This window comes from Pinus tabuliformis, chromosome 6 (assembly GCF_031772625.1).
Source record: "Pinus tabuliformis cultivar Carrire ecotype Pingquan chromosome 6, CPIR1, whole genome shotgun sequence".
NCBI lineage: Eukaryota > Viridiplantae > Streptophyta > Pinopsida > Pinales > Pinaceae > Pinus > Pinus tabuliformis.
The window spans coordinates 645,750,147-646,038,504 of record NC_142292.1 but is presented as its reverse complement, the minus strand read 5'-3'; the positions used below and the strand labels follow the sequence as shown (position 1 = coordinate 646,038,504).

Below are 288,358 nucleotides of genomic sequence, written 5' to 3'. Positions count from 1 at the left end.
TCTTAGCCGTTGATTAGAGACTTAATCTCGGTCGTTGAAGACTGAACAGAAAAAGTATAAATGGATGCTTGAGATTCATTTGGAAACACACACAAGGAGATTGAAGAAATCGATTTTCTGAAGTGAGAAGTTCTTAGGAGGAAAATCTATTAGGGAGATCTTGCAGCTAAGGGGCAGAGAGGATTCGGGAGAAGGATTTTCCGAAAAATACAGAACAGAGAGGCAGAGAGAGTTTGTAGAGAGGCAACGCAGTAGGCGGGAGAGCTGACGCATAAAAACTATCTGTCACGCAGAATCCAGAACTTCCTGAACAACCGAAATTGTCGGGAACTGCCAGAACAACCCGGCGAGCTGACGCAGAGGCAACATAGTAGCCAGGAGAGCTAACCCAGAAAAGCTGCTTGCCACGCAGAATCCAGAACTGCCAAAACAACGAGAACTGTCGGAACAGTCGGGAGAGTTGATGCAGAGGGTAGTGAAGTTGACGCACAACCTAAAAGGCTGGCGCAGAGCCTACACAGGGCCAGTGCAGAAATAGCCGGGGCTAGCCAGTCTTGTGCCGGATCAGAGTGAATTTTGCTGGGTGAAGTGAGGTAAAAATTACTCAAATTTTACGCCAATATTTTCTCTGTAAAGGATTGCTAGATGAGCATCCTACATTTGTATTCAAATATTTTTCCTGCATAATAATAAACCCTGATAACTGCTGCACCAGTTTTCCCACATTGGGTTTTTCTGGGGACTATTGTGGCAAAAAATAAGTGTGTTCTATGTATCTTGTTCTTTGCTCTATTTTTTGTTTGATGAGATCAACTATTTAATTAGTGTAGCATGCAGAAATAATTTTCTTTAGTATTCAGAAGAATAACTTGATGAATGTAATTTAAAAATCAAGTAGGTGAAGTAGATTCAGATTTGCTGCAGTAGGGGTTCTTTCGAGTCTAGAAATTTTCACACTGCACAAATGTTGTACGACTGGCCAAATTTGTTAGTTGTCAGGTATGGTGTTGAAGTATTTGCCTCACAAATATTTTGGTTAGATTATTTTGCTATTTGGATTGCGAGTTGGACATCCATAGATTGTACTCAAAATTTCACTGCTACATAATAATAAAAACCCTCAGTTGTTGCACTGTTTTTCCGCATTGGGTTTTAACGCAGACTTTTGTCCAAAAATAAGTGTGTCAATTTTTATGTGTGCTAGCATATTTCTCAGTTTCCAGCGCTATTATTTTCCGCAGTTTTATACATGAAGATTCCAGTGTGATGATTTATTCGATAGTTGTCATAGCAAATAAATTATTAATTAATTTACAATTATTAGAATTAATTCCAGTTGCTGCAATAGGATTTCACACTATACTTCAAAAATATCAAGTGATTGTCTTCATGTATGTCTGTGTATATATATATAGATATCAAAACTCTATTGAAGACAGTAGAGTTTCTATTAAAAAAAAAAGTTTCTACATTGTGTACAAACTTTGGTTGTAATGTAGTAGTAACGGAAGTCTGGACTCTGAGAGTAGCATGTGTTGTGTATGTATTAATGAATCATCAAATCGAGCTAGAGAGGATATAGAGGATGTATTTTGTTTGTCTACCATATTCAAGGAATAACTGTCAAATATATGTATGTAAACAGCTAAGTCGTATGACATGAGGACTTGGCAGCCGAAGGACATGAAAAGGAGTATTCGACACAGGACACCTCATCCCCAGAAACAGGATATGATACACATTTTATATCCATCTATTGATATTCAAAAAAATTAACTATATTTTAAAAAATAACAAATTACAAATGCAAATAAAGGTCCGTTTTTTTAATAGAACATTTAGAAAACACTTTGTCGTGATTTTATTTTTCACCTGCACAATGAGAGACGGTAAGAGCTCTTTCTGTGTAGCTGAAAGTGAGAAAATAGTAATGAAAAAAATGTTTTAGGGCATTTAGGGCATGTGTCTGACATGTCTCTAACACACAGGATATGGACACGACAGGCTTAGGGGCTGTGACCTGTTAGACAGAATTATGAACGGATGGAGTCATAGATACAAAGGCTCATGGATAGATGCACTCCCATCTCTATCACCTGACTTAAAAATCACCACCTACCTGTGTAGAACACAGATCCTCTTTGCCCTCAACTTGGTTTATTGATTTGTAGACTAATAGTGTATACGATATACTATTTACTTGAAGCACCTAAAATAGTGGTTGCACCAAGAACATACTATTATACATAAAAGCTAATATTTAAGTTCACTTGTTGCCATCTCTGGGATCAATTGTAAATCATCATATGATTCTTTGATTTGAATTGAGAACATGGAGTGATATTCAACTTACCTTGTTTAATTTTTCTTGCCTACAAGTTGAGTTTGTTTTGACAGTCTGTGTGTCCTTTGTCTGTTCTTGAAGGCTCTATCCTATTGAATAGGATTTGCTTTATGGAGAGAAATGAATTCTTGTTTTGCAGTAAGAACTATATTTATGTAGTGGTGATTGTATCTTAATCAAGCATTTGCATTTGGTTCGGCAGTTCCTATTCCGGTTATCCCATCATTCAAGAAAGTGAAGAGTCTTGTTAGTAACTATGCATTGGTCACAGCGGGGCTGAGAACGTCTTCACAACTAGTAAGTGTTTGAGCCAAAAGAGCTTAGCAATTTTAGCGAGAGCATTTGCGACATTTTCTGGGTTGCATTTAATAATTATTATTTGTTGTTCTGTCAGGTTGTAAGTGAAGATGGGAAGAAAGCGAGAAGAGTGACACCAATGTCAGATGCAGAAATGGAAGAATTACAAGTAATCATTCTTTATATTATTGTTTTCAATGATAATTATCAATATGGACCTGCTTTTTAATGTTTCTTTCACATTGTGTCTCCCTAATGACAAAAAGCAAATGGACATCCAACTTTCAGAGCAAGTCCGTTCATCAGACTAAAGTACGAAAAGCAGCAACTGAAAATATTGATAGCAATGGTGAAGAAGAGGAGGTATCCACATCCGAAGCAGTTAATGACAAACAATTCGAAGATTCTCCACACCAATCTGAACGTCATGAGTTTATGGTGTGTAATTTTTCTCTTCATCATGTTCTGCATTGTAGAAGTTAAGATTGGATGTCCAGAGTATTCTAGTTGAATTTCTTTGTCTTACAGGGTGATGAACAGCACTCTTCTGAAGGAGGAAGAAGAGGCAGAGGGCGAGGATGGGGAAGAGGTCGTGGCCGTGTTCAACTTAGTGTTGGGCGTAGTCATCCAGTTGGCCCACCACAATGCTCTAGTTCCTCTATCATTGAAGTCCAAGGGAAGCAACCGCCAGGACCTAGAATGCCAGATGGGACACGGGGCTTCACCATGGGTCGTGGAAAACCATTTGCTAGTGCAGCAGTTTAGGAATATGGTTTGATTAACTGGAACTCTTTTGGCCTTTGAACTTCATGTTTTGAGGATTGTAATCTAGAGTACATGTTGGACTCTAACAAAGGTCTTGTAATGAGTTTGTTTGCCTTACAGAGGTTGTCTTTTGATTTGTGTTATATAGGTTAAGGACACTGACAAGATGTTGATAGAAAATTTTTATGGGTCTATCAATCATATATAAAGAAGGTCCATTTATAAAAAGGAGATCGGTGTTATGATTATGGATATCTGTACAAATGTAATTGTCTTCACCTCCTTTACATGAAAAGGATGAATCAGGACAGATGCAGTACACAAGTCAGAAGTGTTTAGATTTGTTTCATTTTATATAATGTAAAATATTTCCCAGTAAAATATTGAGTGAGGTGTTTCATTTTGTGTTTTGCTGAATTCTGGAGCTTCATAGAACTAGGTAATATAAAAAAACATACTATAACTGTATGTGGCTATGATTTTTGTATGCCATTAAAACTGTTTACTTTTCATTACTATAACTGTATGGCTTTGATGATCTCCCAGAAATACTTAGTGTAAATTTTATCACATTGTAACCGTTTGTTAGAGGGGGCACTAATTCAAGAAGAAAGCAATAATAATTTTCCCACAATGATTAACTTGATTAATTTTTTATTTTTATTTTGTCAAAATATCTTCTTTTCTGCCATCCGATCATTGGTTACCCTGCCCCTGGCATGAGTTCCATTCACGGATTTCAAATTAATGAGACTGAGTGGAAGTCCCAGGAAAATTTGACTGATAGTTGCCCCACAAACATGGCACCTAAGCTGATGGAAGTCGTGGTCACTGTTGTGTTGCCCATTTGTATTTTATTAACACATAATGTACTAGTTCTCATTACATTTTTAGCTTTCATGCATAACTAATACTGTTTCCTTGTTTTTTGGCCATGATTTTTTCCCATTGGTCCCCATGATGTGGTCATGCACATCCTTTTCCGTCTCTTCTTCTGGTCATTTGAATTTAGAGTAAATTTGCACTGGCTCTTGCTGCCCTTCTGTATCTCTCAACATCTATGTACAATAATTTTTTTTACATTTTTGCATTTTTTATTCGACTTTTCCCCTTTGTGCATGATGTGGTTTCAACTTTGACATTCTTTCTGTTTTTACCTCTCCTCTGAAACAGCAGTGAATGTCTATGTGAATTCTGTATAATTGATATATAGCGCTGTTATTTTGCGTCACGTAAGATGTGGAACTTACATTTTCTTGTCAACAAATGAGCCCGATGCTTTTGTAAAAACACTGACTTGTCATTGTTCTTGAGCCACTACCACTCTTCAAGAAATCGAAGAAATGATTGTTGAACATTTTGCAAATGATGCCGAGGGGGCATTGTAATAGTAACATTTGTTGAGGGCACTTTTATCGTAGTAACATTTGTTGATTCACCCATTTTCCCAGAGTAGGCCCCTCTTATATTTTTTTTGTGGCTTAGTTGCTTTTTCCCAGCAATGTAATTTTTCTTCTTGGTTGCAAAGTATTTTTTTCTTCCTACTAAATTACTATTGCACTGAGTCAAAACATATAAAATGAGCACTGTAGTCTATCTGGGTAGCATTCATTTGTTACTGCCCATCTTTTACTTGTTTATTCCCCACTGGTATTACCTTGTAGAGGAATTGCACTAGATTTATTTGGTGCAATTTTGCATAAATTAGTTCATGCAAAAGAAGAATGTCTGGTTCTAGTTTGAAGATGACTGCCATATTGTAATTTCATGGTGATAGAAGATTGGGGGCTACAGAAAATAATATAGTTTTACTGAAGCTCTAGGAGACAATCATTAGATTATTTTGATTTTTTTTTTGTTGGAAAACTTTCTTGGGGCTCCTCGCAGCACTTTACATTTCAATTGGGTATTTAGCTTAAATGTTGTTGGCATACATGTGCTCCTAACTTAGAGGGAGTTGGGACTCCACTAGACTTGAACCCAAGACCTCTAAATGATCTTTGCTTTAAAACTAGTTGATTCAAACTGATTGACCAAACCCGCTTCGCTTATTTTGTACAAATCTTTTATGTATTTCATTCCACTTTGAAATAATTACTCTGTTTTTTTTTGTGTGCCTATCTTATTTGCTATCAAACTCTTGATTTGCCGTGTGTAAACCAATATGGATCTATCAAAGTAGGATAATTAGCCTTTTCAACAAATTGAAGAAGGTAGATGCACCTATATCCCTTCTTATTATGTCATGCATACTCTAGCTTCCAATGGTCCCATAATGATCTCTTGTATTGCCTTGTGGATCAGGTCAATCAGAGTTTTGAGAGTGCTTAAAGAACTCCCCTTATTTTGTACACATCCTTTGTGTATTTCATTCCACAATAAAATAATTACTCCGATTTTTTTTGTGTGCCTATCTTATTTGCTATCAAACTTTTGATTTTCCATGTGTAAACCATTGAATATGGATATATCAAAGTAGCATAATTAGCCTTTTCAACAGATTGAAGAAGGTAGATGCACTTATATCCCTTCTTTGTATGTCATGCATACTCTAGCTCTCATTGGTCCCATAATGGTCTCTTGTATTGCCTTGTGGATCAAGTCAATCAAAGTTTTGAGAGAGCTTAAAGAACTCCCCCTATATAAGTCATCCATGGGAGTGATCTAAATGCCATTCTGTTACCATCAATGTATTATATGATGCATGTGAAGCATAGGAAAGATAGGCCATCCATGGGAGTGATCTAAATGCCATTTTATTACCATCAATGTATCATAAGATGCATGCGAAGCATACGAAATCTTTGAAAGTATGTGGATTTTTTCAAGAGAGCTTTTAGAGTAGTCCAATTTTGATTAAAAAAACATCATACAAAACGATTAAAAATAACCATACAGAATGTGAATTGTAAAAGATGAAATTAAACCAAAAATTATGAGCCTTCGAATAGTTAATCATCACATTACTATGGCTAACTGAGAACCAAATAAGTTAAAACAAATTGTTTTTTAATATAATTCCTATATTTGTTAGTAGAAGAACATATGTTGTAGTGTGTGTTTGGTTTACTCGCCAACAACATATCATATCAAGGGAATCATATTACTTCATTTCATCACATATAAAACCATTAGTTACAAAAAATTACGAGCCTTTGAATAGTTAATCATCACATTACTATGGCTCACTAAGAACCAAACAAGTTAAAACAATTTGTTTTTTAATATAATTCCTATATTTGTTAATAGAAGAACATATGGTTGTAGTTTGTGTATGGTTTACTCGCCGACAACATATCATATGAAGGGAATCATATTACTTCATTTCATCACATATAAAACCATTAGTTACAAAACATTGAAGGGGGCATTATATTATGATTTGATAGAGGTTTTTCACAATTTGTTATCAACCCATGTGACTAAGGTTAGGAATGATCATCATATAATTTGACATCTGTTTTGATACTTTTGGGTGAAAAAAATGGAGTCATCGACTTGTGGCTACCTCTTGATGTTGTTCTTCACTTTGAGCATTTCCAAAGATGTAAAATTCACCTTAGTTAAAGTTCATATTTGGAAGTGATGCTTCCCACAACTTGACCTATCTTATTGACCACCATGGTATCAAGTGGATGCTATGTGAGCTTCCATTACGCATAAATGTGGAGCTAATCATGTGTAAATTTTTAAGAATATTCTAGAGCGTCCAAAACCTCAATATGGATTAGGGTGAGGCTTGCAAACACCTAAAGCTAACCCTGGAAAATTATTAAACTATGTAGGGGCTCAATTCTAATTGTATTGAGTATTTTTCCATAGGAGAGTGAAATATTGAGGAAGATCAAAGGAAGGAGACCCTTTAGAAGCCATATTGGCCACAATGTCCATGGCATCTTCATAGTGAGTGCCCATTCACATATCTTAATCAAGAAGAAAACAAAATGGCATATGCCTCACCTCTTCTAGTTGAGTCTTTCCCGTATTAGGTTTTCCCAAAGTACATATTTTGTTCAATGTGTGGATGGTATGTCATTGCTTGTTTTTTCATTTTAGGGTATTGGCATATTTTGATAAATTGTGTTAAAGCTATTAGTATTAAGTCTACAATCTTTAGTAGTAAAAGGTTGTAGAATATTATAAGGTTTATTTTAATGAATTATTCCAATGGAATATCTACAACAATTTATAGATCATATTTGTGTGAAGTTGCATGATCTAGTAATTGGTGTAATGTATGAAAACACTATGCACGGAAAAAGAATACAGTTACATTCCACAAGAAGAGTATGGCAGCTTGGAAGAGATATTTTTGAATCTAGAAGCACAAGTCACACTAACATATTTAGCAACATGACCAATCTCATGGTGACTTTAAAGAGGAAGCTTGAACCTTTTGATTCACTCAATCATTGTATTCGCAATAAATTTGAAGATAATGAAGATCTAGAAAGTAGGTCTAGAAAAACATCGAGAGAAAGTTCAAATGCCGTCACTTCTCAATTTCTATTTAAAGTGGAAGTGAAAGTGGATATGAAACACTATCAAGGTGAGATTGATGCTTTTAATTTGAATGATTGTTTGCAAAGTTAGAATTTAATTTCAATGTTTCCAACAATGTGGCAGTTTTAACTTAATCATTGTATTTGCAATAAATTTGAAGAAAATGCAGATCCAGTAAACAGGTCTTGAAAAGGATCCAAAGAAAGAGAGACTAAGTTCAAATTCCATCACTTCTTCTCAACTTTTATTTAAAGTGGAAGTGAAAGTGGATATGAAACACTATCAAGGTGAGATTGACGCTTTTAAGTTGAATCAATGTTTGCAAAGTTAAATTTTATTTCAATTTTGCTGAAGAGTTAAAGTTTCATTGGCTTGAACTTTGTTTTAGTGTCCATAATATAATAGAAAAGCCAAATACTTCATTTGTGTGAGGACCATAGCCAAACTTGGTGGGAAATTCACACATAAATACACTTGAACAAGATGAACCTCAACCAAGTGGGAGGTGTTTAAAACCCCTCGTTAAGTCTCAATTCCACCCTATCGAGTATGAAGACCAATGGATCCACCGACATTACTTCTGATAAAAGTAAGGGTAGATGTGCAAGAGTATGCCATTAAGTGAATAAAAATGACCATTATGTTGGATATTTTTCTCAAGAACCCATATTTGTTGTTCAAGCTTTTGGGTGATCTACATAGTCATTTATGAAGGCAAGTGATGTTCTTTAAACCTAGGATAATTCATGAGTCTTGTGTGCAAGAACAATATATGAAGACTATGTGTAAGAGTACAAGAAAACCTAGTGGTTCCAAGCAAAATGACCACCAAGATGATTTTGAGGAGGGCAAGAATTAGAAACATAAGAAAAAGAAGTCAACATCCATTCCACATAAGTGCAAGGATTCAAACAACCATTGTAACCATTATATTATTGGAAATCACACTAAAGTTAAGTGTTGGAAGTTATATCCAAAGTTGAATCCAAAGAACTACAAGAATTTTGCCAAGAAGAAGAATATGTTAGCCATGGATTTAAGCAACCAAGTAGTGAGTTACTTAGATATAGGATGAAATATTGTTGCATGATAATGTAGAAGGAGGTGAATCTAAGTAGCCTCCATCCCAAGGAAGAGGAGATGATGAAACTATTCCAGGTCAAAACCTAAGTCAAAAAGACAAAGGTGGATGCTCTACTTGATTCTAGTTCACAAGCCAACCTCATAGTAGAAGATCTAGTCAATAAACTTGGATTTGACGTTCATTACCATCCTTATCTTACCCTTTAGAATGGGTAAATAAAAATGGAGAGCTCAAGGTCATGATGCAATGTAAGATTAAATTTGTTATTTAAGTGCAATTATATTGATGAAGTGGAGGTAGATGGGGTACCACTTAATGTGTGTGGTGTAGTGTCTGGAATCACGCATATGTATTTGAGGGATGCAATCTTCATTAATACCACCTAAGATCTCTTAGCTAAGTGTAACCAATCTAAGAAACTGATTAGTTATAGTAGGAAATTTGCATTACTCTTTTTAAGAGATAATCAACTATGGGACTGATAGGTAAGAGTAAAGGCATTCTCAAAGAGAAGCACTAAACAACAACAAAAAAAGTTAGAGGAGCTTTTAGAAACATACATAAAAGTGCTCCATGACCATAAAGAGTTACCACCTAAGAGGGAAGTGGAGTAGTGAAATATGTGTAACTAGGTTCGGTCTTCATAAGTATGAAATGTATTTTTGATTCTTGTAAAATTTGAAATGAAAGAAAATTATGATTATTATTTTTGGAGCATGGCTTTCATGCTGAAGGTCTTTTATTCTATAGGTCAAGCACCCATTAAGTGCTTCTAGGGCTTTTCCTAGGTCAAGAAGTAAAAAGAGTCATTGTCATAAGTTGAAGACCCCATTGAGCACATTGTAACTTGTAAAGAAAATGATTTGTCTTTAAAAGTGTTGGAATACCCTCCAAGACCAAGTCAGCCTAAAGGAAGAGCCACGTCCACCCTTGAAGAAGCCTATACATAAAAGAGGATTCGTCCTCCTTGAAGCACACTCACTCACCACTCATTATAGCGAAGGAAGAGGAAGAAAAAGGAAGCAAAGAAGAAGAAGGATGAAGGAGATTTATGTTTGGGCTATCTTTCTCTCTCACGTGCTAAAGAGGACTAGGTTTTCTGTAGCAGACCTAGGGAATCCATCTTCAAGTTAGATCTTGGAGAAAAGTAGGCAAAGAGGTCAAGTGAAGGTCACCAAGGGTCACTCTCAAGCTCCAAAATTCAGGGAAAGGAAAGCGAAGGTCAGAGGAGGGCTCTAGAAGAAGATCGAAGTTCCCACGTGTGGCAGCAACAATTATTGGGAGGCCGAAATTTCAGATCTGCAGTAGGAGGCTGAAAATCTTGTAGCAGGAGGTCGAAAAGGTGCTACTGGAAGAGATTTGACTGTGTTTGACTAGATTGAAGTTGGCACATCATCCAAAGAGGTTGGTCTTGGTCTTGGAGGGTACTGGTTTCAGTATTTCATGGAATTCGTCGATTGAAGAATCTATAAGGAAGAGAATAAATTTAAGGGTTTTCCTCTCAAGAGGAGAGGTTTTGGCCCTGGTTTGCAGCTATATACGGTGTCATTGTTCTTCTTGTTTTGGGTAGTTGTTTTATGCTTCACACATATAATAATAAGGAACAAAACTAATAAGTAAAAAGGAATAACAAGCAATTATCAAGTAAAGAGAATTAGTCATTATCATTGCCCTATTGAACTCTCAACATGGAGCACATGATGTCGTTGTTCCATTACCATTGCCAATTAATATTGAGTTGTATAAGAATCCATCTTGAAATAAGATGAAGTGAGGAAATAATTGTAGCTTCTTTTGGGGTAGGGAGTGATTCCACCAAGTACCTAACCTAGTGGGTCACCTATCAATTATAGTACTCTAGAATGATGATTCTTGGAAAATGTGTATTGACTAAAAAGCTTTGAATAAGATCACCCTCAAGAATTGATATACCCTTTCTAGGATCAATGAATTGCTAAAATATGTGTAGCATGCTCAGTACTTCACTAAGTTTGTATTTCAAATGAAGATGCCACCAGGTACAAGTGAAAAAAGAAGACATCTAGAAGACCACCTTCAAGACATGGTAAGGACTACTTGCATGGTTGGGATGCCTTTTGGCCTATGTAATGCAGCAAGTACATTTATGTGCTTGATGAATAATGTATTTCATCTCTTTGTAGATTCATTGGAGCATATCTCACATCTCATGCAACGAGTATGGAATTAAAAAAAAAATCAGTTGCTAGTAAATATTAAGAAATCCAAAATTTTCCACTAGTCATTGTTGTAATTAGGGTATGTGATTTGTGGAGGGGAACTCAAGATATATTTTCTAAGATAGATGCCAACCTCAAGTGGACAACTACTACAAATGTTAGTAAGGTTAGGAGCTTTGTTGGGGTAGCACAATACCTACAAACGTTTGTAGCATCCTTTTCATCTATGGCTGCACCACTCCATGCCATAACAACCAGTGGTAAGAGTTTCAACAGGGTAAAGAATCAATGAAAAAATTTTGAGGAAATGAAATGAAAGATCAATCAAACACTATTTTTTCATTGCCTAAATTGTAAAATCCTTTTGAAGTGGATATGGATTCAAGTGGATATAATATGGAGGTGGTTTTGATGCAAAGGGGTACAACAATATGCTATCATTTTATACATATGACAAGGAAATCTATGTTATGGTTGAAGTTGTTAGGAAGTGGAAGTACTATTTGATGGGAAATGAGACCATCATCGACAATAATCACTGGCCACTATAATGTTTGTAGACCTAGAGTAAGCTTCAACGAACTAGGCATTACAAGTGGATGTGGTTTTTACAACAATTTCATCTAATCAAAAAGCATGAGAAAGGAATCACTTTTTCCTGGTAGTGGATAACGTCACAACTTTGGGAACTCTTATGCGCATGTTGAAAGGTTCCATGTGCATTAGACTATATGTCCATTTTTTGGGTAGTGAATAAGGAAAATCTAGAACTCTATGTGGACTCTTTGTTGGATCAAGAAACTGGTCAATAAGTCTTACCTACCATAGAACTTAACATGAGAGGCTTAGGTAGAGTTAGTTGAAGACATTTCTTTATAGAATAAATCTAGAACAACATGAGAAGGGAAATATGAACTCTAGTAGGTTGGGTTGAAAGGAAAACTTACAAGCAAGTTTGGATGGTCCTCCAAGGAGGAGATAGATGAGAAAAAACCTTACCATCTATGTAAAAGCTTTTAGGTACCAACAACTTCCATACACGGGGGAGTTATAATTTGGAATGGATAATTATATAATTTAATTTGTCATCTATTTTGACACTTTATAGATGGAAAAAGTTGAGTTGTTAACTTGTAAGGCCCACTTTAAGGGCAAGTCCCACTTAAGAGTTTTGGGGTCCAAAACCTTCCAAATCTCATTTGAGGCCATAAATAACAATTTATGGGGTCAAAATTTTGTGACTAGATCTTGTAATATCTCAACATTGTTGTACACTTTGAGATCTATATAAGAACACAAGAATAATCTAGTTGGAGTTCGTATACCAAAGTTAATAATCTCAATTGGAGTTCATATGTTGAAGTTATGCCTCCCACAATTCAACCTATATTGTTGACCACCATGGCACAAAGTGGATGACATGTTAGCTTACATTTCTCACGGATTTAGAGCTATTCATGTGTGGGCTTTCAAGAATATTCTAGAGGGTCCACACTATTGTGTTTTGGGGTGAAATTTGACATTGATTTGACATGTAATGTTGGTTAAATGTTGAATAGGAATTTCTCTAATTAAATAAACCTCATTAACATAATGTTAAATTCACATCGATACAATGGCAGAAATGCAATGAGAGGAAAACATAGTGTGACAACATCTTGTCCAATTATACATTGTTTTTTTTTTTATGTAACAATGTTCAATAGTAAATGTGTAATCGACTTCTTCAAACTTGGACCACAAAATAGTGAAAATGATTTTTCCAACTCTCTTCACTTAAGGAATGCTAATATGACAAGAATGCTATTGTAGAAACATCCATTTGATGTTAAATATGTTGCATAAGAGACATGGATGTAGCATTAGGGTTTTTTGTTTCTCTTGTTTGACATTGAAGACATTGCTTCATCAATGCAAGTGTTTTTTTTTTCATCGTGGTGTGGTACATTTTCCCTTCTATCATGTGCATGTCACATGCATGTGTACTTTAATAAATAATAATTTTAGTATTGTGTTTAACACTAGCCCAAAGGTGTATTTTACATTGAGTAATTACAAGTTGTACGTTACTCTAATCTAGTTGTATCTTGATACCTAGTTGCCTAACAATGTCTTTCAACATTAAGGTTTACTAGAGTTGAAATCCATACACTTGTTTGTCACTTTAAATACACCAAGATTACATTTAAGAAATTAGTACAACTATTCACTCTCTCTTATTCATTAAATATTAAGCTTTTATGCCATTATTATTTACAATGTTTCTAGACTTGTGATCATTTTCCTTCTCCCTAAGCATCAAATAGAATATTATTAAAGTGAATAAGCACTATTGTTAGCATATTTCATTAATCTGGTTTTGGTATGAAAAAGAACAACCAAATTCAAATTGAAATAATTCTCTACATTTTCTTATGTTTTCAAACTTAGAAATACTTATCGACAAAATGGAGAAGCATATAATGAAGGTGTACTCAATCTCTTAATATAGCTAGGCAATAGATCCATCCAAATAAGACTTGGACTTGATAAGGAAGATACGAGAAATTTTTTTCTAGCATTGATATAGACCAGCATAGATCCATCTTAACTCTAGATCTACTAACCTTTTTTTGAATGCAAAATTTGAGGAAAGGTTTGCACCTCGTGGCTCTTGATAGATCTAGAGTTAAGATGGATCTATGCTAGTTTTGAGTAAAACACTAATAAAATGGTTTGATTATAATATTTTTATTTTTATTTTCAATCATTTTATACATAGTTGACATTGAAATATTTTGTTTATGATTCACATTCTTCACATAAAAATGTTAACACATGCCCCTCATATTTGGAAGTAGAAAATATGTATCCGTAGGATATAATCTCTCCCTCTCTACATACACAATATTTTTTTATTAATATTTTTTAAAATGTTGCATGCCAACTCCATATTAAACATTAAAGGAATTGCAATCCTCCTCATACCTTGAATTAGAAAGAACTTATTAATGGAATAAGCTCTCTCTCTCGCTGCACACACACACACACACACGATGCTAAAATCTTTTACCTAACATGCATATTGAAATATTTGATTTATGACTCACATTGAAAAAAAAAATTGTTAATATTTTTTAAATATTATATATCAACTCCATACTAAGAATGAAATAAATTGCACGGTTAAAATATTTTACTCAACATGCATATTGAAATATTTGGTTTATGACTGGCAATAAAAAAAAGTTATTAATATTTTTTAAATATTATATATCAACTCCAATGATACTAAAAATGAAATAAATTACACATTTTCCTCACACGAAATCTTTATATATATAATTTAAATTAAAACATTTTGTGTTATATATATATATATATATATATATATATATATATATATATATATATATATATTTGAATATTCTATTTATAGTTAAATTATTTTTTGGTTATTAATATATTTTTGTTTTAAATATATGTTAATGAATGACACATCATATAATATCAATAATATTTAACAACCCCACATTAAGTAGTGGAGATATTATCGATGTCATAGTAAAAATAAATAAAATTATTTTTTCTTTACTTTCAATTACTTTATCTCTATATAAAGTTAATGTAAAACTAGGGTGGAAATGGAAGTATTTTATTTATGGAAGACACTATTTTTTATTATTATCACTATTTTTTAATTTGTTAATGTAAGTATTATTTTAAATGGACCTAAATCCTTGAACTACATATTTTAAAATAATGACTTATTAAGGAAATTGAAATTCAAAAGGAAGATTGCACACATTACAAACTATGGCTTGTGAATAAATGAAAATGTTCAAATAATAATTCAAAGCAACATTTCGTAAACTCATCATTACACAACAATGCATACTAAAATCAAGTCAAAACTAAGACAAGTTTAGGAACTAAACACAACTTTCATTTGTTATAAAATAAAAACAAAATGTCTATTTTTCCAATCACAAAAACTATTATTGAAGTTAAATGTTATAATTGTATTTTGAGTCATGCTTATTATATTTTAAAATAATGACTTATTAAAGAGGTTGGAGTTCAAAAGGAAGTGACTGTAAATGATTGCACACATTACAAATTATGGATTGTGAATAAATACAAGTGCTCAAATAAATCAAAGCAACATTCAAAAATTCACTATTACACAAAAGTGCATGCCAAAATTCAAGTCAAAGCTAAGACACGTTTAGGAAATACACACAACTTTCATTTGTTTACCAAATAAAAAAGCAATGTGTATTTTTCCAATCACAAAAACTATTAAGGAGACCAATAAATTCAATTTTATAATTGTATTTTGAGTCAGACACAATGACATGATTCTCCTTGTCCACCAAAATGCACTTACATAGAGTTATATTGTCATCATTCTAGAAGCTTGGTGTTATGACTAGTCCCAAAAATATAAAGAAAAAAACGTCAATTGACCTTCAAGACTATTGTTTGATCAAGACATCAAGACCTTCAAAAGTGGGGAAATTATCCTATTTGTTGAAGATATTGATAGGAGTATAAAATAGAATATCATGTTAGTAACAAGGTTAAGTATTTTATAAATGACACAGGAACTAAATAAGCATGTTTCTTACAAAAACATTCAAAGTTGTTGCATAAAAGAATATATTCAAGCAACAAGTAATAAAACGAACAAAATCTTATGAGATACAAAAAATATTTGAATTTTATAAAACTCCCCCTAGTGGGAGTTGGGTAGGTACAAATAATAAATTGTAGCTATTGCATCTAAATTTTCTAGAATTCCTACTTTTAATTCACTATAGTGGTGTAAATGTTTAATGAAATTCACTATAGTAGTGTAAACGTTTAATGAACTTCAAATTTTATGTGTTCCATTTTGTGGTCTAAAATTATATATTCATTGTACCTCCACCAACCAAATAAGATAAGGAAAATAATATTTTCCATTTCCTTCACACAATGTAAACTAATATAAGAACTTTTGAATCCTTGATAGACTTTTGTTTGATTTCCTTTGAAGCTGATATGTCATAATGCAAACTGATGCAACAAAAGTTTCTACAGGCTCCTTCAATTTTGTTATGATGATTTCAATTTAGGATAAACACATGATGATCAAGATTGTCTTCCATTGGTGTGGCTTTCCCTTGGGATGGAATCCTTTGAAATCTAGGCAAGGATTACATGATTTACATTTGCAAACCATTGCAAAGGGCATTTCAATCATAGGAACAAGGAATATGAGTAGGACATGTAAAAAATTGTAAGTGCTATTGTATGAACTCATTCAAGAACATTCAATGGCACGTGGAGTGTTGAATCCAATTTAGTAGTTCATACAAGAACATTCAATGGCACGTGGAGTGTCGAATCCAATTGAGCCAACATCACATAAAGGGTTGATGACAAGTCCCTTGTATTAATTAAATTCTCATGCAATTTCTACAAGGTAATGTAAGAATTTGCCACACCAAATAGTTCACTAACCATGACCTAGAAATAATATTGAAGACAAAATACATATTTTTACTTTTTAAGCTTCACAACCTATGGAAGCTACTACTAGAACCTAAAAAAGCTATCTTTATTAGGTCAATGGTAATGGTTGACTATCCATTGATAGAAGACCTATTGCTCTTAAGCGTCTCACATCATAGATGTCCTCCATGTGATTATTAACTTCCATGTATTTCTCACTTAATGGACCCTTCTCCATTGATATACTTTATCCATAATTCCCATTTCTCCTGCCTTAACAAGGTGTTTGTTGCACAAAGAGTAGTGAGATGTTTTACAACCCGCTATGAGATAGACACTCATACTAATAACACCCTCTTAGATATGACTATCTACATTTGTAAGAGATCCTTTGGTGGAGATATTTTATGCTTCTCCTTTTCCCCTTCTTTCATTTGATTCTATAATTATACCTCATGCTTTTACTACTTATGTGGAATAGCCTCATTTTATGGGAAATTGACTAGTGTGTAATAGAAGAGAAGGGAGTCTCTCTTGGTTTTCCCATCTTTGTTAAGGAATTTTGATTTTTATCCATGTATCCTTATAGATGACTACTCATTTTTGGAAATGTGTGATCTTCCCTTAATTAAATAATGTAAAGTAGTCCTTATTACATTAAATGTTTCCTAGTTAATTGTAGTTTGGATATAACTGTTATTTCTTATAATTTTTTTGAATTTACTCTTTGACAATTTCTTTAGTTCAAAATGGTAGAGTTGTGACCATCCTATATGTATAGGTCATACGACTCACTTATTATGTCCTTAGTCCATTTGGAATCTAACTACATGTGTCACTATCTACTTTCATTTTGACTAAACATAGTTATCAACTTAATTAGAATTTTGACCTCAAAACAAGAACTCTAGCTCTAAAAATCCATATTTTTGGCTTAAAAACAGTAAATCAACCTCAATTGAAAAAAGTGGTGCTACAAGTAGCACCCTTTATTTTTAGGATAAAATTACCACATTTTGAAGCCATGGCCTTAATAACCTCATAATGGTACCAATGAAAATATTGAAATATGCAACAAAATGAAAATTGGCACAGAGTAGCAATTATTATTAGCTTTTTTTTTCCATGGACCAAATCACAACTTTGAAACCACGACATAGACTACCCACACTATTGCAACAAAAACTGTAAAATAAACACTATAATTAAAAATTTATGCTTCTAGTAACACCCCTTATCAAATTGCAATAACACCCCTTATCAAATTGCAACTTCATTGAAACACATTGTCTTAACAACCATTACACTTGCAACAAAAATCTTAAAACAAACCATCATCCAAAAGAGGCACCCTTGATAGAAAATCTCTTTTTTATATGAATATACAATTTGAATAGTTTTGAAACCATGCTCTAAAAACCTACTGCAATTTAAAAAAAAAAAAAAAAAAAAACTAATATAATTTATATACACAATTAATTTTGTTTAAAGATACATTTAAATTATAATAAAAACAACAACAATCATCATCCCACACCATGCAAATAAATTTAAAAACTATAAATATACAATTATATAGGAAAGAATAGTACATTAATGTGTGGTTGAGAAGTATGTGGGGGTAATTCTCATAATCGTTCAACCCTCCACCACGCTCAAGTCCCCAATCAGAATTCCCCCCTTGAGCCCCTACATGCCCTTCTATTGTCATCAACGTAATGTAAGATGCATGTGAAGCATAGGAAATCTTTGAAAGAATGTGGATTTGTTTCAAGAGAGCATTGAGAATTCCTTCTAAATAGATCAATTTTAATTTAAAAAGTATTAATGTGATTTGCATTGATAATATATATTCATTTAATTGGAAAGTGAAAATGATATGGTCTTAGATTTTAGATTAAAATTAATCATACAAAATGTGAATCGTGAAAGATGAAATAGAAAGAAAAAAAATACATTGTTTTCAAATGGTTAATCACCATATTGTGAAGGCTCATGAAGAACCAATCAAGTTGAAACGAATTCTTTTTTAATATAATTAATATTTCTTGGTGGAAGAACGTGTCATTGTAGTGTTTGTATGGTTTACTAGCCCATATCATATGAGGCTTGCCCATATCATATGAGGGGAAGCCTATTACTTCATTTCATAACATATAAAACCATTAGTTATAAAACTTTGAAGGGGTACCATATTAGGATTTGATTTGATGGAGGTTTTTCACAATTTATTATCAATCTATATGACTAAGTTCAAAAAAATGTACTAAAGGGATTTTACCTTAAATAATTAGAAATGATTATCATATAATTTGGCGTTTATTTCGGTATTTTTTGGGTGGAGAAAATAGATTCATTGACTTGTAGCTGCCTCTTTGTAACCACCTCCCACCTCCTTGGCCATCCCAAGCTATAAGAGGGTTACTGTGTTATGAAACCAACTCACAAATAGATAGAAAAGATAGATCAACGCCTTAGAATTCAGCCTCTTCGAGGGGGCAACCTCCTTTACATTACAAAAATGAATGATTCTTGCATGATTCAAATGACAAAACCTCCTTTCTATATATAGGAGTATAAGGAGTCACAATATAACCCAGCCGACCTAACAATAATAATATAAAGGGACAATAATAACAATATGGGCACAATAATAACAATATGGGGACAGTAGGGGCACAACAATATTAATAAGGGATACAACTACAATAGTAATGGGGTAATCACTAGTATTATAGGGACCTAACATGCCCCTCTCCTTCAAAAAAGTGTTGTGCTCAACACTTGAGTAGTTTTGGATGCTTTTGTATAAAATTCTCATCCTCCCATGTGGAATCTTCAGTGGATAAGTTCTTCTACTTGATGAGATGCTCCGAAATTGATCGATTTCATAGCTGTCGAGTTCTTGTTTCTGTGACTGCTTCTGGTTCCAATATAATTTTTCCTTCCTCGTCAAGTTCTGGCAATATTGTTTGAACTGGGAGCTTGTCGCCTATAACCTTCTTTAAACATGAAACATGGAAAACTGGGTGCACTCAAGAAGCTGCAGGAAGCTCCAATTTGTATGCCATAGTACCAATCTTTTGCAACACCTTGTACGGACCATAATACTTTGGTGATAATTTATTATCCTTCTTAGCTTGCTTGAGGGACATTTGTTTATATGGTTGTAGCCATAGGAATACCCAATCACCTACATCAAAACCTCTTTCGCTGCGATGTTGATCTGCCTATTGTTTCATTCTATTCTACACCAACACGAGGTTATCCTTTAAGAATTGGAGGACTTGTTGTTGATGCTCGATGTGATGTTCCACTGCTTGAACCTTAGAATTTTATCTTAAATATGATGTGATGGATGGTAGCTGATATCCATAAAGTGCCATAAATGGGATCACTTTTGTTGCTGTATGGAAGGAAGTGTTATACCACCATTCAGCCAGAGGCAACCATTTGACCCATTGTGTCTGTTTATCAGATACAAAGAAACGAAGATATCCTTCCAAACATTTGTTTACTATCTCAGTTTTCCAATCAGATTGAGGATGATAAGATGAGCTATGAGCTAACTGAGTACCAAGACAAGAAAATAATTTTGTCCAAAAATTTCCAGTGAAAATGGGATCTCTGTCACTTACAATAATCTTTGGGTTTCCATGTAGCTTTTGAATTGTTTCCATAAATGCAGTAGAAACTGTACTGGATTTAAATGGATGTGCTAATGCACAAAAGTGTGCATACTTGGTAAGTCTGTCAACTACCACCATGATGACACTCTTTCCCTCAGACTTGGGTAAACTTGTGATAAAATCCATTGGAACCTCCTCCCAACGTTGGCTTGAAATGGATAAAGGTTGTAATAGACCCGGGGTCTTAATTGTTTCAACTTTATTTTGTTGGCAAACCAAACATTCTGCCACAAACTTTTGAATATCCGATTTAAGGCCATCCCAAAAAAATTCCTTCTTAACCCTGTGGTAGGTTTTTAGAAATCCTGAGTGCCCTCCTAAGGGAGAAGTGTGCAATTCCATAAGAATATTTTGTTTGAGTTGGGAATTCTTACAGGGGTATAAGCGATCTTTATACCATAATGAATCATTTTGCCAGCTAAATGTATCAGATGTACTGGAATCTTGTTGTAACTTTCGAATAAATGCCCACACTTCTTCATCATTCTTCCATTCCTCCCTTGCTTCATTTATCCAATCTGGTTGGATAATAGAAATGGCGCACAACAATGCTTCCACATCCTCATCCTTTCTTGAGAGTGCATCTGCCAGCACATTTTGCTTCCCTTTTTTGTAGATGATTTCAAAGTCATAACCCAACATCTTTGTGACCCACTTTTGTTGCTCTTCAGAGGATAATCTTTGTTCTAAAAAGTATTTAAGGCTATCATGATCCGTTTTTACCTTGAAGTGTCTTCCCATTAGGTAGGGTTGCCATTTCTTAAGTGCAGGTAGTATTGCCAACATTTCCTTCTCATAAATAGCTTTGTATAAAAACTTTCCCTTGATTGGACGACTTTCAAAAGAAATGGGTCTTTCATCTTGCATTAAAACAGCACCAATTCCATTTCCTGAAGCATGATATTCCACAATAAAGGTTTTTGTGAAGTCCGGTGTAGCTAAGACCGATGCTTGGCACATTGCCTCTTTAAGATGTTCGAAGGCCTATGTTGCTTTTAGAGTCCATGAAAATGCATCTTTCTTCAATAATGTTGTTAGAGGTGCTGCTATTCTCCCATAATTCTTAACAAACTTGCGATAATACCATATCAACCCGAGATATCCTCGTAGATGCTTTATGGATGTGGGGATTTTCCATTCCTTAATGGCTTTAATTTTGCTAGGGTATACCTTAACTCCATGAGATACAATATGACCTAGATATTCCACCTCTTGTACTCCAAAGAAACATTTGGATATTTTTGCATATAATTGTTTCTCCTCCAATAGTTGTAGCACCTTGTCAACATGTTCAACGTGATCCTTCCAAGACTTGCTATAGATTAGTATATCATCAAAAAATACTAACACAAATTTTCTAAGGAAGGGTTTGAAAATGGAATTCATCAAACCTTGAAATGTAGAAGGTGCATTGGTAAGGCCAAAAGGCATGACCAAAAATTCATAATGACCCTCATGGGTTCTAAATGTTGTTTTCGGAATGTCTTCAGTCTTCATTATGATTTGATGATATCCTGAATGAAGATCCAACTTGGTGAAGTAAATTGATCCATGCAATTCATCCAGTAATTCATCAATGACAGGAATGGGAAACTTATCTTTAATAGTGAGCTTGTTGAGTTCCCTATAATCCAGACACATGCGCCATGATCCATCCTTCTTGTGCACCAATACTACTGGAGCAGAGAAAGAACTTTGACTAGGTTGAATTATACCAGCCTCTAGCATTTCTGCAACCATACGTTCAATTTCACTCTTTTGGGAACATGGATATCTGTACGGCCTAATGTTTGGAGGAACACTTCCTAGAATCAGATGAATAGCATGATCATGATCATGAATAGGTGAGAGACCTTTGGGATTCTCAAATACCTTGGAATGATTGTCCAAGACTTTTTGGAGATCTGGAGAAATAGATGATTTCGATGTGGAAACATCTAGCGAACATAATTGTGCAATTACACCTCTTTGTTCCTTTTTTAGAAGCTTTGTCATACCGTTAGAGTTGATTATCTTTCCCGGTTTCCCTGCAATACCCCTTAATTCAACTTCCTTTCCTTCCGCAAAAAATTTAACGAAAAGTTCTTGAAAATTAAAAGCTATTGTACCCAAGGATTGTAGCCATTGGACTCCTAGTACAACATCAACACCTCCCATTGGAATGGAAAGCATTGGGCTAGTTAATACATATTCTCCCATGGATAGCTTGATATTATGGCACTTTCCAGAGCAATTTATTGTTCCTCCATTTGCAACCACCACTTGACACTCTGGTGCTGGATATAGGAAGCAATTCAATCCTTTTGCTACCTTACAATGAATAAAATTGTGGGTACTTCCTGAATCAATCAACACTATTACTTTTTTCTTCTTGATTTGTCCTTCTATCTTGATGGTTTGAGGAGTGATAATTCCAGCCAATGCATTACAAGATATGGTCGGATTCATTTCTTCTTTATCTAGGCTTTGTTCCTGGAGTATATCCTCTTCTTTTGACCTTTCTTGCTCCTTTTCTTCTTCCTCTTCACAATCTATGTAGAATAATTTCTTCTCAACACACTTATGACCTTTAGTGTATTTTCTATCACAACTCTAACAAAGCCCTTTTGCTCTTTTTTCTTCCAATTGTTGTGGTGTCAACCTTATAGGTTGTGGAAGACTAGGGGCGACAACACTTCAATCTTTATAGTTGTGAGTGGTATGCTTCCTGGTTGCCATAATTTTGCTTTCCATTTTTCTTGCTAACCTGAATGCCTTCTCTAATGAATCAAGTTCCCAAAGGCGAACATCATGTTGGATATTATCCTTTAAAGTCCCTATGAACACATCAATCCTATGCTCCTCTGGAATATTTTTTACCCTTATGTTTTTTGGAACTCCTCAATGTGCTCCATTATTGAACCTTTTTGTTTGAGACTTATCAATTGGCTAAAAAAAGTGTTGCTTTTTGTATCCTCATAATGTGCTGTCAATTCTTCCGTAAAAATTGCGCAAGTGATAATTTGTTTACGAGAGCAAAGCCATTGATACCATACAAACTGATTTGGTTCCAAATATAAAGTTGCAATATGTACCTTTTGTGTGTTTTGCACATTATTGAGATCGAAAAATTGCTCCATTTGTAATATCCATGTTGCGGGATCCTTGCCATCAAACTTCCTCATATCGATTTTTGGAATATGGTGAGTCTTGGATCCAACATTAGAGTCTATGAAATCATGATTAACATTTCTTTTGTTCGCATCATGAGTTTCCTTTACTACCCTTTCACCATTAGTAAGTATTTCTTGTAGAAAATTTGTCAAATCTGTCTTCAAATCTATCTTCAAATCGTCAATCTTAGCTTCCACGCCCTTTATCTTAGATTCCACGCCATTTATCTTAGCTTCTATTAGTTTTTGTGAGAGTGAAATTTTTTGCACTTGGTCTTGTAATTTTGATATATCATGTAGCATTTCTTCCTCTTCTTCATGAGTCATGCTAGAGCTTTCAAGTTGCTTACTAGGTGTTTGCATTTTCTTTCCTCGGGGCATCATTTACTGATAATAATGCTCTACTATGCCCTTTGAATTCCTTCAAAATAATTTTTCAAACTAAGCTTAAGAAAAAATTAAAAAAAATCTACACACCTTTTTCCACTTTGTAGGAGCTCGATATTGCCTCTGATGTATCTCTGTAATTTCGGATCATCCAGTTCTAAAATTGTGACCTGCAGTAGCCCTCTGTATCCTCTTTCCAATGCCACTAGTCTGATCCCAATTGGATTCTCCAAGGAAGAGTTATGCCAAATCTCCTACAGTGACCTGATTATAGACTAGTTCAGTAGAGCTAACTTGTACGACGTGCCACGTGTCCCTGTTTCGACCTTTGGCTCTGGAAAATATATACAAGAAACTACAGTCCATCCTCTTTCTGTACCTTCTTACGAAATTTCAATCCGATGCTCAGAGAGAAAGTTATGACGATTTTCCTCAGGTCACCTGTTTGGAATGTAATTCAGGAGTCTGCAAAAATACCAACTTCTTTAGATCATATCTCCTCAAATATAGCGCGAAAAGCTCTGAAATTCGGACCCGAGGTTCAGTGCAATTTCGTCTCAAACGGGTTTTTTTTCGCTTCTGAAACGTCGCAAAAAAGAAGTTATAGAGAAAATGCCACGATGACCTATTTGGAGCAGCGAAACCCTAGAATCCAAACCTCTGATACCAAATGTTATGAAACCAACTCACAAATAGATAGAAAAGATAGATCAACGCCTTAGAATTCAGCCTCTTTGAGGGGGCAACCTCCTTGACATTACACAAATGAATGATTCTTGGATGATTCAAATGACAAAACCTCCTTTCTATATATAGGAGTCTAAAGAGTCACAATATAACCTAGCCGACCTAACAATAATAATATAAAGGCAAAAAAATAACAATAGAGGGATTCTATGGGGCATAGTAATAACAATATGGGGGCAGTAGGGGCACAACAATATTAATAAGGGATACAACTACAATAGTAATGGGGTAATCACTAGTATTATAGGGACCTAACATACTGGATCATTCTAACCTGATCTCCAAGATCTATTATGAGGATGAGATTACCAAAAACCTTACTTTTCAAAGTTTGTGGAATTTAATGTTGACACCCCCATTGTTTTTAACTTGTTAGAGCATTTCGAAGATATAAATTTATCTCGATTCGAGCCCCGAATCAAAATTTACAGTCATTTGAAGTTTTTCCTATTAAAATAAGGCCACGTCATCAAGATGGCCATGTGGCATCCGCATGGCCTTCACAAAACTTTGACAAGTTAGCTTAGTGGGGCCTGTCAAGCCATATCCACATCAAGCCACTCACTTTTGTTGTCCTCAATGGTGTTTTAATGTTTAATAAGGAGAAAGGGCGATGGGTCGAGTTCCCACAATGGAACTATGGTTGGAATGACCCCATTCCACTGACGCGTTGTATTACACCAAGTCATAAAGCGATGGGCAATGGTGGCAAGCAATTGGCGGTGGAAACTTTTCACACCAGTACCATGCTCGGATCAGCCTCCCCTCCATCGATGCATTCAATACATTTTATGATATGTGGTTACTCCAACTGTGGGTGATGAGCAGTAGGCGGAGTTATAATACTCTATTTTTTTTCCCAAGTCCCACTCTCCACCATTTATATGTTGTGTCATGTTTGACCATTTGTATAGGCCTAGTTAAACTGTTTAATGCATCAGTCACATCCAATCATCGATGGTCAGTGTTTGTCCATGCAACATGGTTCTACCAATGCCCACCCAGTGTCGACCCCACTTGTGTGCGTAAGTGTTAGCTCTTCTACTTCCTGTTGGTCCTAGCAATATGGATGTATATAAAATAAAATAACAAAGGCTAGGTTAATAGAGTAGGAAGGAAACAATCTCTTTGCACCCAACTATATGAAGTCTTAAGGAAAAATATGGTCTAAGGACTAAAGTCGCGAGCCCTTTTTCTCTATGATTGTGTTATAACAAAGGGTGGACCTAGAATGCCAAATTTTGGGAGTTGTGGCCCCAAGGGCCTGAATCCCTAATTACTCAATTAAGCATGAAACTCAACACAAAGAACCAATTAAGCTATATGTACATTTATTTAAAAGCTTTAAAAGTCAATTTTAGTGAACATAAACACATGATTTCTCACATCCAGTATGAACATAACAATGAATAGCACATTCCAAACATGCAGTAAAATTCATGAGCATGCCATCTATCATTCTAGTCATGAGAATAATAATGAGCCTCACAACTCAAGCATTGATTTACATTTACAAACACAAGATCTTACACCATCAACAACATAACAAGAATCATCACAACCCATATGATAATATGCATAAGTAATTTTACATGTATCTATTGTTGATTTGGGGTAGCATCGGATGTGCTCTAGCCACGAAATTTGGTGGAGAGGCTAAGGCACATGAGATCTCCAATACTCAGAAAGGGTTTGAGCAGATTCTAAACAGTTTGGGAGATATTAAAATAATTAATATTTTTAATGGAGTCACTAAGTCTAAACTTAGGGAAATTAAAATATTAATGTGAATTAATATAAAACTATGTTAGAATGGTCCAAAATACATGGATAAAGCCAGATCTAATCTTAGCAGTTGATTAGGGACTTAATCTCGGCCATTGATTTGTCAACGAGAAAAGTATAAGAGGAGGCTTGAGGGTCACTTGGAGAACAGACCAAGAGATCAAGATTTCGACTTTCTGGGGCTGGGTTTGCTGAGAAAGTTAAGAGAGTGATCAGGAGTTGTCGCTGAGGGGTAGTGAATATAGAAGCAAAGAGGCAGAGATAGTGTCGGGAGGATCATCGCAGCAGCCAGGAAAGCTAAGGCAGAGGGCAGAAGTCAGAACTGCCGGGAACAACTGGAACTGCTGAGAACTGCCGGAACAGACGAGAAAGCTGACACAGAGGGAAAAATCTAGAACTATCGAGAACATCCGGAACTGTTGGAACTGCCAGAACAACCCAGAAATCTGATGCAGAGGGCAGAAGCCGTAACTGTGGGGAACTACCAGAACTGTCGAGAAAGTTGACGCAGAGGGCAGAAGCCAGAACTACCGGGAACAACTGGAACTGCTAGAAAAATCGGGAAAGCTGACGTAGAGGGAAGAAGCCGGAACTGCCAAGATTTTTCTTTGTTGGGTGAGCCAGATTTGGCACCCAGATTGTATTATGAAACTACTTAATAAATCAAACCCTCAAATAGTTGCACCGGTTTTCCCGCATTGGGTTTTTTTGGGGACATTAGTCCAAAAATAATGGTGTCATGTGTGTGCTTGTTTCTGTTTCCTTTAGTTGATGATATGTAATGTGTTGAGCATGTACTTGTGTTTATTTTTAGTATTTACATGGTAAATAACTTGTTAATTAATCATAACAAGTAGGAAGGAATAAATCAGAAAGTACATGGAGGGTTTCTAACTATTAGACTTATAAACTTCAACATGGTATTAGAGGGTGGTTGCAGATCACAGGAGAACTGAGGACATCAGTAGAGCAGAGCAGTAGTAGCAGAAAACAGCTGTCCCGAGTGACAGAAGTTGTTCCTAGTAGAATAGAAGCAAGGGAGGGGTGACGCAGTGCTTGCATCATCAAGTTCGAAACAAGAAGAGGTTGCGCAGATGCTAAGGGAGGAAAAGAAAGGCTCACGTAGAGCCAAGCAGAGGCCAGGGGGGTTGATGCAGTTGGATGAGGAAGCTAGTTTTCCTGTGTCGGGACTGCGCAGAGCCTAGGAGCTCTCACCTTCAGGTTGATGGGGTCTAGGAGGTTGTGGTAAGTTGCAGAGTGGAGCTGGAGGGGTACTGTAGCCAGAACAATACCTAACAGGGCAAGGCCAAGGAGGGAGTTGCTATCGAGGATTTGACTAGGAAATCTCCCGGAAAGAGATGAAGACTCTGATGAGATTCTGAAAAAGATGGAGACCCTTGACAATGGATATCTTTGGTATATGTGTCAACATGTATGCAGGATGTTGATACCCATAGGAAGATGTCATGATGAAGATCCATCTCGTAAGGTACTATTTGATTTGATGTTATATTTTGTTTTCTTGAAAAATATCTTCATGAGTTCATGCAGGGCCATTGGAACAAGAGTTGTAAGTGCAAGTACAACTAGCATTCATGTGGTCGATGGAAATTCTTGTAAGAAGCATGATGAGAAATAAGTATCCATATGAATAAGGTTCCATATATATACCAAGAAGGCCACTTTCCATGAAGAAAGGAATGACATTATGAACCAAGGAGGAAATTGATCGATGGCTAATGCCCTACAAGGAAGAAGGTCAACTAAATTTCATGACATCAAGAAAATAAATTGATCAAGAAGCTGAAGGACCCACGAAGAAGAATTTGTTGATGAAAAGGAGAGTCCTTAGTTAATAGGGAGCTCTGACAAGTCCCTAATTATGAGGGATCTTGGGCAAGTTGCTTTTCAAAAGGAGCTTGGGTACATTCCTTTACAGGCATGGGCATATCTTCCCTAGTTGAGAGGGATAGATAGACACAACATTCTTGTCTTCACTTGAGAAGAAAGCATGGAGGATTGGGTAATCATCTGGCATCTGATGCTATTTGAGGATGTGTAGGGAATCAAAGATAGGAGTAGGCGAGAAGACCTATATTCTTTGAGGTCTGGGAACCTAAGATAAGAATATTCCTAGAATGTCATACTCAGTGAACACCTAAGTGAGTATGTACCTTGAGAGACAATGATGAAGGTGTCATAGTCATTGGTATCACCAACATTGTGCTCTAATCTGATGAGAGATAGAGTTGTCAGTCAAGGCCTTTTTGTGGAAACAATGTTGGTTACTATGATGCTAAAATAGATGGGTTACCAATCTGACTCTTCTTATGAGATCTCTTACAATTGATTGAGTGTGATCAAGTATCATTATGAATACCTCCCTAGTTAAGAGGGAGTATTGTAGAATGTAACTAGGTTAGGTCTTCAAAATGATTTGTAATTATGAATTATGTAATGAAGAAGACAAAGATAATAAAATGAACTTTATAATACTTGCATCATGAGTTTCATGAGAAATGAGTTTTTATTATAGGTCAAAGACTTATTCTTGATGTCTTCAGGATTTTTTCATCTTGTCATAAATGTATAATTCAAATTCATGTGCATGAAGTTTTGTTACACTTGTAAGAGTCCTCCAGAAAAGACAAACATAGTCATCCTATGTCGACTTCAATATATATATGATGGAGACTTCATGTCGACTTCAAATAGAGACACAACCTTTGGATAATATCATATATATATATATATATATATATATATAGATATGAAAGTGACATGTTGGTTTGCTTATGAAACACGTCGGTTCACAAAGGATAGGTAAGTTTAAATATAGGCACCAACAACTATATAAAGCAAGCTCGGGTCATTTCCATAGAAAACAAGTTTTGGATCACTCTTACTTCAGATTACAATAGAACAATTTCAAATCTCTCTGACCTTTCGAAATACATCACAAAGAAATGGTTTCGAATGTGTGCAACAGAGAAACAGGTTCAGATGGAGACAAGAACTCGGATGGAGACAGGAGCTTGGATGAGACATGAGCTCGGATGAGATAAGATCACTATCTTCGAGATGCAGATGATCTCAGATCACAATTTCGGTTAAGAAGTGACCTTAGTTCGGTGAAGCAATGAACATGACAGAACTCAGATAGTACCTGAAGTCTTGAATGGTGACATGGTGACATCTAGTTCAGTGCAGCATGGTGACAAAAATTTTGGTGCAGCATGAAGTTCGGTACTACATGGTGTTTTATAATGCAGCATGGTGATGAAGTAAAGGATGAGTATGTCTCGGTCTAGGAGAGGCAGCATTGGTCTAAGGTTGTTCATGGTATTTGTACTCATATAGTGAAGAATCTATAAGAAGAGGTTTGAAGCCTAATCATTGTGTCATTGTTCCTATTGTTTTGATTTCTATTTGATGTATTGTAGACAAATAATAATAAGAGACAACGATAATATAAGAAGAGCTACACAAGTAGTAATCAAGTGAAGATAATTTGAATTAAATGTTTCCTACCTAATTCTCAACAGTGTAGAAGGATCACAAAAAGTCACTGACAAGTTAAATCAAAGAAAAATAGTATAATTTGAATCAAATCAATCTCTCTCCAAATTGATATCAAGGAGGTCTAAAGTATCCTAAAGGAAGAATATCCATATCTACATGGTGTCAATATGTAGTGTTGGTGATGAAAGGAGTCCCCTCATGTTCAAGTTTAGCTCTTGAGCTCTCCTCATTAAATCATCATTAAGGTTGGCTTACACTACTTCCTCAACCTCCGTAATGGGGGGTTCTCTTATTATTTCGTAAACATGTGTCCAAGATTTCAGTTAAGTCCCAGTTTTCTATTTGAAGGTTTCCCATTGGGAGTGAATCATATTGCTTATTCTTAAGGTCCATAATTTCTACATGCAATGTGTCATTAATTGGTTGGAAGGTTTCATGTGTTTTGGCATCCTAAACTAACAATTTGAGAATAATATTCTTAGCCCCAACTTCTAAAACTCTATTCATGAGACTATGAAATTCATCCTTTTATTAGTTGATTCTCATATTTAACTCTCAAATTTTAACTCTTAATTGTTGCTCAAACTAATGCTTTGTCTCCTTTAGTTGATTTTCCCAAACTTTTATACCCTGTCTTGTATCAATGTTTCCATTTCTATCATTTCAAGTTTTAGTTTCCCTCTTAGAAAAGCCACCATGATGGATAGGGAAAGTGAGGTTGATGTAACCTCTATTTGAGGAGGTGAGGGTGGTGTTGGGGGGTCCTATGGGTAAGGAAACAAGAGATAAGACTGTAGCAGGGGGTTAGGGTTATTAGATAGGGGGATTAATGGTGGGGGATGTAAGGAGTGGGGATGGAAGGGAGGAGGATGGTCAAGACATATAGGAAGAAAATGGGAGATGCATGAAGAATGGTGGGGCCATGGAAAAGGAAAGAGGGAAGAAGGAGGTAGCATGCGGAAAAGGGAGAAGGGGTTAGAAAGAGAAACGGAAGAGGAGTTCATGACCATAAAGATAGATATTTGCACAAATGAAGAAGGTTTATAAGAAAAGGAGAGGCTGCAAGTTAATCTATGGGAAAAGGAGGAGATACAAACTAGAATTTGGGTATAGGAGAGGGTGTGAAAAAGTTGGCAACAATAAAGGAAGAGTCAAGGCCTGAAAAAAAGCATTAGGAATCATGGGCACAAGTAATTAAAGCCCAAGTCACCTTATTGCCACTTATATGCCTTGTTTCATGATATATAAGCTAAGAATTGGAACATAATGGCTTGAGGATGGGAATATGAGGACCGTATATAATGGAAAACATTACATTTATATTCCATTTAGAGTAATATATGGTGCTTTCTTAAAATGTAGCTTCACTTGTATAGATCACTCTTTATTTGAAAGAATCCTAGTAAATCAATATATTTCTCATGTTGTTTACGATTCCCTTAGATATGTCATGTGTAAGAAGCCAAATTCTTCTTCTAACTTTCTTATATTCTTCTCCCAAAATATTGGATTCTTGAATAAATCCAAAGTAAGCTAAGAAATTGCAGGGTTTCTCATTAAAGCTCTTCTTTTTATACTTATGAGCCAACCCATAGATATTCCCTGAAAGGACCTTTATTTAATATAGAGGCAAGGGATTTGAACTAAGAAACTACATATACCAATTCAATAGATGTTAAATTTATTTTTCCATATATTCTTATTAGTTTCATGGATCTTTTCCACATTACTCTTTCTCCCTTCCCTTGTTTGGATCTAAACTAGGTCTTTCATGATCAATCCTTGATTGACCAATTCTTTCCTTAATAGAATAGGGTTGAAAGAGTCTACAAATCATTTTTCAAAGTTGATATAATTCCTTGTTTTTCAACTCCTCATTATAAAATCATTAGACTTAATTTCTTCCTTGAAGGATATGGACTTCAACACAATAAGTTGAGACTAGGCCCCTATTATTGATCACAATAGTGTTTCAAGGCACTGGAAGATGGGCAGATTATTTCTTATAAAACTACACTCAAAATTTCAAGAAAGAAAATTCCCCTTATTCTCTATCAACCCCTTTGATGGCTAAGCCTTGGCATCTACTACTAGCCTCCTAAACTAATCCAACAAATGATGGTTTTCTCATTTTAGTAGTTCACCAAGAAACATTTCAAGGAGCCCCTCATTGGAGAATAATTTGAAGGATTCAACTCATACCCTACTATATGAATATTCCCTTTCAAAGTTGAGTTTGGGGTGTTCAAAGTATAATTCTATGACATTATAAACATGCAACCAAAAAAGGAATAGAGAAATAAAATAACAAAATTATTGATTACAAGTCATAGAAAGAAAAATAAGCATCAATAAATACAACCAACACTTGAGTCTATTTCCATAGCCTCATTACTCTTTATTAGAGGTCTCTTAGCATTGCACTTCACAAAGTTTTCTCAAAATAAGCATCAATAAATATAACTAAACACTTAGTCTATTTCCCTCTTATTATTCTTTATTCGAGGTCTCTTAGCATTGCACTCCACAAAATTTTCCCAACATAGCCCCAAAATTGTAGTTATGCTTCATTTTTAAATCTAATACAAGTTAAATATTTAGCTCTTTGGATTTGACATCTATCCAAATGGTAGATTTCAACCAATAAAGTCATGGTTCAATGGTGAAGGTAATGGTGTTAAAACCAACTAAATATTCCAATTCTATTGAAGGAATGAACAAGTTGTTGGGCCAGGGTAAATTGTGGGTGTTTTTCATGGGACAGTGCCCTCTTATTATGGCAACATAGCGAAACAAAATATTTTGTGATTAATGATTTTCTCTTCAAATATTCTCCCTCGAATGAAAATAGCTCACTTGTGATTCAAGCATCATAGTTTCAATGCAATAAATAACTCACTTGTCATTCAAGCATCATAGTTTCAATGCAATAAATAACTCACTTGTCATTCAAGCATCTAGTTTCAATGCAATAAAATAGCATTGAACATGATTCTCCTATTTATTTTGTTTCCCAAACAACATATCTTGGAGAAAACCCTAAAGAACTTCCCCTCTTTCTAAGAATGATACTTAGGATAAGCCTTTGATTCTTCGGGGCACAAAGCCAAGGAAAATATAAGGCTCCAAATCATTACAACAATATACTCTTTTGCATATGTCACTTAAAAGAATAGAACCTAGGTGGGGAGGATAATACTTTATCCCACAACGATATAGGCTAGACCCAATTGACAAAGTTCTCCTATTTATGTACACAAACTTAAGGATTAAGTCTTCGTACGGTTTCCTAAGAATATAGTCAACTAACATGATGTGATTAATGAATCCAAAGGTGCATCATGAATACATTTGTGCATATTCTTGAAGAATTATGAACTACAAACCAAGCTTGCAATATCTACAAGCACATGTTCTAAATAATCTCTTCTAACTTTACCTACGGAAAATTCATATAAGAACAAATATAATCACTACTTTTCATCTTTTAATAAAGTTATATCCACTTGAGTGGATTTAAATAGTAATAACAAGTTTTAAATGAACCTCAGATTTTACATAATAATATTTATACATTGTCAATTAAGTCATAAAAAGAAAAAACAATTATCCTCCTCACCTATGATCAAATCATGCTTGTGACATGTTCACTTGAAAATGTAATGAACAATTTCATGTAAAAATATTAATTCCACATTTCAAAATTAAGTTATTTTCTCTTTTTTCTTTATATTTATAAAACATTTTTCAATTTTGATAAAATATTTATATTCAAACCCATTCTGGAAATCAATGAGTTTCAAAAAGTTCCATTAATATATTGTTAATTACTTGGTCATAAAATTAATGACATTTCTATGAAATATCTTATTTTAATCTTACAAAAAATATTAAATTTGCAATTTCTATATTATTGAATGATAAGATAATATATTTTTAATTACTTGGTCATAAAATTAATGACATTTCTATAAAATACCTATTTTTAATTTTAAAAAAATATTAAATTTACAATTTTTATATTATTGAGTGATAAGAAATCAAATGATAAATTATTAAAATTACAAAATTAAACATCGAGATTAATAAATGATAAAAGACAACCAGTAAGTACTGTAAATTGAAGTTTACTAATAAATTGAACATACATATGCTTCCATGAAAAATTATTTAAAGTAATTTTTCTAATATGATATATTATAAATGAATGATGGCCATCTTTATACTTCAAACTTGATATTTAAAAATTAAATATTCAATGTCATACCATAAAGTGAACTTACAATTATGAATGCCAATATTTGTACTTCGTGGTTATAACAAATAATACTTTTGTTAGTAAATCCCTTGAAACTTATATCAAATATAGAGAAATATCTCTATATCTTTAGCAATGTGAAGGATTCATGCTAAGAAGTATGTCATTGAATCTATTTTTTTTTAAATAGAATACTAAACGTAATTTCATATTGGTAATCATAAAATTTGATCAATAATAAGGAAGAATTTGTTTTCTGAACCAAAAATTTTGTTTTATTACAAAATTTTCAATATTTTGATGGATAACATTTATGTTTAATATAAATGTAATTTTACATCCATAATTAAAAGAATTTGGAAATTCAGTTAAATTGGAAGGAAAGTTTGTTTTCTAAATCAAATTTTTTGTGTTATCACAAAACATTCATGATTCTAGTAGAGAACATTCATGTTTCTGAATTCTGCAATTATGCCTTATAATAATATTATTATTTAAGTTATTCACATTATAAACTAATTAAATCATATGTCCAAAAGATATGTATATTTTAAAAGAGATAATAAACAAAAAAACAAAAAACATTGTAAATCATTTATAACATTCTTGCACAGAACATTTCACTAAAATTTATATAATGGAGAATTTAAGTTCTTCAACTCAATTCATCACCATAACGTTCAATCTTATCATTGTTGGAATTCCAATGTAAAATGAAATTCTTTAACATGATAATTACTTGTGAACATTGTTTTTTGTTTCTTCTTCTTTTATTAAATCTTCTTCATCAAGCAATTACCATTGGAATGCAAGAAATTAAATACAAGAGACGAGAGACACTAGAGATGGGTCAGAGGCCAGGGAAAAACGCCACCAATGGGGAAAACCCAACAATCCTTTCCTTATAGAGTCATAGAAAATTCAATTCAAACAATCATTATCTCAAGTGCCAAGTCAGCCCTCGACCATGTAACATCTACCTTCACAACATCCTTCATAGATTTGTCCATGGGTATGCCCAACGTCCTTCATAGGCATGTACATAGATCTATTCATAGGTTTGTTCAACAAGCTTTGTATTTATTTCCATAAATCTGTTCAAATGTATGTTCAACATCATTTGTAGGTTTGTCCATAAATATGTTCTAGATTTGTTCAACATCCTTTGTATGTTTGTCCATAAAAATGTTATCAAACCAAACTCACATTACAGGGACCTTTGTCTTATAGTAGCTCATATATAGTCACAGAAATTGCACCACAGAAGTTTACATATCTCATGGTAGATGACATCACAGAGGATCGCATATGCCACAGAAGAAATCACTACAGAATCCCACATATACCACAAAAGAGAGCAGTACAGGAACTCACATCTATCACAAAGAAATCTCTTCAGAAGTTTGCATATATCATAGAAGACATGTGCCATGCCCAACATGTCTAACCACAAAGAGAATACTTTTATTAACTCGTCCAAATCACAGTGAAAGGCCTGCAATATTTTTTCTACAGGTATCCGAAAATCACCATAGAAGTCCCAGAATATTCTTGCCAAATGGACGAGTACATTGGCCAATATATAGTATTTGTTCATGTGAAAATTCACGTATTTTCAATTTGGGTCGACCTATCATCTAGGGGGCTAACTTGGCTACTTGGACAGCTAAATATAATTCCAAAAAATCATTTTTTTGTTTGTTTCAAATGTCCAAATGGGACATATTACAAAATCCATTTCTTTTAACCAATAAATGTCTTCTTTAAGCATATTAGGAAGACCAAACCTAGTTACATTTTCCAACACTCCCTCTTAACTAGGGAGGTATTCATAATGACTCATCTTGATATTCTGACCTATATGAAAGGATCCAAATTGATAATACAGCCAAGGTGCCAACCCAATAGACATGCTTGTACAAGACTCTAGGTGTTATCTAGGCTACTGCCAAGACACTAATCCAAAAGACATGCTGATCTAGGGATCTTGGCACCATCTAGGTTATCAACCAGTTATTGGTGAGAACGGTCAATAAAAACCACCTGCACCACAAAGGGGTTTATGTGGTTCCTTGTTCTTGTGGCAAAGCCTTCATTGGTGAGACATTTGATCTATATTAACTAGGATTCAAGAGCATGCCACTGACATTAAGCATAATCATTCCAAAACCTCAGCCTTGGCCGAGCACTCTAGTAAAACCAATCATCACATTTGTATCGAAAACTCTTGTGTTGTGGCCAAGATCAATCATTATCACCATAGAAAATTTAGAGAAGCTATTGAAATAGGAAAACACCCTAACAACCTCAACCGCGATGAGGGTTGGAAAATAAGTGATAATTGGATTCCTACTCTAACTAGAGAGTCCACCTTCTCCTAGATGTTCCCTGCCCCATCATCACTTGGTCTTCCTTTGGTATACCTACCCTATAATTTATTATAATAATATAATTATTTGAATAATAATAAAATAAGTATTTGAATAACAATAATAATCAAGAATGTATTAAGTTACTCTTTATATCTTTAATTTATTTTAATTTTAATTTTAATTAAACATTAGCTAACTTAAGTAGCCTTTAAATCTTTACAAAACAATAAATAATAATTAGTAAATAATATAGATATAATAATAGGCTAGAAGCATTAAGACTGAGGAGCATCACTAACTAGATAACTCAATAACTATTAATAAAGATAAAATAACAATCTTTAAGCATAGTGACTTAGGTACATCACTAACTAAATATCTTAACAATTCTTAATTAGGAAATTTATATATTTCCCTTCATTTGAGAACATTAGATTAAAATTGCTCATTATCATTAAAAGATTAAGTTCTAACTATTATTTTGAAAATAATAAAATTTCAATTAATTAGGCATATAGGAATAAGTTAGTCCATGATCATTATTAATCATTGTGTTTTAATTAGTACTTAACATTTTAAAGCATACAATATTTAAACATTATTATCATCACTAAGAATTTGTCATTAAAATTTTGTAACATAAACCAATTAATTATGCAGAAAACTATCATTTAGTGGATAATTAGTAATATTATTAGGTCACAACATTTAATTATAATCATTTATTCAATAACTAGACAATATAATTATCAAATATTTAATACTCATTAATAGAAAAATTAATAAATAATAACTAAATCTATTTCATATCATTTTCTAAATTGTTTGTTCCATCCATTCCCATCCCAACCCTCTCCTCTATTTATTACCCTATTCATCTATGACTTATTCACTCATCTGATCCTGATGATGAACCACAGAGGTTGGTTTGAAATGTCGATTACAAAAAACATGAATGTGATGACTCCGGAAGATATCACCACACAAAATACATATCGCAGAAGCCTCAAATCTATAAATATCAAATATTGTTTGAGGGATCTGGAAACCATCTAGGCTACTACCAAGGTATCAACCCAACAAATACGATTTCATGGATCTAGATACCATTTAGGCTACTGCCAAGGTATCAACCCAACAAATATTGTTACAGGGATCTAGATACCTTCTATGCTACTACCAAGGTATCAACCCAACAAATATTGTTTCAGGGATCTAAATACCATCTAGGCTACTGCCAAGGTATCAACCCAACAAAATTAGTTTCAGGGATATATGTACCATCTAGGCTACTCCCCAAATGATTAAACTCCTGACACTACAAGGTCAAAACCCTAAAGGATCCTTACATCACAGGGTTTCCATTATCTTGGACAAACCCTAACATCACAGGCCTCACTTTAGGCCAAAAGGCTCACTCAACAAGTATATGAGCCTAACAAAGGCACCCACTCTTATAGAGTGGCTGGGCCAACACAGAAAGGCACTACTCATTTGAGTAATTGTGCATAAAGGATCATTCTTCCTTGATACAAGAATAATGATTGTCCTTTACCGGACCATTCTCTTAGGGTAGAATGATTGTCCCATAGTGGACCACTCTCCCTAAGGTAGAATGTCTTTCCATGATGTTATTGAACCATATTCCCTAATCTAGTCAAACATGACACATAGGGAAGATGTCTATGCTTTCACTAAGAAAACTTGCTTAAAATGTCCAAGCTTGTCCCTGAAGTGCAAGCACTTTATCTAGGACAAGGGCTTGTCAAAGACCTATCACAGCTTTAGTCATTAAATATAATTTAAAGATAATACTTAAAGACATACCTCAAAACTTGAGAGTTAAATTTCTCCCTTTGAATCAAAGCTTATTTTAAATTCATAGTTCTTTTTGGATCTAAATCTCCTGATGAATCCACAACCCTTTCAAGATTAAAAGCTCCCTATGAATCTCCCTCTGAATCTAGGACTTGTTAGAAACTTCTACCAACCTTAGACAGACTTTAGCATGTTCCTACAATCCTCTCTAGGAGGTCACGAAAGAAAAGTTACAATCAAGAAATAAAAATAAAACAATAGACTAGATTACTAGTGAAATCAATAATAGTAAAGGAAGATAGATAGAATACTTATATTTTATGAAGAGTAACAACTCCCTGTTGATCTTATACTTCTCATGGTTATCCAATAGATCAACATTCTTGTTTTAGACACCATTATCGAAAATACGGTTTCTTATTTTAGTAGAAGAAACTCATCCTAAGGTTTTGTCCTAGGCATTTTCTTATCAAGCCTTTCTAGGTTTGCAAACACTAGAAATCAAAAAGTCAAAGCCTTAAATGTACTTTTCACACAAGGGATAGATTATTCTAGGTTTTTATCTGAAAAACTCCTAGAAATTTTACCAACCTCTAAACTCAATATAGATCAATACTCCAGGTCAAGACTTCAGATTACTTCAGATCAAGACTCCAAATCATCCTTGGCTCTTTCAAAAATTCTTAGGAAACTTTGGATCATGAAAATATCTAGGCCAAACTTCACAAAAGAATTATGTATTCACTCCATCTTATGATCCACTTTGGACTCCATCTCAGGATCATTTTGCAAACATTGTAATAGTAAATAGAACTTCGGGATTCATTGAAGGAACTCAGATCTTCATTTCGGATCTCATTATTGTCTTTGGGTAATCATACTAGACTTAGATTACTATGCCTAGATTATACTTACAGAATGTGGATCATATTTTTGGAACAGAGAACTCGAAACATAATTTTTGACATCACTGAAATATGTTATAGATTGACACAGATTTTGGCCTCTTCTTTTAAGCTCAAAAGGTTGTACACTCCTTCTCCTAAAAAGGATTCACTACTATATAGCAACTTTCATAAGGCAGTTCATCCTCAATAACAATTCTTCACCTTACAAGAGTCTCTGATCATACAATAGAAGAGTCTCATGTCTGTTCTAGAGTTATACTTCAATGATACTTGGACTATACTTTAGTATTTTTACTTAAATATGATTATTTCATACCATAGGATTGTACCTTAAAGATGCTTGAATTATACCCCGAATTGTTTGCCAATGATGCTCATACCATGCCATAGAACTCTTGACCTTGTCTTAGATAGATTCTCTGACAACTCTCATTTTGACTTGGATCATATCTCAAGGCTTGGATCTTGATAACTTTGGTTCACAACGTAGATTCGGTGTTCATATCAAAGTGATTGTAAGGTCCCACCTTACCAACCATCAATAATATAAAGAAGTGTTGAACACTCAGACACAAAATACGATAATTTTTTTTTTAATGTTTTTGTTTCCAAATCCCAAGATAAGCCCAAAGCCAACGTATCACTCAAACCCCAAAGCCAAACTATCAAATGACAACCATCACTTGATCCTCAACCTCAAAAATCATATTTAAAGGAAAGAGTCTTTAGTGGGATGAGTAAATATCAAACTTTACAAGCCACAATTTCCAACAAGCTAATAGTTACTTCACGCATATTCATTCAAACATTCCATAAACATCTTCGTTATAAATCCTAATTTCACTTAGGAATTTTTTAACAGACAATTCATAAATGTAGATAGCTATAGCCATTGTAGAATTATGGCAAATAGTTTGCAAGCATATAATATACAACGGTTGAGGCATTTTGTCAACCACTTGGCGGCCATCATTTCTTAAGACAATTTTGACAACCATTAGCAACATGAATATAAGATTCTTGCTCAACCTATTTAACTCATAAAATTCATAAATTAAAACTTCAAATATTGGCATATTAAAACATAAACTAAATCATCTTAATCCTTCACCAAAAATTCGACAATAGGCACACACAGTTAGCAACAGTAATCTGCAAAATCACCCAGATTTACAATCTGGGTTTTGAAAAGTGTTTGATTGGAATCAAATGTGGGGTTACAAGGCCATAAGGCATAAGGCATTGATACCCCCTAATGTTGGGCGGAACCGCAACTATAATTCCCAGGGATGTGATTCTTTAAAACAACAAAATTTTAGATCCTAATTGTCTCATTTACGACTTTTGTCAAACACATGGAATGCAAACTTTCATCTACAGCTTTACATGAGGAAATACAACCAATATTTATGCTACTAATATATGTTCATTAAATTCATATATTTCTAAATCCACCATATAAGTTCTTGAAACATTTTACAACCCACAAGTTAATTCCTTTGACATTACTTGACAAGTTTATTGTTGCAATTGCTACTATTTGATAAACACATGGCAAGCCTGAATGCTACAAACATTAAGTCTTTCTGTCAAAGTTCTAATAGTACTATAACAAAAACCTGAATCACAAAACATTAAATTATTGATAAGAATATGAAACATAAGACATAACTGAAATTTACCTCAAACTTACCTCAAACCTTTGATCTTCCAAACCATATTTTAGCTGCCATTATTTTTTTTGCATTTTCTTTTAAGGGTTGATTCTATAATTCCTCTAGGTATATTTTGGGTACATGATTATTTTCTTACTTCTCTTGTAAGATGCAAGTTAGCACATATTCATGCATAAATAAATTGATAGCATTACTCATTCAGGATTTTGTCAAACACTTTGAAAAATAGTCTGAAACATTTTCTAAAACATGCATCTAATTACCTGAAACAAAATCATAACTCATGAAATTCTTATCCAAGTCCTTTGGAATTTCTTTATTGCAATTACCTTCAGCAATATTTGGTTTTCCTTTCTCAAATGCTACCATACCAAGGTTAGTACAATACACTACACCAATAATAATTCCATAACAGATTGAGATCTAAACATCCATACATGTAGACCACTCTTAGTATTCATTTTCAACTAGCCAATAAAATTCTAGATAACATAAGCTTAAACCAAAATTAGATGCTTACAACAATTTAAATTTCTACTTTTTGTTTTATGCTAAAGCTATACTACAATTTTAGGACAATGAAAATTATACTTGAATAAATATTCAACTCCATTCGCTAAGAATATGATCCATCTTTGATCCCTTAACCAGCTCATTTGAACCATCTAGTTTTCCACCCAACCATATCCAGGGAGAACTTCTCCCCCTGGAACCCCCGAGTTGTAAGAGCTCACAAGCAGTACCAAAATATAGCAGTAGAGAGATATACAAGGCAAGTTGAGGAAGATAAGTTTCACTTCTTCCCAATACCACTCATGGTCAGCTCCACCAGGTAGAGATACTTAGTAATTTAGTTTAGGAATTTCAAATTCCTTTCGAAAAAAATTGGCTACTCTCCAATTCTCTCCCTCTCCTAATATCTTTTTTTTTTTAAATCTCTCCAACTCTTGGTATCACAATGCACTCTCCCAAATGAGAATACATGAGACACATATATAGGAGGAACAAAAAATTCTTGTCATAAAGGAGTAATATGCATGCCTTGTATTCCATTTAGAGGAGTGTAACTCATGCCATTAAGGAGAGGTATGCATGCCTTAGTTAGAGATAGTGTAACATATGCATTAAAATGAGTGTAAGAGGAATACTTTATGACATGTTTTTAATTAGTGTAAGAGGAATATGTCATTCTTTGATGAGTGCATAAAAGAGAGTGTAATGTATTATTAGAAGAGAGAGACAGTTACATAGAGACATGAGAATCATCAAGGAGAGAGGTGTGAAGTGATTGAAAAGATGAAGGTGACTTGTAATTCCCTTTTAATAATAATATCATAATCTCATAAAAGATAATAATAATATTAATAATATTGAGGATTAAGTCAAGATTGAACTATTAATATTGATTAATGATAAGTTAAGTGATTTTCCCTCAACTATACTTGATTACCCATTAATTGAAGGTGATTTACTATTTTTGGAAAGTCATACTTGAGATGCTAAACACGACTTTCTATTTTTAGAAAGTCACTCCAGAATTGTCAGAAATGAGATTTTATAAAGGAAATTCATCCTTGAGCTACCCATGAGTGGTATTTTTATTTTGGAGCATAGGGATTCTGCATCCCTATTGCATACAGCTTCATGTGTTAGTAGATTGAGGACTTTGCGCCCTGATCTACTCCAAGGATCCAAGATTCCACACCTTGATCTTTTAAATATTTAGAACTCTGAGTCTCAATCCTTTTATTATAGATCCAAGACTTCACATCTTTATCTTTCATGGATTTAGGACTCCGCGCCCTATTCCTTTTATTAAAGTTCCAAGTTTCCATGTATTTAGGACTTCGTGCCCTAATTTTCATGGCTTATCCTCTACTCTACTTTGAAACTCCATGTTTCACCTTAAGGTATTGATTGTGAGATCATACCCATCTAATGGTTTGTTGGTAAGGCCTTGTTCCAAGACCTGCACACATCACAATCTCATAGATCAAAGGAATCAGATGAATTTCATAATTACCTTATTCACACTTTACCAAATATTGTGCATGACTTCCACAGTCATTTTGGTTCTGGAAAAATGACTTTCGCGGCCATTTATAATTTGAACATCCTTGTTTCCAAATAACCACGTCCCTTGTCACATCCTGCTCAATAGAAGATTAAGCATATATAATCATAAAAATCATGTATCATGACTTCTATAGTCATTTATAATTTGAGCATCCTTGTTTGCAAATAACCATGTCCCTTGTCACATCTTTCTCAATACAATAATAAACATATAGCATCATACAAATTATGTATCATGACTTCCACAGTGATTTATAATTTGAGCATCTTTGTTTGCAAATAACCATGTCCCCTGGCACATCTTGCCCAATACAGTTTTAAGCATATCTAATCATACAAATCATGTATCACGACTTCCACATTCATCTATAATTTGAAAATCCTTGTTTGCAAATAACCAAGTCCCCTTCCACATACTCCTTAGTACAATATTATGCATATATAATCATACAAATCATATATTATCCATAAATCATAATTAACCATATGTTCAACATAACCATGATCATCCATATATCTATGTGTCTCAATCTCGGATCACCATCCATGGCATACACCTATGTCCAAATTAGGATACCAAAAGAGAAAACATCAATAATATGATCTTGACCAAAATTAGTTCTTATACACACAACCATAGATATTATCATAAACACATAGCCATCAAGTGACCCAAACTAGGTCTATAGCGTATAAGCATGTACATAAGTCTGTCATGCATAAACTTATATCATTACATCAAAATCACCCTCTAAGTGTCACAAAACTAACCTTGCCAAGGTGGGACACTACATACTCCCCCTCTTGGATTAAACTTGGCCCAAAGTTTTCTTATAGTTGTCAGATATCTATTTATTTTATATATATCTTTCTAAAGTCCAATCAGGTTGTCTATGAAGACAAAACATGCCATTATTAATCAAGTACCATGTATAGTTATGCCATACATAGATTTTTACATACACCACAATATATACTATATCAAAACAATCATCTAAACAAGCATATTATATCTAGGTACTATTATCTATAAATGATATAACATATAAAACATCTATTCATATAAAGGACAATGGTCTCATATTACACATGATTTTCTTTTCCCTATGTAATGCATTAAGAATTCAATAATATTTCATGTCTCATTCTCTTGGGTTCTATAGAAAAATTGAGCTTGCTAACTCACAAACAACTCCCACATTAGTTGTATAAACAACAATGATGGTCCATTCCATCACACAATCAAATTTGCATACAAGAAGCATCAAATTATCCACATACAATTTCCATTGAAACTATGTAACAAAACATGTCATATATATAATGCACTCTTACATCCCACTTGATTTATGTCTTCTCAATCCAGGTTTTCCCTTTTTCATTTCATAAGACATCCCTATAATCCAAATCTTTAGGATATACTTACATTTTTACTAAATGTTTACTCTTTAGGAAAAAAGAATCACAATTTGAGGTTCAAGACATAACTTTATTTTTTTTTTTTTTAACTAACAAGCTCAAGTTCCATATAGTCCTCATTGACCCACTTTTGTATTATAGACCATTTCTTAGTTCCCATAATGTTCATTATTATTCACTTCTCTTACTTGAGAATCAATTATGAATGACTCTGTTAGAATATCTTCATTCCAAAAACAAATTAAACATATCTTTTTTTGCATGTTTGTAATCAAGAATAACTCTCATAATTATGCAAATATGATATCTATATTATTGAATCTATCTTGATAACTGCAAGTCGTCTTGTTTTCCAACTATTAAATCGCTCATGATTTCTATTCAATAATTAATCAATTCTTTTGGTTTAAGGTCTTATTCCTTACTATTAATACATACACAGAAACAAGCCATGGAAATAATACACTTCTCAAACTATGAAGATTTAGACTATCACAAGGGCATTTCTAACCTAAAGCTAAGTTTTTTCCTTTTTTCTTTTTCAAGGAGAATTACCACCTTCTCAAAAGACTACAACCTTTTGTAGGACTTCTCATACAACTATACATCCAAGCACAAAATTCCTAAATCCAACAATCTTTTCCATTCCACATACAATACAATCATCTTAGGTTTCTAAATCATGCAACAATTCCAATGCATCAAAATGTGATCTCACTTTCCTTCAATTTCTCCTTCAAAAAATGTCACAAGCACATATTCTTGTAAAACAAGAACTCAAATAAGCTTTTCTTTAATCACATACCTTTTTCCTTCAAGTTCAAATAAAACAAAGTTCATACCTTTTCCTTCAAGTTCAAATAAAACAAAGTTCATACCTTTTCCTTCAAGTTCAAATAAAACAAAGTTCTCACCACAAAACATGTTTATCTTCTAAACATGTTATTCTCTTAACAATTTACAAGTTAATCAAATTTCAAGAAAGCAGTTCACCAAGTTCATAAACAATATGAATTTTGACTCGATTTCCTAACTAACAATAGTTTAGAGAAGTTCATGAGTTCAATCCTCATAATTTCTCTAATTAAAATAGTTTAAAATAGAATTCAACCAATATGCAATTGATAAAATTATTAAGGAGACTATTATGGATTTCCTAGATCTAATTTGTCTTAAGCCAATAGAAAAGATATTTCATCAACTTATCACAATAATTTTGTTTTTCTACATTTCAAGAATTTGAAAATCAATTTAATTCTACTTAAATCCAATACATACAAAAGAATTACAATACTAGAGGATAGATACCTAGTTCACACTTGATTCCATATATCAAAATCAGTTATTCCAAACATCCTAAACCACTTAATGGTGTTCACTATACCAATCTTAGTATCTTCATTTGTAATAAAATGAAAATATTGGATTTAATTCTGAAGAAAATTCATGTTACGAACCTCTATCCATTTAACTTTAATTACACATAATCAATCCTCCTTAATCATGTCTATGAGATTTCATCAAAATAATTTGTTCATTCTAGCCAAAAGAATTACTTAGTTCATAGATATACGTTAGTATGGATTCCACACCCATACCTTACCTGATGGATATATGCTAGCATGGATTCCACACCCATACATTAGTTCATAGATATATGCTACTACGGATTCCACACCCATACATAACTTAAGGAAAACATAACATTCAAGTGTTCCTTAAAATGGCTTCCACAACCCTTCATGCACCAATCTTTTAAGCCTCTTATTTATTAGGAAGGTCATACCTCAACCTAGTATTTGAGTAATTTCAAGTTGTTTTATGCATAATGTCAACCCAAACTACACAAAATCATGTCAAAAATCATAGGAATTACATTCTTACTCATTAATAATGTAGTCCCAAATCATATTTTAACACATCAAATTAATGCACATGTGTTACTCTTGAATCTACATTCACAGTTAAAAGTGACATCCTTCAAGGTAGCTTATGTTAAGTTTCCATTAGTGTAGGTAAGAAAAGATTCAAAATTAACATGGTGAACTCAATCATCATGTTAATTGAATCTTGGCCTTACACTTGTTACACATTACCAAAGCATACACACCAAGGTCATCATACTATAGTTTAGATTAGGCCAATATTTTTCTTGGTAGATACAATTTCAGCTAGTAAAGATGGCTAATAGGCCCATATCACATTGATAATGATGCATTAAATATATATGAAACCATACATCCATTCGACGTATCTTATTCACCCATTGACAATCAAGCCATTCACATGCTTGGGTTTAACCCTAACTTTTCAAGCACATACTTTCCCAATATGTCTTTAATTCCTTTATCGTATTTCTAATCATTTCTCTTAACACAAATATAAAGGAATATAAGAATAAATTACTTTTCTTTCATGAGTTTATAAGTGACATAATAATAATAATATCCTTTATGCAACCAATATGCTTCCAAGTCAACATACACAATAATTCAACATGCATGCAAAATCAACATTCATGCATCAACCTACAAGCAAGCATGTTGGCCCATTAGGCCCTAGTGTTTTAACTTGGCTCTGATACCATATGTAAGGTCCCACCTTACCAACCATCAATAATATAGAGAATTGTTGAACACTAAGACACAAAATGCGATATTTTTTTTTAATGTTTTTGTTTCCAAATCCCAAGACAAGCCCAAAGCCAATGTCTCACTCAAACCCCAAATTCAAACTACCAAATGACAACCATCACTTGATCCTCAACCTCAAAAATCATATTTAAAGGAAAGCTTCTTTACTGGATGAGTAAATATCAAACTTTATAAGCCACAATTTCCAACAAGCTAATAGTTACTTTACGCATATTCACTGAGACATTCCAGAAACATCTTGGTTATAAATCCTAATTTCACTTAGGAATTTTTTTACAGACAATTCATAAACGTAAATAGCTACAGCCATTGTAGCATTATGGAAAACAGTTTTCAAGCATATCATATATAGTGGTTGAGGCATTTTGTCAACCACTTGGCAGCCATCATTTCTTAAGACAATTTTGACAACCATTAGCAACATGAATACAAGATTCTTACTCAACCTATTTAACTCATAAAATTCATAAATTAAAACTTCAAATATTGACATATTAAAAGATAAACTAATCATCTTAATCCTTCACCAAAAACTCGATAATAGGCACACAAAGTTAGCAACAGTAATCTGCAAAATCGCTCAAATTTACGATCTGGGTTTTGAAAAGTGTTTGTTTGGAATCAAATGTGGGGTTACAAGGTCATAAGGCACGGATACCCCCTGATGTTGGGAGGAATCGCAACCAAAATGCCCAAGGATGTGGTTCTTTAAAACAACAAAAATTTAGATCCTTAATGTCTCATTTACGACTTTTGTCAAACACATGGAATGCAAACTTTCATCTATAACTCTACATGAGGAAATACAACCCAGAGTTATGCTACTAATATATGTTCATTAAATTCATACATTTCTAAATCCACCATATGAGTTCTTGAAACATTTTACAACCCACAAGCTAATTCCTTTGACATTATTTGACAAGCTTATTGTAGCCATTGCTACAATTTGATAAACACATGGCAACCCTGAATGCTACAGCCATTAAGGCTTTCTGTCAAAATTCTAATAGTACTATAACAAAAACTTGAATCACAAAACATTGAATTATTGATAAGAATATGAAACATAAGCCATAACTGAAATTTACCTCAAACTTACCTCAAGCCTTTGATCTTCCAAACCATATTTTAGCTGCCATTATTTTTTTTGCATTTTCTTTTAAGGGTTGATTATGTAATTCCTCCAGGTATATTTTGGGTACATGTTTATTTTCTTACTTCTCTTGTAAGCTACAAGTTAGCACTTATTCATGCATAAATAAATTGATAGCATTACTCATTCATGGATTTTGTCAAACACTGTGCAAAATATTCTGAAACATTTTCTAAAACATGCATCTATTTACCTAAAACAAAAACATAACTCATGAAATCCTTACCCAAGTCCTTTGGAATTTCTTTATTGCAATTACCTTCAGCAATATTCGGCTTTCCTTTCTCAAATGCTACCATACCAAGGTTAGTACAATAAACTACACTAATAATAATTCCATAACGGCTTGAGATCTAAACATCCATACATATAGACCACTCTTAGTCTTCATTTTCAACTAGCCAATAAGATTCCATATAACATAAGCGTAAACCAAAATTAGATGCTTACAACAATTTAAATTTCTACTTTTTATTTTATGCTAAAACTATACTATAATTTTAGGAGAATGAAAATTATACCTGAATCAATATTCAACTCCATTCACTAAGAATGTGATCCATCTTTGATCCCTTAACCAACTCATTTGAACCATCCATTTTTCCACCCAACCATATCCGAGGAGAAATTCTCCCCTTGGAACCCCCGTGTTGTAAGAGCTCACGAGCATTACCAAAATATAGCAATAGAGAGATATACAAGGCAAGTTGTGGAAGATAAGTTTCACTTCTTCCCAATACCACTCATGGTCAGCTCCACCAGGTAGAGATACTTAGTAATTTAGTTTAGGAATTTCAAATTCCTTTCGAAAGCAATTGGCTACTCTCCAAGTCTCTCCCTCTCCTAGTATCTTTTTTTTTTAAATCTCTTCAACTCTTGTTATCACGATGCACTCCCTCAAGTGAGAATACATGAGACACATATATAGGAAGAACAACAAATTCTTGTCATAAAAGAGGAGTAATATGCATGCCTTGTATTCCATTTAGAGGAGTGTAACTCATGCCATTAAGGAGAGGTATGCATGCCTTAGTTAAGGAGAGTGTAACATATGCATTAAAGAGAGCATAAGAGGAATCTTTTATGACATGTCTTTAATGAGTGTAAAAGGAATATGTCCTTCTTTGATGAATGCATAAAAGAGAATGTAATGTATTATTAAAATAGAGAGAGAGAGTTACCTAGAGACATGAGAATCATCAAGGAGAGAGGTATGAAGTGATTGAAAAGATGAAGGTGACTTGTAATTCTCTTTTAATAATAATATCATAATCTCATAAAAGATAATAATAATATTAATAATATTGAGGATTAAGTCAAAATTAAACTATTAATATTGATTAATGATAAGTTAAGTGATTTTTTCTCAACTATACTTGATTTAAGGTGATTTACTATTTTTGGAAAATCATACTTGAGATGCTAGACATGACTTTTTATTTTTAGAAAGTCACTCTAGAGTAATCAGAAATGAGATTCTATAAAGAAATCCATCCATGAGCTGCCCATGAGTGGTATTTTTATTCCGAGACATAGGTATTCTGCATCCCTATTGCATACATCTTCGTGCCTTAGTAGATTGAGGACTATGCGCCCTGATCTACTCCAAGGATCCAAGATTCCACACCTTGATCTTTTAAAGATTTAGAACTTTGCGTCCCAATCCTTTTACTATAGATCCAATACTCCACGTCTTTATCTTTCATGGATTTAGGACTCCTCACCCTAATCCTTTTATTATAGTTCCAAGATTCCATGTCTTTATCTTCCATGGATTTAGGACTCTGCACCCTAATTTTCATGGTTTATCATCTACTCTACTTTGAAACTCCACACTTCACCTTAAGATATTGATTGTGAGCTAATACCTATCTTATGGTTCATTGGTAAGGCCTTGTTCCAAGACCTGCACACATCACAATCTCATAGATCAAATGAATTTCATAATTACTTTATTCACATTTTACCAAATATTGTGCATGACTTCCACAGTCATTTTGGTTCTGGAAAAATGACTTCCGGGGTCATTTATAATTTGAACATCCTTATCTGCAAATAACCACGTCCCCTGTCACATACTGCTCAATACAAGATTAAGCATATATAATCATAAAAATCATGTATCATGGCTTCCACAATCATTTATAATTTGAGCATCCTTGTTTGAAAATAACCATGTCCCTTGCCACATCTTGCTCAATGCAATGATAAGCATATATCATCATACAAATCATGTATCATGACTTCCACAATCATTTATAATTTGAGCATCCTTGTTTGCAAATAACCATGTCCCCTGGAACATCTTGCTCAATACAATTTTAAGCATATATAATCATACAAATCATGTATCATGACTTCCATAGTCATCTATAATTTGAGCATCATTGTTTGCAAATAACGAGGTCTCCTTCCACATACTTCTTAGTACAAGATCATGCATATATAATCATGCAAATCATATATCATCCATAAATCATAATTAACCATATGTTCCACATAACCATAATCATCCATAGATCTATGTGTCTCAATCTTGGATCACCATCCATGGCATACACCTATGTCCAAATTAAAATACCAAAAGAGAAAACATCGATAATATGATCTTGATCAAAAATTAGTTCTTATACACAACCATAAATATTATCATAAGCACATAGCAATCAAGTGACCCAAACTAAGTCTATAGCATATAAGCATGTACATAAGTTGAACATGCATAATGTTATATCGTTACATCAAAATGACCCTCTCTAAGTGACCCTCTCTAAGTGTCACAAAAGTAACCTTGCCAAGGTGAGGCACTACAGTGATATGCTTCAAACAATTTGGGTTACATCTCAGAATTAATTGGCATTGTGGATTAGGTCAAATGTCTTTTTATTGTTTCGGACCCTTGAGGCTTATTGGACTATTTGGCAGAGAGAAACAGAACTAATTTTTCCATTGTGATGGACTGACTTCCACATAAAATAAACTTGGATTGAACATGTCTTGATTACAGACTTATTGGGTAAGTGTTCCTCCTTTCACCATGCTAGGTTTTCATCTTGAGATGAAAAACCGAACCCTGGAGATGACTTCCTTTGCAAGGCTTGTTCTTTTACCATAGCTCTAATATGTTGGAATTCCATTGTAAAAGGGAATTCTTTAACATGATAATTACTTGTGATATTATTTTTTGTTTCTTGTTATTTTATTAGTCTTCTTCATCATACAATTGCCATTAGAATGCAAGAAAGTAAAAACAAGAGACAAGAGACACCAAAGATAGGCAAGAGGAAGGCAAAACCCACTAAGGGGGAAAACCCAACGATCTTTTCCTTATAGAGTCATAAAAAAAACCAAGTCAAAAAATCATTATCTCAAGTGCCAAGTCAGTGCTCGATTAGGTAACATCTTCCTTCACAACATCCTTCATAGATTTGTCCATAAATTTGTCCAACGTCCTTCATAGGTTTGTTCATAGGTTTGTTCGACATCCTTTGTAGGTATGTCCATATATATGTTTATAGGTTTGTTCAACATCCTTTGTAGGTTTGCCCATAAATATGACATCAAACCAGCCTCACATCATAGGTACCTCTATCTTACAGTAGCTCACATATAGTCACAGAAACTACACCACTGAAGTTTTCATATCTCATGGAAGATGACATCACAAAGGCTCATATATGCCACAGAAGAAAGCACTACAGAAGTTCACACATACCACAGAAGAGAGCAACACATGAACTCGCATCTATCACAAAGAAATCACTTCAAAAGTTTGCATATATCACAAAAGATATGTGTCATGCCTAACACGTCTAACCACACAAAGAAGCCTTTTATTAACTTGTCCAAATCACATGAAAGGTCTAAAATATTTTTTCTACAAGTATCTGAAAATCACCACAAAAGTCTTAGAATCTTCTTTACAAAAATCAATTTCTTTTAGCCAATAAATGTCGTCTTTAAGTATATTATGAAGACCGAAGCTAATTACATTTTCCAACAATCATAATTCAACTTACTTGAAGACAATAATAAGCATACTTCATTACATGCTATGATTTAGAAAATAAGTTCTCTACCTTAGTAAAGTTAAATGAATTTAATTTGTAATAATAGGTGACAATAACTTCATTCCACATGTCTATAAGTACTAACTTTACATTAAAAAAAATTGTTTAATTGTTATACTTTCTGAATCTATTTTAGTTATATACTTATTAATTTTGATGGTGAAAATATTGATTTTCACTATATAAAAGTCTTAAAAAATAAAACAAATATAATTCTATGTTCAAAAAATATATATATATATATATATATATATATAAAATTAAATAAATTTACTGTGTTAATGGTAGACATAAAATAATGTAAGATGTTGATCTTATATTCAAAAAATGATATTGAATACATCCACAGAAATGGGTTATTAGCAAGATCAAATTAAAAATACAAGGCTAATAAGGACTATTAATAAAATCAAATTACGGACTAACATTGAATCCTATATTTATAATTAAGTTTTTGTTATATTTTTTATGTTAAAAAAGGAAAACTAAAATTCATTTAAAAACAAACTAGTGCTTCGATATATATGTATGTTTACATATATTATTTTTTTCTTTAGGAAGAAAAGGATTGTTTTCATGAAAGTATCACCATGTGCGTCAATTCTAAAATTATAATTCGTAGTCATCAATAAGTATTAAAGGTGGTTTTGTATATATCTGAACTTTTAAGTAATGAAGAGCATTGTCTGGGAAGTAATGAAGAGCATTGTCTGGGATAAATAAATTTCAAATAGATGGAAACCAAGAATGTATTTATATAATAAATCATATTAAGATAGAATTTGCGAAGAATGATGTTTATTTTAGTTATTTTTCACTTTATTTTACTTAAAGTAGAATATGAGTGGGTCTAAAAGTTAAGAATATGTGTTTCCTGTATGGAGATAGGTCTCTTGTCTACAAATAAAAAAGTTTTATACATCAATTTGGTTTATGGCTTAACAGTAATCTTAAAATTAGATTATTATTTATTTTACAAGTAATGATAAACAGATCAAATTGGTGGAGAAAAATTAGTAAGCAAAATTTGTGTGATTTTTTTCACAGCAATGATCGTGATGAACATCAAATGGCATTGACCATATTTGACTTTTGTCCCACATCATGTTTGTTGGAGTTGGACAAGTTTTATCTCCTTGGTTTTTTTTAAAGTAACATTGATTTGCATTAATCCATAGCACTAGTTGCATTTTTTTTTAATGTAATGGTGATTTGTATTAATCAACAACACCAGTTTAGAAGCTCCCAACCTGACCTTGTGCTAGTTGAGCTGGACTGATAAGATGTTACCAAACCCAAGTAAATTGTCTAGGTCTAATTTGCAACCCCTCACGAACTCATAACCTTATTGGAGCCCTTACTGGAGTGAAGTACCGGGATACGTAATACGAGGAAGGAAGCTAGCACCTTAAGGATGTTATTTCTTAAGCCAAGGTGCCTACCTTTCCATTTTTTCTGCCTGTCATATAACTCTTTCTGAGAAAGGAAGAACATGATAGCTTTCACTTTACTCGTATCATCCAGCGTAAGTACAATCTGACCCTATGCTTTGGGATGGGGGAGGGTTTTTTTTGCATCAAGAGGTGCTTTATGGTCTAATATGGGGATGTTGTAACAATAGAATTAGATACTATTATATTAAATAATAATAAAAAACTATTTACATTAAAAAAATTTAAAAATACAAGTTGGCTTTAGAGTAAATTTAGATTTATGTTTTTGAGTTAGAACTAGAAATAAAAAAATATTGTTAATTTTACTACATGAAAATAATAATAATAACATAAACAGTTCACATCGAGGCTAATGGCATGTGATAAACATGATTTTTCAAGCTTTCTCAATAATTTGTTTGAAACAATAACTGAAAATTCTACTCCAAACTGTTCTCCAACCCATTTAACACATCAAATGTCAGCATTGCTTTGCCTTTGCATCAAAATTTTGGCTTTCATTGACCTCCAATTTCAAAGACATATCATTTGGAAACCATAGCATTTGACCTCTGATTTCAAAGACATATCATTTGGCAACCATAACATTTAAGCTATTGGCAGGTATGTTGATATCTCCAAAATTCAAATTTATCCAAAAGTTTTCAATTGACATGGTTAAATCTGAGATCAAGTAAAAGTCATTGTGATCGCATGTGTATCACATGGACTTTAAAAAAAGTGGCCCCTAGAAGAATATTTATAAATTTAACCTAAAACTTACTCCCAATTTTGACAGGTTTGATCTATCTATCCAAAACTCAAATCAGCTAGCTTGCTAAGAAATTATGCTAAATAAGATTTGCTTGTGAGCAAACATCCACGTGGCATGGAGATGCATTTCAGAATATCAGATCTGAATATATACATTATGCAAAACAAATTGCCATTCAAGAATCAGCCTACAATCTTGTAGCTTGGATTTACGAGATTATCCATGCCCGAAACAACCCGCACTGATTCAATCACATCTCCAACTTTCAGATCAGCTAGATAATCTTGGTTTTCTGTTACATATCCAAAGACTGAATACCTTCCATCCAAGATATTAGATCTGCTGGGAGTAACTTCACTTCCTTTGAGAAGCCAAAATACTTGGCTGGAAGCAGAGTTATCCTGCAGTTCCTGCTTGCAAACAAACTTTATCTATGTCAATACTGGATTTCCTTTTTTTAATCATCTTGCTCGCATACATGTATATAAAAGATAAGATAGAATTCCACACCTTTCAAATACTAAAGTACTAGCAGCAACATAAAATGTGTTTCAACCATTTACATGCAGAAACTAAAAATATGAGTGATATATTGTAAATTGAGATCATAAGTAGAAATATGTGTGAAAGAAACCCACATCTCGTGCCATAGCCATAGTTCCAAGTGCATTGAAAGGAAGCTTCATCCGAGCATTGTTTCGACCAAGCTCCTGCAAAGCAGAAAAGGACCAAGTGTAAGATCAAGCAATACATTTATCAAGCTGCTGATGTTAGACCTTGCAACATTGACAGGACAAAAAGTAAAGGATGGATCACTTGATACACTAAACACATTTTACTTCTGACTCAGTGAGCGGAGGAGACTGTTGAGAAATCAAAAGGGGAATGATTATATAGATTTCTCTTTACTTGATAACTGCTTGTGATGTCCTTTTACTTATTAGCTTTGTTACTTATTATTATATGTGTGAATCATCAAACAACTACCAAAACAAGAAGAACAAGAACACAGAATATAGGCTGCAAGCCAGGGCCAAAACCTCTCCACTTGAGAGGAAAACCCACAAATCCCTTCTCTTCCTTATAGATTCTTCAATTGACAAATTCCAAGACCTTAAGACTGACTTCAAAACCCTCCAAGACCAAGACCAACCTCTCTGGATGATGTGCTAACCTTGATCCTGTCAAACCCAGTCAAATCTCTTCCAGTAGCACTTCTTCGACCTCCAGCTGCAGAAATTTCGACCTCCACTACAGATCTGAAATTTCGGCCCCCCAAGCAGTTGTTGCTGCCACACGTGTGAGTTTTGATTTGCCTTCTTAGCCCTCCTTTGACCTTCGCTTGACTTTCCCTCACTTCAAGAGCATGAGGATTACCCTTGGTGACCTTCGCTTGACCTACTTGTCTCCTTTTCTCCAAGATCGAACTTGAAGATAGAAACCCTAGGTCTTGTTGCAGAAACCCTAGTTCTCCTTAGCATGTGTGAGAGAAAATTAGCCCAAACACAAATCTCCTTCGTCCTCCTCCTTCGTTGCCTTCTTCTTCCTCTTCCTTTGCTAGAATGAGTGGTGAGTGAATGTGCTTCAAGTAGGACGAGTTCTCTTCTATTTATAGGCTCTTCAAGGGTGGACGTGGCTCTTCCTTTAGGCCGACTTGCCAGCTGCCAAGCCAACTTGGTCTTGGAGGGTATCTGGACACTTTTTAAGACAAAAATAATTTTCTTTACAAGTTACAATGTGCCTGATGGGGTCTTCAACTTATGACAATGACTCTTTTGATTTCTTGGCCTAGGACAAACCCTAAAAGCACTCAATGGGTGCTTGACCTATGAAATAAAAGACCTTGAGCATGAACCTGTGCTCCAAAAATAATAATAATATTTTTTTTCTTTCATTTTACACTTTTCAAGAATCAAAAGTACATTTCATCTATATGAAGACCGAACCTAGTTACACATTTTTCAACACTCCCTCTTAACTAGGGAGGTATTCATATATGGTACATGGACATTCTCAATCTGAAGAGATCTCATAAGAAGAGTCGGATTGATAACCCATCTATCTAGCATCATATCAACCAGCATTGTCACATAGCAAGGCATTGACTAACAGCTCTATCTCTCCACAAGATCATAGCACAATGTTGGCGAGACCAATGATTTATCGACACCATCATCATTGTCTCTCAAGGTGCATACTCCACACAGGTGTTCACCGAGTATGACCTTCTTTGGACTATTCTTGTCTTGGATAGCTAGTCCTCAAAGAATACCAGTGCACGACTACTCTTATCTTGGATCCCGTACCTCATCCTCAAAGAATATTGAATGTCAGATGGTTACCCAATCCTCCATTCTTTCTTCCCAAGTGAAGACAAGAATGATGTGCCTATATCTCCCTCTCAACTAGAGAGGATATATCAACCAAGCCAAGCTTGTCTCTCAAGTACACAAGCTTCTTGTTAGGAAGAGATTTCGTTAATATGTCAGCGACTTGCTCATCAGTGGAGATATACTATAGCTACAACACACCATTTTGTACTAGCTCCCGAATATAGTGATACTTGTTGTTTATATGCTTTGTCTTTCCATGAAATATTGGGTCTTCAAACAATCGTATACAACTGGTGTTGTCACAATGTATCACTGAAGGGTCCATCGATCCTTTGAAGTTTGAATAGGTTGAATAGCAACTTTCTTAACCAAACCGCTTCTTTGCTTACTTCACATGTTGCAACATACTCAGCCCTAGCACTACTCAAAGCAACTAAAACATCCTCCCGCAGTGCTTCTTCCATCTTGCTCGTTGCCTCCCTAGTCTGAATCTATATATCCAATTAGGAGGACATCATTCCTCCTATCATATTTTAGGCAGTAGTGGATAGTTCCTCACAGATATATCAATATATGTTTTGCTGCTATCCAATGATCATGCTTTGGCTCCACTTGGAATTGACTGAGAATGTTTACTGCAAAACATATGTTTGGTCGAGTATTCACCAAGTACATCAGTGAGCCAATCAGTTGTCTATACTTGGAAGGATCCACAGGGATCGATTCAGAACTCCTTAGTCTCTTCAAGTTTGTGATCATTGGAGTGGTCATAGGTTTGCAATCCATCATGTCAAACCTCTTCAACATCTTGATCACGTACTTTCCTTGACCCAGATAAATTTCATTAGGTCCTTGCCAAACTTCTAGTCCCAAATAGTAATGCATCAGCCCTAGATCCTTCATGTCAAATTTTTTTGTTGGTTGCTTCTTACATTCATCAATTCGACCTTCTACACCTATCAAGAGAAGATCATCTACCTACAAAAGAATAATTACAGGTTCTCCATCTACAACCTTGATATAAAGGTTCGGATCAGCAAAACTTTCTGTGAAGCCTATTGTAAGTATGCTTTCATTCTAGCATACCATGCCCTTGGTGCTTACTTGAGACCATATAATGCTTTCTTCAATCTACAAACATATGCCTTCCTGTATTTAACTTCAAATCCCAAGGGTTGCTCTATATAGACTTCCTCATCTATTGTGCCATCCAAAAATGCAGCCTTGACATCCATTTGGTGGATGTTCCATCCCATCAATGCTGCCAGAGAGACAAATGAACGAATCGTTGTATATCTTGTTTTTGAAGCAAATGTCTCTTCGTAGCTAATGCCTTCTTGTTGAGATAAGCCCCTAGCCACAAATCTTGCCTTATACTTATCTATACTTCCATCTGCCGCATGTTTGATCTTATAGATCCACTTCTAAGTTACCACAGATTTGTCTTCGGGCCTAGGTACGATCTCCCAAACTCCATTCTTCATTATAGATTGATATTCTTCATTCATTGCATCCTTCCATTCTTGATGATTGTGATGCAGGAGCATTCAGCTCAACAATTTCATCATAGTCTAGTTGACTTAGGGGGTCTTCTGTTTTCAAGGAAGTTGGATTCCTATGTATGTAATAATTAATGTTTTGAGTGATTAGAATAGGAATTAATTAAGATATTGTGAGGATATTTGTAAATGATCTCGAATGTAAGAGAACATGGGTGATTAATGATGACGAGAGAGTTAGAAATCAATTGTAAGTCTTGGACTAGAAAGTGGTTTCATGATTCGAGGAGCTAGAGAGGATTCTTAGGGATAAGTAGGAGTCAAAAGTGGACTTAGAGGATATTTAGGATTTAGTTCAGCAGATTAAGGATCTGAACCAGAATTAGTTCAACAGAACCTTTTGTATAAATGTAAGCCTAAAAGGCATAAAGAGTCAGTAGTTAGAGGAGTAGATAGAGAGTAGTTAGAGGAGTCAGTCAGTCAGACTGTAAGCCTACGAGCAAGAGAGGAACAAAGGCCACTGATACAGAAGATCAGGCCAAGGAAAGAGTTCCTATGTAAATACATGTTTATTAATACAAACAACTCAATTTTGAGTTATGTGTGTGTATGGAGTAAGTTAATTGTAATCTGTATGTGAATTAGAGATTCTGTATCGTATATATATGCAGGTGGAGTTCGGCAGAATCAAAGGCGAAATACAGAGAAGAGTAATAGAACAACTTCCAACTGCAGTTGGGTAGAAGTTGTTGAGGCAGCTCCACAGTTGCGATTGTGGGTAGAGTTGTCTTAGAGATAACAATTCCAGCAAAAGAAGTGTTGGGTAGAATTGTTAGTCAACAAGAGGTTCGAGGAGAGAACCATAGAGCTTGTGTTACGGCTTTGTACACATCGACAGTACAGGAGGAAGCCTTTAGTGTTACAGTGAAGGTGGAGGAGCATAAAGGCGCGAGTGGAGTTAAATTAAGGGGAGAGTTGTGGCAGAACAGCGAAGGACCAGAACCCTGAAGGAAGTGAAAACATAGAAAGCCATTGAAGAAACAGCATAAAGCCAAAGTAAAGTGTAGCGGGGGTAGAGAGTGTACGAAAGCCTGATTGCTATTGAAGTCCCGCAATTAATCTTGGCCGTCGATTGTAAAAGTCAATGCTTACATCACAGTCAACTGCGGGGTTAAGCTGGTTGATAACCCGTGTGCTAGTTGAAGGGCCGCAGATCATAGGATTTAAGAGCCTCGTCATCCAACGGATATCGGGCCATAAAGAGATCGAGCTTTAACTGCAAGGGTGGACCCGAACTTCTATAAATCGAGGGCTTATAATTCTCATCGGCTCCGTAAAGGCGTTAAATGTCGTGCAAGTGATCCACCCGATATCGTTGTGGACTGTCGGATCAAGCAGATCTTGATCAACGGTTATAAAGCGTCAGGTTAGTTTGTTGATCGGAAAAAGTGCAGCCATCGGATCGAGGGTAAGATCGACGGTGGAGATTAAAGCGAAAAGATTTGTGGAGAGCGGACACAAAGAGGTTATAGGTGCGGCTTTAAATTTATTTAAAGTCCAGTTGTGTTGTCACACATCGCTTGCGAGGGGCGATGAAAACACATGATGGCGTGATGCGATATTGCGACAGCCGTTGATCTGATGGACGAAATCAACAGTGGAAAAGGATCATCGCATATCGCAAGTCGGGAGTTCCGAAAGTATATCCTATTGAGTTGAAAGGTTTTGCGATAAAGGATGAGCTGGCACGTATAGTGGGCCTTGGTTAACATGCGTAGTTATAGAATTAACCGAAGTTGCCATAAAGGATGAAAGGTTGGTTTCGCGAAAAGGATGAAGGGTTGAGTTATAAAGTCCCGATAGAAAGTCTAATGAAATGTCTCCGCATGAGTTTAAATGAAGGGGCCTTAAACCTTAGCTTATGAAGGTTTGACCAAGCAAGTCATAGAAACTCCTGGGACAGATAAGATTATGCATTTTATATGCATACTGTGGGTATCGCGGGTTTTTCCTGCGTCAAAGTGGTATCAGAGCTAGTTAAAGCTCTTTTTAATTAAAGCAGAATTGTACAGAATACAAGTGTGATTGCAAAAGAAAGAGGAGATCAAGTTATTTGAATCTGATAAGTAGAAGACGTGACATAAGATGAGAGTAAGTGATACTCTTAAGAAGAGATTGCAAAAGCATAAAGAAAACACAGTGATGTTTGTTTTCTTGAGGAAAGTGGAGGTTCACTCAAATGTGAAGAATGGATGGAGACTGTTTGTGAAGCCATGTAGGTATTGTTTTATTTAACTTTGGTTTGAGTTTTGCAAGTTTAACATAGAGTAAAGATTGATAGAAGCAGCTAGACAAGGAAAGCCATATGTGTTCTAAAGAACAAAGTGAATGAAAAGTGGCAGTGAACCTGAAGAATCCAATTGAAGGTTGGACAAAGAGGATAACAATGTTCTCAGAAGGAAGCTGAGAAGCAAGCTTTTGAAAGCTTGGGAATGATCTTTGGTTTGAATAACATTGATACATAGATGACAGCGAAGGAAGGTGAGAATATCGCAGCAACCTAGAGCAAGGAGTGCTCAATTGGTTCCAGAGGAAAGAACCAGAGAAACGCTAAAAGACTGAGCTCAGAGGAGTAAATTTTAGTGAGGCATATGTAGCAAGAAGGAGACTTGTTACTACAGAGGTATTGTTGTAGCTCACAAATGCAATTCCACAAAGAATGTGGGTAGAATTTCTAAGGGATGAAGAAAGATGGTAAGAATTTCTGAGTGAAAGAAGAGGTGATCAGAACCTAGTATTTCATTTGTGATTGAAGTACAAGAGCACAGTTGTGTTCTTAAAAGGTGCAGATGAGTTGAAACCTAGAAGGAGCAAAGAGAAGTGCTCAAAAGAGGTTCCAGATAATAGAGAACCAAGTGCTTGCCAAAAGACCAAGTACAGAGGAAAGCTTGGTGAGGTAAGTGGTAGCAGAGAGGACTTGCTGTTGCAGAGGCTTTAATGCAGCTCATAGTAAGTGAGTGAGGAACTCATGAAGATAGAGAAGAAGATGACTACTAATAGTCATAACAGAGATAATAGAGGTTCTGAAGAAGACCACAGCAAAAGAAAAGTGAAGAAAGAGAATGCCAAGGTAAATGGCAAGAGGATGAGTCAAGATGAAATTGACAAAGAGATTGTTGAGATGAAAAAACAACTCAATGTATTAAGGATGATACTAGAGGAAAACCAAAGACAAGGTTGGGTCTTGAAGAAAAAGCCAGTGAAGTCGCATAAGTTACAGAGAAGGCTACGGCAAAGGCAAGTGAAGAGCCTAGTGGGCGAACTCAGAGAAGCTGAGTTGAGAATGGAAGTTTCCATTTGTGAAACAGAACAGGGTAAAGTTCTGAGTGAAGGTGAAGACTGGAGATCTGTAGAAGATATTATGAATCATATGAAGGATTCAGAACAACAAGGAGATATGATGACTAAAGCATCAAGTGAGACCACAAGGTCTTATGATTTTAAAACTGATAGTTTGTGTATGATTGCAGGTATTGCAGGAGAAAAGCAACCTTTTGAAGATGTCTTCAGAATAGATGAAGATCTAAAAGTAAAAGGTGACAAAGAAAATTTCTCAAAAGAGGAAGAATTTGACTGGATACAGCAGGAAGAGTCTATGGATGAGTTACTCAATGAGAGAAGACAGTCATTTAAAGTTGTCATAGAGATGAAAGATCAGGATCTTATTCTAATGAAGAATGAAGGAATATTGTCTCAAAGAGGTAATCTAATGAAATCGATTAATGTTATTGATGAAGAACAAATGCAGGAGAATATTAATGCAGATGATGAGACAAGGATAACTCGAGAAGAAGGGTTACAGAGAAACCAACAACTACAAAGTGAAGGTAACCAGCAGAAGATTAAAGGCAAATTTAAAGAAGAGACTATGTTAGCTGAAAACATAGTAAAGGATCATCATTCCATCATGATGATAGGCACAATGGAGATAACTAGGGAAACTGTTGAGGTAGTCAATAAAGAAGGACTAAAATTTCATTAAAGGATCAGTGAATGGGAGACAGAATTGGAGCTACTGGAGAAATGGTTGAAAGCACCAGTAGGGAAGAAAGAACCTGATGAAGATTGCAAAGGATATGCAAGAGAAGGAGAAGGAAAATATGTTGGAACTAGTGAACAACATAGTGATGTATTTGAAGGGAATCAAGTACAAAGGAAATTGGAGGACAATTTACTTTTTGAAAGTAAATTTACAGATATTGAACAGAGGTTGTTTGGACAGCAACAAGAGGGTAAGGATGAAAGGGCGGTAGTAAGGATCCAACAACTTCAAAGAGAAGACAGTAAACAGCAGTTTGAAGATGAGTGGACAGAGTACAACAACAATTGGCAAAGTAATTATCAGTCAAAGGATAAATTGGACATAGATATTGAAAGAATAATAAGATTGATGATGAAGGTGCCTCAAAAGAAAACAGCAGTAAGAAGACCAAGGAGTAGCAGAAAGAGAAAGACAGTAGCACACTGTGAAAGCATAGCTAGTGGAGAAATGCAGCATAAAGTGTGGATATCTAGAGAACAACAACAAACAACATCAACAACCAAAGGCAAATTACAGAACAAAGTATGGGATCCAGGGAGACAAAGGACAAAAGCACATGATCAGGAGATCATGATTATTTTAACCTTGGGAGTCTGATGCAGGAGCATTCAGCTCAACAATTTCATCATAGTCTAGTTGACTTAGGGGGTCTTGTGTTTTCAAGGAAGTTGGATTCCTATGTATGTAATCATTAATGTTTTGAGTGATTAGAATAGGAATTAATTAGATATTGTGAGGATATTTGTAAATGCTCTCGAATGTAAGAGAACATGGGTGATTAATGATGACGAGAGAGTTAGAAATCAATTGTAAGTTTTGAACTAGAAAGTGGTTTCATGATCCGGGGATCTAGAGAGGATTCTTAGGGACAAGTAGGAGTCAAAAGTGGACTTAGAGGATATTTAGGATTTAGTTCAGCAGATTAAAGATCTGAACCAGAATTAGTTCAACAAAACCTTTCGTATAAATGTAAGTCTAAAAGGCATAAAGAGTCAGTGGTTAGAGGAGTAGATAGTGAGTAGTTAGAGGAGTCAGTCAATCAGACTGTAAGCCTACGGGCAGGAGAGGAACAAAGGCCACTAATACAGAAGATCAGGCCAAGGAAAGAGTTCCTGTGTAAATACATGTTTATTAATACAAACAACTCAATTCTGAGTTATGTGTGTGTATGGAGTAAGTTAATTGTAATTTGTGTGTGAATTAGAGATTCTGTATCATATATATATGCAGGTGGATTTCGGAAGAATCAGAGGCAAAATACAGAGAAGAGTAACAGAACAACTTCCAACTGCGGTTGGGTAGAAGTTGTTGAGGCAGCTCCACAGTTGCGATTGTGGGTAGAGTTGTCTTAGAGATAACAATTCTAGCAAAAGAAGTGTTGGGTAGAATTGTTAGATAGCAAGAGGTTTGAGGAGAGAACCATAGAGCTTGTGTTACGGCTTTGTACACATCGACAGTACAGGAGAAAGCTTTTAGTGTTATAGTGAAGGTAGAGGAGCATAAAGGCGCAAGTGGAGTTAAGTTAAGGGGAGAGTTGTGGCAGAACAACGAAGGACCAGAACCCTGAAGGAAGCGAAAACATAGAAAGCCATTGAAGAAGCAGCATAAAGCCAAAGTAAAGTATAGTGGGGGTAGAGAGCGTACGGAAGCCTGATCGCTATTGAAGTCCCGCAATTAATCTTGGTCGTCGATTGTAAAAGTCAATGCTTACATCATAGTCAACTGCGGGGTTAAGCTGGTTGATAACTACGTGTTAGTTGAAGGGCCGCAGATCGTAGGATTTAAGAGCCTCGTCATCCAACGAATATCGAGCCGTAAAGGGATCGAGCTTTAACTGCAAGGGCGGACCCGAACTTTTATAGATCGAGGGCTTTTAACTCTCATTGGCTCCGTAAAGGCGTTAAATGTCGTGCAAGTGATCCACTCGATATCACTGTGGACCGTCGGATCAAGCAGATTTTGATCAACAATCATAAAGTGTCAGGTTAGTTTGTTGATCGGGAAAAAGTGCAGCTGTCGAATCGAGGGTAAGATCGACGGTGGAGATTAAAGCGAAAAGATTTGTGGAGAGTGGACCCGAAGAGGTTATAGGCGCGGCTTTAAATTTATTTAAAGTCCGATTGTGTTGTCGCACGTCGCTTGCGGGAGGTGATGAAAGCACATGATGGTGTGATGCGATATTGCAACGGTCGTTGATCTGATGGACGAAATCAACGGTGGAAAAGGATCATCGCATATCACAAGTTGGGAGTTTCGAAAGCATATTCTATTGAGTTGAAAGGTTTCGGGATAAAGGGTGAGTTGACCTGTATAGTGGGCTTTGGTTAACATGCGTGATTATAGAATTAACCGAAGTTTCCATAAAGGATGAAGGGTTGATTTCACGAAAATGATGAAGGGTTGAGTTATAAAGTCCCGATAGAAAGTCTAATGAAATGTCTCCGCATGAGTTTAAATGAAGGGGCCTTAAACCTTAGCTTATGAAGGTTTGACCAAGCAGGTCATAGAAACTCCTGGGACAGATCAGATTTTGCATTTTATATGCATACTGTCGGTATCGCGGGTTCTTCCTGCATCAGATTGATAACCTCTTCAAAGGTGGATGGCCCTGCTTCTATTAGTTTTGTCATGTATGCAGCATACCCAAAATATCTCTTGGGTTTCTTGCTTTCTCTAAATGAGCCTTTCGCTACCCCATGTCCTTATGCATCAAGTAGTGTAGATTTCAACCAGTTAGGTCTCTTTCTTGATTCGGGGAGGACCACAAGTTGGATGGGTTCATTGGTACCTTCATCTTCATGATGAGATTCTTCTTCTTCCCTGTTAACTTCTTCTTCAAATACTGGAAGTTTTTCGTCATCAAATTCCATGGGAAGTTCCTTAGAATTCTTGAATGCAATACTCTCGTCAAATATGACATCTCGACTTACTTCTATATGGTGTCCTTCCTTTATGTAGATCCTATAAGCCTTAGAGAAGTTGTTGTAGCCAACAAATGTTCCTCTCATGTCTAATGGATCTAGCTTCTTTCTTTTGTCCTTGGTATATGAATATATATGGGACACCCAAAGATGCAGAGATGTTCTACAGTTGGTTTCTTCCTAGTGAATACTTCTTCGGGAGTCCTGTTGTCTAGTGGCCTATGGGGACTTCAATTTTGAATATATATTGTTGTCTTCATGGCTTCACCCCACAAAATTTTTGGTAGATCTTGATCATATAACATTGCCTTTACATTTTCTTCAATGGATCGGTTCTTTCGTTTTGCAACTCCATTTTGTTCGGGATTATATGGGACTATCAACTCCCTCTTAATCCCAAATTCCTTACAAAAGACTATAATTTCCTTGGATGATGTATTCTCTCCTTCATTATCGGATCTTAGTATCTATTCTTCTTTTTGTAAGGTTCTCTACTTCAGCTTTGAATTCTTGACATTTTGTAATGACTATGTCCTTGGTTTTCATTAAGTAAACCTAGGTCTTTCTTGAATGATCATCTATAAATGTGACATAATATAGATGACCTCCAAGAGATTTAGGAGTCATAGGGCCACATACATCAGAGTGAATGAGATCCAAGATTTCTTTTGACCGTGAAGCACTGCTTCCAAATGGTCTCTTGGTATTCTTACCCAATGCACATCCCTTACATACTCCTTCGTGATCTTCTTTTAATTCAGGGATTCCATCTACTATGGAGCTTAGAGTTGGAAGGATTTTGAAATGAAGATGACCAAATCTTCTATGCCATAGTTCACACAGGCTGATTTCAATGTGAACCAAAGCTTGTGCTAGAGGAGATATCAACCTGTAGAGTCTTCCTTCTCAGATACCAATTACTCTAGCATTCTCTATGCTTGAGTTTTTACTCCATACTACAACCTTTCCATCAATGAAAGCTACTCTATCACCCTTATCTTCTAGACTTGAAATGGAAAGTAAGTTCTTATGCAAACCTGGAACAAATAGGATGTTGTTGAGGTGAATGTTGCTTCCATTTTCCAGCTCTATGGAGGTTGATCCAATTCCTCTTATGAGATAGCTCTTATTATCTCCAAGTTCCACTGCGTAAGAATATTTTCCCTTTGATAATGTCTTCAATTGTTTATCATGACCAGTCATGTGCCTAGGTGCACCGCTATCAATTACCCAAATGCTCTCATCTTGGAATGTGCCAGTGAGTGCCAAGAATATACCTTCATCTTTTGCCTTGATTGCTTCCTCCTTTGTAGTGAATAGGAGATTCCATGCTTCCTTGATGCTTTTCTTGATATAGCTTGCTACCTTTGAACACTTTTTGATGAGCTTCTTCAATGTAGTGGAGATCTTCATAATGCCCTTAGTCAACCTTAGCTCTGATACCATGTTGAGAAATCAAAAGGGCAATGATTATATAGATTTCTCTTTACTTGATAACTGCTTGTGATGCCCTTTTACTTATTAGCTTTGTTATTTATTATTATATGTGTGAATCATCAAATAGCTACCAAAACAAGAACAAGAACACAAAATATAGGCTGCAAGTCATGGCCAAAACCTCTCCACTTGAGAGTAAAACCAGAAAATCTCTTCTCTTCCTTATAGGTTCTTCGATTGACGAATTCCAAGACCTTAAAAGACCAGTGTTGCATGAAATCCCCCGCCCCCTGTCCAGATCAAAGCCCAAATTCGCGGCCCATACAGATCCGTGGGTGATTTGGCCCCGGAACCACAGCTCGAAAATCCAGAACCGTGGATTGGGCCGAAAAAACGATTTTTGGTCTATGGGAACCGTCCGACCCAATCTTTGTTCCCGTACGCCCAAGACACGGCTCCGGAGCCGAATCACTCGGTGGATCCACCGCGGATCGGAGCCAACTCCGGGCAGATCCCGACCAATTCCGTGGGCTGCCAGGCAAATCCACAATACTCATTTTTTATTTTTATTTTTGTTTAATTGTGGTTGGGGTGGGTTTAACTTGGGTTAGGGAAAATAATGAAGGGAATAAAACTCTATTTCTCCTCTCATTTCCTCACTCTTGTATTTTTGGAGAGCTTGGAGAAGAGAGGAGAAAGAGAGCAGAAGAAAGCTTGGAGAAGAGAGGCTTGAGGAGAGCCTGGAGAAGAGAGGAGAAGAAAGCTTGGAGAAGAGAGACTTGAGGAGAGCTTGGAGGAGTGAAGAAGGAGGAGCTAGGAGCATTGAAGGAGGAGGAACTTGGAGGAGTAAAGAAGGGCTTCCATCTACAAGAGATGAAAAGGTGAGTGAAAACCCCAAACTCCCTCATTTTTTTGTCATTGTTTTTTGTATTTTTTCTCCTCCCTCTCCTACTCTTTCCCATTCTTTCTTCTTGCTCATTTAATTACAGGTTGTCCACCACCTATATTCATATTCCAAGATGGTTTTCTTCTGAGTTCTATGTATCATTCCATTTTTTATTTTCATGATAGCAAGGGAGGAGTAGGAATAGAAGGGAAGAAGAACAAGAGGATAGTGGTCCCCATATGAGTGAACCAGTGTATGATGAGGAGGAAGGATTTGAAGAGGAAGGGGATGAACCTGAAGAGAACATTGAAACACTAGAGGGGAAAGCTACATTGACACCCTTATGGAACTATGTGACCAAACTTGAAGGGGGAAAAGGTGGTGGAAGCTACACGTTTTTGTGCCCTCATGGTTGTCATGGAGGAAAACCATATAATGGTTCATATACCCGTGTGAAGAGGCATCTTTGGAGGGTGTTGTACAGTGATGAGAAAAAGGGTGTCATGGGGATACAAATTTGCCCAAATGTTTCAACTGAACAAAGAAGAAAATACATCCAAATAGAGGAGGTTGCACAACAACAAAAACAAGAAACAGAAAACTTAGTCTAAATCAAGTGCAACCTCTAGATTTGGTAGCTCATCTCCTCATGGTACTTTTGCAACCTCTGGAGGTAGAACAATAGGGGATTTCCTTAATGTTGTTGGGAGGGATGATGTGGATGGAAAGATAGTTTCATTTCTTCGTGCTTGCGGTGTACCATTCAATGTGCTTCGGTCTCCCTATTGGCATGATATGGTTAAGGCCATCAATGAAGCCCCAAAAGGATACAAGATCCCCAACTATGAGAAAGCTAGAATAGTGTTATTAGAAAGAGAAAAAGCAAGGGTTCAAAGAGCTTTGACACGTTTTACAAATGAGTGGGTGTATTGTGGGGTATCCATTGTATCAAATGGGTGGACAAATATTAGAAACCAACATTTGATAAATGTTCTTGGTGTTTCTGTTAGTGGTGCAGTATTTATTACATGTCATGACTCCTTCACCAGTGCAACTTCCCAAAACATTGCAAATCTCCTATTGCAATCAATCAAAGATGTTGGTCCTAACAATGTGGTTCAAGTGATCACTAATAATGCAGCAAATTGTAAGGCAACAGGAATAGTTATTGAATGTACTCAACCACACATCTTTTGGTTTGGATGCTTAGTGCACACATTGAACCTTTTGATGCATGATATTGTGAAGCATAAAGAATGTGGATGGATTAATGAGATTTACAAGAGAGGGAAGCAACTCATTAAATTTATCACAGGGCATACAAGCGTAAACTACTTTTATGGCACTTACTCCAAGTTGCAGTTGCTTAAACTTGCAAAAACAAGATTTGCAAGTTATTACCTCACTTTAGGTAGCTAGTGAACGTGAGACAAGTTTTAACTAATATGGTGGCCTCTGAATCATGGGAGGAAATTAACATTGATAGAGATGGTGCTAATGTATCCAAGGACATTATTCTTGACATGTTCTTTTGGTCATGGATTAAATATGTTTTGCAGTTCACCAAACCAATTTATTAAATGATCAAGTTTGTAGATTCAGATCGGCCAATAATTGGGGAGGTGTAAGAGCAAATGGATAGCATGTTGGGGCAGATTAAAGACATTGTTGAGCCTAGAGATATCACCTTGTACAATTATATTTGTGTAGAGGTGGAAAAACGATGGGATATGCTAAACGCTCCATTGCATGCCTTAGCATATGTTCTGACACCTAAATACTATCATCTGTTGAAATTTCTAACTCTGACACGTTAGAAATCCTTACTGCATTATCTGGTTTAATTTCTCCTACTTGTTTATTCCAATAACAAGTTATTTATAAATATAAATACTGAAATAAACACAAATGCAACCTTAACTCATATACAAATCAGCAACTGAAATATTTGAGACAAACACACAAGGGACACTGTTCTTTTTGGACAATCGTCCCCGGAAAAACCCAATGCGGGAAAACAAGTGCAGCGGATATGAGGGTTTTATTATTATGCAGTTTCTGAATACATCTAGGGTGCCAGAAATAGCTCACCCAACAGAGAATGCCCTCGACAGTAGTACCTCTCCTCGGAGACAGATATTCCGATTGATCAATGACCGGATGAACAATTCCACCGCAACAATTGCAGCTCCTTAGCTGGACAGCGAAAGCTGCTCCAAGCTTCTTTTTTGCTTTGCGTCACTCTGCAGGGACTACATCACCTTCCAGGCTCACTAGCACTCAGTCTGTCCCATGAAAATTCTTTTGGTGTTGCCTCTTGGCCCTACGTCAGCTCTACTAGCCTTTGCACAAGTACTAAAGCATCTGCGTCAGCCCCTTGGCTCTCTGTGTCAGCCCTCAGACCCTCTACATCACCCACGCTGGCCTCTTCAACCTCTGTGTATCCCAGTTGCCTATGTGTCAGCCTCTCTAGGCTCTGCACTATCTCTCTGGCACTATCTTTGCTCTCTGCTATGTATTCTCAGCCTCGTGCCGAACTGCCCCTTGCTGCAATAAATCACTAGCTCGATTCTCTTAGCAAAACCCGGCTCCAGAAAATCGAACTGACTAATCAATTTGGTGTGTCTCCAACTGAATCTCAAGCCTCCTCTTATACTTTTCCTATTGAGTCTTCAACGGCCAAGATTAAGTCCCTAATCAACAACTAAGATTAGATTCGGCTTGATCCTCGTCCCTTGGAACCTTCTAACCCAAAATTATATTAATACACATTAATATTTTAATTTTTCTAAGTTTATACTTAGAATCCAATTAAAAATATTAATCATTTTAATATCTCCTCATGCAGGTAGAATTTCTCCAAACGATTTCTAGGTTTTGGAGATCCCATGTGCTTTAGCCTCTCCACCAATTTTCATGGCTAGATCACATCCGATGCTACCACAAATCAACACTCCCTCTTAGCGAGGAATGTGCTCTAGTAATGCTCCATCACTGAAACATCACACTCATCCTCCGCACCGGTACCTGTGTTGATGCTAAGCCTGCTGCCCTACATTCACTGCACTACTACTTCCTGTACTATTTCCCATGACACTGCCATTGCCACTGCTACATCTGTACTATAGCGACCTCTCAACATGTTGCCTCTAGCACTGCCACTGCTAACTGCTACACTGCAACACAGTTACCAAGAAGTAGGTAACTGACTTCCCCCAAACTCTAACATCCTAGTCAGTCTGGAAGCCTCATGATGCTGAAGCTGACTCTACTGCTATTCTAAGCACCCTCTGTTGCTACTGCGTTGTTGCATACACCTTTGTGCCTCTCGCACTGCTGCAACCTTCACTGCGCTGCCTCAGATTTCTGCACCCAATCACTACCTTACTGCTCCACTACACTTTGCTCCAGCCGACCCCTGTCACACCTGCTACTGTCGTTAAGGGCTCCCGTAGCCGGATATCATCCAAGAGTTCAGGCACCTCAAGTATCCTGGCCCTCGTATGTAGTCCTCTTGACTACAGCTTGATGTCTCCCCACCTCTTTTCTAGAGGTGCATAAGCACTCATGGCACAATCATCATCGGTCTCGACCTCTTTCTGCGCCTTAGCTGGAGCTTCCTTGGAGTTGGAAGCCTCTCCCTAGGACACTGGGATGCATAATGTCCCAGCTCTGCACAATGGAAGCACTTCACCTTGGAGATGTCCTTCTTCTTCCTCTTCCCTTGTTGTCCTGCAGATGCTAGAGCCGCATCCTCCTCCTCTTTCTTGATTCGACTTCCCTTGCCACTACTCCCCCGCCTTGGTCAACCTCCTGATCTCTTCTTGGCGAAGAACTACCCACATCTCCTCCCATCATGGAAGAGTAGCTCTGCCCAAAATGCCTTGGACAAATGTCTCCCACTCCTCGGAGACTGTATTTAGGGTGGTCCTCACCATGAACTCAGGATTCGGTGTAGACCCTATGGAAGTAAGTTGGTCATGAATCTCCTCCAATTTGAGGAGGAACGGATCTATATGCTCTCCCTTCTATATCAGATACGGCCATAGTTGATTCTCCAATAGCATCTTATGCTACACGGAAGTGCCCTAATACAAGGTCATCAAAGTATCCCACATCTCCTTTGTTGTGTTCTTTTCAGCAATATGCGGTACGACATGATCTTTGACCCCGTCAAGGATCATGCACTTCACCCTCGCCATTGCATCCTCATACTTCTCATTTTCAGTTGGGTCGACTGGGATAGCCACGGTTCTCAAGGCAAAGTCCTTGATGCGATGTCGATCCAGGACTGCCAAGATCCTGGCCTTCCAAATGACAAAGTTGGAAGCCCCATCCCACCTGTCCTGATCCCTTAGTCTGTTCACTGCTATTTCAGCTCCTCTTCTGGACTCCCTCTAAATCCTGATTTCCCTACTGGAAATCCTCCCGCCAAATGTCGAACAGCTCCTCTCCAATCCTCCTTGCAACTGCAACTCAGATCTGGATTTCTTGGCTAGAAATCCATCAAAGTAATGACTCCCTCTACCTTGGTTTTGTGACCTATCCCCTTAGGTATCGTTTTGCACCGACAGAAACAGCACCCCACCAACTTCTCAATCACAATCTGCCCACAGCTCCCCAAGCTCTAGCAACTCAAGCAACTGAGCCTTTCAGGCTCTGCGCAATCTCAGCAACGACAGAATCTGCTCCTCCTGGCCATAGCGTCGATCCTTCCTAGCTAAGAAAGATGACTGGGCACTGCGTACGTCTGATCTGCTCCTCTCTGCCTCTGCACTGACCCTCCTCTTGGCTCGAAATGATGACACAGGTCCTTTACGTCACATCTTCTCTGATGCTTCTGCTCTGGAACAATGTTGTCTCTCGGGACAGCTGCTATTACTGCAAATTCTTCATATTACTGTTGGTGCCTTTAGTCCTCTTGTGATCTGCAACGCTCTGGTACCATGTTGAAATTTCTAAGTCTGACACGTTAGAAATCCCAACTGCATTATCTGGTTTAATTTCTCCTACTTGTTTATTCCATTAACAAGTTATTTATAAATATAAATATTGAAATAAACACAAATGCGGCCTTAACTCACATACAGATCAACAACTGAAATAACTGAGATAAACACACAAGGGACACCGTTATTTTTGGACAATTGTCCCCAGAAAAACCCAATGCGGGAAAATCGATGCAGCAGATATGAGTGTTTTATTATTATGTAGTTTCTGAATACATTTAGGGTGCCAGAAATGGCTCACCCAACAGAGAATGCCCTCGGCAGTAGTACCTCTCCTCGGAGATAGATATTTCAGTTGATCAATCACCGAATGAAAGATCCCACAGCAACAATTGCAGCTCCTTAGCTGGACAGCGAAAGCTGCTCCAAGCTTCTTTGTTGCTCTATGTCACTCTACAGGGACTACGTCACCATTCCAAGCTCACTAGCACTCAGTCTGCCCCACGAAAATTCTTATGGCACTGCCTCTTGGTCGTGCATCAGCTCTACTAGCCTCTGCGCAACTACTAAAGCCTCTATGCAACTACTGAAGCCTTTGCGTCAGCGCATTGGCTCTCTGCGTCAGCCCTTAGACCCTCTGCGTCACTCACGTTGGCCTCTTCAACCTCTGTGTATCTCCCAGTTGCCTCTGCGCAGCCTTTCCAGGCTCTGCGCTGTCTCTCTAGCACTATCTCTGCCTCTCTGCTATGTATTCTCGGCCTTGTGCCGAACTGCCCCTCGCTGCAACAGATCACTAGCTCGATTCTCTTAGCAAAACCCCGCTCCAGAAAATCGAACTGACTGATCAATTTGGTGTGTCTCCAACTGACCCTCAAGCCTCCTCTTATACTTTTCCAGTTGAGTCTTCAACGGTCGAGATTAATTCCCTAATCAACAACTAAGATTAGATTTGGATTTATCCTCGTCTCTTGGAACCTTTTAATCCAAAATTATATTAATAGACATTAATATTTTAATTTTCCTAAGTTTATACTTAGGACCCCATTAAAAATATTAATCATTTTAATATCTCCTCATCCGAGTAGAATTTCTCCAAACGATTTCTAGGTTTTGGAGATCTCATATTCTTTAGCCTCTTCGCCAATTTTCATGGCTAGAGCACATCCGATGCTACCACAAATCAACATCATCCATCATGGCTTTCAACACCAACACCTGGGGGGGAGCAGGAGAAAACCACACCTAGATCCAGAGGTTCCATCTAGTTATATGAGAGCATTGGATAGCTTAGTCCCCAATGAGGAGGAGGATGCCATGGTACGGAAACCGCTGAGCAACTATACCCTTAGCACTGGTCCATTTTGGAGCGTGCATGCAATTAGAGATCGAGAGACTTTTTCTTCTCTTGAGTGGTGGAACAGGCATTGAGGTGCTACTCCACTTCCACATACTTTGGCATTGCAAGTGCTATCACAAGTGGTAAACACTTCTTCTACAGAGATGTGTTGGAGCTCTTATTTTTTCATCCAAAGTGTTAAAAGGAACGAGTTAAATTTAGAGCGAGCAGAGAGCTTGTTTTATGTTCACAACAACTTGCGATTGTTGTCCCATTACTGTGATGATGCAAAGACTAATAAAGACCTTAAGGTTTGGGACAAAAATCCAGAGGATCCCAATTTGGAGGATGGAGTGTTGCGATTAGAGCAATTAGAGGATGCTCTTATCCAGGATGATGATGATCGAGTTGAGATGCCACCCCCATCTAGTCCCTTGGTTCCCAGGTTCCATGCTTCAACACCAACAACAAGGGCTTCATCTTCATCAGTTTCAGTGCCACAACTTCCACAACCACCATCTTCTTCATTGCCACCATGTGGAGGCCCACCGCCATGTATTGTTCGTGGTGGAAGGAGGAGAGATTAGTAGATATATTCACAATTTACTACTTTTGTCATAGATTAGACTTGTAGGCTTGTTGTGAATTTGAACTTTTTTGTCTTACTCTTCCTAGTTCAGTGTGTACTTGAGTCTTGGTGGTGGCCAAGTGGCCTATTTTGTAAACATTATTATTTGAATTTTGGACATGACTAATGTTGACAGTTGCTCACTTGCTAGATAAGTTACTTGAATGTTTGATGATTTTATCTTCTAAATGTTTTATGTTTTATAGTATGCTTAAAAATTTGATGTATGTTTGTAATTGCTAGAATCTAGAGGGTGATGCTCGAATAATTAGTCATTGATGTACAATGGAATCATGGATGCCATATCTATCTTGATTTATGTAAAAATATGCATGTTTTCATGTCTTCTACGACTAATTTGGTATTTGGGATGTTTTATTAATATAAATGCAAAAAAAATATAAATATATATATATATATAGTAGACGCTTCCGAGATGCTTCGCTTCCTAGATTTTTTGGAAATGATGCTTCCACGTCCCCGCTTCGTCCCTGCTTCGTGCAACGTTGCTTAAGACTGACTTCAGAACCCTCCAAGACCAGGACCAACCTCTTCGAATGATGTGCTAACCTTGATCCTATCAAACCCAATCAAATCTCTTCTAGTAGCACTTATTCGACCTCCAGCTGCAAAATTTCGGCCTCCACTGCATATCTGAAATTTCAGCCCCCCAGCAATTGTTGCTGCCACACGTGTGAGCTTTGATCTACCTTCTGAGCCCTCCTTTGACCTTCACTTGACTTTCTTTCACTTTAGGAGCATGAGGATTACCCTTGGTGAGCTTCGCTTGACCTACTTGTCTCTTTTTCTCCAAGATTGAACTTGAAGATAGAAACCCTAGGTCTTGTTGTAGAAACCCTAGTTCTCCTTAGCACGTGTGAGAGAAAATTAGCCCAAACACAAATCTCCTTCGTCCTCCTTCTCCTTCGCTGCCTTCTTCTTCCTCTTCCTTTGCTAGAATGAGTGATGAGTGAATGTGCTTCAAGTAGGACGAGTTCTCTTCTATTTATAGGCTCTTCAAGGGTGGATGTGGCTCTTCCCTTCGGCCAACTTGCCAGAGGGTATCTGGACACTTTTTAAGACAAAAATAATCTTCTTTACAAGCTACAATGTGCCCGATGGGGTCTTCAACTTATGACAATGACTCTTTTGACTTCTTAACCTAGGACAAACCCTAGAAGCACTCAATGGGTGCTTGACCTATAAAATAAAAAACCTTGAGCATGAAACCCATGCTCAAAAAATAATAATAATAATTTTTTTTTCTTTCATTTTACACTTTTCAAGAATCAAAAGTACATTTCATCTATATGAAGACCGAACCTAGTTACACATTTTTCAAAGAGACCCCATTGACACATTGTTAAATTCATCAACCACCAGAAGCATTACCTGCAGTGTTTCTCCATAGATAGGTGACCTGTCTCCAGCGACCATGACCTCAAGTGGGATTGTTCGTATTTTGCCTGTGCTTGGATCAACAAAACCCTCAGCTGGTCCTTCAGGATCACCAGTTTTCACTACAGATCCATCAGCTGCAAGGCCACATATCAAATTAATGTGAATAAGATAGTCATGATGAACAGTTTTTCCAAGAAAATCGAGTCTTGTATTACATGAAATAATACAGAGAATTTATAATGAGCTTACTATGGAGATTAGGTCCATGATTGCAAATCAGAAATCCATTTTGTTAAAGCATATCTAATGATTCCATGGAATTCCCGAGCAATACCTTCAAGACATTACTCGTAATTCTGCCTTAGTCTTCCTTTTATTAAATGCTTCATATATTACTTTAAAGAACAAGTGCATTTGGAACAGACATCATAGTACCAGAAAAATCCCACTCTAGAAAAGCCAAAAAGAATTTATTTTTTTTCAATCAGCTTTAGAGCTCTGAACAGTGAAAAGTTCACTCTAATCTCTGTGGCCAAATTCTGCAAATTTTTCAGTGATTTTTGTAATTTTAGAAAGAAATTTCTCTGTTTCAGCAGTTGCTTAGCACATTTGTGGCAGATCTGTGCATTTTTTTGCATTATTTTTATAACTCTCTCTAGTTTTGGTGGAAATTTGACTGAACAGTAATGGAATCAACAGTTTGGAGGAAAACGCAGGTTTTCTAAGCGTATTTTCAACAGATTCAACTGAAGCCTGGCTGTTTTTCAGCAGTGTTTGACAGCTAAAGGAAGATCTGGGTAGGTATTTTTGTTTCTTTTTCTACATGGTCTGCAGTTTGAAGCAGAGAAGTACAGATTTTGTACATTTTAGTCTCTATTTCAGTGCTTTTACCCACAAAATTATTTAACAAAATGGCTAGTTTGTCCAATATCATGCTGGAGGGTAACCAAAAGTTCTCTAGTAAAATTACAATCCATGGAAACAGTGTATGTTAGCCATTTTTTAGTACATGTCTCTGAATCAGTCTGTGTTCGCAAAGAAAATTCAATCAGCAACAACAGGCAAAGAGCAAAACAAATATGAGAAAAATGGAACACTAATAATGCTCATAAAACTGTCTTTGACTGATGAGATGCTTCTGGAAGTGCAGGGCGATGGCGTTGTTACCCCCTCACTTGTAGGGGTAACTAGAGGAGATTTTTTTCGATGACCCACATCACAGACTGTGGTCCCAGTGATGACATTTAGCATCCTCCACATGCAATAGCCCACAGATGCATTTTATATTATGCTCAACTCACTTACTGATGATTATGGTGCCCCAACAAAAATGAGGTGCATTTGTCCATTGCTTCATATTAAGTGTTTACGTTCAATGTATTTGGCATGAAAGTAGGGATCATGGGTTGAATCAGATAATGAATCATGATACTTGGAAGTTTTGCCTTTTGCCTTCTTTCACTGTGGTGGTCATCATCAATTTCCAAGCGTTGCCACTCTTGGGAGAGGGGTACTATTGGGGACCTTGATAGGTACATTTGGAACAGACGTCATAGTACCAGAAAAATCCCACTCTAGAAAAGCCAAAAATATTTTTCTTTTTTCAATCAGCTTCAGAGCTCTGAAAAATTCACTGTAATCTCTGTTTTAAGGCCAAATTCCACATTTTTTTCAGTGATTTTTGTAATTTTAGAAAGAAATTTCTCTGTTTCAGCAGTTGCTTAGCAGATTTATAGTAGATCTGTGCATTTTTTTGCATTATTTTTAGAACTTTCTCTAGTTTTGGTAGAAATTTGACTGAACAGTAGAAGAATCAACAGTTTGGGAGAACACCCCAGGTTTTCTAACCATATTTTCAACAAATTCAACCGAAGCGTGGCTGCTTTTCAGCAGTGTTTGACAGCTATAGCAAGATCTGGGCAGTTATTTTTGTTTCTTTTTCTATATGTTCTGCAGTTTGAAGCAGAGAAGTAACTATTTTGCACATTTTAGTCTCTATTTCAGTGCTTTTACCCACAAAATTATTAAATGGCTAGTTTGTTCAATATCATGCTAGAAGTTAACCAAAAGTTCTCTAGTAAAAATTACATCCCTGGAAACAGTGCATATTAGCCATTTTTGAGTACAGATCTCTGAATCAGTTTGTTGGCAAAGGAAACTCAACAGGCAACAAATAAGATGAGAAAAATAGAGCAGCAGTAATGCTCATTAAACTATCTTTGACTGATGAGATGCTTCTGGAAGTACAGGGTGATGGCACTGTTACCCTCTCACTTCTAATGGCAACTAGACGAGATCTTTTTCAATGACCCACATTACAAACAGTCGTCCCGATGATGACAATTAGCATTCTCCACAGACAACAGCCCACATGCCTTTTATATTATGCTCAACTCACTCATTGATGATTATGGTACCCCAACACACATGAGGTACATTTGTCCATTGCTTCATATCAAGTGTTTAAACTTTATGTTCAATGTATTTAGCATGAAAGTAGGGATCATGGGTTGAATCAGAGAATTAATGATCCTGCTTGGAAGTTATGCCATTTGCTTTGTTTCACCGTGGTGGTCATCATCAATTTCATAGTCAATGTTGTCACTCTTAGGGAGAGGGGTACTAGTGGGGACCTTGATAAGGGTAACGTGCCCATGCCTTTTCATACTCCATCTATTCCCCTTTCTGTTGTCCATTCTTTTGGGTTGGCTGTTACATCTACCCCAAAAAGGTCCATGCTTCATAATCCCATGAGAAGAAGGGGCTTGGATACCCAAGGTTGATGCAAATGTTTAAAAAAAAGAATGAGCATGATATGAATTTCAAAACGCTAAAAAAGTGAATGGATATTAATGATAAATAAAAGCCAATGTAAACTTGAGCTCTACACCCTTGCTATGGGACCATTGCACCAAGTTATATGCAAAGAAATGCATAACTAAAGAAAGACCGAGTTACATCATCCCAACCCCTATGCAATGAAATGCATATACAAGAAAACAGGGTTTGTAAAGCAAAATAAAGAATATAAGAAAGGGCAAGAAAAGGGGTAGTAAGACACAATGCCGTGGAAAGGATAACTCAATGCATAAGCACTCTCTCTACAAAAGTGCTTACAAAGATGAATATTATGTAACCTTGCATGTCAATAACACCATTCCCATGAAATAAACCCCAAATCATACCATTGTCATTTACACTTACCCCTTGATTGGTTTCTCAGGAAATATTTCTCTTCCAGAGTATTGGCACACCTAATAGGGTTTTATGATAATTCCTAAACTTGGGAAAATACATAAAGTCATAAGCCAATGTGAAATTTGAAGAAGATACCTAATGTGATCTACCTAATGGCTTTTACATTGGACATGGCTCACTTTTTTTGTTGCAATGACTCCAATACATAAATTAAAAGGTCACATTTGAATGTTTGTAGCCCCTCCTTGATGACAATGCTTGCATAGATATAATCCTTTGGAGGATGCCAATGATGTCTCTCTTCCACACTTGATGGAGGTCATTTCACCCTATTTGGAGAGCATTGGACCTTTTGATGACTTAGCACCCCTCTTGAGACATCCTATCACCCATACGAGATAAGACATTGCACCTTGGAGATGAGACGTTGCACCTTAATGATGGATGTGGCACCTCTTCATGATGATTGGACACTTGGATGATGACGTCACACCTTTTGGAGCTTGATGTGACCCTTCATGGTGAAACATTGCAACTTTTGGAGGCAACATTTCACTTCTAGAGCATCTACATCTTGGGGAGTGAGGCATCCACCTTTGGAGAGAATTTATGCCACACATGTGGCCTTGGAGCAAACATTTATGATGACAACTTGATGCTTTGAACATTATTCTTATAGAAAATCCTTGAAATTTTGCAACTGTTGTAGTGAACAAATCTGAAACTAATTGTTGCACCAAGACATAGAATTTCTCTACCAATTTGTAGTAGAATAGCAAAAAAACAAGATTTTTCTAAGGAACCCAACTGGGAAAACCTTATGCTTGTTGTAGATTTTATTGATAGAGTTCTGAGTAATTAGATCAAATACAAGACAATTGTTTCAATTGAAAACTCATTGTTCTCACTGCTACACTAGCTAGAAACACCTTGCCTGCAACCTTGACCTCTGCTCCTACTTGCTTACAACTTGTTTCTTCCTATTTCCTAGCGCTAGAATAGGTTCCTATGATTTAGGAAAAACCTCTTAAATCCTAGCACACACCTCGGAGCAAGAAGTCTCCCCATGCTTTGCATACTGGCTACTCTAAAAGTATTCTCTCACTGCAAGGCTCTCACACATACAACTTATGCAGACAAGAATGAATAATGATGTTTCTTTGTCCTCCTTATAAGCTATTCAACCCATGTAAATCTGGAAAGTTTATTTTTGGAACTTGATCTTGTGATTGACTAGTTAACTGAGTCTAACTGACTCATGTAACTCGTCCTAGCCACAAATAACCATTGAGACTTCTAACTCGCACTAGGAGACAAACAACTGAACCTCCAACTATTTGCATAAGTTAAACTGCTTCATGAACTTGTCCTAACTTTTAGGAACTCGTCCTAACTTAAAGGAACTTGTGCATGCTAAAGAAAGATTGTTTGTGGTCTTCTTGACAAAGGCACAAGTCAAAGAAGACCTTACTCGCTACTATTTTCAACACTCCCTCTTAGTGAGGAAGGTGCTTCTGGAAGAACCTCATCCACCTGGATCTGTCTCCAACACTACCACGTTCTCCACTGTTGGAACTACCCTCTTTGAACTAGAAGAATTCCCTACTTTCTTCCATAGAACCTGATTTGAAGACTCGTTCTTTCCAACCATGCTCTGCAAGTCCATCACTTCAGTTATAAGTGCCATGCAATGTTTTAAAACTCCGACTCAGCCAAGGGTCGACTCCAACTCCGACTCTGACTCGATATCGACTCGGCCGGTTTGATTTCAATGACTCTATCATTGTAAAAAATACATTAAATATTTATTTTTATTTTTAAAAACATAATTTTAAAGATTTTCATTCATGTTTCCAAACACAAAGCTTTAGAATATAGATAGAAGACAACATATGATCAAAGTAGGCTCATGAATATATCCATTATATCAAAATGGCACCCAATCCATTGTCCAATACATACATGATGATGATATAGAGATCAAAACAAAAACACATAACTAAGGAGGTTAGAAATGGGCTCTACAACAAAAGTAAATTGTGAAACATCACTAGTCACCACTAACCAATACTACTGGCTACTACTAGAGGAGCCAACATTATCTGGCTCAACCTCTGAATCAGAGTCAGACAGGGAAACCCATGGCTCCTCATCATCATCATCTCCAACTGCAATTGCAGAAGTGGTAGCACTAGCAGGCTATGCAGCAGCTACATGCTGAGATAGACGAGATGTGTGCTTCCGTCGTGGCTGAGCAGAGGAAGCGCCCGCAACTGGAGGACTTAGGGCTGGGCCTCAGGCTGGTACAAGTGGATCTACATTCAACTGAACATTTTGTTCTAGTGATGCCACCATCTGTAAATCCAAATCAAGATCCTCATCAGAATCAAACTCTGTTGGATGACTCTCCACTACCCAATCTGATGTTGGATCAATATCTTCCAACACAATGGGATCTGAATCAGGTCTTTCGTTCAATAATTGGTTGCGTCCGATCCGGAGGTTGTATTGGACATAGACTAAATCATTTAACCGTTTTTTATCCAAACGGTTTCTCTTCTTCGTGTGAATCCTCTCAAAAACAGACTAATTGCGCTCACACCCAATAGCACTGCAAGTTTGACTCAAAATATGAATTGCAAACTTCTACAATTGAGGACAATGGCTACCAAAAGCCTCCCACCATTGTGCTGCAAAAAACATAGTAGTGTAATGAGTTAGCTCAACAAATTATATACAAATTTCAAATTATAAACAATTTAACAAAATAAATATTAAGAATTTGAAAATTGAAATTTTTGTTTATCTAGCTCATCTGCTTCCCTTGCAATCTTTGCTAGGTTCTTCCCAAAGGTACCTGTGGCTTTGTTGAAGGTTATGATCTGTCGGTGTATCTCCAGCTGATCACACTCCAATGGGATCATGTGATCAATGCAGTCAATCAATCCATCTCTAACCTGCCCACTCAAAGCTCCCGCCGCCTGAGCTTTATAATGATACTGTGGGTTCAAAAAATAGCCAGCTGCATGTATAGGGCGATGGAGTTGATTGTTCCATCTTTCATCAATGTTGCCCAAATGGACCCATACTTAGCCACTTTATCCTTGTATGCCCTCTTTATTTGCTCCTTTGCTTGATCCATAGCCTCATAAATGAAGCCCATAGCCAATCTTTCCCCATCCACCAACCGCAACACCTCAACCAGTGGCTCAACAACCTTCACAATCTATGTTGCCTTTCTCCAAAATATTTATTCATTAACTTTCTTTTTCAATTCTTTTCCTTCCTGTTTGAGAGACCACTAGCTTTGATTCCATTCATCACTGGAAAATATCTTTTGCAAGTTTCTATGTTGTGAAAGCATAGATTGCAATGTCAAAAAATGAGTAGCAAATCTAGTGATGGCAGGCCTAATAATATCCTTGTCCCCTGTGTGTCTCCTCATAAAGCTCAAAATCCATGAATGATTGTAGATAATTTTGTTATGCTTTTGGCAAGATCTACAGTGTTTTTGACCCAATCTAATTTGCCAATATCCTCAAGCATGAGGTCTATGCAATGCGCAACACATAGGGTCCAAAAGATGGTTTTGTGTTTTTCCTCTAACAGTTTACCAGCAAGAACATAGTTAGAGGCATTATCTATGATGACTTGAACAACATTAGCCACCCCCACCTCCTCAACAACCTCATCCAATAGCTGAAACAACAATTGTCCATCTTTCACCCTATCAGATGCATCAACTAATTTTAGAAACATGGTTCCCTGCGGGCAAAAGATAAGAAAGTTTATGATGGTACAGTCCTTTGATCAGTCCATCCATCTGACATGATGGTACATCATGTTCTTGCCCATGAGTCTTTGAAATCTTTCAAATACTCATTAATTGAGGAAATTTCTTTCTGCAAATGATACCCCCTTATCTCATGCATAGTAGGCCTGTTCACCCTGCCGCCTACACTTACCTACAAGTCAGTGAGAAAATCCTTCAACCCCACAAGGTGTGGTTGGTGGTAGGGAACTCAAAGAAGGAGTTGTCACACTAATCCCGACTCTCTCCGTTTGAGCTATCTCCTAGGTTAGCTAAGGGGGGTGGTCCCTAATGACAAGTTAAGTTAAAAAGGATGTGAGTTTCTAGGAGAATTGTTAGAGTTAAATAGATTCTCTTTAAGATTTATAAGCAAAAAACCGATATGAGCAATAACCATCATAAGATAAGCATGAAATACATAAACAACCAGTGCCTTCCAAGTATTTGCTCTTTAAGAAATGAAATTGTATTTTGCTTAAAATGAAGTGAAATGCTTTCAAATGGAAAGCCAAAATAACCTTGAAAAGTGAAACAATAAATTGTTAGCACAAGATATTATAAATGCTTTCAAGATGAATAAGTCTACAAATCAAAGCATGGAAACTATCTTGCTCAAAAGGATACAAAAAGAACTCAAATGTTAGACCAAGATGACAACATGCAATTAAGTTTGCAACCCAAAATAATAGTACTTGAAAGTGAAATCAACCATTCATGACAATATGCAATTAAACCAAAAGATGAGTCAATTTCCAAGTACAAGAAAATTAAACTTGTTGCAAAATTAAAAGAGATTACAATGCTTGCATCCAAAGTGCCTCTTGAAATAAGATTTGCATGTGAGACTTTAAACCATCAAGATAGCAAGAAATTTAAGAACTTTGCAAACAAAGCAAATGTGATGGAATGAGTTCTTGGTTTATTTTATTAATTAGTGCTAAGGCAAAGTTACAATTGAACTCTAGTTCTCAGACCTCATCTTCACCCAAATATTTGGATCTCACAATGAGGAGTCAATAGAGGTAGAGGGTCCCTAGAAGTCTATTCAACCAACTTAAGTTGGAGGTAAATTTTAGTGAGGCTTGGGGCCTTCCTATACAAACATGTGTAGATGAGTGCAAATTGTGTTAATTCCCCAAATTAAACTAATGCAAATGCAAATGCTTCAAAAAGAAATAGTTTGCAAAACTTGAGAGCGTATGCATGTGGGAATTTAAATACAAGATTAGTAAAATTTGCATGTGGAGTGAAATGTGTTGATTTTAAGCATGCACAATATGAAATTAAAAGCTAGAAAGCTAAGAAAAACTAAAAACAAGATTAGGCCACCCACAAGAATCCCTCCTCTAAATAAGGAAGGGGGATGCCATGGGAAAAATCTCAAGCTCCCTCCAACATTTTTTTTTATCTTTTATTAGTGCTTAAAGCGAGTAAAAATGCCTCTAAGAGGGCAGCCCACAATACGAGAGAGATCTTTACAAAGATGGGACTCTAACAAAGCTAGACTCTCTCCCCAAAAATATAACAACAACAAACTTGAAGATGGAAAAAACTCTCCAAAAGAAATTCACAAAGCTCAAAAGGCCCACGGCCTAGATGAGTTTGCAACTCTCTCCCAAGTGCTTATGGCCTCCATAGAAATCAATCTTTGGATAGTGTGAGGGGGTCCAGCATACACACGATTGAGTAGTTTTCCAAAGCTTCTCCTCAAGCTCCTTGTTGCACAATGCTTAAGCCTATGGGCTGCAAAACACAAAAAAAATACCAATTGTTAGTGTGAAATTAGGAAAAAGAAACCAAAAATGGACTTAGAATTTAATTTACAAAATACTAGCTCAAGTAATGGGAGTGAACCCCCATACTTGCCTAGCTTTAGAAATGACTTTTGAATAGGAGAGATAACTTTGAAAGAACTATAACCAAAGAAGTATTTTGAATTTAAATGGATGATCAAGTAGCTATAGACTAAGAAACTCTCTTTTGCTCTTTGTTGGATGGAAAATTTGGAGCGAAAAAATGGCTGAATCTTGGATCGTTGTGACTCTAGGAATGAGTTGATCTAATTGAGTTTCTCCCACTTCCAGATGGATTCTTGCACACAATACAAAAGATCTTTCATACACACTTGAACATGTATTAGTTTGTGCAAGATTAAAGCAATATAATGAATAAGATAAATCAAGCATTCCTCATAAAATGAATTGACAAGCTTATCCCTAGAATACTACTCTAAATCAATGATACGTGCAAGATAGCTTACACACATCAATCCAAGCTATTGATTTGGGTAGCATCAAATGTGCTCTAGCCACGAAAATTAATGGAGAAGCTAAAGTACATGAGATCTCCATGACCAAAAAAGGTTTGGGCAGAATCTAACCGGTTTGGGAGATATTAAAATAATTAATATTTTTAATGGAGTTCCTAAGTTTAAACTTAAGAAAAATAAAATATTAATGGGTATTAATATAAAAAGTGGGTTAGAATAGTCCAAAAATCACGGATCAAGCCAAATCTAATCTTAGCCGTTGATTAGAGATTTAATCTCCGTCGTTGATGGACCAACGAGAAAATTATAAGAGGCTTAAGGGTTAGTTGGAAAACACACCAAGAGAGACCAAGAACTCGATTTTCTAGGGTAGGGCTTGCTGAGGAAATTGAGTGAGTAATATGAGTTGCAACTGAGGGGCGTGAATACATAGCAGAGAGGCAGAGTTAGTACAAGGAGGATTAGTGCAAAGCTGGGAGAGGGACACAAAGCCAGCTAGAGGCCACGCAGAGGCAGCCAGGAGTTGCACAGAGCCAAAGAGGGCCAACGTGTGAGACACAGAAGCTCTAGGGGCTGACGCAGAGCCTAGAGAGGTTGACGCTGGGCCAGAGAGGCTAACGCAGGACCTAGAGACAACGCGGGAGCATTTCGTGGGACAGACTGAGAGCTGGAGAGCCGGATAGGGTGACATAGTCCCTATCAGAGTGACACAGAGCAGCAAAAGCTGCATTGTTGCTGTGGGATCGTTTATCCGATGTTTTAGCCGAAATATCTATCTCCGACTAAGAGGTACTGCCGAGGGCATTCTCTGTTGGGTGAGCCATTTCTGGCACCCAGGTTGTATTCTGAAACTGCATAATAATAAAACCCTCTAAATAGTTGCACCGGTTTCCCTGCATTGGGTTTTTCCACGCACATTAGTCCAAAAATAACGGTGTCACTTGTGTGCTTGTTTACTTTCAGTTGATGATCTATATGTGTTGATATTGTACTTGTATTTATTTTCAGTATTTACATGGTAAATAACTTGTTAAGTAATTGAACAAGTAGGAAGAAATAAATCAGATAGTACAGGAAGAATTTCTAACGGGTTAAACTTAGAAATTCCAACATAAGCAAGATGGCAAGCATAAATTATATTAATTCAACATGCGAAAGAAATTAAACACAATAGCAGTAGTATGAAATGACATCACCTCATAACGCCAAGAGAACACCATCTAGATAGCCCCAAAGTCTTGATTGTATTAAGAAACTATGAAAATACAAAATGGCAGAGTTTCCTCAAGCGCAATAGCTTATTACATGATACAATATGAGAGCCCATGGTTCTATTATATAGAGAGTTGGGAGCAAAACCCAATGAAGAATGACAATGAAGAATGGAATTGGATCCAATCCCAATGTAGAAATGATTAAACAAGTGGCATGAGGTGACAATCCTAAAGAGAAATTCGAATTTGTTGAATGGAGCTCCAATGCGAAGTGTAAAAATCGAATTTTGGCAAGTGGGCATCATTTTCTTCTTCCCTTATGTGCCAAATTCAAGTTTTATGATCGAATGACAAGTGTATATGGGCAGTAACCCATGTGCAGGCAATTTCCCATAAAAATCTCCACCAAATATTCTCCCAAATCCTCCCAGATGTGCGTTAACTTCACAAATTTGAATTTCCAAGTAAGTAGTTTTCTCATTTAATGCCAGAAATTCGATTTTATTTGAGCACGTCTTTTCCTTGATTTTAGGATTCCACATCACCTTGGGCCTTCACTTTAACTCCCCCATAATTTTCCACCTCATTTTCACAACATTTAGCATGTGTGGATATTTATTTTTCTCCATTTATTTAATTTCTAGCGTAATTAATTGTCAGATTTCCCACTAAACTTAGGAAAAGTGGATTTTGAGGATTCAAAACACATTTTTAACCCCTCAAAGTGTCATAGTAGAAAGTTGAGGGTGAGAAGTGCAAATTTCATTGCTCATACCCCATACAACTTCTCTAGACATCACTTATTACATTACAAATACAATTTTATTAGCAATTTCCGCAGTGCGGAAAATCTAAAAATTTAAAAATGACTACCTAGACCTAACAAAATTCCACGAAATTTTTTGTGTGATCTAGTATGGTAATGTACATCGACTCTAGACACTAAGATGTATTAAGGGCTCAACCTTCAAACTGTCACCTCGGCTTTCGGGTAAAAAATGAGTGAAAAAACCTAGAAAATTATCCACCTATGAAAAATAAGGGATAATTAACCAGACAAAAAGAAGAACTCTAAGGTGTACTTGTTTGTTGATCGAGTACCAACATCCTAGGCCTGTTATAAACTCAAAACTCATCATTACTGGTATCACTTATTATAATTCCTTGTAGGCTGTGGAATCTAGGTACAAGAAAGATGATGAGAAAATAGAATTAGAGTTAAAAAACTCCGTTGACTGATGATATCTAATGGTACAAGTGTCCTTTGGATCATCCATGGGCATGGAGTCTTTATATAATCATCAGGTGCTACTCTAGTGGTCAACAGGGCCTTTGAATCCTTTTCCAACAGCAAATATGGCATCAAACATAGGCTCAGAATATGGTGAACGGGAAGCATTGAATGGGATATCAGCATCATACCACCATCTACATATGTAATCACAAGCAGTCTCCCTCAATTCTTTCTTCAATGGTCATCTAAAGTGGGTTGCAAAGTTCTACTAGCTTCAGGGCCATGTGCATCTGATGGAGAGGAGGGTGTGACAGTGAAATAACTTTTGATATTCATATCACCCTTCTTTTTCATTTTACCCTTACCCTTTTTTTAAATGGACTCCAAAGAGGGAGGAACATATCAGAAGGGGTTGGATGCATCAGGTCAAGGGATAGAAGAAGAACCCTCAAAATCAAAATGGGGGTTGGTAGCCATCATTTTTTGTATACTCCTCTTCCTCCCAATTTTAGCCTCTATTTCTTTTTGTCTAGCATTTTCTTCTTTAAACTTCTCAAAGCTATTTAACAACTCCTTCCTAATCTCCCCAATTTGTGGTGATTCACATGGAGTAATTTGGCCTTTAATTCCTACCAAGTGTTGTTTAAGCCTATTAATGCCCCTAGGACCATCCTTAATTTTTCTATGGCAAAATTTGCAATGCATTTGACTATCAACCATTTCAACATATGCCCAAGCGGCATCTTTCACTCTAGGTGTCATTTTTTATCTTGGAAATGAAAGGAAAAAATCTGAAAATGAAAACAAAAAAGTAGCATTGCTTCAATGTTCATTTTTTTCACAAAAAACACTCTTTTCAATTTCCAGATTTACACCAAAAAATAAAAAAGCAAAAACAGATTTTTAGAAGTAAAAAAAAATACCTCTAGGCACAAACTACCACCTCAAAGTTGCTCCAACAAACCAACTACTCAATGTTGCTCCAATGGCTGCCCAAGAAGTTCCTCACTCCTGCTCCAATGCTTGCCCAAGACTCCTCACTGCTACTCCAAAAACAAACTCCACAACTTTTCACAAACTCCTCACAAATTCTCACTCAAATAAAATGAGATGGCTATGAGGAAATGGGAGGGGTTGGGTAGGTTTTATAGGGTTTGGGAGAGGGAAATGGACCCCAAAGAACCCAAAGGCACATTAGAATAGGCTTTGGGGTCCCCAAAAACCCAAGCTGGAAAAAAAAAAAATGTGCTTTACAGTCGCTCCCATCGAGCTGGATAAGTTGGCTCGAACTTAGCCGAGCCAGTCAGGTTGTTACCGAGCCGGCCGAGTCGGTAACCGACTCGGCCGACTCGATAACAACCCGTCCAGCCGAACCAAGCTAACCGTCGAGTCGACCTGGTCATGCAACAACTCAGACTGACTCGGCCGTTTCGGAGTCGATTCGAGCGATTTTTAAAACAGCGAGTTAGAGCAAGTTGAAGTTTTGCCTCTCAAAACCAAAAGACAAAGGGAAAACTTGAAAAATTCTAAGTTTGAGTTTGTGCCCATCCGCCACGTGTCCAATCAGATATCGGAGGTCCCTGGAAGCGATGAGACAAATCGGAGGTCCTGGGACATCGCAAATCGCATATTGGAGGATCGGACAACATGGCATTCAGTGCTTTGTGTAGCTGAGGTCTGATATGGCAAATCGCACATCGACGATTGCACATCAATGACATTAAGTGCATATCGTCGATCCAATGAGTCTGGGCATGTCGCAAGTCGACAATCAGCGATCTTCAAGTGACCTCTATTAAAAAATTGTTGTAAAAAGCATCAATAGTATAAACCGTCGGGGGAATGCCTTGAAATATTTAAAAAAGGAAATCAGTCGCAAAACCAGAAGAGGGCTGACCTTTTCTCTCTCCTCTAGAGGGCTACGTGACAGAATACTATTGGTCCCTATAAAGCCACGTGGCGTCTGACGTCATCATGACATGGCAGTACGGAGGACATGTGGCATGCAGATCTAGAATTTTCAAGGATCATAAGGGGCCAAAACAGGGTGACACGTGTCACCACTCACAAGGTGACACATGGCAGTGGATGACGTCAGGTCACTAATCAGCGATCGCAATATCGAAGGTCCCGCAATAGCAGAGGTCGCAATATCGAAGGTCATGGAATATCGATGATTGCAAACAGTGTGATATGGGCATTTCACAGAGGAGTGTATCGGGCTTCTTCCGTTATGCATATCGTAGAAACTCCCGATATCATGGGCCCAAAGCAAGGTGGACAGGTGGCATAAGGCGGGTCGCATGAATATATGTGCCTTATGTATCAAAACTAATGGTTGGGCAAAGGAGTTAATAAAGGTTTTTTATGACGCTGAGAAAGATTGTTAAAGGTTTTTATGTGTTAGAGCTTTCGCATTGGCCCTCCCTTATCCTCTTTCCACATGGGCCAAACCACGTTGCATGTCGCATGTCGCAAATTTTGGGAGGGTGCAACCAAAGCAAGGATAGGAAATCCCCGATCTCCGAGCTTCGATATTGCAAAAGGGGGTCAGGCGCATATGTAGTATGGTCCTATGTATTATGCATTGGGACCGGTTACAATGCAATATATCAAAGAATTGACCCCCGTCCCAGCTAAAGGGCTTTTAGCTCTTGAAGGCTTAGGCCTTGAGTCCTCAGGTTTATACCATGCAGTTTTCACCTAAGCCCTCAGGGCTAAGGCAAAAGGGGCCAATCCGATATCGGCGTTCACAATTTTCTAAAGCCTATCCAGTTTAAAGTTCCTGAATGGCTTGAGCTCCGATACAACTATATAACTGTTTCAAAGGGCATGTTGAGTTCCAGAGGATTGATAAAGAAGGAAAGGGGATGGATGAGTTGGCAGTTGTGCTTAGGACATGTTATGGCCATCATGGGTGATCGCTCTCGGTTCCTGTAAGTGAAGAATTAAAGTTGTTAAGACTGAAAGCGACAGGGAACCGGCCGAGAGAGTATGAGGCATAATGTGGCAGAAATGTGGCTGGACCAGAGGCCAACAAAGGAAGTGGCATGGAGATATTTTTACAAGACCATCATTTCAGTTTCATATGTTAATTATGTTTTGTTGATTTTGATTGTTTTAGTTATTCTGTTTTAAAGAAAGGCATCTTTCTGTTGTAATAATTTGAGGCGACAGAGCCAGCATGTCGAGACAGCTAGTCAAGCAAACAGTTGGATGCTCAGGCCTGAGATATTTTTGTAACTGATTTTCAAGCTCTCCCTCTCCTTATAAAAGGAAGGAAGAAACACTTAACAAAGGTTCAGAATTTTTGGGAAAGACTTCTCTCTTACGGGACCTTTTCCTGTTTTCCTAAAGGCTTGTCTAAAGCTTGTTGTATGTTGGTTTTCTTCAAGAGATTAATACAAAGTTCTAGGTGATTCCAACTTATTAGATTTGCAATATGTTCCTCTCTTTGTTTCTTCATATATGTTTAAAATTCTTCACAGATTGCATGTCAAGTAGCAGCTAGTTGTATTTCCCTTCAGATGTAGATTCATTTAAATCAAAACATTGATGGATAATGCCTGTTTCATGGTGGAAATCGAGTCTTTAAAAAGTGCTCCATGCATCTTAGCATTTCACAGCACTCTCTCTCACTCGTTTCTCTCTGAGTCTTGATATATAGAATTCTTAGACCTTAAGATTTATATGATGGACTCCTCTTCTACTGTCTTCTCCCATTACCTATGTTTCAACAATTAAATCGCTGCACATTCCTAATATGATTTGGCCACCTGTGAGTTGAAGATTATTTCCTGAGTACTCCTGTGTACAAGCTACTTCATGTATTGTACCTTTATGAATGGTTATGAATCAAACCCATTTGCATTATTTGTGACAAACCGAAGTGCTGCAAGTCTTTAATATAAATCTGTCAAGCACTCTTTAAGATGTCCTAGGCACTGGTCTCCCCCTTCAACCTGAGGTTGTCTCTAGGAAGATTTCATATCTCCTGAAGCACTTGTGCTATAGGTGCTAGAAAAAGTGACAACATCTACTTGTCGTTGTTGTCGAGGAACGACTGTGAAATACTTTTCCCTAGGTACGACAAATCTCTGCATTCCCTCTATCAGGTGAGCAAGGGAAGTGTGGGTTGAAGATCCCTCACCTTGGCGACTCCACTGTCTGAATTCATTTATAAACACCTTGGCGACTCCACTGTCTGTATTTTTATTTGATCATTTTGGCTTATAATAGGCCCCATACCCGCTCAGATACCTCTCAGCAAAAAATGCCATTTGTATCTGACCCAGAAAGAATAATATTCAGAAGGATTTGGAAAGAAAAGACTCCAAATACTGATGCTATTGTCTCTTCATTTCCTGAAACCTCCTCATCTAGTTCACAGAAGGTCATAATTCATTGTTCTGAATTCCCTCCTAGAGTCCTGGTATATCCTCTCAAAAGTGGTCAGCTACTCAATGCCGCCTCCCTAGAGGTCAAAGAAGAAGTTGAGGAGATAAAAGATAAACTCCAAAGAAGTCCTACCCACAGTGTGAACAATTTCTCATTCCACTATCAATCAGTTGTCTTACCATTGGTAATACCTCAGGCTCCTCCAGTAATTCAAGCACCACCACCTCTGATCCAAATGGTTGTCCCAGGCTTCTTGTTAAACAAATATGCTCCCTTAAACCTACCTCAACCTTTAAATGCTATGCCACAAGACTATCTCAAGCTCCTGCCCAGGTATAATGAAGAAGTTGATATAACAGCACAGAGACACATAGAAATTTTTTGTGCCTTTGTAGAAAATCTGAATGTTGAACACCAAGATGTAGTGTTGAGGTTTTTCGTCCAATCTTTGGACGGGGAAGTCAGGAAATGGTTTAAATCCTTGCCAAATGCTACCATTAACACTTGGGAAGAAATGGAGAACTCCTTTATGCAGAAATGGGGACCATGGATACATTCTCACTAAGTTTAATGCTATCAAGAAGAAATCTGGTGAGGATATCTCAGATTTTATTAAAAGATTTAATAAATTGTACAACAATCTGCCTGCTGAAATCAAACTTCCACAGGTCGTTGCCCGAGCAGTCTTTGTTGGGGCCTTTGATTCAGAATTTGGCTTCACACTCGGGGAGAGGAATTCTCACTACTTAGACCAAATTCAAATTGATGCTCTCGAGGTAGAAGCAAATTTTACTTCAACCGGGAAGTCAAGAGGCAAATCTGATCCTAGAGAGAAGAAAAAGGGCAAAGAGGATGCAGCTTCTTCAAGTGGGAGAGGATCCCAAGAATAGGGGATAGAGGAGATGGATAAGTTGATAAAGAACTTATCAAGCAAACTGACAAAAATGGAGCTGGAGAATAAAAGCCTTCAAAGACAGAACTTCACAGCTACTAATCAGGGTTTTAATCCCAAATACAGAAGGCCTCCCTTGCAGATAATGCAAAGGGAGAGGAAAGAGCAACAAGACCACATTCATCCTCCATTGTATATAGAAGATGATCCGGAGGAACTGATACCAGATGCAAGTGATGTTCAAGGGAGCTTGTATTCCTCTTTCTCCAATGAAGGACAAGAACTCAGAACATATGAAGAAGAGGAGGAGGAGCTTGATGCAACACTAGATGATGACGAGATCGATGACTACTGCAAACAGTTCGTTGATTTCATGCAGGCTCAGCTACACAAGAAATACGATCTGCAATCATCTAGAAAGAGATCGAGAGGACAAGATCAGAATGAAGGTACTTCCTCCCAGGAGCCTCCTAAGCCTGTTAACAAGGGGAAGGGACCTATAGATCCAATTATTCCAAGAAAGAAAGAGTCCTCATATCCGAACTGCTATAAGCCTGAAGTCATCAAAGAAGGTAAATCACCTCCCCCTACTAGACTCATCCATGAAAAATAAAAGGAGCCTGTAGAAATTAGCATTGCAGAGAAAGGCCCTACCATCTTTAACCTTCAAAAAGAGCTTGAGAAAGTCAAGATCCCAGTCCCATTGTCTGAGCTCTTGAAACATCCCACCTACAAGGCCCAAGTCTCTCAGTTTATGTTTCCTTTTGCTTCAGTCCAACCACTTGACAGTTTAAACCTGCAAGAAGAAAGGCCAATGGTAGTCTTTCAACCTCATGTTGAAGAACAAGATCCCTTCACTCCACTTTTTTTTGTTACTCTGGTAGTACAAGACCTCCTGCTCCACAATTGCATTTTGGACTCGAGAGCTTCCCATAATTTGATGCCATTGTCAGTGATGGAGCAACTGGGTCTAGAGATAACCAAACCATATAAAGATCTTTATTCTTTTGACTCTAAGAGGATCAAGTGCTTGGGGATGATCAAGGACCTGGTGGTGAATTTGGCCCAGATCCCAGTGAAAAGTGTGGTGATGGACATTGTAGTTGTTGATATCCTTGCAAGGTTTGGTATGCTTTTGTCTAGGTCTTGGGGATCAAAGATCGAAGGTTCCATCAAGCTGGATCTTACTTATGCTACCATTCCTATCTTTGGTGGAGAGGAAAGGAGACTGTACAGAGAATCCAAATTCGTTAAAACAATCACAAGAGTTAATTGCCCAAATAATGCTCCTGTGTATGGGACAGAAAGGGATATCTCCTGCTTCATGCTAGAAGAAGATGACTTTATTCTAGAAGAAACACAGGTAAAGCCTGTAGTCAAATCAAACCAACAGCTCAAATATTGTAGCAAAGTATGGAAGCTATATTTTGATGGTGCCAATTCTAAAGAAGGAAATGGAGCAAGAGTATTATTGATATCTCCAGAGGGTAGCTTGATTCCCCTCTCTTTCAAATTGGAATTTGAAGCCACCAACAATGTGGCAGAGTATGAAGCATTGCTACTGGGCCTGCAAGCAGCGAAGAATCTAAACATTGATTGCCTGACTATATTTGGAGACTCGGAACTGGTGGTGAAGCAAATCAAGGATGAATGTCAAACTAAGCACCCCTGACTAAGAGCCTACAGAAATGATGTTTGGGACTTAATCGACAACTTCTTCTCAGCTTTTAATGTACAATTCTTGCCCAGGGAAGAAAATCGAATGGCCGATTCTTTAGCTATAGCTGCCAACAACTTCAAGCCACCACAAAATCCACTGCTCAAGTATGAAATTGAAGTTAGGTACAGACCCTCAATGCCTGACAATGTGAAACACTGGCAAGTGTTTGAGGATGATGAGCAAATCAAGCGCTTCATGGAAGTCATTGGGGAATTCTCAAACTCTATGATTGACCAAGAAGAAGAAGAAGTGACAGAAGAATAGTCAGTTGCATGGGAGGAAAATATCACAACACATAGAGTTCTGCAGCTGAAAGGAAATGCCATTCCACGGGATATAGTTCCTTTGGAGAGGATATTCAAATCCAACGACGTGGCTTCTAAACCTGCTAAACAGGAAGCTAATGAACAGCTGAGGATAGCAATATAGGCTCAAAGGACAAACCTCGGATGATCAAGTTGTCAAAATGGATCCCTCAGCAATACAAACAAAGGTACTTAAATCTCTTAAAATCCTGTAAAGATGTTTTTGCTTGGTCTTATGATGATTTAAAGACTTTTGATGTAAATGTTATTCAACATAAGATTCCTTTAAAGAATGGTGTTCAGCCTTGTAAGTAGAAACTCAAACAGATCAATCCCCTCCTACTCGCATCCATTGAGAAGGAAGTGAAGAAGTTACTTCAGGCTAAGATCATTGTACCACTGAGGTACTTAGAATGGGTTGCAAATCTGGTCCCTGTTAGGAAGAAGAATGGAGAAATAAGATTGTGCGTAGATTTCAAGAACCTCAACAGAGCTTCTTTGAAGGACAACTACCCATTGCCTAAAATGGATCATATTTTACAGAAGGTAGTTGGCTCTGCTCGAATGTCTATGATGGATGGTTTTTCAGGGTATAATCAGATAGCAGTGCATCCTAATGATCAGAAGAAGACTGCATTCACTACACCTTGGGGGACTTTCATGTACGCAAGGATGTCATTCGGCCTTATAAATGCAGGAGCAACTTTCCAGAGGGAAATGGACATAGCATTCGTGGGAGAGCAAGACAAATTTGTGGTGGTTTATCTGGATGATATCATTGTTTTCTCCAAAACAGATAGTGAGCATATTGAAAATCTGAAACTCACATTTGAGAAATGCAAGAAGTATGTGTTGTATCCTCTGTTACACGGGAACCGCTCCCAAGATGTGGGAAACCCGTTCCAATGGTTCCCACGCTCCCAAGAGCTTTGGAACTATATGGGAATGTTACCTTTTCAGTGGGAGCTTCAATGGGAGCTTGGGAAAGTTCCGGGAGCTTTGAAGAATGTTTTTTTTGGAGTTCCCACGTTCCCTAAGGTTGGGGAATATGGGGAATACAAAGCCTGTAGAAAAATATGCCGAACTGCCCACAAAACATGAGCCTATGTTGAAATGTTAATTTTAGGTATGTTCTATGCTAGAGCAATTTATTTAAATTTTCACAGTTAGCAATCACATCAGCATTAAGATAAACTACAAATAGAACACAAATATAAATCGCAGAAAACAAGCCAAGACAAGAGGACACAAGATGTGGCGCTAGCTAGGGACAAACCCCACAATGTGGGGAAACCCTTGATCAATTCTCCTTTTATGTTCTTCAAAGTTCAGCAGAGAAAGAGACAGAGAGAGAGATAGTACATTTACAATAGAAGTCAACACTTTGACTTATCTAGATCTAGCATAGATCATTTCATATAACGATGAGATCAGTTGAAGACATTCTGCTTCAATTGATTCTCCAAGGTGACTCCTTCACCTATCATCGTGGTGCATCTGGTTCTCTTGCTATACCACTGCATATTGCACCATGCTGCACTAATCATGATTATCATCATGCTGCCCATGTCCATGATCTTATCCATCATCATGTTGTCCTTCATGTCCATGTTCTCATTCAACTTCATGCTGCCCATGTCCATGATCTTATCCATCATCATGCTATCCTTCATGTCCATGTTCTCATTCAACTTCATGCTGCCCATGTCCATGATCTTATCCATCATCATGTTGCCCTTCATGTCCAGGTATGCCATTCTATCACTGTAGATTATGCTTAGAGTGTAGTAGACACAGTCATCACTTAAATACTCTCCAACATGATCACATCAATGTTGAGACTGAGATAGCAACTACAGGATTACTATGATCTCCATTAGACCCAGACAGTGAGGATAGTAAGGACACAAAAACACTTATGTATATGCCGAGATTAATAGCACAGACTTCATGCTAATATTCTAACCTTATCCGCAGTCCTTTCTCCTTCATCCATCCAAAATCTACAAAGTATGAGATCTGAGATTCATCTAGACAACACCTACAGGTATGCTGAGAATGGAACCTACTCCAGACCTTAGTTAATGCTGCGTCCTCATCGAATTAGTTCATGTACCTGAGATCTGGCCATGACGACACCTAATGCCCAACCGAGGTGTAGTCAAGCCCTAATGTGAATCTTCTTCTATTTGCGGATATGAGAAGTCCGTCTCTCCTTGACTGCATATACCTATAACCAATGCTCACCCAAAATTTCAGAGAGAAGTGCGAGGATTTGATCTGTGGCTTCTTGCTCCTTGACTGTGGTTCCTTTCTCCTTGACTGCGGCTTCACCTTTTGCGAGTTCAGTCCTCTTCTTGACTACGGCTACTATACTCGGAGGCCAAGTGTTACATGTCTCCTTTGACTGCGTTTTACTTCTGGACAACGTATTGTATAAGGCTTTTGTACAATGTGTTAGGGCCTGTTCATAAGGCTTCTTGACAACGTGATAGGGCCTGTTCATAAGGCTTCTTGACAGCGTGTAGATGTCTCTATTTGCTGCGTAGATCGACCTGCGGCTAGGGCATCACCATTAGGCCAGCGTATTACTCTTGGTGTCTCACTCCTTCTCCAAAAACCCAAGACGTGGAGAGGAGGAGATCACCTCAAGAATGTGTTGCAAATGACATCAAACCTCTTCTATTTATACCAAAAACGTATAGGTTGAATAGACATGACGTTTGGGCTTCTTGAGCCTACATAAGATGCTGGTCGGCTTGATAATAAATCCATAATCAAAATAAATTCATATCTCCATAAATACTTATCGGAATCGGATGATCTTTATATCAATCCTACACCTCTCGACGAGAGGGATCCAATAAAAATATCAGCTGCCATAAATACAATGACCCACATGGAGTTTGGCCCTAGTTGCCAATTTTAACATGAAACCTTCTTAGGAAGAAAGACCAAAGACATTTTTAACACCAATATCCTTAAATGACAGACTGGAGCAATCTCTTGATGGGTTAAGGAAGCTTGTGGCACCTCGACCTAAGTGCAATATCTGGGATGTCAAGCTGATGAGTATTTCTTTTGTTGTTTATGTATATATGTCGTAGAAGATTGTGTGTGCATATTGTATGTGGCAGTCAATGCTTAAACATTATAGTTGTTTTTTCTCATAAGAATAACTAGAAAAAACATGTTAGAGAACTGATAATGAGTGTGTGCATACTGTATGTGGCAGTCAATGCTTAAACATTAGAGTTGATTTTTCTCGTAAGAATAACTACAGAAACATGTCAGAGAACTGATAATGAACTTGACATTTTATAGATATAAAAGGGAGAGACTCAGGGAGCACGTTAGAGAACTGATAATGAACTTGACATTTTATATATATAAAAGGGAGACTCAAGGAGAAAGACACCCAGAGAATATATTTATATATAAGAGAGATTATATATTTATTTTTTATATATTTAAATTGATTTTAGTATTTGAGTATTTTGAATCAATATTAATTTTGATTATTATATAAATTATATAATTAAAAAATATTTTTAATTTTTTAATTTTTAATTTTTTTTATTATATAATATTACCGCTCCCGAATAACCGTTTCCTATAAATTTTGGGGAAACCTCTAGCTGTTTTAAAAACCTGTACCCAAGTTCCCAACATTCCCGCGTTCTAGAAACTCACGCAACATAGGTTGTCTCTAAATCCCAAGAAATCCCAATTCGCTTTGAGCGAAGGCCAGTTGTTGGGGCACAACGTAGCATAGGAAGGGGTAAAGATCGATCCTAAGCAAGTGGAGGCCATCAGTGATATTTCCCTGCCAAGAAATAAAAAGAACATCCAAGTCTTCTTGGGGATGATTAATTTCTTGAGGAGATTTGTACCTAACTATGCAGAAATAGTGAAAGGCATTATAGAGATGTTGAGGAAGGAAAATGAAGTAAAGTGGAGCCCAGATTCCCGAGAATCCTTCTCTAGAATCAAGAGAGCTTTTGCAGAGGCTCTGGTGTTAGTCAACTCGGACTATTCAAGGCCATTTTACATCTTTTCTTTTGCCTCCGCCCATATTGTAGTTGCTGTGTTATTACAGAAAAATAAGGAAGGCCATGAGTAGCCTATAGCTTTCTTCAGCCAGGTGTTGCGGGATGTTGAACTGAAATATAATATATTGGAAAAACAGGCATATGCTCTAGTCAAAGCTCTAAAGGCTTTCAGATTTTATGTTTTACACTCAAACATCATGGCTTATGTCCCAACGACAGTTGTTAAGGACATCTTAGTGCAAGGGGACAGTGATGATAAAAGGGGTTAAGTGAATCGCAAATATCCGAGAGTATGACATGGATGGAAAGCCCACTAAAATTGTTAAAGGACAAGGGTTGGCAAAAATCCTATCGGAGTCTAACTTCCAGGCCTTGGGGATCAACCTTTTAACAAAAAAATATGAAGAGGGGACACAGCCCATGATCAAGACTTCAGTCCAAAAGATTCATATCAAATATGAAACCTCTGCTTGGTACTAGAATCTCATCCATTATCTCCTGTTTTTGAGGTGCCCAACAAAAATCGAAAATCCCAAGTACAGAGCATCGAGGGCTCAAGCCCAGAAGTTCATTATATCCAACGGGAAACTGTACTGGAAAGACCCGATGGGAATTCTACTGTTGTGTTTGGTTGAGACAAAAACTCAAAGAGTGATGGATGAGTTCCATAGTGGTGTTTGTGGGGGGCACTACAACTAGAAGACCACTGCGCATAAGATATTGAAAGCAGGGTTTTATTGGCCCAAACTATTCAAAGATGTTCACTCTTATGTTAGGTCCTATCAGCAGTGTCAAGTGTTTACTAAGAAGCAAAAATTAGCTCCACTCCCCTTGATACCTGTTTGCGTAGAAGAAACCTTTAGGGAATGGGGATTGGACATTATCGGAGAGATAAACCCCCCTTCCAGCGGCCAGCACAAGTGGATCCTCACAGCGAAAAACTATTTCACCCAATGGGTAGAAGCAATCCCAGCCAGGAATGCAACTAACACTGTGGTAATAAAATTTTTGGAGAATATCTTGGCCAGGTTTGGATGTCCTGTGAAGATTGTGACTGATAACGCCCAGGCTTTTAATTCTACAAAATTTAACAGCTTTTGTCAGAAATTTAACATCACAGTTGGCCACTCTACTACCTATTATCCTCAAGGAAATGGTCTGGCTGAGTCTTCCAACAAAACAGTGGTGAGAATCCTGAAGAAGACAATTGCAGAAAGCCAGAGAAACTGGGATTCTCAACTAAAATTTGCACTATGGGAAAACAAGGTCACTCCAAAAAGATCCACGGGTAAATTGCCTTTCGAGTTGGTCTATGGAAAAGCAGTTGTATTCCCTATACAGCTTGCTATGTCGGTTGCTAAGATGCTACAAGATGTGGAAGAAAAACCCAACTCCCTGACTAGAAGGATAAATCAATTAGTGGAGCTCCAAGAGACCAGAGAACAGGTAAATCACAAGTTAGACAACTACCAGCAAAAAATGAAATCCTTGTTTGATAAGAAATCTAAAGACGGGCCTCTCCAACTAGGAGATCTAGTTCTGAGGTGGGATGTGAGAAGAGAAGACAAAGGGAAACATGGTAAATTTGATCCCTTATGGTTTGGACCCTTCAAGGTTGCTGAGACTAAAGGAAACAATACTTTTATGCTAGAGAACTTGGAGGGTGAAATGCTTGAGTTGCCTGTAAATGGGCAATTCCTCAAGCTTTATTTCTAGCATTAAGAGGTTCAATTCTCACCCATTATAGATATCGGTGAGCCATTGTAAAATATTAGCAATGCTTTCAGTTCTTTATATTTCTGTTTTTGTTTTTATATACATGAATAAACTCACTCCATGCCCAATAGATAGAAGGCTGCTAATTTGCAGGTTCTCAACACCTTGCTAGCAAGGCACTGTCCCCAGTTGGAGCCAAGGTTGTCACCTTCTGCAAAAAGTGTTCTAGGTGTAAAAAAGAGTGCAAAGGAGCAGAGAGGTTTACAGCCATCTTCCAAGCCATATAAGCACACAAAGTGCAAATCTAACCCTCTCCAAAGGATAGTGCTCTGAACAAGCTTTCCAACGGTATGTGGAAGTCTCAAAATGGACTTTTGGATCAAAAGTTAGAGCAAGTTGAAGTTCTACCTCTCAAAACTAGAAGACAAAGGGAAAGCCTGAAAAATCTAAGTTTGAGTTTGTGTCCAATCAGCAATCGGCAATTGGAAGCGAAGCCATATGGTACATAGGAGATCAGAGGTCCCTGGCAGCGATGAGGCAAATCGGAGGTCTCGGCACATCGCAAATCGCATATCGAAGGATCAGGCAACATGGCATTCGGCTACTTCGTGTAGCAAAGGTCCGATATCGCAAACCGCACATCGGCGATTGCACATCAGTGACACTAAGCGCATATCGGCGATCCTGTCATGTCCCTTCTCAAATACATTTGTAACAGGGTGTTGCCACACAATTTTGCACAAACTTGGCTAAGGAAGAGAACCCATCATTTTCGACTTAGGGACTTAGGAGGCAATTCGACTTTATTTGGTTGCTAGTGGAATGTGGGGGCCACCCACATGAGAATTCGGACTAGGCCATTCGAATGGCTTGGAGGGAAGTCGAATAGGTGGATGGAGGAGCCCCCATGAGGCAAGGGAGGCCCATGGAGTTGGAGGGAGCAGCTCTCATTTTGGGATTATTTCTTACATCTTGCAAACAAATTTATTTGATCGTTCGCTCTACTGTTTAGCTGAGTCAACCGACCGTTTAGCCACAAATCTCTCAAGCCACGGCTAAGTTCAAGGGCTTCTCAGTCCTAGTACTAGGTGACTGTACCATATAGTGCACTCGATATGTGTCTTCCTTGACAGTAGTTATGGGGAACTACTCGATGATGGACCATTTCTGTGGTCAATGTGCCAAACACCAACGTGGTGATGGGTGTCCAGTGGTTGTATTCCCTTGGGTGAGTCACGACAAATTGGAGGAAGCCAAAGATGGAATTCATTTGGCTGGATGGCAAACTGGTAGTTTTGACAGGCATGCAGTCTTATCCACCTCAAACAGTTTCAGCCCACGGGATGGAGGCAAATCTACAACATGGGGACATTGCATGGGTAGTTGAGCTGAGGATCTTAGAGGTTGGGGGACAGGCTCAACCACCACCACCAAACATACAAGCTTTGCTGGACAGATACAGAGTGGTGTTTGGGGACATTCCTCCAAGGCAGCCACCAGACAAGGGATTTGAGCACACCATTGAGTTGGAGATGGGTGTGCAGGCAGTGATCACCACCTCTTATAGGCATCCCAAGGCCTATAAGGATGAGATAGAGAAGGCCATTCAGGAGCTGCTAGCATTGGGCCATATCAGACCAAGTTCCAGTCCCTTCTCTTCTTTAGTAGCATTGTTGAAGAAGAAGGATGGAACTCTTCATATGTGCATTAACTATCGAGCCCTCAACCGGAAGACACTGAAGAACCAATACCCCATTCCCTGCATAGATGAGCTAATGGACGAGCTTAGAAGAGCCAAGTACTTCTCTAAGATCAATCTGAGTTCAGGGTACAACCAAATCAAGGTGAGGGATCAGGATATCTCTAAGACAGTGTTTTGGTGCCACTATGGGCACTTCGAGTTCCTGGTCATGCCATTTGGGCTGACCAACGCTCCGGCCACCTTCCAATCATGCATGAACCATGTCTTCCGGGGACAATTGAGGAGGTTTGTGCTATTTTTCTTCGATGACATTCTGATTTACAGTCGGACATGGGAGGAGAACCTCCAACACATGGAGGAGGTACTACGCATTCTGGAGGAGCAGCAGTTTTATGCCAAACTCTCCAAGTGCGAGTTTGGTTTGACAGAGATGCTCTACCTAGGGCATATCATTAGTGCTAATGGGGTGAAGGTCCATGAGGAGAAGATTCGGGCCATCTGGGATTGGCCAATACCCCGAGATATGACTGCGTTGAGGGGCTCCTTGGGCATTTTCACCTACTACAGGAATTTTGTCAAGGGGTTCTCACAGCTAGCAGCACCCTTGACAGATTTGACCAAGAGAGGGGCTTTCGCATGGACTGATGGAGCACCGGTTGTCTTTGGCTGCCTCAAGGAGGTGATGATAAGTTACTCGGTCTTGGCACTTCCGAATTTTTCCTAGCCATTCACCGTGGAGTGTGATGCATTCGGGGTGGGAGTTGGAGCAGTTTTGTCACAGGAGGGGCATCCCATTGCTTTCGAGATTCGGAAGCTCCTACCACATGAGTTGTCATATTCCATATATGACAAAGAGATGCTGGCCATCATGCATGCATTGGCCAAATTCCGACAGTACTTGGTGGGCAACAGGTTTCGAGTGAACACTAATCACAACAGTCTTCGTCACTTCATGGGGCAGCAGAGCCTCAATGACAGGCAGCAAAGATGGGTCAGCAAAGAGCAGGCCTATGACTTCGACATAGAGTATGTGCGAGGAAAGCACAATGTGGTGGCCAATGCTCTATCTCGAAGACCAGCTGGGTTATCCCTCATGAGCATCTGCCATGATTGGAAGGCTCAGCTATTGGTGGAGTACTCCAAGGACAGGAGGGCCTGCGAGGTATTGGAGGGTACCCATGCAGATGAGTATTAACGAGTGATGGATGAGGTCATCTATTACAAGGGGCACATTTTCTTAGTACCGAACTCGCAGTTGAGAGAGAGGGTGCTCCAGGCAACACATGACTCACCATTGTCTAGGCGCCAGGGGTTCCGAAAAACATATACGGCAGTCAAGGAGAGATTCATATGGAAGGGCCTCAAAGGGGATGTGCTGAAGCACGTACGTGAGTGTGAGGCATGTCAGAGGAACAAGGGGGAGTTGATCCACCCTGCAAGATTGCTACAGCCACTTCCCATCCCCGAGGGGAAATCGGAAAGTATCTCTATGGATTTCATCACAGGGCTCCTCAAAGTGCAGGGGAAGGACTGCATCTACGTAGTGGTCGACAGATTGACCAAATATGCCCACTTTTTCGCCATCCCCACCAGATACACAGTTGCACAGGTTGCAGAACTGTTCTTTTGGGAGATTTTCAGATTGCATGGGCTCCCCAAGAACATTGTGAGTGACAGGGATAGCAGGTTCATGGGAGGCTTCTGGCAAGAACTTTTCAGATTGGTTGGGACCGAGCTCACTCCTAGCACCAACTACCATCCTCAGACAGATGGTCAGATCGAGAGGGTTAATCAGTGGCTGGAGGGGTACTTGAGGAACTACGTGACCGGCCAGTAGAGGACTTGGATTAGGTGCTTGCATCTGGGCAAGTACTGCTACAACACCACCGACCACATGTCCATTGGTATGACTCCTTTTCGTGCTTTATATGGATATGATAAATTATCTTTTGCTGACATTGTTTTTGGAGACAACCAGGCCCCAAAGGCCAAAGACTGGGTCCAAGAGAGCCAAGACATCCTCAAGGCTCTCAAGGATAACTTGGTGATAGCCCAAAATCAGTAGAAGGTATATGCAGACCGGCACAAGACGGAGAGGCATTTCGAGGAGGGGGAATTGGTATACCTCCGTTACAGCCATACAGGCAATCCACGCTGAAACCAAATGGGGTCGAGAATCTACAACCATGCTTCTATGGGCCCTACCGGGTGATTAGGCAAGTTGGAGAGGTGGCCTATGAGCTAGAGCTGCCTCAGGGGAGCAGGATCCACAATGTCTTTCATGTCTCATGCCTTAAAAAGGTGTTGGGACAACAGGTGACAGCAGCAACTGATCTACCCCAACTGGATGATGAGGGCCACTTGGTTTTGGAACCTGATGCCATCTTGGAGAGCAAGGAAAGGAAACAAAGGAGTAGGACCATCAGGGAGTTCTTGGTGCGTTGGAAGAACTTGCCAGATGAGGATGCCACCTAGGAGGGTGATCACATCTTGGAGCACTCAGCTTTGAGGTTGCTTAAGGGCAAGCAACATTTGGGAGGGGAGGACTGCCATGTCCCTTCTCAAATACATTTGTAACAAGGTGCTGCCACACAATTTTGCACAATTTTGGCTAAGGAAGAGAACCCATCATTTTCGACTTAGGAACTTAGGAGGCAATTCAACTTTATTTGGTTGTTAGTGGAATGTGGGGGCCACCCACATGAAAATTCGGACTAGGCCATTCGAATGGCTTGGAGGGAAGTCGAATAGGTGGATGGAGGGGCCCACATGAGGTAACGGAGGCCTAAGGAGTTATAACTTTATCAGGAGGGAGCAGCTCTCATTTTGGGATTATTTCTTACATCTTGCAAACAAATTTACTTGATTGTTCGCTCTGTTGTTTAGCTGAGTCAATCGACTGTTTAGCCACGAATCTCTCAAGCGGGAGTGTTAAGTTTAGGTATGTTCTATGCTTAGAGCAATTTACTTCAATTTTCATAGTTAGTTCAATATCTTTTCCAGATTAGCAATCACATCAGCATTAAAGTAAACTGCAGATAGAACATAAACATAAATCGCAGAAGACAAGCCAAGACAAGAGGACACAAGATGTGGCACTAGCCAGGGACAAACCCCAATGTGGGGAAACCCTTGATCAATCCTTCTTATATGTTCTTCAATAGTTCAGCAGAGAGAGAGAGATAGTACATTTACAGCAGAAGTCAACACTTTGACTTATCTAGATAAGAGCATAGATCATCTCTAAGAAAATGATACATGAGATTAGTTGAAGACATGCTGCTTCAACTGATTCTCCAAGGTGACTCCTTCACCTATCATTGCGCTGCATCTTGTCATCATGTTGCACCTCACCGTGCTGCACTCATCATCACAATGTTGGACCTTATGACCATGTTGTACACATCATATTGTTGCACCTTATGCTACACTGTTGTCCCAGTGTTTGGCATTGTTGTACTTTGTGCCACTGTTGCACCATGTTGTTACTGTTGTCCGCACAGTTGTACCTTGTGCCACTGCTGCACCATGCTATCACACACGTGCTTGCTGCACCATAGGTACTTTTTGTACTTGTTGCACCAAGTACCATACTGTTGTCCCAAAGTGCTATGATATTGCAACACTATGAACTTGCGGTTGCATACATCACACTGCTGCAACATATCATACTGTTGCACCTCACCATTGTGTTGTGATACACTTCATCACTATACCCATCATCATGCGACAACATTCACCACAATGTTGTCACATCATATCTTATCATGTTGCTGTTTGCTGCAGCAATTCGGACAGTGTTCACAAAGTGGTCATGGACTGGTTAGGGCATCAATGTCAGTCCTACCACCCTTCACGCATCAGCTACAACATCACTACCAAAGCTATGGTCACCCTTATTCAACACTTCTACATCCCACGTTGGCAAGTCATACCCTAGCAAGCCTTACACCCTCCTAACGTAGACTTGTAGGTGTGATAGGGACTGTGGCTTGCTACAGCAAGCCTATCCCTTGCTGCGGTAGCCCTTTCCAAGGGTTATAGCCCCATAAAACTATGCCTTCGGCCCTCAAGACAGCCTGCGGCATCCATGACAGTCTCTCGGCCTCCACCAAAGTGTCACTACAGCTCCAGCAATTAACTCAGCCTTCATTGATGAACTCAGCCTCCTTCACGCTGTCTTAGAATCTCCCTTTCTTGTTGCAGCTAGGGATTAGGGCTGTTGTAGGTGGACTCTTTCTCCTCCACGTAGGGTACTTAGGCTTCTACCATGGCTGCGTTAGAGGGCTTACGTTGTTGCCCTTCTTGACTGCGTACTTCTCCATAGGGCAGTGTTAGGGCTTCCTTTTGGCTGAGATAAGGGTTGTCCTTCGTGACAACGTAGAGCCTTCTAGGGCATCTCCTATGATAGCGTAGAACCTTTCTCCATTAGGGCAGCGTTTTCCCTTAGGATCTCTCCTCCCACCAAAACCCGAAGACAAGTAGAGAGGAAGAGATCCGAAGTGAGTGTGTCCAAATGGCTTTCAAGGCATCTCTATTTATACTAAAACGTTGAGCACATGTGGGGTTTATTTGGTTGCTGGCCGACCTTGACGAATTGTCCCATAACACAAATAAATTCATATCTCCATGAATACTTATCAGAATCGGGTGATCTTTAGATCAATCCTACACCTCTCGATGAGAGGGATCCAAGAAAAGTATCAGCTGCCATTAATAAGATGAGCCACATGGAGTTTGGCCCTAGTTGCCAATTTTAACAAGGACATTCAACCTCTACTTCGAGGGACCTTCCGTGCCCACCCTAGAGAGGCACTTCCACAAGTATTTCAGGAGTTCTGAGAGTGTGTTACAGCACTTCCATTCAACAGAGAACAGGGAGTGTGTATTTCTGAGTAGCTTGAGATTACGCAGGAGGAGTTTGGAGCCATCAGAAATCAAGTATTTGCCAGGAGAGTTAGTGGATTGAGGGAGCAGCAATAGGCAAGAATTCTTTGTGAGTTTTAGAGCCAGCATTCCAGCAGTTCGAATTGTTAGGCTTGGGGACGACGCAGAGGCCATTCCAATAGTTTTTGTGGAGCTTAGGAGCAGGTGCCATAGGCCGAAAGCCCATCCAGGAAGTCAGGGATTTGATAGTAGGGGTCAGCCCAGCACTTTGGGACCATTTCCGGGAGGATTTATAGGTAGTTTCTAGCAAGTCGAGTTTTGCAATTATAGCTGAGGTTGGGCTCCAAGGGGGTCGAATTTCAGAAGTCTAAACCAGCCAAAATCCTTCGTGGGTTTTTCTGGGTTTAGGCCAAGGAGTCCGGGGTTAAAAGCATATAATTTTCTGGGCATAGGAAGTGGACCTTTCAGCCATTCGAACTTCAACATAAAGGCAATTGTCTGAGGCAGCGCAGTGCAGATTGGTGTAGAAGTTGGACAGCCTTCAATTCAGCCATTTTCTCACCTGGGTTTGGTCATGCTTGTCCATTGAGACAAGCCCAGTTGCACCATCTTATTATCCATTGTATTTTGCCTTCAGAAAAGTAATAAAATGGCTCAGCAGTTCATTATTTGCGGCATTTCCATGGGTGTTTAAAGTGTATTTCAATTTTATACTTTGTTGCACAGATTCTTTGCTTCATATCACTTGTATTCCTATTTAGGATCATTACAGATCCAATGAGTCTGGGCATGTTGCAAGTCGGCAATCGACGATCTTCAAGTGACATCTATTAAGAAATTGTGGGAAAAAGCGTCGATAGTATAAACTGTTGGGGGAATGCCTTGAAACATTTAACAAAGGAAATCAATGGCGAAACCAGAAGAGCACTGGCCTTTTCTCTCTCCTCTAGAGGGCCACGTGGCAAAATACTATTGGTCCAGATAAAGCCACGTGGCATCTGACGTCGTCATGATGTGGCATGCAGATCTGGCATTTTCAGGGGTCATAAGGGACCAAAACAAGGTGACACGTGTCACCACTCACAAGGTGCGACGTGGCTGAGGATGACGTCAGGTCGCAAATCGACGATCACAATATCAAAGGTCATGGAATATTAGCGATCGCAAACAGTGTAATATCAGCATTTCACAGAGAAGCGTATCAGGGTTTCTTTCGATATGCATATCGGAGAAACTCTCAATATCGTGGGCCCAAAGCGAGGTGGACAGGTGGCATAAGTGTAGGAATTTACAGGGTAAGTTCCTCAGAAAAAACACCAAAAGGACACCGCTCACAACCAGATCACAGATCAATACACCAGTATTTTTGACGTGGTTAAAACCCTCAAATAGGGAAACAGTCCACGGCCTGAGCCAACGCGGCCACTTCAGGCAATTTATTAATCAAAGAATAAAAATTTACATAAGCTTCTCTCATGCACGGATTACCCTACAAATGACCCTCCATGCGCTTTAAATAGAATTCATGGACCAATCGGGTGTCAAGCCACGGATCAAGTGTCGGTAATACCGAGGAGAGAATGAACCGTCGGATCACTACATATCGTGACCGTTGGATTGTAAGTTACAAAATGTACAACGGTAAAGAAACACACTTTACCTAACTCTATACCTAACTCTACACTAGACCAAGTTGTACTTAACTATTTCCTATGTGTCGGAATATCCTAACATCCCCCCTTAAGAACAACTTGGGATAGGATTGAAGGATTTACAAATATGACACAATAGGAGAAGGAAGGAGGCACTAGAGCCTATCCCCCCTTAGTGACAACTTCCTGAATTCCAACCATAAATCGAAGTTTAGTGAACTTCGCCTCTATGAGAGCCTTTGTGAAGATGTCTGCAACTTGATCATCTGTTGAACAATATTGCACTTCAAGAACATGGTCGTGAATGAGCTTTCTGATGAAGTGCATGTGCAGTTCAATGTGTTTGCTGCGCTGATGTTGAACTGGATCTTTGCATAGCTGAATGGCACTTTGATTATCACACCAAAGTGTAGTCGGATGTTGCTGCTGAAAGCCAAATTCTGACAGGATCTGGCGAAGCCACAAGGCTTCCTTACTAGCTTCTACGGCACCACGATACTCTGCTTCTGCTGATGAAAGAGAAATGGCAGCTTGTTTCTTACAAGCCCATGTAATAGGTCCTGAACCAAGAGTGAACACATAACCGGCAGTAGACTTCCGATCATCAGGGTCACCAGCCCAATCAGAATCAGTGAAACCAACCAATAGAGGAGCTGCTTCAGCACTGTAATGAATCCCAAACTGAACTGTACCTCGAACATAACGAAGTATTCTTTTAGCTGCTTTCCAATGACTTTCACGGGGGTTTTGCATGAACCGAGCAACAAGGCCAACAGCAAAGGAAAGATCAGGACGAGTATGGGTTAGATACAAAAGTTTTCCTACAAGTTGACGGTATAAGGTAGCATCAACTTCAGGAGAAGTACAAGTGACTGAGAGTTTGACTCCAGACTGAAAGGGAGAAGGGGTTGGCTTACAGTCTTCCATGTGAAAATGACGTAGAATATCACAAGCATACTTGGACTGGGAAAGGGAAATACCCTCCTTGGATTGCAAGACTTGAAGACCGAGAAAATAGTGTAAGTGTCCTAAGTCTGTCATTTCAAATTTCCTTTTGAGGCTAGACTTCACATGGTTTATAAGGTTGGGATCACTACCAGTAAGGATAAGATCATCAACATAAAGAACAAGGATGATAAGAGAGTTGCCCACTTTCTTGGTGTAGACAGTATTGTCAGAATGACACCTAGAAAAGCCAGATTCTAAAAGAAAGCTATCCATTTTGGCATACCAAGCCCGAGGAGCTTGCTTGAGACCATAAAGGGATTTCTTAAGTCGACAAACAAGGCTGGAGTCTGTTTGTATGAAGCCAATGGGTTGTTCCATATAGATTTCTTCATGCAAGTCCCCATGCAAGAAGGCAGATTTAACATCCATCTGATGGACTTCCCATTTGAAAGAGGTAACAAGGGAAAGAACAAGGTGGATAGAGTTCATTTTGGCAACAGGGGAGAAGGTTTCAGTGTAGTCAATGCCTTCAACCTGTGAAAAGCCCTTAGCAACAAGACGAGCTTTATGTTTATCAACTTTCCCATCTGGTCCATACTTGGTTCTGTAAACCCATTTGCATCTAACAAGTTTTCGTCCCTTTGGTAAAGGAACAAGATCCCATGTATCATTTGCCAATAATGAATGATATTCTTCATTCATAGCTGCTTCGAAGGCTTCCATCTTTTTAAAGCATTTTGATTCTAAGTGGCCATCTCGATTACAAAAATTGCAATGTCTATCAGTCTTCTTCCATTTGTTTTTATTGGACTTATCATTTTGCTGAAATGATATTTCATTTTGGGGCTGAAATTGCTTAGGACCCTTGTTTGGTTTAGAACCATTCTTTTTAGGATATGACTTTTTAGGATTCTTTGAATTTGGTTGCTGTTGGGCGGCTAACGCTTTCTTGGAAGAGTTTCCAAGATTAAGAAGACCAAGGTGTAAGAGTTTTTCTTGTTCTCTTATTAAAGAATCACAAAAAGAGTCAAAGGAAGGGGGCTTGTAGTCTTTTCCTTGAGAAATGAAGGCTTCTCTTGTAGAATGGAAGGTGGAAACAAATACAGAGTAGGCTGGTCCCAACTTAGTAAGGATGGAATAAATAAGGTTACTATCTTCTTTCTTAACCTTAACACCTTCCAAAAGATATCTAAGGGTCTTGAACTTAGACAAGAAATCTTCAATACAAGAAAAATTATTAGGGTCCAATGTAAGCAACTCATTTTCAAGTTGATGGGCTCTAATTTCATTTTTAATCCCAAAAACTTTATTGATTTGTTTCATTGCTTCATGAGGAGTTTCAAGTTCTGCAATATGGAATCTAAGATCTGGAGAAATAGACATCCCTATCAAACCACGTGCTTGATCTTGTCTATTTTCCCATTTAGCAGCCTTGTCTTCATCTTTCGGTTTCTTTTCTTGGCCTGTGGCTATTCGGTAGAGACCTTTACTTCTAAGTAAATCCTCCATGTAGGACAACCATTGGAAGTAGTTGGTGCTGTCAAGGGTAACTTGGTATTGACTTTCCATTTCAACAGAAACTGAAGCTGAATATGCTGAAGGTAAGTGTTCCAATGGATACATCTCGAAAAATTAGGCTGGTTTAAAAAAACGGCTCTGAAAAAGACTTCCGGATGAAGAAGTTATGGCTTTTTGAAAAAAAGTTGTTGAAGTTGCCGACGAAGTGCGGGAATGTGCGGAAATGAAAAAGTCCGCCCCCACAAAATGGAGACTTGAACCCAAGACCTCTACTCTCTTAAAATAGCTTTGAACCAATTGATCTATACAAAAAATTTGAGAGAGAGAGAGAGGGGGGGGGGGCTTGGGTTGCGTGCTTGCTTTGAGAAAACTCTTTTTCCCTACAAAACAAAAAACACAAAACCCAACACGGACATGCAAAGAAAACGAACCTTATGGCTCGAAGTTAGCTTTACCCAAAAAACTAAATATTTTCAAAAATTGAACCTTGCGGCTCAAAGTTAGCTTTAGCCGAAAAACTAAATATTTTTCTCAATGTTTCTGATTTTCCGAGATCACACTAAGGTGCAGGGAAAAGAGCATACGCATGAGAAAAATCCTTCCTTTCTGTTTCTGATTTGCCCAGATCGCACAGAGTCGCAGGGCAAAGAGCATACGCAGAAATGAAAGGTATAGATCCAGTTAAAAAAAAAACTAAATAAACTGAAACCGAAATAAGCAGAGAGAAAATAACAGTAAACTGCAAATAAAGACTGTATACCTCCAGATCTTAAAAATGACGCAGCTAGGGCTACCGGAAACCTTTTCGCGTGAAACGAAAGGGGTTCCTCACTGGAACAGATGCTCCGAACACAACAGAGTAGTCCTCTCGGCCCGAAAGCAGTTAGAAACAGCAGATCTAGGAAACGGCAGTCGGATGCAGTTCTACCGGCTTCAGATTTGGATCACCAACGGACGCGGCCCTCAAATAGCTCTGATACCATGTAGGAATTTACAGGGTAAGTTCCTCAGAAAGAACACCAAAAGGACACCGCTCACAACCAGATCACAGATCAATACACCAGTATTTTTGACATGGTTAAAACCCTCAAATAGGGAAACAGTCCATGGCCTGAGCCAATGCGGCCACTTCAGGCAATTTATTAATCAAAGAATAAAAATTTACATAAACTTCTCTCATGCACAGATTACCCTACAAATGACCCTCCATGCGTTTTAAATAGAATTCATGGACCAATCGGGTGTCAAGCCACAGATCAAGTGTCGGTAATACCGAGGAGAGAATGAACCGTCGGATCACTACATATCGTGACCGTCCGATTGTAAGTTACAAAATGTACAACGGTAAAGAAACACACTTTACCTAACTCTACACTAGACCAAGTTGTACTTAACTATTTCCTATGTGTCAGAATATCCTAACAATAAGGCGGGTCGCATGAATATATGTGCCTTATGTATCAAAACCAATGGTTGGGCGGAGGAGTTGATAAAGGTTTTTATAAAGCAAAGAAAGATTGTTAAAGGTTTTTATGTGTTGAAGCTTTCGCATTGGCCCTCCCTTATCCTCTTTCCACATGGGCCAAACCATGCCGCATGTCGCATGTCGCAAATTTTGGGAGGGTGCAACCAAAGAAGGATAGGAGATCCTCGATCTTCGAGCTCTGATATTGCCAAAGGGGCCCAGGCGCATATGTAGTATGGTCCTATGTATTATGCATTGGAACCGGTTGCAATGCAATATATCAAAGAATCGTCCCCCATCCCAGCTAAAGGGCTTTTAGCTCCTTGAGTCCTCAGGTTTCTACCATGCAGTTTTCACCTAAGCCCCTGGGGCTAAGGTAGAAGGGGCCAATCCCAGATTGGCGTTCGTAGTTTTATAAATCCTGTCCAGTTTAAAGTTCCCAAACGGCCTAACCTTCGATACAATTATATAACCGTTTCAAAAGGCATGTTGAGTTCCAGAGGATTGATAAAGAAGGAAAGGGGACGAATGAGTTGGCAATTTTGCTTAAGACATGTTATGGCCATCATGGGTGATCGCTCTCAGTTCTTGTAAGTGAAGAATTAAAGCAGTTAAGACTGAAAGCGACAAGGAACCTGCCGAGAGAGTATGAGGCGTAATGTAGCAGAAACATGGCTAGACCAGAGGCCAACAAAGGAAGTAGTGTGGAGATATTTTTACAGGACCATCATTTTAGTTTCATATGTTAATTATGTTTTGTTGATTTTGATTGTTTTAGTTATTTTGTTTTAAAGAAAGGCATCTTTATGTTGTAATAATTTGAGGCAACAGAGCTAGCACGCCGAGATAGCTAGTCAAGCAGACAGTTGGATGCTCAGGCCTAAGATATTTTTGTAATTGATTTTCAATCTCTTCCTCTCCTTATAAAAGGAATGAAGAAACACTTAACAAAGGTTCAAAAGTTTTGGGAAAGACTTCTCTCTTACAGGACCTTTTCCTGTTTTCCTAAAGGCCTGTCTTAAGCTTGTTGTATGTTGGTTTTCTTCAAGAGATTAATACAAAGTTCTAGGTGATTCCAACTTATTAGATTTGCAGTATGTTCTTCTGTCTTTGTTTCTTCATATATGTTTAAAATCTTCACAGATTGCATGTGAAGTAGCAGCTAGTTGTATTTCCCTTAAGATGCAGATTCATTTAAGTCAAAACATTGATGGATAATGCTTGTTTCATGGTGGAAATCAAGTCTTTAAAAAGCGCTCCATGCATCTTAGCATTTCAAAGCGTTCTCTCTCACTCGTTTCTCTCTGAGTCTTGATATATAGAATTCTTAGACCTTAAGCTTTATATGATGGACTCCTCTTCTACTGTCTTCTCCCATTACCTATGTTTCAACAATTAAATCGTTGCACATTCCTAATCTGATTTGGCCACCTGTGAGTTGAAGATTATTTCCTGAGTACTCTTGTGTACAAGCTACTTCATGTATTGTACCTTTATGAATGATTCTGAATCAAACCCATTTGCATTATTTGTGACAAACCGAAGTGTTGCAAGTCTTTAATATAAATTTGTCAAGCACTCTTTAAGGTGTCCGAAGCACAGGTCTCCCCCTTCAACCCGAGGTTGTCTCTAGGAAGCTTTCATATCTCCTAAAGTACTTATGCTACAGGTGCTAGAAAAAGCGACAATAAAGAGAAAGGATCCAAAGGAGTATTTCAGGGCGCGATTCGCTCAAGTAGACCAAGAGTGCAGAAGCCTACATCTCAGAGTTTCTGCGATTTTCTATGATGGTGCCTGACTTGTCAAAGTCTAAGAGGATCTTCATGTTTGTGGATGGGCTAGCAGAGCCATTGCACGGGTTAGTGAGGTCCAGCAGGCCCACTACATTACAAGATGCGGTAGGGAGATCCCAAGATTTACAGGATGCCCTACCTAGGGCACGAGCACCATTACCCCCTAGACAGGGATTCCAGCAGAGGGGGAAGGACACCAGGGCTCCACCACCGAGAGTCAATCAGGGGCGTGGGCAGCTGGATGAGGAGACCCGGAGAGACCTCAGGAGGAGGAAATTGTGCTTCACTTGTCAGGAGTCGTGAGCACCAGACCATATGTGTGCAACAAGCAAGACACACTATATCGAGGTCTTCTTTGACATCGATGCAAAGGATGAGACCTATTTTGACATGGGTGGAGAGGACAGCGCAGCACCTCAGGGGAGAGGACCACCACCACCAGGGGAGTTTCCTTCACACCTATTAGAGGGATCCTAGTATCACTGTGTGGGGTACCCAAATTCCTTACTATGAGGATTAGAGGCATTGTTCAGGGGCAGCATGTATCAGTTCTGGTGGACAGTGGGGCTACCCACAATTTCATTGATGCTCAGTTGGTTTAGAGGAGGGGCATCACAACTGAGGAGTTTGAGGGATTCTCAGTTCTTGTGCCTGGGGATAGAACCATGCAGTGCACTCGTTATGTGCCAGCCTTGACAGTGACCATGGGGAACTACTCCATGACAGATCATTTCTTTGTGGTGGATGTACCGGACACCAACGTAGTGTTGGGAGTCTAATGGCTCTATACACTTGGCAGAGTCACAACAGACTGGAGGAAGTTGGAGATGGAGTTTGTAGGGCCAGATGGCAAGACCGTGTTGCTTCAGGGGATGCACTCATACCCACCATAGACTGTTTCGGCCCACAGGATGGAGGCTGACTTGAGACATGGAGACATTGAGTGGGCTGTGGAGTTGAGGATCTCAGAGGTTGGGGGAAAGCCCAAGCCACCACATCCGAAGATACAGGCTATTCTTGAAAAGTATCGAGTGGTATTTGGGGACATAGCACCGGGTCAACCACCTGACCAGGGGTTTGAGCACACTATCGAGTTGGAACCAGGGGTGCAGGCCGTCATCACACCCCTTATCGACATCCCAAGGCTTATCGAGATGAATCCGAGAGGACCATCGATGAGCTATTAGCACTTGGGCACATTAGGCCCAGCTCTAGCCCTTTTGCCTCGTCAATTGTGCTAGTGAAAAACAAGGACAATTCCTTACGGATGTGCATCGATTACAGGGCCCTCAACAAGAAGACACTGAAGAACCGCTATCCCATTACTCGTATAGATCTATTGATGGATGAGTTGAGAGGAGCTAAGTTATTCTCAAAGATTGATCTGCGATCGGGGTACGATCAAATCCGAGTGAGGGACCAAGATGTCCCGAATACAACATTCTGGTACCATTATGGGCACTTCGAGCTGACCAATACACCTATGACATTCCAGTCACGCATGAACCAGGTGTTTCGTGGGCATTTGAGGAACTTCATGTTGGTGTTCTTTGATGACATACTGATTTACAGCCGGATGTGGGAAGAACATTCGCAGCACCTTGAGGCAGTATTGCGCATTCTGGAGGAGCAGCAATTCTATGCCAAACTATCCAAGTGCGAGTTTGGGCTGACTGAGATGCTCTACCTAGGGCACATCATTAGGGAGGATGGTGTCAGAGTACATGAGGAGAAGATCAGGGCTATCCGGGATTGGCCAGAGCCCCGAAATGTCACTGAGCTGAGGGGTTTCGTGGGCATTTGCACTTATTACAAGAAGTTCGTGAAGGGATTCTCCCAGTTAGTCACACCCCTCACAAACTTGACGAAGAAGGGGGTCTTTTAGTGGACCACTACAGCGCAGGAGGCATTTGATCGCCTCAAGGAGGTCATGAGTAGCTGTCCAGTGTTGGCACTTCCTAACTTCACTCAACCTTTCGTGTTGGAGTGTGATGCATCAGGAGTGGGTGAGGGGGTCGTATTGATGCAGGGGGCACCCCATAGCGTTTGAGAGTCGGAAGCTACTGCCCCATGAGCTACTTTACTCCATATATGATAAGGAGATGCTCGCCATCACGCATGCGTTGGCTAAGTTCAGGAAGTATTTGGTAGGGAGCAAGTTTAAGGTCAAGACCGATCACAACAGCCTCAGGTTCTTTTTGGAGAAGAAACCATTAAAGGAGAGGCACTAGAAGTGGATGAGCAAACTACATGCATATGGCTTTGACATTGAGTATGTCAAAGGGAAGCACAACGTAGTGGTTGATGCGTTGTCCAGGAGGCCAACCACTCTTTCCTTGATGAGCATCGCCCTGGATTGGAGGGCACAATTATTAGTGGAGTACTCCAAGGACAAGTTTGCATGTGAGGTCCTTGATGGATTGGTGACAAATGATCGGTATCGAGCGATGAACGAGGTGATCTACTACCAAGATCGGATTTACTTGGTAGCCAACTCCCCGCTGAGGGAGAAGATTCTACGGGATGCTCATGATTCACCATTAGCAGGGCACCAAGGGTTCACAAAGACATATCGGACCATCAAGGAGCGCTTTGCGTGGAAGGGCCTCAAGGATGATGTTTTGAGGCATATTCGGGAGTGTGACACATGCCAACAGAACAAGGGAGAGCAGACACACCCCGCAGGCCTATTGCAGTCGCTTCCCATTCTGGAGGGGAAATGGGAGAGCATATCGATATATTTCATTACCGGCCTACCCACAGTACAGGGCAAACACTGCATCTATGTAGTGGTGGACTGTTTGACGAAGTATGCTCACTTCTTCGCCATTCGAGCTCGGTACTCGGCCTCACAGGCGACCGAATTGTTTTTCAGGGAGTTGTCTCGGCTACATGGTCTTCCGAAGACCATCGTCAGTGACTACGACAGCAGGTTCATTGTGGAATTTGGCAAGAGCTATTCTGGTTGGTGCATACTGAGCTCACCTCGAGTACCAGATACCACCCTCAGACAGACAGGCAGACAGAGATAGTTAACAAGTGGCTGGAGGGCTACTTGCGTAACTATGTGACAGGGCAATAGAGAGCGTGGATACGATGGCTGCACTTGGGTGAATATTGCTACAACACCATGCATCACATGTTTATAGGTATGTCGCCATTCTGAGCTTTGTATGGTTATGATGCATTATCTTTCGCTGACATTATGTTTGGAGACAGCAAGGCCCCAAGGACCAAGGACTAGATACAGGAGAGCCAAGATATCTTGATGGCTCTGAAGCACAACCTGCAAATGGCCCAAAATCAGCAGAAGCTTTATGCAGACAGGGGCAAAGTTGAGAGGCAGTTCGAAGTAGGGGGCTTGGTATTTTTTAGGCTCCAGCTGTACAGGCAGTCTACGCTCAAGGAGAAGGGGGCCAAGAATCTCAAACCCTGCTTCTATGTGTAGAAATTCTCACTGTAGATTAACCTGATAATGCAATATACTAAAGCAAAATACTATAATCTACTTCTACTATCAAACTTGCGGAAGCTTAATCGATTTGAGCAAGATCAAACAGAACACATATAACAGAGAAGAAGAATCAATACACATGAAACACAGAAAATACTCAGGAGAAAGCCTCAGTTCAAAACCCCACTATCTGTATTATCATACAAGGTGGAAACACATCAAAATTACACAAATCTTTAGCTCTCACGGCTAGCCATCTCTCAATACAATCCTCCTGGATGCTGACAGGAAAACAAGGCTTCTCACAAGCCTTCTCCTCTGCCCTCCAAGCCTCCTATTTCCTTGCGCAGTTTCTCCTGGGTGATCCTACTGTTACCAAGTGTAACACTGATCACTGACACTAATCTCACACCCTGTAAAACTGCGCAATCCTCAAGGAACCTTCTTCCTTCTGCATGGATGAGTTTCCTTTATAGGAAGATTCCTCCAACTAATAGTACATTGTCCCTGTCTTTAATCTCAACTGGGTCTTTGTTTGAACTGACATGCAAGAGTTATTTATGAGAGATTCTTCAGTTATCTGGAGTACACTAGTTGCATTCATGCATGCATTAACTGACTGAACTTACAATTAGTTCCTCAAACTGTTTGGAACTAATTTAACTGGACTTAACTAAGTTAACTGAGCTAACTAATTACAAATCAAATACAACTCATCCTTATTATCTCGTTAATTAAGGGATAATCTCCTCAATCAAAGGGATAACTGTTGCATGACTTCACAAAGACTTCTAGCTTGAATTTCTCCAACTAATTAACTCAAGATGAACTAATAAATTATTTTCCAAGCAGCTAGTGAGACTAAATTCGAATTTTATTTCAAGGACAAACTAAAATTGGAATATTCTGAATGCTATTTTTAGCATTTCTTGTTGATATTTTCAACACTCCCTCTCAACAAGAAAGGAATTCAACTCGATCCCGATCCTGAACCTTTGGAATGTTTTGCATGCAACACTTCTCCCTAGTGTTGTTGCTCCAGCAACTCTACAAACAAAAAATATCCAACTTGAATCAGTATGATGCATCTATCATCAAAGTCTCTGACTGTTATTGCCTCTGTCCACTGAAAACTCTGCGCTTCTGCTGACTCAACCTTTCTGCATTGTTGTCAATTCTTCTTTGCGCTCTTCAGTATCTGACTGCTCTAGCCTTTGTCACTTTGATCATTCCTCCCGCTACTATGTACTTTGGGCTCCCGTAGCAAGATACGATCCATGAGATAAAACCTCTCAATGGACCCTGCCCAATTTCAGCCTTCTTAGGACTATCACTTCACATCGCCCCACCTCACACTTGGAGGTATGGCTGCATGTGATCCCTCTACCCACTTGGCTCGAAATTTCCCCCCACTAGAGGTCTCTGCATGAATGCATGCCTCCACTCGGTCTCCTCTCAACATCTCCAATTGTGGCTCCTCCACAATTGTCTGAGACTTCTTCTAGGTCTACATGTTGAGAGGTAATTTACTCTCCCTCTCAACCACCAAGTCTCTAACCTTTGCCTTGCTCCTCAAGGCTTTGCATGCATCTTGAACCTCAAGAGGATATAGGTTCTTGACTCGTGAACTGATCTGCTTCACCTGTCCCATGGTGATGTGTCTAAGGAAAACCTTTCCCTTACTGAAGACAACATTGTAGCCTTTGTCCTCCAACATCGCGATCGATACCAAATTCTTCTTCAATCCAGGCACATACTTCACATCTGTCAAGGTGATAGAAGCTCCATGCTCCCTCTGAAAAGCAATCTTGCCCACTCCTAAAACACTAAACCTTTCGTCGTCACCCATCTCTATGCGCATCTTGAGGTCTTTCTCTTCCAAGGTACTAAATAAACTTTTATCGTCGGTCATGTGGAATGAGGCTCCACTGTCAAGAAACCAACCACAACCCATCATCGATTAAACCATGCATGCCATGAGGGTAAAATCCAATTCGAACTGAGAGGCCAATGCCTCACCTTCAGATCCTTCCAAGGATCCCTTCTTGGACTTCTTCAATGGGCAATTAGTTGTATAATGGCCCACCTCATGACAATTAAAGCATCTCACTTTAGATTTGTCAATCTTCTTCCCTCCACGAGAAGAATTTGATTTGGAATGAGAATCCTTCTCCTTCCCTTTCCTTGCCTTACCTTGGATGAAGAACCATCTCATGTGCTCCTCCTGATCTCCTTCTGCATGAGATCCAACCATAGTCGTTCCCAATCCAACAGTTTCTCCCTTCCATTCACAGAGTCCTGGTAGCTATTCCAGCTCTTTGGAAGGCCGAGGAGAGCGAGGCTCACCATATCTTCATCAGCAGTAGTTATTCCCACACTTCCAAGCTCATCTCTACAGGTGGTGAGCTTGTTCAGATATGTGGAAATAGTATTGCCGTTCTCCATCTTGATTCTCCGAAGCTTATCCTTGAGCGCCAATTTCCTCTGGTCGCTACTGTTCTGGTAGAGGTCCTTCAATGTCTTCCACATTGAATATGGAGTATCCTTCCCATGGAAACTCGAGACAATATGGTCTCGAACTCCCTCAAGAATGATCCATCTCGCCTTCGCCACACACTTCTTCCATTCAGCCAACTCTTGTGCATTAGTTGAAGCTGGCTTTGGGATTTCTCAATCAATGAAATCCTTCAAGCCGTTGTCTTCTAATACAGCCTCCATGCGATCTTTCCATGCCATGTAATTTGAGTTGCCATCCAAGGCATACTCGAGTCTCAAGCCATAGAACGCCATTGACCAACCTGAAGTATGAGATGAATTTGATTTGTACCTGCAACCCCGAACTTCAAACTTCGAATTCTCTTCTCAATATACTATTCACAGCGTCGATCACCTTTGCTCTGATACCATGTAGAAATTCTCACTGTAGATTAACCTGACAATGCAATATACTAAAGCAAAATACTATAATCTACTTCTACTATCAAACTTGCGAAAGTTTAATCGATTTGAGCAAGATCAAACAAAACACATATAACAGAGAAGAAGAATCAATACACATGAAACATAGAAAATACTCAGGGGAAAGCCTCAGCTAAAAACCCCATTATTTGTATTATCATACAAGGTGGAAATACATCAGAATTACACAAAGCTTTAGCTCTCACAGCTAGCCAGCTCTCAGTACAATCCTCCTGTATGCTCCAGGCAAACAAAGCTTCTCACAAGCCTTCTCCTCTGCCCTCCAAGCCTCCTATTTCCTTGCGCAGTTTCTCCTGGGTGATCCTACTATTACCAAGTGTAACGCTAATCACTCACACTGATTTCACACCCTATAAAACTGCACAATCCTCAAGGAACCTTCTTCCTTCTGCATGGATGAGTTTCCTTTATAGGAAAATTCCTCCAATTGATAGTACATTGTCCCTATCTTTAATCTCAACTGGGTCTTTGTCTGCACTGACATGCATGAGTTATTTATGAGAGAATCTTCAGTTATCTGGAGTACACTAGTTGCATGCATGCATGCATTAACTGACTGAACTCACAATTAGTTCCTCAAACTGTTTGAAACTAATTTAACTGGACTTAACTCAGTTAACTGAGCTAACTAATTACAACTCAAATACAACTCATACTTATCTCCTTAATTAAGGGATAATCTCCTCAATCAAAGGGATAACTGTTGCATGACTTCACAAAGACTTCTAGCTTGAATTTCTCCAACTAATTAACTCAAGATGAATTAATTAATTATTTTCCAAGCAGCTAGAGAGACTAAATTCGAATTTTAATTCAAGGACAAACTAAAATTGGAATATTCTGAATGCTATTTTTGGCATTTCTTGTTGCTATTTTCAACACTATGGGCCTTATCGTGTCACTCGGAGAGTGGCAGAGGTAGCATATGAGCTGGAGCTACTCCCGAGGAGCCAGGTGCACAATATTTTTCACGTGTCTTGCCTAAAGAAGGCATTGGGACAGCAAGTTACAGCTGCTACAGAGTTACCCCCTATGGACGATGAGGGGCATTTAGTGCTGGAACCGGAGGCCATTTTGGACACCAGGGAGAGACATCTGTGTAACAGGGTCATCAGGGAGTTTTTGATTCGATGGAGGAATCTATCGAATGAGGATGCCACCTGGGAGGGGGAACAGATACTACAGCATCCTTCTTTGCAGTTGCTTGAGGACAAGCAACGCTTTGGCGGGGAGGATTGTGATATTCCTACTTAGTGTTTCACTAAGTAAATATCAAATTTTGCTCAATTTTGGCGTATTACATTGTTTCACTTAGGAGAAGTGGGCTTAGGGGACCCACATTCGATTTTTGGCATGAGAAGCACCCCAACATTAGAGTTCAATGGAAAGATTGCAGCTTTGGTGGAGTGTGGGGGCCACCACAAGGGAATTTCAGCCCACATGGAGAGTACGCTCTCATTGGAGCGAAATTGGTGAGGGAAATTCGATGTGGGCCCACATGGGCAACCTTGGAGGCAAATCGACAAAAGGAAGGGCTCTCATTTTGCTCATCATCTATCATTTTCAGAATTTGTCTTTTGACATAGCACACTTGAGCAGTGAGCCAAGTCTGCATGTGTTGTTCAGTACACAGAGTGTTTCCGAGTAGAAATCCCAACCCTTGCTTCAATGGACTTCGAGTGCCAACCCAAGGAGGGAGTTCTTCATACCAATTCATACCAGCCGCAGTGAGTCGAGTTACACCAATGCAGGGACTACGCAGTCTTAGCTAGAGGCACTCCGGGAAGTTGAGGAGTGAGGGGAGTTTGTGGAGGAGACTTGGAGGGAAGGCTTGGGGAGCCTTCTAACAGGGTTTGCAGACATTTTTGGAGCATTCAGCAGCAGAATCTTCAGGTGGGTCGATTTACCCAGCAGGAGAGCCAATCAAGCCCAAGAGGGTCGAAATTCCGGGGTCAAGCTTTGGCCAAACCCTTCATGGGTTATTCTGGGTTTCTTGAGTAGAGGTCGGGATTAATTTCCCAGAATTTTCTAAGCAGCGGAGAGGGCTCTAGCAGCAGATCATTTCAGGCTGCAGCACATTTCTAAGCATTTACAGCGTAGCACTTGAGCCGAATTAGCAGCAGATTTGAGGAGGGTGATTCATTGATCATTTTGGGCTTTTGCTAGCTTGCCTAGAGCAATCCCAAGTGCACTCATTCCAGCACCTTGTTGTACACCTATTTCCATTAATAAAATGAGTACATAGTGCAGTTTGGATACAAATTCGTGGTCTGATTGTTTGTTTTGATTTCATGGTGTGTTTGTCTATTTTGCTTTGCATATTTACTGTTAATTTACCCTTGGGGATATTATATATGAGGGCACCTGATTTCGGGTTAAATTCATCTTCCCTAGTGCACCTCGCTCCTACTACATGGTGCACCCCAACTAGAGAGTTTTATATCTACACAAGACCTATTGATGAATCCTAGTGAATCTTTAATATATTTACCTCCTAGCTAGAGTGCACCTCCTAGAATACTCAATCTGTCAGTTTTGAAGGGTTAAAAGTGAGTTTTAGCATCTTGTTTATTTGCCATTTGTCTCTATCCTCTGCATGCATACTTATGAGGAGCAATGGGAGAGTTCAAAGGCAAGTTAACTTAAGAGAACTCAAGCAAAGAGACAGCGCAGCTACCTAGAAGACCTCACTCTTATATTCGGCAATTATAAACATGATTTTCATGCTAATTCAAAAATTTTTCATTTTCAGATTTATATTTAAGTTTAACAAATCAGATCTGCATATCCAGGAATTAAAATTTCAACAAGCTCTATAGACAGCAAGATTTTACCAAATTTAGGCATCCACCAATAGAAACTTATTTAGGTCTATTTTGTTTTGTTCCTTTTATTTGACAAGTTTTCCTAGATCATTACATGATAATCTAGAAGATACTTCAAATACTTTTAGCAGACATGGTGTGATGAGATATTCATATTACATAAAGAAAATAAATCCAATTCCAGAAGGTTCAATAGCTTATGTAGTAGCATTCATTGCAATGAGAATGTTGGACTAATGAAGTTTCAACATTAGTTTCTTTCAAAGCCTAGTCCCCAACAAAAATCCAGCATAAACAAGACTTGTCTCTGGTGAGGAGAAAAATGCAAATAACTATAAAAACATTTTCTCACAACCAACTCACCTTGAAGCATCACTGCTTAGCTCGTATATGAATATTAAAAGTTAGAACTCAATTGCAGTTAAACTATTAAAAGTTCTCCATAAAGAATCAGATTGACAATGTTCATACAAATAACTATGATGGAATATATATATATATATATATATATATATATATATAGATATATATATATAGTTGGTGAGCTAGCCCCAAGGGTTAGCTCAGTTGGTCAAATCAGTGCCTCGTTGTTCGGGAGGTCACAAGGTCCATTCTCCCCGAAGCCCTTGAGGTCAGGACATGTTGTTGGCTGCGGGGCTAGATTCCCTTCGGGGTCGATCAGCCCAGATTTTTCCGTGGGCGTAGCGGCCACCCGATGACCAGGGTGTCCGTGAACCACAGCTTCAAAGCTTAAACATAGATGTTTGCTTATTTGGCAACCACATTCTCGTTGTAGCTAGGGAGGTCAGCATTGTGTGATTATTGATTACAAATATTCAATCATTGTAATTTACCAACTTATGATTTTCTCATAACAGTCCTAGTGACTCAAGCACTCTCTAAATCACCCCCCCAATGGTGGGGTGAATGGTAAAAGCTCAATAGTTCACTTGTGTGTCATGGATATCATCATAGTTTACCAATTGACAATGTTCATACACATAACTATGACGAAAAATACACACACTTATATATATATATTGTGTGCTTATCTGGAAGCCACATTCTCATTGTAACTAGGGAGGTCGGCATCGTGTGTTGACAAATTTTCAATCATAATAGTTTACCCGCTTATGATTTTGCTCATAACAGTCACAATGACTCGGGAACTCTCTAAATCACCTCCCCCCAAAGGTGGGGTGAATGGTAAAAGCCCATTAGTTCACCTATGTCTGTCATGGATATCATGTTGTCTCTACCCAAGATGACAAAGGAATATAGTCCATTCATGGACTTCAAAAAAAGAAGATATCTCTACATCATCATACATATCGCATGCCCACCCGACCATGATAAACATACTCAAACAAGTAGACCTTTATTTCAAAATTGAGTATAGTAGAGACAAATATGAGGTTGATTGCTTGGGCAGCTAAAAGATTATGTTCTTGTGAACCTAATCTCAATTCCTAAGCATGAGTCAAATCAAATCCTTTTGTATGATGGCTGCAACTAATGACCTTGAAAGGGCAACGAAAACATGATTCTTTAGTTTGAAATAGACTTACCAACCAATCCAACTTGATTTTGGCTAATTCCACAAGTATTCACAACTGTTATGATTCAGGCAAGTCAATTTAGCAGCACTTGAGATAACAAAGTGGATGACCTTTATCATTGATCTTTAGCTGCTCTCTCTGCATTTTGTTTTTGTCGGGCCAGGCAGTAACTCCTCAAAACAAATTGATTCGTATATTTAATTCCTTCAAGTTGGTCTTTATTATATACATGAGGGAGAGACTGTTCACTTTATCTCCCGATGACTGTTCATATTACTTATTATTTATTTACATTATATTCACCCAATCCTAATGATTAGGTGTCAACATTCTCCCCCTTAATCTCAAGGGATGTTGGTGAGTCCAAGCATCATTCTGAATCGTTCAAGCTTTTCTCTTCCAAGTGCTTTGGTGAAGATGTCTGCAATTTGCTCATTAGTGGAACAATGACGAAGATGGATTGTTTTGGCCTCAACATGATGTCGAATCAGATGATATTTAGTATTGATGTGCTTCGTTTGATCATGGAACTTTGGGTTCTTGGCCAACTTTATTGCAGAGGTATTGTCAATCATGAGTGGAGTTGATTGTACTTGTTTTACCTACAAATCTTCAAGAATTTTCTTGAGCCACACAATTTCTTTTGTTGCTTCCGCTGCTGCCACGTATTCTGCTTCTGTGGTGGAATCTGCTAGAACTGATTGTTTGCGTGATCTCCAGGAGACAGCTCCTGATCCAAGACTCATAGCATATTTTGAAGTAGATACCCCAATTTCTTTGTCTCCATCGAAGTCTGAATCAGAGTATCCAATCAAGCTGAAGTCGTCCACCTGTGTATACTTGATTCCAAAGTCTTGAGTTTCCTTCAAGCACCTTAGAACTCTTTTTGCAGCAGACCAATGTCCCTCACAAGGCTTTTGCATAAACCTGGAGAGGATTCCAATAGCAAACGAAATGTCTGGTCTGGTAGTAGCTAGGTAGTTGAGACTTCTTACAAGTTGTCTATACTTTGTTGCATCCTCAAATTCTTTTCCTTCAATAGATGTGAGCTTTAAGTTTTGTTCCATTGGAGTAGTAAGAGGATTGCATTCTGTCATGCCAAACCTATTCAACAGATCTCCAATGTACTTCTTTTGAGAAAGAAATATGTACTTTGGATGTTGGGTTACTTCAATACCAAGATAGTAATGAACATAGCCCAAATCAGTCATTTCAAAACTTTTCCCCAATTCCTTCTTTATGGATGCAATGTAGCTTTCATTGTTCCCTATCATCAAAAGATCATCTACATATACCACAAGATATACAACTTTTTTGCCAACTTTCTTGACAAATAAAGTTGCATCATCAAGATCATAATGTTTGAAATTGAGTTTCAGAAGATGCTCAATTAGTTTTTCATACCAGGCTCGCGGTGCTTGTTTGAGGCCATACAAGGACTTCACAAGTTTGCATACATTATGTTCATGTCCTTTCACAGCAAATCCTTCAGGCTAGGACATAAAAATATTCTCTTTTAGATCTCCATTCAAGAGAGCAGTTTTTACATCCATTTGATGGACTTTCCAACCGTTCTAAGCTGCTAGGGCAAAGAGTGTTCGGATGGTAGCCCACTTTGCTGTGGGGGAAAAAGTCTCCTCATAATCGACCCCTTCCTTCTGTGCAAAACCTTTTGCCACAAGCCTAGCTTTGTGCTTGTCAAGTGAGCCATCAGCTTTATACTTGTTCTTGTAGACCCACATGCAGCCAATTGGTTTGGTTCCTAATGGAGGATTAACCAGCTTCCAAGTGCCATTTTTTATGAGGGCATCATACTCCTTTTGCATCGCTTCTTTCCATTCATCATGAGAAGCAGCTTCTTTGAAGGAAGTTGGTTCAAAATCTGTAGACAAGTTCAATTCACAATCATAAGAAACATCCATATCAACAGGTGAATTAGAATCATTTACATCACCTCCATTTTGTCGGTTTGAATTTCTAGTTCCTGTCTTTCCAACATCATCAGGATGAACACTTTCAAGTGTCTTTGTAAGCCACTTTGGGAGACCTTTCTCAGATGGTCCAGGCTGCTCCGCTGATTGAGTTGGGACTGAATCAAGGTTGAGTCTCCCAATTCTATCAATCACATCACTTAAAGCATCATCCGTTGTTGGAGTTTCATGCAGGGGAGAGTGTTCCTCAGAAGAAGATTCCACATGTTGATCTAGTATAGGAATCCCCCCTTCAAGATGTGGAATCTGATTATCAAATTCTTGAAATGATTTTGCTTTTGCGAATCTATCCAAGCGATCAAGTTGCCACTCAACAACATTGTCAGTTTTGGATGATTCAGGAAAAATTAAATCTCTAGATACAACAAACTTTTTATTGACTTCATCATAGAGATGGTATGCTTTGGAGGTGTTTGAATACCCCGAGAAGATACACTTGCGACTTCTAGCACCAAGTTTGTTTCTATGTACCTTTGGTATCAAGGCATAACATGTGGAACCAAAGACCCTGAGATGCTTTACCGAAGGAACATGTCCATACCACATTTCATATGGAGTCTTGTTTCTAATAGCAATAGATGGACATCTATTCTTTATATATGCAGCACATAGAACAGCATCAGCGCAAAACATTATCTTTACATTTTTGAAGAAGAGCATGGATCATACCATATTTACGATTGTCCTATTCATTCTTTCAGCTACACCATTCTGTTGGGGATTATAAGGCACAGTTGTTTGATGTTTGATCTCATGTTGGCGAAGATAGTTTCCAAATTCATTTGATGTGTATTCTTTTCCATTATCAGTGCGAATAGACCCAATATGAGATTGTGCATCATTTTCAATCTATTTATGAAAGTTCTTGAATGTTTGAAAAGCATCATATTTGTTCTTTAATAAATAAACCCAACACATTCTGGTGTAGTCATCAATAAATGTCATCATATATTTCTTTCCATTTGCAGAAGGAACAGGCATTGGACCACATAAATCTGAATGAATGAGTTCAAGTTTTCTATGTGCTCTTGAATGTGAATCATGAAAAGACTGTTTGCTATGCTTTCCTAGAATGCAAGCATTACATTGCTTAAATTTCCTAGGAATTGTAGGCAAACCAACAACACCATTTTTCTTCAACCAGCAGAGGTTGTCATAGTTCAAATGTCCAAATCTAGCATGCCATAATAAACTTGATGGAAGTGTACCTTCTTCATAATGAGAACTGTATGAGAAATGTTGTGCACGAGCAGAGGTTCCTTGCAGCTTGAGAAGCCTTTCTTCTTCTATTCCCCTCATGACAAGTGAGTGGTCAGATTCTTTTCTTACCTCAAGCTTGCCATCAAACATATGAATGGAGTGACCTTGCTGGCGGATGTGGACCAAGGACAGCAAGTTTCTCTTGAGCTATGGGAGATATAGAACATGATGCAGAAGAAAGTCTAGAAGGCCAGGCAGTTTAAGCTTGATTGTGCCAAGCCCTGATGGCTTGATTTTTGATTGGTCTGCAAAGTATACTGCTCCATCAACATTGTCAGTAAATTCTTCAAAAAAATGTTTTCTGAGTCATGTGGCAGGTTGCTCCTGAATCAAGCAACCAATCATTTTTCCAAGAAGCAAGTGAAGCATTAAATAAATCTTCATTTACTCCAATATTACATTGTGCCATAACATAGTGAGCGGATTCAGGTGCTTTACCTTTGTCTGTATCATCAGTTTTCCCTTTTTGTTGGCTTCTTTGCTGCTCAATTTTGTCCCATGGTAACTTGCATGTAGAAGCATCATGTGATCCATTTCTTTTGCAACATATGCAGTGTAAATATGCCTTTTCTCCTTGAGAGTGTCTGCCCCCGCCTTTGAAATATCTTCCTCTTCCTCTTCGACCACCTCTTCCTCTGGAAGAATCTTGAGCAAGATTCTTTTCTTTATGAGCAAGGCACACAGCCTCTTCAAAAGATTCAGGGGTTGTCTTCTTTCCAAAAGCTTTCTCTCTTTCAGCAAACTTTTTCACAAGAGAGTCAAAGGTGATATCTTTGAGATTTCAATTTGCTTGCAATGGCTCAAGATAATTGGAGTAAGTAGGATAAAGTGCCTTGAGAAAAGCGATAAGAGGAATATCCAATTCAACCTTAGTGGATTTGATATCATGCATTATAGATTTTACTTCGGATGCAAGAGCAAGAGGATCATTATTTTGCAATTCAAGAGTGAAGAGTTTAATCATGAGTTGAACAACTTCAAGTGCAGAATGTGAGTCATAGAGTTCTTTCAGCTTTTGTAAGGCTTCAAAAGTAGTTGAAAATGGCGAAATATGGCGACTCACCTCTTCATTTACAGATGCTGCGATTAATGCATAAGCTTTGTTGTTCTTGTTTTCCCAAATGACGAGCTCTTTGTCTGAGGTAGGTTGTTCTAGCTCTTTGTCTCCGTCTCCAACACACACTCCTTTCCACAACTCATTGAAAATAAGGGTGTGTTTTATCATCCGGGACCACTCAGGATAGTTCTCCTTGCCAGTGAGAACTATTCCCACAATGGATATGATTGAATGCATTGTAAAATCTTGTACTGTTAAAAAAAAAAAACTGTGTACTGTAAAAGATACTTTTGTTGGCAAAAATGTGCTTCAGAATAATACAACCTTATTCTTCCTTCTTGTTTAGGTAAGAATTTTATTTAATATACAAATAGTAAAACTGTATTCTATATACTTTAATTTATTTGTAGTAAAATACGAACTACCCTACGGAACTGTCGCTGCTGCGCGCGCGCGCCTGGAGACTGCCATCGCTGCCGACCGCTGTCTGAAGATCCCGCGCCATGGACCCTCCGGATCCGCCTGGTGGGGATCCGGAGCTGCAACGAGCATTTTCATCTCTGGTTAAATCTCTCCCTCCGCAGAGACCTAGACCTGCAGCATCTAAGTTTGTAAAGAAGCTGGATGTTTTACAGGAAGTTCTTCTACCTCCGACCATCCCTCGCATGGCAGCCCTCTCCCTTGCTGAGAAAGGGTTAATCGGGCAATTTACAGGACTATGGCCTTCTCCCAAAACTGTGCAACGATGGGTCGAGCGAAACTGGTCGGACAAGATCCAGGGCAAAATATCAATAAGATTCTGTGGCAGAGGATATTTTACCTTTCACTTTGAAACCAAGGAGGATAAAGACCTTATTTTCAGAAACGGGCCCTATTTTATGGATTCTAGGGGCCTCTATCTTAACAAATGGACCCCGGATTTCGATCCAGAGCTAGATATTCCGAATGCAGTTCCTGTCTGGGTCAGATTGCCCCATCTTCCTCTTCACTGCTGGGGGGACGATTCGGTTAAAGCAATAGGAAACGCGGTGGGAAAATATATAGATCGCAGCGAACCCAAAGACAACATGCAGGCTTGTGCGCGGATCTGTGTTGAGGTTGATTTGGGCCGTGGACTGCCGGAAGCAATCAAACTGAAAGTGGATGACTGGTGCCATATTCAGCAGCTGGACTACGAACAGATTCCCTTCAAATGCAAGGTATGTCACGAATATGGACATTTTGCAAATAGATGCCCTAAAATAGTTAATGTAGAATCTGAAGAGCAAGAAGGACAATGGGAAACTGTTAAAAGGAAAAAATCATCCCTTCCTCTCAAATCTATGGATTCTGATGTCCCTGGCCCATCCCATCAGCCCCCTCCCCTTCATCATCCCCCCCCTCCCACCCCTCCTCTTCCTCCCAACAATCCCCTATTCAGCACCCTTCATCTCCCCTCCGGACCTCCGACCCTTCCATTCCTCCATCTTCTAATCCCTTTGCCTCCCTCTCTGAGGAAGGAACTGAGCCTGAAATCCCCTTCTCTGAACCTCCCCTTCATTCCTCCCCCCCCCCAAATCTCTCATCCTTCCCCTGATACCCCTTCCGCTCGGGTTACTAGAAGCTCCTCAAAGGAGCATGGAGCTCCCAGTGATATCCCCAAAAAGCATGGGCCGGGCAGGAAATCGGCCAAACAGCATAGAGAAGAAAGCACCCAGAAAGATATCGCCATGGGCTCCCAGACTCCTATAGAATCCTTTATTCTTGGGCTCTCGGACAAAGAAAATAATAACAAAGGCAAAGAGAGGCGGGCACCTCTCCATGTAAGCAGTAAAACATGATGAAAATACTATCCTGGAACAGCAGGGGATTAGGGCACCCCTCCAAGATAGTAGCCCTCAAGGACCTAATCAAAAGTGAAAACCCTGAAATAGTACTCATTCAAGAAACAAAGCAAGACCAATCTGAAATTAATAAATTCATCAGCCAGCAAAAGCGTTACAGTGGATGTGCAAGTGAAGCAAGAGGAGCCTCAGGTGGCATTTTAACAATGTGGGACTGCAACAAATGGAACTGCCATTCCTCCAGAATACATCAGCATTGGATCTGTGTTAATCTAGAGAACAAGACAGATGGAACAACAGTAAAAATTTACAATATATACGCCCCGAATCATTATAGAGAGAAAGAAGAGTGTTGGAACACTTTGGAAACAAGTATAGAAGAAGAGCAGGATAACAACCTCATACTTGCAGGGGATCTAAACTTGGTGTTGCATTCCAACGAAAAAAGAGGGGGAAATTTCAACCCCGATCCTTTCAGGAATCGACTTGAAAACATAATGCAGGAGCAAGATCTGGTCGATATCAGACCCAAGAACCGAAGGTACACCTGGAGCAATAGACGAATAGGAGTTGGCAATATTATGGAACGTCTTGATAGATTCCTCATAAGTATTGCTTATTTATCTACCTTCACCACTGGCCAGTCGAACATCCTCAATGTCTCCGCCTCTGATCATTACCCAATCACGCTTACTCTGCATAGTCAATGCCAGCTAGGACCTCTTCCCTTCAAATATTGCTCCATTTGGAATCGTATCCCAGCAGCAAAAGATGTGGTTTGGCAGGCTTGGTCTCAACATGTGGAAGGCTCCCCAACTTTCATATGGGAAACAAAATTAAAGAGAGCAAGACAGGCTCTAAAAGAATGGGCAAAGAACAACTATCAAGAGCCCGAGTTGAACAAGAAGAAAATCAAACAAGAATTAGAGGATGTGCAGCAACACATAGAAGCCATTGGGCTGTCCCAACAAGCCAAAGAGAGAGAAACAAAATTATACTCACAGCTGAGGCAAATTACAAAGGATGAAGAAATAAAATGGAGACTGAAGTCAAGACAGCTCTGGCTGCAGGAGGGAGATAAAAATACTTCCTATTTTCATAAGCAGGCTACAGTACGAAAGGTCAGAAACACTGTGAATACAATTAAAGATAATGAGGGGAACAGCTATTATACTCAGGAAGCGATAAAAGAAGCAGCCACAAATCACTTCAAAAATCTTTTGACTGAGGACAAAAGTGAAGAGGATTACTCAAGTTTTTTACAGCACATGAATAAGGAAGTTACTCACGAAATGAATAACAGTCTCAAGAAAGAAGTCGAAGAGGAAGAAGTTCAAAATGCAGTTTGGAGTCTACACCCAGACAAGGCCCCTGGGCCTGATGGGTTTCCAATCAGTTTTTATAGAGAGTATTGGCAAATGATCAAGAAAGACCTCTTAAAGATGATACGCTGGGTTCTAAAGAAAGGCAAAATGGGGGGATTCACCAACTCAACCCATCTTGCTTTAATACCAAAAGAGAACAGACCTTCCTCCTTTTCAAGATTTCGGCCAATTTCTTTATGCAACTCATCTTACAAAATTATCACAAAAATCCTGTCATCCAGGCTCAAACCTCATCTCTCATCTCTGATCTCCGAAAACCAAGGGGGATTCCTCCCCAATAGGCACATCTCTGACTCTATCCTGCTTGTACAAGAGGCCATTCACTCCAGCCTAAGTAGAAAGGAGAAAGGGTTTGTCCTCAAGCTGGACCTTGCCAATGCCTTTGACAGGGTTCGGCATTCCTTTCTGTTTGTTGTCCTTCATAGAATGGGTTTTGACTCCTCCTTTATCACAATGATCAAAGCTTGTATTTCGGACCCTTGGATATCCCCTCTGATTAATGGAAGACCGTGTGCTGCTTTCCAATCCTCTCGAGGCCTTAGGCAAGGCTGTCCCCTGTCTCCCTACTTGTTTATCCTCATGGCTGAGTCCCTTAGCCAAACCCTGGATTTCAATCGAAGAATAGGCCTTATCACTGGTATCAAATTTGAGCATGGCACAAAAAATATTAATCACTCCCAATTTGCAGATGATACTCTCCTGATAGGAGGAGCGTCCATCACCATTGCAAGGCGCTTCAAGAAGATCTTAGACCAATTCATGGAATACTCAGGAGGAAAAGTTAATCAGTTAAAAAGTTGTATATATGGTTGGAACACTCCCAGCCATACCATCCACAGCATTGCAAGCACTCTAGGAGTCTCCTACAAGCTCAATTGGAACCACTTCACTTACCTTGGGATGCCAGTAAGTTTGGGACCATTGAAATCTGACACCTGGAGTGAAATCCTCGACAAAATAAAGAGAAAAATCCAACAATGGGGCACCATGTGGCTGAACCCAGCAGGAAGGCTTGTTCTTCTGAAATCAGGCTTGGCCTCTCTGCCCATTTACCGTTTCTCTTTATACCAAGCACCTGCAACCTTTCATCAGAAAATGGAAAAGAATCTCAGGCATTTCCTCTGGCAAGGAGGCAAAACGGAAAAAAGAAAGTTCAACCTTGTCAGTTGGAAGAATGTCATCCAATCTCAGGAAAAAGGCGGGCTAGGAATAAGATCACCAAAAATACTGAATTTAGCTCTTGGAGCTAAAATAATTTGGAGAATGATCACTGGTCCCACAGCTTGGTGGAAGAAGGTCTTAGAGGCTAAATATCTGAACAGTACGAGGCAGCAACTTTTGGATACAAATATTCCCAACAGAGATAGCACAAAAATATGGCAACTCTGCAAGAAAGCCATACCCTTCATGACTCAAAATATTTCAAAGGTCCCTGGAGGAGGGAACAGTGTCAACTTCTCTACAGATAGAATTCTCGGACAGCACCCAATTGGATCACAAACGGAGGCAATCCCTGCAATAAACTGGCTCAGCAGTAAAGAAATAGTATACCTGTCCCAAATATCACAATGGGAAAATTCTTCACAAGCATGGATAGGTTGGGAATTTCCGGAATACCCTAGAGAGCTAGAGACCAGCCTTGCTGCTCTCAAGAACCTCCTACACAGCAAAGCCCCGACGCAAAAAGGCAAGCAAGATGGCTACCGTTGGGATCCAACTGGAACACAGTACACGACCAAGGCTGGGCACCAATACTTATGCGATAACATCTTCCCACAGGATGTTTGGAGTCAATGGAAGCTGGTATGGAGAGCAGAAGCACCCCCCAAAATCAAATTCTTTATTTGGCTCCTTTTAAAAGGGAAGGTTCTAACAGCAGAAAACTTAAAAAAAAGAGGCATAATGGGACCCTCTCGATGTCCAAACTGCTGCAGATCAGAAGAGACACTACAACATCTGTTCATAGACTGCCCTGTAGCCGAGGAATGCTGGAGGACGATGGCATCTCTCGGGAATGCTCCATGGGAGCCTAAGGCATCTATTGCAGACACTCTTTATAGCTGGAAGAAAAACTGTCCCTGGAAAGGAAAACAGAGTAAATTGACACAAAGGATTTGGAACACCATGTCAATAACCCTCCTATGGCGAATCTGGTTAGCCCGTAACGGCAAGATCTTTCAAGAAAAAAATTGCAATATCAGAGTTATGTGCCACAAGGCTAGGATCTTAGCGGTAGAGACAATCACAGCCCATACCAAAGGCAAGATAGAGGTCACCAACTGCAGCGTCGAAGAGAGAAGTCTGATTAGCCATGTACAAGAAAACATAATCAGTGCTCAGGAGATAAGCCAAAGAAGGGTGCAAACGAAAGAGACACACAGGACATGGAAGCTGAGATTAAAGGAGGAGGAGTTTGCAACTTGGCTGAGAAACTGCAACAGGTTCTTACTGTTCTTTGATGGCGCATCTAAATCTAATCCGGGCCAAGCAGGGGCAGGGGGTCTAATCTGCAATGCGAATGGCGAAAAAATTCTTCAATTCGAATGGGGATTGGGAGAATTATCCAATAACAGGGCAGAAGGATTGGCTTTGTATCAAGGGCTCCTCCAGCTGATCAAGATTGGGATAAGAACAGCAGTAGTCTTCGGGGATTCAGCAATCATCATCAGGCTCATGGTGCAACGGCAGAGCACGCCGAACATCCTCCTGCAACAGATCAACTACAGGAACCAAATCCTCCACGATTCCATGCAAGAAGTCCGTTACTACCATATCCTCCGTGGACTGAATAAGGAGGCTGACATGTTTGCCAACAAGGCATGTGAGCGCTCCAAGGGCAACCTGTACTGCAATAACACCTCCTCTTTCCAACCGCTCCCATGAATTACACGCATCCAGTCAACGCTCATTGTACCACAGTTGACAGCATCTATGACTACCGGCAAACAATCAGTGCAAGGGACAGAACAGGTATGGTTGATAGGAATTTGATCAGAATTCGGATTGGGAGATCTGCTCAGAGCGTGGGAATCAGGCGAATAGCAGGGGGAAATCGTCCCGCCAGACAGATCCCCTGTGCCTATCAGGATTTGCTTTGGGCTGTGTGGACCATTTTTGGAAGTCGCAGACGGGTTCGTTCCCGCCTCAACAGCATGTATGCGTTATATATACCTATTTTGAGCTTCAGGATCCTTCATTCCGGAGAAGCTTTTTGTGACTGTGATCATTGCTTCAGAGACGCCTCTGTCTACTCCCTTTCTGCCAGAGGTGTCGATCATAAGATTTCCGAGTATTCAGCGGGAGCCATTAGTGGCAAGCAGCAAGTCCAGCGCCCCCGCATCAGAGATACGACCAGAACAAATAGGCATACCCCAGTGCCAATGGAGCGTCCAGAACAGTGCTTCCACTGCCGTGACCTGCAGGCAGAATTTGAGGAGGTGCGCGCGCAACAGAGGACCCTGGAAGACCATGTCCGCAGTATGGAAACAAGGCATGCAGACCAAGTTCGGAATCTGGAAGCAAAACTCGATGAACAATGCAGAATTTTACATGAAAAGTATCGAGCCGAGATGAATCTCTTCCTGCATAGAGTTCACTCTTTGCATGAGCAGTTCAGCAGCCTGCACAACAGATGTAGTCATGCCGAAGAATCGATCACCGTCCTCAGGTACATGATGGATAAAAAGTTCAAAGAAGCGTCATCCTCCTCCAGTGCAAAACCGAACGAGCCAGACCCAAACCCGGAAGATTCTACAGCAAGGAAGATTAGTCACATAGAGATAGATTAGCCATGTGTTGCAGTTGTAAATTTTGGTGTTTGCAGTTTGTAAGGATCTATAGTAGTAGAAGATGCCTCATAGGTAGGAACACTAGAATCAGGATCAAGGAAAGGAACTTTTTTGTAATTCCTTGGATCCACAATGCTCAAGAAGCACTATATGTACGGCAAACTGCCTCTCTCTTCTTTTTTCAGATTAATACATAGCAACCGAACTTGTCAAAAAAAAAAAAAAAAAAACTGTATTCTATATAGAATATCAACTGCTCAAACACCTATCATAACTTGAATTCGGATGTAATTGGAATTTGTCAAAAAAAGGGACCGATGCTTTTCTCAAAAGTGAATGGTATCAAAGCGTTCACTTTTCACCGTACGCAGGTGTGCTGATCACCAGCGGCAATGCCAACAGCCGCACCATAAATATACAACTCGTCCTCAAACCCTAAAGCCGAAGCTTGGAAAGCAGTCCGTCAACATCATAGAGGAATTACAAACTTCACATAAAATAATGCATGAAAAATGAGCAACAAATGCGAAGTAGCCATAATCTTGGGTTCGTAGTCGAATCCTAAGCCTTCACTCATCCAGGGTAGGAAAATTTAATTACATCTTAAAGAAAATCAGCAGAGGTAACCGCTTAAGAGGCAAGAACCCCAAATATAGCTTACACCAAGGCTGTATCATTTTTTACAGCGAGGAAATAACAAAATAGAACCCTTAGAGAGCCGAAGCTCTGACCCCAGGCATCCCAAGAGTAATTCCTTAACTACGGCACAGTAATCCAGTGGTAAACCTTACCCGAAATAATGATGCAACCCAGAGGTTGAGAAAGCGGCCTCACTTCGGACTTCGTTCTCAGAGCTCACGTACCAGCAGCGTTTCACATCATGCTCTCAACGCAGCAGCGTGAAATGAGCAATGGTTCAGCACTCCATCCTGACACACGGCAGAGATGGCCTTCAATCCTCTCGGGGGAATACAAGAACAATTATGCAACAATACGATTATGCAGTGGGCGCAGAACAATTATGGCAGACAGAGCGCAGAATGGCTCAGAATCACTTATGGCAGACAAAGCGCACAGGGGCAGTGGACAGAGAGCGCAATAGGCAGAAGGGAGTTACAACTATTTTTGGGAGTTGGCTCTGATACCATGTCAGGCCAAGCAGTAACTCCTCAAAACAAATTGATTCGTATATTTTATTCCTTCAGGTTGGTCTTTATTATATACATGAGGGAGAGACTGTTCACTTCATCTCCCGATGACTATTCATATTACTTATTATTTATTTACATTATATTCACCCAATCTTGATGATTAGGTGTTAACAGTTTTCTTCCCACCAATGATTTTGCAACCGAACAAAACTAAGATTTGTAGATTCTCAATTACCAACAAGAGCCATATTTCTAGAAGCAAACCATTTAGAACCAATAAGTCACATCATGTCAACACACAATTAAGAGAATTTGTCCATCATTTACATGGACTCAAATTCCAATTATTCACTTCCTCTATCATCGGACAACTTTAGTAGCATGCAAAAAGAAATGAACATAAAATCAGAGAACTTGCTTCTTGCAAGTTTACTCAACCTCGGTACCAAGAAAAAGCTCATTGGCTGACAATGTCTTCCTTTTTGACCTTTTCATTTTCAAGATCAAAGTGCACAAGAGAAGTTAAACTACCCAAAATCCTAAAATACAAAAACATCGATGGAAGACCAAGATGCCTTTAGTTGGAGGAGTCGATTGGGCATTAGAACCCCTCTCAACCCATAGAGAAGATTTAGAGGAGAGCACTTCCTTTCTTCCTACCAAACAATTGGTAATGGAGGCAGGTATCAAGGGCAAGTAACACTTTTAGTGGTAGCATCACGTCCAACCAATAGCACAAGAGTAATGTTGGTGAAAACAAAAAACTTTCTTTTTTAATATTGTCTTTTTCCTCTGCTATAAGGCATACATAAAGGATTGTTGCTATTTAGGTCAAGCTTAGTATATAGACTTGTTGTAGCGGCTACAACCACCCTCCAAAATTTTGCCTTCGCTTCGTTTTGGAGCCTCCCTCCTTAAATCTCAGCAACTTGTCTTGCACTGCCCAAGTACTTGTGCTTTCATTTGAATTTATCTTTCACTTTACAGCTTGTGTCGCTTACTTGCTTTGTTGTCTAACCACAAGCTGACCCCCTGTGACTTGGTTGCATCCGGTTCTTGCACTGCCTTGGCAAACTGCGCAGTCCTAGAGGGCAGCCAGCCTTACTCTCAGGAATTGTGCAGTGTAGCCCAGTAGTGAGCCTTGCTCTCAAGAATTGCGTAGATCAGCCCAGCAGTGAGCTTTGGCTCTAGAACTGCGCAGACTCAGCTGACATCTTGTATTCAGCTGGGAAACTGCGTAGAGCATGAGAGGCAACCAGAGCCACTCAACCCAAGAATTGCACAAAAGCATTCCCTCAATTGTTGTCTGATGCATGTGCCGACAGGTTGCCCGGTTCCCTCCAGAACTACGCAATTTCTCCATGCATGCATGGCAGCCCTTCCAAAAAAGCATCCCTAAAAAATAAGGATCTATTTTTAGCATTAGGAATTACACTCGAGTTAATTTTAGAAACTGTCGCCACTTGTCGCTTTTTCCTAGATTTTTGGCATGCGCGTCATAAACCCTAAATCGATCAAATCTATTTAATGGACGCCGCCAGAGCTCATTTGCACATTCGATCTTGGAGCTCTGGCATTCCCGAAGCATCTAGGCAACTTTGGCACAATCGACACAACTTTTCCGAGTAAGTTTTGCTTTTTCTATCGCTTTTGTTTCCTTGGCTTGTGTCAATGTTGTTTTGCATGTTTTATTGAACGACCGCTGGTGTTTTAGTTTGTTTTAACTTGTAGAAGGGTTGGTTCAAGTTTCGCATTGCCTTTCTTAAGCGTCGCATGCATAACCCAGTTTTTGCACTAACGGTCGTCGTTGCGGTGACTCTCCCCACAAGCTTCGTTGTTCATCTATTTGACTAATTCCTGCATTTGTTTTGATTGCATGCATGACCATTCACTCAGATTTGCACCATCCTTCGCTCATGCATTCAGATCTACTCATTTTCAAGTTGCCCTTGGGCAGATCTGGGCTGCCTTGGCTCGGATCTAGCTCCTCCCGACATGCACTGCACATTTATGGAACTCAAGGCTCTGCCTTGGCTCCAGGAATTGCGCAGAGGCTGCCAGTGACTGGCTCCAGCTGCGCTTTGCGCGTTTCGAGGAGTCAGTCCCCGAGTCTTGCCCATTGGGATTGCGCAATGCACAGTCCTAGCCAGCATCAAGCCAGACTGAACTGCACATTGCGCAATTCCAGTCCACAGCAAGCCACATTGGACTACGCTCTGCGCAGTTCCAGTCATCAGTACCTCTCACTAGCAGCTGCAATTGCGCAATGCGCAGATCCCTCACCTCTAAGAGTCACAACTGCGCAATCTTGCCCAGCAATTGCCCAGTTTGTTGCATGATTGATCCTTGAAGTGCTTTGTGTTTTAAATTTGACCTTTGCTTGCCTTGAGTGTCCGCTCTGTCTCAAAGTAAGTCAGTTGTTGAGCAGCTTCTCAGCAGTACAGGCAGCATGGTTTCCAAAAGAGTTGGATCAAAGGATACTGTAGAGAGCAGCACTGGAGATGTAGTTGAACAAGTGCCAATGAACTTGCCCATCTATGCAGACACACAGTTGTTCGTAGAGAAGGACATGAAGATTACATGACAAGAAATAAAGGACATATTTGCAGGTAGCTTCAAGGAAGATCTGGAAGATCAACAAATCTATGTCAACATCCACAAGTCAGGCTTGTATAGGGTTGCATGCAGGTACCCCGCCTTCCCGTGCGCAAATATCATTCACTGGATTGTCTCACATACCGAGAGCGAGACGATGACACTGAGTAGTACCATTGGAACACAGCTTGCCACCTTTAGGTCGAAAAACTACCATCAACTGTATCACTTGCCACAGTTGGTGAACCACATGGATGCATTGTTCTACACTCCCAACAGCAATGTGAACACTAGGGACATCATGAAGCATTGGGTAAAAGAACCATCGAAGTTCAGAGCGACACCCAACCAGGTCTACAAGATGAAATCACTCAGGAAGGACTACCAACTCTTGGTCATCTTTGCATGCCGCTTGTATGGTCAAGAGAGCACAGAAACCTTTGTGCAGAGTTGGGCGGTTATGTTGGATTAGTTGGCAAATGAAGGAAGGCCATTCAACTGAGCGGACATGTTGGAGAGAAGCCTCTGCATGAGCTACCGAGGTTTGCCACGGACAAGCTGGTCATACAAGAGTGCATACCACATCTCCACAGGGTTATCAGCAAGACTGCCCATGAGGACGAAGGCACCATGGCCTACTCTTCCTTTTCAGATTTGGAATGTACGAGATCAGGACCTTGAAGGATGCGGATGATGAGGCCGAGGACTTGAAGAAGTTTGGGTTCAGCACCAAGAGTTTCAATCTGTATGATTCCCATTGCATATGCAAGAACCACAGTGCGAAGGTGTATTACCCATGGATCCACGGGGCATGCCATTGGCCAGAGGAAGATCCTTGGAGGTATTGCTACAACTCCTCTAGGCTTAATGAACCAGTCAACATAGTTGTAGAATGGAAAGCAACACTGCAAGCAGCAGCACCATAGGAAGCAACAACAACAGTAGCAGTGAGCAGCAAACCAGCGCAAGACAAAGGCAAGAGGAAGATTGTCGAGAGCGTAGAGGCTAAGCAAAGCTACAAGTTTAGAGAAGATCTTCTTGTTGAGAAAGAAGCTTTGGAGATAGAAGCGACAGGGCGAAAGGAGTAGAACGGAGGAAGATAGAGAAGCAAAGGTTGGAAGATATAGAGAGGAAGTTGCAGGAAACAAAAAAGAGGTTGAAAGCTGACCAAGAGCTCAGGAGTAGAGAAAGGGAAAAAAAGTAGAAACGGGAACAGGAGGAAAGACAAGACGCACTGACAGAGAAAATTGCACCTTTACAGGTTGAGGCAACAGAGCAGCCAACAAATGAAGAAGAGGGTGAGCAGGTGCAGGTTCGGGAATTTGCTCAGCAGGTTGAGCAGATGGTTGAGGCAACAAACATGGAGACAGAACAGGAGCCACAGGACCAAGACATCGATCTCATGCCAAGAGCATCTAAGGTCGCACCACAGTCTCCGCCACCTCCAGAATCACAACTGGTCCCGAGCGAGCAAGGAGAGGTTGTTCTCCTTGATGATGATCTGGAGATGGATGTGTACAATCTGTCATTCAACAAGTCACAGCACAGGATTGTACAGGCACAAAGAAAGCAGCTCCCGGATGATCACACATCACCTACGCACATAGAGGAAAGGGTGATTGTGTCAGATGTCAGAAGACATCCAGCTGCCATGGCCGAGGCTTCTAAGGCTTATGCAGAAGCCACAAGTTCGACGATCAAGTTCTTGATAGCAGAGAATGATCGGATGGTGAAGGACTTGCAAGAGGCCAAGCAGAGAACAGAGCAGTCTGTAAGATCTGTGATGGCAGAAATGAAGAAAGCAATACTTGCGGAGATATCAACTTTGAAGACCACCATGCGAACGTTGTATAGCAGATTTGTCACCATGCACAAAACAGTTGTCCATCTATACGATTTTCAACAGCAATGCGCGAAAACAACCCAAACTCTCAAAGACATCCACGTTGCTATTGTGCATGTACAAGAATGGACAATGAGGTACAAGGGGGCCCCACTTTACTTGCACAAAATGATAAAGCTGCAAACAGAGCTAGACAAAGTGCGGCTTCAAATGTTGATTCGGAACTATGAGCAATTCCCTTCGCTCATCACCAGCATTGAAGCTTCCTATGCACAGTTGTACATGAGTCTGGATGTCATAGTGAGGACACACAGGATCCCTTCGATCAAAACCCTCACTCAAGCCATGAAGAAGAACCAAGTCATGTTGGAGGTCGACAGGTACATAGAGTAGTTGATGCGCGAAGCCACCAGTGATGACTTGCAACTGAGCGCAAAGAACATGCAAAAGTACATCGGTGGTCCAGCCACACTCAGGACAGTGTTGCGCATGCTTCAGGATGAGCTGGACAAAGGTTTCAAAACCATATACCCAGAAGCTATGGAGGCAAGAGTCTGCTTCGATAAAGACATCACCAAACAGTACGAGGACACAATAGTGCAGTACCAAGCTTAGTATCAGTTCGTCACCGAAAACCATCACGAGGAGGTTACCGAGTTTGTCTTTCCCCAAGACCCGAGTGATGTTGTTTGTCTTGTTAGGCTGACTCAAGCCTATTTTGTCCCACATGGGTATATGTGGAAATTGTATTATTGTAAATATGTTGTAAGTGAAATTCCAAGTGTCACTAGTGGAATGTGAACAATCACTATGTAATGTGAAGAGTCATGAGGGTAGTCCAAGAGTCAAAGAGGAATGTCAAGGGTCACCCCACCCTTTGTTATATGTAGAACCTCATAACTCATAGTACAGGTTTTTGGGAGCCAAGCTTTTGGCTAGGCATTGCTTGGAGAAGGCTTGGAGAGTATTGTGACAAGCCTTGGCTTCACCACAGCGTAGGGCGAGTACATCTCTTTGGAGGAGTAGGCAGTGTTGACTATAATGTTCCACTATTGGGGCTAGTGGTTGTCAATGGTGTACGTATGGGTGGAACTTTCACTTAATATATATAACAAAGCCAGCACGTTTTCCTACATATGTTGTTATTGTAGTTCAACTATTCTGGTTACTTTAGCAAGGTATGTTATTTAACTTACGCATTTGTGCATGAACTATTTTGTATGGAATTGTATGAATCTTGTTGCAGACGTGTTGTTGGTTTAACCAGTCACTTTGGTTTGTGGACTATTATGCTTTCCAACTTGTGATGTCATTCCACTCGTGTGTTCTTTTCAAGCTGCGTACTATTACAGGGTTCTAAGGGACGCACTTCCTTTTCCCCTCCGTGTGTTAGAACCCCCATGCATCTCCCTTGACTCGCTGCAAGGTCACACACTTGCTTCCAACAAAGTTATCACACTTACCTCTGCACGCTACCGCAGTCAAGGCATTACTTTACCCACTGTTGGGACTCCTACTCTAAACGGTCTGAGGTCTAGTTGGGACTTCTTACCGGGGAGATCGCCTGAGATGTTGGCGGGTCCAGTGCCATCAACAAGACTACATCTTCTACAGAAGGATGAGGAGTTGTTTCTCTAATAGAAGCATCACAAATCAGCACTGTCAAATTCTGGGAATGTAGAGCTGGCTCTAGAAAGTTGGTATGTAAATTTTGGGGATCTTTTTATGATTGATATCATGTGAAATGTGTCATTCAGGACAGTATCTGGTTTTTTCACTCCAGTGGATCAAGATGAATGGAACCCCAGAACACATTTAAAACCCATTTCAGCTGACCAGATGAACAGATAGGTAATTTGTCCTGTACATTGATAAAATGGTATTTTATTCACCAAAGAGGAAAACCAATATGCCTGCATTCCAAATAAAAGGAAAGCAAATAGAAACTATGCCACGTTTAGTTAATGCTTGGTAACACCTTAGCTTTAAACTGATAGGCTATCCAGGTAGCATAACAATGATATATAAATTTGTGAAGTTATTAAATATTGTGGAATTGCCTCCAAATTCTGACAGGTTCTAAGGGCAAATTTATCTCCCAAATATTTCCAGTTCATAGCCTTCTTCAAGCTTGCTTCTGCAATATCTTTGAATCATAGTTGGGGGGATCTGCCAGAATAATCACTGATGAATATCCATCAAAAGATGATGACATCATAATTGGCAAGACACTGCAATGGGCAGAACTGACTGTCAAGAAGTACAAATCTAAGTGAACACAGCACTATTCCATGCAGCTTGCATCAGTCCCCAAGTCTAAACGAGACTTTTCAATGAGGATTTTATTTAAAATGCTCCACATATCCATGTTGTTCTACTTGTTTGATGAGGAATATTTCATGTGGAGATTAGCAGGTTACTACAGTTCGAAGTTCTCCATTTCCAGCTTCTTTCGGGCCTGCTGCTAAATTACCAGAAAGGGCATTTCTTAAGGAAACAAGCTTGGATTCAAATGGCAATAATGATGCATATTTAATTCTAACCACTTTTAAATACTTCAAGTAGACTCTATCCAATATCAAATGAAAAACAGAGGCCATGCAAATATGTAACGCAAAAGGCACTTGGAATGTCTTGAAGGCCCTCAAAGTCAAAAATATACACAACTCAAAAGGGTTATTATCGAGGAAAATACCTTTTTGAATCTCCATACCATCATAAAAATGTCTTTCTACAAGATCCACAAAATTCCCCGCTGTAACAGGGGCATTGTAGCCATCTAGAACTAATTGAAATACAATATCGTCGATGTTAGGATTATTCTTGACCTTCACCTTCATTTCCACTGTTGCTCTTCCTTTTAAGAGAGGCTTGTTAGCATACTCTTCTGGTACATCAAATGGGAACTTGTCAACCATATCCTCTTCAACACTGCAGAAATCCAATGGTTGAGGAACATCTCAGCTGCAATCAATCAGAAATTAATTTATGAGATGTATGCCTATACATAACACTAGATTTAATTTCTACATTATTATTCACAATGACAAATTTGTGAGCCATATTAATTTTCTTCTTTTAATTTGATAATTGTAACATACCAACTAGAAAAATACATAAGATGAGTCTATGCAATCATCAATAGCAATCCTCCTGCTATTAGGGCAAAGATATCTCTAATTATAAAGGATCTTAAGATGGAAAAGGAGACATATATCTAATTCCATAATATATATATATATATATATATTCAAATTATAAATCATTTTCAATCTCTATCTCTGGGATCAAGGGTCTTAAGATAGAAAAAGAAACATACACCTAATTCCATAATATATATATATATATTCAAATTATAAATCATTTTCAATCTCTATCTCTGGGATCAAGGGTCTTAAGATGGAAAAAGAAACATATATCTAATTCCCTAATATATATATATATATATAATTATAATTATAAATCATTTTCAATCTCTATCTCTGGGATCAAGGGTCTTAAGATGGAAAAAGAAACATACACCTAATTCCATAATATATATATATATATATATATATTCAAATTATAAATCATTTTCGATCTCTATCTCTGGGATCAAGACCTAGAAGATGTTATTCTCCACCAATAAAATATCCAACTTCTATAGTCGATGATCTTAAAATTTATGTTCACCTATAGGCAATGCAACCTTAAGGTATATTGAGGTGTGCGTACTCGTAAAAGAATCAATGACAGCATAGAAGAGGAAAATTATATATTCAAAGCGATAAGGCATTCTCAAGATTGAAAGCTCAATCATGTTGCACTGGTTTTCATGACAGGGAAACAGCAAAGATGGGAATATGCATCCCTGGGAACGACAGCGGGTTGGAGACAGCAATAATATATATATATATTAGAATTCATCATAAACATTTAGAGTTGGTTGTAAGCGTAAAGTCTACACCACATAATATATTATGCACAACCTTTATCAGTTCCAAGAAAGCCCAGGAAATTAAGAAAAGGGCCAAGCAACATTCCATTATTGGCACCTAGACATGAGAAAAATGCACTTTAGCTTTAGGAAATCTAAGTGTAACTATTTGCAATTTGCAATAATGTCCATTTATGATGATTATGTTAAAAGGCATCCCTTCTCAACAGGTTTTGCAGAATTTTACAGCTTTGTTGAAAACATCTGCAAAACACTTTGGAAAGACATGCATGCATTTTGTAAAGAGTATTAAAGTCATAGTTCAGTTTAACAAGCTGATTCAATCAGAATTTATCCAAACAGTTAGTACCCAATCCAAATCACTACTGTTTGACTGTTTTCACAATGCTTGACGTTGGGAACCTTCACAAGAATATACTTGGGGCGATATTTCAATTATAGTTTTTTTCCAATTTCTGAGGTTAAAGAAACAAATCCTTTCTGCTTCAATGACCAGCTGCAATTCCAACAAGCTTTTATGCAGTTTTTATTTCAATGTCAAATCCCATTTCAAATTGCATCAGCACTAATTGTTGGCACACATTGCATTCAATTCAATCTATATTTTCTACTTGAAGAATCTTCAACACTACTAATATTTATTTCCTTTGAACAATGATGTTAAGAGGTTGACTCTCTAAAAAATCATCAATGGATGATGATCTCTGTAACCCACCAAAAGTGGGTGACCCCTAGGAGAAATTTATCTCATGTCATCTCTTCCAGCCAGCCAGGCAGCAGCCCTTGACAACCACAAGTAGTCGATGATGATGTGCCATTCATATCTCCTCCACCTACATCAGCTATATGTCTTCTCACCCACCTTGCAAGAGCACATGAACGAAGGTGGTCTTCCAATCAAAAGGCACTTTATTCATTTTGCAATTGGGTGCTTATGATTGTCGGTACTTGGGCTTTTGGCATGGATTATGGGGTGACCTAGACGAAGGGCGGGCTTTGACCATGATCTTGTTCCCTCGCCTTAAATGGGGGATTAATCTTCGATCATAGTCCAATGGGACCTCCCCTAATGGCCCAATGTGTATAGGAGGGGCACTATTTGGGAAGCCTTGATTGAGATGGTGTGTTCCATCTATCCCTATTCCATACTTAACACTTTTTGTCTTACATTACAAACCCAATATTCCACCTCCATTCATCGTGTTTAACTGACCATTGGTTCTCTAGGATTTGGCACCCACACATCTTCATACTTGGGTAGGGCCTAAAACTTGGCCCTAGGAGTTAGATGCAACTAAAAGAAAAAAAGCAAATAATGGCCACAAAATAAAAATAAATAAAGAATATCAAAATGCAAAATATGACCAGGACATGCACATTAGCTCGTGGGCAAAAGCTTATCATGAGCTTTACCTCACCCCTTATGGCCATCACTCGATTCCTGAGCATATGTTGCTCCTTCCAACCATGGAAAAGGAACCTTTGCATGTCCCAACTCCTGATGGGCAATGAGGAGCCTCATCGTTAAGGGGGTAACAACTACTATACATCATACAAAGCAAGATCTAACCCTTTGAGCTACAAGCAATAATACAAAGAAAAATCAAGAAAATGTAAAAGGCGCACAAGATGAGTGGAAAAACAAAGGTTGGGTTGGTAACTCATGCATCCACGATTGCTCCCTCCTCGCATCTATACACTCAAGATGTGGAGCCCCACCATGTTAGTCCCTTTGGCCATGGCACTTGGGCATGAAGTCTCCTCCCCTTTGTTACCATCATTATTCACATAACACCTATTGATTGAAGGGTGGACGAGGGAAATGTCACCTCCCCTTGGGTGTTGGAAGTGATGAGAAATGTAACTAGTATCAATCTTCATAATTGTCTAATGTATTTGTCAAAAGAAAGAAAATAGAAAAATTATTGTAAAGATCAACAGAAAAAAAAAAAAAAATATAGGCATGGGTTTCATGCTCAATTTATTTTGTTTCTAGGTCTAAGCACCCATTGTGTGCTTCTAGGGTTTGTGTCATGAGTCATTGTCCTTGTCATTATGCACTAGGCCATTCTTGGGCTTATTATGTCAAAGAAAGAAAATTTATTTTATGAAAATTGGTCAATTATGGCTACTCCACCAAGTCGGCCTACCCTCTATTCAAGTCGGCCTCATATAGGGAATTCAACCACACAGAAAGACTATATATTAGCAATTCATTCAACCTATTTGATCATCCAATCAAGAAGAGTTTGATCTGATATTGAAAGGAAGTGTGAAGACAAGAAAAGGAAATGACAAAGGCTTGAAGTAGGAGAAGAAACCTTAACGAAGGAAGGAGGAACCCTAGCGAAGGAAAGGAATTCATTTTCTCTTGTTTCTAGCTCACACGTACGAGATTCTGAGTTGCAGGAACGGGCTGAAATTGCAAGTCTACAGTAGAGGCCGAAATCTGTGATTGATGCAGTATTGAAGAAGGTTGACTCTTGTTGACTAGAAGTTGATCCTTGTCATCTTGGAAGGACTATCTTCGGAAGTTGACTTGGTGGATTGGAGTAGGTCTTTGTCTTGGTCAAAGGGTCTTGGTTGGCTCATTTGATTTTATTCTAAAAGAAGAGAAGATAATTCTTGGGTTTTCCCCTAGAAGAGGGGTTTTGCCCTGGCTTAGAACCTACATCATGTCTCCTTGTTGTTTTGGTCTTCATGCATTTATGTTTTGCTAGTTGCTTTATGATAAGAAGATAAATGAAGACATAAAAGAAGTTAATAAGATTGCAAAGAAATCAGAGTTAAGGTGAAGTAGAAGAATAAAAAGGCGGCGTGAAGATCAATAGCTCTCATCATCTTAAGGAAGGATTAAAAAGAAGTTTCCAAGGTGGATCATAAGGAGAAGTGAAGTTTTATCTATTAAACCTGTGAAGATCTATTGAAGGATTTCATCTACAAGAAGGAAGGAAGTCTTGGGAAGATCATATACTAGTCTTTGTCTACTATAAGAAGAGAGCCTTTTGAAGTCCTCAAAGATATCTAGTAAGGGTGACTTCAAGGCATCATCAATGAAATTTGAGAACAAACTTCAAGAAGCCTTTAACTTTAGAGCATGGAAAACAAGGATGGACCTCATCCTTGCAAGGAATAAAGTATTGGAATTAGTACAAAGAAAAGTCAAAGAACCTACAGATGATGTTGGAAAGGAGAAGTACAAGAGAATGACATTATAGCGATGAACCTAATTGTGGATGGAAGACAACTTGATCCCCTACATATCCACTCTAAATGCTTCAAAGAAAATGTATGATGCTCTATCCAGGTTATTTACAATCAAGAATATTGGACAAGTGGCAAGTCTAAAGAATGAACTTCGAACTGTCAAAATGACCAAATATTATACAGTGTCCTCTTACTTTGTAAGAATTACTCGTTTAAGAGATGAATTACAAGCAATTGATGAAATAATCCCTGATAAGGAACTTGTGATTGTTGCTCTTCTAGGACTACCAAAGTCTTGTAATGCCTTTGCAGTTGGAATTAGTAGTTGGAAAATTTCTCCCTCCTTCGAAGAAATGTGGTCTACCTATAGTCAAGAAGAAGCTCGTCTTTCCTTAATAGGAGTTAAGCAAGAAGATGAAGAAAATACCTCAAATGCCTACTCTGCTCATTTCGAGAAGAAAGGAGGAAATAAGAAGTTTAAAGGGTCAAAGGAAAAATCATGGGAAAATTGACCTTTCTAAAATAGAATGTTATCATTGTCACAAGATGGGACACTATAAGAACCAATGTCTTGATACTCTGAAGAACAAGAAGACAGAAAGAGACCAAGCTACTTTGTCATCTTGGGTTACAGGAAGGGGCCGAAATTGCAAGTCTACGGTAGAGACCGAAATCTTGATACAGGAGGCGGAAATTTGTGATTAACGCAGTATTGAAGAAGGTTGACTCTTGTTGACTAGAAGTTGATCTTTGTCATCTTGGAAGGACTATATTGGGAGGTTGACTTGGTGAACTGGAGTAAGTATTTGTCTTGGTCAAAGGGTCTTGGTTATTTGATTTGATTCTAAAGGAAGGGAAGAGAATTTTTGGGTTTTCCCCTAGAAGAGAGGTTTTTCCCTAGCTGAGGGCCTACATCCTGTCCCCTTGTTGTTTTGATCTTCATGCATTTTTGTTTTGGTAGTTGCTTAATGATGAGAAGATAAAAGAAGACATAAAAAAAGTTAATCAAATTGCAAAGAAATCACAAGTAATTATCAAGATAAGAAAATCTTTCTACCTTTCTGATTTTCTAACAGGAAGCACCTAATAGGGTTGTCCTTTAGCCACTCCTACCTAGAGAGGTAACGCCATTATGAGTTCAAAGCCCCAAATTTGGAAGGGAATCCTTGTTTCAAATGTCAAATAGCCCATTACTTTCATGCTTGGTCCACTTAGATGCAAAAATGATTATCGTACCTAATGACTTGTTCCCTTCACTAGACTTTGTGATGTGATCGATAGGCGGTTCCACAGTCGGGGCCTGGCCACCTTAATTGGTACCAAGATCCTAGAGGAGCATGTTAACACCCATAGATGATGCGTTGAGAGCCATGGGACTCCAAGCAACAATAAAGTATCATATACACCCTAGGGCACCTCCAACATCCACAGAGTTTTGGCATTTTTCCCTTCATTTGGTGATTTTCAGGATGATGCACCTAGACGCAACATGCCCCCAGCCACCCTTAGCACTCTGTGAGGAAGAGCAGCAAACCTAGGGCTCAGATGAGGATGGTCTCACCCTTGAGACATGGAAGGGATAGCACCACCTTAGAAGCCCTCAACGTTGGAGCATAGACAAGCACTATGGCCATTTTGAGACCCATGAGACGACATTTTGACCCCCAAGATGCAATTTGGGGCCTGTTACCCAGCATTTTGTGGGTGATATCACTAGGAAAAAGAAATTCTCTGAGATGGTCCTCAGCCAGCAGCCAACAGCCCCTTGTAGCCACTAACTAGCTTGTTGTGGCACTTCTCCGCCACCTGAACCAGCCATGTGGTCCCTCACCCATTTGTCATGATCGTATGTTTGAAGGTAGGCCTCTCGAACCTAAAGGTATGCCTTGTCATTTGGTAATTGTGTATTGTAGTTTGCATATCATGGACACTTATGGGCATGGATTAATGGGGGATTCGATGGAAAGGATGGGCTAGGTCTATGCTCTTGTCCCCTAGACCCCTTTTTGGATATTAACCTTGGATTATAGTCCCGTGGGATCTCTTATACTGACCATTTGGCTTTAGGGATGGTATTTCACAGGAAACCTTGATTTTGGTTGTGTGGTTCCAATCCCTCATCTACATATATTACCCCCCATTTCCACTCATTATTACCCCATTCATCATTTCTCCCACCTGGGTCCACATAGGGTTAGCTCTCCCCTTTCCCTTGCCCACACCTTGGGTCAGGCCTAGAATGATGCCCCGGAGGTTGATGCAGCTGAAAAGAAAAGTAAAAGCATAATTGGCCACATTCAACAAAAAAATGTACCACAAAATGCAAGATATCCTCAGTACAAACACATTTAGCACGTGGGAAAAAGCCAATACATGAGCTCTACCCCATCATCATGGCCATCACCTTGGTTCCTATAGGTTCTATGAGCCTCCTTCATCATATAGGAACCCATGACTGTTCCAACCCTTGGTGGGAAATGAACTGCCCTACCTTAAAAGGGGGTATCCACTGCTATATCTCACACATCATGCCCTTAAACCTTGAGCCCTGCGCAGCGAATTGAAGAAAAATCATAAAAAGGCAAAAGAGGCATATAAAGAAGGGTGGCAAATTCAAAGTCGGGGCACCTCATGTACCACGATTGCTCCCTCCTATACATTATATACCCAAGTGTGGGCTTCCCTTCTACTAGCTACCCTTGTACCCCAGCATGTGGCCCAGGGCTGCCCCTTCTCATTCCCTACTCCATTCACCTCTTTATCACATGCCACCACCTTTTAAAGGATGTACCTTGGACATATTATCCCCTTTAAAAGTAGAAACCACCTAATGGGATACTTGGTTAACCCCATTTGGAGTTTGGAGACATTAGCACATGCCAAAGCCCATTATGGAAGGGCAGGCCATTATGAAGTCCCCACCTGTGGTCCATGGTTTGTAAGCTCTTTTACTCAATTTCTTTGATGACTTGTTGTACTGGAAGGCTAGGGGATGCATTGGATCTTATGCAAGATTGCAGGTGGTCTCCATCTTGGGTTTGGTCTCCCTATACGGGGTCCTAACCCTCCAAAGGGCTACATTGGCACATGTAGGGTGTGTGTTGAGAGCCATGGGCCTCCACAGCAATAGACAACACTCCATGGATCCCTAGAGATGTTCAAAGATTACTCGAGATTCACCTACTCGACGAGGAAGATGCACCTAGTTCAACTTTGCCCAGCCAGCCCCACAAATGTACCATGCACTTGGTATCTGACCTAGGAATTGTAGGATAATATGGCATCACCTACACCATCATCTGAACCCTTACAGATGGTATACAAGCATCTTTGACTTGCTTGGAGACCCATGAGGTCACTTGTGTGCCCTCACAGCCATTAGGAGCACCACAGGTTTATTATGTGGAGAACAAGGGACCAACCCCTTGTCCATTACTTTTGGAAGTCCAACTCATCATTTTGGCACTTATGGACTTCATCAAGGCTCTTAGAGAGCCCAACGATAGGAATTTTCGACCTCTTGGGAGGCCTATTATTTTATTTGTGAGCTAGTTTGGTGGGCTTGCCATCAATAGATAGTTAATTGCACATTATTTTAGTTGATGGGCTAATGTAGGCTCAAATTAGGTAATTCAGACTCCTAATGCATATATAAATAGTAGATACATAAATTCATTTGTATCATCACATTGGATTGGATCATTCTTCTCTTTAGAGAATTTCGCACCTTTTTTGGGAGGATGAATTGGAGCATGGACGAATTTTGATGTTAGGATTGGAGTATTTTACCTTGGAGCTTCTTTATTGTCAAATTGTGATGGTTGGATATGTTCTGTTACATGTAAGTACACACATTTAATGTTATTCTTGTTTTACTTTTGTCATATGCATTGAATGGGATTTTTGCTATACTAGGGCTAATTGCTACATTTCATAATTGCGAAATTGTGGAATTATTGTTTCTATATAGCATCTCTCAATGTATGGGCCATGTATGTGAATGAAATCTCCTAGGGATAATTCTACCAGTGAATTTATCTTGATAATCCATTCTTTTTGCAAAGAGAAGTATAAAAGCTTTGAGGTCACTTCTTCTTGCCCTAAATGCCAAGTGAAGTAGTCCTTAAGGTCTTCTTGACCGAAATACGAAGTACTTTCTCATCATTCTCCTAGACTCCATTCTCCCCAAGGGATTAGGCACTGGTCTACCAATAGGTGATCACTCAAAGAACATTTTGTCCACCTCTTCCCTTTCTCTTCTAGGTCTAGCCAAGTTGGGTCACCTAGGGCATCACTTTCCCGACGAAATAGCCATAGAAAAAGTTTGATCTCCTAGCCTCTACTGTGTTAGTGTGTCCTCAAGGCCTCCTCCAAATTTGAAGCCATTCTGAAAATGGAGTTGTGAGATAACCCAAGCCCTAGCTCTGAGATCAAACTTTTCCCTGGTATTCCCTAGGCTAGCACCTCATAGGATCAATTTGAGACTTTTAATTGGAAGTTCTTGCTTTGATCCTTCCCCCTTCCTTGTCTGGGTTAAGAAAATCCTCGGTTGCTAGATTCTCTCTCCTTAATCTAGGTTGGGCCCACTTGGTCCCGTGTGGTCCCATGCCTTTGAAAAGTTAATTCTTCAAGAACCATTCGGGAAGTCAAGTTCAATAAGGATTTTAGGATTGGGAAACTCATTTACAAGGCATATTCCTCTAACCTAACCCTCAAATCCTCACCTCCTTATCCTAGAAATCTTTGTACCTTGCTTGAAGAGCAAGTAAGCTCCATTCTTTACCCCCTTCTAGGAAAAGGATCATTAAGGTCACTTCACATCCATTTGTTGATTCATCCTTCACAAGTGACTTCCATATACCGGGTCTCCTCCCATCGGTGAAAGTCCGTAAAGAGTAGGGAGTCTTAGCTGAGGTGACAGTGGGCTAAGTCTCCATTGTTGCCCTTGGCCTAGCAGTTGTTCCCTTTAGGAATCCCCTTTAGGCCCCCCCACTAGTTTGAGTGGTAATAGGTCCCACAGTGAGATTTTGACAGAGACCTAAGGACCAACCCTTAGGAGATGATTTGAGAGGGATTCTACACATCACTTGGCACCCCAAGCCCCCAACACATGTCCTGGGAGGGCCTACACATGGATGACGTCAGCATAATCAACCCTACGGCTCACACATAGGCAATCTTTTATGTTTTATCTTGGCTAGTAGGTCGACTTGTGACCTAACTTAATCATTGTGACATAATTTGATGTTTCCGAAGCTTTTAGGATAAAATAGGCATTCGTACTCCTCATATAAATAGAGGAGAGATTCATTTGTATCAAATCATCACACACAATTGGAATTTCAGCCTCTTGTGTAATTCACGTTCTTGTCATGTGGAGCAAATCGGATCTATGAATGCATTTTGATATTTGGAGTAAATTGTTTGTGTTTGGAACTATTGTCTTAGATCAATGGATGGAATTTCATGGCATCTTGTCTTGTAAGTGAGCTTATCGTTGAAAAAATATTTTCTTTATCCCTAAAGTATGGAATGTTATGAATCTAGGGTTTACTATTGTGCTCTAATTTGTTAAAAATCTATTTAATGGTATCTAGATGTCATTATTGCATGCATTACTCATGAATAACATGTGAATGAATATCCTAGAGGTGAACTTCAATCCGCTCTCCCATAAATCTCCTTGATCCATTACATAGGTAACTGTTAGGGTTTTTGGTGCTAAGGCATCAAGAATTCTTCCCTGTGTTGCACGGGTACCCGCACCCGGGGGTGGGGTTCTCGAACCCGTCCCGGGTTCCCGCACCCAAGTACCGGATTCGGGTACGGGTTCTTCCCAGACGAACCCAGAAGAACCGGGTTCTTCCATGAAGAACCAGGTTCTTCAAAAAAAAAATTGGGTTCTTTTCCTTTAACGGGTTCTTGGGTTCTTGGGTTCTTCGGGTGCTTGGGTTCTTGGGTTCTTCGGGTTCTTCGGGTTGGGTTCTTTGGGTTCTTCGGGTTCTTTGGGTTCTTCATAAAAAAAACTATATTAAAAATTTAATTTTCAAATAATTTTTTTTATTGAAATTTAAAAAATAACTTATAACAAAGGTAAAACTTATAACAAAACCTAAAAAACCCTAAATCAATTCTTGTAAATCAATTTGGAATGAAACATTCTTCCATGGTCCTTACCATCAAAACCTGTGTTGCACGGGTACCCACACCCGGTTTTTTAAGTTTTTTACAAGTCTTGTTTTTTAAGAATTCTTGTAAATCAATTTGGAATGAAACATTCATTCCCGAGCCAAATAACCATCAAATTATAAACTGTAAATGCACACATACAGGTTCAGACATTTTCGGTCAAATAGAAAGTAGGATTGAGACCAGCCATAAGCTGTAATCAGCTGATGTTGTTAAATGGCGAAGGGCTATTTTGGACAATGGCTAAATTAAGTATCAAAATCTGCCAATTTCTCACAGCATTCTGATAACATCATGTTAAGATTAAAACTAGGAAAATATGCCTAAATCATATATGGTCTCTACGGACTTGTACACCAAGTAATCTCTAAAAACTGCGAAGATGTTTTATGTTTAGATAATCAATATTCAGGCAGAGCTTCGCACTCAAAGACAAACTATCCCTCAAGCCATCAGATGGCTGCTGTGCATTTTATTGGGAAACAAAGACTGATAAGCATGTTTTGTGGAAGGGTAAGGCTGCCACTGTTTTTGGGATTGCTTTACCACAGAGCACACCATGCATGGGGCAGGTGGATGATTAGACATCAAGAAAATTCTAGACCACTATCAAGTTGAGAAGAATCTCCTATGAAAAAATTGTGTTTTTATATGGGAGAGACTAAACATTCAAAGCAAAGTTACAAGCTCAAGCTCCAGCCAGAATGAGCAATTTCAATAAGGAGAGAAGCTGTCTTGAAATTAGAGCAGGAGGCAGAAATGCTAACACTCCTTGGTTGTGTAGGAGGAAGGGTCTATACGACCACAGCCTGATTCATTGATAGGCATCCTTGCAAATGAACCTAAGCTGCATAGTTATTTTAAAGCCTGTGTGTGACAAAATTTGTCCCAAGTTTCACCAAAATAGCTGAGTCTAGCATTTATCCTAGTATGTATTTTGAATTTTCAGTTTTAGTAGTAGCCTTGAGCTCTCTCACATAGCTGTCACAGTGTCATGGTACACGGAAAAGATTCAAAAGAACAGTTTTTTGGTGATAAATTTTGAAATTTCAATGTCAATGTTGAATGTTCAATGATGTGCATGTTTAAATGATTATCATTAATGTTTTCTTATTTAAAGTGGAAAAAATATACAAATTCAAATTTCAAATATATTATTAATTATAGATTATAAATTTATAAAATTTAATTATTAAAATTTAATATTATTATGTTACCCGACGAACCCATGCACCCTGTTTAAAAAAATGCCATCCCCGTCCCTGTCCCCGTCCCCGTCCCCGTCCCCGCACCCACGTTTCCTGGCAACATAGATTCTTCCTCCTTAGCAACTTTTTAGTCATCCAATCAAATCATAGACTCCATTCTCCCAAGGAACAAGGCACTTGCCTCCTTTTTGGTGATCAAACTCATAAACATTATCTCTCTTTCTCTAAACCTAAATTCGGCCCCTTCAAGACCAAGCTCTCAAACTAGGGCTTAGTGTGAATTCCTAGGCAAGGTGAGTTTTTGGTGTTGGAGAGTCTAAATACCAAGAGAATAGTGGTTGCCTCAAAATCAATCCCTTTTGGTAGACATTCACTTCAATTTCATCCATAAATTTCTTTGCCTTAGTTGTTTTCGCTAGAGTAAACCCTAGTTTGGTGTTGCTTCAACTTAGAGGCTTGTTTACGGGTTTCATGTGCCTTTGTTTTATTGACGATCATTGTTGGAAACCCTTTCTCCTCACCTTGACCTTGGGCCATCCCAACTCTCAACCTATTAATCAAACCCTAGGTCTCGTGTGCACAAATTTGGCCTCTCCAAGGAAAGCGAATTGCCCTAACTCTTTTGAACCTTGTACTTCAGTCAAGCCTTTCCCTTGGAAACCTTTTCATCATCCTATACCATATACCTAGAATACCTATTAGGCGACCTATTCACATACTGGGACTCCTCCCATTGGTGAGAATCCGTAAAGAGCAGGGGGTTTTGGCTGCGGTGACAATGGGCCATCACCCCATTGTTGTCTCTAGGTCTAGTATTAGCCTTGCAAGGTACCCCTTTCCAAGGCCTGCTAGATTTTGCGACAATAATCTCATTAATCACTAAAGAAAAAAAGAAATTGATGAGGCCTTTGTAAATTGAGGATTTCAAATAGATAACAAGGCATTATTATTTTTCTCGTATTTATTTTCCATTGATTAGTCATTTATGTTTTAAACTAATGAGAATAGAAATTCAAGCACCAACAGCTATTGTTGTCATCTCTTAGACGAAGATTAAGCTTTCTGCAAAATCAGATTATAGAAATTACAGACTTATGGACAGAGAAATAAATGGCATATGGATTGTGAGGGAATTTCCTTAGACTCCATGATTAGCTTCATAAAACCCCTAGGTGCAAGGGCACAAGGCCATTGAACAAAGAACCCAGTTTTTGCTTATGTTATAATATTGTAGAATAACAACATACAAATTCATCACACCCGACAATATTTGTCGACTAGCTCAAAACCATAGAATTTGTGACCAAGGTTAAGACTAAGCAATGCCACAAAGAATATTCAAACCTAAGATATATTCGAATTAAGGAAAACAAATGCCAAGGGATATTGATAATGAAATTTCAATCTCGGATATACACTATCATGAGGTAGAGGGCCCTGATCATTAGGGGTTAGTACCAAAATGATGTGAGATGAGATGAGAGAGAGATATCATTGGAAAGAAGTAGCAAGTAATTGCGGAGACACGAGACTTGCTTAGAGAACTCATAATTAGATTGATAATTAAAGATTAACATGTTTTTCTTACATAAGATGTGAGGGCCTTGTTACCCACCAAAAGAGGGGACCCCTAGGAGAGCTTTTCACCTCCTCATCTTCTTTTAGCCGGTAGCCCCTAAGAGCCACCTTGTAGCTGATGTCATGTGCCAATTTATCTCCGCTCCTTGCATCAATTGAATGTTTTCTCACACATTTGTCAAGAGCACATGTTAGAAGGTGATCAATCTAACCCAAAAGGTGTGTTTTTCATTGTGCAATCGGGTGCTTATGCTTGTTTTTCATTTAGGTATTTTGGGCATGGATTATTGGGTGATGTAGGAAGAAGGAAGGGCTTTAACCGTGGCTTTGTTCCCTCACCTTAAATGGGGGATTAATCTTCAATCCTAGTCCTATGGGATCTCCCCTATTGGCATATGGCTTTAGGAAGGGCACTACTTGGGAATACAAGATTTTGGTAGCATGGTCCCATTTTCCAATTTCACATTTTCACTCCCTTCCGCACATTACAAGCTCTAATTCACATTTTTCCTTCTCTAGGTCCACATGACCATTGGATCCACAAGGCATCGGCACACCCCCTCCCCTTTTCCACATATCTGGGTTAGGCCTGGAAAAGTTGCCCCAAAGGTTGATGCAGCTAAAAGAAAATTAAAAGCATATCATGGCCACAAGCAAGAAACAAAATAAAAAGAAAATCATAAATGCAAAAGATGGTCGGGACATTTAATATAGTATGTGCGAAAAATCCAAACATGAGTTCTACCCCTTATCATTATGGCCATCACCCTAGTTCCTTGGGCACGTGAGTGCCCATTTCACATCATAAAGGAACCCATGTATTGAAATTCGAATGCATGATAGAATTTCTAAACATGATAATTACTTGTCACTAATTTACATATTTTCTCTTAGCATTTACTTTATTTAGTTATGTCATCAAGCAATTACACATTAACAATTTAGCCATTCAAATAGAGATCATAGTGCACAAGAGACAAGAGACACCAGAAGTTTAGGCCAGAGGTCAGGGCAAAAACCACAAGGGGAAAACCCATCAATCCTTTTCTTATAGAATCTTTGTCATCAAGAGAAATCCAAGTCAAAATAACCAGTGATACAAATGCCAAGTCGGCCCTCCAAACGCTACCACATATCTGTCAATAAGTCAAGTCACAAGATGCCATGTTTCTGTACTTAGATGTCATGTCCCACAGAGAAAAAGTTCCTTAGAAAAGTTGCATTCCTCAGAAGTATATAGTCTCAAACATTTGCATTCCACAGAGATATATTGCTTCAGATAGTTCGCATTCTTCAGGAAAACATTACAAATATTCGGACTTCTCCTTCAGCCTTCTATGCTTACTTAAGCGAGGGTATACAAACCACACCTTATCCTTATGTACTCTGACCTTCATTCTTCTTGTACTCTTCGTAGATTGCAGAGATGGATAACTTGTTGGATGTATGATCAAGTGTTCATGAGGGAGAACAAATGTCTCTATTATATAGTCATCAAAGAGGTCGAATGGGTGCCAAAAAGGTGTTGAGCCAACTTGCTCCTTGGAGGGCCAACTTGGCAAATTGGAGGGGCAAATGACACTTATAAATATTCAATTTTTACTTCTTTTCACAAGCATCATGAAGAACATGCCCTTTTACATTTTTCTTTTGACCAAAACAAAACATGAAGAACATGCTAGGAAATAACAATAATTTTCTTCTTTTGTTTTTACATAAAATACAAGTACAATGACAATTATGAAGACCGAACCTAGTTATAATTTCAACATCATGCACGTCCCAACCCCTAGTGGACGATTAACTTCCCCACCTTGAGGGGGTAATAAGTTGATAAAATTGGAAACTAGAGCCGAACTCCATGTGGATCATCTTATTTATGGTAGCTGATATTTTTCTTGGATTCCTCTCGCCGAGAGATATAGGATTGATCGAAAGATCATCTGATTTCGACATGTATTCATGGAGATATGAATTTATTTGTGTTACTTGACAATTTGTCAAGGTCGGCCAGCAACAAAATTACCCCAACTTATCCACAACGTTTTATTATAAATAGAAGAGATCTTCAAGTCATTTTCTCACACACTTCTCCTAAGATCTCTCTCCACTCATTTGGGTTTTGGTGGCTAGAGAGATCAAGAGGGAGAAGCCCTAGACGCAGTGAAGGAAGGAGCCCTAATTGCAGACCCAAGGAGAGACCTATATGCTGCTCTAAAGGAGATCTAACCCTAGCGCTAGACGCAGTCAAGAGAAGGCTCCCATATGTTGTTAAGGAAGAACTAATGTTGCCCTAGCCGCAGTCCTAAAGGGTGATCTTATCCGCAGTTGAAGAGGCCTTCACTAAATCCGCAGTTCTAAAGAGCCCTATTTGATGTTCAAAGAGGCCCTTATACGCTGTTCGAATGTGCCCTAAATTCACAATTAAGGGTGACCCTAATACGCTATTGAAAGGCTCCTATACGCTAGCAGAAAAGGCCTTAAACCAATGTGGAAAAAGTCTAAGTCGGGATTAAATCGGCAAGGGTCCAGAAGTTGAAAAAGACGTTAAAGTCAGGGGTTTTTTGAAAAAGTCGGCAAAATTAAAAAAATACAAAAATATTCATTTTTAAAAAAATCCCGACTTTTTCAATAAAATCCTGATTTTTTTCAAAAAAAATTAAAAAATCATTAAAGAAACTACCTCAATCACGATTTTTTTGGAAAAAGTCCCAATTTAATCCCGACTTTTTCAACTGGGAAAAAATCGGCAAAAAATCAGCCGATTTAATCGGCCAGCCAAAAAAATCACATTTTGAGGATTTAATCCCGATTTTTTCCCAACTTTTTCCACACTGCTTAAACGCAGTTCAAGATAATGCCCTAACTGCAATTTGTAAAGCCCTCATTCTACAGCCAAGGTGACCCTAAAACGCAGTTGATAAAGGAAGTCTTGCTACTGTCTAAACGGAGAAGTCTAGCCGCAGTAAAGGAGTCCTAAGGAAGAGCTTAATTCGCAGTCCTTAAGTGCCCTAATTGCAGGTCAAGAAGAGCCCTTCATCCGTTGTCAAAGGAGTCTCTCAAGCACAAGGAACGTAACAAGAAAGTGACTAATCACAGCGTTGAGATGCATGAATAAACAAGTGTGTTTGTTGTAGGTAAAGGAAGCTGGTATGAGCATGCCTTAAGGACTGTCTGCTAAGTTGATAAGTCACTGTTATGCATTGAAGGAATGCATTGAAGTCTACTCCTTTGTGTTGCTGTGTTAATGATGTTTGTGTTGCTATTTTAAGGACGTTTGCTTCAGAGTTGCTATGTGCTAGGCCATAGGCCATAGCATCATAGCAAAGGGGTTTCTTAGAGCTGCTCTATTGGACTGTTTGGAGATTATGAAGGAAGTTTAGGTCTACCTCAGGTGCCCTCATCAGATCAGCAACTTCTCACAGTCATGGGAGTTTAGGGCTGCATATAGTGCCCTAACCAGAATTGCTGGAGCAACTAGCAATTGGAGTAATGTTGCACCAGGACATGCTACAGTACTCTTCATGATTGAAGACTATCATAATGATGTACTTTCTATTGTTGTCATAAAATCTTAGATTTGTGTATTTGTACTATCTCTCTCTCTGCTAAACTATTGAAGAATATAAGAAGAATTGATCAAGGGTTTCCCCACATTGGGGTTTGTCCCTGGATGGTGCCACATCTTGTGTCCTCTTGTCTTGGCTTGTCTTTTGTTGTTTATGTTTATGTTCTATTTGCACTTTACTATCATGTTGATGTGATTGCTAATCTGAATATTGTTATTAGGATAATATGAAAAATTGAAGTAAATTGATCTCAGCATAGAACACACCTAAAATTAACATGGTATCAGAGTTGAGGTGAAGACAAAGCCCAAGCACGAGTGGAAGAGCAATCACAGAAGACAATTGGACAAGTCACAAGGTCAAAGGCTCAATGGGTTCCTCATCCCACTTCCCGGGAGAAGACAAGCTCTGTGAAAAGTATAACTATCACGGATGGAAGATGTCTCTAGATCTGACATTGGAAGAGCGAGAAGTGTTGGATTATGTGAAGGGTAAAACCCTGAGCCTCCATCAAATGCACCCGATGCTACAAAGAACAAGTACACCAAGGGTGAAGTCAAAGCGAAGAAGATTATCAGAGATTCCATTGACAAGCGTCTGGTGGCCTACATCTCCGATTTGAACACCTCCAAGGAGATCTACGACAGATTGGTAAGCATGTTCAAGGTTAGTGATGCAAATCAAATTTTGTTCCTCAAAAATAAGTTGAAGGATATTAAGAAGGGCAAGGATGAGGATATTCAATCCTACTTCTTAAGGATCACTGAGATCAAGAATGATCTTCTATCGATTGGAGAAATCATATCTGACAGGGAACTTACTATCACTACTCTTGGAGAACCACTATTCTCAATAATGATCGAATTCTAGGGTTTGAAGAATTGATGTCGAGATGCATTCAAGAAGAAACCAAAATGGTGGAGCAAGAAATGCCTTCTAATAGAGGCAACCCTACTGCTTTCTCCACTCATGCCAAAAGGAGAAATAATGCAGGGTCTAAAGGTCACTTCAATGGAAAGCCCGGATCTAAGGGTGGAAGGAAAGGCAGATGCTTTGCTTGCAATAAGTTTGGCCACTATGCGAGGGAGTGTCCAAATAGAAGGGACACATCACATGATGATGATCACAATCATTCTAGGGGCAACAACAATGATCAAAGGAATGACAGATACAATGGCAAAGGAAAAAGGAATGCGGGACATCAAGGAAATGGTCGACCCTCCAAGAAAGCAAGGAACTCCAGGTATGAAGAATCAAATGTTGTTTCTAATGAGAAAAGGGAGTATTATCTTATATCAGCCCTCTCCACTACCTCTCCACTGGACACTTTGGGAAATTGGCTTATTGATAGTGGTGCTTCAAGGCACTTTACCGGATACAAAGAAGCTCTCTCTAATTTGATAGAGAAGGAGACAAACTTGGAGATTATTCTTGGAGACGATGCCACCTATCCCATAAAGGGTGTAGGGAATGTTACTCTTCAATTGGATCAGGGTAACTCAATTCATTTACAAGAAGTTCTATATGTACCTAATATCAAGAAGAACCTGGTGTCCATTTTGGCAATGGAAGACAAAGGTTACAAGGTGGCATTCATTGATGGAAAGGTACGTGTTTGGAAAAAGAATTTTAAAGATGCTTTTACTCTTGGGTTCAGGATTGGCAATTTGTATCAAGTTGCAGGAAGTCCATTGGGGACCATGTCGTGTGACACATCTCTTCTATGGCACCGGAGGTTTGCCCATCTTCAATATAAGGCCCTACCCGATGTGAGACAGATGGTGACAGGGATGCCTGAATTCAAAGAAGAGCATGAAGGTACATGTCCAAGATGTACTGAAGGAAAACTTACAAGGGGACCATTCCCCTCATGTAATAGCAAGACCACGGATGTGGAAAAACCCGAGGGGTTTGAGATTCATGATCAGGAATCTCATGTATGCAGGTTGAAGAAAGCTCTCTATAGTTTGAAGCAAGCACCCCGGGCTTGGTATGAGAGGATTGATAGCTATCTGATGAAGTTGAGATTCACTAGGAGTGAAGCCGATCCAAACCATTGCTTTAAGTTTGTGATGATAGATCTCTCATTCTAGTACCTTATGAGGAATACCTCTTTCTGACAGGTACAGACCCTCTCATTTGCAAAAGTAAGAGGGAGTTGGATTCTGAATTTGGAATGGTGGACTACAAGCCTGTGACTACCCCAATGGAGCTTAACTTTAAGAAGTTATGCGGTAGTGTTGCCGGACCTGATTTGGGAAATGCCTCTGAGTTTCATCTACTCATAGTAGCATTGATGTTCTTGGTGAACTCCCGTTCGGATATTTGTTTTGCAGTTAGCATGTTGAGCCAACATATGGCTGAGCCTCATCACTCTCATTGGATTGGTGACAAGAATCTTCTGAGATATTTTCGGGGCACAATCACTCATGTACCGAGATACACTGTTGGAGCTGTGAGGCTGCATTGTTACTCTGATTTTGTTTGGGCAAGCAGTGTGGAGGATCATAAGACTACTTCTGGGTACTATTTCTCTTTGAGTTCTGCTTCAATATCCTGGATGAGCAGGAAGCAAAAGTCGGTTGCTTTAAGCACCGTTGAGGCCGGATATATAGCTACAAGTATGGTCTCGTGTGAAGCTATCTAGTTGAGGAAGCTCTTCAGTGAGCTGTTTGGACACATGCTGGATACCACCGTGATCTTCTGTGACAACCAGAGTGGGATTCGATTGTTGAGGAATCTCGTGTTCTATGACCGCTCCAAGCATATAGACATCCGGTACCACTTTATTTGGGATATGGTACAACAAGGAGCAATAAGGCTCCATCACATTGGGACTAATGTGCAGGTCGCCAATATTCAGACGAAGCCCCTGGGAAAGGTCAAATTCATGACTTTCTGAGAACAACTAGGAGTCGTGGAGATACCCTCTTCTGAGGGTCCTGTATGATATGGACATTGAGCTCTGGGAGCTCCGGGGGGCTTGGGGGTACTTCTTGGAGCGATGAGCAACCATTGGGTGAGTGATTCAGCCTTCCCCTAGTGGTTTGCTATGTAGGCAAGATGAGTGGTTCATCCTTCTCCCGTTGAGACACAATCATAGGGTGAGTGGTTCAACCTTCACCTAGTGATTTTTTGTGTATAGGGTGAGTGGTTCAGCCTTCCCCTAGGATACCCCTTGTGACATGTAGGCAGGATGAGTGGTTCATCCTTCTCCTGCTGAGACATCCTACCCATGCAGTTTGGGACTCATGGGAAGTACCTCTCATCTGGCCAATGAGCAGGGAAATGAGGATAAGGACCATAGTACTACCAATGGACGCATCGTGTACTACCGTACTCCCTATGCTAGGATGATATTGATTTGGGATCAATTGGAACTGACTTCGGGTCAATAAGAGTGGTATGAGACACTCTCTTTATTTGGAACTGATTTCAGATCAGTAAGAGTGGTATGAGACACTCTCTTTATTTGGAACTGATTTCAGATCAATAAGAGTGGTATGAGACACTCTATTTATTTGGAACTGATTTCGGATCAGTAAGAGTGGTATGGGACACTCTCTTTATATGGGATTGACTTCGGGTCAGTAGAAAATGGTATGATGCATTCTCGATCACTTCTTCTTCATAGTTCAGCAAAGAAGAGCAGAGCAATGCAGGGCACTGTGTTGATGGCAGAGATAGTATGGACTGGCAGATGGATTAGCAGATGGAGTTCTCCCTAGTTGAGAGGGAGTGTTAAAATTGGCAACTAGGGTCAAACTCCATGTGGGTCATCTTATTTATGGCAGCTGATATTTTTCTTGGATTCCTCTCGTCGAGAGGTATAGGATTGATCTAAAGATCATCCGATTCTAACATGTATTCATGGAGATATGAATTTATTTGTGTTACTTGACAATTTGTCAAGGTCGGCCAGCAACCAAATTACCCCAACTTATCCTCAACGTTTTATTATAAATAGAAGAGATCTTCAAGTCATTTTCTCACACACTTCTCCTAAGATCTCTCTCCACTCGTTTGGGTTTTGGTGGCTAGAGAGATCAAGAGGGAGAAGCCCTAGATGCAGTGAAGGAAGGAGCCCTAATTGTAGGAGAGACCTATACGCTGCTCTAAAGGAGATCTAACCCTAGCCCTAGACGCAGTCAAGAGAAGGCTCCCATACGTTGTTAAGGAAGAACTAATGCTGCCCTAGCCATAGTCCTAAAGGGTGATCTAAGCCGCAGTTGGAGAGGCCTTATGTGAAGGCCTAAATCCGCAGTTCTAAAGAGCCCTATTTGTTGTTCAAAGAGGCCCTTATACGCTGTCCGAAGGTGCCCTAAATCCGCAGTTAAGGGTGACCCTTATACGCTGTCAAGAGGCTCCTATACGCTGGCAGAAAAGGCCTTAAATGCAGTTCAAGATAATGCCCTAGCTGCAATTTGTGAAGCCCTCATTCTACAGCCAAGGTGACCCTAAAATGCAGCTGATAAAGGAAGTCTTGCCGCTGTCTAAAAGGAGAAGTCTAGCCGCAGTAAAGGAGGCCTAAGGAGGAGCTCAATTCGCAGTCCTTAAGTGCCCTAACCGCAGGTCAAGAAGAGCCCTTCATCCGCTGTCAAAGGAGTCTCTCAAGCACAGGGAATGCAGCAAGAAAGTGACTTATCAAGAGTTGAGATGCATGAATAAACAAGCATGTTTTTTGTAGGTAAAGGAAGCTAGTATGAGCATGCCTTAAGGACTGTCTGCGAAGTTGATAAGTCACTGTTATGCATTGAAGTCTACTCCTTTGTGTTGTTACGTAAATGATGTTTGTGTTGTTGTTTTAAGGACGTTTGCTTCCGAATTTCTATGTGCTAGGCCATAGGCCATAGCATCATAGCAAAGGGGTTTCGTAGAGCTGCTCTATTGCAATGTTTGGAGATTATGCAGGAAGTTTAGATCTGCCTTAGGTGCCCTCATCAGATCAATAACTTCTCACAGTCATGGGAGTTTAGGGCTGCATATGGTGCCCTAACCAGAATTGTTGGAGCAACTAGCAATTGGAGTAATGTTGCACCAGGACATGCTATAGTACTCTTCATGATTGAACATTGTCATAATGATGTACTTTCTACTGTTGTCATAAAATCTCAGATTTGTATATTTGTACTATCTCTCTCTCTGTTGAACTATTGAAGAATATAAGAAGAATTGATCAAGGGTTCCCCACATTGGGGTTTGTCCCTGGCTGGTGCCACATCTTGTCTTGGCTTGTCTTGGCTTGTCTTATGTTGTTTATGTTTATGTTCTATCTGCACTTTACTATCATGCTGATATGATTTCTAATCTGAATATTGTTATTGGGCTAATATGAAAAATTGAAGTAAATTGCTCTAAGCATAGAACATACCTAAAATTAACATAAGTGCTATACATCATTCACACCATGCTCTCATTTCTTGGAGCCCCATGTAGTGATTCAAAGAAAAATCAAAAAAAGCCAACAGGTAAATAAAGAAGGATGGAAAAAACAAAGTTTGGGGTAACTCATGTATCCACCATTGCTCCCTCTTTACATCTATATACCTAATATATGGACTTCCCGCGTCACTACCATCCTTGTACCCATGGCATTTGGCCATGAGACCCCTTTGTCCCCCTCCGTTTCATCATCATTCATATGCCACCTATTAATTGAAGAATGTACCAGAGATATGTCTTTCCCTTTAGGGGCTGGAAACACCTGATAGGATCATTTATTAACAACTCCTACCTAGGGAGGTACACTATTACAAGATCAAAACCCCAAAGTTTGGAAGGGAAGCCCAATATAAAGTCTCAATTTGCGCTTGACTAACAAGCTTGGTTCACTTAGATGCACTAATGAGTAATTGTACCTAATGGTGAAGATGCAGCACTAGACATTATGTGTGATTGGCAAGTGGTTTCATCATGGACTAGGCAACTTAATTGGTTCCTAAGTCCAGTAGAGGAGCATATGACACCCTATTGGTGAAGTGTTGAGAGCCATGGGACTCCTATCACTTGCAGAGCATCAATTCACTCCATGGGCACCTTCAGCACTCCTAGCAGTCTACACTTTGCCCCACATTATTCATGTGATGATGCACTTGGATTAGTGTGCCCCAGTTGGCTTAGCAGTGATCACATGGTTTGGTAGTTAATCTGAGGCCCAGATGAGGTTTGTCTCACCCCTTGAAACATGGGAGGGCTAGCACCATCCTCGAAACCCTCAACGTCGGGGTAGAATCAGGATATTCTTTCACCAGGAGACCCATGAGACCCAGTTTGTGCCCCAAACACAAAGCTGGGGCTCACAAGATGTTTTGCATGGATGTCTAAGGGCCAAATCCTAGAGGATCATTTTTGAAGCCCTCTTCCTTAGTTTGGCACCAAGAGAGCTCAACACATGCCTACAAGAGGCCCATGTAGTGATGATGTCAGCATTTCGACCCTCTTGTGGGTTTATCTTTATGATTTTACATTGGCTATGTGGTTGGCTTGTAACCACACTTAGTTTTTGCCCATCATTTGATAACTAAGAGTGGCTTTGGACTAATATTAGACTTGATTGGACATGTATAAATAGATGAGACATCATTTGAGTTTCTCATCATCATCACACTTGGAATTCAAACTCTTAGAGGATTTTCACACTTGTTCCTTCTTGGGTAGTGGATATCTATTGGATACATTTCGATAATTGGAAGCTGATTTTTATTGTCTTTGGAGCTAGTTCTTTCGATAATGGATGGATATACTACATGTTGTCTGGTAAGTGGTTATTGTTGAATATTTTCTATCTCGAAATTGTCTAATGTATGGAATTGTTGCTTCTAGGTTTTGTTATTTTGTGCCTGAATTGTTGAAAAATAATTTTGAAAGGCTATCTAATTGAGTATTGCATATGTTATTCATTAGGCAACGTGTAATAAATGTTCCTAGTGAAGGAAATATTTAATCTCTCCATCAAACTCCATTTCTTTTGAAGTGGGTAAATGCTAAAATTAATACCTAGGGCATCAATTTTTAGCCTCCTTAGAAAGGGTATAGCTTATCTATTTTATCCTTGACTCCAAATGCCTAAAGGACAAGGCACTAGTCCAAGTCATTGGTGATAAACCCTAATTTTTATCCATGTTTTTCTCCCCTAAAATGGGTCCTTTTAAGGCTAGGGCGAAAATCTAGGGCTTGTAGAAAAATTTTGGGGAGGAGGTTTTTTGGTGATTTGAGAACCTAAACATCAAGCGTAGGGTCTAGGCTACCTATTCTCAAAGTATGGTGGGCATCCACACAAATTTCATCCATAAAAACTCTTGCCTTAGGTGTTGCTCCAAGAGGGAAACCCTAGTTCTTTTCCCTTCAACTTGAGGACTTCCTTGAAGGTTATGAGCTTAGTACTTGTTGAAGAAGATCATAAGAAGCCTTTTCTCCTAGGCCTTGACCTTGTGAATACCTATCACCATCGAAAAACCTCCAAACCCTAGTTCTTGTGCCTTCCTTTCTAGGGTTTTTCTTAGAAAGCGATTTGCTTCTTCAAAGTCTTGGACCTGTATTGAGCCTCTTTTTTTAATGAGCTCTAGCTTCATCACTTCATGCCCTATACCTAGCCTATCTATTCTAAGCGATCTCCTTCTTACTGGGACTCCTATCAATGCAAGTTTGTAAATAGCAAGGGACCTTGGCTATGGTGACAGTGGGCCATTCTCCCATTGTTAGCACTTAGTCTAGCTTATTGTCTTGTAGGGTTTCCCTCTCCAGGGCCTGTTAGATTTTGTGGTAACATTTTTGGTGTTGTTGTCAAGGACATGAAGCGTGTCTTGTCCACATATGACAATATAGATCATTATTTGGCGAACCCATTGGAAGAATGAAGCCCTTGTTCTTCATTGAACCTCAAAGTTAATGCTTGTAGGGTAGAGCAAGCGTCTCTCAAGGCATCTTAAATCCCCCCTGGCGATGCCTAGTTTGTACGTTATGCGAGACTTGAGGCAATGGTTCTTTGGGGTTTGCATAAGATATTCCCTGCTATGGATGTCAAGGAAGTTCCTGGATATCCAAATCCATGGGACGCCAATTGTAGGATAAATAACCCCAAATTCAATGGAGATCCTTCTTCAATCGTGGATCATGTTGTCAAGTTCCTCAAAAACACTTCTGAAATCAACATGGTTCATGAAGATTGGAGGGATTGACTTAAACAATGTAGACCAAAGAGTATCTCTTCCGTTAGTATTCTTATTGAAGAATTCCTTAAGTATTGGGGACTGAGCAGTCATGTTGAGTATATTATACAAAAATTGATTGTTGCTCTTCAAGAAGAGGGCCTCCTCTGCCATAGTGAAGAAGTTGAAGAAGAACACCATGAGCAAGGGTCCTTTCCAGATCATCACAATGAAAGCCTTGGGGAAAATATTGAGGATGATTTTGAGAAGAAGCATGATAAGGATACTAGGATATTTGGAGAATGAAGTGGATAATAGCCGCTACTTTTTCAAGGATGGTATTTATGATAATGTGCTCCTTGAAGACCTTGAAAAGGTTGATCCCATTGATCGCCTGCAAGTTGAAATTTATGAGTTCTTGAATGTAGAATAAGGGAAATGGGATGTCAATGGTCATTCCTTCGACAAGGATCCAATTTACAATATCGATGATGATACTAATAGGAACCATGTCTTTCTTGATATTCCATGCCATCAAGAAGAGATGATCTTTGATATTTTTTATCCATCCTTGGACCCTAGTCTTGTGAAAAATGAGCCTATGTTGGTTGCATCTTTTCAATATGATGAACAACCTAGTTGTTGTAATCCTCCATGCCAGCCATTCCCTCATCCCTCTTATCGTGTCCCTAAGGACACCATGAAGCGTTGCATCACAAAGGAGGTTTTTGAGGAGTGCTTGAGCTTAATCACTCACTTCTCTATATTCAAACTTGAGGGAATGATCTAATGGTGCATGCATGATTCTCCTTTTTCCCTTGCATCCATGGTTTCTTTTCATAAAATAGGGTCACCTTATTTTCCCACCTCCCACCCTTGTGATCTTGCATATGATTATCATTATTCCCGCTCTTGGATTCATCTTATGATTGATCACAAGGATAAGAGGATTCAGGAATGATATGGATCTAATAATATGTTGGTTACATTGGTTATATGACTATACTTAACTAATGCATAGTATGTTGGCATTGCATCCTAGTGTAGATGCACTGCATGTCATGTTTGCATAGCTAATATCATCATATTATGTTCTCATGTTAGATTATATCACATCTTAGAATAGATTTACTTTTTTGTATGGTTTATTATTTTGATGAAAAACATGGGCGATAAAGTACACCCAATGCACATGCTTCCAATGGTTGTTTTGTGATATACAGGATACAGGTCTACGTTTCGTGAGATTGTTGGAGTTCTCATGACCTCCCCGTTCAAGTACATGGATCATGCGCTCTACGGTGAGCTCATGTCCCAGTTGGAGCCAAATATTACCCACCAAAAGTGGGGACCCCTAGGAGAGCTTTTCTCCTACTCATCTTCTTCCCGTCAGTAACTAGCAACCCCTGAGAGACACCTTGTAGCCGATGTGATGTGCCACTATATCTCCACTCTCTGCATCATTTTTATTTTTTCTTGCCCATTTGTCAATAACATATGTTAGAAGGTGGGCAATCCAACCCAAAAAGTATGTTTTTCATTATGCAATCGGGTGCTTATGCTTGTTTTTCATTTGGGTATTTTGGGCATGGATTATTGGGGGACTAGGAAGAAAGAAGGGCTTTGACCACGGTTTTGTTCCCTCACCTTAAATGGGGGGTTCATCTTCAATCCTAGTCCCATGGGATCTCCCCTATTGGCCTATGGCTTTAGGAAGGGCACTACTTGGTAAACCACGATTTGGTAACATGGTCCCATTTTCCCATTTCACATTTTCACTCCCTTTCGTACATTATGAGCTCTATTTCACATTTTTCCTTCTCTGGGTCCACAAGGCACTGGCACACCCCTTCCCCTTGTCCACATATATGGGTCGAGCCTGGAAATGTTGCCCTGGAGGTTGATGTAGCTAAAAGAAAATTAAAATCATATCATGGCCACAAGTAAGAAACAAAATAAAAAGAAAACCATAAAATGCAAAAGATGGTTGGGACATTTAATATAGCACGTGGGAAAAATCCAAACATAAGCTCTACCCCTTATCATTATGGCCATCACCCTAGTTCCTTGGGCCCCCGAGTGCCCCTTTTGTTGATCTAAAGATGATCTGAGGTTGTCATTGATGTCAACACAAGCAGCACCTAGGATGACCCTGAACATCCATGGCACATTGGGCATCGTCATTCATGGTTTCTCGTCTCATAACCATTATAGGAATACTCTACTCAAAAATATCTTTCTATCGGTATATAGCTCTCCTCGTAATTCCTCACGGTTTGTAAGTTATTCAAGATTGAAGTTAGTAACCCAAATTAGTGGGCTAAAACCCCATGGAGTTGCAGCATGGCATTTATCATTGATTTTGGTCATTGAATAGTCAATAATTAATAATTTTTAAGCTCCTAAAATCCCTCCAACATTCTCTATAAAAGCCCCTCTCAACTCTATAAAAAGAAATCTCATATATCCTCCAAAAGTAGTGATCCTGGCATTTTCACTATAACTTTGTTTCTGTGAAGTCTTAGATGTTGAAATTAAAACCCATTTGAGCCGAAATCCTGATGAACGTCGTGACCAAATTTTAGATCTTGGTTCGCTATATTTTCGAAGATATGATCTGTGGAAGTTAGGGTTTTTGCAGGCTCCCGAATTTCATCTCAAAGAGGTGACCTTGGGAAAATCGTCATAACTCTCTCTCTGAGAAGTGGATTGGAATTCTGTAAGAAGTAGCAGATAGTGCAAGAACCGTAGTTTTCTGTGTATCAATTTCATAGCCGAAGGAGGAAACAGTGACACGTGGCACGTTGTACAAGTTCGCTCTACTGAACTAATCCATAACTAGGTCACTGTGAGAGATTGGCCATAACTTTGCCTTGAAGAATCCAAATCGGGTTAGACCTGTGGCATTGGAAAGAAGACTCAGAGGGCTACTACAAGACCGAAGATCACATATTGGGGATTTGAAATCACAGAGATACATCAGATTCAATATCGTGCTCCTAGAAGGCAAGAAAAAAAACTAGATCAAGTGTTGTCAAGGGCTGCAAAGGACCAGACTTTCTAGGGCAGCAAAGAGCAAGGTGCAGCAAAATGATCCAGCAGAGGTAAGCTCCAGGTAAGTATATTCTGTATTTTCATGTTCATCTCTTAATTGCATTAGGTTCTTTGTATTCTAATTTGTTGTTTTTGTTTTAGCACTGACATATGCTCTCATGGGTATTTCCTTGAAGACTTTTTGCAGGTATTATATATTCATCAAGAGAAGACTCGATGCATAATCTAATGTTTTGAAGAGTGAGAAAGAGTAGCATGACAAGAGAGTAATCAAAGCACAAAACAGCAGCAAGAAGTTCACCACATGAAGTCTTCAAGTGGGAAGCACTGCATACAGTCATTGTAAAAGTATCATTGTACAGAGTCATTGTAAAAGCATCATTGTAAAAGTTGTACAAGTGTCTATCTACCAAGAGTTGAAGAGGTAGTGTCGGGAGGTCCAGGATCATCATTAGGTGGTTGTGTCATAGTTGGGGTTATCGTCTAGTGTGTCTTCTTCTTCTACATCATTCTATATCATTGTAAAGTGGACCATTTTCCCTGGTACAGGAGTCCATTCTTCTTGTATTATTCTATAGGGTGGTAGGGTGGTGCTAGGCTGGTGCATGAAGTCACCAACAGGTTCAAGCCTGTGAAAACTTCAGGGTGGTAGGGTGGTGCTAGGGTGAATTGAAGCTCATTGGGTGTTGGGGCTAATCAATGAATGGATTGAATTAATTTACAACGAGCAGTAAAGCTCAATAAATAATACAACTATATTTACAGAAACAACAAGTTTCTACTAACAAAGTAGAAACAGCAAGTTTCTTCTAAGAATATAGAAACAGCAAGTTTCTAACAAGAAACTTCTAATTACAATCATAGATGTGCAGTAAACACTAAAATAGCATTATTCTAATACCCTCCCTTAATGCTCAATCTATTTACAACACCTATAGACCCTCTGAATTTTACAAACTTATCAGGACCAAGAGGCTTGGTGAAGATGTCTGTTGGCTGCTCCATTGTGGGAACACATAGCAACTGAATGCATCCATCTTCAACAAGCTGTCGAATGTAGTGACAATGAGTTTCCACATGCTTTGTTCATTCATGGAAGACTGGATTCTTGGTGATTTGAGCACTCCCTGATTATCACAGAACAAGGGAATAGGACCTGCCTGGGAGACATGCATATCCGCAAGCATACATCGAAGCCAAACTGCCTCGCAAGATGCCTTAACTACTCCCCGATATTTTGCTTCTGTCGAGGAGAGAGCCACTGCCTGTTGCTTCTTACTAGCCCATGTGACAACATCGGATCCCAGACTAAACACATACCCAGCTGTAGATTTACGGTCATCAACCGAACCAGCCCAGTCTGAATCTGTGTAACCACTGAGTGTAGGATCTGAACTCCGAGTGTACAGAAGTCCATAATCAGGAGTGCCTCTTACATAATGCAGCACACGCTTTGCTGCTATCCAATGATTAGCCTTAGGAGCTAACATGAAGCGTGAAATGTAGCTCACTGCAAAACTGATATCAGATCGAGTGGCAGTAAGGTAGATGAGGCTACCCACTAACTGCCTGAATAAAGTTTCATCCACAAGTGGTGAGGATGACTGAGCTGAAAGTTTGAGCCCTGGTTCCATAGGAGTCGTGGTAGGTTTGCAATCCTGCATTCTGAACCTGTCCACAAGATTTCTGGCATACTTGGACTGAGAGAGATATGTTGTTCTCAGTCTGCCAGACTTCCACCCTTAAACAGTAATGAAGTCCCAAATCTGTCATATCAAAAGTGCTGCCCAAATCCTGTTTGATCCCATGAATCAAATGTGCTGAACTGCCAGTAATGATAAGATCATCCACATAGACAACCACAAACAGAATATCATCACCAGTATGTTTGATATACAGATTTGCATCAGATGGACTCCGCTGAAAACCATGATCTGTTAGGTACTTATCAATTTTCATGTACCAAGCCCGAGGGGCTTGTTTCAGACCATAGAGTGCTTTGACTAATCTACAAACTTTTTGTTCTTGACCGGCAACCTTGAATCCTGGAGGCTGCGTCATGTAGACTTCTTCCTGTAAGTCACCATTCAAAAAAGCACTCTTTACATCCATCTGATGGACTTTCCAACTGAACTGAGCTGCTAAGGCAAGGACAAGCCGTATGGTACTCATCTTGGTTGTAGGAGCAAAGGTTTCTTCATATTCTATGCCTTCCTTCTAAGAGAATCCTCGAGCAACAAGGCGAGCCTTATACTTGTCGAGGGTCCCGTCAGCTTTGTATTTTACTTTATACACCCATTTGTAGCCAATGGGCTTCTTTCCTGTAGGAAGATTAGAAAGGGTCCAAGCGTGATTCTTCTGAAGACTCTGGAATTCTACTTCCATAGCCTGTTCCTACTCAAGTATACCCTTAGCCTCTGAATAGGTTTGAGGCTCAAAAACACTGTGTAAGTTAGCCATAAGAGCAAAATTTACTGTAGGCTGGTGTTTGCTCTTATTTCGGGAAGTTCTACCTTCAAGGAGCTAATTATCCATGAGATCACCAATAGTTTTAGCCCACCATTCAGGCCGGAGAGTAGAAGAACTAATATTAGGAGTGGGTGGACGAGGCTCAGGAACAACAGGAACAGCGAGAGGAGGATTATTTTCCGGAGGAAGCCCAGGTAGTGCATCATCAAATACTGATGTTGCATCATCTCTCCCATCAGGTGGACCTAACGGAAGAAGAATATTGTGAGGCTGATCCTCAGAACACTGTTCAGAAGTAGGAGATTGAAAGAATCCTTTGTCTTCATCAAACATTACGTCCCGACTGAAGCTAAGACGACCAGTGTCTATATCTATGAGCCTATAGGCCTTGTGGTGGTCATTGTACCCTGTCATCATGAGTTTCTGGCTTTTGGAATCCAACTTAGAGCGCTTAGCAACTGGAATCCAAACATATGCAACCGAGCCAAACACTTTGAGGTGACTGATCTGAGGTTGATGGCCAGACCAAGCCTCTTCTGGAGTCTTCCCCTTAACAGCCTGAGTAGGTGATCGGTTAAGAAGATAGACAGCAGTAAACATTGCTTCAGCCCAAAATTTGTTCGAAACACTCCTGTGTTGTAACATGGAACGAGCCATTTCAACAACCGTACGGTTGCGACGTTCGACAACACTGTTCTGCTGAGGAGTGTAGGGTGTAGTTAACTGGCGTTTGATGCCATGGGTATCACAGAAGTTGGAGAAAGCATAAGAACAAAATTCCCCCCCATTATCTGTCTTGAGAGTTATGATATTACAGCCAGACTCTTTTTCATCTAAGGACTTAAACTTCTGAAAGATACTAAATACCTCAGATTTATATTTTAGAAAGTACACCCACATCTTTCTACTGAAATCATCTACAATAAGCAAAAAATATTTGCAACCAGTAATTGAAGATGTATTCATAGGACCACAAATATCAGCATGAACTAACTGGAGTAGCTTAGATGCGCGCCAAGATTCTCCATCCTTGAATGAAGACCAATGTTGCTTGCCAGCTTGACAGGCGTCGCACACTCCCAACTGTTGAGTCTGGATATCAGGTAACCCTGACACAAGTCCCTCCCGAGAGAGTTGAGAGAGATACTAAATGTTTAGATGCCCATATCGCTGATGCCACAGAGTGCTGATGGGAGAAACACGAGCTAATAGAGCCACTTCTGGAGAATCACCAGTGTCAAGAAGCCGGTATAGACCATGATCCTCTAGGCCAACAGCAACCGTAAGACTCCCTATCAATAATGGAGCACTTGTGCGCACTGAACACTACATCAAGCTGAGGAGAGTTCCTCATAATCTAGCTGACAGACAGCAAATTAGTTTCCATACCAGGAACATAATATACATTCAGGAAGATGAGTGTACGCCCACCAGACTGGATCTGAACTGTACATCTGCCAACCACTGTGTACTCTTCACCTCCGCCGAATACCACGGAATCACCGAAAGGTGAGAAGTCAATAAACCAGTCACGCCTGTGAGAAAAATGACGTGATGCACCAGAGTCAATGAACCGGGCAGAAGACGGGGCATGATCTGAAGACCTCTTAGCCATAAAGGCGTAAAAAGCAGATTCCTTCTGCTCAGAATGTTCTGCAACATTCGCTTGCTGATAAGACCCTCCCTGCTTCTTCTGTTCAGAAGCAATCCTCTGTCGGCAATCATTCTTCATGTGGCCGATCTTGTGACAGTAATTACACTGCACATTTTTCTTCTTAGTGGGATCAAAAGGCTAAGAAGAACCTCTCTGCTAAAAGGACTGAGAGGACTGATATTTGGCAGCAAAAGCATTTTCTGAGGACGCTGACGAAGTACTACTACCAAACTGTTGTTTCCAACGATTCTGCTGCATGAGTTTGGTGCATAGCTTTGGAAACTTCAGATCAACGTTAGTGGAGGTAATGTTGAGTGTTTCTATGAAGTGCTCATAAGGTTTTGGTAGATTATTCAGAGTGATGACTACCATATCTTCTTCCTCCATGGTCCGACCAATGGCTTCGAGCTGATCTCCAACGTCTTTAATCTTGTTAAGATGTTCCTGCAAAGACATATGTTCGTCCACCATGATAGAGAACAACTGATTCTTTAGAAAAAAAGCTCTGCTCTTGTCGGATGTTTCGTGCAATTCCTTCAAATGCTACCAAATTTCGGCAGCTGTCTTGCCGGAAGGAATTTGTGGTAACTGATCATCATTCACAGAAAGTTTGAGAAGCATAACAGCCTCTCGATTTCGATCATCAAACTTATCTTGATCTGTACCAAGTGTACTAGATCTGAGCTCTTTTCCCAAAACGAGCTGGTCAAGACACCTGTATTCAAAAATGGTCAACATTCTCTGTTTCCAGATGTTATAATTGTTGCCATTAAAGCGTTGATTGTCTTCCAACATCAGACTGGTTAGCGAGGCCATCTGCACATTTCCCAAGACACGAAAAACAACAACAACAAAGGAGTCTGGCACGAATTTTAATGCAGATGTCGGTTGATCCGGACAAAATCTGACAGGTGCTGGAAACAAAATTCAAATCCGCTGACTCGAAAAAAATTGAGGCACGGAAAACAATGCACCCAGAAAATTCTGACGACTACCCAAGTGAGATATCACAAAACCCACATCAAATTTGCAATCGGAAAAATTTTCGACAAATGCAAAAAGTAAAATACCTTGGTTGAAAAACGAGCCACCAAAAGAAAAAACTCCGTCAATTTACTAAATGCGCCTTTCTCGGTCAAAAAACAGCATCAATGATTTATCGACCAAACCCTTTCTTTCACGAAACCCCAACTATCGTAGAAATCCTCAACTGACGTTTAAGCGATGGGAATGCCAATACGTGGGCAGAATGAGGGATTTGCTTCCGGATACGATAAGTGCCTGATTTCACCTGCTCTGGCTAATAATACGACACAGATTTCAAAATGCAAACTGCCAGCGCTCAGATGCAGCGTCTCTCCGAATCACGCATTCAACCGAGCACCCATGTCTTTGGTTTCACGAAAAAGACCACACGGTTTCGACAACACTGTTTCAGAGCAGAAATGGCCACGTTTTGTGATAAGCCGCAGCACCCCCAGCTCGATTGGTGCCAACAGATGCACCAACAAATGGCTGATCTTTGTGGAAGATCGCGCAATAACCTGAACCAAAGTTCAAGCACCGCTACCTCCTCTCCTACGACTTTGTTAAGTTATGGTATGTTCTATGCTTATAACAGTTTACTTCTTTTTCTTGTTATATTTCACAGATTAGCAATCACATGTACATAAAGTAAAGTGCAAATAGAACATTAAACGATCGACAGAAAACAAGCCAAGACAAGAGACACAAAATGTGGCGGCTAGCCAGGGACAAACCCCACAATGTGTGGGTAAACCCTTTGATCAAATCTTATTTTATCTTCAATAATTCAGCAGAGAGAAATAGTACAATAATTTGATTTATATCAGCAGTAGCAAACCCTAGATCAGCAGCATCAGCATTAGCGGCTTCATCATCAAAACTAGGGTAGTCGATATCTCACAAACCGACCGTCGGATTGGCTTGATTCCACCACCAAAAGTTGCAACCTTCAGAGGAGGTTCAAATGAACCTACAGTGCAGTTCAGATGAGGAGATCTTCTGGTCCACGCAAGTCAAACTTCACTTCTGCAGTTGCAGCTTCAGTTTCAGCAGCTTCCTTCAAACTAGGGCAGTCGATATCTCGCAAACCGTCCGTCGGATCGACTTGATTCCACCACCAAAAGTTGCAGCCTTCAGAGGAGGTTCAGATGAACCTACAGCACAGATCAAAAGAGGAGGTTTGATGGTCCACGCTGGTCAAAGTTTGGATCTGCAGTTGCAGCTTCAATTTCAGCAGCTTCTGGCTTCACATGTGTGAGAGAGAGACCCTTTTCTGCACAGTAGAGAGAGAGAGATGTGATGAGATGAGTGAGTGCAAATGAGGAAAAGTCCTCCTGTATTTATACACAATTGTTGATGTTTGAATAGATGCGATTATTGGGCTTCTGAGCCTACATGAGTTGTAGGTCGGCTTGATAATAATTCCATAATCAAAATAAATTCATATCTCCATGAATACTTATCGGAATCAAATGATCTTTAGATCAATCCTACACCTCTCGATGAGAGGAATCTAATGAACATATTATCAGCCATGAATAAGATGACCCACATGAAGTTTAGCCCTAGTTGCCAATTTTAGCACTCCCTCTCAACTAGGTAGAATTTCATCTGCAATCTGTCTGTTGATCGCTACTATTCATCCATCAAATGCACTGCCCTGTACAGCCTGACCCTTGCCCTACTCTGCTCTATTCTGTTTGTTCTGCTTTGTCTTGTTCTGCCCTGTACTGATCTGTACGGCTCTGCTCTGTTATGCTCTGCTCTGCTTTTGTCTGAATTATGAAGAAGAAGAAATGATCGAGGATGTATCATACTGACTCAAAGTCAGTCTCAGAGTATGTACCACTGGTCCCAGACCAGTCTCAACCAACCCGAAGTCAACGTCATAGTGAGTACAACTCCTACCACTAGTCCCAGACCAGTAACATCCTCCACTGACTCAAAGTCAGTCTCAAAGTGCATACCACTAGTCCCAGACCAGTAACAACCGACCCGAAGTCAGTGTCATAGAATGTACCACTCCTACCAATAGTCCCAGATCAATGGAGGTCATCCTAGCGTAGGGAGTATGGCAGATACAACAATGCGTCCATCGGTACTACTATGGTCCCTAACTTCATTTCCCTGCTCATTGATCAGATGAGAGGTACTTCCCATGAGTCCCAGACTGCATGGGTAGGATGTCTCGACAGGAGAACTTAATCAATCCCGTCCTCACAGGAGAACACATCAATCCTGCTACAATCGCCATGGAGAACACATCAATCCAGGCCGCCATGGAGAACACATCAATCCAGGCCTCACAGGAGAACACATCAATCTTGCTACAATCGCCATGGAGAACACATCAATCTAGGCCTCACAGGAGAACACATCAATCCTGCTACAATGTCACCACGGGGTGTACATGTATACCACCAGGGGATAGTGAATCATCCTGTGGTCACACGCTGCTCCAAGAAGTACCCCGCACCCCCCTGGAGCTCCTGGAGCTCAATGCATCATACAGGACCCTCATTAGAGGGTCTTTGAACAACTCCAAGTTGTTCTCGAAAAGTCAGGAATTTTACTTTCCCAAGGGGCTTTGTTAGAATGTCAGTGACCTGTTCATCTGTACCGATATGTTGGAGCCTTGTATCTCCCCGCTGCACCATATCTCGAATATAGTGGTACCTGATATCAATATGCTTGGAGCGATCATAAAATACGGGATTCTCTGACAAACGAATCCCACTCTAGTTGTTGCAAAGGATCACGGTGGTATCCAATGTAAATCCAAACAGCTCACTAAAGAGCTTTCGCAACCAAACTGCCTCACAGGAGGCCATGCTAGCAGCAATATACTCTGCTTCGACGGTGCTCAAGGCCACCGACTTCTGCTTCCTGCTCATCCAGGATATCGAAGCAGATCCCAAGGAGAAACAACACCCAGAAGTGCTCTTACGGTCCTCCACATTGCCTGCCCAATCAGCATCTATGTATCCAAATAGTCTCACATCTCCAGCTGTGTATCTTAACCCATAAGTGATTGTGCCACGAAGATATCTCAACAAATTCTTGGCACCAATCCAATGTATGTGGTGGGGTTAAACCATATGTTGACTCAACGTGTTGACTGCGAAGCATATATCTGGACAAGAGTTCACTAAGAACATTAATGCTCCGACGAGTTGCCGATACTCGGTAGCATTTCGTAAAACAGGTCCAGCAGCACTACCGCTTAACTTCTTGAAGTCAAGCTCCATCAGGGTAGTTACAGGCTTGCAGTCCACCATACCAAATCTTTCCAATATCTTCACCACATATTTTCCTTGAGATAGGAAAGTTTCTCTGGCTTCTGCCACACTTCAAGTCCTAGGAAATAGTGCATCAGTCCTAGGTCCTTCATTTCAAATTCAGAAGCCAACTCCCTCTTACATTTGAGAATGAGAGGGTCTGCACCTATTCGAAAGCGGTCATCCACATACAGCACCAGTATGAGAGGTTTGTCATCTTCAACCTTAAAGTAAAGGTTAGGATCGGCTTCACTCCTAGTGAATCCCAGCTTCATCAAGTAGCTATCAATCCTCTCATACCATGCTCGAGGTGCTTGCTTCAGCCCATAGAGAGCCTTCTTCAACCTGCATACATGAGATTTTCGATCATAAATCTCAAATCCTTCGGGTTGCTCCATGTAGACCTCTTCTTTGATCGAACCATGCAAGAACGCGATCTTGACATCCATCTGATGTAGGTTCCATCCTTGTGAAGCGGCAAGGGCTATGATCAAGCGGATGGTCGTATATCTCGCAACAGGTGCAAATATCTCATCATAGTCTATACCTTCCTTCTGGGAGAAACCACGAGAAACAAAACAAGCCTTATACTTTTCCGTACTTCCATCTGTTGCATGCTTTATCTTGTAAAGCCATTTGGAAGTAACAACTGTCTTGTCCTGGGGTCTGGGAACTACTTCCCAGACATCATTCTTCATAATAGACTCATATTGTTCAGTCATAGCATCCTTCCATACTTGATGCTTGATGGCATCTAAGAATGATGAAGGCTCATTTTGTATGATCGTTCTCATGATCGTCAGGTATCCCTGATCCCTGTTAGGTTTCTTACTTTCACAAAAGGTTCCTCGGGGTGCAGCATGTCCTTTAGCATCATCAACCCCCTAAACCATAAAGGCCTCTTCCAAGAAGAGGAAGGCTCATGTGGAGGGGGATCAATCGGATCCATGGGTTCTTCTACATCAGGCATTGATTCATCATCCTTTTCTTTCGGTTCCCTGGTGTCGACTTCTTGAGAGCTCCTCAAAGTCGGAAGATTGTCCACCTTGTTGAGAGCCATATCTTCGTCAAAGGTGACATCATGACTAATCACGACTTCCCTTTGACCGGCTACATAGATTCTATAGCCTTTAGTATTTTCACCATAGCCCACGAAAATTCCTTTCTTTCCAGATGCACCCAATTTATTTCTTTTCTCTTTCGGCACCTGAAAATATATAGGGTTTCCAAAAATTCTAAAATGAGAAACCTCAGGTTTCTTACCAGTGAACATTTCTTCAAGAGTCTTGGAACCCAATGCTCGATGAGGGCATCGATTTTGTACATATACGACGGTGTTTGCAGCTTCAACCGATAGAAACTTCGGAAGTCTTTGATCATGTAGCATGGCCCGGACAGCTTCCATAATCGTGTGGTTCTTTCTTTACGCCACACCATTCTATTCAGGAGTATATGGTGTAGTAGTCTCCCTCTTGATGCCAGCCTCTTTACAAAAATCATGGAACTCATTAGATTCATATTCAGTCCCATTATCAGTTCTTAAGATCTTGATCTTCTTTTCGGTTTGATTCTCGATCAAGGCTTTGAAGTGTTGAAACCAAGAGAACACTTCATCCTTCTTGTTCAAGAAGTATATCCAGGTCTTTCGACAATAGTCATCTGTAAAAGAGAGATAATATGAATATCCTCCCAAGGAGTTCACAGGCATCATACCAGATATGTCTGAGTGAACTAGTTGTAGTATATCGTAGGTCTTTCTTTGACTTGAGGGGAATGGTCCCCTTTTGAGCTTTCCTTTGGCACATCCCGAACATACACCTTCTTTCTCTACTTGGAATTCGGGCATCCCTGTTACCATCTGTCTTACATCGAGTAGAGCTTTGTAATGAAGGTGGGCAAACCTCTGATGCCAAAGTTCGGAATGAAGAGTTGTGTCACAAGACATGACACCTAGCGGACTTCCACTGACCTGATATAGAGAATCAACTCGAAACCCAAGAGTGAAAGCATCTTTAACATTATTTTTCCATATACGTACATTGCCATCGCTGAAGGTTACCTTGTAGCCTTTGTCTTCCATTGCCGAGATGGATACCAAGTTCTTTTTTAGATCAAGTACATATAATACATCTTGTAAGTGGATCGTATTACCTTGATTCAATTTGAGAGAAACATTGCCTACACCTTTCACGGGGTATTTCATGTCATCTCCAAGGACAATTTCTAGGTTAGTTTCTTTCTCTACCAGATTATGGAGTACTTCATTGTAACTAGCGAAGTGTCTTGAGGCACCACTATCAATGAGCTAAATTCCCATTGAGTCCGAAGGAGCAGAGGTAGATAGGGCAGCTAGTAGATAATATTCAGCCTGCTTATTGTCAACAGTGTTAGATTCATACCTGGAATTTCTAGCCTTCTTGAATGGTTGTCCTCTTCCTTGATTTCCAGCACTCCTTTTACCTCTGCTATTAGATTTGCCATTCCTTTGACTGCCATGGGATGGATTTTGATCATCATCTCAGTCAGAGTCCTTTCTATCAGGGCATTCCCTTGCATAGTGACCTGCTTTATTGCAAATGTAACATCGTCCTTTTCTTCCACCCTTAGGTCCAGCCTTTCTTTTTGATTTAGACCCGAAATTATTTCTTTTCTTAGCATGAGAAGAAAAAGCATCAGGAGGACCTTTAGGCAAGGGCATTTCTTGCTCTTCTACCCTTGTTTCTTCTTGAATGCATATAGCCATTAATTCCTCGAAACCAGGAATTATTATTGTTCAGAAGAGTAGTCCTGAACATGTACCATTCGGATGGTAATCCTCCAAGAGTTGTGAGTGCCATGTCCCTGTCAGTAATAGTTTCCCCAATAGATAGGAGATCGTTCTTGATCTCGGTGATTCTTAAGAAGTATGCTTGCATACTCTCATCTTTACCCTTCTTGATTTCCCTCAGCTTATTTCTAAGAAACAAAACTTGATTTGCATCATTGACTTTAAATACTCACCAGTCTATCGTAGATTTCATTGGAGGTGTCTAGTACAGAGATGTAGGCCACCAAGTGCTTGTTGATAGAGTCCCAGATGATCTTCTTTGTTTTGACTTCTCCATTTTTCCATTTGTTCCAAGCAACAGTGGATGCATTTGATGGAGGCTCAACAATATTGCCTCTTACATGGTCCAGCACTCCTTGATCTTCTAGGGTTAGATCAATAGACATCTTCCATCCGTGATAGTTAGCTTTCTCACAGAGCTTGTCTTCGGCAGGAAAGAGTGTTGAGGACCCCATAGTTCTTTTAGGATAGCCTTGCCAATCTTTTCTTCGGTGATTGCTCTTACTCTTGCTTGGGCTTTGTCTTCACCTCAGCTCTGATACCATGTTAAGTTATGGTATGTTCTATGCTTATAACAGTTTACTTCTTTTTCTTATTATATTCCACATATTAGCAATCACATGTACATAAAGTAAAGTGCAGATAGAACATTAAACGATCGACAGAAAACAAGCCAAGACAAGAGACACAAGATGTGTCGGCTAGCCAGGGACAAACCCCACAATGTGTGGGGAAATCCTTTGATCAAATCTTCTTTTAACTTCAATAATTCAGCAGAGAGAAATAGTACAATAAATCTGATTTATATCAACAGTAGTAAACCCTAGATCAGCAGCATCAACATTAGCGGCTTCATCATCAAAACTAGGGCAATCGATATCTCACAAACCGACCGTCGGATCGGCTTGATTCCACCACCAAAAGTTGCAGCGTTCAGAGGAAGTTCAGATGAACCTACAGCGCAGTTCAGATGAGATCTTCTGGTCCATGCAGGTCAAACTTCACTTCTGCAGTTGTAGCTTCAGTTTTAGCAGCTTCCTTCAAACTAGGGCAGTCGATATCTCGCAAACCGTCTGTCGGATCGACTTGATTCCACCACCAAAAGTTGCAGCCTTCAGAGGAGGTTCAGATGAACCTATAGCGCAGATCAGAAGAGGAGGTTTGATGGTCCACGCTGGTCAAAGTTTGGATCTGCAGTTGCAGCTTCAGTTTCAACAGCTTTCGGCTTCACATGTGTGAGAGAGAGACCCTTTTCTGCGCAGTAGAGAGAGAGAGATGTGATGAGATGAGTGCAAATGAGGAAAATTCCTCCTGTATTTGTACACAACTGTTGATGTTTGAATAGATGCGACTATTGGGCTTCTGAGCCTACATGAGTTGTACGTCGGCTTGATAATAATTCCATAATCAAAATAAATTCATATCTCCATGAATACTTATCGGAATCGGATGATCTTTAGATCAATCCTACACCTCTCGACGAGAGGAATCTAATGAACATATTATCAGCCATGAATAAGATGACCCACATGAAGTTTGGCCCTAGTTGCCAATTTTAACAAACTCCAACTCAGATTGCTGCAAAGCCCCGACGTCGATTAATGGAGGTCCTATGTATTCGGTTGGCTGAAATAGAACCAGACTGTCAAGAAGCTACAGCCTGGGCAAAGTAGTATGGCGTCGGGGAGTGGCAAGGGTATACATGGCGATTGGATATGCGTCGGATCGCGTCAATATCTTTGCGTCTATACACTGGTCGACTAAGCTTCGAGAAGGACGAAATGATGCAGGCCACGCCAACGGCACAGTGCTCCATCACAGGGTGTGGGAAAAAATATTATTCGCGTGAGGAAGCCGCAAGGAACTAGCCACCTGATATGACCAGCAGCTTAAGATGACACACACCTAAATGTGATCGACACACCCATGTGACCTCAGAGATAAAGCGTACAGAACTCGAGGCAGGGCTTGCTATGTGGAGAAAAATCGTCCGCTGGAGGCTTTTCGATCTTCTCTCGACATCTCGGGGTGCAGTCGTGACAGGAGCTGTAGCCACCAGATGAGCAGGCGTTGGACTATCTCATCCAATCAAAACATCATAACCCAAATGATCTTTCTTCGAGATCTCTATCCGGTTACTGGTTCGAATCTCTGCATGGATTGTTCTCAGTTTTGTTGTTGATTCGGTAAATATAAAACCAGTCGCAACAAAGGAAAAAAAAAATCCTCTCCTTTCTATTGAATTTCGGAGAATTTTGAACTAAGCCTTTAAAGCTTTCAGATCTCAAACCAAGCTGAACATACACAGAGGGTTCTTTGAAAATGGAGACGCTAACCCTCGGGGAAAAAAATTTTGAATGTGGCCACGATAACACAAAAAATCCAGACCACTAGAGAGCAATTTCGAAATGAAACACAAAATTTTTCAAACAGTGAAAAATTATTTCGAAAAATACCTGTGCTCTGATACCATAATCAATGAATGGATTGAATTGATATACAATGAGCAGTAAAGCTCAATAAATAATACAACTTTATTTACAGAAACAACAAGTTTCTACTAAGAAGGTAGAAACAGCATGTTTCTTCTAAGAATATAGCAGCAGCAAGTTTCTAACAAGAAACTGCTAATTACAATCATAGATGAGCAGTAAACACTAAAATAGCATTATTCTAATAGGGGCATCCGTTCAGTTGACTACTAAAGAATCTCGAGCGTTGGAGCATCCATAAAGTGGGAGCTGGAGAAGAATGCTTTTCTAGATTATAGGAAGTTGGAGCTTTACTTTCAATTGAAGTTGAAGATTAAAGAATTATTAGAAAAGCGTTCAGGTGGTTTTTGTCCCAAAGGGGTTTTCCACCTTAAAAACTGTGTGCATTTGTGTTCCTTTTGTTTACTGCCATCATTGTACAAACACTGATAATAATTGAAGATTAAATAATGCTCTGAAAGATTAATAGTACTACTAATTGAAAGGAACACTGATTCACCCCCCCTGCCCCCCGCCCTCTCAGTGTTTCCAACACCTTTTACATCATAAAGGAACCCATGCACGTCCCAACCCATGGTGGGCGATAAATTGCGCCACCTTAAGGGGGTAGCAATTGTTATACATCATTCACAGCATGCTCCCCCCCCCCTGCCCCCCGCCCTCTCAGTGTTTCCAACACCTTTTACATCATAAAGGAACCCATGCACGTCCCAACCCATGGTGGGCGATAAATTGCGCCACCTTAAGGGGGTAGCAATTGTTATACATCATTCACAGCATGCTCTCATTTCCTACAGCCTCAAGCAATAATACAAATAAAAATCAAGAAAAGGCAAATGGAAAATAAAGAAGGGTGGAAAGACAAAGGTTGAGGCAACTCATGTATCCATGATTGCTCCCTCTTTGCATCTATATACCCAATATATGGACTTCCCTCATCATTTCCATCCTTGTACCTATGGCATTTGGCCCTGAGACCCCTTTGTCCCCCTTCATTTCATCACCATTCATATGCTACCAATTAATTAAAGGACATACTAGGGACATGTCTTTCCCTTTAGGGGTTCGGAACACCTAATAGGATCGTTTATTAACCACTACTACCTAGGGAGGTAACAACATTACGAGATCAAAACCCCAAAGTTTGGAAGGGAAGCACCATATGAAGTCTCAATTTTCCCTTGACTAACAAGCTTGGTTCACTTAGATGCACTTATGAGTAATTGAACCCAATGGTGAAGATGCAGCACTAGACATTATGTGTGATTGGCAGGTGGTTTATGTTGAAAGAAATGTAATTAAGTTTGGTCTTCATAAATGTACTTTTGATATTTGTACTTATTCAAGAAAAGAAATATTAATTTTATAATATATGTCAATGAGTTTCTTGCTCATTGAAATAGGTCTAGCACATGTTAAGTGTTATAGGTGAGTCAAGGAGTCAAAAGAAAATCTTGAGGACCTTAATGGCATGTTACGCCATGTATATAATTGTATTAGAGTCAAAAGGAATACCTCCAAGCAAAGTCAAAGTCTCCTCCTTGCAACGACATCCTTCAAGCAGCAAAATAATGAAGAAATAGACAAGTCGACCTATTGTCCTCAAGTCGGCCTAAGGGAGGGACAATCCTCTATATATAGAGGCTTTCCACTCCTCCAACGATAAGCAACTCACCTCTGAAATCAGCGAGCAAGAAAAGTCGAGAAAAGAGGTAAAGAAGCCGAGTACAAGGAGCCTCTAGTGCAGCGAAGAAGGAGAAGACAAGACAGAAGTTTAAGGGGCTGTTCTAAGGGTCAAACATAGTCACACGTGCAAGAAAAAGAGGCCTCTCTGCAGTCATAACAGCAGCAGCATATCAGTCCCATATCTCTCATTGTTTGGGCTAGTAACTTAGGCCTATAAGGCCTCCCACTAGAGCGAAGAAGAGGCTCTCCCAAGCAAAGATAGAAGAAGTCAAATACTCAAGGAAACCACCCACACGTGTGAGAAACTAGGGCTGTTGTGCTGTCACATCAAGCCTACAACTACACATCAAGAAGAAACTCGGTTAGTCAAGAAAAGGGAAGGTGTCTCCATAGGTGAAGGATCTCACTAAGTATAAAAGACAAATATCTCTTCTAGAACTCACATAAACAAGGTCTATCTCCAGTCGAAGAAGGAAGGAGGAGGACAAAGTGCCGGGAAACGAAGTGTCGGAAGAAAGAGGACGAAGTGCCAGAAAACAAAGTGAATGAAGGAGGAAAGATTTGACTTGTGCTTGGGGGATATTCTTGTCAAGAGTCTAGGGTTTGGCATTGATCAACAAGAAGCTTCAATAAGAGAAACTTACTAAAGGGTTTTTCTCTCAAGAGAAGAGAGGTTTTGGCCCTAGTAGAGAGCCAACATCTTGTGTTCTTGTTCTTATGTTTTTGGTAGCAGTTTGATGACGTACACACACATGCATTAATATGAAGAAAAAGATTAAGCTAACAAGAAAAGGAAAAAGACTCCACAAATTGTTATCAAGTCAAGAAGAATCACACTACACCTAATTGCCCTATATTCTTCAACATGGAATCAGAGCTAAGGTGACACATCAAGGAAAGGGCATCTCAAGAACACTCATAAGGTGACACATCAAGGAAAGGGCATCTCAAAAACACTCATAAGGTGACTCATCAAGTAAGGACATCTACAAAGTTGAAGCATCAAGCCAAGAAGTCTCAATCACTTCAAGGACAAGAAGGCCTACCATCTATCACCCATCAAGGAAGACTACAAAGCAAGAAGAAGAGCCATACATATAGACACCTACAAAGAAGAGAAGATCAAAGACGGGCTTACATTATCTACAAGTCATCAAGCAAGTCCACTTGGAGAAGGCAACTTGAAGAACATCAAGATCCTAGGCAGGCAAGCCATCAAGTCTTCAAGGAGAAAGCAAATCCACTACACCTAAAAATCTATCAAGTATATGCCCCTCCTGAATATACATCAATGTCTTTTTGCAAGGAAAACAACAAATTGGTAGGTACTAATAACTTTCTTGCATGGAAGAAGAGGGCTAATTTACTTCTCAACGAGAATGAACTCCTAAAAGACATCAAAGGGAATGTTACTATTCCTGCTAAGGAACAAACTCAAGCCTTAGCCAAGTATAATAAGGATGAGACAAGAGCTCAAAATATTCTAATAGAATCTATCAAGGACTCTCTCATTCCTTATGTCTCCAAATTTGAGACATCAAAAGAAATCTATGATTTACTAGTAGAGTTATTCTCGATAACCATAGTTGGAGAAGTGATATCTCTAAGAAATGAATTGTACAAGATGAAGATATCAAAGGAAGGAATAGCTCCCTACTTCATGAAGATATCTGAGATGAGGTATCAACTTCAAGAGCTAGGGGAAGTCATGTTCGACAAAGAAATGACAAATGTAGTACTCAATGCTCTACCTGAGGATTGGGGCAACTTCACATCAAGCATATATGCTAAGAAGGAAGCTACCACACTAAGTGAAATGTGGTTTCTATGCAAGACAGAGGAAACTAGACTCAAAGCCAAGGAAGATGTGGGATCAAAGGAGCAAGCATTTTCTACCATGGCCAAGAGAAAGGGAAAATTTGGCAAATTTGGTCCACGAAGAACAAACAACAAAGATATGTCCAAATTCCAATGCTTTGGATGCCAAGAATATGGCCACTACAAAAGTAATTGTCCTAAACTTAAGAAGGACAACAACAACAAGAGAAAGAGGGAAGAAGCTCACATGACTCAAGAGGTGAAAGAAGAAGAAAAGATGCAAAAGAAGGAAGATCCTCCAGATCTCTACTATGACTAAGTCAAACTCTTTACTTAATTTCTTCTTTCAATGTTTTGAGTAGGATAAGAGCATGTAGGAATAGAATAAAATTGCATGGCTAGAAACATCTTCTAGAAGCATGAAGTACATAGAATGCTAGAAACTCATGTAGAAAGAGCATTTATAAATGAGAACAAAATGCTTGGTTAGAAATATCTTCTAGAATATAGGAGCATGGTAGATATAACTCAAGATATTCATGTAGGAGCATACCCAGAATAGGACCTCATCCACAATGAAAGAAAATTGATCATGATTAAGAATCTTATAAGACCTCCATCATCAAAAGGAAAGAAACATTTGCAGGGTAAGGGTCTTCAAGATCCTATGATGGAATCTTCAAAAGAAGATTCATAAACAAAAGCAGATGTCTCATTGGGAATCCCATTCATGGGATTCAAGAAAAGGATGATATGCAGGCAAGCTAAGATGAAGCAAGAAGGGCCACACCAAGGACAACCAAATGAAGCTAAGATGATCAAAGGAGAATCAAGATGAGGTATGTATGCATCAAAGTTTAGTCATGTTATCATTTGTATATTATTGAGTCATGGGAATAGTTCTATAACATGATCAAGTAGGAAAGAATCTCTTTCACCAATGACATGCTCGAAGGCATGTACTACAATACAATGAAAGTCAACAAAAGAAAATACTCACATAAGGAGTATAAGATTGTTGACTAAGAAGCAAGTAAAGAAGAAATGTTGACTAGTCCTAGAAGCAAGCAATGAAGAAGTGCTCTCACAAGGAGCAGAAAGTGGTTGACCAATCTATCCAAGAAGAAGCAAGTGAAGAAAGAGATCAAGCATGTGAAGAACACCATGATCACAAAGAATCACTATCTAACAAAGATCCATTGTAGGCATCTCCCGAAAGAAGGCAAGACAACTCTAGCTGAGAAAGGAAAAGATCAAAGGACCCTTGACACCTATGAAGGCCTTGGAGATATGAAAGGTGGTGCAAATAACTGATTCTACTCTACAAAGATGTCATGATGAAGAAGCCATCCAATGAAAGCACCAGTTAATGTTGAAGCAATATCAAGATAAAGTCATGAAGAACTACTAGATCAAAGCATGGGAACAAGAAAGTACAAAGAAGCATCCATGTGAAGAGTAGTCTAAAGCATAGACAATATGACAAGGAATAATTAGATGACAAGAGAACCTGATATGTGACAAGAAGGCCACTTTCCACGAAGAAAGCAATGACATGACAAAGAAGGAAGGAAAGTGATCGATGGATGGTGCCCTACCAAGAAGAAGTTCGAACAAATACTTCATGACATCAAAGGAAGGTAGGAAATCAAGCAGTTGGAGGACCCACAAAGTAATCAATGAATGAATTGAATTTACAATGAGCAATGAAGCTCAATAAATAATACAAATGTATTTACAAAAATAGGCACAACAAGTTTCTACTAAGAAATAGAAACAACAAGTTTCTAAGAAGAAACTGCTAATAAGATCACAGACGATCTTATCGAAATGAACATTAAACACGAAAATAGCATTATTCTAATACCCTCCCTTAATGCTCAATCTATTTACAACACCTATAGACCTTCTGAATTTTACAAACTTATCAGGAGCAAGGGGCTTGGTGAAAATGTCTGCTGGCTGCTCCGTTGTGGGAACATACAGCAACTGAATGGATCCGTCTTCAACAAGTTGTCGAATGTAGTTACAATGGGTTTCCACATGCTTTGTTCGTTCATGGAAGACTAGATTCTTGGCGAGTTTGACCACTCCCTGATTATCACAGAATAAGGGAGTAGGACCTGCCTGGGAAACATGCATATCCGCAAGCATACGTTGAAGCCAAACTGCCTCACAAGAGGCCTTAACTGCTCCCCGATACTCTGCTTCTGTCGAGGAGAGAGCCATGGACTGCTGCTTCTTACTAGCCCATGTGACAGCATCGGATCCCAGACTAAACACATACTCAGTTGTAGATTTACAGTCATCAACCAAACCTGCCCAGTCGGAATCTATATAACCACTGAGTGTAGGATCGGAACTGTGAGTGTACAGAAGTCCATAATCGGGAGTGCCACTCACATAACGCAGCACACGCTTCAATGCTATCCAATGATCAGCCTTAGGAGCTTACATGAAGCGTGAAATGTAGCTCACTGCAAAACTGATATCAGGTCTAGTGGCAGTAAGGTAGATGAGGTTGCCCACTAATTTCCTAAATAAAGATTCATCCACAAGTGGTGAGGATGACTGAGCTGAAAGTTTGAGCCCTGGTTCCATAGGAGTCGTGGCAAGTTTGCAATCTTGCATTTCGAACCTGTCCACACGACTTCTGGCATACTTGGACTGAGAGAGAGATGTTGTTCTCAGTCTGCCAGACTTCAACCCCCAAACAGTAATGAAGAAGTCCCAAATCTGTCATATCAAAAGTGCTGCACAAATCTTGTTTGATCCCATGAATCAAAGGTGCTGAACTGCCAGTAATGATAAGGTCATCCACATAGACAACCACAAACAGAATATCATCACCAGTATGTTGGATATACAGGTTTGCATCAGATGGACTCCGCTGAAAGCCATGATCTGTGAGGTGCTTATCAATTTTCATGTACCAAGCCCGAGAAGCTTATTTCAGACCATAGAGTGCTTTGACTAATCTACAAACTTTTTGTTCTTGACCGGCAACCTTGAATCCTGGAGGCTGCGTCATGTAGATTTCTTTCTGTAAGTCACCATTCAGAAAAGCACTCTTTACATCCATCTGATGGACTTTCCAACTGAACTGAGCTGCTAAGGCAAGGACAAGCCGTATGGTACTCATCTTGGCTACAGAAGCAAAGGTCTCCTCATAGTCTATGCCTTCCTTCTATGAGAACCCTCGAGCAACAAGGCAAGCCTTATACTTGTCTAGGGTTCCGTCAACTTTGTATTTCACTTTATACACCCATTTGCAGCTAATGGGCTTCTTCCCTGCAGGAAGATCAGAAAAGGTCCAAGTGTGATTCTTCTGAAGACTCTGGAATTCAGCTTCCATAGCCTATTCCCACTTAGGTATACCCTTAGCCTCGAAATAGGTTTCAGGCTCAAAAACACTGTGTAGGTTAGCCATAAGAGCAAAGTTCATTATAGGCTACTATTTGCTCTTATTTCTGGAAGTTCTGCCTTCAAGGAGCTCATTATCCCGGAGATCACCAATAGTTTTAGCCCACCATTTAGGCCAGAGAGTAGAAGAACCAATATTTGGAGTAGGTGGAGGAGGTTCAAGAACCACAGGAGCAGCGAGAAGAGGATTATTTTCCGGAGGGAACTCAAGTAGTGCATCATTGTAACAACCCATCTCAAAACCCGAACAACATAGCAATATTAGCATGCATGTGAGGCATGCATGTGATAGCTACATATGCATGCATCATATACAATGCACTAGTATAAGTATATATATATATATATATATATACATCGACTATATATCGACTATTCATGGAGAATGTCTATAAGATAACTGAATTAATTATCAAAGGTGTAACTAAGTACCTAATTCTCGTAATTAGAAGAAATACACACTCACTAAGAAATATAGTTGAGTTTATTCATATGGTTACATATATATAACCCAAAAGGTGTACTAATAAAACTCAACCCATAAACCTTATGATTAAACTGGATATTTTATAAGACATAAAATAATAGGTAATATTTAAATCATCATGGTTTTATACTATTTAAATTAAAGTACCATCTGTCATAAATTAAAGTGACACCATCCGATGTTGTGAAAATCTGATTCTATTAAAGGCAAATATCAAATCTGATTCTATTAAAGGCAAATATCAAATCTGATTCTATTAAAGGCAAATATCTTGACAAAGCGGTCACCGCTTACAAAATCTTATCCTTTCATAAAGGCGGTGGACTGATGCGTAGAGAGGGAGGAACCTCTGCTATAAAAAGGGGGGTGTTCTATGTCTCAAGGGGGATGGATACCTGTGGATGGGGGAAGGTGGTAATTACTGTGAGTGGAAAAACTGAACAGGGTGCTGTTGAAGGAAGAAGGAGAGGAATTTATCCATACTGCTTGTAATTCGGAACTGTTGAGCCTTACTTGTTTTGAAGTCTCTGGGCACGGGGGAACGGTATGCTTCGGTTGAGAGGCATACTGGATTGAGTATCCAGGTATACTCGGTTCGGCTGGGTGGTTTGGTCATTCGGTAACGAGAGAAGTTCTGCAGCAGATCAGCGCAACAGCCGTAGCAGATCAGGTAAGTACTCCATCAAATCAATTAATACAGTTTCACAGCTTCATTAATCTTTACAGTTTCGGTAAGAACTTCTTTAACTTAGGACAGTCATTACAATCATCAAATGCTGATGCTGCATCATCCCTCCCATCAGGTGGACCTAACGGAAGAAGAACACTGGGAGGCTGATCCTCAGAACACTGCTCAAAAGAAGAGGACTAAAAGAACCCTCTGTCTTCATCAAATACTACGTCCCGACTGAAGATAAGACGATCAGTGTCTAAATCTATCAGCCTATAGGCCTTGTGGTGATCACTGTACCCTGTCATCATGAGTTAATGGCTTTTGGAATCCAACTTAGAGCGCTTAGCAGCTAGAATCCAGACATATGCAACCGAGCCAAACACTTTGAGGTGACTGATCTTAGGCTTATGGCCAGACCAAACCTCTTCTGGAGTCTTCCCCGTAACAGCTTAAGTAGGTCGATTAAGAAGATAAACAGCAGTAAACACTGCTTCAGCCCAAAATTTGTTCGAAACACTCCTGTGTCGTAACATGGAACGAGCCATTTCAACAACCGTATGGTTGCGACGTTCGACAACACTGTTATGCTGAGGAGTGTAGGGTGTAGTTAACTGGCATTTGATGCCATGGGTATCACAGAAGTTGGAGAAAGAAGAAGAACAAAATTCCCCCCCTGTTATCTGTCCTGACTCCTAAGAGTTATGATATTACAGCCAGACTCTTTTTCAACTAAGGACTTAAACTTCTGAAAGATACTAAATACATCAGATTTATGTTTTAGAAAGTACACCCACATCTTTCTACTGAAATCATCTACAATAAGCAAAAAATATTTGCAACCAGTAACTGAAGATGTATTCATAGGACCACAAATATCAGCATGAATTAACTGGAGTACCTTAGATGTGCGCCAAGATTCTCCATCCTTGAATGAAGATTGATGTTGCTTGCCAGCTTGACAGGCGCCGCACACTCCCAACTGCTGAGTCTGAATATCAGGTAACCCTGACACAAGTCCCTCCCGTGATAGCTGAGAGAGATACTGAATGTTTAGATGCCCATATCTCTGATGCCACAGAGTGCTGATGGGAGAAACAAGAGCTACTAGAGCCACTTCTAGAGAATCACCAGTGTCAAGAAGCCTATATAGACCATGATCCTCTAGGCCAACAGCAACCGTAGGACGAGTTTCCCGGTCAATAATGGAGTACTTGTGCGCACTGAACACCACATCGAGCTGAGGAGAGTTCCTCATAATCTGGCTGACAGACAGCAGATTAATTTCCATACCGGGAACATAGTACACATTTAGGAAGATGAGTGTGCGCCCATAGGACTGGATCTGAACTGTACCTTTTCCAACTACTGTGTACTCCTCACCTCCGCCGAATACCACGGAATCAATGAAAGATGAGAAGTTAGTAAACCAGTCACACCTGTGAGAGAAATGACGTGATGCACCAGAGTCAATGTACCAGGCAAAAGACGGGGCATGATCTGAGGACCTCTTAGCCATAAAGGCGTAAAGGGCAGATTCCTTTTGCTCAGAATGTTCTGCAACATTCGCTTTCTAATGAGACCCTCCCTGCTTCTTCTGTTCAGAAGCAATCCTCTGTCAGCAATCTTTCTTCATGTGGCCGAACTTGGGACAGTAATTATACTGCACACTTTTCTTCTTAGCAGGATCAGAAGCACCACCAGTGTTGGAAGCAGAAACAGCAACCTGCACACCAGATACAAGAGCACCAGCAAGGACACCTGATAGAGTTTCCACACCAAATAAAGTACCAACAATGAGAGGTGTAAGCATCACAAGGCAACCAGGAGGAATCATCTCTTTTAGCGAGGCATCAGTTGATATCTTCACACAAGTTCCATAATCTGGCTTCGCATGACCTTCCATCAGACCAGGGATGGTGTTGAATTTCCTCCTAACCTCTTCAACCATTTTCAGTGCTGCACTACCAACACTTTTCATTGTCATTGTAGAGAACCAATAAGGAAGCATTGCCCCAACAATTAAACCAATGAACACTTTTGGTGTTAAGACATCCACAGTTTGAATTGCAGCACGGCTAACGAAAGCTCCAAACAATGCAAGTGACACCAATGCATCTGAACAAATAGCAAAGCCCTTGCCAATGGCGGCAGTAGTGTTTCCAGCTGCATCAAGGGCATCTGTCCTTTCACGGATCCTGTGACTCATGCCAGCCATCTCAGCAATTCCACCAGCATTGTCACTGATGGGTCCATATGCATCGATGGCCAATCCAGTTGCAATTGTGCTGAGCATGCCCAAAGCAGCTACTGCAATACCATACATGGCAACCAAACTAAAACTGACAAAAATGCTTACTGCAATAGCAAATATGGGAATAATAACAGATTTGTATCCCAAAGCCAACCCAAATATAACATTAGTTGCTGCTCCAGTCCTGCATGAATCAGCAACATCTTGGACAGGGTTGTAAGCATTACTAGTGTAGTACTCAGTGACAAAACCAATAACAAGGCCAGACCACAAACTAATAGCAACACAGAAGAAAAGCTCCTAGTGCTTTACAACCTTCTAGGCACCAAAATTGAAGATAGTGAAGGACGAAGGCAATGCAACTAGGCTTACAACAGCACTACCAATAGTCATCACTATTGTGGAGATAATAAGCTGCTTTTTCAATGCAAGCTCAATTTCCTTCACAGCCTTGATCTCAAATATGTTAGTTGCAAAAAGAATTGTGATTAAGCAAGCAATGATACCCATTGAACTAATGAGCAAGGGGTAACACATGGCAGTAAGATCATGAGAGTTTCCAAATGATGATATGGATGCAACAACCAAAACTGCACAGGAAGATTCAGCATATAACCCAAATAGATCTGATCCCATACCAGCAATATCTCCAACATTGTCACCAACATTATCAGCAATGACAGTTGGGTTGCGTGGATTGTCTTCAGGAATGTTCCTCTCAACCTTGCCAACAAGATCAGCACCTACATCCACTGCTTTGGTGTAAATACCACCACCTACTCTGCCAAACAAAGCCATGGAAGAACCACCAAGACCATAACCGGTAATGGCTTCAAAAAGACCCTCCCAGTCATCTCCATAGTACAACTTGAAAAGGGTAATGGCAATGAAAAGTACCAACAGTCCATTTGCAGCAAGCAGAAAGCCCATAACAGCAAAGGGTCGTCGTTCCGCCAAAAAAAAATTGGAGACTAAAGGTTATAAACCTCCGAAGCGTGAAAAAAACTCGTAATATTTATGGACAGATTATACCAGTATCACGCCAAAAAAAAACGGCTCCAGACGTGCGGCCCCTCCTCGGTTTTCTCAAAGGTTACACGGAGCGCCAGACAAAGCATGCGTTATGGCCAAGTTCAAATCCCTGTCCATGCCTTCAGCTTCGGAATAGACCACGACGCAGCCACGATGCACGCTATTTCAAGACGCCTTCGCTCAGTGCATCGGCGGCTTACTCAGTATCGTTATACAGAACGTCCGAGTAACAGTTTCGGCGTGCACAGGAACGAACCTAAAAAGCTTCTATGCCAGAAGCTACGAAGCCTGCGTTACTGAGGATGGAAGTCACGGGACGGTAAATCTCGGTGATCTCTACGCCAAAGAAGACCACGGGCGGAGCTCCAATTTCCCTAAATTACTAAGAACCGTCTTCAGAACAGCTCAAGCAATAGCCGAGGTGAGAACGCTGGCCGATCAGGGCGAAATGTCAGGGGCACAGGGTGTTCTTCAGAGCGTCCTTGGCTTCACGGAAACAGCGAGATCAAGTTCCAGTGGAGCCAATTTAAGGGTTTCCACATGATCTGGGAACTAAGAATTCACGAAAATCTCAAATCAAACCCTTATAGAAACAAATCCAAAGATCACAAAGATCATCGCTGGAAAAAGGATAAAACTAAAAAATTGCGGCTCAGAAATTGTGACGCCAAAAATAAAATTCAGACTCCTAGAGAGCAATTTCAAAATGAAGTACAAATTTTTCAAACAATGAAAAATTATTTCGAAAAAAATACCTGAACTCTGATACCATAATCAATGAATGAATTGAATTTACAATGAGCAATAAAGCTCAATAAATAATACAAATGTATTTATAGAAATAGAAACAGCAAGTTTCTACTAAGAAATAGAAACAGCAAGTTTCTAAGAAGAAACTACTAATAAGATCACAGACGATCTTATCCAAATGAGCATTAAACACGAAAAATAGCATTATTCTAATACAAACAAGAAGTTGCTAATGAATGGACAAGTCCCTAGCTAAGAGGGAGTTATAACAAGTTCCCAATTACAAGGAAACTTGGACAAGTACCTTGTCATAGGATACTTGGGCATGTCTTCCTCAATTGAGAGGAAGTGATAGACACAACATTCTTGTCTTCACTTGGGAAGAAATAATGGGAGGATTGGGTAATCATTTGGCATCCGATACTCTTTGAGGATGTGTGGGGCATCCAAGACAAGAGTAGGCAAGAGGACCGATATTCTTTGAGGGTTGGGAACCCAAGATAAGAATAGTCCTAGAAGGTCATACTCTGTGAACACCCGGGTGGGTATGTACCTTGAGAGACAATGACTAAGGTGTCTATAAGGCATTGGTCTCGCCAACATTGTGCTCTAATCTATTGAGAGATAGAGTTGTCAGTCAAAGGCTTACTGTGGAAACAATGTTGGTTACTATGATGCTATAACAGATGGATTGACAATCCAGCTTCTCTTACGTGAATTCTTCAAGATTGAAACATATCCAAACACCTTGTAATGTTATATGAATACCTCCTAGTTAAGAGGGAGTGTTGAAGGAAATGTAACTAGGTTCGGTCTTCATAAATGTACTGTTGATATTTGTACTTATTCAAGAAAAGAAATATTATTTTTATAATATATGTCGATGAGTTTCTTGCTCATTGAAATAGGTCTAGCACATGTTAAGTGCTATAGGTGAGTCAAGGAGTCAAAGAAAATGTTGTAAGACCTTAAGGGCATGTTACACCATGTATATAATTGTAATAGAGTCAAAAGGAATACCTCCAAGCAAAGTCAAAGTCTCCTCCTTGCAACGACATCCTTCAAGCAGCAAAATAATGAAGAAATAGACAAGTCGGCCTAAGGGAGGGATAGTCCTCTATATATAGAGTTTGTCCACTCCAACGACAAGCAACTCACCTCTGAAATCAGCGAGCAAGATAAGTTGAGAAAAGAGTGAAAGAAGCTGAGTACAAAGAGCCTCTAGTGTAGCGAAGAAGTAGAAGACAAGACCGAAGTTTAAGGGGTTGTTCTAAGGGTCAAACACAGTCACACGTGCGAGAAAAAGAGGCCTCTCTATGGTCATAACAGCAGCAGCATATCAGTCCCATATCTCTCATTTTTTGGGCTAGCAACTAAGGCCTATAAGGCCTCCCACTACAGCGAAGAAGAGGCTCTCCCAAGCGAAGATAGAAGAAGTCAAATACTCAAGGAAATCACCCACGCGTGCAAGAAACTAGGGTTGTTGTGTTGTCACATCAAGCGTACAACTACACATCAAGAAGAAACTTCGTTAGTCAAGAAAAGGGAAGGTGTCTCCATAGGTGAAGGATCTCACTAAGTATAAAAGACAAGTATCTCTTCTAGAACTCACATAAACAAGGTCTATCTCTAGTCGAAGAAGGAGGACGAAGTGTTAGGTTACGAAGTGCTGAAAGAAGGAGGACGAAGTGTCGGGTTACGAAGTGCAGGAAGGAGGAAGGATTTGACTTGTGCTTGGAGGATATTCTTGTCAAGGGTCTAGGGTTTGGCATTGATCAATAAGAAGCTTCAATAAGAGAAACTTCCTAAAGGGTTTTCCTCTCAAGAGAAGAGAGGTTTTGGCCCTGGCAAAGAGCCAACATCTTGTGTTCTTGTTCTTATGTTTTTTGTAGCAGTTTGATGAAGTACACACACATGCATTAATAAGAAGAAGAAGATTAAGCTAACAAGAAAAGGAAAAAGACTCCACAAATTGTTATCAAGTCAAGAAGAATCATACTACACCTAATTGCCCTAGATTCTTCAACAGTTTCATCATGGGCTAGGAAACTTAATTGGGGCCTAAGTCCACTAGAGGAGCATATGACACCCTGTTGGTGAAGCGTTGAGATCCATGGGACTCTTACCACTTGCAGATCATCATTTGACTCCATGGGCACCTTCAGCACCCCCAGCAATCTGTATTTTTCCCCACATTATTCATGAGATGATGCACTTGAACCAGTGTACCCCAGACGGCTTAGCAGTGATCACATGGTTTAGCAATTGATCCAAGGCCCAGATGAGGTTTTTCTCACACCTTGAGACATGGGAGAGCTAGCACCATCCTCGGAGGCCTCAACGTTGGAGCGAAATCAGGCTATTCTATCACCAGGAGACCCATTTTGCGCCCCAAACACAAAACTGGGGCCCACACAATGTTTTGCATGGATGCCTAGGGGCCAACACCTAGAGGATGATTTTTGGAGCCCTCTTCCTTTAGTTTGGAGCCAAGAGAGCTCAACGCAAGCCTCCAAGAGGCCCACGCGGTGAGGATGTCAGCATTTCGGCCCTCTTGTGGGTTTATCTTTATGATTTTACATTGGCTATGTGGTTGGCTTGTAACCACACTTAGTTTTTGCCCATCATTTGACAACTAAGAGGGGTTTTAGGCTAATATTAGACTTTATTGGACATGTATAAATAGATGAGACATCATTTGAGTTTCTCATCATCATCACACTTGGAATCCAACCTCTTAGATGATTTTCACACTTGTTCCTTCTTGGCTAGTGGAGATCTATTGGATGCATTTTGATATTTGGAAGCTATTTTTTATTGTCTTTGGAGCTACTTATTTGGATAATGGATGGATATACTACATGTTGTCTTAGAAGTGTTTATTGTTTAATATTTTCTATCTTGAAATTGTCTAATGTATGGAATTGTTGCTTCTAGGTTATGTTATTTTGTGCCCTAATTGTTGAAAATTAATTTTGAAAGCCTATCTAATTGAGTATTGCATATGTTATTCATTGGGCAACGTGTAATGAATGTTCCTAGTGGAGGAAATCTTTAATCTCTTCATCAAACTCCATTTTCTTTTGAAGTGGGTAAATGTTAAAATTGATACCTAGGGCATCAATTTTTAGCCTCCTTAGAAAGGATCTCGCTTGTCTATTTCATCCTTAACTCCATATGCCTAAAGGACAAGGCCCTAGTCCAAGTCAATGGTGGTCAACCCTAAATTTTCTCCATATTTTTCTCCCCTAAAATCGGTCCTTTCAAGGCTAGGGTAAAAACAGATGAAAATCTAGGGCTTGCAGTGAAATTTTGAGGGCACTTTTTGCCGATTTGAGGACCTTAACATCAAGTCGAAGGTCTAGGTTACCTATTCTCCAAGTTTGGTGGGCATCCACTCAAATTTCATCCATAAAAACTCTTGCCCTAGGTGTTGCTCCAAGAAGGGCACCCTAGTTCTTTTCTCTTTTCCCCTCGACTTTAGAACTTCCTTAAAGGTTGTATGAGCTTAGTGCTTGTTGAAGTAGTAGATCATAAGAAGCCTTTTTTCTGGGGCCTTGACCTTGTGAATACCTATCACCATCGAAAAACCTCAAAACCCTAGGTCTTGCGCCTTCCTTTCTTTGAAGTTTTGTAGCTTTATTGAGCCTCTCTATCAAATGAGCTCACTTGATCACTCCGTGCCCTATACCTAGCCTATCTATTCTAAGTGATCTCCTTCTCATTGAGACTCCTCCCATCGATGAAAGTCCGTAAATAGTAGGGGACCTTAGCTGTGGTGACAATGGACCATTGTCCCATTCCTGGCACTTAGTCTAGCTTCTAGTCTTGTAGGTTTCCCTCTCTAGTGCCTTCTAGATTTTATGGTAACAGTCCCTAGAGAGGAGGAGCCTACTTATGTTTGACAACTTGTCTAATTCCAACGACCATATCCAATTACAAAGTGGGAAATATAAATCCACTTGAACACACAAAATACAAATACAATACTAGAGGAAAAAATGGACTACAAGATGAAAAACTAGTAATATAAAGAATAAAAATGATTAAAACTACCTCATATTGACAAAGATGATGAGCACAAGATTTTCTAATGCCTATGCTAAGGTGCTTATCATCAAAACATGGAAGAGATACTTCAAGCACACATCGCTGCAAAACAAAAACATGGAAGAGACGCTTCAAGCATGCATCGCTGCAAAACAATCTTTCTAGAAGGAAAGACTACAAGTTTAGGTGTTTGCTTACAATAATAGTAAGAATGTTGCAATAGATATGATGTTGTCTCAGGCAATACGTGGCTATGATCCTTTGATTTAGTTGATTCATAAGTACAAGTTTTCAAAAGAACAACACACATATCCTATAGATGGTGTGAACTTAAAGGATGTGCATTGAATTCAACGAATGTAAAAACATGGGAAGGAATCAAGCATGAGCCAAGTGATATTATGACAGAGAACAAACTCCATGATCCTTCAAAATCAATAATAAAGTTTTATCTTCTACTACAAATTAAATCAACCTTCTATATCCAAAGAAGAGAAAACACCATTACTTAAAGAGAATGTAAATGTAAAAAGACCTAGAATGTGATCTTTCTTGAATTTGACAGCAAAGGAAGTGGGCTTACTCTATGAGGCGAGTTTAAATCAATAGACCTCTATTTCCAGCTATTCAAACCCAAGTTCCCCGGATGGTGTGACTAGTGGCAAAAGCGAGGGGTACCACTACCCCACCGAACCAATAGGCCGAGGGACGTGGCAACACGCCCCTGGAAAATGCAATTACCTACGAGCGGCATTAAACCATCGTGCTTTGGGACAAATGGTAGTACATTGAATTATGGAGGAAGGTGGCAGAGCGTGTGTGAAGGGGATGGTAACAACGCTGAGCCTGTTGGGAATTCTTCATATGTGGGATTCTACAAGAGAGAGACCATTAGAGATAATACAGCTGAGAGGCCAAACTGAGGCTAGCAAGGAGAAATCAAAGGGGAGATGGAAGTGTGGAATTCTAAGTATTGATTTTCTGGAGCACCTACTAGAATTAAGTTTTTCTTCACCTGATAACTACTTCAATGTTCAATTAAAAATTAGTTTCACATAGAATTAAATTCAATATCATTTAGGCATTTATATAGAAGAAAAACATCAACTAATAAACATGAAAATCAATAAAGTAACCATGAACCAAAAGAGACAAGAGACAAAAAATTAGGCACATAGCCAGGGCAAACAAGGGGACAACCCAGTAAAAGTTCTTCCTTATGTGAGAGAGAGAGAGTTTCCATATTTATCAATACATCATAAATAACAAATAGCATAATAATAGCCAAAATCATGATCAAGTACCATGTCAAAATCCAAGCACCTGAAAATTCGGCCTTCCTTAGAATTTCGGCCTCCTGAAATTTCAGCCTCCTAAAATTTTGGCCCTCATGTAATTTCGTTGGATCAGAGATGTATGAGACCAAGTTGATGTGTCCAAATGAGGAGAAATGATCTCCTTTATATAGCCTTCAAGTGGGAGTCAAATGGGTGCCTCTTAGGGGCCTCGCCGACCTAATAAATTTGGAGGCAAATTTAAAAATTTAAATTTCCATTTCTTTTTCAAGATGAAAATATCGACCATGGCTACCATATTTTCCAACACTCCCTCTTAGCCAGGGAGGTACTTTTTATTCTCTCTCTCAAGATCAATCTTCCCAACCAATCATAGGTCTCACAGCCCATAGCGTAAGGAAGAGATCATCAGTCTCATCATAAGGAAAGATACATAGCATCCATCTCAAATCATCTCCCCAACCATGAGGTCTCACAGCACACAGCCTAAGGGAGGAACCAACAATACATCTCCCGGACCATAAGGTCTCATGGCACACAGCCTACAGGAGGAATCAACAATACATCTCTCGGAACACAAGGTCTCGAGGCACACAACCTACAAGAGTAATCAACAATGCATAGGTCTCACAACACATAGCCTACAGGAAGAATCAACAATGCATCTCCCAGACCACAAGGGCTCACGACATGCATCCTACAGGGGGAATCAACAACACATAACCTACAGGAGGAATCAACAATACATCTCTCGGACCATAAGGTCTCATGGCACACAGCCTACAAAAGGAATCAACAATGCATTTCCCGAACCACAAGGTCTCACGGCACACAGCCTACAGGAGATGGTCCATAATATGATGCTATGTAATTAGTGCTCCCTCTTCAAGGGGATTCTCAGTCATTCTAGTTTCTTCACATAAACATCAACAACCAGTTCATCATCAGAAATGTAGCCATGGTGGATTTCAAATATTTCAACAAACAACAACATTCAGTTGTTCATCCAACTTCAGTCGGGGCTTCTCTTAAAAGAAAACATCAACAACTATCAACAGACAATAATAGATTTCAGAAGCAATCATCGGCAACGACAGAATCCTGCAGATAATAGATGGCTTCTCTTAGAAGCAGGCATCAACAACCATAATAGAATCTAGCAGACCATAATCGAATCTAACAGATAATAGGTGGCTTCTCATAGAAGCAAGCATCAACAACCATAGTAGAATCCAAAAGACCATAATCGAATCTAGCAGAAAAAAAAAAGGTTTCAAAGGAAATAAACATCATTAGATAGAACAACGAACCAATCAGATAATCAACCAAATCAATATCAGAGTCTTGCAGCTTCTTCATGTTGAAGAATCTAGGGCAAATTAAGTTAATAAGATTCTTCTTGCCATGATAACTATTTGTGAGGTATTTTTAACTTTTCCTTATTAGCACAATCTTCGCTTGATATTATTAGAGTGTCTTCTTAGTTCATCAAACAGTTACCAAAACGGAAGAGACAAGAACACAACATGTTGGCTTTCTGCTAGGGCTAAAACCTCTCACTCTTTGAGAGGAAAACCCACACAAACCCGCACAAAATTCTTCTTATAGAGATTCCAATTGACGAATACCAAGACCATGACCCTTAACCTATTAGGCCACTCCAAGACCAAGACACCAATCCTCTTCTTTACTACTGAGATCATCATCATCACTGCTGCTACACTGAGGTCATTACTATTGCACCAATGAGGTCATTACAGCTGCACCATTGTTGCACCTTCACCGAGATCATTGTTGCACTTTCACTAAGATCCTTGCTGCTCCTTCACTGAGATTATTGTTGCACTTTCAATGAGACTTTTACCATAACAACGAGATCTTTATATATGAGAGTTGCACTAAGATCTTTATCTAGATCATGACCTTGTAACAACATCTTCATCAAGATCATGATTGAGATCATGATTACCATTATGCCGAGATCATGAATGTCGAGATAGAGAGTGTTTAATGTGAGATCACTGAGATCCTTATCATCTCAATTATGTCGAGATTGTGACTGTTACTTCACCCTACACCAAGATATTTCATCATTGTTGTACCCATTCGAAGAACAGAGATCTCAGAGATTGCAAGGTCTTTCGACTGTAACTACTCACTGTAATTACCCATGATATTTTAGAGGCATCTAAGTTCCTGTTCTACCTGTAATGCGGATCTTACACGCCTATTTATAGTAGTTGGTCCTCCATAAATTAGCCGACTTGAACCAACGAAGAGATGTGTCTTTTAACTGTAAGCCGACATGACTTCTTTTTACATTGTTTGGAGGCCGACTTCTTCAAGAGGGATTGTGCTTGTCTTTGGAGGGTTGTTAGACATTTCTATAGACTTGTATACATTGAACATAGGCTCAAGAAGAGCTTCTTCATATGACATTGACTCTTTGACTCAATAATAAATCCTAAGGCTCTCAATGGGAGCCACTAACAAATAAACCTCTTGCTCATGAAACCCATGTAGCAAGGCATACAAAAATAATTTCATTTCTTTTATTTCATCATTTACAAAGATCATGTCATTATGAAGACCGAACCTAGTTACACTTTCTTCAACACTTCAAATCATTCATCAGGGAAATGTTGATGGAGTTTCATTCCATTGCACCAAAGATATCACCAGGCTCATGCCTTTACAAAAGCAACTCCCTCTTACCAAAGGTCCTCTACATAGCAAAAAAATCGTGGGCTCATCTTTAGCATATTTGGATCAACATCAATCTTCAAAACTTCTAACCACCTTCATAGAAACGTGCTTCAATCAAGTTGATCTTGTTTGCTCCCTTTGAGTACAGAGCCTATCACAATTCTTCTTGTCACATTGTTCTTCCATTATTTCCAACGATTTGCCACACCTTAGTAGTCTTCATTATGTACCTGCAATCTTCATGAGGAGGTAATGGAAGAACAAGAACATCCAAGCAAGCCAAGGGGCTCATAATGAAACAATCAATAAAAATAATCAAGATAATACTTATCTTTTGAGAGTGTGTCAACTCCCTCTTTACCCTTCTCAAATTGAGTCAAATTCATCACATCATCAAGGAGTTCATAAGGAGTCCATATCATCATCGTCATCATCATCAAGGAATCTACATCATTAATGAGTCCACATCATTATCATCATCAAGGAGTCGAGTCCATATCTTCATCGGCGTCAAGGAATCTACATCTTAACGAGTTCCTATCTTCATAATCATCAAGTAGTCCACATCATTAAGGAAGCATCATCATCATATCATCATGGAGTCCATGTCATCGTCAAGAAGTTAACCTTGTCTATATAATTATTGAGAGATTCATTCAAGGAGTTCAATCTGCATCATCATCAAGGAGTCCTCTTCATCATCATGAAGGAGTCCATATCATCAAGAAGTCATATCAGCATCAAAGAGTTCACAAGGAGTCCATCATCCACATCAACATCAACAAAGAGTTCACATCCACATTATCAAGGTGTTCATATCATCAAGGAATTCATCATTACGGAGTTCATGATCAATAAGTCTATATCATCAAGGAGTCCACATCATTATTAAGTCAATATCATCAACGAGTCCACATCATGAGTTCACATCATCAACAAGCCTACATCATTATCATCATCAATGAGTCCACATTATCAACAAGTCCACATCATTATCATCGAGTCCATATCATCAACAAGGAGTCCTTGTCATCATCAAAGAGTTCACATCATTAGCAACGACTTAAAAATAAAAATGAAAAACACAAGATACTTATCTTTTCAGCTCCCTCTTGATCTTTAGCCCTCTTGAATCCAACCTGCAAACCATCCTCGTCATCAAGATGTCAAATCAGCATAAGCAATCCATCCATAGATAATTCATTAGTATCCTGTAATCTTATCAGATTCTAACCACGATTTTGCAACCCCAAAATTTTATTTTTCCAAGAATTTGATCATCTCTTAATGTCCTTTGGAGATCTTCTTAATGCACTGAACTCCTATTTGGAGACAGAGACACTCTTCACACTTTGATTGCTTTTAAAGTGGATCTGAACAAAAACTAATCATTACAATAATCCTGGAAAGTCGACTTTGTTGGGAAATTTAGGGCAAAGAGATGAGATGATTTCTCTAGCAAAGATAACTGCTTGTGAAGACTTTTTGCTTTTCTTAATTAGGTTCTTCTTGACTTATTTATTATAATGTGTTCTTTCATCAAACAGCTACCAAATCATAAAGAACAATGAGACAAGGACACAAGATGTAGGTTATCAGCCAGGGTCAAAACATCTCCAATCTTGCGAGGAAAACCCAAACGAATTCTTCGTCTTATAGAATCTTCAATTGACGAATTCCAAGACCTAGACCCTTGACCAACAACCCCTCCAAGACCAAGTCAATGCTTCCTCTGGATGAACTTCTTCTCCAAGTCAACACTAGTCAAACCTACGTCGCAACTTCAGATTTCGGCTAGCTATTGCAGACCCACAATTTTTGGCTCCTTCTGCAAAAACCCTAGATCACAGGTGTGGCTGAAATATGGTTCAATTTGCCTCTTTCTAGCTTCGCTTGGCCTTCTCTTCTCTTCTTGACTATTTGGCTTGTCAAATTGACCTTCCTTGATCCAAACTTCGGCTTCTTTGGAGAGATAGTAATTTCGACTTCTATTGCAGCAAAATGATGACCCAATCCTCGCACAAGTGGATGAGATTTAGCCCAAAACAGATCAGAAATTATCTCGCTCTTCTTCCTCTCTCCTTTGCTAGGTATTAGGCTTCTCTTCTTCTTTAGATCGAACTTCTTCAATGCTTGAGTGAGTGTGTCTTGAGTGAGGCCGAGTTCCTCTTTATATAGTCCTTCTTAAGCCCTTAAATAGCCGACTTCACCTTCTAGAGAGGCCGACTGCTCCTTAGTAGGCCGACTTTATCCTTTGCATTTGACAAGGTCTTGGAGGGGTATGACTTTGTTTTTGGCTCAAATAATTTTTCTTACATGCCCAAGAAGGGTTATTCATACATGACAATGACTCTTTTGACTTTATAGACTCAATGACAAATCCTAGAAGCTCTCAATGGGAGCTTGACCTAAAATAAATTTCCCTTGAGCATGAAACCCATGCTTCAAAAACAATAATAATAAATTTATTTTTCTCTTTTCATTGAATACATAAAATCAACATTACATATGCCATTATGAAGATTGAACCTAGTTACATATTTCAACAGACTTTATTGCTATTAGGTTGGCTCCTCTTTTTTTTCTTTTGCAGTGCATGAGGTCTTTTATGTATATATATAAAGGTTTATCAATCATGACCAGCAACTCAGAATTTGACTTTCACAAACAGAATAAATCCCTGACCGAATGGATCAAGTATCAAGTCTCAAGCTTTCTTTAACTAACTTTATACTAACTGAGACACTTTGACACAAAGATCGCATTAAAATATGTCACTGAGGAGGCCCGCATTAGGAAGACACAAAGCTCACATGAGGAGAGGTTACAGGATTTGCAAGTGCCACAGATCCACAATTTTTCCAGAGGGCAAACATCTCAAGTTCACATGTTTACATAAAATCTTGTATTCGTTGGTGTCTTAATATCTCAGGTAGCCACAAAGGAAACTCACTTGAGAAATAATATTACATACAAATTGGTGTTCTTCAAAGGACACTATGAAAATTCCAAACACGAAATTCTACTGCAGTAACTAGTTTATTTCTCCTACTTATTTTCCATAATAAGTTATTTACAAAACCCTTCAGTAAACATCAAAGTAAATTCTACTGCAGTTGTCACAAAATAGCATAGAGAAAAGAAAAGAGAAATACAAGCACAAGAATCAACACAGTTATTTTTGGACATTTGTCCCCAGAAAAACCCAATGCGAGAAAACCGGTGCAGTAGATGCGGGTTTATTTATTAATCTTCAGCAACAATCTCTTTACAAGAAATGATTCTGCAGAACATAGAGAAACTTCTGAGAAAACACCTGAGATAATTTTTCTCCTCACTTTGGAGAAATTTTGACACCCCAAAGACCCTCCAACCTTTTTTGCATCACCTCTGCATCATCTGCGTGACAACTGCGTCCCTAGCTACGCTGTCTCTCAGAGCTCTCCCTCTGCGCTGTCTCTCTGATGCATTGCGTCACCTCCTCCTTAGTCTCTGACTGATGCTGATGCCCTCCTCTTCCTTCACCCTGCAACTCTCCCTCTGAAATCGAATTCTTACTCCTTGAGAATCGATTTCCCTCGGGTTACTGAGTATTTGCCCGATGTGTCTCCAACTGACCCTCAAGCCTCCTCTTATACTTTTCCTGTTGATGAATCAACGGCCGAGATTAAGTCTCTAATCAACGACTAAGATTAAATTAGACTTGATCCTTGTCTCTTAGAAGCTTCTCACCCATATTTTCATTAATACCCATTAATATTTTTATTTTCCTAAGTTTAGACTTAGGAATCCCATTAAAAATATTAATTATTTTAATAAAACACAATCTTGGTGGAATTTCACCAAACAATTTTTGGGTCTTGGGGATCTCATGTGTTCTAGCCCCTCCACAAAATTTCAGAGCTAGAGCACATCCAATGCTACCCAAAATCAACACTCCCTCTTAGCGAGGAATGTGCTCTAGCAATACTTCCCAGTAGAAGTATCACACTGATCCACTGCATCGGTCCTCTGCGTTGCTGATGCTCAGCCTGCTGCCCTTCATCCACTGCGCTGCTGCAACCTGTACTATTGCCCATGACATGCCATTGACATTGCTGCATCTGTACTACAACTCCCTCTCAATATGCTGCATCATGTTGCCCATAGCACTGCTACTGCTAATTACTGCACTGCAACTCCCTGCACTGTCTACTTCTATTACTGAAACGGATTATCGATCACCCCCATCTTCTACCTGAAATAAACAAACTTTGTTCTTCCTAGAGCCTTGGTGAGAATGTCTGCCACCTATTCTTCTGTCGGAGTGTACCATAACTGTACAACTCCTAGCTGGACACAATCTTTGATAAAGTGACACTTGATGTCAATGTGCTTTGACCGATCATGAAAAACTGGATTCTCAGAGAGCTTGATGCAACTCTGATTATCCCACAAAATATTGGTCGCTTCCATCTTTCTCCTGAGTAAATTCACAAGCAACTTCCTAAGCCATGTGGCTTTTCACAATGTTGTGCTAGCTGCCATATATTCAGCTTCAGCAAAGCTCAAAGCTACAGATTTTTGTTTCCTACTACACCAGGAGGTCATTCCTGATCCAATGTTGAAATAATACCCAGTGGTACTTTTCCGATCTACTAAACTTCCAACACAATCTGCGTCAATGAACCCACTCAGCCTGATGTCATTGTCTCGGGTGTACATTAATCCATGCTTGATTGTTCCTCGTATATATCTAAGAACACGCTTGGTTGCTGCCCAGTGCACCCTCTTTGGTCCACCATGAACTGACTGAGGGTGTTGACAACGTAACAAATGTCTGGCTTGGTATTGACCAGATACATTAGGGACCCTATGAGCTACCTGTACAAGGTGGGATCGACTTCTTTATCTTCAGACGCATCAATCTTCTTCCAGTTGGTAATCATTGGAGTAGCCATAGGTCTACAGTCCTGCATTTTGAACCTTTTCAAAATCTTTGTAGCATATCTTCCCTGTCCAAGGAAAATTCCACCCTTCTGCTGCCAAACTTCCAACCCTAGAAAATAATGCATCCATCCCAAATCCTTCATGTCAAATTTTGTAGCTAGGTTTTCCTTGCAATATTTAATGGCCCTGGATGAAATAGTTAGGAAAAGGTCATCCACATATAACACCAGAATTAGAGGCTCATTCTCTACAATCAGATAGTAGAGGTTGGGATCTGCGTCACTCTTGATGAATCCCATCTTCTGCAAGTAACCATCAATTTGACCGTACCATGCTCTAGGCGCTTGTTTAAGCCCATACAAGGCTTTCTTCAACCTGCACACATGAGATTTCTTCTCATGTGTCTCAAAACCCTTTGGTTGTTCAATGTACACTTCTTCTATCACCCCGTTCAAGAACGCAGTCTTGACATCCATCTGGTGAATCTCCCACCCCATCTGTGCTGCAAGGGATATCATAGATCTGATAGAAGTATACCTGGCTACTGGGGCGAAGGTTTCTTCGTAGTTTATTCCTTCCTTCTAAGCATACCCCTTAGCCACGAACCTGGCTTTGTATTTTTCCACACTACCATCTGCAGCCTATTTAACCTTGTAGATCCATCTCAAACCTACAATTGACCTGTCCTGAGGTCTAGGTACCACTTCCCAAACATCATTGACCATTATGGAATTGTATTCCTCCACCATAGCATCTACCCATACTTGATGTTGAACGGCCTCTTGAAAAATAAAGGGTTCTCCAACCTGAGCCACCAAGGCTTGGTGCCTATCTGGTTGTCTATGCTCTCTTTTCTCGTTCCTAGGAGCTCCAACGAAATCCTCTGCATCCCGTAATATCTGTCGAAGTTCCTAGCTCGTTCTTCCCCTAGTAGTGGGTAGATCTATTTGCTCCTCCTCCTGAGACTCCACCTGTTGTGATATTTGTGGATTCTTGTCTTTTGGAGAAACATTGGTGCTAGTTTCTGCTAGTCGAAGTGGCTGGACCAATGGATCATCCTTAGACTGCTCTTCGGAAGGCATTTCTCGGGATTTCCTAAAATCTTTGTCCTCCATGAACTTTACATCTTGTCGTACTACGATCTCCCTATTTCCCTGAAGGTAGATTCTATATGCCTTAGCATTCTCGCTATATCCCACAAGGTATCCTTTTTCTGCAGTTTAATTCAACTTCTTCCTCTTTTCATCGAATATATGGCAGTATGCCAAACTCCCAAATATTCTGAAATGACTCACTTCAGGCTTCTTGTCGATGAAGACACTCTCCAGACTAATCTTACCTAATGCCCTGTGAGGAGTCCTGTTTTGGACATATACTATTGTGCTACATGTTTCTGACCATCGAAATTTGGGCATATCCTGATCATACAACATCACCCTTGTTGCTTCAACAATAGTCCTATTCTTCCTTTCTGCTACTCCATTCTACTCTGGATTATATGGAGCTATCCATTCTCTTTTGATGCCTTCCCTTGTGCAGAAATTAGTGAAGTCTTTATCAATGTACTCTCCACCATTGTCTGAGCGCAACACTTTTATCCTCTTCCCTGTCAGATTCTCAACCAGAGCCTTAATCTCTTTGAATCGATAAAAAACCTTATCCTTGGTTTTTATAAAGTAGATCCAAGTCTTCCTGGAATGGTCATCAATGAAGGTGACAAAGTATTCGGCACCATTAAGAGCTTTTGTGGACATGGGTCCACAGATATCTAAGTGTATCAATCAAAAACACTCTTAGCCCTACTGTTACTTCTGGAATAAGTTGTTTTGGCGTACTTGCCTAGTGCGCACCCTCTTCATACATCGTCTCGTTTGGTACTTAATTCTGGAACTCCTCTGACGATCCTTTTGAGAATTCTTAGAGCCCCATGGTGTACGTGCCTCATCCTCCCGTGCCATAGTTCATTCAAATCTTTTTCTCCACTACTGCCTATCAGTGCCATTGGAGATTCTAGCTATAGCTTATACAATCTATTACTTCTGACTCCAATTTGCGCCTTGTTCTTCCAACTCGTATGTTTGACATACACTTTCTTCCCAATGAAGAAAACATCATAGCCCTTGTTTTGTAACTGAGACACAGAGAGTAAGTTCATCCCCAGTCCAGGCACATATAGCACATTGGTAGCTAGAAGCCTATCCCCTGCTTCTGTTTGAAAAACTATAGTAACTCTTCCTATGGGGGTACATTTCGACTTGTTTCCCATTGTGATTTGAAAGTTCATCTGTTCTTCTTGATAGCTCGAAAAACATTCTCTTATTCTTGTCATGTGCACAGAAACTCCACTATCAATATACCAAACCTCTAAGGAAGCAAAACTTGCCAAGCAAGCGACTTCTTCTTCCAGTCTGGAAGCTTACATAGAATAGTCGTGATCCATATTCTCCATGCTTTCCTTTTTCCCGGGAGAACTACGTGATTCATTTTGAGTTGCAGCTCCAGCATCATGCTCCCGACTCATTGCAGATTCTCTAATCCTGTTGCCCGATCTCAGCTCTGATACCGTTTGAAAATTCCAAACACGAAATTCTACTGCAGTAACTGATTTATTTCTCTTACTTATTTTCCACAATAAGTTATTTACAAAACCCTTCAATAAACATGAAAGTAAATTCTACTGCAGTTATCACAAAATAGCATTGAGAAAAGAACAGAGAAATACAAGCACAAGAATCAAACACATCAACACAGTTATTTTTCGAAAATTGTCCCTGGAAAAACCCAATGCAGGAAAACCGGTGTAGCAAATGAGAGTTTATTTATTAATCTTCAGCAACAATCTCTTTACAATGAATGATTCTGCAGAATATAGAGAAACTTCTGAGAAAACACCTGAGATATTTTTTCTTCTCACTTTGGAGAAATTCTAACACCCCCAGAGACCCTCCAGCCTTCTGTACGTCACCTCTATGTCATCTATGGGAGGACTGCGTGAAAACTGCGTCCCTAGCTGCATTGTCTCTCAGAGCTCTCCCTCTGCATTGTCTCCCTGATGCACTCCATCACCTCCTCCTCAATCTCTGGTTGATGTTGATGCCCTCCTCTTCCTTCACACTGCAACTCTCCCTTTGAAATTGAATTCTTACTCCTTGAGAATTGAATTCCCTCGGGTTACTGAGTATTTTCCCGGTGTATCTCCAATTGACCATCAAGCCTCCTTTTTGGTGACGAATCAACGGCCAAAATTAAGTCTCTAATCAAAGGCTAAGATTAAATTAGACTTGATCCTCGTCTCTTAGAAGCTTCTCGCGCATATTTTCATTAATACCCATTAATATTTTTATTTTCCTAAGTTTAGACTTAAGAACCCCATTAAAAATATCAATTATTTTAATAAAACACAATCCGGGTGGAATTTACCAAACGATTTCTGAGTCTTGGAAATCTCATGTGTTCTAGCCCCTCCACAAAATTTTGGAGCTAGAGCACGTTCGATGCTACCCAAAATCAACAGATACTTGGTCCTCTATCCCAAATTTGGATATTTGATCTCATGAGTTTTGGAATTAGGACAAATTTGCCACAAAACTTTGTTAGAATAATCCTCAAGAAAAAATTCACCCTACCACGGATCTATTGCTCAAAACTATAACTCATATTGTGAAGAAATCATTCTTCAAATTTTTATTTCCACAAAGGCAGAGAACTTTGTCCGTTGTCTATAGATAGGATCATGAATCTTTCAGAGGACAAACGTCCACAGAGATTAATTTCATAGTTACAAAACTTGAATTTATATTGTCATTGTATGTTGCCATTATGACATAGGCTTGGCGCTATGACACAGGTGTTGTCCTTGATGGCAACTCACTCAGATAACAGATCACAGTTCAGGCTCACAGAATGAAAGAAAAAGAAGTATACGCAGGTTCCCCTTGACCAAGCCGCATATACACGCGAGCGAGCAGACCAAAAGGCGTGTATGCGTATACACACACTTTCACGCAAGGAAAAGCGCGTACATGTTGGAAAACTTGGTTTTGGTCCATGGTATTTGGTCCTTGGTATTTTGACCCGTGGTATTGATCCAAGGTATCTTGACCGAAGTGTTGACCCCAAGTATTTGGTCCTAGGTATTGCTCCTAAGTGGTTTTGGACCATGGTATTGAGTAAGGCCTAAGACTATAAAAGGAGAAGGAGATCATTAAACAAAAGCACTCAAGCATTGAATATCTAATGAAGAGCAAGATCTAGACTACTAGTCATTGGGTTATGGTGCATAGCTGGATCTGAATCAAGGAGGAACCTGAGCGCTTGAAGAAGGATAAAGTTCTATTGATGGGTCAAGATCTTTAGGCTTGAAGAGAAGTATCTTTGTGTGGTTTTGATCTTTTATAATTGGCGCATGTCGTAATCTGTAATCTGATGATCTGGGTATAACTGATGTCTGAATAGTTGTAAAGGTTAAATCATCTTTTGCAGATCTGTATGCAAGTTCAATATAGCAAAGGCGCGTATACACGTTGGTTCGGCATTTAAAAACAGCATATACGCAAGTCCGCCTTCAGATAACAGCATATGAACGCAGGTTCGATACAGTGAAGTAGCATACGTCTCATAAAATATGTTTTAGCTACTTCTGTTTGCTATGTTTTGGGTTCTGGTTACTGTCACTGTGTTTTGGTTACAGCATTCAGAAAAGTGATTGTTTGATTCAGTTTTGGTTGGTGCAAAGGAGATTGATTGATGCAAATATATTTGATGTTTGATTAATGTTATTGATGGATCCAGTCTGAAAATTTATGAAACGTGGTCCCTGGAAGAAAAGAGAAGGTTGTAGCCTTCTATAGGTCAGCACCTACGTACTAGTACATCAGCTAGTACAAGAGCTAAGGGGGTTGTAGCTCCCTTCCAGGAGAAGCTAGAGAACGAGAGAAGGTTGTAGCCTTCTACAGGTAGAAGCCTGCGTACTGGTATAAGACTGCACCAGTACAAAAATATTGTAAAAAGAAGTTTCTTATTAAAAGAAGATAGAGACGAATTGCAGCAGGTGGTTTTCACCCACATTGGGTTTCCACCTTATATCTTGTGTTCTTGTGTGTGATTGTCTGCTCTGTTTTTACTGTACCTGGTTACTGTTATATGGTTCTGATACACAAATTAAAGATCAACATCTGATGAATTAACTCAATTATAAGTCTACAAGATATACGCTAGCTCTCCTAACAACAGTTGCGTATATACGCAAGTTTCATTAACTGAAGTAGCGTATACAAATTTGATTGTGAAAAGAAATATTATTGACTTGATAATATTGATTCACCCCCCCTCTCAGTATTATTTCCAACATTGTATCCCACGTCCGTAGACAAAAATACAATACTGAGTTTCAGATCCGCAAGGAAGTAGATACAACACAAATAAACCCTTCAAACAAAAAACTCGAACTAGGTTTGGGTTTAGATCTTGGACCAATGCCATAGACGTCAAATCGTATTCAAATAGCCATAGGACCCAGATTATGTGAAAAATTTTGAATGGAAATCCAACTGCAATGACTAATATTATTTCTTCTACTCATTAATTCAGAAATAAGTTATTCGTAGTATTTCTATAGCAAATATCGAAATAAATTCTATTGCAGCCTTCATAATTAAAATACTAGCACAAGTATAATCACAATGACACAGTTATTTTTGAACAACTGTCCCCAGAAAAACCCAATGTGGGAAAACCGGTGCAGTAGATGAGGGTTTCTTTATTGATCTTCAGCAAAAACCTCATGTATTAGATACAACCAGCAGAATAGAAGAGGAATTTCTGTGAGAAATTTATAGACAATATTCTCATGCTTCTCGGCGAGATTCTAACTCTGGAGAGGACATGTTGCTCTCTTTGCATCTCACTACGTCAGCTTCTGCGTAGGAACTGCGTAGTCCCAACGTCAGAGCCTCTGCATTGTCCCTCCTCTGCTTTGCGTCTTCATTCTGCTCCTGCACTTCCAACTGATGTTGATGCCCTCTCTTCTTCTCGCTTGCAACTCTCCCTTTGATTTGATTTCCTCTTGCCGAACTTCAACCAGTGAGGATATCGATCTTCCTTACGTAACTGGGTATCTACCTGGTGTGTTTTCCAAATGCCAATCAAAGTCCTTATCATCCTCCAGTTGAGTAATCAAAGGCCCAAATTCTATTCTAATCAATGGCTCAAATCATATTGACTTGATCCTCGTCTTCTTCTAGAAGTTTCACCCTCAATTTAATTAATACCCTTTAATTATTTTAATTTCCTAAGTTTAGACTTAGGCACCCATTAAAAATAATTAATTCTTTTAATAAAACTGTCTCCAGGTGGAATTTCCCGAAACGATTTCTGGGTATTGTGGAATACATGTGTCCTAGCCTCCCTACAAATTGTTAGGCTTAGAGCACATCCGATGCTACCATAAATCAACAGATTACACCTTGAATCGATGGATCAATGCAGCAGACCCAAATCAACTCCTCAGAGCTCAAATATGGGATCACAGTCTTTCGCATAGGTATCACAGAACTACGCATCGCTGGAGCTTACACAACCTGACATAAAGATGCTCAGAACTAGACGCGAACAGGTGTTAGAAAGGTGTCAACAAAGATAGTATAAGTGTGCCACAGAGATCGTATCACCGAAGCTCGCATGTTGATTCAGATATCATGGTCTATTTGCATTACTCCTCAGGACTCTTAGTATTTCACATATGGACCTCGCAAAAAATGCATAAGTCGAATGTCACAAAGATTGTAAATGAGAGTCGGAGAAACTTGCATGCCTTAGAGATGGACAACGAACCATTCATTTTTATACCTCAGAATTTCGCTAGATTGAGCTTCAAGACTCAACCATGATACCAAGAAGCACAAATCATATGCACAAAATTCAGATACTTCAAGATTATGATCCTTAGAACTTCGCACCAAGAGTTTAGAGCCTCATAGCAGTGTTGTGAAAATCGCGATTTTTCAGCTTGCCGATCAAATCGCGATTTTTATACGAAAAAATCGCCTACTTTTTTTTTGCCGATTTTTACTGAAAAAATCGCGCTTTTTTCAAAAAATCGCGATTTTTACTGAAAAAATCGTGCGGGGTCGGGGCAGCACGATTTTATAAACTTTTTTTTGGTTTTTCAGTTGCTCATTTGGACAGTGGCGCGCGCGGAGGGAAGAGGAGCTCTTGGAGAAGAGGGTTTTTACTATTTAGCCAAATCTAAGTGCTTAGAGGAGAAAATCAATGACATGGTCTACGTCTACTACAATCTTCGATTGTGGGTGAGGCAACTTGAGAGGACACCTGATGTGGATGCCATCTCATTGGATGGGATTGACACCACTGCTGCATGGAGGGTTGAGGCCGAGAGGCCTCTCATGGATTCTACTGATGATTGGTTAGTGCAGGATGTAGTGGAGGGGGAGGAGGAGCAGGAGCAGGAGGAGGAGCAGGTGGAGGAGGAGGAGGAGGAGGAGCAGGAGGAGGAACAGGAGGAGGAGGTGACACCGCCTGCCCGGGCTACCACTACCACCAGTAGAGGACGTGGTCTACCTCCTATAGCTCCTACTTCTAGTTCTTCAGCTTCTAGAGCACATCAGACTCCACTGCCATTTCCACCAGCACGGGCACCAGCATCTACATCTAGAGGGAAAGGGAAAGCTGTGGCATTTTCTCGCAAGAGGGGCAGAGGAAATCAATAGGATTAGACTTTCATTTTATTGTATATGACATTATGACATGATGAGATACATTATCATATTTTTTGTTGATATTTTGAGGCTGAGTTGGGACTCAGGAGTCAAGACTTACTATTCAGGACATGATTCAATGTTATGTGTGATTTTAGCGCTAAAAATGATATTAAACATCTTATATATTAGTTTTTTTATCATATTTATGTGTCAATGTATTTATTTTATGTTGTAGATGGTTTAGATATTAAAAAGATTGAAAAAAAAAATGAAAAAAAATGAATATTTTTGTACCAAACGATTTTTTCCCGATTTTTTCCGATTTTTTCCCGATTTTTCCGATTTTTTCCGATTCGTTCCCCGCGCCGATTTAATCCCGATCGCGCTTTTCACAACACTGCCTCATAGATCACGCATATTAGAAAAGGAGAGCCACATAAAACTGCTTAGATTATATAAATCAAATCATTATTAGGTTTCCCGCCATTTACAACTTCAGATTCGATACAATGGGCCTGTAACACTATAGTCCTTTAGCAAGGTATAAGCTTTTTGGTATCCTTCAACCATACTAATCTCTATCGCAAAGAACAGAAGCTTCAAAATATAGTTCAGGTGACTTATCTCAGAGATAATTCAAAGAAGCAATGACACCTCAGGTCTTAGATAATATGCAGCCTTTTTATCACAGCACATTAATCATTGGACATTTGATTACAGGTTTGGCCTCTTTTTCAGACTTCTATAGCTACAGTGGATCTCAGATCTTCGGCCTTCCAAGCTTGAACTAGAGAAATGCCTTAATGTTTATTTAATGACCTTTGTAGAAAAGATGTGCCTTCATAACTGCTCTTCACTTCCCCCCAGCGCTGATACCATGTGGATTTTCCAGAGAACCTACTAGAATTAAGTTTTTCTTCACTTGATAACTACTTCAATGATCAATTAAACATTAGTTTCACATAGCATTAAATTCAATATCATTTAGGCAGTTATACAGAAGAAAAACATCAACTAATAAACATGAAAGAGCAGTAAAGTAACCATGAAACAAAGAGACAAGAGACACAAAATTAGGCACACAGATAGGGAAAACCCAGTAAAAGTTCTTCCTTATGAGAGAGAGAGAGTTTCTAGATTTATCAATACATCATAAATAAAAAATAGCAGAATAATAGCCAAACCAGTAACCAAAATCATGATCAAGTGCCATGTCAAAATCCAAGTCCCTGAAATTTCGGCCCTCCCTAGAATTTCGGGTTGTCCTGAAATTTCGACCTCCTCCTAAAATTTCAGCCCTCTTGTAATTTCATTGGATCAAAGATGTATGAGACCAAGTTGATGTGTCCAAATGAGGAAAAATGATCTCCTTTATATAGCCTTCAAGTGGGGGTCGAATGGGTGCCTCTTAGGGGCCTACCCAACCTAATAAATTTGGAGGTAGATTTAAAAATTTTAATTTCCATTTCTTTTTCAAGATGAAAATACCAACCATGGCTACCATATTTTCCAACACTAAGAACCATAGCATGCAAAAACAATTCGAAATTGAGGTTGTTGTGCCAAGGAAGAATGTCATTTGCAGTTCGCAGGGGGGTTTAAGGCCGAAAAATTCCACCCCTAGAGAGAAAGAGGATTTGGGAAGCTCCAGCAAAACACTGGCAATGTACACCACCTAGAATAGAATATGTAATTGCTATTTTCGTGTTTGACATCATTGTGTTGTGTTTATTTGTCAAACGCTCCCTCCCAAACCAATTCGGAAGACACCCTTCCTCCTTGCAGGATTTTTGGGGGAGGTTGGTAGTTTCCATTTTACTATTTTCTCTTCTTTTGTGTTGGGAATGGGGTTGGGCGCACAGTTTGAAGGCAAGTCGGTTTGGAACTATTTTGGTGAAGAATATTTGCACTAAGGTTGGTCTCTCTTAAGCGCAATCATGAGTTAGTTGTTGGGAGGAACTAGTCTTTCGCAAACATGAGACGTAAACGAGGGCGATTTAGAACACGAGTATTTCGTAACAAGCTACATCAAAGGACTTGAACTAGGCGAATAGAAGACACTTGATTTTTCAAACTAGAACGCCAAAGAACAAATCGACAACAGTCCAGTTCTTTATTTACACCCCAGTTCTATTCTAGCGGAGGTACTGTCACGGATGAAAATGTGGAACGAAGTAAGGGTTTCTTCAACATAGAAAGAGTGAAGATGCAAAAGAGCCTACAGACGAAAGGGAACACAAAGGAGGCAAGGGTGATAAGTAACGCCAGTAGAAAGGAGAGAGAGGAATCAAAGATTGTTCACGACAAAGGAAGAAACAGACGGTGTTTCTCACACCAAGAGAGGAATTGTAGGCCTTCCGGACAGACCTAGTCATTGACAACCAAGGGATTAGAGAGCAGAAGGAAAAACGCCAAAAATAAACACAACTTTGATACCACTATCAAGTTGTGGGAGTAACTCCATTCCAATGCCATCTCATTAATGAGAAACCCTATTTAATACAATGTGATGACTCTTGGTTTCATCTTCGAGGAGGTCTATTGATCTTTCATGTTCTCCTATCTCTCCTAATATTTACAAGTTATTTACGAAGGCAAAAATCCCAAAGGATTATGTGTCCAACAACTATACTACATAGTGGATTTTTTTTCCATGAATTACATATCCTTGGGAAACCCACCAAGCACTTCTCTTCATTCTGAAGATGATACCTAGCGTAAAGGGAATTCTTCAGTGTAAAGGGCATTCTCTAGGGCTTTTAGTCGATACAACAATATACTCATTAAGAGCTCAACATGTTGCTTGAGGGAGTCAATCTTGGGTGGGGGCGATAACAAACCTTCTCTAAACCACCCAAGCTAGACTCAGTTGATAAGACAAAAAAACGGAATACATATCCTGAGAAACCCCCCAGCACTTCTCCTCATTCTCAAGATGGTACCTAGGATAAATTAGAATCTTTAGGGATCTAGGCTATATCAACATGCAATAGTGACAATAGCACCCAAGTGGGGTGGATAATAATCATTTTTCCCAACCACCTAAGCTAAGACCCAATTGTGTTAAAATTGACAACTACGGCCAAATTCCACCTTGGGACAGCTCATTTGATGGAGATGATGATTGCATTGGATTCCTCCTTTCGAGAGGTCCAAGATTGATATAAAGATCATCTCATTCGGTCAAGCAGAAATGTGATTTTGAATTTATGCCCACACGTGCAAATTGTTCAAGTCAGGTTCATCATTATGTAGGCTCAAGAAGCCTAGTGGATGTGTCTCTTCACCCACAATGAATTGTATAAATACAAGAGACCTCACTCCTCATTTGACACATTCATCACTCACACATTCTTCTCTCTCTTCATCAGATTGGTTCGTATAGCTATTGGGCAGCCTCTCTCTCTCACATGTGTGGCAAGGAGGATAGATTTTTTACGCAGAATTACAGAGCGAAATTTCAGACTTCAGAGATAGGTTTGACCAGCGTTGACAAGAGGTTGTTGACCAAGTTTGACTGCATTTTGAGGGTCAAAGGTTCGATTTTTTTAGGACGCATTGCTGGCGATAAAAACCGAAAAATTTTGGGTTGTTTGACCTGTGTTGACTTTAGGGTTGATTGTTGTTTGACCACCAAAAATTACAACATCTTTCAATCTCCTTTGACCGAGTTTGACCAAGCTATTTTGGGTTGAATTTGACCTCCTAATCAGGCAAAGTTTGACCAAGGAAGAACAAGCTGCTTTGAGGAAGATTTGTTGTTATTTTGACCAGTGTTGACTTTCTGGTTAGGGTTGAAGTTTGACTGCAGAAATTTACAAGATTGTTTTGACTTTGTTGTTGAAGTTTCTAAGATTACTTAGGTAGAAACCCTCCATGCACTTTATCTGATTTATTCCTACCTACTTGTTATTTTCCTTAACAAGTTATCTACAATGTAAATACTGAAAATAAACGCTGGTGCATCCTCAACATATTACAGATCAGCAACTAAAAGAAACAAGAACAAACACACCATATGACACCATTATTTTTGGACTAATGTCCCCGGAAATACCCAATGCGAGAAACTAGTGCAGCTATCTGAGGGTTTTCTTATTAAGCAATATCAAAGTACAATCTAGGTGCCGAAACTGGCCTACCCAACAAAGAATTTCCTTAGCAATAATACCTCTCAGTTTCTGACAAATCTACTGGCTGAAACCCTAGATAATCCTTCCGGCAGCTACTCAGCACCAATCTACTCCAGAAACCCCAGCGTCTGCCCAATCTGGACTGTGTCAGCCTCTCCTAGCCCAGCGTTGGCACTGCGTCAGCCTATCTTGGCCTATGTCAACCCCAAGAGGCCTTGCGTCAGCTACGCTGGCCCCTCTGGTGCTTTGCGCAGCACTTAGCTGCCTCAACGTGGCCCAGAATGAGCACTGGCTACTCTTGCGTCTCTCTCTCTGGCTGCTCTGCTGCTATCCCAGCACTATCTCTGCCCCTTAGCTGCTCTCCCTCACTGATTTTATCTCTCTTAGCAAACCCCGCTCTAGAGAATAGAACGATTGACCACTCTAGTGTGTTCTCCAAGTGACCCTCAAGCCTCCTCTTATACTTTTCCTGTTGACATCTCAATGGCCGAGATTAAGTCCCTAATCAACGGCTAAGATTAGATTTGGTTTGATCCATGTCTTTTGGACCATTCTAACACAGATTCATATTAATACACATTAATATTTTATTTTCCCTAAGTTTAGACTTAGGGACTCCATTAAAAATATTAATTATTTTAATATCTCCTGATCTGTTTAGAATCCGCCCAAACCCTTTCTGGGTATTGGAGATCTCATGTGCCCCAACCTCTCCACCAAATTTCGTGGCTAGAGCACATCCGATGCTACCCCAAATCAACATTTGTATTAGGCAAGTCAATTTGACTTTTGTACTCTCTCTTTGTTGAACTTTTGATTTAATAATAAAAAAAATTGATCAAAGGGTTTTCCTCACATTGGGCTTTTTCCCTAGCATCTGCCAAATCTAGTGTCCTCTTGTTTTGGCTTGTCTTCTGCATTTAGTTTCATGTTCTATCTGCTTTTACTGTCAATGTGATTATTGTGATTGTTATTGGAAATTGGAAGTTGTTACTGGGCTACTAAGGAACATTGAAGTAAATTGCGCTAAGCATAAAACATACCATTGTTATCTAAAATTAACATGGTATCAGAGACCAGGTGAAGACAAAGCCCAAACAAGAGTGAGAAAAGCAATCACTAAGGAAAGTTGTTGGACAAGAATATTGGTCTAGCTTCAATGACGACTACATCATACTTCAAATCCGAGGACAAGCTCAAGGACAAATCCGACTATCATGCATGGAAAATGACTTTGGATTTGACTTTGGAAGAGAATGATGTTATGGACTATGTAAAGGGAAGAGTGGTGGAGCCTCCTTCAAATGCACCCGCTGCTGCAAAAACAAAGTACAAGAAAGGTGAGGTCAAAGCTAAGAAAATTATTGTAGATTCCATTCAAAAGCCTTTGGTTGCCTATATTTCTGATTTGGAAACATCTAAGGAGATGTATGATAAGCTGGTTGGGATGTTCAAAGTAAACAATGCAAATCAAGTCCTCTTTCTCAAGAACAAGTTGAAAGACATCAAGATGGATAGAGGAGAGTCTATTCAATCCTACTTCATGAGGATTACCGAAATCAAGAATGATCTTCTATCTATTGGAGAAGTTGTTGGTGATAGGGAGCTCACTCTTATTGCACTTGGAGGTCTTACAAGAGCATGGGATGTGTTTAACACCACCATCCTCAACAATGACAGGATTCTGGGTTTTGATGAATTATTGGCTAGATGCACTCAAGAAGAAATAAGGATGATGGAGAGAGATAAGCCCTCAAATGGAAATGATCCTACTGCTTTCTCCGCTCATGCTAAGAGGAAGAACAATGTTGGTCCAAGGAAACAAGGTCAAGGATTTAAGTTGGGATTCAAAGAAGGAAGAAAAGGAAGATGTTACAATTGCAACAAGTTTGGCCACTATGCTAGAGAGTGTCCTCACAAGAAGGATACTCCAAGGGATGATGACAACAACTACAAAGGCAATGGCAATCAAAGGAACAACAAGTTCAACAACAAAGGAAAGAGGAATGCTCTCACTGCTCGATATGGAAATGGTCGTCCTCCCAAAAGATCAAGAAATTCCAGGTATGAGGAAAGTAATGTTGTAGAAAAACAAAATGAATTTTATCTTATTTCCGCTTTATCTACTGCCTCTCCTCCGAATACATTGGATCATTGGTTGATTGATAGTGGAGCCTCAAGGTACTTCATTGGGTACAAAGAGGGCCTGTCAAATTTGGTTGAAAAGAAGACTAACTTACAAATCATACTTGGAGATAATGCCACCTATCTCGTGAAAGGAGTAGGCATCGTCACTCTTCACTTAAATCAAGGTCAAATCATTCATCTAAAAGAAGTATTGTGTGTGCCTAATTTGAAGAAGAACCTGGTATCTATTTCTGCGATTGAAGATAAAGGCTCCAAGGTAGCATTCGTTGATAGAAAGGTACGTCTTTGGCAAAGAAACCATAAAGATGCATTTACACTTGGATTTAGGGTTGATGGTCTTTATCAAGTTGGAGGAAGTCCTTTAGGAGCCATGTCTTGCAACACTTCTCTTCAATCCAAATTATGGCACCGAAGATTTGCCCACCTTCATTACAGAGCCTTACCTAGGGTAAAGAAAATGGTCACAGGTATGCCCAATTTCAACATGAATCATGAAGGTGTTTATCAGGGTTGTGCAACTGGGAAACTTACAAGGGGACCATTCCCCTCAAGCAAAAGTCAAAACTTTTGATATTCTTCATCTGATCCATTTTGACCTATCTAGTATGTTGTCTGCAACATCATTAGGAGGATACTTATATTATGTTATCTTTGTGGATGACTTCTCTCGCAAATCATGGATCTATATCTTGAAGAAGAAGGATGAAGTATTTAAATGGTTTTGTGCTTTCAAATCCTTGGTGGAGAATCAAATAGGGAAGAAGATCAAAATATTGAGGATCGACAATGGGACCGAATATGAATCAAATGAATTCAATGACTATTGTAGAGACGTTGGGATTAAGAGGGAGACAACCGTTCCATACACTCTTGAGCAAAATGGAGTTGTTGAAAGAAATAATCGAACGATCATGGAAGCCACCCGTGCCATGCTTCATGATCTAGGTCTACCGAAGTTCTTATGGGGAGAAGCTGCAAATATTGTCGTATATGTTCAAAATAGGTGTCCACATCAAGCATTGAATTTCAAGACACCCGAAGAAGTTTTCACTGGTAAGAAACCTGATGTTTCTCATTTTAGAATATTTGGTTGTCCCGTATATTTTCATGTGCCTAAAGAGAAGAGAAACAAGTTGGGAGCATGCAGGAAGAAAGGAACTTTTGTGGGCTACAGTGAAAACTCAAAGGCATATAGAATCTATGTACCTGGTCAACGAGATGTGGAAGTAAGCCATGATGTCACATTCGATGAAGACATTGCTCTTGGGAAAGCCAAAGATCTCCCCATTCCAGGAAAAGAAAATGATGATGCTACAGGAAAGCAGGAAGAACCTCCGTCCGATGAGCCTATGCCCGATGTTGAAGGTACGATGCATCTCATTGATCCACCGCCTAGTTATCCCTCTACCCCAAGGAAAAGGCCATTGTGGCTCAAAGACACTCTCATAGATGTTGAAAAGCATATTGCTCCAAGAGGGACATCTCGTGAAAGTGATAACCCCACCAGGTATCAAGGATACCTTGCTGCCATGAGTACTATTGTTAAATCTGAGCCTTGTACGTTCGAAGAAGCCGTGAAACATCAAATATGGAAGGATGCAATGAATGAGGAGTACGAATCAATCATGAAGAATGATGTCTAGGATGTGGTTCCTAGACCCAAGGACAAGTCTGTGGTCACCTCGAAATGGCCTTACAAAATCAAACATGGAGCTTATGAGAGTGCCGAAAAATATAAGGTCAGGTTCGTTGCTCAAGGCTTCTCTCAAAAGGAAGGGGTGGACTATGATGAGATATTTGTACCAGTTGCCCAATATACCACTATTCGTTCAATTATAGCTCTTGTTGCCGCTCAAGGATGGATCTTACACCAAATGGATGTTAAGACTGCTTTCTTGCATGGCTCGCTTAAGGAAGAAGTCTACTTGGAACAACTTGAGAGGTTTGAAGTACAGGATCGAAGAACACACGTATGCAAGTTGAAGAAAGCCCTCTATGGGTTGAAGCAAGCCCCCAGGGCTTGGTATAAGAGGATTGATTGCTACCTTATGAAGCTAGGATTTACAAGGAGCGATGTTGACCCTAACCTATATTTCAAGGTTGAAAATAACAGGCCTCTCATTCTAGTCCTTGATGTGGATGATCTCTTTCTGACATGTGCAAACACTCTCAATTATCAATGCAAGAGGGAGTTGGATTCCGAGTTCAAGATGAAGGACCTAGCACTGATACACTGCTTCCTAGGCCTAGAGGTCTAGCAAAAGCCAAGTGTGATTTTCCTTTCTCAAGGAAAATACATTGTGAAGTTGCTCAAGTGATGTGGGATGGTGGATTGCAAGTCTGTATCTACTCCGATGGAACTCAACTTCAAGAGGCTATGTGGAAGTGTTGTTGGGCCCGAATTGGCAAATCCTTCCAAATATAGACAACTTGTGGGGGCCCTGATGTTCTTGGTAAACTCCCGTCTTGACATATGCTTCGTTGTGAACACATTGAGTCAATTTATGGTCGAGCCTCATCACTTACATTGGATTGCTGCTAAGAATATTTTGAGATGTCTTCAGGGCATAATCTATTATGGACTGAGATACACTATCGAGAATTTGAGGTTGCATGGATATACAGATGTTGACTGGGCTGGCAGTGTAGTGGATCGTAAGAGCACGTCTAGATGTTGCTTCTCATTAGGGTCTGCTTCAATTACATGGATGAGCGGGAAGTAGAAATCGATTGCACTAAGCACCAACGAGGCCGAATACATTGCAGCTAGTATGGCCTGTTGTGACGTTGTTTATTTGAGGAAGCTCTTTAGTGAGCTATTTAAGCACGTGCTGGATACCACCGTGATCTTCTGCGATAACCAGAGTGGGATTCACCTTTCAGAGAACCCCATGTTCCACGACCGCTCCAAGCACATTGATATCAGGTACGACTTTATCCGGGATATGGTATAACAGGGATCAATAAGGCACCAACACCTCAGGACTAACGAGCAGGTCACAAATATCCTCACGAAGCCTGTGGGGAAGGTCAGATTCTTAGCCTTCCGAGAGAGACTTGAAGTCATGGAAATACCCTCCCACGAGGGTCCCGCTTGAGCTGGACATTGAACTCTGGGAGCTCCTGGGAGCTTGGGGTACTTCTTGGAGCTATGAGCGACCATAGGGTGAGTAGTTCACCTTCCCCTGTGATACCCCATGGTGACATGTGTGTAGGGTGAGTGGTTCACCTTCCCCTACAGTTGACATATGCATAGGATGAGACTTGAGTGGTTCACCTTCTCCAATGGCATATGAGCAAGATGAGTGGTTCACCTTCTCCTGCTAATGCCCCAACATACATCCTACCCATGTAGTCGGGGAATCATGGGAAGTACCTCTCATCTGGCCAACAAGTTGGGAAATGTGGATAGGGACCATAGCACTACCGATGGATGCATCGTGTACTGTCGTACTCCTTATGTCTAAGATGCATGGTGTTCAACAATTTGATCTAGGATCATTTGAGGTTTTTACCTTTGGACTGACTTTTGTTAGTAGAGAGTGGTAAGGTCTTGTGACTCACTCTCGATTGATTCTTCTTCATTATTACTTCATGGTTCAACAAAGCAGAGATGGTTCATGACGACAGGATAGCATGATGACCACAAATAGATTGGCAGGTAGAATTCTCCCTAGTTGAGAGGGAGTGTTAAAATTGGCAGCTAGGGCCAAATTCCACCTTGGGACAACTCATTCGATGGAGATGATGATCATATTATGCTCTTGACCTGCGAGAAATCCAGAGTACCAGAAATACGAAGAAATATAGCCTAGAACACAGAATTATCACATGAAATGAGAAAAACTGAACAGTATTTTATTATTCAAAACCAGATTCAATGTTCACTTGCCTCTTCGAGGGGGCAACCTCCAACAGAGCAGAGCTCAATTACAATAAGATTCAGTGATATTTTCCTTACTAAGTAAGACTATTTATAGCTAAATGACATCCAAAACCCTAACTACTAATGGTCCCTTGCATAACACAGGTTAACCACTTTATTTATTAACTATGGCCCATTTACAACTAACTATGGTCCCTTTTCTCTAATGCGGGTCAACCACTTACAATTATTAATGCAGACTTTATTGACTCTCTAATTAACTATGACTCTAACTCGGCCCATTAGGCTTATTACATAAATAAAAGGGGTTAGGGTTGGACTCTAGGGCCTTGTCCTCAAGGCTAAAGTTGCAGAAACTGCTAAAGAATAGTGGTTGGTTCCCAGGTCGCATCTTCTGGAAAGGTGTCTTTCCACTTGATGAGTACTTCATCGTGCGGCTGCGGAAATGTCGTTCACGAGTATCGAGGGCCTGTTCTGGTCGGAGCCAAAGTGAGCCTTCCTCATCCAATTTGAGTAGACTTGTTTGAACTCTACAATTGTTCCCCACCACTTTCTTGAGGCATGATACATGGAAGACCAAATGGATTTTTGAAGTAGGTGGCAAGGCCAGTTTGTAGGCGACTACTCCTATGCGTTGCAATATCTGATAAGGCCCATAGAATTTTGGTGCTAGTTTCTGGCAACCCTTTTCTTTGAGAGATGTTTGCTTATATGGTTGGAGTCGTAGGAATACCTGATCCCCTTCTTGAAATGAGCGCTCGGAATGATGTTGGTCAACCTGTTGCTTCATTCTGTTCTGAGCTTGATGTAGATTATCTTTGAGATGAGCGATCATGGCGGCACGGTTCTGTAGGAGTTGATCAACTGCCTGTACTTTAGAACATCCAGGGATATAAGAAACAAGTGAAGGTGGGAGTTGGCCATACACTGCCTCATATGGAGTCATCTTGGTGGCTTCATGATAGTTAGTATTATACCACCATTCAGCTAAAGGTAACCACTGTACCCATTGATGTTGCTTGTCTGAAGTGAAGCACCTCAGATAGGTCTCCAAACATTTGTTGATTGCTTCTGTTTGACCATCGGTTTGGGGATGATAGGTTGTACTTAGTTGGAGTTGCGTGCCCTGTAGCTTGAAAAGTTCCTGCCAAAATTTGTTGGTGAAAGTGGGGTCGCAATCAAACACAATGGAAGTCGGCATGCCATGTAGTTTGAAGATCTGGTCCAAGAAAACTTGAGCCACCAAAGTGGGGGTAAATGGGTGTGGTAGAGCGCAAAAATGAGCATATTTAGAAAGTCTGTCCACAACCACCATGATGACTGATTTGTTGCCTGACTTTGGGAGACCAATGATGAAATCCATGGAAACATCCATCCAGACAAAAGCAAGGAGTGGCAATGGTTGTAAGGTTCCTGGTAACTTGATTGTTTCCCCTTTGTTGCATTGGCACACATCACATTCAGCTACAAAAGTAAGAATGTCGTTTTTCATGCCAGTCCAAAAGAAAGAACAACGTGTGCAAGCATAAGTCTTCTGAAAGCCTGAATGTCCTGCAATTGGAGATGAGTGCAACTCGTCCAAGATGCAGGTTTTGAGGGTGGAGGCCGGTGATATAACTACTCGATCCTTGTAGCGAATAATCTCATCCTTCCAAGAGTAGTCTGTTGAGGAATTAGGATCTTCTCTTAAGTTATTAATGAGTTGGGAAAGAGAGGGATGGGAGAACCATTCCTTGCAGGGTGCTCCCATCCTCAAATTGGCATGATAAAGCATCAACCACTACATTGTCACGCCCTTCTTGTAAATTATCTCATAATCATATCCCATCATTTTAGCAAGCCATTTATTTTGATGTGGCAACGATAGATGTTGGTCTAGAAAATATTTTAGGTTGTGATGGTCCGTGTGGATTTGGAAACGTTGCCCCAACAAGTATGGCCGCCAAGTGTCTACTGCATGTAAGATGGCCATCATTTCTTTCTCATAAGTAGATTGACCCAGATGTTTGCCACTGAGTTGTTGACTGGTGAAAGCCAATGGTCTACCTTCCTGCATTAATACAACGCCAATACCTGTACCTGAAGCATCACATTCAATCACAAAAGATTTGGTGAAGTCAAGTAGGGCCAATACGGGAGTGGAGCACATGGCTTGTTTGAGAGCCAAGAAGGCCTACTGAGCTGCATCAATCCAGAGAATGAATTTTTCTTGAGAAGATTAGTGAGGGGTCTAGCAATGCGTCCATAATTGTAGACAAATTTGCAATAGTAGCCAATGAGACCCAAGAATCCCCTCAAACTCTTCAAGGTTTTTGGTTGGGGCTAATCTTGCATTGCCTGAATCTTTTTCGAATCAACCCTCACTCCTTCATGACCCACAATGTGTCCCAAATACTTGACTTCTTCCACGCCAAAAGAGCACTTGGATAATTTGACAAATAATTTGTGATCTTGGAGCAGTTGCAATATCTGGTCTACATGCTAAAGATGTTTGTCCCAGGTTATGCTATAGATGAGAATGTCATCAAAGAAGACCAGGACAAATTTTCGAAGATATGGTTTCAGCAGGTGGTTCATGAGACTTTGAAAAGTAGATGGAGCATTAAAGAGGCCAAATGGCATGACTAGGAATTCATAATGACCTTCATGAATTCGGAAGGCAATCTTGGGAATGCCTACTTCCTTCATGAGTATTTGGTGATAGTCCGAGCGGAGGTCTAGCTTAGTAAAGAATTGAGCACCATGTAGTTCATCAAGAAGATCATCAACAACCGGAATAGGAAATTTTTCCTTGATAGTGAGCTTGTTAAGGGCCCAAAATTCTGGACACATGCGCCATTCTCCATCTTTCTTTAGAACCATGACCACTGGAGATGAATAAGGGTTGATGCTGGGACAAATAACACCGGCTTCGAGGAGTTCCTTGATGATTTTTTCAATTTCATTCTTTTGGGCAAAAGGATATTGATATGGGCGGACATTAGGCAGTTGGGAACCCGGGACCAAAGGGATGCTATGATCATGTTCACCCCTAGAGGGTGGAAGCTCTTTAGGTTTGTCAAAGACCCATTGGTGGCGATCTAATACTTATTGCATCTCAGGATGAATATGAGGAGTAGTGGATTCAATGGTCTAGATGGCATTAAATTGGGCGACTACTCCATGATGGCCCTTTTTTAAAAGCTTCTCCATTCGATGCGAGCTGATGATAGTAGGAGCACCTGCCTAGAGTCCCCTTAATGTATGAATGTGGTCATTCTGCTTAAAGCTCATATATAACTCCTGGAAATCCATTGTGATAGGGCCCAATGTGCGAATCCATTCAACACCTAGGACAATGTCGCAACCACCCATTTCAATAGCAAACATGTGGGTCTTTAGGTGGTAGTCTCCCATCTGAAGCTTAATATTTTCACAGCGGCCTTCACATTTCATGGTCCCCCCATCAGCGATAAGGACTTGGAAATTAGATACCGCCCGCACAAAGCAATGAACAGCTTCTACGACTCTCTTATGGATAAAGTTATGAGTGTTGCCACTATCAATCAATACCACTACTAGTTGATGTTTAATAAAGCCTCGGATTTTGAGAGTCTGAGGCGAAGAAATGCCATCCAAGGCATGTAGTGATATAACTGGCTCATCTGGCGTAGCTGTGAGATCATTGTCAGTTTGGGTTTCCCCTACTTCTTCCTTAGGCACCTCAAGGGATGGAGCTTCATCTGCTGAGTTGTTATCAGTAGCATCAATTTGAAAGAATTTTGGTTCCTTACATTTATGTCCAAGGGAGTACTTGTCATCACAGTAGTAGCACAGTCCTTGTTTTCTTCTTTCGGCCATTTCTGCTGGTGACACCTTTTGAACCTTAAGTGTTTGGGTGGGGCCCTGAGCCTGGGTGGGATGTGCCTTAGCAACGAAATTTGGACGATTGGATTGGGCATTTAAGGTGATTTCCACATCTAAGGCCTTGCGGCATGCATCCAACCAAGTAGTTGGGTGGTGCATCCGGACATGGGCTTGGATGGCTTCTTTTAGGCCATTGATGAAACACTCCAAGTAGAAGTCATCTCCTAGACCATCAATTATAATGGCCAATTTCTCAAAGGCTACAATGTAGTCCTTTACTGTACCTGTTTTCCAGAGCTTAGTGAGACAACCCAAAAAATTAGATTCCCGGTCAAAGTGATCACATATGGCTTTTGAGAACATGTTCCAAGTTGCTCTCCCTGGATAACATTTTTGATGCCACTGCCATCTCTCTTGGTCCAAGTAAAGGGCTCCCACATGTAGTTTAGTTCCATCTTTGCAGATATCATTAAGGAAGAAATACTATTCCATTTGTGGTACCCATACTGCAGGGTTAGAGCCATCAAATTTGTACATGTCCAGCTTGGGTGTCCGATGGTTGGAATGGTGGTGATTTCCATGGAAGTGAATGTGATGGTTGGATTCTCCTTCTATGTGTGCATCAAAACTAGGCTCCTCCCGATGAGACTTTGTTATAAGGTCTGCTAGTTGTGAGATATGTTTGGTAATATTGTCCTGGAATTCGTCGAATCTTTTTTCATGGTGGTCGACCCTTTCAACAACAATAACTTGAGATCTGGTACCTAGCATACACCAACCCCGGTCAATTACTTAAGAGTAGTCTTCTTGGAAAGAGGGCGAGCTCGGGAGTCTAATGGTATGGGTCACTTGAAGTCGCATCAGAAAAAAAATTGGGACTGCCGAAAAATTGGGGGCTTACAAGTGAATGGTACCACTGCGACCATCTTGTCATCCTCAAGCTTATGGGCTAAATCTCTTGCAAGCGTCCCGAGATGGTCTCAAACTGAAAGGATTTATACTCCCCGTTGATCAATACTGTAATGGCCGCATTCTAGAAAGCTTGAGACTACCCAATGTCTTACGAAAATCAACCCTAGACTGTAGTAACAAAAACCCCAAGGTCTTGGTATTATCGAATGTGTTGCGACAATCTGATCTGGATTATGGCGGCCAAAACCCTCACTACATAAAGACTCTGATCTGCACTGTGAAACCCCAAACTACTGAATATGAGTTGTATGGCGACGGCAAAACCCCAACTGTTAGATCTGATCTGGCAGATAACGTAGAGGGTATCTTCAAATAGCGGAGGGAACTATGGTCACAAATGAGTGTCAGGTGCTACAGACCACAATATACGCAGGGATCCAACAATAGTACTCGGCCCAATCTTTCACGACGCTAAGGAGGATCGACCGTACCTTTAGCTGTACTACCCGACTACCTTATTGTACGTGCGAGTAATCTCCCCGTGTTGTTCTCAGTGTACTATAGCAGCAAGACGGTAGACGGCTTATCTAAGGTTAGGTTTCAGGCGATCCTAAGGGGCTTACGATATACCCAAGGGTACGTGGAAGTGCAGTCTGTGCGCGGTTTTGTCTAATGTGCTACTACTCGAAGGGGTAGCCACAGGGGTTACAAGGGAGTCCAACAAGTGTGACCATGTCTTGTAGTTCCAGCGTGCATGCCTCCCCAAATCCGCAAGGTTTATGCACTCAACGATAGATCCCATGGTTTAAAGATGTCAGAACACGTCTCTAGCCTAAAAAAATTCTATGAAAATTAGAGGTACAACTAGCCCTAGAAAGTGCTCTGATACCACTTGTTATGCTCTTGACCTGCGAGAAATCCATAATACCAGAAATACGAAGAAATATAGCCCAGAACACAGAATTAGCACATGAAATGAGAAAAACTGCAAAGTACTTTATTATTCAAAAACAGAGTCAACGTTCACTTGCCTCTTCAAGGGAGCAACCTCCAACAGAGCAGAGCTCGATTAGAATAAGACTCAATGATATTTTCCTTACTAACTAAGACTATTTATAGCTAAATGACATCCAAAACCTTAAACTACTAGTGGTCCCTTGCATAACACGAGTTAACTACTTTATTTATTAACTATGGCCCGTTTACAACTAACTGTGGTCCCTTTTCTCTAATGCGGTTCAATCACTTACAATTATTAATGCAGGCTTTATTGACTCTCTAACTAGCTATGACTCTGACTCAGCCCATTGGACTTCTAACATAAATAAAAGGGGTTAGGGTTGGACCCTAACAGATTGCATTAGATTCCTCTTTTCGAGAGGTCCAAGATTGATATAAAGATCATCTCATTCGGTCAAGCAGAAGCGTGATTTTGAATTTATGCCCACACATGTGCAAATTGTTTAAATCGGCTTCATCATTATGTAGGCTCAAGAAGCCCAATGGATGTGTCTCTTCACCCACAACGAATTGCATAAATACAAGAGACTTCACTCGTCATTTAACACATTCATCACTCACACATTCTTCTCTCTACATCAAATTGGTTCGTACAGCTATTGTGCAGCCTCTCTCTCACACGTGTGGCAAGGAGGACAAATTTTCTAGACATAATTACAGGGCGAAATGAGAGAGGTTTGACCAGCGTTGACTAGAGGTTGTTGACCAAGTTTGACTGCATTTTGAGGGTCAAAGGTTCGATTTTTCTAGGCCGCATTGCTGGGCACAAAAACCGAGAAATTCTGGGTTGTTTGACCTGTGTTGACTTCAGGGTTGACTGTTGTTTGACCGCAGAAAATTACAACAGTTTTCTCTCTCCTTTGACCAAGATCTTTTGCACTAAATTTGACCTCCTGATTAGGGCGAATTTGACCAAGGAAGACCGAGTTGCTTTGAGGAAGATTTGTTGTTGTTTTGACCAGCATTGACTTTCTGGTTAGGGTTGAAGTTTGACTGCAGTTGACTGCAGAAATTTATAAGGTTGTTTTGACTTTGTATTGGGCAAGTCAATTTGACTTTTGTACTCTCTCTACTGAACTTTTGATTTAATAATAAGAAGAATTGATCAAAGGATTTTCCCCACATTAGAGATTTTCCTTGGCATCCGCCAAATCTGGTGTCCTCTTATCTTTTGCATTCAAGTTCATGTTCTATCTGTTTTTACTGTCAATGTGATTATTGTGATTGCTATTGGAAATTGGAAATTGTTATTGGGCTACTAAAGAACATTGAAGTAAATTTTGTTAAGCATTGAACATACCATTGTTATCTAAAATTAACAAATTGACATGGTACTATATATATATAATCGAATACCCAATTGACACTCTACTATATCAATTAACGCTCTACTACATAGTGAATATATATATATATAGGATTATTATGTCAATTGGGTCCAGCTCGAGTGGTTGTGTGATGGAGTGTTATCCTCTGCATCCAGGTTCTATTCTATAATTGATATGAATAGGCTTTGAGCTTCTACAAAATCTGGTTTACCCTTAGTACCCTCATAATGAGGGGAAGTGTCTGAGGTGTTTCCCCAATAAATGAGAAAAATTAATGTAGTCGATTATATCTTTTATTATAATATAAGTAATGTTGACCACACTTTGTCAACAATCCAAGGAAGCAGAGTACAAAGATGTGAAGAAAATTTTTCAAAGTTCAAAGTCATCAACCAACACCATTGTATCATTGTAAACCCAATTTCTGCAAGTTATATTGTAAATGATGCTAGTATGATTGTTTAATTATGTAACAACAACTAGGTAAGTCTCTGATTTTGGCAACGGATTTCATCCTAGGAAGTTTTTTAACCTCATTGAATTATGTGTGTTTCTAAACACGGATAATCGGCAAAGTTTTTCTTCCAACTTAAACCCCAAAGCTAGGGTAGGATCCCTTGACAAGGTCTTAGGCAATGTTGTAACTATCTCTATCAGGATATTATCGACAAGGGAAAAAATCATAAAAATCGGGAAAAAATCGTAAAATACAAAAATATTCATTTTTTTCCTATTTTTTTAATATCTAAAGCATCTACAACATAAAATAAATACATTGACACATAAATATGATAAAAGAACTAATGTATAAGATGTGTAATATCATTTCTAGTGCTACATCACACATAACAGTGAATCATGTCCTGAATAGTAAGTCTTGACTCCTGAGTCCCAACTCAGCCTCAAAATATCAACAAAAAATATAATATTGTATCTCATATCATGAGTCCTAATGTCATATACAATGAAATGAACCAAATAACTAAAGTCTAATACTATTGATTTCCTCTGCCCCTCTTGTGAGAAAATGCAATAGCTTTCCCTTTCCCTCTAGATGTAGATGTCAGTGGAGTTGGCAACAGACTCTGCTATGCTCTAGAAGTTGAAGAACTAAGAGCTACAAGAGGTAGACCACGTCCTCCACTGGTGACAAGGGTAGCCTGGGTAGGTTGTGTCACCTCCTCCTCTTGTTGCTTCTCTTCCTCATAAAAAAAAATTATAATAATAATAATCTTAAAATTTTTATTTTATTTTTTCAAGAACTTTTTTTTTTTTTTGGTCGCGAGCGATTTTTGCAACACTGGTCTTAGGTAAGACCTAGTGTTATATCAAGTCTTTGTAAAAATGTGTTTTGGAATAATTAAGCACATTTTGCTAAATTATTTTATTACAAAAATACTTGGTCTATACTAGATCATGTTGTGTCGCAAGATTTGGTAAATAATTGAGGGTATGAGTCTAAATGTGTATTCCCCCCTTGAGGGTTGAATTAATTGTGATATCTGGTGTAAAAAATATTTTAGTGTATGGTCCCTCATACTTAGACACCATGGCTAAAATATTTGAGGGTGGAAAAAATATTAATCCCCTCTAATGCCAATTAAATAATTTTTCTGGCTAAATTAAATAAAAATCCTAAGCCAGAAAATTAATTAATTTTGAATCAAAAAATAATCATAGAGAAATTAATTTCTCTCCAAGTGGAAATTCATGGTTCAAAGAGAAGTCAATTTTTGGAGGTCCCACACCAAGAGAAGAATGGATATTTTAAGAAAATTTGAGCCTTAGAACCTTGGTGGTTAAGTCAAAGTCAATTTTTTGAGGAAATTAATCCAAAATATTAATTTTTTTGATTAATTAAAAGTGGGTTTTAAGAAAAATCCGAATTATTCCTCAAAATTAAAAATTCAACAGTGGAGATTAAAAGATGGTCAAGCTATTTTCAATGGTCAAGATTATTTTGACAAGGATCAAGCTAACTAGCCGTTATTTTCCAATTAGAGGGGTCTCTCTATATAAAGAAGACATTTTGTTTCTATTGGATATATTTTTGGATGATGTAAAATTTTGTAAAGTTGGTATTGAGCTATTGCTCTGCTGGGAACATTTCTATATCATAATAGAAAGAATTTGGGGTTCAGTGCATGGTGTTTTTCTTCCATTGACCTGTGGTGTGTGCTAGTTATGTGCTTTCCTATATTGTGCTAAAATTTTTATGGACTTGTTATTTCATTTGTCGATGATAAGAGCAGTCTATTGGTAAAAAAAATTATCCTAGGTGATCTACTTCACCATATGGTCTAACAGTGCTACTTGAGAAAAATTATAAAGATTTGCAGGTACACTGACCCTTGGGCTCCAAGTTCACATACTGTAGGGAAGAGCCGACTATGTTTGGGCTCTAAGATTTCTATATGGTATTTTAATTTTTCAGAAGGGTTTTGGCCAATATTCAAATTTTTTGAAAAACATATCCATCCATTGCTATTACTCAAAAAAAATATTTCTCCAAAAAAAATCAAATTCGCAAACATTGTACATTTGTAGATAATGTGTAAATAATTTGTAAATTTTTTCCAACTCATTTGTTTTTGCAGCAATTGGGGTTTTATTATTTTTTGGGTTTCTAATTTTTGTATATATATTGGAGTTTTGGGCATTCTTTGATTTATTTTTGCAAGTGAACTTCAAGTGATCAAGAAAGATTTTGTTGGGGTTTTGAGGCAGATCTAGGCCTAGGAAGGCAAGATATAGCCACCATTCATCCTCCACGCCCAGCATCTAGCATTTTAGTAGCAAATTTGTGGAAAAAATTTGTTTGCAGGTTTCTGGAATTTTTTTGGCCCTAAGGCCTAACCGTCCAGCGCTTCTAACCTAGTCGCTTGCCTTTTTAGGGCTAGCCGCAACCCTTTGAGGCCTTTCTAAGGCCTCTTCCCCCCTCTAGAGGAGTCGTCCGGCCTCCTGGAGGCCACAGTCCTCCTCCTTCTACCCTGCCGCAGCCCCTAAGGGACTTTCCCTCCTAGCTGCAGGCCTATTTGGGCTAGCGGCTGCCCTTTTAGGGATTTTCTGCCCTAGCTGCAGGCCCTAGAGGCCTTGCAGCCCTAGCCATTAGCCCTATTGGGCCTTTCCCTTCTTTAGTTGGGGTTCTTGTAGGGTTTTGCAGTCATTTCAGCCAAGGTGTGGGGTTTTGCAGCAGTTTTTCAACTAATTTTTTGTGGTTGCAGATTTGGGGTATTATTGAAAATTATTTGGCATTGGTTTGTGTAAATTTGAATCAAAAAAATTGAGTTTATTTGGCTAACACTTGGTTTTGCAGATTAATTAGCCCATTGGGCTAGGGTTTCAAGGGCCAAAGTTGCCAAGCAAGGCCTCAACCAGCCATTGGTGCCCTAATTGCAGTCATAAGAAGGTCAATCCATTTATTTTTAGCTGAAAATTTGTGTTGCAGGTCATTGGCCCAAGTCAAACTATAGCCCCTAGAACTATCAGCTATTAATTACTCAGTTTTAGTTGGAAGAAGTGTTACCATATTGTTTGAATAAACAATTCCTCTCAAATTTGGAGAATTGGAAAAAGTATTTTTTGTGTAAAATAAGAAGCACTGCATAAGCAATTCACCACGTGATTGTAATTGTAAAGCTCTCTTTCCTGCAATGAAAGGTGTGGATTTGCTTGCTTAGTGTTGCCATATTGTTTGAATAAATATTTCCTCTCAAATTTGGAGAATTGAAAAAAGTATCTTGTTTGTAAAATGAAAGGCACTGCATAAGAAACTGACCACGCGATTGTAATTGTAAAGGTCTCTTTCCTGCAATGAAAGCTGTGGGTTTGCTTGCTTTCTTATTGAAAAGGATGAAGAGCACACCCTAACGTTTGGGTTCAACTTTTGCATGCAATTGTGTTACTTATTATACAGATACAATCAAACAAGAAATGCATCTTAGAGGATAACTAAACATATTCAGACAAGAACTTCACTGTATCACTGCATTTACATTTTTCAATATTATGTTTGCAAATTTGTTTAAGATCAGCAGAACTTACTGTCCCACGATGTCAAGAAGCTCCTTCTGTTTTGATGCAATAGCATCTCTATCGTTGTCTGCTATAATTGTTTTAAAATCTTGTAAACCTAGCATGAGCTTATCCACCAACTCCTTGCCAATCTCCTTCTTGGACTCCGCAATATCGCCAACTATTTCTGTCTTATACTTATGGAGGACCAAAGTAGCTTGCTCTATGTTCTGTGCAACACGTACAGAAAGGTTCAGACCCTCATTAGAATGTTAGAAAGGTGAGTGTTAAACTAAGCATAATTTTATGTTTACTTGGTGAGTGGATGTCTTCTTTACTCACCTTCCCTGCAGAGTTCAATCCCTTCATACCTGGAGCTTTGAGATTTTCCTTGATATTCTCAAGATTCTTTTGGATATCCTTAATGGGTTTGTTGTCAATAGGCAGGGCATATCTCAGCAATGCGCACGGATCCTTTATTGGGGGTCCTGACATTAATAGAGAGAAATCCCATACAGCAGATGCAGATTGAATTGCATAAACAGGCTCAAGGCAAGGTTGTGTCATCCAAAAAGTTGCTGCCAATGTAAAACATAATGCCAACTTTCGTAATGCCTTGCTGAAGGAAAATACCTTACTCTGAAAAAAGAACAGGCATGTTATGGAAATTGTCCATCATTGTAAAATGCAATTACCCCTATCTCTCATAAAGTGTTGTATTAAGGTAACTTCCAATAATGATGCATCTTACACCTAAACAAAACTTCTATTAGCAATAGTTTATGTCACTTCTCATATCCAATTTTACAGTAAGTATTCATGACTTTTAACATGCAAAATGTACAAATTTAGGACTTTGAATATACTAATCACCCACCTGCACAGTTTTAACATCAATCCCATCCACATTGTGTTCAATGCATGAACAGACTATCTTTAACAGTTTCACAATCAATCTTATCTATTATCCAATGCGAGTCCAGAACAGGTTTAACAATTTCACAAACAATTTCAGCCCCATTATAATGAATAAAAGCACAAAATATCTATAACTGAGTAATCAAAACTTCAGATCTGTCTTTGCTAAGCAGCATATATATTGATTGCATTTTGCAAGTCCAAACCAGGTTTAACAATTTCACAAACAATTTCAGCCCCATTATAATGAATACAAGCACAAACTATCTATAACTGAGTAATCAAAACTTCGGATCTGTCTTTGCTAAGCAGCATACATATTGATTGCATTTTGGGGCACTCTGCACTAGTGGATATTTCAAATTGATTTGAGAGAAACTGGTTCCAATAAACTAAGTTAAAATATCTGCCAAATTTATTCTCAAGTACTTGGCGAGGTGCTTTATAAATTATACAGAAACCAAAAGTTGAAATTCACAAAAAGAGAGAAGATCAACATTGAACCAACCAGAAAAAACCTAATTCAATCAAAGATTAAAAAACAGCAGTAAATCAGCACTAGTAAAAAGAGGGCATCAGTATGCTAGAGAGAGCACAAGAGTGCTTAGAGAAAGAGAATCGTAGCCATAACCATTAGTGCACCAAAAAGAGAGAAAAGCAAACATAACCAAGGCACTGTAACAGCCAAAGAGAGTGGAATATAGAGAAGGTGCCCTTAGGCTTATGAATAAGAATGGATCACTTAAATGAATAGTACAAAAGAGCAGCGGTACATTTATACACCATCTTAGAGGAAGGGCACTAGCCCCAAGGGCATTTGACTAGGTTGGCCTTAGCCTAAAATAACCAAAAAATACAATTTAATTGAGTGTTACACAGAGGTAGGCTCATGGCCATAATAAATACAACAATGTCAGCTCATGGCCTCAAGCGAAGATTAAAACCATACATTTAACATCCCCACTTGAATTGAAAAAGGGACCACCAAGAAGTCATTTTATCAACCATGCCCTACAGGATTAGCAATGGATGAACATCAGCAACCTTAGAAGGAAGGGCCGAGATGGAGGAGATTTCGGAAGGTTCTCTAATGGACCTGTAAGAAAATCAACAACATCCCTAAATGTGGCAATAAACCATTTAGGGACAAAATGTGATATAGCCGAAGGAAGTGTCACTGAAGTTGATGGATCACCAAAGAAATAATCATCACTGAACTACTCATCTAGTGGAGGATTGCTAACAATGAACTATGCATTGATTGGAGTATTGGTATCACTGAACCATTCAACTGATGGAAAAGCACTATCACTAACATGCTCATCCCAATGGAGAAGTGTGTGAGGAAACATCATGTAGAAGGGCAAAGATTTTTGCAAGTACGGAACCAAATCAGTTATTAGTGATCACAAAGTTTCTCATCAACCTCAACAATCACCATAGACATTATGGGAGACGTGTTTGGGGAAGCATTTTCAGAGGTAGAAAGAAGACTAACACCATATTGTGAAGGTAAGAAATACACTAAAACATGCCAAGAATCATCCCAAAGACGACCGACATCAAAATATGAAGAGGCACAATCCATGAAATCGTCTCGAGAAGTAATGGGAGACATCCTGATGGACCATGAGTGGGAACTTCATCAAATGTAGTACATTCGATCACCCTATGAGTGGTGGAATCATGAAGGTAACGTCCTTGAAAAGATTCACTCTAGCTAACTAGAGTGTAAAGGGATGGAGTTGTCAATATCTTTCACCTTTCATTAATGGACCCATGCACAAGATCCAAAAATCCTAAAATGCAAAATAGAGGGTTCGTTTCTATACCATTCCTCATAAGGAATCATACCTATAATAGCACAAGTACGTGTCCAATTGACGATATGGGTTGTGCAAAGTTGCAAACCACTACTTCTCCCTGAAATGAAAGCTTTATTTTCTTGGAGTGAAGCATGCAACAAGGCATCTCCAGGATAACCCTATTCTTTCCTTCTGCTACTCCATTTCGATGCCAAATGTAAGGAACAGTTCTCTGCCAAGAGATGCCCTGAGACATGATAAATAACTGGAAAGTATTATTAATACATTTACCTCGACCATCAGTGTTGATACACTTAATATTCCTCTTGCTCTGGTTTTCCATGAACGATTTGAATTCCCTGAACTTTCCAAACACCTCGTTCTTGGATTTAATGGTGTATATCCACAAGAAATCGAGAAAATCCATCAATAATAAAGAAGAGGAAGTACTTAGCTCCCCCGAGAGAATTGGTGGCCATAGGACCGCAAATGTCACTATGGATACCTTCCAGAGGTCAAGAAGCTCCCCTCTAGAAGAGGCCCTTGGGTTTGTAATTAAGAATGAATCATTTGAATGAATAATGCAAATGAGGAATGGTGTATTTATACACCATCCCAGAGATAAGGCACTAGCCCCAAGGGAGTTTGATTATAGCTGCCTTCCCCCTAAATAACCGAAAAAAAAATAAACAAAGGTAGGCTCCTGGCCATAATAAATACAATAAAGCTGGCTGGTGGCCTCAAGCGAAAACTAAACTCACAAGTTTAACACACAATGCCTTAATTCTTAACAGAATCGAATACCATATGAAGCTAAGAAAGAATATTCGTATGGCTTCAGTGCAATGTGGTCCTTATATTTTGCAAGCTACTGGATCATTTAGGATAAACGAATCGTAATAATATATTTCACTTGAACACTATTTATAATTATACTTAAAATAAAATTTACGCATCTATGCAAGTGCACCTGATAAACAATCCCAAATCTTAAGCACTAAGAATTCCAAGGAATACCTTGGTCTCCTTTGAAGAACCTTGGGCACACCTAATTTGGATGCCATGAAACCCACCTCCAGACCTGTAACTGCTGCCACCTCTGATTTTGAAACTCGTTAAGACCATTATTTCATCATTCCTGAGGCTCTTCTTGCACAAATTCTTATCACAAAGGTCATGGGTTTGTAGACCAATGGAAACAATAGAATGCCATATGGAAGAAGAAGAAGAGAAGAAATTGGACCGTCGAATATTTGAATTGCAGAAGGGAGGAGGAAGCAGCAACCCAATTGGAGATGCTACGAGAATCATTCTGTAGCTGGACGGCGGCTTGCTGAAAGATCCAATAGAATAGAAGAAGGAGACCCAATTCAGTGCATGGCCTGGGATTGAAGAGTAATTGAAAAGATGGCCTGCCAACAATGACCCAGATCAATAAATGGAATGCAGGTTGTGGTACCCAGCAAGAAAACCGATTTCTATAGTTAAAACCAAGTCAACAAATCCACTGATAACCGAATAAATTAAAGAGGGCCAAAGAAGAGGTACTCAAATCATTCAGCTACTGCAGATTAAGGCTGGATATTCTCAAGAGGCATTCCACTCCACTCCTCAAGTTGTGGATAAACTTTTCAGAAAATTATAGACGTGATATATAATTGTTGGTATATTCATTCGGAGTGTCTCCAGATGAATTTCTCCACTTTTATTTACTTCAGGTTTGTTCAATTGTGTTTTAAAGAATTTACATTCTACTTCTAAATCTAAAATTACAGACCGGTGTTCATCAATTGAAGAATTTACACTCTACTTCTAAATCTAAAATTACAGACGGTTATTCAGTGCCTGTCCAAACCGCGCAGTCCCACAAATACAAACTCATTTAACCTGGGAACGATTTGATACCATACATTAATGGTTATATCTAGGTTGAGGTTGCAAATGTTTTCAGAAGTGAGCATGTCAAACCATATATCCATTCTCAATTAATACATGTTTCTTACATGGACGTTTGTGAGATGCGTGTACCTTTGCTGGAATAAACCAATTTCATATCAGCCAATGATGGATCACGAGCGAGCCCCTTTTACCAGCCCTAGCGAACGCCCTAGCAAGGAGCAAAGAACCCAAGAATTTTATATCACAAGTGTGTTGATTATTGTGTAGTTGGAGCCATAACAAAGATGAGTTCATGCAAACAAGTTCACAAGAGTTAATATATCTAAGTAAGAATCACTTAAAGCATTTTTGGCAAAAAATTCAACCAAGGAAGAAGCAAATTGAAAATAATACTACAGCTATCAATAGTTTGACTATGCAAGATAGCTCTATGAGAAAGAATCAGAGGAGGAGGCCCCTCCCAAGATCAACACAACCACAAAGCCTTTCACATTACAGGAATTAAGAAGTTGAAAATAGGAAAGGCAAAGGACTTGGTTGATCTTCAAGCAAAATATCTAAAGTGGGGAATGAACATCCTTGCACCGCACATCATGGAAATATTTAACAACGTCATTCAACAAGGATTCCCAAGAGATTGGATAACTAGTCTAGCAATACCCCTTTTTAAAAGTGGAGACATTAATAATCCTTCCAACTATAGAACCATTATGATCAATCCTTTGTTTACAAAACTCTTCAGCAGCATGGTGGAAAATAGAATTAGTCAGTGGGCAGAAATCAAAGAAAAGAGGGCAAAAGGGCAAGCAAGTTTTAGGTCGAAACATTCTATAGTAGATCATGGTATCACGTTGAGACACATTATTGAAAAGGTTTGGGAGGGCAAAGAAGAAGTATTTTGCTGCTTTGTTGACTTCAAAAAGGCATTTGACACAGTCCCTAGAGATAAGTTGTGGAGTAGAATGGAAGAACTTGAAATTCCTTTGCAGTATAGAGTTGTTGTCCATAGGCTTTATGAAGAGGTGAAAGTCAAAATTAGAACTTCAGCAGGCATTTCAGAGAGCTTTAGAAGTGACATCGGAGTCAAGCAAGGCTGCCCTTTATCCCCTACTCTTTTTGGTTTATATATTTATAAATTGGAAGAGTGGCTAAATCTGCAAGGTGGGGATGGTGTTCGGTTGGGGGAGTTTGTGATAAAGCTTCTTTTATATGTTGATGACCTTGTATTGATTGCTAAATCAGCCTAGGGATTGCAGATGCACCTATATGCCCTTGAGCATTTTTGTAAAGCAATGGGGATGCAAGTCAATACCAGCAAGACCAAAATAATGATTTTCTCAAATAAAAAGAAGCAAAGTCAACATACGTTCTTCTTTGAAAGCAACATTCTTGAAGAAGTAAATGAATACAAGTACCTTGGGATTGATTTCAACAACAAGCTTAATTGGGAGCACTGCAGAAAGAAAAGAGTTTTAGGAGGGTGGAAAGCACTATATGCTCTTCAAAACAGGTGTAGAGAGGCAGAGTTATGGGATTGGAAAACAATTAAAGTGCTTTTTGGGCTCCTAGTTTGTCCAGTGATATTATATGGGTGTGAATTGTGGGCTAGCAGCATCCCTGTCTCAAAATGGAAGCAAATTGAGAAAATCCAAAAACATTTGATCATGAACAAGTTTAAAATCAAAAGTTTGGTCTTTTATGAGATAATGTTGAGTGAAACAGGAGCAACTTCCATCGAAGCAATTGCTATGGTGTGTCTCATAAGGTATCTTCAGAGAATTGAGCAAATGGGAGAAGGTAGATGGCCTAAAGTTATCTTCAATGAAGGAATGAGTGAAAGAAAGAAATCATGGATGAGACAAAACAACAAATGGATGCAAAAATGGAATATTTACATCAATGCATGTCCCACAAATAGCAAGGATTTGAAGAGTTATGTTATGAAGAAGTTTCGTAAGCATATATGGGAAAAAGAGTTGGGTAAAAAGAAGAAGTACTATGTTCAAGAATTTAACCCCACGTGTGATCTCCAACAAAAAGAGTACACTGGAGATAGCATTCCATGGAGAGCAAAGATTCTATTGCTCAATTAAGAACTAACTCGCATCAATTACGACACGAAATAGGTCGGTGGAAAAGACCTAGAGAAGCTTGGGAACAACAGGTGTGTACTTTTTGCACTTTTGGGGTAGTGGAATCAGAAAAACATTTCATTTTGGAATGTGATGCTTTCAGGCACATCAGAGATAGTTACAATAGTATGTTAACATCGGTTCCTTGGCATTATCTTTTAAGTGAGGGAACTGTTAGAAGGTTGGGCTAGCTCATCATTAATTTGAATAATAAGAGGACTGAATTGCAAAAGGCAAAAAGCAAGGAAGCTCGTGGTCCCATAGACTATAACTAGTCTCCTGGACGTTAAAATTTCATTTCATTTCAAATGTGTGTTGATGATTGTGGAGTTGGAGCAATAAGTCTCAATTAACTTAAGAGTTGAAGAATGGATGGACACGATAGTGGTAGTGAATGAAATCAAATAGAACTTCTAAATTCATTTTTTATATTATTTGGTAATACGTTACATTTATATTATTTGGTAATACATTACATGTGATTGGGAGAGGAGCTGTTAAAAGAGAATATGTATGTAAATGTTTATTATTGGTTGAGTTTAAAATTTTAAATGTGTTATTATGTTAAGAGGTGTTTTTTTGTTTATTATGGAAAATATGTTGTAATGTTATGTTATGTTATGTAAATATTTGGACTTGGTTAAACTATATAAAAATAAAATTTTAAAAATTAAGTCAGCTTAGATTTATCTCAACTCTAAATCTATCAAGCATCAAGAGGGATTAAATCTCTCAAGGCATAATCTTTCCTCAAATTTTGCACTCAGAAAAAATGTTTGCACCTTGAAATTTTTTACCCCTCTTGGCGCTTAAAAGATCCAAAGTTAAGATGGATCTAGGATCGTATAATAATAATAGTCTAATTTTAAGGGCATGGCTAAGCTAGACATCAAATTGGTGTATGACATCCTCTTGTTAATACTCTAATTTTAAGGTCATGGCCAAGCTAGACATCAAATTGGTGTATGAGATCCTCTTGTTTACACGACAAGGGACCCACCTCAACGCAGTGTGATTGTTAAAGTTTACAAAGGCATACATACTCTACTCCCCTTTGCATTTGAACCTCTGACATCTCAGGATATACATAGTACACACACACACACACACACATATAGTCAACATAGTCATTTTTTATGGCTAATCTTCCCAAATTCCAAATTTAGACATTATAAGTCAAAATATGAAATGGTGAATTATTTATTAATTTATAAGTTTAAATGAGTTGACTATGAAATTTTGATGTTTGGCAATAATGTGGTGTTCAACATTGATATCAAAAATTTATATTAGTAGGTTACCCATATGTATGCATGGTTAGTCATAGGAGAATTTTTTTTGCTTATCATGTAGATTTCCGACCAACAACTTTACATGCTCCTTAGGGAGCAACCCCTCAAACGCTTCTTATTCATCATTTGTTAGTTCATTTACTTGATCAGCATACTAATCCGATGAAGGTGGTTTAATAAACATGAAGTACACTAGCCAATGTTTCATATGAAGTTCTTACTTTAATTGTCTTGGGCATTTAAATAATGATCACGAGATGACATTAATTGGGTTTCTCTTTGGTGGTTGGGAAGAATGGTTGTTATCCTCTCCATCCAAATTCAATTCATGCAAGTGACATGTTGAGCTCATATCAAGTATATTGTTGTAATAGCTTCAAGCCTTGTTATTGAACAAGCTTGAGCCTGGAAGAATGTTTTACCCTTGACTACGTAGTGGAGGGTGGGGTGCTTGGTTAAATAGGGAAAAAAGGATCATTGCTTGAAGTTAGATAATGGATATTGATACTTGGAAGTTGTGTTTGTTTCCTAATTTCACCTTGGTGGTCATCAATTCCTTTTGGTATAATGTGATCCCTTAGGATTTTTCTTTCATTGTTCGAGAGGGGCACAAATAGGAGGCCTAGATAGAGATAGCATGTCCATGTCCTTCCATATTTGGCACTTTCCACTCATTTCTTCTCTGTTATCCCTTCTTTTTGTGTTAGTTATTGTCAGTCACTCATACTAGTAACCTATTTGCCTCATCCTATGAGAAGAGGGGGCTTGGAAATGCCCAAAGGTTGATGCTACTACAAGAAATAATAAAAGAGCAAATCTTAAATGTTAAAATGCAAAATAAAGGCAAGGGATGAATATAAAATCAAAAGCCAAGATAGACCGAGTTCCACTTTCTCATGTGATGTCATTGCCCCTAGTCCCATGTATATCACCCATATTAAAGAAAAGGGGACTTAGAGAACATCCCAACCTCTGTGACAAATGAACTACCCATCCTAACAATGCAATTTAAATGAAATCAATTAAGCTTTTGCAACAAGCTAATCAAAACAAATTAAAAGGGTAAGGGGTGGAAAAAACAAAGTTTGAGTATAGGGTAACTCAAGCATAAAGCACTCCCTCTACAAAGGTGGGCAAGAGTGACGATCTTACATAACCATGTATAAGACTATGACACCTCTCATGAAGTTCAACCCTAATCATATCATTTACCACATAAACCTATTAATTAAAGGGTTGACGTAATAATTGTTCCTCCCTTGGGACATTTTTCTTTCATTGTCGTATAGGAGCACTTAATAGGGGTAGTAGATGACCCTCCCGTACCTATATTTGGAAACTTGCATAAGGTGATAAGCTAGTGTGAACTTTGAAGTAGATACCTAATGTGATTTACTTACATGGCTTTTACATTTGATATCGGACACCTTTTAAGTTGCAGTGACTCTCGTATGCATGTTAGTTGATCTCACTCAATTTCTTGAGCCTGTGCTCAATGATGATACATGGTCCTTTAGAGGACGTTGATGATGCTTCCTATACTTCATGTAAGATGACACCAATCATTTGGTGGTGTTGAATACTCGATGATGAATGAGATGACTTGGCATGCTTCATGACACACTCCATCATCCATTAGACCATGGATGTTGCCCATTGGAGCTAGGATGTTGCATGCATGAGCTTGTTGTCTCACTCAGAGAGAGCATGGAACCTCTTTATGACATTGCACACCTTGTGATGATGAGATAGCACCTTATGATGATGTGACATAACCATTGATGAGGATGTATGACTTTTGATGATGCATTTCACCTCTTGGGGGATTAAGCATTTACACCTCATATTGGAGATAGTGTAACCTTCTACACTCACACCTGTGACCTTTTGGAAGGCATTTTTCATGTTTTAGCATTGTATCTTATCCAGATTTATGAAGGAACAAAATGAATTATATATTTAAAACATAAACACATATACAATAAAATTGAACTTTAATTAATAAATAGAAATGTTGAAATTGTTTACATGCAAAATGATCTAAATTTAAACAGGAACGCAATAAATTACAGATATAACCTTAAATCCAGAGATGCAGCAAAAATAAAACTTCATTTCATTAATATCAAACACTGAAGTATGCTTACAAACAGAATGGAAATAAGACTAGCTCGGACGATGGTAGCTTATCTCTGAGAAGAGATGTGGCGGTTACATGCCTCTGAATTGAGTTACAATGAGGCTCAAGGGCCTTTTTATTATTGAACAATAAGATAAAACCCTAAACAACCAAAACCCTAACCCGAGGAGATGTAACACCAAGAGTTTATGGGCCCTGTTGAGGTTAGTTGGGCAGCCAACTTCCTGGGGTCGTAACTTGGTCATATTATCTTTGTTTAACGCGTATGATACCTTGTTGGAAAGATCTCTCCAAGGACTACAGCTACTAACATGATTGCTATAGCAATCACCAATTCCATTTTGCCAAAAAAAACGTCGTTTAGGGCCTCAAAACAACTCTGGAAGTTCAAGACCCAAAAAACTGCCAAAAATAGTAAATTGTGCTATAATTAAGGAAACTGAAAAACTGAAAGAGACATTGGTGGGGGTCCAAGTGGGATAGGTGAGTGGCCCCCAACATCCACCTGGATCATTCCTCCCCCCTAGGAAGCAATGGTCCCCATTGCGTTGAGTGCCTCCATGAGATGGGGAAACTTCTACTGAGGTTGGTCCCTAGGGAGATGTTCGGCAATCTCTGATGTGTCCAGTAATGGTGGGAAGCATGGTCGAGGGCGGTTCATATTGAACACTTAGTGCAAGCCAAGGAATGGGGGAATGTTGTGCTCCAAAGCATTGTTTCCCACAACCTTGGTAATGGTGTAAGGACCATATCGAAGTGGTTTGAGTTTCCAATGAGCTCTAGTAAGGCGTTTTTTCTGCAAATGCAACCAGACTTTGTTGCCCACCTAAAACTTGTGTAGCACCCGATGTTGATCATGTCGCTACTTGTACTTGGCATTTTCCACAATGGAGCGGCGATATATCAACCCGTTGGATAGAGGTGCTCAGGAGTCAGATCGAACAAATGCTTGACTTGAAATGCAACGATACGCCTATGGGTGAGGAGAAGATGTCCCTATATTCTTTCATGACCATATCCACCTACTTCTGTTGTGTGGAGGAACCCTTCCCAGGGGCCATGGATGTGGCTACGATCTTCCCCTTACTTTGAGAGCAAACCAGAAAGAAAATAAATTTCCTAGTCTGGGAGATGATCTTACTGCATTTCTTAGCAGAAACCAAAGAGGTGGTGATAGGTGGGGCTGACTTCGATATCCTGTATAACGTATTACCCAAAGATATAATCACAAAGCGAGGTCTAGACTCATATACATCATGTCGCTTCCACAAGTATGGTTGTCTTAATAATACATCACAAACGTCGAGAGGAGAAACATCACACAATACCTCATCTGTGATGAGCTTGATGTTGTAGGGAAGGCGACACTGATAGCTGACTCGGAGATCTCGTCCTTGGTGAAGCCAACTGATGTTGTACGGTTGCGGGTGTGGTATGGTCAGTAGTCCCAGCCGCTTCATGACCTCTACTGAAATGAGGTTCTTTTGGATACCAATGTCGACAGTGGACTACAGCAGTGAACCCTTCACCCACATTTGTGAGTGGAAAAGACGCTCCCCCTCCTCTGGATCTTCAGGCTCATTCTTTTGGATAATGATGGTGGTAACAGTGGCACTGGGTTTCGCATCAATAATATGCTTCCCTTTGTCATTCCTCTTGTCGAGTTCTGACTCAGGATCGTAACATGCATCTAATTCTGAAGCCTTCAACTTGGCCACCAGCGACTGCTTGGCCCGACACTCACTTGTATTATGAGTGGGGCTCTTATGGAACTCACACCACTTTCCTGTGTCCTTCTTTGACTTAGAGGTGGTGTTATTTTCTTGTAGCTTCGACGAGTTGCCTTGTGTCACCCCGCCTTGGCTTTGTCCTTTGTTCTTCGGATTCGCAGATCCAAAGTCTCCCTTATTTTGTTTAAACTTTTGCTCGATCTTAACAGTGTATTGGTAAGTCGTGCCAAGCAAGGAGATGTCCAGGAACTCCATCTCATCCTAGATGTACCTATGTAGGCAATCACGATATTTGAGTACCAAATGCCACTCAGAATCCTTGATACCCCAACTTTGTGTGAAGGGTATGAAAAGTATTGGTAAACTTCGGCACGTTTGGGTCCCTTCCCTACTGCAGTGTGGTCTACTTTATGTATTTATCCTCATAGCTTCTAACAGGGTAGTACTGCTCCTTAATGGCATCCCGGAATAAATTCTAAGTGGGTGCGGCTGAAAACAGTGAGGTCATAATTTCATCCTTCTGCTCGCAAAAGGTTTCCCACTATTCCTTAACGTGGGGGGTCGCTTTGAGAAGTGCAAAAGTAATCTTTTCCTCGCTGGAAAAATCATGAACATAAAAATATCCTTCTAGTAGATTTAACCATTTATCTACGATCGCATCTATCTTACCCTCAAATATGCGAATGTCATAGTTAACTTGTACCTTAAAGGGTGTGGCGTTTCCAGAGTAGCTGCTGGAAGTAGATGCGTTGCCCCTTGGTAGCCGCTGAAGGATCTGGGCAAAGTTGTCCATCATCACTTTCCTTTGTCGCTCAAGGGCTTTTTCGAGCAAGATTTTGATAGGATCTCTTGCCCCTTTGCCTTTATTTTGCTCTGCCATGGGAGGCCATCGGGATTTGCAAGGTTGGTCTTGCAAATGTTCAACCAGTTCAAGCCCTAACTCCTTATATCCTAACCTCATGGGGACATGTAAAGAAAAATAGAGAAAGAGCAGACTACTCTGATACCACTGATCTGGATTTAAACAGGGACGTAACAAATTACATATATAACCATAAATACAGAGATGTAACAGAAATAACAATTCATTTCATTAATATCAAATATTGAAGTATGCTTAGAAACAGAATGGAAATAAGACCAGCTCAGGCAATGGTAGCTTATCTCTAAGAAGAGATGTGGTGGCTACATGCCTCTGAACTGAGTTACAATGAGGCTCAAGGGCCTTTTTATTATTGAACAATAAGAGAAAACCCTAAACAACCAAAACCCTAACTCGAGGAGTTGTAACACCAAGAGTTTATGGGCTCCATTAGGGTTAGTTGGGCAGCCAACTTCCCGAGGTCGTAACTTGGTCATATTACCTTTGTTTGACGTGTATGATACCTCGTTGGAAATATCTCTCCGGGGACTGCAACTGCTAACGTGATTGCCATAACAATCACCAATTCCATTTTGCCAAAAAAAAACGTCATTTAGGGCCTCAAAACGGCTCCAGAAGTTCAGGGCCTGAAAAAACTACCAAAAATAGTAAACTTGCTACAATTAAGGACACTGAAAAATTGAAAGAGACATTGGTGTGGGTCTAAGTGGGATAAGTAAGTGGCCCCCAACATCCACCTTGATCACATAAAGAAAGCAAACTATCTTAAACAGAGGTAGGTTATCTCTGAGAAGAGATGTGATAATTATGTGCCTCCTTAATTGTGTTACAATGAGGCTTTGAGGCCTTTTTATCATGAAGAAACAACGAGAAACCCTAAATATACAAAACCCTTACCCTAGGAGCTGAAGCGCTAATGGGGTAAGTTGGAACTTCAACTTCCTAGGATTGTAACTTTGGCACATGATCTTTATTTGGCATGGACGACGACCCATTAGAAAGGTCTATTCGAGGAGAAGAACTTTCAACTGCAAATGTAGTTGTTAACTCATGTTTGCCCATTTCCTCTAAAAACGTCATTTAGGGCCTCAAAACGGCTCTTAAGTTTAGGACCTAGAAAGAAAAAAAATGCCAAAATAGGAAATTGTGCTGAAAATTAGGAAACTAGTAAAAAATTGTGTTGTGAGCCAAGTGGAATGGGTGGGTGACCACCAATATCCACCTGGATCAATATCTTCATTCTGAAGTCACTTTTGGGGGTTAGTTTGAGACTTGTCCACCATGTAACATGGATATTATGCATTTTTATGGCTTTTAATGAATATTAGGGATCAATATCTTCATTCTGAAGGCACTTTTGGGGGTCAGTTTGAGACTTGTCCACCATGTAACATGGATATTATGCATTTTTATGGCTTTTAATGGATATTAGCCTATTCGGGCCAACTACTTGGTTTCTCTTGTATAAATAGGGGAGTAATAGCCTTCATTTGGATCATTTCAAATTATGGAGAGATTAGTTACCTTGGATTAGTATTGTTTTCTCTAATTCACTATGGAGGCCTAGTTGAGTAACTTTCTCTGGGAAACTTGTGATGTGGATGCATTTATTTTCATGGATAATTATTGTGAACTTTGATGGATGCATGCTAATTAATGTACATTTATCTTCCTTATGTTGACGGATAATGGTTATTAAGTATTCACCAAAGTGTTGTTGATATTTTTATCTCATTATTCTCCCTAGACAAAGCTTTTCATCAAGTTCGTTGAGATGACCTTAGTGGAGCTCCCTCTTTTATTTATATTTGGAATTGCATGACACCAGGGTTAGAATTCCAATGGGGCACAAGTTGGTCTCTCCTAGTCTTTGAATCTACATGCATACCCTTTTTCTCCCAAATTTGTCTATCCATGACTCCATTAGCCTTAGATTGAGAAAGGCACTAGCCATCTCTCTTGTGACAATCACCTATAATTTAAAGATCATTTTCTATTATTTTAGGGTAAATCAAGGGTAAATTATAGCAACATCATTTAGCTTGGATGTCATTGTCTTAGGGTTAGAAATTGTTTTGAACATATTGGAAAACCATAAGTGTTATTTGAGGTGTATTTTTCAGCTACAATTTAGGGTTGGTGTCTAGGGTTATAATGTTGTTATATGCTCTCTTACTACATAAAATTATTGTAATTAATTATCTTATCTACTCTCATAATAACCCTAAATTTTTCACTTTATTATCATATATTTTGGAGTTATTTTTGTTATTGTTATGAACTAGTGTGTTGATGCAATTTCTAATTTTTTCATGCTAGTTTACTTCAGCAAAGTCTAATTTCTTGATTGTGTGTGTTTGGGGGCCTTCCTTGAGCCTATATTGGTTTACCTAAGCCTTTAAAATAACCATAGGACCCTTCGTATTCAAATCTGGAAATAAATTTCAAATTTGCCATAAACCCTAATTGTTTAATCTCCTATAATGGTGGAAATAGAAGTAGAAGTCTTAGGGGCCTCTTGACTTCATTTGAATGGCACATTGTTGAAGTTCTTGGCAACTTTGAAAGGTCTTATACATGAGCTTGGTGTCTTGACATGTAGGAGATGGTTGATTACTTCTTTGGGTGTTTGCTTGGTGGAGTAAGTGATTTATGACTTATTTCCCAAGTGTAACTTAGCAATAAATAAATTCAATTAATTATTGTGGACTATTAAGCCAAAGTACTAAGGATAAATAATAAAATTATTCAAGTGGCTTAGATATGATCTCGACTGTTAATCTCAAGTGAGGTGAGATCTAACGTCAACCGTCAACCACTTAGGAGGTTGGGGTTAGGGATTTGGCTTAATGAATGTATAAAATAAGCCTAAGGGAATGGTGAAGACACACGAGTGCAAGAAGAAATTTTTTTCTAGAGTGAGAGGCTCAGCTAAGCTAAAGAGAACGAAAGAAAAATGCAGGGAAATTTCAGGAGTATTTCTAGCAAGTTGAGTTTAGGACATCAAGAGGTCAAATAGTTGAAGTGCAAAGGAGGTCGAGTTGTGGAGAGGTTGTGTTAAGCCTCACAATTGCTTCTTTTTTACACTCTTTTCACTCTATCTATTTCTTTTTTACCTTCATAATCACACATTGGGCATCATGTTAGAGAGATTATGACATGGAAGGTATACAATTGTCTTGTATTTCATAATTTGATAATGTTCTTTATTATTTAGTTCAATGTTTACTTCAACTACCGAATTGCAATGATTTTGCAACTAATACACAATTCTGCAGCCAAGTCCATGGTTTGATGGGTTCCAAGGTGCCAGCTGGGAAGTGAAATATATCGATAGGTGTCATTTGATGCACTCAGCTATTTCCTCCTATTCTCATGAACCAAATCGATGGAAATAGGTCCTAGCAATGTGGTTTAAGGAAAAGTCAACCTCCATAATCGGCAATAGGCGAGCGAGAATGAGATTTTTACCTCATGATTTGCTTTGATAATAGCAAATCATGAGCGAATAATGCAATATTATCTTTTCAAGTTAAATTTGGTTTCTGTTGATAGGGATTAGGCGTATAGCTCCAAACAATTTATTGCTATGAGCTCTATAAATATGCCTCTCGACAGAAATGAACAAGTTGTTAAGTAAGGACGCAACAGTGAGATTTAAACTTTGTTTTTAATGCTCTGTTTATAAAAGAATTGCTTCATTTCCTCAATGTGTGGTTAAAGTGCTTGATCAATAACACAGTGATTTCCTGCTTCTCGCGGAGGACCCCCTTGAGAGAGTAAGGATTCTTGCTTTATTTTAAAAGTTAGCTATTAGCCTTATATTCTCCTATATTTATGTTTATTCGATCGAGTATTCATGTTTCCAATTTCCTTTCAAAGTTAAGTTAAAAACATTATGCTAATCATTCTTACTATTCAGATTTTGAATGCACATGGATAAAGCTTAGCAACATTGATCTAGTTTCACACAGAGTTTCATCTTAGACAGTAGATTAATTTGCAGAATTAGTTGTTAAATTCAAGCATGTGTGATGTTTAATTCAAGTGCGAGTGTTTTTTGAGCAGAAGTTTGTTTCATTTCATTCTTCGTGCAAGTGTGATTTTTATTCATGCAGATGTGTGATTTTCTTTAGACGTGAGATTTCTCAAGTAAGAGTAGTTATCATTTATGCAACAGAGTGTGAATTTCATTTAAGCAAAGTATGGATTGATTTTCATTTATGTAAAATGTGAGATTGATTTCTATTTTAAAGTAAAGTGTGGAATCTTATAAACAGGAAGTAGTTTTGTTTGAAAGAAAAGAGTGTGATCATCATTGTAGAGATAATCTTATTTTTTAGGAATAAATAATTTTCTCATGTGCATTTCAATAACTTAATTTAATTTAGAATTTGTGTGAATAACCAAAGACTTCTAGCACATATAGTGCACTTACACTTCATCAATTTATTAGCCCTGGTTGATAATTCATGTAAGTAATTTAAGATCAATTAAATCACTAAATAGGTTGACTTATCTAGTGGGTCGATTTTCTTGAGTGCGTGGGGGTCATATGAGGAAAAAAGGAGAGGGTCGATTTACTAGTGGTGGAGGTTGAGTTTCTCCAAGTCCAAATTCTTTAGGAGGCCAATTTTCTGGTGGGCCAAGTTTTTGAGTGGGGTCCAATTACAGGTTCCAAAAGTGCATTTTTCTATGTATTTTCCTCTCTAGGTCTAGGCCTATATTTTCCCAAGGATTTTAATGAAGGATTTTTTTTATGGGTGTATACTTACTATTATGATGTGATTAACCTCTGTAATTTTATTTTTCCACTGCAAATATTTTCTTTTAGAATTTAAATACCAATGAAAGTTTGTTTTCACAATAGAAAATAAAAAATTGTTGAAGTATAAATAAATTTGGACTGGTATTGGATTTAACATGGTACCAGAGTTGCAAAAAAATTGAGGGAGAGATTTGAGATCAAAGGGTTTTACAGCAGCAAGTTTTTTTTTTTAACAATAGTAATTTTTTTATTCTGCAACTACGGTTTTGTGGCCAAGGTAGATTTGTGAAATGGCATCAATGGGCTTGAGATATGAAGACAAGTTGTATGGGGCCACTAATTTTAGTTCATGGAAGGAGTGGATCATTGTTGTTACGAAAATGAATGTTTTGTGCGATTTTGCGAATGCAAAGATCCAGGTTTCTTGTGACCCTACCTAAACAACCAAGCATAATTTGAAGGATGTGAAAGCAATGGGTATTCTCTTAGATGGTGTGAGGGATCATATAATTCTTCATAAGGAAGGACACCACACGTAAGATGTGGCTAGCCTTAACCAATCTTTATCATAGTAAAAATGAGAATAGGATAATGGTGTTGTTAGAGAAGTTGAACATCTCGATGAACATATCAGAGACCATAACCTCATATCTTAATAGTATCCAACAGGATCGTGATGATTTATCATTTGTGGAAGGACCAGTCAATGATTCAAAGCTAGTGAGCATAGCTTTGTTTGAAGAGTTGCATTAAGCAATGGAGAACCTTTTTGGAGGGGATCCTTGCTAGACAACAACTTCTTGATTGGAACTAGTTGTGGGATGACTACACCAAAAGGAAATCTCATAGAGTTCAATAATTAGTGGACAATGTAGGAGTAATGGTGGGGACGAGGAACTTGCTCTTGTTGTCTAAGAAAATAAGGGAAGAGGGAAGTCCAAGCAGAACCAAGGTGGAGGAGGATCTTCACAAGGTAAAAAGGAGAAGGAAATGAGCAAAGTAAAATGATTTGCAAGTCAGAAGTTCAGTCACTTTAACGAACAATGTCCAAATGGGAAGCAGGGAAAGGGAAAGACATCTACGACAACCACAACACAGATGAATGATTTGGTTGCGACGTTTGAGAATAATTTTTCTTTTGTGTCATGCCTTTCTGGCGTTATTATGAGAGGAGGGTGGTTTGTGGACAATGGAGAATATCGTCACATTATGAGATATCGATATATTTTCACTAACATGGCCAAAGAGCTTAGAGACCTACACGTGGAGGTTGGAGACAACACCAAGTATGTAGTAGAGGGCATTGGCAACATTGAGTTTCAAATGGATGTAGGGGGTATCATGGAGGTGAACCAAGTCATGTTTGTACTGAGGTTGGAAAATAATCTCCTATTAGTTTTGGCCATGGATGACAAAGGACTAGAGGTCATCTTCACGAGAGGTGAAGTAGATGTTGGGCTAAAAGGAGTTGATCCCAAAAACAGGCGAGTAGTTGGGAGCAAAGAGAACAACCTATATTTCTTGAGAGGATAACCGGTGAAGGATCTCATACATGAGAGTGACAACCAGAGTGAGACTTTGCATAGGAGGATGGGACACCTACACTACAAAGCTATTCCTATATTATGAAGGATGGATATAGGTCTTTTGAATATCAGGGTGGAGCAAGAGGTAGTGTGCAAACGATGTGTGCTTGAAAAGCATGCCAAGGCAACATTTCCTCACAGTGAGACCAGGTCCAACAGGATATTAGAAATGGTGCATTAAGATATATGTGGTCCCATGTTAGTGGAATCAATCGTAGGGTCTAGCTACTCTACGACATTCATGGACGACTATTCCAAGACGACTTGGATCTACTTCCCAAAGATCAAGGATGAGGCCTTCCATCGGTTTCAATAGTTCAAATCTCTTATGGAGAACCATACTAAAAAGAAGATTAAGATATTGAGATTGGATAATGGGGGTGATTATACCTCCAATGAGTTTCAGGAATTCTGCAGGGAGGCAGGGATCAAGAAGGAACTCACAATGCCTTACAACTCTCAACAAAATAGGGTTGTCAAAAGGAATAACAAGACCATAGTGGGAGCAACGAACGCAACAATCTATGATCAATACTTGCATTTGTTTTTGTGGGTAATGGCCTACAACACATATATTTATTTTTAGAACAAGAGTCCTCATAGATTATTGGACAACAAGACTTCTAAGGAGATGTTTACAGGGGTGATACCGGAGGTAAGTTATTTGTGCATATTCGGTACTCTAGTTTATGTCCACATCCCTATAGAGAAGAGGACTATGTCGAAGCCCTTATGGGCTACAGTTAGGTCTCAAAGGCCTACATGGTCTACAATCCAAGACAAAGGAGAGTCATCATTAGTCGAGGTGTTGGATTCGAAGAGGGTGGGACTTTTAGGGGGTCTCATGATATGGAGCCAACAAGGGTAGAGGATCACGAGAAAGGGGCTCCTAAGATTGAGTAGGGAGCAATAGCAGGGACACAACCTATAGATTAGGGGGAGGAGAGAGAAGCTTCTTCGACTACCAAGAGAAGGTTGAGTGGGCCGAGTAGACCTCGAGGGACATTGAGGAGCATGTGGAGGTTCATATTATCACTTTTAGGTAGAGTAGACTACCAGCGAGATTTTCCAATTAATTTTCCTTTATGAGTAATATTAGTGATTTTGAGACTTCCACTTTTAAGGAGGTTGTAAATGAGCAGGTCAGGAGGGATGCCATGGTGGAGGAGTATATCTCCATCATGAGGAATGATGTGTAGGATATAGTGTCGAGTCCAAAGAGAAATTCTATGGTCACTTCTTGATGGATCTTCAAGATCAAGCATGCAATTGATGACTATATCGAGAAGAACGAATCGAGGTTCGTGGTGAGAGGGTTCTCCCAAAAGGAGGGAGTGGACTATGAGGAGACATTTGCACCTATCACTAAATATGCATCCATTATGGTGGTCATATTTGTTGCTTTATAGATGAAGTGGAGGATACGTCATATGGATGTGAGGTTTTCCTTCCTCAATCGGGTGATTAAGGAAGAGATGTATATTGAGAAAACTCAAGGCTTTGAAGTGCATGGGAGAGAGTCTCATGCATGTAGGTTGAAGAAGGCCATTTATGGGCTCAAGTAGGCTATGTGTGCATGGTATTTCAAGATTGATGTATATCTTCTTGGTTTTGGTTTCACCAAGAGTGAAGTGGACTCCAACTTGTACTATGTAGTTGTTGAGGGCGAACCACTTATCTTGGTACTCTATGTTGACAATCTCTTCTTGACAGGATCAAAGAATATCACAAGGATATGCAAGGAGGACCTTGGTCTAAAGTTTGAGATGAAGGACATTTTCTTAATGCATTACTTTTTGGGAATGTAGGAGTGGTAGCAATAAGGAGAGATTTTCCTAGGGTAGGAAAAGTATGTAGTTGAGATCCTAAGGAGATTTTGAACGAAGGACTGTAGGCCAATGTTTACACCTATGACCACCAAGTTGAAGAATCTAAGTTCTTGTAAGGGAGATTTGGTGGAGCCAATATTATATAGGTAGTTTATTGGGTCCCTAATGTATATGGTCAACACTAGGCCAAATATTTGTTTTCTTGTGAACACACTCAACCAGTTCATGGTGGAGACGAGACAGGTTCATTGGGTAGGAACAAAGCATGTGTTCATATATCTGTGAGGTATAATGGACTTTGGATTAAGATATGTTAGAGTTGTTGGAGTATAGTTGTAGGGTACACATATTCTTATTAGGTTGAAAGTGTTTGTGGACAGAGAATCCACGTCTATATATTGTTTAGCTTGGGAACAGTCATGATCTTGTGGTGTAGCAGGAAGCGAAAGTTAGTGGCACTTAATGAAATAGAGGTATATTACATGGCATTGATTCTAGCAAGTTGTGAATCCATATGGCTTCGTAATATGCTCACGAAGTTATTTGGTCTTGAGTTAGATCCCAAGGTGATTCACTATGATAATTAGAGTTGCATTAAGCTCCCCGAAAATCATATGTTTCATGGCAAATCAAGACATATAGAGATTAGATATCACTTCATCAAAGATAGGGTCCAAATAGGTGTTATGAGCTTCTAGTTCATTTCCATAGAGGAGTAGGTGGTAGATATTTTCACCAAGCCTTTATTGAAAGGGAAGTTTTTGCTTTATAGGGATAAGGTGAGCGTGGTGAAGAATCCCTCCCTTGCTAGTAGGGAGTGTTAAAGTCCTTGGTAGCTTCAGAAGGTCGTCTACACAATCTTGGTGTCTTAGAATGTACGAAATTGTTGATTACCTCTTTGGGTGCTTGCTTGGTGAAGTAAGTGATTTATGACTTGGTAACAACCCTGATTAAAAATCCATGTAAAAATATGTAAGACTGCGGTCATGGGACATGTATTCCAAGTTGAATGGTGGGAAAAACATCCTAGTGGGGTGTCACTTCGGTTTATTATGGCTAAGGAAATTGGTAAAGGCAACGGAAAAGGCTTTGGAAAGGCAAGAGGCATTTATTTGGATTTTTTTTTATGAAAATAAAGGAAATTCAGAGAAAAGGAAGGTGAAAGGTTACATGTTGCACGTGAGGAGGAAATTGAAGGAAAATAATGGAAATTGAAGAAAATAGAGGCCTCATTGATAAAAAGGCTTATCAGGATCAGTTGGCAAGTTTTTCTAGACAGGTTTTGGTGGAGCTCTCTTTTATTCTCTCTCTCTCATACTCTTGGACACTTAGAGTTTTCTTGGAGCACTCTTGGAGGAGTGTGGCATACTTGGAATTTGGAGCAAGAAGGAAAAGGAAAAGAAGGAAAGCGCAAGAGGACATTGGGATTTGGTCATCATACAAGTGATTCAAAGTAACTAGGAAATTGCTGGAGCGATGGAGGCGTTTAGGGTTTCAGAAGACACTCTCAGCGCCGCTGCGGACCCAAAAGATCTGATCTGCCCCGGATCAGCTAGAGGTTTGGCCGATGGACACTCTGAGCTCGGAGCCCCCTTTGGGTACTGGATCGAATATGCGGATGGAAACGGCATCAGGAACTTTTACTCCAAGACAAATGGTCTTCATCCTGTTACGTCTTGATACGCCGTCGTACGAGAAATTTTGGCACAAGAATGGAAGATCTGCTTGCGACTGTGAAGGGAAGAGGCATCTGCAAGCCTTTATGGCCCATTTAGGCACCCTGTGGATTCGATATGTCGACCGAGGAAGATTATTTAAAGGTAAAGCCGCAGATCAAGTTGAGGGCGGGAGTAGGGCCCTGGCTCCACGGCGTTTCGAGAATTCTAAGCCCTCTACAGTGCAGATCTGGTTTTATACCACTTGGACGCAGCTGTTCATACTCTGGTATGGAAAATATGTTTGTGACTATGGAGAAAAGAGGAGCAGGCCAGCTCCTAAGCCTCGTCTTGGTACGCCGCGAGCTCGATCTGCAGATCTAGGGCGGATTTTAAAATGGCAAAGCCGTAGATTAAGTATGGGGAGGAGTAGGGACCTGTCTTCACGGTGTTCTGCGACCCCTATGATCTCTACAGCGCAGATACGGGCCTTTATCACCTCAACGCAGCTTTTCAACAGAGGATCTGAAGACTATGACAGGCAAATGAGCGGAAGTCCTAATAGTAGTCTCGATTTGGGAAGCGGCATTCCAGATCAGGCCAGACGTTGCAGAACTGGGATGGATCTACTAGTTTCTGCCAGATCCAGGCAGAAGCAAAATGGGTTTTTGATCAAGGCAGACAAAGCGGATCTGAAGCAAATTTTCATCAGATCAACAGAGGGAAGACATGTTTGTATGCAGATCTGGGAGCGGATGAGTATTCTGGAACTGAAAAAAGAGATCCAGGACAAACTCGGAATCCCAGCTGTATTACAAAACCTTTTATTTTCAGGGTTTTGCATGCAGGATCAATACACACTTCAGCACTACAGAGTTACGAAGGACTCAACAATCATACTTAATCACCGACTCAGAGGCGGATCTAAGGGATCTACCTCAAAACCTACAAGCTCATACCGAGATGCAGCCAAAGGGAAAGAGCCTTCAAAGGGGAAAGAATCAACAGCTGTAAATGCACCTCCAGGACAGTATATCGTGGACCAAATGCCAGAGAGCCCCTCTATCTCTTTGGATCTACCAGAGGTAAAGTACATTTTCGCTGATTTACAGAAAAATGCTGTTATATGTAGATTTAACGGTTTCTGGCCTAGAACCGATGCATTGCACCAGTGGATTCACAATGTCTGGACAAAAAATTGCCAAATTCACCTATGCTCAAAGGGTTTTTTCATAGTAACTTTCCTCGAAGCAGAAGATAAGGAAAAAGTCCTCAATGAAGGGCCATGGTTTTGGGGCAATGCGGGGCTGTTTGTTACTCCATGGTTCCCGGAGTTCGATGCAAACTCTATGGTGGTATCAAGGATGCCTGTATGGGTAAGGTTGCATAATCTCCCGATACATTTCTGGCACTCCAAGGCATTACTAGTTATAGGGAATACCCTTGGAAGAACGTTAAAGATTGACACAGAGAGACACATAAAAGGAATCTTTACTTTTGCTAGAATATGTGTCGAGGTAGATCTTAGCCAAGGTTTACCTGAAAGCATCATTCTGAACTTCAACAACTCACAGTGGAAACAACCGTTGGACTATGAGAATACAGCCTTCAGATGCAGGGGATGTCAACAAACAGGGCATCTGTTCAATGCATGCAAAAGCCTCAACAAGAGCAAGCCACAACAAAGGAAGCCAAAAGGTTGGCAGAACATAGATGAGGTTGTAAAGAAGAGAGCCGCGGAAAGAAAAGCCTCTTCGACACCAGAAGCTGAAGAATCAGAAACAGATGAGGATGACACCACTATAGCGGAAGCGGAAACAGGGAATCAGAAGGAAAACATATCAGAAACCAAGGCTCCACAACAGGTAGAGACCCACCAAAGTCAGGCAGAGACGAATAGCATGGATCAAAGCATGGGAGGCAACAAACGGCAACACCACTCAGATACTTCAGATTCAGACAAAGAAACAGGCACACAGAATGCAGGAACACAGCTAGTCATTGCATCGACCGAGCCCACTCTGGGAGAGTGGCGTAAGGTCGAAAAGAAAAAGGGGCGAAAAACCTGATGCCGGTTTTTCAGTTTTTTCCCCTTTTTTTCTTTACTCTTTCCCCTTCTCTTTTCTTTCTTCTTTGTGCACGTTAGTCTTCTAACGTTGTGTAACCAAGGAGCCCAAGTGGCAAGTTGTGAAGTGCTCCATTGCAGCTACTAGTGTAACTTTTCATTAATTTCTTTAATAAAAGGTTACCGTTATTTCCTTTGGGAAAAAAAAAGAGGACATCGGGAATTGCAACTACATTAGGTTTTTCTTGCAGGTACCGAGATGCATGTATGATTTCCTTGTTATTTTTGGCAAGCATGGCACATGCATGTGGTTTCTTGGTTATGATTTGTCATTGGCACGAAGGATTGCCTGGATTGATAGTGGATTTTCCTAGCCTTCCATTTCATGGATAGCCATGGTGTCATGGGTTAATTTCTTTGTTTTTTTGGTTGGTTCTCATGTTTCCTTTAGCTTGGGTTGAGTTACTAGTTCCTAGAAGCCCTGGTTCGACAAATGCTCTAGAAGCCTTGTAACAACTTGGGTTGAGTTACTAGTCCTAGAAGCCTTGGTTGGACAAACACTCTGGAAGCCCTTGATGGGTTGAGTTACTAGTCCTGGAAGCCATGGTTGGACAAATGCTCTGGAAGCCTGACAACAAGTATGGGTTGAGTTACTAGTCATGGAAGCCTTGATTGGAACAAATGCTCTAGAGCCCTAGAAGGCTTGGGTATAGACCAATTTGATGATGGGTTTGTGATGTCCAACCGTGAGGTGGAATAATTGTTTGATGGGTTGAGGTGGTTTGGCCTCTGGAAGCCATGGATGATTTTGATTGATGTGTTTTATGAGATCCCATATTCATGCTTGGAATATGGCACGGGGGTGATTGGCTAAAGCAAGACTTGGCACAACCAATCTACGGTTGGGTGTAACGTGATAGTCACATACTGGGTTGGTTTTTGCATCATTAATATGAGGTTATTTCTCCTGGTTATTTCATGAGTATTTTATTTATTTATATTTGGATTAAATGGTTGTTGTTTCCTTTGTATTTTTGTTGCTATTATGTTGGTTATAAGCATGCAATATGACAGTGGCTATGTATGGCTCTCACCATGTTCTTACTTGCAAATGAATGAACAATGTATCTATGGCCTAATAGATGATAATGCATCTAATGTGAGAAGGAAACAATGCCTCATAGTGAATCTCAGATAAGTATGAGACCCCTATGCTCAGTTATGTTGTTAAGACCTATAGCTTTTATGTTTGTGACATGTTTGATGAAATGCCTGTCATGGCTAGTATGGATCTAGTCAAGTCCTTATTAGAGAAATTGCATTTGTATCATTGTTCTATTGTTATCTTTTAATTTTGAGAGTGTCATTTTGTTCTAGGTTGTGACCTGGGCTCTGGACCTAAAAAATTGGCTCAAATCCCGGAGATGCGGGCACAACACTGGGTAGAAAAGTCCCTGGCCGCATGCTTTCCCATATCAAGGGAGCATCAGGGGGTTAAATGGTCTAAAAACTTAGTTTCTATAAGGGGATAGTTACCTAAGTGGTTGGGATGGCTCCTAGGAGTTCTCTTGTTTATGTGGAAGGTCTGTATGGTGTGTTTTTGTCGATTCCACTTCCTTAACTGACACATAGGGAGTCGAATCATATCACAGTAACTTTTGATCACATGTTTGCCCCGATTGGCTGGTTACTTGGGTAGATGTGGGAGGAGGGTGGTTACAAAGTGGTATCAGAGCGGGATCCGCTCTCTTTTGGGTGGTTTCTAGTTTATGTTCTCCTTGTATGATATTTGATACCATAGAGTGGTATCAGAGCATGGTTTACCTTTTAGACTGGATGCGCAGTGTGTTGGTCTTGCATTCATGTTGGTTGCCTATGTGTTCCTTATGCTTATAGTCCATGTGCTTGTTGCATTTGCATGGTGTTGATCATGGTTGTAGTGATGTCGCTGTGTGAAGGTTGATGGTGTTGTTGTGGGATGTGTCGTGATGAGTGTATGGTTGTATATACATTTTTTATGAATGTCGGTGTCTATATGATGTTATGCATGCATTGTCATGGTTATAGATATGCATGTATAGTAGGTCAAACATGCATTGTGAGGTCATTGTATGCAATTAGGTCATCATGATGCTATTGGTATGTTATGAGGCTAATGTGTTGGCTGAGATAGAGCAGGAGATGCAGATCATTAGAATGAGGTTGCAGCATTAGACCTTGGGGTAAGAGCAGATTGTCATATAGGTATTATATGTTTGGCATGTAGGTATGTTAGTTAATGGATTGTTATATACATTATGGTTATATACATGTTTGTCATTTATTGTTATTATGGTTACATGTATGATAAATGTTAGTTGATTAGTGTATTCATATGCATGTGTCATATAGTCATGAATGATAGTAACATGTTGTTGTATGAATTATGGTCATATGCATAATAGTAATCTTCACTGCATTGAAGATATTGATGTTACGTGAATCATGTTAACCTGGATTGGTCTATGCATATGATTATGGTTATGGTATTCAGGTAGGGGTCAACTTATTTGTGATAGTGTGTTGTACTAATCTAGACTGACTGTGCAGGTGTGATTATTATGTATGAATGATAATTGTTACTAGTTTATGATGTGTTAGCTAGTGACTATTATGGATATCATGACCTTATTTATGGTTGAGTTGATATGTCGTGAAGTTATATCATGCTAATTTGGATTGATTATGCAGACAAGATAGCCTCCCTTGACATACATTAAGGTATGAGTTTTCTTATGTCATCTATTTGGTGTTTGAATGTTTGACTATGCCATTTATTTGGTGTTTGAGTGTTTGGTGTCTATTATGTCGTCTATCTATTGTTTGAATGTTTGATTACTTGAATGATATGAGTATGTGTCTATAAGATTTCTTGCCGAAATGATCTTAGTTTAAGATAGTTATACAAATACATAATTGTTGAGGCAGCTTATATGTACTTGAGTGTAAGTAGGTGATAGTTGTAGCATTATGTATTATGATTGATGAATGTGAGTTGATTGTTGAGTATGACATGGTTGTTAGACTTGGTAAAGGTTGATTTCAAATTAATATACATGATGTCTTGATCTTTGGAACGTGAGACTGACATGTGTGAGCAGTTGCAGGGCAACATGCTTGGTATTAGCTTGACAAGGTAATAGTTGATGTGTTTATATAACTAACAGTTGGGTGATGTGATAGTGCATAGTAAGACTCAATGCAGCAAGGAAAATGTAAAAGAAAGGAATTGGGTGAAAAATTCCTTTGGCTATGTTTGGAAACCACAATTCCAAACGAATGAGTGCTTTGCATACAAGAAGTCTTCTTAACCTTGAATTTGTTTGACATTATGAGGATATGTGTTATATTCATAAATATGTATTTGATAGGTATAACAGTTGGTTCTAGTTATGGCTAGATTCGTCAAAGGATTGGAGTCCCTTGAGAGATGGCGTGGATGTGTTCAGTTGCAAGCAACGTGCTTGGCACAACAAGGTAAGGTAATTGGTGTATTGTTATGTTTATTTATGCACTGACAATTATGGGTTTATGGCAATATGATGCAGGGGGTTGCATGAAAAGAGACTACCATGAAATTATCAAGAAGGCTCAGGTTGAGCTTTTCTTTGGAAGCACTGGGAACCATGGGGATTGAGTCATGGTGTTTATTGAGAATCGTGTGATTTCGATTCTTTGTGCTTTGTTTACACTTGATTTGCAGTTTTGTTTGTGTCTTATGCATGGACATGCCACTTCGCTTGTGGTATCGTATTATTATTAGTTTTCATGGTTTTTTTCTTGTTTGGTTCTTATTCTCACCTTTTCTGTTTTTGAGGGTCTTGGGAATTTGTTGGGAAGGAGGAAGTTAATGGAGGTTGGAAGAGCTTAATGAAACCCAACAGGTAATGTAAGGCCTGGATGAATCTCGATGCATGAGTAAGGGAAGTTGAAGGTAATAATATGACATTTAGGTGGACTGGTTGGGTCCATTGTGGTAAATGGATAGTAGTGGGACAATCATGAGAAACATAACCGAAAAGGTGAAGTAAATGGATCTGAGGTGTCAGATGCCTTGGCTATGTTGGGAATAGTTGTTCTCAATGTTGTGCATGAATAAAGGGAGTTTTCTTAACCTTGACCGTATGGTATTTGGTAATTATGTTGTGACCATGATTATGTTGATGTCTATCTATATATATACATGTACGTATGTATGTTGTTGTCTGACAAGATCATGATTGTTTTATTCTAATGTTTATATATATGTATGTATCTATGTATCTATGTCTCTATCTGACAAGGTCGTCAGGGATCATTCCATGGAGGAATAGTTGCTTATGCAGGTGAAGGGCATGAAAAAGGTTCCTGGTCTTATGGGGAATCAAGTTGGAATAGTAACATCGACAAATTTATGAGGTCAGTATCATGTGATATGAATTGATATTGTATGCTTGTATTATGTGTATGTTTATGTTATGACAGGTAACTTTGAGGGATACATCAGCTGAATGAAAACAACATGATCTGCAACATACTAGGATAAGCATGGATGGCGGAGAGACACTAGAAGCAAGGTTGCCTAGTAGAGACAGTGTGGTTTTGGATGTGCGGTACTAATATTGTGTATATGTTGTGCATGTTGTATAATCAATGATTGTACCTAAGATGATGTTTACATGTAATATTTGTAGTATTGTGTGCATATGACGTTGTGTGTTTTTTGTATGTATGGTGTGGTGTGTACATTGCATATGCAGTGCTGGATATAGATGGTGTTATTTACATGTTGGATATGTAGTGTTGTGTACATATTGTACTGTGCGCATGATGGATATGCGGTGTTGTGTGCATGTTGGATATGCGATGTTGTGTACATATGGTGCTATGTACATGTTGTATATGCAGTGTTATGTGCATATGGTGTTGTGTGGATGTTGTACATGTAGTGTTATGTACATATGGTGTTGGGTGCATGATTGTACATGTGGTGTTGTGTACATGTTATACATGTGGTGTTGTGTGCAAGTGGTGTTGTGTACATGCCGTGCATGTGGCACTATGTACATGTGGTGTCGTGTACATGTCGTGCATGTGGATGTTGTACAAGTGGTGCAGTGTACATGTGGCATTGTGTGCAGGTGGTGTCATGTACATGTGATGTTGTGCAGGTGGTGTTATATATAGGTGGTATTGTGTACATGTTGTACATATGGTACTAGTGTACATGTGGTATTGTGTGCATGTCATACATGTTGTGTTGCGGGCATGCAATACTATGTATGTGCATTGTGTAGTTGTGGTATTGTGACACGTGTACTTGTTCTGTTGTACTATGTGTAGTACATGCATTGTGTTGCGTTGTACACTAGGTGTAGGTACGTGTATTGTGTGGCGTTGTACATCGGGTATAGATGTATGCTTTGTGTTGTATATCAGGTGTAGGTGTATTATTGTGTGGTGTTGCACGTTGTGTGTGGATGTATGTGTTGTGATGTACATTGTGTATGTGTATGTGATGTACATTGTGTATGTGTATGTGATTGAAGAAAATAAAAAGGCACTGGATGTTTGCTGGGTGTGGCAACCGATCCTATGTGTGTAAAAAAAGAACAAAGGTAGAAGTAAGGATTGATGAAGGATAAGTATCAGTATTTTATTTCAGTTTTATTATGCATGTGATCTATGATTCTGACTTGTGATGGTTACATGTGATTTATGATTATGGGTTATGATGATTTCATGTGATTCATGATTTTAATTTATGATGGTTGAGTTTGAGCTAACCGAATGTGATATGTTTATTCATGATGATTTGATCAAACAATTAGTTTGACTTGTTGTGACAGGAAGTAAACATGATTGCAAGTGTACCTTATTGATGAGTTACTAATGAGGTACGATGTGAATTTATTTCAATTTATTTTAAATCTAATGGAAGTTATACGCTTGGTATATGAAGCACGAAAATGCCTAGTTGGGTGGTTGAAGTTGACTACAATAATTAACAGTGTTAATGAAAGGAATTGGAACATGCATCAATATGTTGGTAAAACACTTCAGGAGCAGGGCCATTATCGAACTCTGGTACCCAATAGTGTCCATTGATTGCCATGAGCATGCTATGACCGGCATGGTGGTTTGAGGAAAGTATATGCCTTGGTTGTTTGACCTTCTGATGTGAGGAAGCCTTGCCAAGGGATAGATCAACTGGGATAATGGATGTCGTGGAGCTTGGAAAGTGAGTGACTACACAAAAGGGGTGACCGGATTGCCCGAGGGACTGTGTGACAGAGAAGGGAAGGTCGGGGAAGGATTTGTTTTGGTCATTAGCATTGCCAGATGGAATCAAATGCATATTAGGAGTGCGCCCGGGAACAAAGATCTGGTAATTGTTCACTGAGAGGACAAGTGGCGCAGGATTGTAGCATCGGACATTAGATGAGGACTTTGACTTTTGCAATGGATTCTAGACTTCCTGGGAAGGAGGTAAATCCTAGTATTACTTTTAGGATGGAGGTGTGAGCCCCTAGATTCCCTTTTTGTGGATGCATGTATCGTATCCTTTTATTTGTTGGTTGATCAAATGTGCATATGTGTATATGTGTGTATTATTGTAAATACTATATCGAGTTGGATTTACAAAGCTCCATAGACAGTATGATTATTTGTTGGGTGAATCAAATGTGTATGTGTGTATATGTGGTTATTATTGTAAATATTGTAATGAGTTATGTTATAAAGCTCTATTAAACGGTATGTTTGTCATGTTTTAGAAGATGGACATTGTAAATACTACAACGAACTATTTTATAAAGTTCCATGGGAAGTATGTTTTGTTTTCGGTGGTCTTTTTGGTTATAGGTGTCATTGAACACCGAGGACGGTGTTCCCACAAGGGGGAGGGTTCTGTAACATCCCTGGTTAAAAATCAATGTAAAAATATATAAGACCACGGTCATGGACACATATTCCAAGCTAAATGGTGGAAAAAACATCCTACTGGGGTGTCATTTTGGTTTAATATGGCTAAGGAAATTGGCAAAGGAAATGACAAAGGCTTTGGAAAGGCAAGAGGCATTTATTTTGCATTTTATTTATGAAAATAAAGGAAATTAGGAGAAAACGAAGGTGAAAGGTCATAGGTTGCATGTGAGGAGGAAATTGAAGGAAAATAATGGAAATTGAAGAAAATAGAGGCCTCATTAATAAAAAGGCTTATGAGGATCAATTGACAAGTTTTTCTGGACAGGTTTTGGCGGAGCTCTCTTCTATTCTCTCTCTCTCTCACATACTCTTTGACACTTGGAGTTTTCTTGGAGCACTCTTGGAGGAGTGTGGCATACTTGGAATTTAGAGAAAGAATGCAAAGGAAAAGCAATAAAGTGTAAGAGGACATCGGGATCAGTTGCTACAATTGGTTTTGCTTGCAAGTACTGAGATGCATGTATGATTTCCTTGCTAGTTTTGGCATGCATGTGGTTTCCTGGTTATGATCCATCAATGGCATGGAGGATTTCCTGGATTGATAGTGGATTTTCCTAGCCCTTCCATCTCCTAGAAAGCCATGGCGTTGTAGGTTAATTTCTTTGTTTTTTTGGTTGGTTCTCATGTTTCCTTTAGCTTGGGTTGAGTTACTAAATCCTGGAATCCCTAGTTGGAAAAATGTTGTAGAAGCCCTGTAACAGCTTGGGTTGAGTTACTAGTCCTCGAAGCCTTGGTTGGACAAACGCTCTGGAAGCCCTTAGTGGGTTGAGTTACTAGTCCTGGAAGCCTTGGTTAAACAAATTCTTTGGAAGCCCAATGACAGTTATCGATTCAGTTACTAGTCATGGAAGCCTTGGTTGGAACAAACACTCTGGAGCCCTGGAAGCCTTGGTAGAGACCAATCTTATGATGGTTTTGTGATGTCCGACCATGAGTTGGAACAATTGTTTGATGGGTTGAGGTGGTTTAGCCTCTGGAAGCCATGGATGGTTTTGATTGATGTGTTTTATGAGATCCCACATTCATGCTTGGAATATGGCATGTGGGTGATTGGCTGAAGAGAGACTTGGCTCAGCCAATCTACGGTCAGGTGGAACGTGGTATTCCCATGCTAGGTTGACTTTTGCATCACTAATATGAGGTTATTTCTCTTGTTATTTCATGAGTATTGTAGTGGTTTATATGTGCATTAAATGGATGTTGTTTCCTTGGTATTTCTGTTGTTATTATGTTGGTTATAAGCATGCATTATGACAGTGGCTAGTATGGCTCTCATCGTGTTCTTATTTGTAAATGAATGGACAATGTATCTATGGCCTAAAAGATGATAATGCAGCTAATGTGACAAGGAAACAATGCCTCATAGCGAATCTCAGATAAGTATGATACCTCTATGCTTAGTTTTGCTGTTAAGACCTATAACTTTTATGTTTGTGACATGTTTGACGAAATGGCTATCATGGCTAGTATTGGTTCAGTCAAGTACTTATTCAAGGAATTGCATTTGTATCATTGTTATGTTGTTGTATTCCACATATGAAAGTGTCATATAGTATTGGGTAGCGACCTAGGCTCTAGGCCTGAAAAAGTGGCTCGAGTCCCAGAGACGCAGGTACAACACTGGGCAGAAAAGTCCTTGGACACATGCATACCCATGCTGTGGGAGCTTCTGGAGCTTCCTGGATGTATGCTTGCCCATATCAAGGGAGCGTCCGGGGGTTTAATGGTCTAAAAACTCAGTTGGTCTCAGGGGTTGGTTACCTAAGTGGTTGGGATGGCTCCTGGGAGTTTTGTTGTTGATGTGGAAGGTCTGTATGGTGTGTTTCCATCAACTCCACTTCCTTAACTGACACATAGGGAGTCGAATCATATCATAGTAACTTCTCGTCACATGTTTACCCTGGTTGGTTGGTTACTTGTGTAGATGTGGGAGGAGGGTGGTTACAAACTTCTCTCTTAAGTCTAACTTAGGAAAAGTACAATAATTAAATTCAATTACTTATTGTGTACAATTAAGCCGAAGTAGTGAATATAAATAATAAAATTATTTAAGTGAATTAGATATTACCTCAATCATTGATCTCGAGTGAGGTGAGATCTAATCTCAACTGCCAATTAATTAGGAGAATAGGGTTAGGGAGTTGGCTTAAATAAGCTATAAAATTAGCCTAAGGGAGAGATGAAGACACACAAGTGGAGGGTGCGAGTTTCTTTAGAGTGAGAGGCTCAACTAAACAAAAGAGAAGGAAGGAAGAGTGCAGGGAATTTTTGAGAGTATTTCCAGGAGGTTGAGTTTAGGGAATTGAGAGGTCGAGTAGATTAAGCGCAGAGGAGGCCAATTTTCTTTACCACTGAATTCTTCAGGAGGTAGCTTTTCTGGAGCGCAGAGTTTTCAAGTGGGGCAAAGTTACAGGTTCCAATAGTGCATTTATTTATGTATTTTTCTCTGTGGGTATAGGACCAGTTTTTCCTGGGGATTTTCATGAAGGAAAATTGTTATGGGTGTATACTTACTATTGTGATGTGATTATTCTTTTTTATTTTAATTGTTTGTTGCAAATATTTTATTTCAAAAGTTAAACACTCGTGATTTTATTTTCACAGCAATTGAAAATTTTATAATTTTATTTGTCACCTCAACCACTACTCCCTTTGTTTTAGTGATGGACGCAATCCACCAAATGGGAGGCTTCCATGGAATCTCTTATGGGAATAAACAATTGTTGAGGTATAAATAAATATGGACTGGTACTGGAAATTTAACAACTATTCAATCCCAATCAGCTTTCAGGGAAGCCTCCATTTTGTTGGATTGCACCATCACTAAAACAAAGGGAGTAGTGGTTGAGGTGACAATGGTAACTCTTGCATGTTACTCATTGTTTTAATCAGCTATTGAGACTTTGAACTAAGACATGAGATTTTGTTGTAATATTTTGGCATCATTATTGAGAAGGATTTGAGTCCTTCTCCTCAAGATCTAAAGTTTAAGCCTCAACCCTTTTTTGACGAGTAATGTCAAAGTCAATTTTAGTGTGCTCATCTCATGACTCCACATTCTCACATGAACCTATAAATTGTGTATTATATTCGAATTAAGGTCTATGAAAGAAGACATAAGAGAATTTATGCATTTATAGCTCCCATTTTTGGTAATATTTCTAGGGTAATGCCTGCATGAACAACGATTGAACATGCCTTTAGGCCCCTCAATATGTCTAGAATTCCAGGTTTTCATAATAAAATGAGCAAGGACTTGAACAAGTGGCTAACTAAATTTTCTGAAGATGATACCATCATTATTGAGGAGTGTTTGAATTGTTTCTCGAAGGCATGTGATACAAATGCAAAGGTAGATGTGACAGAAGATGTGACAATAAGATTATTTTCTACATAAGAACTTGGTACAAATATCTTCCTAAGAAAGGTATTAAGTCTTGGTAAGCTTTTCAAGATGTTTTCACGAGAAGATGGAAAATAGAAAAGGATGTAGGACTCTTGTTAACTTAATTCCATGAGATTACAAAAGACAATTCATAGAATGTTAGAAGCTTTAACCAAATGTTTGATGGCTTGATAAGGTTCATTCTTAAAGACCCAGGGATACTTTATCCTCTTAAAATATGTTGATGCCTTTAAAGGTTAATTTGTTTTCTTTCTTACAAATAGATACCCTAATGACCTTGCCCAAGATAATGAATGTGCTTCCAAAATTGAGGAAAAAATGATCATGGGATTATTTGCCACATAAACCAAAAATGTGATTAATCTATGTGATGATTTTGTAAAAGTGCAAATCAAGAATTTGAGGAAGTGATTCCCCAAATACTCTAAACATGTACATCTATTGTGACACAAAATTGATGTTTTGGAAAAAGAAAGGATGCAATGGTATTCTCATTGTAAACAATTCTCTCAAGATATCATTAATGATCCTTGTGTTAATCTAGAAAGGGGCATTAGGGATTCATCTGATTACATAATCAACTTAAAAGAGTCTTTTGCCTTATGAAACCATAAGGCAGTAGATCCTCCAATCATACTATTTCTAATGAATTGTGATAAAGGACAACCTCCTTTCTTCGTCACTTTAATAGTGAACGATTTTCTCCTCTATAATTGTATGTTAGACTCAGTTGCCTAAACTAATATGATGTCTTTCAAAGCCATGAATTAATTAGGGTTAAAAATCACAAAGTCATATGGGAACATCTATGACATTTATTCAAGGGAAATCAAGGTTTGTGGTATAATCAAGTATTTACATGTGAATATAGAAAACCACCCTACTATATCTCCCTCAATAGTCGTGGTCATCATAGGTATCCTTGACTCGTGGGAATTTTACTTATCTAGAAAATGTTATGTTGATTTATTATGTAGTATTCAAATGGACTCATATTATGTTACAATCTTTCTAAAAGAAAAAACAATTGCCCTATTATATAGGAAGCCAACCATAAGACTTATATTATGCCTTAAAAAGGGTCCATGGTTTTGGGGTAGTGCGGGTCTTTTCGTGACTTCGTGGTTTATGGGTTTTGATGTTAATACCATGGTGGTTTCCAAAATTCCAGTATGGGTCAGGCTACATAACCTCCCTTTGCATTTTTGGCATCACAAAGTCTCAGAAGGAATCATTAACTCTTTTGGGAAGTTCTTAAAGGTGGATGTGGGCAAAATTACAAAAGGAACTTTGACTTCTGCTAGGATATGTATACAGTTATACCTCAGTAAAGGTTTGCTCGATCGTATTGTCTTGATTCATAAAAATATTAAGTGGTCCCGGCCATTAGATTTTGAAAATACAACATTTAGATGTTATATTTGTCTTCAAACTAGACATTTACAAAATCATTTCCTCTGGCAAAGAAAGAGCCCAAAAGAAAAGAGAGGGACAAACCCAAAAGCCAAAGGGTTGGCAGTTCTTAGATCCACGCGATATTGAAGAAGAGGAGGAAGAAAACCCAAAGAAAACAACAAATATTATGGAACATAATTCCCATGAAGTCATTGAGCATAGAGGGGTTGAGTAGGTAGGAGCGATGGTTCCTATTTCATCCGCGACAACGACTACATCGTATTAACAACAAAATGAGAAGACTATCTCTGAAAGAGAGGTCAGTGGCACAAAAGGAATTCACGCATCAGAGAATTCATACTCTAATAAAGAAATCAATATAAATGTGGAAGAGAATTAGATGACTGTTGTAACTACCACTCCCAACTTTGGAGGTTGGTGAAAAGTCAAGAAAAAAAGGGCAGTCTAGTGTTTTTTCTATTTCAGATGTTTTTGTTTATTTACCTTTGTTTATGGGGTACCATACTATGGTTGATTTTGATTGAATGCATTTTTAGCATCTACAAAATGTAATTTTGTTCTATTGAACAAAATTGTTTTTTTTCCTTAGGGATAAAAAAGGAATCCAACCATAAGACCTCAAGTTGGATATTATCATAGCCTTTGGAATGATGTGCACTAAAATGACGATGAATTTGGAAATTTAAATATCCTTGCAAATTCTTTAATACCTAAAAATGATATTAATGGAGTTTGGACTATGAATTTTGATGTGGCTTGCTCTAAAATGGGCTATGGAGTTGGAATTGCCATAATAAATGCAACATTGCATAGTGTTCTCATATAGGCTTAAATTTGAATATACCAATAATATTATTGAGTATTAAGATCTAAATTTAGGATTGACATTTGCCTTGGACATGAAAAGCAAGTGTGTAATTAAGAAAACCTGTAACACTAAGAATGAAAAGTTGAGAAGATACAGAAATTCGAAATGGGACACCATTGAACTATTTGATGCCTTTGGAATTGAAATTGTCCCTAGGAAATAAAATGCTTTAGCTGATTTGCTTGTTGTTGTTACATCCACCTTACAACCTTTCACATGATATTATGAATGGGTAGTGTATTATGGAAGTAGATTTTAAGCTACTCATTCCTGAAAATTATCAGTCTAACACGTTGAAAATGTAACTAGTGTCAATCTTCATAATGTTACTCAAATGTACTATTGAAATATTTATTATATTCATTTATTACATTTAGTATTATTATTTTCTAGTCAAAGCATGTTCTTCATGCTTGTAGGGTTATTTGAGTCAAAAGAAAGTTTGTCATGAGTGAAAGAAATATTATTGAGTCAAAGTCCCATTTGGACTGTTTGTAAGAAAAAAAAAATTTATTTGAGTCAAAAAGTCAATTTTGTCATCCACGAGACCAAGTCAGCCTAGAATAGGTAGTTATTCGACCTCCTAGATGTGTATATACAAAGAGAAACTCGACCACTTTGGTAACCAACCAATCACTCACTCATTCACATTGAAATATGTGCAAGACAAAAAAGAAAAACAATGAAAGTCAAAGGAGAGAGAAATTTTCTATTTTGTGCTCTATTTCTGCTCATGCATGCGAAGTTTCTGGGGTGACTCTGCAAAATTGCAGGTCTGAACTCTGTGATTTGACCAGTTTTGACAAGGTTTTACCAACATTGACTTTTTTGGCTTTGACTTGGTTGGAGAAGGTTTTTAAAGAGGGTTGACTTGGTTCTTATGGCAGTCTTGGTCTTGGTTTTTGGGCCTTGGATATCTCACTTTGATATAATTCTATAAGAAGAGGATTGTTTGGGTTTCCCCCCTTGTGGAGTTTTTCCCTGGTGTGGAGCCTACATCTTTGTGTTCTTTATCTCTTATGATCTTCATGTTTTTGTATTTTTGGTAATTTCTTGATGAACAAAACATAATAAAAGAAAATAAAAGCCAACAAACTCTCACAAGTAATTATCAATTTAAGAGAAATCTACCCTAAAGTACAAGCATATTGATTTCTCAACATGGTATCAGAGCTAAGGTGAAGGAAGGACAACTTGAAGATCACTTTTGTTGGCATATTCGAAGACATTTCTACATCAGTCATCTTATATCAGTTACTTTACACGACATCATTAGCAACATATATACTTAAAGGAAAAAAGGAGACAGAATGATCATTATCTCTCTCTCTCTCTTGAAGGTATCATTGAGGACTCTTGAAAAACATTTACAAGCTCTTGCTCATTTGTCATTCATTGAGTAAATCATTATAGCAGCTTGAAGACATATCTATAGAAGTCATCACTCAAGAACATCTTTGAAGATTCTTGGAATCATCATCAACATTCTTGAGCACTCTTATAATGGCCTTCTCTCCTTTGACAAGTAAGTACCGTATTATACTCCATGTCTCAATCTTCCAATAAAATGGCATATTTTTGTAAGAAAGGCAACAAACTTGATGGAGATTCTAACTTCAAAGCTTGGAAGTAGAGAATTGGCTTGGTTCTCATAGAAAATGAAGTTATGGATCACATTCTAGGCAAAGTTCTAGAACCTGACAAAGACAAAACTCAAGAAGTGGCAATATACAATAAGGGAGAAGTTAGGCTCAAAGGATCCTCTTTGAGTCTATAAAAGACCATATTATCTACTTTGTTTCAGATCTGTCCACCTCCAAAGAAGTCCATGAGAAATTAGTCAAATTATATTACATCAACACTACTGGTCAGAAAATTTCACTAAGGAATCAACTTTATAAAACAAGGTTATCAAAAGATGAAGATGTAGCCTCATCTCTTATGATAGAATTTGGAGATGATGGGAGGTATAGTACCATAGGAATTGGTACTATCACCTTTAAGAGTGCGTTGTGCTCCCATCTTCACTTCAAAAATGTAATGTATGTGCTTGGGTTGAACAGAAATTTGATTTTTGTAGTTGTATTGGAGGACAGAGGTTATGATGTGGTGTTCAGTAAAGGAAAAGATTTTATGAAGCATGTTGCTACTAGAAAAGTGAAATGTATTGGAGTTAGAGTGAAATATATCTACAAGCTAGAGGTAGGTTTTGCATGCATGCAACTATACCTCTAGGAGTGAGGTGGGGCGATATAGAGCCTTAGTCTCATAGTTACACAGATTTGGGTAGGGTCAATAGGAGAGCAGTAACAGTTGCAGTACACTGTTTTGATGGATCACTACCCTTGTTACAGGGGCCCACAATATTCAGTAGCAGAAGGATAAGTTTCAATTGATGTAGTTAGATATTAAGTGACAGTTGCAGGCTAGTAGCAATCAAATGCTCAGGAGATAGTTGCAGCTCAGAGAAACAATTAATTTAGTATTTCAGATGCTTCTCAGCTGCAGTTGTTGTAGTAGCAACAACAACAGTGAGAGGGAGTCTTGTTACAGTACATCCCTATAGGAGCAAGATTGGGGTTGTGAAGAACCCTTTTATTGCTAAGAGGGAGTGTTGAAATTGTAGCAAGAAAAGGCTTCATTTGACTAGTGCCTTAGTCAAATGGAGAAATTCAAATTTTCCACATCAATGGGTGACTTGGATTGCAGTTAGCTATAGTGGCATGGCCTTGTCTACTATTTAAGTCAGTAATCGAGTTTGTAGGCTAGAAGTAGAGTTGTGCATGAGTTGATTTCTAGGATCTAGCAATCTAGTTGAGATATTTTTATTTGAACTGAGTTAACTAATCTCTAGTCATTAGTTGATCATTTGAAAGTCAGTTGAGTAGTTATGACTGTTGTTAACTCACTGATCTCTCAATTAACTAGTCAATCAACTAAAAATGGACCATTCATGAATGGAATTCGAATTGCCTAATTGAGTGGATGTAAAAGGCGCATTTGTATTTATAATTGTATATTGTTGAGTGTACAGTGCTTTTTACAAGGAGTAGGTGATCGATTCCTCTTGGATTTGCGCAAGGAAATAGGCAATTTCCCTATTATTTATGAGCTTAATTCCTTCAAGATTACGCAAGGAAATAACATTTCAGTTAAGGCTTGAATTGGCTAAGTGTTGGCCATAGCAGGTCAGGAAGCAAGAGAACAATTTTACAATGCAGGGTGTGCTTTAGATTTGAAGCAATACATTGCAGTTGTTTCTCTTTCTCATATGAATTAATGCAAAGCAGCGGAGGGGCTTTTCCCAGTTGGGTTCCCCTATAAAATCATTGTGTTCCTTGTGTTTTGATGGTTGCATGTTATTGCATGTGTTTCTATCGCGTGTTTTCATTTCTACGTAATAAAATTTTTGTCTCTTGATTTCAATTCAATTTCATTAGCAGGAGAAAATTTCTTGCAATTTCTACATAAATAATAATATGAAGAAAGGCGGATTGAATATTCAAATGATTTTCTTGGGATTTGGTTTCTCGTTTTTATGTTTTTTGGGTTATGGTTATTGCCTATTGCTAATCAAATCTTGGAGGAAATATTGTCAACTTCTGGTGCAGACTTTGCTCATATTAGGAGAACCAAATTTAGTCTTCTAAGAAGCTCAAGATTTGACCCTTTTTGTAGCTGATCTCAACTTGTACTATCCTCAGATTCAATCTTCTGTAGCCAACGAATTTTGGTCCCTTTTATGGCTAGGAATAATTCAGCCCTGAGGCGAGATTTCGACATCCTATGACAAAGCTTTGTCGCCGTGGCTAAAGGGTAAAGTCAAACCTATGCTTTGACCGAACTTGAAGCTGACCTTGAATATATTATTGAGCATATTTTGAATCAGGTTTTTATCAGACCTTGAAGTGACTATAGAGCTTATTATGAAGACTCTTTAAAGTAGCCTTAGAAGCCTTTCATGAATCAAATCTCGTAGCAATTTTGAAGCAGTGTTTTGAAGTCATGTTGGAGCAAATTTTAAGGTATTCTTGAGCAAACCTTGTAGTCTTTCCAAAATCATATTTTGGACTAGCACGTTGGAGCAACCTTGAAGCCCATTTGACAAGACTTTGGACCAGCTCTCTTTAAAGCCATTTTGAACTCATCCTGGGAGAAGGTTGAAGAAAAATTGGAGACACTTCTTGAGTAGACTTAAAGCAAAATTTTTAAAGCATTCTTGAGGCCATCTTTAAAGCATACTTGAAGCAAATTTGGAGACCTTGCTTTGAGCATACTTGGAAAGTGATGAAGCAGATTTTTTAGATCTGACTTTGAAGAGGGGAAAATTTGAAGTTGTTTGAAGGTTGTTGTAATTGGGTCGTTGTCCCTAGTACAAGAGCCCAAGAAGATCTCATTTTATCTGTTATTCTATAGGGTGGCAAGGTGGTGTTAGGTAAGGAAGTTATAGCTTCCTTCAAGAGGTTGTTGCCTCCTTCCAATGGGAGCTAGTAAATCTTGGGGTTGTATCCCTTCCAGTTGTAGCTGGTAAACTAGAAGTTGTAGCTTCCTTTATAATATAAAAACATTGTATATATATAGCTTACTTTGTAATATAGGTAAAAGTTGTAATATATATATTTTTATGTTCATTTGTTATTGGATAGTAATTTTGATACTTAAATTGTTGAAATTTACGAAATATTAATTCACCCCCCTCAATTGGTATCAGAGCAGGTTACCCTCTAACAATATAATCACTAGAGGGAAGATCATGAGCAGATATGGAAATGGAAGGAATCTATTCAATAATTATTCTAGTGTTTGATGGAAATGATTACCCACTATGGAGAAATTATATGGATGCCTACTTAAAGGCTTTAGGAGTGGATGTTTGGCTTTCCATAATAAATGGTTACAAAGTTCCTAAAAATCCTCCAACTAATCCTGATGAAAAACTTGTTTAGATGCAATTCAAAAGCTCTTCATACCATCATGGGTGTTTTATCGAGAACCATTGAGTCTAAGGTGATGACCTGTACCACAACCAAAGGAGTCTAGGATAAACTTAAAACTTTGTATGAAGGTAATGAGAAACTCAAGCAAGTCAAATTTCAAAAGTATAGAACTTAGTTTGAAAATCTGAAAATGGATGAAAAAGAAGATGTTGCAACTTACTCGGAGTAGATTAAGTTGTTAACTCCATTAGAGGATTAGTAGAAAAACTCGAAGATCCTTTAGTCACACAAAAGGTCTTGAGATCACTTCCTTTGAAATATGATACCAAGGTATCTACCATAAAAGAAATTGAGGACTTGACCGACATGAGAATGGAAGAATTACATAACACTCTTCCAACATAGAAAATGAGAATAGGTACAAAAGACGAATCAACATCCAGAGAAACAACTTTTAAAGCCACAAGGAAGACAAGAAGCAAAGAGCTCAAGGTGGAAGAAATGACAGATGATGATTCAAATGTAGAAGAAGAAAATTCCATCAAGAAGCTAAAAATGGCAATCAGAAAACACAAAGGTAAGTTACCTTTTAAATGCTTTGAGTGTGGTAGAATAGGTCATTATGCTAAGAGATTCTCTTTTAAGGAAAATGAAAGCTTTCACAAGAAAAAAATTTATTTTAAAGAGGACAATAACTCTTCAAAGCAAAGCGATACAAAAGAACCTGATATAAGAGAAGTTCTCTTAATAACCATCATGATGAAGAGGTCAATAATTTAGAAGATGGAGAACTAATAAATTCTCTCTGGAGACTCATAAAAGATTTAGATATCGAATAGGAAGATGAATACTCTCAAGAAAAGTTTAGGAATAGGGAAGAAGAAAATTCCTTGCTTAGAAATAAAAACATAGAATTGAGAAACTTTTTGTAACACCCTCCTCCCATATCTACTCAAGTAACCGACCAACCGGGGTGAACATGTGAAGAGAGGCTACTATGATTTGACTCAACTTCCTAGGTCACTGTAAGGAAGTGGAACTGACAAAACACAACCAAACTGACCATCCACACATCCTACAAAACTTCTAGGAGCTACCTTACCTTTCTAGGTGACCAACCCTTGAGGAAACTTAGCAATTCAAGGACCTAGAGCCCTAGTTGCTCCCTTGTCAAGTCGTCCAAGTGACTAAGGGTCCTAGTCACTCCCATGAGCCTTCCTGAGTGCAACTGTAGACCTTTTCTACCAATGTTATGCCAACAAATGCGAGATTTAAGGCCAAATTCTAGGGTTAGGACCTAGTCACTACTCAGAACTTCATGCAATTCACATAAATGAAAAGAAACATAAAGACAATGATGCCAATGCAAATTCTTAAACAAGGAGTTGACTGGACCCCTACTAGCCATGACAAGCATTTCGTCAAACATGTCACAAATATGCATTCTACAGGTTTAAACAACATAATTGAGCATAGGGGTCTTATACCTATCTGAGAATTACTAAGAAGCATTGGTGCCTCGTCATATTAGCTGGATTATCATCTATTAGGTCATAGATTCATTGCCCAATCATTTACAAACCAAAACATGATGAGAACCATACATTTTCATTATCATAAAACATATTCATAACCAACATATAAACAACATAAATAATGAGGATACAACAACCATAAATGCCATATATACTCCAGTACAATTTCAAATAAAATACCAAAGAAATAAAATCTTATTAATGAATGCAAAATCCAACTCGGTATGGGACTACCACGTTCCACTAGACCATAGATTGGGTAAACCAAGTCTTTCTTCAACCAATCACTCTTTTGTCATATTCCAAGCATGAATGTGGGACTCAAACCAAAAGAGCCAACTAGGGCTTCTCGAGGCTAAACCACCTCACCATCATAAGTAGAACAAGGCTTTACCGCAATCCTCACCAGATCACTAAGCCATAAACAAACATGGATGCCACTAGATTTCTCCACCTACACCATGAGGAATTTTCCTATCTCCTAGTCTCTAAGGTTTACCGCAACCCACAGTTCGATCTAGGGGTCACCAGGCCATAATTGAGACACCACCCTCCAAGCTTAGTCATATATCCCTCCATTCACTGACAAGGATTCCTAGGCCTTATCAAGGGAAACCACCTTTAGGCTTTACCGTATATCCCTCCATTCACCAGTCAAGGATTCCTAGGCCCACTGAGGGACACAATACCTGGTTTTACTGCAACCCACTATCTGATTCATGGATCACTAGGCTAGTGGATTTACAACAATCCATAGTGTAGTGTAGGGATCACTAGGTGATCGGAATCTGGATTAGGGGCAAAAAATTGCTCAAAAATCAAAGTAATCAGAATCGATCAAAACCTGAACAATAGCATCTGCCTAGGTGATACGATCCTAATGCAACTCATTTCACTCAAAACGGAGTTTGTATGAGAAAGATATCATGTTCTGATCATTTGGTCAAACAGGCGAATTTTCGTATAGGATGACTCGAATGCTCACTAGGCATTCGTACAGCTCAGTAAAAAAAATAAATATTCCAGTGAATATTCCTAGAGTATTCCTTAGAATATTCCTAAAATGCTCCAACATGTGTCTCAATTTGGTGGTGACACTTGGCGGCATGTTATTGCTTAACGCGATTTTGGGTGGACCAATGAGAAGGTGACACGTGGCAATCCCAGAGGCTGCCACATGTCCCTTCCCAAAGGTCGAGCATCATTAACACGTAGTGGTAAAATTTTTATGGCCTGGTTAGCGAAGTCGAAACCGCGACCTCGCCGGCACAAGCCCACAGTGTTACAGTTATGTCGCGGCAACAGTTCTTAATAAACAACGGACACATTTTGTATTTGGTGTGTAAACCGTTGGCGATTGGGGGAAGGAGGGAGCCAACCCCACAGGCCAGCCCCCTCCCATGTGAAAATTACCAAAGATTCGGGGCCAGCTAAACCATAACCGTTAGCCTAACCTCCGAGTAATCCGCATGTGACCACACCATGGAAAACCGCCAACATTTTATGCTAACCATAACCGCACGCAATTAACGCGCTAACTGCAGATTAATGCTTAATTAATCTAAGATTATCCATTACTTAACCTGCAGTTAAGTTGGTAGAATTTTTGGCAGTCCGAAAAATTCGGAAGTTCCTCCATTTTTTGCGGGATTAACTAGAGTTCTCCAGTTTTAGTGGAGTTTTCCGAGGAAAAATTGAAGAAGCCATAACTTTGGTAGTTTTCGACCAATAAAGAGTCATTCCTAGATTTTTTGGATGCTCTGAACACAATGGAATAGGTTGCAGAGGCAGAAAGGCACTTTTGTGCATGATTTTTCTACGTTGAAGTTTAAGGAAGCCTAGGGCGACCACAAAAGGAGGTTAAGCCTAGAAGGGCTAAAGTCCAATTGCAAAGCTTGAAGAGTCATTCTTGGGGTTTTTGGGTTTTATGAATCTAATGGAGTAGGTTGAAAAGCCATTGGAACACTGCAGGTGCATGTAATCAGAGAATTGACCATTAATCAAAAGAGGGCCTAACCATTGAAGCAGATCCAAGGAGATGTAGCCCAGGAGGGGTGAACTCCTTTATCAGCTTTGTGTTACGAGTTTGTTGAGTTTTATTTCTCTGCAATTTGCTTGTTGTGTATGTGCTTTTAATACCTAATTAATCTCTTAATATTTCTTATAAAGACATATAATCCTTCACATTTTGGTTAAATTGAGACGATCCTAAACACATTTTTAATACTAATGAAGGAGCTTGCATAGCATTAACAAGTTTGCCCAACATTTCAGATTAGGTTGGTATCAGAGCATTGTTTCACTCATTTTAACCCTGAGATGGTTTGTCAAGGTTAGCTAGAAAATTAGCTATTGGTTTTGTATTTGTGCAAGGAAAATTTAATTGTGTGCAAGTTTATGATGGCAACTTCAACAAGTGATGTTTTTAATCCATCTTCCTTGGCAAGACTCTTTGATGAAGAGATGTTGCAAAAGCTTATCATCATGAGAGATATGGTGCAAGAGTTGTATGAAGATAGGAAGGATAACAATATACTTCAAGAGCAGTTGATGGCCATGAAGGAGGAGAAGCAAGAGCTTCTTGAAAAGATGCATGAGATGGAGATTCAACTCCATGATGCCAAGGAAACCCTAGCCAAGTATGTGCATGAAAATGAGGTATGCAATTCAAGTTTATCTTCAATTTCCTCTCAAAATGAATGTTTTGGTGCTTTTGAAAGACACACTAGAGGAATAGGGTCCAAATTATTTATGAATATGGGCTATGAAGGTAAAGGGTTAGGAAAACATGCACAAGGCATAGTTGAGACAATTGTTGTTGAGGAAAGGCCTAGATATTTGGGTCTTGGTTATGGACAGCATGATGGAGAATTCTCCAAAGCCAAGAAGGCACATGAAGGTGTTCCAAGAAGGACTTTCATTACATGTTCATTACCTCAAGCTTGTGAATTTTGTGTTCATGAGGAATGCAAAGTTTTTATACCCACTTTGCAAGAAGATGCTCATAAGCATGCAACTAGTGGAAATGGAAAACACGAGGATGTGGAAATCTCTAAGGTCATTGAAACCATTGTTGGTATTCTGAAGAGAGACATTACCTCATCAAATTTACCTCCTAAAGAAGGCGACAAAGGTGAATGTGCAAGGTATAAATCTACCTTTAATCAAGTTTCTTTTGATTATGATAAACATGGTAAATCTTCACAT

At 39.2% G+C, this 288,358-nt stretch overlaps 2 protein-coding genes and 1 pseudogene across 5 annotated transcripts; 1 reads left to right on the top strand and 2 right to left on the bottom strand.

Moving 5' to 3' along the window:
* The first annotated feature begins 1,879 nt into the window (after nt 1–1,879).
* Nucleotides 1,880–3,527, top strand: LOC149260279 (uncharacterized). The gene is made up of 5 exons (XM_089457760.1): nt 1,880–1,889; nt 2,547–2,641; nt 2,739–2,810; nt 2,930–3,079; nt 3,170–3,527. The coding sequence occupies exons 1-5, from the start codon at nt 1,880–1,882 to the stop codon at nt 3,404–3,406; spliced, it is 564 nt and encodes a 187-aa protein (XP_089313886.1). The 3' UTR covers nt 3,407–3,527.
* Nucleotides 3,528–54,420: 50,893 nt separating this feature from the next.
* Nucleotides 54,421–246,181, bottom strand: LOC149260277 (peptidyl-prolyl cis-trans isomerase CYP38, chloroplastic-like). Of its 4 annotated transcripts, none has more exons than XM_089419973.1 (8): nt 246,034–246,178; nt 245,023–245,417; nt 241,625–241,921; nt 241,313–241,512; nt 145,238–145,473; nt 76,050–76,192; nt 55,205–55,276; nt 54,421–54,976 (listed from the first exon to the last, which is right to left on the bottom strand). In XM_089419973.1, exons 1-8 carry the CDS (start codon nt 246,056–246,058, stop codon nt 54,749–54,751), a joined length of 1,596 nt encoding a protein of 531 aa, XP_089276099.1. In that variant the 5' UTR covers nt 246,059–246,178; the 3' UTR covers nt 54,421–54,748. The 4 variants fall into 4 exon arrangements, with proteins under 4 accessions (XP_089276099.1, XP_089276107.1, XP_089276125.1 ...); XM_089419981.1 differs by lacking the exon at nt 246,034–246,178 and adding an exon at nt 245,554–245,946; XM_089419999.1 differs by lacking the exon at nt 245,023–245,417 and having other exon boundaries at nt 246,034–246,171.
* On the bottom strand, nt 196,880–198,446 carry LOC149260278 (pyrophosphate-energized vacuolar membrane proton pump pseudogene; annotated as a pseudogene).
* Nucleotides 246,182–288,358: the final 42,177 nt, after the last annotated feature.

What these genes read in the sequence shown, in the direction of transcription:
- LOC149260279 (XM_089457760.1), top strand. An exon ending in TGAGAACGTCTTCACAACTA is followed by an intron (nt 2,642 to 2,738) that starts GTAAGTGTTTGA and finishes TTGTTCTGTCAG; the next exon opens with GTTGTAAGTGAAGATGGGAA. An exon ending in CAGAAATGGAAGAATTACAA is followed by an intron (nt 2,811 to 2,929) that starts GTAATCATTCTT and finishes TCCAACTTTCAG; the next exon opens with AGCAAGTCCGTTCATCAGAC.
- LOC149260277 (XM_089419973.1), bottom strand. Translation starts at nt 246,058, where the DNA reads ATGAAATTGGTTTATTCCAGCAAAG. An exon ending in TCTATGGAGAAACACTGCAG is followed by an intron (nt 55,277 to 76,049) that starts GTAATGCTTCTG and finishes TCTGCTTTGCAG; the next exon opens with GAGCTTGGTCGAAACAATGC. An exon ending in CTATGGCTATGGCACGAGAT is followed by an intron (nt 54,977 to 55,204) that starts GTGGGTTTCTTT and finishes GTTTGCAAGCAG; the next exon opens with GAACTGCAGGATAACTCTGC.